Genomic DNA, 288,358 nt, shown 5'->3' with positions numbered 1-288,358 from the left:
CTTACACATGTATGTTTTTCACTCAGAGAGTAACTTTGTACAATGTCAACTCAGAAGTAAGACCCATTGAGCTGCGTAGAACAGAGGTGCATATTTGCGAACGTCACAGGGGCCAGCAAAGGTTTTGAGCAGCAGACCATAACAAGTCTATTTCCTGCCAGAGTGGAACTGGTTTCTGGAGGACAGAGTGCCTCCTAGGGTATTCTCTGGAGGATGTAGTGTCTCCTAGACTTCTGCTAAGAGAGGGCTACATGACTCTGAATGTTACAGTCAGTGCTGCTTATACTAGGAGAGACAGGAATGTATTGTTCAAAAACCCTTTCAAAACAAAGGGGATAAATAGGTGGTGTTTGAAAGGAAGCAATGTTTATTAAGTTGCTCATATTAATACCTTAATTTGCATTTTGAAGAAGGTGCACATTGATTGGTATTCACATGATTCACACAGAAAGGACATGGATGTTCAAAAATGTTATGCAGCATGTGAGCTTTGGTAAGGAAACTCCATTCCTACACTGAGAATGACCTTCTAAATGAGAGTATAGTAGCCACTGCTATGCTGTTATTCCCAGAGAAATTGCAGAGGCTAAGTCATCACATCTGGTACATGGCAAAGAACAGAGAGAATGCTCAGAGAATATGTAGCCAACCTTCTCTTGCTGGTGATGCAGACATAACCAGAACATACACCTCTGTGCATGGAATTAATGATGACTGGGATTCTAAAGGATGTGTCAGCTTGGATGCAACACATGGCACCAGTGAAGAAGATATTTTTCAGAAGCTTATGTGCAATGCATTTACATGCTTTATTCTTTGGTAAATTATGATGCTCCAGCCATGACTATGTCTCAGAATGGATTTGTAGTCCTAATGAAGAAACTCTGAACTTGAATTTCTTCAAGGTGATGGTGTGCTGCTCCATCATATACCAAGTGCATACTCCTAGTTTATCACTACAGGCATGTCTGTATAATGAAAACTGTGTGCTGCTTATAGTGGTTTGTGTACTATTTTGAGGTGTGCTGGCTGAGCTGAAGTGTTGTGCTTGAATGCTTATACAAATCTGAGGACTGAAATGTAGATATAAATGGTGAACTGGGGAAGCCTGTGCCATAAATGACCAGCAGTGGTTATGCAACCTGATGTTCATGGTAGACATTATGAAATATTTATCAGGCTTGAAAGAAATCTCTGATGGCACCATTGAGCTTCTTACTTCTTTGTGTTTATATGTAAAAGTATTTGTAGAAAAATTGGATCTGGGGCTGCCAAAAGATAATCAGTGACCTTAAAACCAATGCAGACATTAAGATTTGCTGGCTTATCGATCTAATCTGCAAAGTTTTGCTAGGCTACCCATCAGAGCCTCTTGGAGTTTTTCCAAATGTTGAACCTCAGTATCCCAAGTTCCACCACCTTGGAGGAATACCTACTGCTATCTTCACCCTTGGTTGGTGTTGGCCAAGTCATTTCATATAGCACCTCAAAGGAATGCAGGCCAAATCCCTCTATACTGGGAAAAAAGCTAAAAGGGAGTGAAGGTGGCATCCTTGGACATATCCATGCCCACTGCTATCACCCAATTATGGAGGGCCTGATGGGAAACAATCCCATTCCCACTCTACCTCAGTAACATTTAGCATGCCTAGTCTTAAATGGCCATCAACCAGTATCAACAACAGAGTAGGCACAGGAGTACCAGAATTTATTGAAGCGCTTCAGAGATTTATTTCAAGACCTAAATGGAAGAAAAATGCATTCTACTTTTTTTAAATATATCAACTGGTGCTTATTTTATTTTGCATCAAAGAAAGGCAAAGGAAATTACATTTGAAACTGTTTTCTTTTCCATAATGAAGAAATTTAGCTGGCTCTGGCCAAACTCCATTTGTGCATGCAGTCCCCAATAGGTCAGCCAACATTAAGTATTACCCATGTTGTAGACAACTGTAGCATCATTGCTGAATCTCCCAATTACTCATTATGCAATTGTTTGCAGATGAATATGTTGATAAACTTATAGAAAAAATATGGTTATTTGAAATAAGTTGATGATGGTATTATTCATATTAGGTTAGAAGTTTTCAACCCAAAGGTATGGTTGCAATTTAGACACTTGCATGAAAGCTGACTACCTTTCTTCTTTTGACCTCTGTGCATCACACATATCAGCAGAAGCAGCAAAGAAAGACCAAATAAAAGATGGTTTGACTCCATAAAGAAAGCCACAACCTTGAATGTATAATAACTATTCAGGGCTAGGACATTCTAGAGGGCTTTCATTCATAGGGCTGCCATACATTGGGGATGACTTGATGGCACATAACAACATATTCCAGTGAAGGAGAAGGAAAAAAGCTGGAAGGATGATGTCCTGGATGTCTGTAACTACCTTTGGAAGGAAGGATAGGTCAGGATGCAATACCACCTTGCCATGAAGAAAGTTAAGGTAAGGAGAATTGATCCTTAGAACACAGAATTCATTCTTAATGTTCAGAAGTAATGACTACCAAAAAGGTAATTTTCCAAGTTATCAGGCAAAGCGGAATCATAGCAAGAGGTCCAAATAACTTAGACACCATGGCCTTGGATAATAGATAAGCTTCTCTGAGGGACTGAAGACCATAGCAGAGGATAAAGATTATGCTCACCATGAAGGAACTGCTTAAGAAGTGAGGTGGGTGGGAAACAAATACACTTTAAGAGGCATATGCAGTGCTGATATTATTGCAAGCTGGACTCTGATGGAAGACCTCCCTGAAAAAAACAGCAAAAAGTAAAAGAAACTGATGGATAGGATAAGCTGAACAAGTCAAGGGTTAAACTTACTTTCCCTAGCAGTTGCAAATAATTTCCACTTCCTGGCACAGTATGCACATGTGGATGGCTTTCTAGAAGCTCCAGGATCTCACTAATCTCTAGCAACGAAGAAGGAGAATCAGTCCCCAATGTATTCTCAGGCTGCTATTTGAAGATCCAGGTTCCAAATCCAACCTTGGTCCCAAATGAGAAGGATCGGGATGGATTGCAATTGGAAGTGACTAATGAAGAAGCAGTGTGAACCATGCCTGTCTCCACATCCAACAAGCAATCACTCTCTAATCAATGCCATTGGTTAATACTTCCTCCAAAACTGTAACTAGTAATGGAAATAAAAGGATCAGATAAAGAGGCTGCCAGGTGTTGCACACTCCCACAATATGAAGTGTCACAGAAACTATCTTGTGGCAAGCATACTGAGCAGACATATAGATACTGTACTCAAGTTCTTGAGTGCCAGGAAAAACTCCCACCTTTCTTGTTTAAATATGTGATCACTCTGCCTGTCACTCTTTGATTTTGACAACCCACTGAGTTGGCCACAAATGTTTTAAGAGCAGTGAAAGCTACTGTGATAAAGGTCCCATATGGGTATGCAAGCTTACTCTCTTTGGAGGACAACCCAAAGGTACAGATGACCTATGGTATCAAAACAAAGCATCCAGGTATTGATGGTGCTTGTGTCCTCATTCATACCTCTCTGGAACTGCTGTTTATTCCAGCAATAATACCATCTGGAGAGATCAATTAAAATGGCAACTGGAATAGAGAGAAAGGGATTGCTCCTCAAGCATCTTCAGTAGATCAATTTGCCATCCCAATAATGGACCAAATTTCTAGATTCTGGAGAATACTGCCTCACTGAATTCAGGGATCGAGATAAATCTTACTGTAGTGATGACTGTTAGATTTCATTTTTCAAAACAGATGCTATTGATACTGGTTCGGTGGTGAGTAGCTAGTATAACACAGGAATTCGCAAGTGCAAGAGTAAAGGAAGGTGAAGTACAGAGCAATCATGGTGTCTCCATGCAGAACTGCAGAGCATAATAAGAATGCAGCCATATTCTCTGAAAAACGTTATGGGGAAAGTGGATGTGGCTGAGCCATGGTTATCTTTGGTACTTCCGCTGCCCTAACTGCACTTCTAAGAACTGTCTTCAGGGGGTCAGAACACTTCTGGCACACTCACTTCATGAAGCCATGGCTGCGTGGGCAAGAATGCATGATGTGTAGCTTTCCCACACAGAGAAGACAAAGGGAATGTCCATCTGTTGGGAGGAGCTTGCTGCTTCACCTTAACAGTTTCAGAACAGATCCTTTAAGGCCTCATGCTCTGAAAAATATGTCAAAGGACCAAGCCAAGGAAACAGAAAAAAGGAACAAAATGATAAAAGCAAAAGAAAGAAAATTAACATAAAAATATATACAATCTTCTCAGCACAGTTACTAGTGAATAACAGTGAAGGAGTTCTTCTTGAGGAAACCACACTGGTAGTTGAAATGAAATTGGGGGAATGGGCAGCATCACATCAAGAACATGAATATTAGGATGTGAGTGGTGTGGTCCTTCATCTCTAAAGAAAAGTTGGAGTCTCTAGACAGCAAACCTTTATACCTCTATTAAAAAACCATTTAGCATAAATGGAAGACAAAAAGAGAGATAATTTTGTGTACTAGCATGGGATCCTTGAAGGAAACCCCATTATAATTAATGCATGGTCATAGAGTAGCTAGTAGATTTCACAGTGCTTGTATCTTTGGATGGAATGTATTTGGCATTATAAGATGAGTTACAACAAAATTGTCCCCTTGCACATGGGAGTCAGTCCCATTGAATTAAGTGCACATTACTTCTGTGGAAACACATCCAGAATTCCAAAAGTTACGAAGTGTCTAATGCATAGTAAAACAACTGAAGAACAGACCTCTTAATTCCCATTTTACTAGCCTATAGAAGCAACATTATTAAAGCAGATACAGTGGCACCTTGGCTCACAAACTTAATCCGTTCTACGACTCTGGTTGTGACCCAAATTAAATTCCCCCATAAGGTTCAATGTAAATAAGATTAATCCGTTCTGTAACTATTTTTCTTTAAATACATGGAGATGGCCGAGATTGTGCCCGTCTTTCCTGCAGAAGCATGCCCGTGATCACACACGTCTTCCCTGCACAAATGCAACTGCGATTGGGGGGAGATGGATGGAATCTTGGTCGCCACCAAAAGCGGAGTTCACGACCCAAGTCAAAATTTTCATGAAATTTTTGTTCGTGACCCAATTTGGTCGTGAACCAAGGCATTTGTGGGCCGAGGTACCACTGTATATAAAGCAGCAAATTAGGATTGTTTATCCCTGGGCCTATGGCATCCTGGCTCCAGACCAATTTATCAGGTCTCCCTCTCTACTAAGAATCATGAATGTCATTTGCTATCAATGGAAGACCTATCCCTTAGATTAACTGCAAAGTGGCAATTTTTCAAGAGGAATCACAGTTGGAAGGGAAAAATTTTAGAATTCTACCTTCCATCTTGCATTCTACCTTCCAAAAGCATGGCAATTATGCTTATAAAAAAATCTTCCATTTGGAGACAAATGGCATAGCATTTCCTGAGTATGTTGGGGTGATTTGCTGGAAACTGGACTTTGGCATTATCTCAGCACTGTCACTCAAATGACTACTAGGGGTACCAGAAGTAAAGCAAGTGAGGATATTTTGTCTCCTGCTCCTACCGATCATGCAACTTTTCCTCCATCCCATGTGTTCATTCTAAGCACATGCTTTCTAAATAGAAGCAACCCTTCGGTTTTTCTGTTTTTAATAAACTTTTTTTTTTCCTTTTTAAACTAAACTACTACTTTGTCTGAGTCATTTGTCCCCTGAAACTGGGACACATCAAATGTGCCATTAAAAGCCTGCAGGGTAATCCAGTGTGTTCTTCTAAAAGAGAACATCTAACAGGGCTTTCACAAATATATACCCTACACACATTTATTTTTAGGCCGTTCTCAGTTGGGAAGAGTTAAACATTCCCTTGCTACCTTCTTTGTCCGTAGCAATAAAACTTGGGAAGAAAAACTTCCATTAGTACTTCCCCCGCTCCTAAGATTAATTGCAAGGGGTAGGGGAATCTTACAGGGAAGAGACGTGGGTGGTGGAGCAGGGACACTGACCAAAGAACGGGTGGTTTAGGATTTTCTGGGGCAGGATGCAAATTAATTGAATATTTTTAAGATGATTTAGATGAGAAATTGGCTGGGTTTGCCTTCTGTGAAAATGAAATAAATCTCAGTAATTATTTCAGGATTACAACATGAGGCAATTCTATGCAGATGTGAGTTCTTCAGACCTCAGTGTAGCAATTACTCTGAAGCTATCCTTGTAAAATGGGGAATGAAAACATGTGCAGCCATCTAGATTTTTAGTGTAGAGCAACTGCAGTTTATTACGATTAGCTATCCTGGCCAGGGCCAGGCCAAAACTTCTCAAAGGTCATATACTGCCCACCCCTGCTGTACAAGAATGAAATAAATTGGAAAAGTGTAGCCTATCACAGACCATTCATGGGAAAGGTGACTAGTCAAGCTTGTATTAAACTATTACGCCTTAACATCAAATAAAAAGGTTAACATTTGTGGAAGATGTGTATGTGCATCGATGTATCTATTAGTGGGACTGAAAATTCTGCTTATCACCCAAAAAAGGGCAATTCTGTGCATGATTTTTCCCCAAGCAAGCAAGCATGGTTGCAGATATGCTCTCATGTTGAGAACCAAAAAATCCTAAGAAAATTTGAGTAACTTTAGGCGGAACATGTACACAACTAAATCTCACGATATTACAACTAGTAGTAGAGTTTTGATGTAATAGAATATCCGCATCTAGAAAAGCAGTCTGTAATATCAGATTGCTCCACATTTTTAAGTAATTGGAAAGGCTCAAAAAGCATCCTCTGTATTTACTTAGGTTTATCGTAACTTCAAGGCACATCATTCTGACTCAGGTTTCTAGCATGAAATTTCATATTCCCCAGTTTATACCAAATAATTCTGTCCGAATTAGTGACATAGCCTGATGGAAGAGTTGGCCCATCCAACTACATAAGAATGGGCACCCTACTACTCAAGAAGACTTCAGGTGACAATCTTCCACCTAAACACTTCCAGGGATGGCAGTGTGTCTGGCTACCCACTTCAGCCCTTGTCTTACTGCCTTTAACAGCATACCATAACTATACAGTCATTTGGTTTGATTAGTATTAAATATATATATTTTACAGAAAGTTCACTGTGTTTTCTTTAAACAGTACATGGAAATTTTCTCCTTTTATTAAAAAATCAGGCTTTACATTCTGAGAATTTTTTTTCTCTTCATTTTAAAGGGCAGGGGATTTACTGACAGCAGGGAGATGACTCACTTTCATGACTTATAAAAGGTCCCACGTTTGTCTAGGGCTCGCTTGCTTTGCTTAATCTCTGCAATACGGTAGGACAGAGCAGCAGACACCGGAGCATTTCCAGCAACTTCCAGGTCTCTTATCACAGCATGTGCTTACTTGGAATTAGTAAGCTTTCATTGACTTTCTCCACCCATCTCAACCCCCAACCTCTGCAAAAGGAAGCTCAGAAGAGTACTTTTCGGTTAACATGAGGTGGAACAAAAGGAAGTCTTGTGGGCTCTTTGCTCAACCGCTTATGTCTATGTGGAAACAGCTTCTAACAAAAGGTAGGAGTACTGATGCTTTTTAAATGATATGCAATGAAATATAGAGCAAGCTAACAAATTGGGCATGGGGAAACAGTCAAAGGAGCTTTAAAATCTCCAGTTCTGCAGATCAACATATTCAGATACTGCTCAGAATGATAGTTCTAAGGCTATGTAAACACTGAGGGATTGATGTACATAGCTTCTCCAAAGTAAAGATTGATGGATATAGCTATGATGTAATGGAATTATGATGTCCTTGACATGCTATTCCACTTTTATGATGTTGAAATATGGGACAGTGCTTTAAAGTTGAGGAATCTTTTAAGATGACATTCTGCCAAAATTAGGAGGCTTAATAGTGATCCAACAAAAAGATCACATCTGCACATGTGCTTCCATTAATGCTAAGGCAACCCTGCACTACAGATTGTATTCATTGTGTAAGGCCATTTGACAAGTTTGCTTTGGCTTGCTGCATCTGAGGAGAAGAAACCAAAACACCTTGATCCAAAAGCTAGTTTGAACTATGGACATTAATGAAATTTGAGAGATGCAACTGACTTGTTGCACTTATTTTAATGGGACTTAAAAGCAGGATTCTCTTTAGATTGGAGGTATTATGTTCAACCAGTTTTCTTCTTTCCAAAAATATGTCTTCGGCATTTCTCATCTAAACTACATATTTATACATAAGTGTTTTGTAAATTTACAATGCTTAAGCACGGAATCCCTAGAGAAATGTTAAATAGCTACTTAAAATACAAATTGAGTCATTTTGTGTTTGCCTAGTTTAATTTACCGAAGTTTAACTTTGTAGATGCATATACTGAAGTAAATTTTGGAGATGTGTGTTTGTAAACTATGTTTCATCTTATGCACATTTAATCATAAAATAAAGTAGATGAGTAAAACAGTATGGGAAAAGTCCAACAAATTTTCTTGAAGGAAAGCTGCAAATTGTGCATGTGCTATGCTGAACTCATATACTCTATAATAGCCCCTTTAATTTCACTGGTTACTCCTGAGTAAGCCCAGCTAGAACTACGTACTACACATGCTTAAATAATAATTTTACGATGTCATGCAAATATGTTGATAGCACATACTACTTAAATGTATATTCAAAGAATTGTACTCAAGTCTCCCGTCCTCCCCAGGAAGAACCAAAGTGCATTTTATACAAGTAGTAGAATTAATTTGTAAAGCTTTTCCTGGGGAGTACCAATTTAAGGGGCTGAATACTTTTCCATGGTGGTAAGCAATGGGGAAATACCCTACCAAAAATGCCAAAGTCAAGAGTACGATGAACAGATCTTCCAATCATGCTAGTATTCTATGGAAGGAAACCTTCATTCTTCCTTGAAAGAGCATACACAAATGCAATTTCTCAGCAGCAGGTTAGAGCTCTTCATTATTGCAAGATTATAATGAAAGTTACCAACTTGCTGGTAACTGGATAAATGGGAAAGGGGACCATAAGGCCTGCTTTCCTTTAAAAGTTACTAAAGTTGGGTTCTACCCAGCCCCATTACAATAAAGTATCCTGATCAAGTTGCATGTAAGTTCCATTGAAAATAATGGTACCCATGACTAAATGAGCTCCATTCATTTCAGTAGGATTTCCTGGGCCACTGAAAATGTGAATCATACCACTGAAGTAACAGCCTCAGACACCATTATGATGCAAGGAAAATCAAATAGCATGATTGCTCATTGAAACTGTGTGCATTCTAGGCAAGTGAACCATAGAACTAGTCAATGGTGGTAACTTTGGTTGGAAAGATTCACTTCTGCAATGTTCTCAATAAGATAAAGTAGCAAAGTAGGCACCCATACCAGCTACTGAACTATCTACCCCTCCCACATACTAGGGTCTACTGGTATTATTTTTGATGAAACAATTCTTTCCTTCTCATTTGGTGGAATTTCATTTTTCCTAGATTTGGGACATAATACAAGAACAGATCATTTCCTTTTTAATTTTAATCTGCCTGTGCAAGGCAATGGATCAAGGATGAAGAATAAGTTTTATCCTTTCCTCATTATACCTGGTTGGGTCAAATTAGTTTGGTTCTTTACTCAGAGGACACTTGTGGAACATGAGAGGGGGCAGGGATTATCAGTGCAATCCTGGTTTTGATTCAGTAAATTTATGCTAGCATCCTTTCATATGCTGCATCACACCAAAAGCATTTGTTTACTGAAGCCCACATCCTTCGCGCTGACGGTCTCTTCCGCGTTCTTGTCTGTACTGTCTTGTGACTATGTTTGGCTGCTTTATTTTAGAATAAAAAGGAAGAGACAATTTCCATTTATCACTTAAATTAACTCACCACTTCTTAACCTGACATTCACTTCCTCATTACTCTTTAGTTGTGAATTAAGACTGTTATGAAAATATATGCAGTCTCATTCACTTCTCTAAAAAGAGAAAACTTCTGAAAACAAGTTATTTACTCTGAACTAAATTTCTAAAATACGAGCATTGCGATTTAGCACAGACACTTACAGCACACAAATCAAAAGTTTTAAAAAAACCCCTTCTAACAAAGACTATATAAGCTTCTTTGAAGAAACTGGGTAAACAGTCATAATAGTTCCCAAATGCAAGAACTAGTGTGGAGAAGAGGGAGAGAAATGCCAGCCTTTTTCACTCTCTCTGTGTGTACATATGCATGATTGGGAAATCCAATTTCAAATCTTCACACAACCTGAAAGAACACTGGGTAACCTTGGGCAGGTTAGCACTTTTCAACCCATCTCAATCTTGAAAATACTGCACAATACTCAGTATGGGAAAGCAAGGACCTTCCACCACCTTTAATCTTAACTTCCAATTCTTCCTCATATAGATAGCTGTTTTATTTCTGATACTTTATCCAAATTAAATTAAAAATGTAAAAGATATTTAAAACTTTGATTTCAAGGAATAAAAACAAATCTGACAGTATTTTTTCTATTAAGTTATTTTACTTACCAGGAAATCCTATACATGTCTAATAGAGTCAAATTCAGTGGGCCTTGCACCGAAAGTTCTATCAGAAAAAAATCTTTATTCCTTAAACATATTTCCAAAATTTGCAATGCATAACCGAATTTGACTTAAGAAACTGAGTACTTGAAACAGAATGGTTCAAAAATTCTGTTTTCTGCAGACCAGATCCAATGTTGCCCAAGTGGATTTGTTGTAGAATGGGACTGCCCCTCCTCTTCCCACCTCCACATGTGCACATACACTCCATAGGGTCCTTCAACATTCCAGGTAAATATGTGAGGGTAGATTAAGGAAGGTGGGAAGAATTGGCCATCTCCCGTTCTGCTGATAGAAGACATTGCATTAGTGGGATGGGTTAACTGGATACCCACCCAAGTATTTACTAACTTTTTTAAAAAAGCTTGCTGTACTTGTTTTCTGCTGGAATGGAATTCTTCTTTAAATGTTTTAAGTTAAGTTACTTTTTATCTTATAGGAAAGTGAAAGAAGAGAAGACTCCAGTGATTTCATGTTAATGGATCCTACCCTGTTCAGGATTTCACCTGTGGGCCATATGTTGTTAATGCTAAACGTGATAGGGGTTTTAAATCTGATCAACTCCTACATGTTAGCATTAATGGTGTGTGGTGCTTATTCCCAAAACTGTGAAGGGCACAAAATGTGTCACTGGGAAATAGTTGTCAAAAGAAGAACTGCTTTACATACAGGCTGGTTTTCCAAAGCATATTAGTTTTCTTCTAGCAGAATTAAACCACTGTATCAATAAATTTTGATTAGAACAATTGACAAGTATGACTGATGCACAATTACTTTCCCTATTAGTCTGATAAATTTGGTATGATTTTCAAGTAATGCAATCAAACACCTATAAATTTTGCCTAACCATCAGAACATGTATTCCTTATGGCATTTTCACAGTACTCTGACAAAGAGAAGGAGAGCCTGAGGGCAGTCTTCTCCAACTTGATAGCTTCCAAATGTTTTGGACTTCACCATCATTCCCAAGCAGCATAGCCAGTGGTTAGGAATGCGAGGAGTAACATTGCAAAATATTTTGGCGACAGCAGGCTAGGGAAATTGGTTATAAAAGAGACAAAGCAGTAAGTCAGGGCCTAGCTATGCTGGCACAAAGTTGCCTACCTTAGCGACTTAAATTGGTCCAAGAGGGGACAAACATTTTTCTGATAAAGGTGAAGAAAAATGGGGCTTTGGTACAATTTACACAGGAGTCACAATTGAATCCACTTATAACTACCTGAGCACACATAAAGTTTAGGATTGATTACGTTAAGAACTGCACACATCCACAGTTCCACATCTCACCCACCCCATAACACAAAACCAGGGGGTGCGGGTTCTCTCCACTGTCTCTAAGTTTCCAGAAACATTATACCTTTAGACACTCATCTATACCTCTCCTTTTCATAAAACTCAGAAGTTGGAATGACAGACTAGATGAAGGCCAATGAACTGAAGTCCAATCCAGAAAAGATGAAAGTCCTGTTAGCAAGTGATTCACCTGTCCAGACTCAACCTGTCTAGGAGGGGGTTGCATTCACATTGAAAGACTAGGCACAGAGTTTGTGAGTGCTCCTGGATTCATCACTGTCATCTACAGCCAAAGTGGCCAGGAACACCTTTTATCAACTTAGACTGATATACCAGCAGTGACCCCATCTGGGCAGGGCTAGCCTGGCAACAGTTATCAATGCTCTGTTCAGAAACTGTGTTTAATGTTTCAGCTTTTAACTGGTTGTAACCCACCCAGTGAGCATTACTAAAGACAGACAGCTCCTATAATCTCTTCGCTAGGAGCAAGGACAGAAACATACCTGCAACTAAGTGAAGCAGTTTTCATAGTGATCATACTAAATTTTACAAATATGGTATAGAAACAGATGTTTTTGCTCGTATGCAAGCATAAACCCTGCCATTCATAGAAAATAGCTGTGATATGTTTTTTATCTAGTAGTTTTTATCTAGTAGTTGAGAGCACATTACTGGGTTTCAGGAGATCTGGGTTCTAGTCTCCACTCAGCCATGGAGCCAACTGGGTGACTTTGAGCTAGTCACAGACTCTCAGTCCAACCTACCTCATAGGGTTGTTGTTGTGGGGATAAGACTGAAATAGGAGTATTACAAGGTAATCCACTTTGAGTTCAACTTAAAAAATGGTAGGATATCAATAAAATATGTCCAAAATAGGATATTCTCAACAGAACGTAACAAGAGCAATCTGTACTGGGTACTTTCTTTCAAAAATCTACTTTAGCAGTTTTTTCAAACTTCCAGATGTTGCCCTCCAGTTGTTTTAGTCTACACCTTCTATTGTCCTTTGTTGTTGGTCGCGAAGTCGTGTCTGACCAATAGCGACCCCATGGACAACATTCCTCCAGGCCCTCCTGTTCTCTACCATCTCCTGGGGTCCACTTAAGCTCACACCAACTGCTTCAGTGACTCCATCTAGCCACCTCATTCTCTGCCGTCCCCTTCTTCTTTTGCCATCTATTGTTCCCAGCATTAGGTGCTTCTCCAGGGAGTCCTTCCTTCTCATTAGGAGGCCAAAGTATTTGAGTTTCATCTTCAGCATCTGGCCTTCTAAAGAGCAGTCAGATTGATCTCCTCTAGGACTGACTGGTTTGATCGCCTTGCAGTCCAAGGGACTCGCAGGAGCCTTCTCCAGCACCACAATTCAAAGGCCTCAATTCTTCGGCGCTCAGCCTTCCTTATGGTCCAACTTTCACAGCCTAACCATTAATAATACTGGATGAAGCTGCTGAAATGTTTGGACTGAGACTTCTAGCTTGGAGAAAGGTGCAATGGTGATACAATTCAACTGCACAACCAGCTAAACCATCACTGCAAGTAGGGATGAGGAACTACATGGCTGCCCCTTCTCCTGCCAAAAATGCTGCCAGTCACACAGCCAAGTATAAGTATGGTGGACTTGGGCAACTCTTCCCACAGATTGCTGGCTATATTTCACATGATTCAGAAAGAAAAAGTGAAGCACATTTCAGTGAGATTGAGCAGCATGGGCTAGCCCAAGAGTATGAGATACAGGAGGAGAAGATACTCAGGCCAAGCGCTTCACTGAGCCATGCAGTTTTTGGGAACAGCCAGTGGGAGGGGTCCCTGAGGAAGAATTATCAGATACAGACCAGCCTACCTCCACATTCAATCTTGTGGCAAGGCATCAGCGGGGGGGGGGGGGGGGCTTAACTGAATGATCAGCACACAGGCTAGAGGTGAGCTTGGCTTCAGAGAACCCCTCTTGAAGAGATGGGGTCCAGGCATGTACAAGTATATAAAGAGAGTTCCTGAAGGTAAAGATTAGATTGGGTTCAACAAACCCAAATGCTCAGAGATCCATTCTGGGTGATTTGTACTTGGGAGTGCTCTGTGGGTTGTGACTGTTTGAAGGAAGAACCTCAGCTTACAACACCAAGAATGCATATGGCGCTCATACTATAATACAAGAGGGGGCACATGTGGTAAATAGCCAAGCATATGTAAAGAAGGGAATGAACAAGAGTGTGTGGTACAAGAGAATGTTAGTCTGGGGCTAATATGTAGACCAAATGTGAATGGAAAATTGATGTTCATATATTTTGGCTTTTAAGTTCTAACATTCCTGGCCACAATGGCAAAAGTCTCTGGAAGATGAAAGTCAAAAAACAGCTGAACATCTACTTTTTCCCACAGTGAAGTTATGACAGGCATCAATTCACTACATCTTGGAAAAGGTGCCTGTTACACCACCATAAAGCCTATTTCCAGGCTCTCCAAAAACTGAGCCTGATAACTTGACTACCTGACTACCAAACCTGCACCTTATATTGAACCTTCTTCCCAAGAGGGCAACATAACCAAAGGCCCAGATAATGCAACATGGAAACCAAGGTAACCTCCAGGCCTATTTACAGCTACAATATAGCTTGCTGTAAAAGCATTCTCTGCTACTTGAAGTAAATTACAAGGCATCCTTCCGTTACAGATTTCGACTTTTTGAAAGGCACAGCTGCGTTCTGGTCTCACCACATCCTTAAATGAATGGATCTCTCCTGTTACACTCTAACACTCCTAGTTAAAACACTGCAATACCCATACATTTAAATGTAAAGAATATTTACATTTAAGTCTATTTACAGCCAGTCTACTCTGGCTGTTGAAACAGTAACTGCATCTACCAAAATTAGGGTTCACCCCATATCACCTAAGTCCTAGTGCACAACATTGGACCACCAAGTTACCAAATCACATTAAAACATTCCTACTTTGATGTTATTCTTGTAGCCTCCCTTAGTGGCCATATCTCAGGGTTTTTATGCCCTGATCTTGGTATAACAGAGAACATAAATGTCAATACACAGCAACTACTAACTGTACTGAAATATGGTTATGGACAGGTAATAAGACTAGAGAACATTATCTGCTAGAATCAGGATCTGAACCCATTTCTCCAGATTCCTTCTCCAGCGATCCTGCTCAAATAATTAAGTGAAAGTCTGCAGGTACTCCAATGAATTTAGTGATCCCCCAACACCTATGAACATTTGAGGGGACTTTAAAGTTTACACCCAACTTCTGTTTTGATGAAATAGGGGGCAAGATTTTGTCAATGTTTTTTCTGTCTGTCTGTGAAAACATTTGGTCATCATCCCTTTTTGAAGAAATGATTTAAATAATAAAATAAGTCTTCTTAAAAAAATGTCAATTTAATGTTGAAACTTGTTCCCCGGATGCAGATCGAAAAGACTTAGACTGATACAGTATCTGTGATTTCATTTCCATCTTTTGCTTCCTTTGCTCTGTCTTCGCTGACCTGCAAAACATGGTAAATATTTTTCTTAGAGTGTATACTTGCCCAAGCTCCAAATGTATTACAATTGTTCTATTTCACTTGGAATAAATGAAAAAGCATCATGCTCAAATTAAGCTACTTGCAATCGCTTTTTTCAATATGTGGATTTTCCAGTGATAAGGCTGTGATATTTGAGCAGATATGACATGATTCTTACCTCCCTTGGAAAGACCAAATTGCAGTGTTTTCGCTTTGAAAGCTATCCCATCAACATACACTATACTGTAGGAGTTTCAGCTGTTTTTTACACATTCAGGTTAGGGGAAGTAGGTTCAAGTACTTTGTTTAAGTTAAAGTTCATTCAATGCTGCACACTTAAAATATGTTCAAGCATTTTGATCCACCATGCCCCAAGAATTAAAAATATTAAAAACTGAAATCTTACAGTATATCAACAATTCAAACCATATGATAATACTGCTCAATACTGTTATGCCAGAGCCATCATCTTCAAAATCCAATTCCAGAAGTCACATAAATTTTTAAAAAGTCTGGTGCAATTCAGGTCTCTCTCTATTATTTCAATTTAATTTCTGAATTGTTTCCTCATATTGTCTGTCCTCCGGGCCACTTTTTCTTCGCTATTTTTGCATCAAAAGGGCTAATTCTTAAAAGTAGTTTGGAATCAGGTTACTGACAGGACATAAAAATACACATACATACTGTAAAATATGAACAATCCACATGAGTTATACACATCAGTTTTGCCTATATACAGAAGTGATCAGCTGAAAGGGGTAGAATGCTGCTCCTTTACATTTTAAAAAGTTATATGCACACTGATTCATGTGTGAATATATGCACTGCCACAGGAAGAGCCCATTAAAATCTAAAACAGCATAGGTACCATTTCATAGGCTGAATATTGTCTCTTGGAGAAGAGCAGAAGTGCCACTATTACCACACATAATATGTTTACATCTTTTTTGGTTTCTAGAATTTAAAAGACCAGAAGTTCATCCATAAAGCCATAGAATATTTAAGTTTTTCCAGCTGAATAAAAACCAACATAGTTTCACCCACTAGCATACCTGGAAATACCTTTTTACTGGGAAAAATCCAAATTCAAGAGCAGAGCAGATGGTGACATCTAAATGCACATTAACCCCAATGATTTTTCATATCAACATTGTACTACAGTGTTATATCTTTTATTCAATAAATAACAGAAAAATAAGCCATGATGAATTTAAGGTTAACACTTCTGAAGTTCAGACTCACCAGTTTCTGAGACCTTTCCCGCAACCTGTGCCATAGAGTATGATGAAGCTGAAATATGAAAGCATGCAATTACTTATACAGCAACAGAATAGACAGCTTGTTGTGATTTCTAATATCCACTTAAACTGATGCTCTGCGACATGAATTGAACTTACAGGGACTTCCATCACTCCAATTTCACAGTACTGAAAATATTCCTAACTGCAAGCATGTGCTTTTAATGGAATTATCCAAATCTGCAGAGCTTTTCCTTCAGCTCTTCACAAAACTTTACCAGAAGAGCTCCATTGCAATCTACTGATACACACATGCAATCACACTGTTTAACACCTTTATCAATTCACTTCAACAAAGCCAGTGTAGTATAGTGGTTAAGAGCATGGGACTGGAACTCAGGAGGTCTGGATTCTAGTTCTCATTCAACCATGGAGCTAACTGAGCAACTTTGGGCCATCACAGACTCTCAGCCCAACCTATCTCACAGTGTTGGTATTCAACTAATTTCAGACTCTGATGGTTTTCAACCCTTATTGAAAATTAGAACTATAAGTCTATTGCTGAATCTACTAAGATTGCTTTCCCAAGCAGAGGCATATTGAAGAATAAAATGCACGATTTTAGATAATGAATTTCAAGACGTACAGAGTATGGCAAACAATGTTTTCTTCCTTTAATTCCATGAGTCCTATCAAGCATGGCCAGATGGCTCCATATCTATATTATTTACAATCCTGGGGAAATGTAGAGCTTTTTAACCTGGCCTAAATTAATATTATGCCTTCAGCAATCTTATACAGAAGATTCCAAAGGATACCATATAATGAGAGATGCTGCTCCTATGAATTGGATTGGCGTCAATCTCACATATGCTCCTATACGGACCACTCTGCATTGAATTATGCATTATTTGGACCAAATCCTAGTAAACTTGACAGGTAGATCAGGCTCTGAAAAAAATGTCATATTTTGAACAATGCCATGGTAAATATGGCTGAGAAGATAATGTCTTTTTATCCCATGCAGTAAAGGCATGTAGTAAATGAGTTAATTGTGTCTCCATGTTCTGGATATTATCCAACTTCTGTCTTCTGCATAATGCTTCCTTTTTTAATTATGCCAAGAAAGGTGGGGGTGGTTGTTATAAGTGTTGGTATTGTTGGAATAAGCTTGAGAGGGAGAGAATTGTGTAAGCTGCCTTGGAAGGGAAAAAGGCAAGATATAACTATAAATAAAAATAAGCAGATATAACTATAAATAAAAATAATAATAAAAATAAAAAATAATACTAGGATAGTTCTCTACAATTTAGTAGAGTCATCTGCAATAGTTACTGTTGCAAATCTATAGGACAAAGGAACACTCACATTCAGCTACTTCATGTGACAAAAACTTTTCTAAGCCGGATGGCCCAAGCTGAAAGCAGATGCTTGATCTTCTCCTAGATTTTCATTTTCTCTCACCAACCATGGACAGGACATTATTAAATATTTTAATATCCTGCTTCTGCAAAGCTTGAGGTTTGCAGCAAAACATTGTAAACATGAACAAAAATTCATAAAAGCTGTTAGACCACATTAAAATTTAGTTTTGAGGACTGAAAAGAAATAAAAAATCCCTTATTTTCTTGGCTGCTGCTAGTCTGGTTTCTAGAATAGAAAATTGAGGAATACACTTGATATTTTGCTGAATTCTCTCCACTGAGACTAGAAAACTCAGTGGAATTGTTTGTCCTGTTCTTTGCTCTTCAGTAGAAAAAGCAATACAAGGTCTTTAATGTAACATTAACTCAAGCTCCTGCTTTCAGGTTTTCCTTTGCCTTTCCCATTTATTTATTATTTGATTTTTATGTTGACCAATAGCCAAAGGCTCTCTGGACAGTTAACAAAAGTTCAAACGTAGGGAAATAACATATGAAACAATAAAACAGTACAATTAGAGTAGATTGCAGAGTACTGCAGAGTACAGACTGCAGAGTACAGAATAAAATGCATTATTAAAACTAAGATTTAAAAACTAACTTAAAATATTGGGAGAAAAAAAAGGGTTTTACCTGGTGCCAAAATGAATAGAAAGTATCAGGCGTACCTTTTCAGAGAACTCATTCCATTCCACAACCGAAAGGACCCCTCTCCTGGTAGCCCTCCTTTACTTCCTTTGGAAGAGGCTCCCAGAGAAGGACCCTAGAAGATGACCTTAGGGTCCACATAGTTACATAGGGAATGAGCTATTCTTTCAGATAACTTGACCCTAAAATATTTAGGGCTTTAAATGCTAATACTAACACTGAATTTTCCCCAGACATCAACTGGGTGCTACTGCAGCTGAAAGAGGACTGGCATAGTATGTTCTTATGAGTGAGTCCCCATTAACAACCTTGCAGCCCTGTTTAGGATCTGTCTTCACATCCATTTTGCTATTGTGTTTTACCATTTTGGACTATAGGGCTAAAGGCAGGAACTGTGTTAAATGTATTAATCTGTAAGCTTAATATAGATTCTGGGAACCTCTCTGGCTGAAGAATGGTGTATAAGTGCTTTAAATAAATAAAACAGGCAATTTTACTTTTATATGTGAAGTTTAAGCTGTTTTGCTGTTTATTCAATATATTTACATATTGCCTCTCCCTTAAAAAAGCACAAGGGATAACAGAGAGCTAAAATTAACTACCATACAAAGTCTCAGTTTAACAATTTGACAAACCATGCTGTATCCTTCCTCCTCTTAATAGTATATACAACATTAATCTCAAATGACTAATGGAAATTTGTACTGAGCCTGAGAAAAACAGCTGGAAACACACCAGAGCAAAAGTGGCATTCTGTCTATTAACTCACTTGGAATAATTGTAGCTACTAATATCCAATATATTGAAACTTGGAATATGGGAAAATAAAAAGGTACATGAATTTATCTGCATAGATATGCAATAAACATCCTTCCTATTCCTTATCCTATCACAAATATTGATAAATAAATGGATTACTAACCTTTAAATGAATAGGAACAGAGACACCCTGGAATCTTCGTAGAAGTTCAGACTGGCTGCTTTGAAGATTATGAGCTGCTGTCACATCATATTGGTAGCAGAAGCTAGTTCGGGGTATATGAGGACCTTCACCAATATCTACAAAGTCACCAAATCTGATTGAAAGTAATACAGAAAAAAAATAAAACACTTCAAACAAATGTAGCATTGATCTAGTTCACATAGCATGGCAACTTACTGTCATGTGAATATGGGTTACTCACCAGGAGGGGCTTGTTTTTTCAAACCAGATACCCTGCAGTGCCCATAGGCTGTGGCTGGGTTATTGTTGCGCATGATGGCTTATGTTGTACAACCCTGGACAACATGACCCTCCAGGGATGAGACTCAACAACTAGTTTCCACTCTGACCAAGCAGCTGTTGGATAACTAGCATTGCCGCATGCAGAATGCTCAGTGGGCTCCACCTCTTCAGACTACAATCACTAGCTGGTTTTGGTTGGTGATTATGGGTTATCCCTTTAAGGATTTTTTGCTTGGTTTTACAAGAATGGCCCATTGCCCAAACAGGGCTTTTATTTTTTTGGGACAAATCCAAACTGAGGCTGGTAATCCCTTCCCTACAACCTTGTTTTCAATAGCCAAGTTACAGAAGGTGAAATGCTCATTGAAAGCAAAGGCAGAGGGTTCATTTGCCAAGAAGGAGCTGTTTTTCAGAAACACACCCTTTCAAGAGCCTTTTCCTTTATGTTCTGGTCCTTTATTCTTAATAGAGAAGCAAATTTCCCCCGTTTTCCCACCCTCTATGTGCTTACAGAAGGGTTAATTGGCTACCACACCTCTTCATTCCTTCATAAAATTGTAACAATCAAAAGCTTAAATGAGTTGAAATTGCTATTACTAAATTTGCAGTTTAACCATTCATTTATCAAGAATTGCAGAATATTATATATAGGTTCAATAGCACTCTTTTACAGCAAACAGACGTCACTTTAACATGTTTAAAGCATGCTTATTGGAAGAACAAGGAATATCCTAGTAAGATTTTGCAATATTGTTTTGACCAGCATAAACAATAAAATACAATCACCAAGCTTAAAGATGAAATGAAGAGACATGCATTTGTCCTACAGAAGTAGATTTATATTTCAGAAGTTTTACTTGGATTTAGACAATGGGGGTAGTGAAATATCACAGCTACATAAGGATGTATTTTTCCCCAGATTATTTTTCAGAGTATCAACTCCAAGAAAACAGCCATAGTTTGTTTCACCTTCTATACAAAGAAAATTGTAACAATTTAAAATATGAGTCCCAAGAAATTACCTATTCCAAACATGTTTCCATTCGAATGGTATAAACCCTTTTCTAGCTTGTTAATTCCAGAACTAATGGTTTTATATTCCTATAATTTTGGATTAGGCTCAACCGTTATGGTAAAATCTAGATTTAAATACTGGTTTAAAATGTTGTCTTGAGCAGATATGTTGTTGGTTTACTTTGACTTAATTAGTGGGAGAAGATTATGAATTTCTGTCATTTTCTTATTTGATACATTTTGCCTGTGGGAGCTAAATGGCTATATTTACAACAACATCTGCTGGAATCCAGGTTTGGTCCTACAGCATTTTCAACCTCATAATATTCTCAGTTATAAATCCCCATTGAGGCTGATCAGTTACATTGACCCATGAGCCATGCCTATAAAGTATCTGTTATGAATGAAAATATGATATATTAGGTCTAATGGAGGAATGGAATAGAGAACTGGAATGTATCATCTAAGATGTGGAGTGCTACTTTAGACCTTTTTTGGTCTTCATATGTCTCCCATAATTGCCTCTTTTTGGGTTTAAGTCACAATAGGGATAAACTTTTATCAGAACACACTTTAATATTTTCAGATATACAAATGCTTTTAATTTATCAAAGCAAATGGTTTTTCTGTGTCCTTCTGACAGCTAAAAGACTACAACACTGGAAGAATAAAAGCTCACCTCTTACAAGGCAATGGATTGAAGACTTTACTAAGTTTTCAGTATGTGAGTGCATGACACACAGATGCTGTCCTCAAATGGACATACAGACATGTATTTAGTGTACTTCTGTTTAAGCTTATGTATAATTGCCATACTTGGATTTATGCTGTTACCTGGATACTTAGGAATGTGCGCTAATTTCAGCATCTTTTCTTGTTTTTTGTTGTGCATATACTTGCTTTGTTTAGTTTTGATCACTTTAAAAAAGAAGAAAATTTAAAATGGTCTCACCTGTGGGTTCAAAAGGCAGTCCCTCTAAAATGCCATAACATACTTTGAAAGGCCACTTGATGACTACTCCTTAAGGGAATTTAAAAAAAAATCTCTTTAGCCTGCTTTCACCATCTTGAAGTGGGTAGGGAAGGACCTGGCAACGCAGCTTTTTTCCAATGAAGAAGACCAAGAGACTTCTTCAAGCTCCTAGCTATGGCCACGGAAAATATGGTAGATGTGAACATGAATGTGGTGCTTTTGTGGAAGACAAAAAAACTCTGTCTTATAAAATGGCCGTGGCCTTAATCTCAGATTTGCCAATGGAATAAGGCACACCTTTCAGGTGAACACAGGAAATGTTCTGAAGGCCAGGATAATTTTGGAAGGAAGCACTAATGTAGAATTAACTTTGACGACTAATACAAAATACCAAAAGCCATGGTGCTTCCCATTAAATTGCCAGCCATCCTGTTTGTTTTGGAAAAGTTGGTATTGGATCTTCCTACTTGAAGGAAAAAAAATGTGCATGAGGCACAATTATGAGGAAACCAGCTCTTCTCACTGAGTCATACCCCCAGTGTGTGACATATGATAGAAACAAATTTATATGCTGCTGCTTGATGAAAGTGAAACTTGAAGTGTCCTGTGATTATTTTTGGATTCTGCTGTGTCCAGTCCTTTTCAGAAGTTTTTATAAAGTACTGCACCACACTATGGAGCTTATTGCTAACAAAAGAAATAGAATTGTACTAAGACTTGTTCTCATTAATCTTGGATTTCACTAGCATGGCTTATGACCCATCAACCATATTTTGCAGCCCACCAAATGTTCAGTAAATTTATTTTTCTTAATCTACCTCATGTTTAAAAATAGAGGGTTGTGCCTGCTTGATGCAAAATGCCACCACTGAACTATGTTTAGCTTGGTGGATGATAAGTCTGATATTATACCTGATGGAGTAGGTCTGAAGTATTTTGAGGGAACACTAACACCTTCATAAACTAGTTTGTCTCTGTATAACAAAGTCATGACAAAGAGGGGTGCTGCAAGGTGTCATCTAGTGCTCCCCACACTTTATGCAGGGATATGGGCACCCAGTGCATGAAATAACTCGCAATCTGCATTGCCAGTGCCTCATCCTGCATTTCATCTAGATACCCATTTTTGGCCATTTAAATGAAGCAGCATGTGGGGGGTGGGGGGTGGACAGGAGGACACCGGGGCACCATCTGGATATGATGAAAGAAACGGCATTCCTCTTTTCTCTGTGGTCCATTTGCAACCTTGAGGGGGCATCCCACATAGTTCTGCAAAAGGAGCAGAGTAGCTTGACTTTCAGTATCCAAACTTTGAGCTCACAGGGAGCTTGGAGCTGGGACTCTGAATAATTCTATGGCGCTCAGATGCTTTGGGAGGGCATAGGATTGTACTCTCAGCATTAATTGAACAAAATAGCTTGACGAGAGCAGAACTGAGTATCAGAGAAGTTGTAAAGTATGTGTATTTGCACCGTAATCTTCATATGGACAATAAAATGCATAAAAGCCTACATTGTTGGTCTTGTTTATTGGCATGGACACAGAATGTTGAAGGATAAATAAATTTGGGGAAGAGTTCTGTAGAACTAGTCAACCCTATGCAGTATCTTTGCAGTCTCTGCTGTGGTGTTGCAGTGTGCTCTTATTTGTAGTTGGCATGTACATGTGACTGACAACATTAACAAAACTACCCTTACCACAAAACAAACAGACTACCTTTTTATGCAAACGTCATTTTAATTGCTAATATTATTTCCTTCTTTTATTCTTTGGCCAGGGCGACTTATTTTATATTGTTAATTCATTTTATATTTTTAATGTATTATATTTTAATGTTTTGTGAGCCGTCCCGAGGCTTTGGCGAATGGGGTGGCATAGAAATTTTCTAAATAAATAAATAGGGAGATGTAAAAGGACAGATACAGCAAGCCAAAGTCAGCTTGTAACCATGGCTATCAGAGGGAGGGAATTCTCCTGGGATACAGCTTGGAAGAATAAGGGAAAAAGAGGGAGAGCGAGCAAAGTACCCACAATGAACCCAATATCTGTGTACTCATCTTGTGTACTTTGCAAGACCAGCCTACCATGACTTATTGCCAGAGTGGGTTGGCATGTTTTGCAAATTCAATCACATACATCCCTAAAAACAGACCTTTCCTCCTCCTCTTAGAATTGGAGTGGGGGGGGAACACTCATCAGCCCTTGGCCTGTGCATTTATGCATCCCAAGACTGGAAAAAAAATGCAAACAGCCCAAACAAGCTGGCCATTTGACTCTAGAGAAGCTCAAACTATTTTACATAATAAGGATGCTGAAAATTAAGATTTTTATCTAGAAAACAAACAAATGTTTCTCTCACCTTTGTACTCTTACTCTTCCTTCAGGATTTTGTGAAGCTCTTTGTTCAACTATGTCCAGTTTGAACCTATAGCACAAGGAAAGAGACCAATAATTAAATTTCACACAGTATACAATCGCCCTGGTTTGGACAATAGGACAGTATACAATTTTACTTTTTTGTTTAATCAGGGGTGATTGTCATGTTATGAGAATACAGTTCAGGCCACTCATGTTGGATTGTGTTTTCAGAGCAACCCACTCCGAGGATCACCTGGCTTTTCTAGGGTTGCTGTCATCCACCATGAGTGGTTAGTTGTGTCAAAATTTAAAAGGAAAATGAACTGAGGAGTCAAAATCCATTTTCCTTTCTATTACGCTTTGCTGAGCCCGAGGGTTGAGGTGCTGAATTCATTTCCTCCAGGAGAACGAAAGGGAAGAAATCAACAAGCGAAAGTTCTTAGTAGGAAGTAAATGCTGTTTGCAAAAGATCCCTCACAACTCTGCTTTCAATGGGAGGCTTGCTCTACCCACTGAAAGCAAGGGGTAGTAATGGAGTTCCAGTTTCAGCTAGGGTGATATTCAACGGGCTTCTCACTGCTCTCTTGCAGCATACATCACTCTGCACATTGCCTCAAGGTTGACCCCGCCTGTGCTTCAGGGAATAAGCCCTGTTTGTGCAACAGGAAAACTAAGGGGGAAGAGCACTGCAACCCTTGCAGACACAAAAATATTACAATAGTGGCCAGACCTGGACAGCTCCTTCAAAGTACCACAAGGTACTTTGTGGGGTCTAGCTAAAAGCTCACTTTGTAGCCAACAGCCAGCATCTAACACCTCAGGGAAAAAATTAGAGGCAGCTGCAATAAGTTGTAACTGGATCACAATTAAAGCTGTCAGGGAGCAAAAAAATTCTTCCCTGTAACATCCCCTGCAATACTACCTGAAGAAACAAAGGGTAAGGAAGATCCCAGATGAGTCAGTTTGTCAGGATCATCATGAGCACTCTCCAAATTAAATGAGCTGCCAATGGTGACACCCATGGCTGAATGCTGTGACATCAAACAAACTCACCATAAGATAGTAAATTTAGGTGACGAAATACAGATGTGGAATCCACCAGAGATTGAATGTTCATAACCACCTGTACTATTTTCCTTCCCAACTGCTAACTCTTACAAGGGTAGGGATTCATTTTCCCTCTGCCTTATGTTGTTCTTTTCGAGGACCGAGCAGCCAATATAGGATTCACTATGTTCTACTAGGACAGTGATGGCAAACCTATGGCACACATGCCCAAAGGGGCATGCAGAGCCCTCTTTGTCCACTGATGATCGCTCCAGCAGCCATGCGCATATTCAGAAAGATTAAGGGTGTCAGGCAATGACATCACTCATTAGCCAGGACTCACCAAGGTTTTGCATGGCCAGTCAGTGTGCTGCCAGGGATTTGCTTGGACCGTGATTTTAGCAGAAGGTAGGAAATACACTCAGATGCCTTTTCAGGGCTGGCCAAAAGCTGGTGGTCAGTGGAACATTGCCCCCTTGTGCTGGTGGTCAGCAAATTCAGGTTTTATTGCCAAAGAGTTGGCACTTTGCAATAAATAAGTGGGTTCTGAGTTGTAGTTTCGGCACTTGGTCTCTAAAAGGTTCACTATCACTGTACTAGAATATCTACCAAGGATGAAGAACCTCTGGCACATGGGCCTGACAAAGCCTGTAGAACTTTCCCATGGAGGCAAAAAGCTCAGCAGCATAAGAACTTTTCCCTGCTGGGCAAATAGGGCATGGGTGAACCAACTGAGTGATTCAGTCCAGCTTAATTCTGAGTAGACATACCCTGTGTATGTCTAATCCTGTCCTGCTTATCTGTGCATCAACATGCTGCTCATGCTTACTTTTGAATAGATGTGCTTCCTGCTATAAAGTAGTTACAAATTGGTGAGATTTAATTTTAGTTCTATCTACTTATGTTTACTGACTTGTCCACAGCTGGAATGTACTGTCCAAGGGCATTCCTGAAATGGATGCTTTCAAACCAAAAAAGATTTCCCACCCTAGATAGGTATTTATCTATACATTCTAGCTCAAATACATTAATACTCCCCTTTAATACATTCCCCCTTTAATCATTCTCAGTCTCACTGCAGTAGATTGATGTGTATTATTTACCACATAGCAGGGACATAAATGCATTACATTTATGGCTACCTGATTTAATGGGACTTGTCTCACAGTTATCTGACTTTTCTCTAGTCATCAGTAACATACTCTATTGCCACCTGCTGGCTAATACTATGAGAACTTCAGGTCCATACTTTAATAAGTGCAAAGTAATAGAATTGGATCAGCTTTTAAAGATCAACTTAAATTGTAAATATTTTTCTGCTATGTAACACTATTCCAATTTCAATAAAATATACACCCAATACATTTTACTATGACATTTTATATGTGTCCAATATATTGATACTGACTTGTTATGTTGAAAGATTTCAAGTGCCACTTTTGCATCAACATCAAGCATTTCAAATGCCAGGTCCTTCTGAATTAGTTTATGAACATCTCTTGTAAGAGAACGGAAACTTTCCTTGAAAGCAAAAAAGAAAGAGAACTATGAGCATGCAAGAAAAATAAAGAATGAAGACTTCAAAGCACAGCATTTAAATCAGTGGATTGATGGGTTTTGGTTGACCTAATAAACATATTACAGCAACATGAATGTTGAATTTTTCTTACAGTCACTACAACTAGCTGTTATTTTTGTGAGGCATCAACAATACTGTAATTAGCTGTTCTATAGCAGACCCCAACAATGAAGCATCAAGATTTACACTGTCTGAAGCTAGACTTCATTCTTAGGGAGTTTGTTCCCCTCTAACCACTAGGAATACTTCCCAAAATGGCGTCAATAAACTTATTACTAGAACAGCATCTACATCCCCATCCGTCCTCACATTTTGCTAATAAAAGAACTGCCTAATTTCTCATTGTGAGCCATTGGGAACACAAGCCTGTGAGAACACTGCTGAAACAAGTGGCCTTCATAGTCCCCAAAATTCCCTTCCCAGGATAACCACAGGCATCAGCACGCTCCTGTAACCATCACATGACCTGAAGACTCTTTTTTCCTTCATTACACCAAAGTCTAACTAAGAAGGGTTAACAACCAACACAATTTCACTGTCTAGTAACCATGCTTACTCCTCCCTATCCCTTTCCCATCTGCCTGTTTAACATCTTACCAAACAAAGCAATCTGGGAATTTCAAAAGTCTGCACAAATTTTTGAGTATTTTGGTTGGTCCATAAATGTATTACAGAAACATGAATTTTGGACTTTTTCTTATGGCCAATATGATTACTGTTGCTTCCAATAACTCAAGCGGCTGAAAGTTTTGGCCTGAAAGAATTAATTGCCATCCTCCAGTGGGCTTCTCAAAGCCTGTCTACTTAGGATAGCCCTGACCTTGCTCTTGGGATGAGCCAAGACTTGTTAGAGACAGAAATGTTGTGACATTTATCCTGGCTGGAATGCTGTCCCTTTTTAGAAGCAGGAATTTTTTTACACCTTAGTGTACAGTCCGTGCTCCCACAAAAAAGGGCAATTACTATATTCCCAAGCAATGCAAACAGCAATCACTCTGGAACCAGTCTGAAATTACCACCAACTGGTTAAATCGTCTGCACAGAGCTGACAGTTTCTTTTGTCTAGCAGGATAGGATTATATAAATGTTTCCCAAAAGACAGTGCCCAAGATATGTCTTTTGCAGTATACTCAAAATATACCCAAGTTATGCAGGTGATGGTCTCACTTGTCAATTTAAGTTCATTAAGATAATGTATCATACATAGCTATTTCATTCTCACTTTAGCTGTCAACTTGTTTTCACATTAGTCATGCTAATCTATAAAGTAAATTTTAGTCGTATAACACATGCAAAAACAATTTTGATCTTTATTCTGAAGCCAATTATTTCAACATTACAAATGATTTAGTTGCAAACTGAAATAGAATAGAACTGAGTTATTTCTTTCAGCACTAGAATCTATTAAAACAAATACCAAAGGGAGGGGGGGCAAACTATACATTGAACTCTAATTTACACCCATTCGTAAATGATCTCATAGAGTTTGTTGTGAGAATTATGGAAGCCAATTTGAGTTTGTTGTGAGAAAAAAGGCAGGATATAACTCTGATAAACAAAACATATTACTTCAAGAAGTCTCACTTTAGGAAAAATCTGAACTATATATAAGTCTTCATATTTGTATTATAGCATCCTACCAACACATCTGCATTTCCCAACAATATATAGCAACTTTTAGGCCCCATGTCATGCATTTGCAAATGATAAAGTAACTCCATAGGCATTGCTTGGCTCTACCAAGTAATTTGGAAATACGACCAGATGTTGCTGGAGATCACAATCAAGAGGGCACTACTGCAGTCAATGCTACCTGCACATTTCCCGTCAAGCATTCACTTGGCCACTGTATGAATGTAATGTAGAACCAGATGGACCTCACTTTAACCCAGCATGGCTGCTCTTTTGTTAAGCATAGGTGCCTATACAGACTTACAACACAACGCAGAGTTTACCAAATATCTGAATCCAGCTCATGCTCCAATAGTAAAACTATAGAACAGTTCTTAAATGTTAGCACTAATTCTATTCCAGGTCTGTGTCGATTTTGTATGTTTATTTATACATCTATTCCATCCTGTTCCACACTGATCACTAGGTTTTTTTGAACTGCACAAAGATACCAATTTAAATATTTTCTCAACCATATGCATTGTAAACATAATTTAAACCTTGATTAGCCTTTTAATGACAGGTTTTATATGCTTTTTCCAGCAGAGAACATCATAAAACTCAGATTGGCAGGGAAGGAGGGTTACAGGTCAAGTCAGTTTGAAGCAGAACAAAGTAAATTCCAACCATCGTGCATAAATACAATACATTCTTTTCTACAGAAAAAGCAACATAGCAGATCAGCATGGATGAGAATGTCTACTGACTCTTGTAACATTCACAATTCTCCAGAGAAAGACCACACTGAAAACTGTCCAATCAAGTAACATTATGCTTACCGCAGATGGCTTCCAGTCATCAAGTCTGCTGTCCAAGATTACATCATAGCAGAAAGCTCCGGATATCACTATATCGCAAGGTATCATTCAGAAGAACATTAACATCACTGAAGTAGGTATAAATAGCATTGCAAAGTCTGAACTAAAGACACTTAGACATTCTACTTAGAACCAAGCAATGTGGTTTCATATAGAACTGAGATACCTTTGGATAAAGCTATTGCACAAACATGTACAGGAAGCTGTATACAGTTCCAATTGCCTTAAATCAAAAGGGATACTGTAGACGTAGCAAAGGTGCAGAAAAGAGCAAGCAAAATGGTCACAAGGCTTGCAGAATCTTCCTTGAGCATATTTATTCCATTTTTATTCCACCCTATAGCCAACATTATTTGACAAATGGATCCAACAAGCATTAAGATTGGCCTCTGATGTCCTGCTCCACATTCTGGAACCTTCTGGAGATAGTAACTGGAGAAGGTTTTTTGCTCAAGGTCATCTTGGATCATACCTTTTTAGGGTATATCACTATTCCTGTTCAGACAGAAATGTCTCACATCTCCCAGCATGCACCCACCAGCTGTCTCAGCACATTGAGAATTATAGGGCTACTTTCTATCTAATATGCATAGGACTGTGTGCTCAAGCCTTGTAGGTCTTTTATGATACAAACCATACACATCTATACTTCATCAAGTTCAGAGAGGCTTGCTCTCACATGAATTGTTACATACACTATGCAGGTTGTTTTTCCTATTCTGCTGCAGTACATAACTGGTTTTTAATGTATATAAATCGATATACACAGTATTGTTTTCATCTGTAGACCACTCTGATAGTGTCTACTAAAAGCAAATATATATGCAGTTTTTTAATATATGATCTAAAGACATGCTTTGACATAAAGATGACCTGAGTCTGAGCAAGTTTTCTGAGATTCCTCTTGGAAAAAATTCAAGATATAAATGTGACAATTATTTCTGCATTACAAGATTTAGTTAATTAAGCAAGGATAAGACATAGGCTATGGTCATTGCTAAATACCTGTTAGCAAATTTGAAGTAGATGATTGTGCAGAAAATAGAGATAAATTATTCCCACATATACACAGAGAGCACTTAAGATTGGTGTCATCCCATGCTGTTAATCAACAGCAGATACAGAATAGCTAGGTGTGCTTTTATCTCTTCATTTAGCGTAAGTCTTTCTAGAATTATATATGACAAGAGGTAGTAATAGCCAGCAGATGTATAAATATTACTAAAACTTTTCAACTGCATGAGTTAAACAGAGCTCTAGCCTTAGAAGTATCTACATGTGCTGCAATATACAACTCAAACATCATAGGAACTTGCACAAAAAATCTCTCTACCTGGCACTTCTGGAGCTCTCACAAGAGTGACTGAGTATTCCTCTTTAAATGCTTGTTCTAACACACAACCCAGGATCATAGCACAAGAGCGCCAATAAGCCTAAAACAGAAAATGCCAAATAGAAATGCATTATTCTGATGTCTAGTTATCCCAAAATACTTCATATCAATTGAAGATAGAACTTTAAAAGTGTTAAACTCTTAAAAGAAAATGTAGGGAGTAGAGCAGTTTTTCACATAAAAATACTTTCATGCATCCTGTTTGATTAGGTAGTAAGATAGGAAGCTCTCTAGAAAACAACCATATATTAAAGAGTTCTTTATGCCCATATATTAAGAGTTCTTTAACTTGGCATAGTATTCTGTTTTTCAGTTGCCCATGGAATAAAAAGAGCATTGTTTATATAGTACAGTAAAACTCCTGTATCCGTGATTTTCAGTTAGCACAGTTAACTACAGCTGACTGCAGTCTGAGAAATAGGAATTATTTTTTTGCGGCGGGGAGGAATTTTGTGGCCTTCTGCCTACTATTCCACAGACATCCACATGGGGAACACTCCTCTTTCTAACCACTGCCTACAATTGTGCGCCACCCTACAGCAAGAGCAGCACACCAAACCAGGCATGCTGCTGTGTGCAAGGTTCATGGCACAATGCAGGATGAGCTCCCCCAGAGCAGGATGCATGCTGGCACACCATGTTTTGTTTCAAGTCGAAAATTATGAGAGAGGTAATTGTAATGCAGTATCAGAGCTGAGGTCTGAGGAAGGGAAGAGATAGTCACAGTTCTTCCCACTATCGTGGGGGTCCTGCATCCTTAACTCCTGCAAATGTGGAGGGCTGACTGTATAATGCTAATTACTATCCAAGGTTTCAAGCATCCACTGGGAAGCTTGGAATCTATTCCCCATGGATATTGGGGTCGTATTGTATGGCAAAAGGGATACAACTATTATTCAGTAACACATAACTAAGCAGGAGAAGAAATCTAGGAAGACAAACTTCCAAAAGAATACATAAAGGAAAAACAGTATGCTTATGCTCAAATCATGTTAACCCAGTCTCTGTGCTTCCCCTTCAACAACATTCAAAACCTGAATCCTTCTGCCCTTCAGGCATTATAGAAGTAAAGCCCAAGACATAACAAAGAACACTGTGGAGGAAATTGACACAAACATACTTTGTTCACTTCATCTGGATCTTCATCTTTGAAAGTAAGAAACTGGATTTCACACGAGTGAGTCAAAGGCTTGTACATATCCCAGTACTGACCATCTACAAGGGCCAGGACAGATCGCTTACAGTGCCATTCACTTAAATCTAAGGGGGAAAAATTCAAGAAAACCTCCAAACATCATGATCCTATAGCATAGGTGAATGTTATTAATATCAACAGTTCAAATAACAAGGCAGATTAAAACATACTATTTGATTTTCTGTAAGGTTTTTTGTTTATTAAGCAAACAGCAGCTGTTGACCACTCCTTTTTTCACCCTAGAACCAGCTGTGCTGATCTTTAGTCTTCAACACTATCATAATCTAAAAACACTTAAAATAATACCAAAGAGAAATATCACCTTGGCTTCTTGTTCCTAGCATTTTATAGACTGTTGCAGAGAAGTCTGATAAGTGGAATATGGCTTTCTTTCTTAGTGTGTTAGGAATGTTCAAGAGAGCAGCATTGAAAGGCAAGTATGAGGATGGCTGAAAAAGGAGGAGCTACTCAGGTATAGCATAGTTAAGCCATTACAATACATAAAGTATTGGATGGAGGAGGATGAAATATTTAACTGGGATGCAGAAGTGACTGGGTAATCAAACTGGCTATAATGTAAGTCTTTTAGCCATTTATTGAATGCTTCGTTGCACTCAAGTATTCCTTCTTTATATAATAGGAACTGATGCATTACATAAAGCATGATTTGATTTGCTACTCAGATTCAGAATTAACAGATCTAGTTTCCATTTACTTACGCATAGCACATGAATATGGAGTAGAAAGTCCTTTATTCATTATAAAAACAGCACCTGGGTGAGACTTGCCAACATACTTTACTTCAATCTTTTCAATTCGTGGAAAGAGAGACAATTGTCTCTCTTTCTCTTTTGCAAAGAGATCATTGCGCAACTGTGCAATCTGAGCTGTTGACAGCTGAGGAGAAGCTGTTGAAACAAACCCTACAAAGAAAAAAGCTCTCATTAAATACCATTTCATAGAAGACAAACACCAATTTAATTGGAAGCAGTTTCCACTAATATGTTGAAGGCAGGAGCTATTGTTAACATAGGAAGAAGACATATGAACTGTGAAACTAAGTAATGACTGTGTTTTTCTATACTACCAAAATAAGAAAAGTGGAGGAGGGAGAAAAAGACTACTTCTGCAAAGCAGATATCTGCCAGAAAATTTTGGGAGATGACAATATTATCTGTCCTCCATAAATTCTAGTACTATCATAGAGGTCATACCAAAATACACAGTGATAACATTACAGGTTCTGTTCATTGAGCAGGTATTCTATCACCAGTTGCAGCATACACTATTCCAAATATAAGCCAAACCTACCAACTTTGCTGTTCTTGCCATTCATATTTCACAAAACAGTAATTATAATACAACGTTGACACCAACCAAACAGAGCTTATTGGATGGAGCCATGGCTCACAGTCCAGGAATCCGCTTTTGTTATTATTTTTATTTTTATTAGAACATTTCTAATAATTTTTTAAGCTCCAGTGGCATCAACAAAGAAAATGTTTTCGAATACATGCAAATCGTGTGACCTTCACCAATGACTACAAATAGCACTCAGTCCCAGCACACAAGGATTACTCTTTCAGAGAGACGGGGAATTAAAGTATCTTAATTTGAAAAACTAGACATCGCAACCAACATACGCTGTGACCATCCCCTAATTAAGAACAGCGAGGCACACCATCTCCCCACTTCTAGGCAGAGCCATGTTTTCAGTTCCCTCTTTCACTCACTCCTGCTGCACCTCCTCGACAATACGCGCGTCACCCAATAAGCGGCCATGGCTGCCTCGTCTCCACCGCCTCCTTCCAGCGGTCCGGAACTCACGGAGAGTCAACCTTTGTCGTCCTCCGGAAACCGCGGTCGAAGCCTGGCGTTCCGCCTTACAACGGATCCATTCGTATAGCTTTGCGAACTGCCGCTAGAGGGCAGTCTTCCCCAACCGAGCGACCTCCCGAGGTCTTGGACTACAGCTCCCACCATTCCTGACCATGAGTCATGCTGGCTGGGAATGATGACAATTCTAAATGCAACTGATCCGGAGACCTTCAAGTTTGGAAAGGATGCAGTGCAAATAACCTGTGTCAGCCGCTAGCTGGCCTTTCCGAGTGAAGCTCCCCGACTCAGCAATGGATGGAAGAACGGAATAAAAGCGCCACTTAGCTCCTGATACTAGCGCAACTCTGCGCTTGTCTCCTTAGCCCCTTTGGGGGATCCTGTTTGCGCGCGGCCTGCTCGAGCGATCCTTGATTTGCGGAGACCTCAAACAGAGATAGCATTGCAGACATACATTCAACAGGTGGAGAGTTAGTGGAGTACGCTGCATCTATCAACTTCTCTCTGCTGTGTAGTTAAAAGGAGAGGCAATGATGACTACCATCCTCTGCTGGCTTGCTGCTGGTTGAGCTGCAGCTTTAAGCCACAGCAAAGTGAAGAATTCTGGGCTCAGCACTGCCCAAAAAAGCGACTGCACCCTTTGCCTTGAGATCCCGGACAACAAGCTGAAGGGCTCGGGGAAGTGACAGTGGCATTCTGCACATGCTTGAAAGCTGGGTTACTTGCAGGGTTCAGTCTGAATTCTCAAAATGGTTTTGTCTACATCCACCTGGCTCACATGATGTAATAACACAACCCAAAACACCTTACTTAGAAGTAAATTCAATTGAAATGGGTGAGACTTATTGCTGTGTGGATATAGGTGGGTTGGAATCAGGATATATCTTATTCATAAGCCTTTACACATTCCACCTGAGCAAGTTCTACCACTGCACATACTAATATAAGCCAGATCAATTTCTATATTGAAGCCTTTCTATTTCTATATTGAAGCTTTTCATGCTTTAAAAAATACAGCACTGTTGAAACATTAAGCACTGAGAACTTATCTTCACAAAAAGGTTTGTTGCTGAGTTTTAACCTCTTAATTTGCTAAGGTATAGCAGACATGGCAGTGCCCCACTTATCAAGCTCTGAAATTGCCAAATAAAATTATCTACAAATAGATGGTTACTTCACAGCATTGTGGATTTACATTTTTAATAGGTCAGAATGGGGGGGGGGGGTTCCACTTTACTGTTGCAAGTCCAAAGGAAAAGGAGCTGGGCAGCACTGAAGTTGCCAAATGAGTATGTAAACTGAAATGAGGTAGAGGGGAAAAAAGAGCCCAGCAAGGATTGATCATAGCCAGTTGACTGTAAGGTGCTTAAAAGTATCAAGAAATTAAGGTCAGGTGGGAGGGAGTTGTGAGTTTTAAACATTCCTGGCCAGGCACTATTTGAGTTGATTTCAAGAGGGATATGTGGAGAAAAGGCAAGGTTTTTTCTTATTTTGTAGTACACTTTCATTGCCACATAATCGTAATGTATGCTGGTCCAACTATACCCAAACAGGGCTTGGAAAGGTAGGCAAAAGAAGAGTTTAATTTTCTTTTCCTAAAAACTTTTCCAGCGGAGCTTTTTCAAGTGGTGCAAGGCCTGGTTCATCCAGGTCCTAAGGAAGATTGGGTTCCACCCTCAAAGGCCCACTGTGACGACTTTGCCATGCATTTCAGGGAGAAAATCGCTCAAATTCGTCACAAGCTGGACACCACTAGTGAATCAGAGGTTTCTGGGGAGACACCAATGCTGCCGTCTGGTCCAGTATTATTGGATGAATTTCAGTTATTGCGGCCCGATGATGTGGACAAGGTGCTTGGACGAGTACGTCCCACCACTTGCCTATTGGACCCTTGCCCGTCTTGGTTAATAAATAATTCCAAGCACGGGATTGGGATCTGGATCTTGGAAGTAGTTAACGCTTCTCTGAGGGAGGGTCGGGTGCCTGCCCCTTCAAAGGAGGCGGTAGTCCGACCGGTCCTGAAGAAAGTGTCACTGGATCCAGAGATGGCCACTAACTATAGACCAGTGGCCAACATCCCGTTTCTGGGCAAGGTGTTAGAGTGGGTGGTGGCGGGACAACTCCAAGCGCTCTTGGATGAAACTGATTATCTAGACCCATTTCAGTCCGGCTTCAGACCCGGGTACGGTACTGAATCTGCCTTGGTCGCCCTGTACGATGACCTGTGCAGGGAGAAGGACAGGGGGAGTGCGTCCCTGTCGATTCTCCTGGACCTCTCAGCAGCTTTCGATACCATCGACCATGGTATCCTTCTGGATAGGCTAGCGGGATTGGGGGTCAGAGGCACTGCTCTGCAGTGGTTCCGCTCCTATCTCAATGGCCGATTCCAGAAGGTGGTGCTGGGGGACTATGGCTCTGCACCATGGCAGCTATGCCATGGAGTACCGCAGGGGTCCATTTTGTCCCCTTTGCTGTTTAACATCTACATGAAACCGCTGGGAGAGGTCATCAGGAGGTGTGGGCTGCGGAATCATCAGTACACTGATGATACCCAGCTCTACCTCTCGTTTTCCACGAATACAGGTGAGGCAGTGGCTGTGCTGAGCCAGTGCCTGGCCGAGGTAATGGGCTGGATGAGGGCCAATAAACTGAAGCTCAATCCAGACAAGATGGAGGTCCTGTTGGTTGGTGGATCGGGCTTCGGAGAGGGTGGATTTAACCTAGTCCTGAATGGGGTTGCACTCCCTCTTAGGGACAAGGTCCGCAGCTTGGGAGTGCTCCTCGACCCGGAGCTTTCATTGGAAGCTCAGGTGACAGCAGTGGCGAGGAGCACTTTCCTTCAGCTTCGGCTGATTCATCAGCTGCGCCCCTACCTGGAGTACGACTGCCTGGCAACAGTGACACATGCGCTGGTGACTTCCCGTCTGGACTTCTGTAACGCGCTTTACGTGGGGCTACCCTTGAAGACAGTCCGGATACTTCAATTGGTTCAAAATAGAGCTGCCAGGCTGCTGACGGGGACTGGGCATTATGTTCACATGACTCCAGTCCTCCGTCAGCTTCACTGGCTTCCCATTGAAGTCCAGGCCCAATTCAAGGTGTTGGTGATGACCTATAAAGCCCTAAATGGCTTGGGTACTGGTTACCCGAAGGAGCGCTTACATCCATATATGCCCGGCCGCCCCCTGAGATCAGCGGGAGAGGCCCTTCTCCAGGAACCCTCCGTGAAAGAAATTAGGAGGGTGGGTACTCGGAGGAGGGCTTTCTCTGCGGTGGCGCCTAAGTTATGGAATGCGCTCCCCAGTGAGGTCCGCCTGGCGCCGTCGTTATTTGTTTTTCGGCGCCAGGCGAAGACCTTTTTATCTAAGTGGCATTTTAACTGTTAGTATTACTAGATTTTATCCGGCCAGGGCGGCTTATTTTATATTGTATTTTTGTATTTTTAATTTAATGTTTATATTTATTGTAATTTATATTAGAATTACTTTTAATTTATTGTTGTAAGCTGCCCCGAGGCTTCGGCGAATGGGGCGGCATAGAAATGTTTTAATAAATAAATAAAAATAAATACAGACAACTAAAATCTATGTTGTATTTCATATAGCCACCTGACCAATTCTTCTACAATTTTTGAATGTTTCCTTCTTCACATACCCCATCTACCCACATGTCAATTAACTTCCCCTACAATTTTGTTGTTCCATTTGAGAAGAGAGAACCCACAACTGTATTCAGACAATATACTAACATACTGCTGTTGAAGCATAGGTTATTGTGTTGCCTGAACCTAGCTTTGCTAACTAGACATGGCTTTCATGGCAACCCATGAAAATAGCCCATTGTTTGTTTGTTGTTGGGCTATGGATTATTCATGGTTTGTCATTTCAGCTGAGTTCAGTCAACCCACATTTCAACCCCAATTCATGGGTTCATATTCAACCTGTACACAACCTGTATCAACACTTGACTGAGGACTAGCAAGTTGCCTAAATTCAATCATTGGGTTGGTTTGAACAATCACTACGGCTTAAACAAGTCATGGTGGCTTGTTTAAGTTGCAGTTCATTGTAGGCACAATTTGAATATGCAACAGCCAGATACAAGTTCTCATGTCTTCAGAATCCAGATATCATGGCTTGTTGAAGGGTTAAACAACCTTCAATCCATGAGCTGTTGTTGGATTATCTAACAGTGTAAATTTTAGAACAGCAAGCAGGGGTAAAAGAGGGGGGTGAATGAGGCAATTGGTTGGTGACTGAGAGTGTGTGGGCAGAACTTGGAGGTGTGAGAAGAGAGAGAAATACATAAATACTTTCAGTCTGTTAGCAGTCAACAGTCAGCAGTCTACAGAATCCAAAGAGGCAGCCTTCTCATTAGAATCCTATGTAGTGCTGTGAAAAGTGTTTAAGATTCTAAGAAGAAAGTAGACTATTTGAAGGACATGTTAGTGACCAGGGAGAGTCAAAACCTAATATTGTCAAAGAATTATAAGGGTGTGAAAGATAGAAGCTGACAGAAATCTTAGTGAAGAAGGGAAAGATTGAACTGAGATAAACAGAATAAAGACTGCAATATCTCAATTATTATACACTGTTTATTTACTAAGAAAATAAGTTACTGAACATCTTGAATCCAATATGATTATTGTATAAATAAAGTTTTGTTTATTGTTAACTCACGGTCATAGGCTGTTTGATCACCAGTATCGCATCCTCAGGACCACGCAGCCCAACGAAGGAGCCTTATTGCTTGGACACAGTATTGAGGGAGAGGCTGACTAATAAGATTGGAATTAAATTCTTGATGGCAGCATTAGATATCAAGAGAGTTAAAAACAGACCACATCCCAACAAGGAAAGGAGAGCACTCATGACAGGTTATTTGGTGGTTGCTGAACCTGTCAACAAGCCTTGCCCACTGGATTCAGACAACATGACAACCCCATCAAGGAGTTAATTATTCAAATTGTATGCAGCATGTCTCACAGCTTAAACAAATCAGCATGACTTGCAAAAGCATGATCATACAAATGCAGTTAAATCACAAGACCTTCTCCAAGCAATCTTTGTCTTTACATATAACAGGCATGCAGAGATGACAGATGATGAAAATTGTGATTAATACTGTTAGTGTATGGATGCTTTACAGAACCATGTGTTATTTATTTTTGTTCACATTATTTGCATACCACCCCATATCTATGGGAAAGACTACTTCTTGACTCAGAGAGCTTTGATCTAAATTTAGAGTGGAATGTTCCAGGGAGAGTTATAATGGTCAGAAAGTATGGATTTGGGAAAATCCTCTTCCACATATGTAAGCCTACTCCATCCATCTTCCCACATGAACTTTCCATCCAACTCAGGCTTCCCTGTACCAGTGATACATTTTCAAAGTATCATTAACATGAAAGCTAAAGATGTGATCATGGTTTGATCATGGGAGGGTTTAACAAATACTTTATGGAAGCAGACACAAATAATGCAGTTAAGGCAAGACAATTGCTTTTACTTGGAGCACATGCAGCAACCAGGAGATGTAAAGAGGTATTTTCAGATCAAGAGGTAGGTTCAAGAGGTTACACACAAAAGTGGGATCACACTTCAACTTTAGCTCACACAGTAAGTGAGATGACACCATTAATTAGATCACCTGGGTTGTGTGGTTTATTTTTGTCTTTTGTTGTTGTTTTCATACTGGAGGCAGGTGCTCAGGTTGCACACAACTCAACTGGCTTAAGTTATGAAAGCAAACATAAAGTTGCCTGATCATCAAGGCCAATCATTACCTAATTGCAAAGATGTACTGGCCACTGCTGTTAGCATGCTGATAGCTTAGGCTGAACCAAAGCTGATATTCTTGTACTTTTTATGATGTAACAAGCAGGTAAATTCCAAGCCTTGGTAGAGCATGAGACAAGACCAGTGAGAATCTGAACATGTGCAAGATAGATCTGAATAGCAGATGATGTCAAAAGAGTTTTGGAATGATTCGCAGATCAGGTTGCCATCTCATAGTTGCCAACTCACTAGATTTAGGCCAACCAAAGGTCATGTTGAACATTTTTTCCCATAAATGAGTTAACCTTACATGTGATTCACACAATTATGTCAGAGATGTAAATATACCATGCTGTGTGTTTTCTTCCCCTGTCTGGATTCTCAGAAGGCAACACCATGAAAGAATAACATCACTTTTTTTTTGTCTCAAAGGACCTGGTAACCAAAAATGTTACACTTTCACAGTGCCTTTCTGCCATTCTGTAAGTTGAAAGGGATGTGAAAACCATCATGAAAGACCGTACTTGAAGAAATAAAAGGCAAGCTACTTACTTACCGATCTTCAAAAGAATGTCCAAGTACAACCCAATTTATCTCACAGTAATTCCAGTAATTATCTCACAGTCTGTGGCTCTCCTGGTGTTTTGTGATGGCTGGAAAGGGCTCCTGAGCTTAGGAGGAGGAGTTTGCAAACAGAACCAACCAGCAGGTTTTGCTAACTTTTCTAAGGAAGTGCAACTGATGCTCAGACAGGCAGCTCACTCTGGATGGCAGTGGAAATAGCAGAACAAAGCATGATGTAGAAAACTGGTGACTTCCCATATTAAGCTTACAACTTATGAACAACAAATGAAAGGCATTAGATTCTGGAAACTTTCTGGAGGAAGGGGCTCCATTTGGTTAGTACCTAATCTTGTATTTGTGCTAGGTAGCATGTGTTTTCTTGGTATTGGATGGGAGAGCTGCTTCTAGAGCTTAGCACAGAGTTTCTTTTAGAAGGGGCTACTGATTTAATTCCAGAAAAATATCCTAGACTATGGTTTTACATTGGCACCATAGTATTTATTCTCACCCTGCCAAGACTTCCAGCTTGTCTTGCTTGTGAAATTGTACATGACAATAGAACGTAATGTTTGGATTCTGCAGCAACTGCCTCTCTGACAGCAGGAGAAGCTGGTAAACATCTGCAAGACATCACCCTGCCCAGGAATTTCAATGTTTCTTTTTTTTGCTTTTCTAACCTAACCCTGATGAAGAGTCCTGTGTATGTATCTTGGGTGTGCCCCATTCCTCAACTCTGTTACAGCTGCGCCTACAACTTTCTGGGAAAAAAATCAAAGAGGAGGAGGAGAGTCTAAGAATGGATCAGAAAATTCAATGAAAGTATGGTAAGGATCTACATTTTATAGGTGAGGTAGTTAAGGATTCATAGAAGCCCTAGGGAACAATTATATGCACATTTAGACAGAAAAAAAGTCTACAGTCTGCTCAGTGGCCACAAAATGCAGACCGACATTGTTTGAGGAGGGTGGACAATGGAGTGGAGTTTCCTGGAAAAGGAGACAGTTGATTGACAAAGAGCTCTGGAAAAAAAAAAAAGTGCTTTTCCTAGTACAACCTCATTTAGGAGTATACTTCTCAATTCCAGTGCAGAAATTAACTTGGACCATTTCTGCTTTATGTCAAATGTTGCTTCTTTTTTATTTTTAAATATGTAATATATTTTCATATTTTGATTCATTTTCAATAGTTTTTATTGTACATTTGCATTATAGAAATATTGTATACAGTATTTTTAACTTCTGTTTCTATTTTTATCAGTATTTTTTGAGCCTCATAGCTTTTATTTTAGATATTTTAACAGCCATTATGGTCTGCATATGTATACAGAAATCAAGCAATTAGTTATTTGTTTTTTCTAATTTTTAATCTTCTGCAAATATGACCAAACCTCAGGCTGCACATTCCTATAAACCTTGAACACATCACCTGGTACCATAGATTGCAATGTAACAATAAAACTAGCCACTGATGACATGGTGAAGACCACAGTAAAACCAAGATTACATAGCGAGATGTTTTAATATGCAGCCAGGGCAGCTTTTGAGTGGCTGCGAGGGCGCACTGCTCTCAAATATAGTCATGCCTAACTAGTCTCTAATCTCAGGCCCAAAGGAAAAGTAGATCAACATCGAAAGTATCTATTAAATCTAAGCCAAACACGTGATTGGTGGGCTGCACGTCACAGGCTGTGCGGGCATGTGGTAGTTCCACCCCCCCCCCCATGGACATTTCATGCATACCCCTTTTGTGCCATAAGGGCTTCATGATCTGTATTACATGGCAACAGTTGATATCTTCACAGTCCTCTGGAAACACAACAAATTGGTTTGTGGTATCTTAATTTAGGGGTCTCCAGTGCCATGCAGAGGGACTGCCAAAAGTGCCTGGAACGTTCCCTCCACCCAGGCCCCCTTCAAAACAAATGTAAGAGCAAATGTTGTTAGGGCCATCTTCTTTCTCTCACGTTCTATTTATGTTTATATTTCCTATTTATAAAATCTATGTATTAGATCATATTCACTTTTTTAATTTTATTAGATTTATATCCCACCTTTTTTCTTTCAAAGAGCTCAAAGTGGCTTACATTCTCCTCCTCCTGCTATCAGTCTTATCCCCACAACAACAAACATATGGGATGGGTTGGGCTAAGAGCGGCCCAAAGTCACCCAGTTGGCTCCATGACTGAGCAGGGACTAGAACCCAGATCACCCGAGTCCCAGTCTCAAGGTCTTAACTGCTGCGCCACACCGGCACTCTCTCATGCATGCTTGCATAGACACCAGCACATGCACTCGTCAGTGTACCAAGTGTCCATGCAAGTACACTTGTGCAACAAAACACATGTGTGCTGTGCCATGGGAAAAGTCATGCACCCATTTCACTTGTGCTCACATCTGCAGAAAGTCATATGGGTGCACTTGGGAGTAGATGCACACTTGCCAAACCCATGCGCTCATGGACACACACATCATTGCTTGTACCCCTGCATACACAGCAACATGCATAAACTGACACACATGTGAGTGTTGACACATCATTGCATGTGCATGTGTGTGGAGATGCACATGCATGTTTCATCTCACACAAATGCTTCTGAGCATCATCATATGTGCATGCCTGTGCAAATTTGTATGTGCATGCTTGCTGACTGATCAGCATTCATTCATGGTGGAGAGTGTTGTCCTGTGTGTGCTCACATGTGAGTATTCTGGTGGCTGTGCATGAATCTATGTTGTCTTTGATCCTGCACATATGTTTGCATTTGCGTGTGCATGTGAGTGATGACATGCACATACTCAGCAACACGCTCTGACTCACGCGCGTGGCTCACAATCACACATGCGCGTATGCTTGCCTAGGCGCACTCTCTGTCTCTGCCTCCCTCTCTCAGCCTCTCTCTCACACACAGTGACAAACCCTCATTCATGCCATTGGCTAGTTTGTAAACCAGTTGACTCTGCAGCATTGGGTGCAACGAAGATCCGGTGGACACATTCAGTTTTGCATTGACATTGGATGCTACGGCTTGGGGAACAAAAATGCCCCCCAGACCTCTCACCATTCCCCACCCCTGCGTTATGTATCCCTGCCTCATGGAACAGGGCTTTGCTTTGCTGCTACTACTGTGGGAAACTTATGGGGGAATAAGGTAAGGCATACCAGAAGAAAAACATGGACTATTTCAGCATCATCCGGGGAAATCTTCTCTTTCTCTTGGGGCATGTTTAAACAGAAAAAAAACCCCTACCTCTCCAGCACACCCCAGCCAACCTTGCTGCCTGCCCCACACTGAGTTTCAGGTCTTTTGTCTGTCAAAACATGTATAGGCTTGTGCCCTAAAAGAAATAGGAAAATTATCAGCACTCCCAGCTCATTAGAAAGATTAAGTTGGCTGCAGCTGAAAAGGACAGAGCAAAACACAGCCACAGTCCTCAATCACCACCAGGAGGCAGATAATGCTCCTTTAGCATTGCTCCTGTTTAGCCACAATGCTACTCACAGGCTGAAGCATAAAATGGCCCTATAGAAATCACCGCAGAAACAGCTGGATATTTCAGCAGTGATGATGTTAGGTGCACACCCGAATCTGTTATCTTAGGTCAATTGCAGACCTCTGTGACCTTCCCAAAGTTCCGCTGACCCCAGTCAAGAGGGAGTAAACTTCATGGAAATATCAGGATGAAGGAAGGAGCAGAAGAGAACTTCAGTGAATCCTTAATCCTTAAATTCTGCCAAGAATGCCCAGAGTATTTCCTTATCCATAAAAGACACAGGGAACTGCCCCTTTATTTAAGTATTTTATGTTCTTTCAAAAGCTGAGTTTGAAACTGATGTGAGTTTTGTGAGTGTGTTCTAAATAACGACTATGAGACTCCATGCAATTCTAATTCACATGGAAATCCTGCACAGTCCCATCACCTGTTATGAAGCCTCTGTGTAACTGCAGCAGCAAGAGTCTCCCAAGTAGACCCTTCCGCACACTGCTTTCACCTATCTCCCCCATGGCCTCTGAACTTGGAGGCTTACAAGCATCCAGTGCAGTGCTTGAGGCAAGATGGCAGTGATCTTAACACCCTATTTTTTATCTAGATGACCAGCAAGAGAGAGGGAAGCAGTTGAAGCACCAGTCTGAAACCATGCAATTGCTCAGCCCCAGCTTCTCCCCTCCCTGCCTCCATCGCATCCCTTTTCCCCCTCCAAGGTTCAGTTGTGACCTGGGGAGGCAGCCAATGTGGTTCTTTCCATGCCAGCTGCAAGGGGACAGAACAGGAACTGCACCAACAGAGTCTGAGCACTGATGTCAGAGATGCTCAGTGCTCAGATTTTGAAAAATCGAATGATCTCCCACATCATTTCAGGAGACCATATGACTCCCCTTATGTACTTAGTAACAAATGTCCCCATAGCTGCTTGGTAACAGTACTTATCAGAAAGCAAAAACCCTACGACCCATTGATAAACTTATCAAAGAATGCAGGATAAATATATACTTTGTCAGCATTCTTATTTATTCTTGTTCTAGAACAAAATGGACACTCTATGAGAGAAAACACAAAATGGCTGTTCTATGGGGGAATAACAGGAGGGTCCAGGGGGAGGGATGGTCCCTGAGGTAAGAATGCTGGGGACCGTGGGATGCTGGGCAAAGGGCATGGAAGGGGCAAGAACATAGGGGCAAGGAAGGCCCTCTGTGCCCTGAAGACCACAAGACTACCAGGTTCTGGATGCTATGGGAGCATTTAAGTGGCTGTGGGGTTAGGGAGGTTCCTCAGTACTGGGGACTCTGGGGGGAGTCAGGGGCTATAGTATTGGGGTGCTCCCCAGATTCTGGGGCCTGTGGAAATCCCTGAGCAGCTGTTGGTCTAGGGAGGGTCACACAACACAGAAAAGCATGGGGTTCAGGCATCTTCTAAATCCAGGGGATAAGTGGACCTCTGCCGGCTAAGCAGTCAGGGCTGGTCCTCCGGGGTCTGAGGCCCCTAAGCCTGGAAGGCTATGTGGGATGCCCAGTGTCTAGAGGAGTATGGAGCTGGAGTGCCCAGTGGACTTTGGGATCAGTGAGGGTCCCCAGCGTCATGCTTGTTCCTGTTCCTCTTCCACAAACCAAGCTCTTTCGCATATATTTTCAGAATTCACCACCCCCTACAGGACATATCAAATGTCACTTTTCACAGTTGGTAGATGTTTGAAAAGACGCCATATATTTTCTGTAATCAATGTGCCAGATTCCTTGCAACATATGATTGATATTAATTATCAGGGAGATAGGATGAAAATGGGATATTTCATGGAGCTTGTGTTTTGAGGCATGTAATGTGTTAATCAGTATTGGAAATATAATGTGCTAGTACAATTCAGTCAAATAAAAATGCAATCTGAGACGTCAGAGAATTCAGTATGAGGAAAGAAAAAAATGCTGCTATGAAGCAAATGAGATTAAGGACATTCATCAATATTTGTGGAGCTGTCATTGGTATTCTCTGAGATCTAACTGACTAAATGTTGTGCTTAAAAGAAAAGTTTAAAAAATCAGGTTCCAAACTTACTTATTAAGTGGGTCCTGCTTCTGACACCTGAGACAATGCAGCAGTGGTTTTCAGCCACTGGTCTGTGGACTGGCACCAGTTTGCACGAGATTTTCTGTCAATCTGGGGTGGGGGGGAGGGCACATCCCATTCACTAAAAACTGGTGCAGGGGCTGGCTGTACTCCACCACCTATTCCTCGGTTGGTATTGCGTTCTCGGGGGGGCACTGGTGCCACTGGGAGTGGGGGCAGGGAGGGGAGAGACGGCTCGGTGAGAGCCATGCTGAGCCAATTTCATATTTTGTTCTTTTGTTAACATTTTTTGTTGCTTGGTTTCTGATTGTTTTGAAGAATTTTTTTCTCTTTCTTTCTTTCTTTCTTTCTTTCTTTCTTTCTTTCTTTCTTTCTTTCTTTTTTTGGTATATATATGGAAATTAATACTCAGAATGCTGCATTATGTGTATGGTGCTTTTTGTTTCTAACTCAGTGGTCCCCGAGGTGGTTTTCCTCTTTCTGCCAGTCCCCAGCCATGGAAAGGTGGAAAACCGCTGCAGTACAGCACAATAGCAAGTGCAATTTACAGACTCTATTCCAAACTGGTAAGCAAGTTAGCAGTGTTGATGCAACAGTTTAAAAGCTAACAACAAAAAACTTTGCTTGAATTACAATGTTTCAATTGTAAATGCTAATTATCCACGTTAGTATTTTTGTCATTTTTATTCTGGGCAAATTGGCATCAACTGCCTTGTGCGAAGGAGGAAAGAATGAGGAAGGCAGGAGCAGGCAAACGGAAAAGACTCCCCTCCACTCTACAGATGTCAACTGCTTTCCAGGGGAAAAACCAGCTGTGGGGTTCTTGGTGGTTGTGTTCTTCAGTTTTGGGTATGGATCTTGTGTTCCTTGCTGTATCTTTGGTATCTTATAAATGCTCTATGCTAATCTGAGTGCTCCAGTCAAAAAGCAGGATATAAATCTACTCACGATGCAATCTTATGCATGTTTAAAAGGGCCAGAAAGTCCTACAGCTCCCCATATTGATTGGGAATGCCGTGAGTTGAAGACCGTTTTTGTCTAAAGGATTGTACCCTAGTGAGTAAGTCATTAAAAGAGACATCTGTTCTCACTTTGGGGTTCACGACCACCTTCTGCCTGTTTCAGTGCTGAAAAACAGAATTGCCTGAGCTTCCCAGGATCACCAGGAATTTAAGGCAAGCCCACCCACAGCCTAGAGAAGAAAGAGCCTTTCTCAGGGATGAGAGGGAGCTTGTTGCATCAACACAACACTAGCCTGGATCCAGCACCTTTGGTTGCTGTAGTATCCGGCCATCGCACTTTGCCTAGATGCAGCACCTTGCCCAAGAACTGCCACTTGGAGAGATTACGCCAGAAACAAGTCCTGCAGGTCCCATGATCAGTTCCTAGCTGAGGAATTCTGGGAGTTGTAGAACCTTTTTTCTGCCCATACATGCATGGAAATGTGCCCTAGCTGGGGCTGGTGTGAGCTGTAGGGTGAGCACTACATTGAATAGGTTGCCCCAATGTATTTTTCTTCCTGTTTGCCTGGCTCGTTGGGAAACAACAAACTGCATCTTCATGGAGGACCCTAGAAGAACCTGAGTGATGCACTTTTGCTTAAGGAGAGATGGATTACCAGCTACTCTATAGTTCTTTCTTAAAATTCCACCAAAATAAATAAATAAATAAATACTGATGCTATAGATGGGAGGTACCATATATGCTGCCATATAAAACATATCTTGAAACTGAAAATAGCAAAGCAAAAATTGGTGGTTGTCTTATATACCTGACATATATAAATAGCCCAAAATACTGATCTTATCTTATATGCGAGTTACCTTATATGCTGATATATAGAAGTATTTGTCTGAAACATCCTTCCTGTTGTCTTGTTCCACACATTATTAATGTATATTTAAGTGTATGACCTATTGACCTCATCTAATATGTGAGTTGCCTTATACGCTAGGTATATACCTAGCTTTGGTGCACTATAGACAGAAGGATTTTTTCCTTGCTTTACTTGTTTGAACCAAGTAACAGGAACACTAACTCTCGAATATTTTCAAACGAGCAAGGAAAGAGTGCATAAAGTGGCAGTGCTGGAGATTTTTCACTCATATTACCATCTGGTCTTATCATTATTTTGGTTTAATGTCAACCCAGATCTATACTCCAGTGCTTACACATAGAAGGAAGTGCCAATAATTTTTCCACAACAGCTTTATGTAGCCAGCAATCGATATGCATTCCTGGAAGCTAGGGCTGTTTTATATAAGGTGATAATTGTGCCCTCCTGATCCCTCACACACACAGGTTGGACCGGTCGTTTCACAATGTGGGAATCCTCTGGGTCCTCCAACCATTTTTGAGCTTTGCGGGGAAAGCCTGATATTTTCCTAGATGACGCCACGGCTCGCAGCAGAGGCCTGGGATAGTTTCGCAATTCCGCTCTACACCACAGCGCCATCTTCTGGTGTGTTATGGAATGCGCAGAAAAGTTGAGACTCCAGTCTCGGGAAGACGAAAGGGAGGAAACTTCGGAACAAGTTTAAGTGCCTTGTGTAGAGAAGTCCTAAGCCTCATTTAAGCCAGTGGGGCTTGCTTCCGAGTAAGCATACCCGGGAGGAGAGGGAGGGCACTACAAAAGTAGGAGGGCTTTCATTGCTTAGGAAAGGAGTAGATCTCCTTGCACATCATTACTCTCTGCACGCCCGGGCCAGGGGAAGGCAGAGTACCGTCCACGGCTTGTAGGTCGCCAGCTCACGCGCTTTCGTGTCCCGTGCAAGCCTTTCATTCCCCTTTTCTTGCTGCAGCAGCCTCGAAAGGCCGAAACAGGCATCGGGTTGCCTCGGATAGTGTCCCTTCTTAAAGTGGATCCCTGAAATAAATGGGGACGTAACCCCTGGAGTATGCGAGGAGGGGGCTTGAAGACCCGATCCTGCTATAGAGTACAGACAAGAGTTGTTAGACACGGCTTTCAAATGATGCCTGCGCTTTGGCACGGAGTTAACGGGAACATTCCTCGAAACAGCAGCGGGGGGAGGCTCAGGGCCTCCCCAACACGTCCCCGGGTCCAGCTCGACGCCGCTTCCACGCCCGCCTCAGCTCGGGGGTCTCGGGAGCGCCCGAAGCCGCCCTCCCCGCCCGCGCCCGCGAGGTGCGCAAGCAAGGCGAAGGGAGGAGCGTCGGGCTCTTCCAGCTGCGGCGCCCCCCTCCCGCTCCAAGCGCAGCGCGCAGCCAGCGACTCTCCCCGCCCGCAGTTGGACGCGCACACACAGCTGTTGCTGCGAAGATGGCGAGCCGCCGCTCCGTCGTCCTCTGGCTGCTCTGCTCTCACTTGGGGTCTTTCTGCTGTAAGTCCTGATCGTCTCTCCTCTCGGGACGGCAGTGCCGCCGACGGGTGGCTTTTCTTTGTAGCAACTCTCCGACCACGAGGGAGGGCGAACCCCCACCCGTCACCTCCCAAAGGCTCGCCTTGGGGCTGCCAAGCTCGCCCTCCCCCCTACTTCTGCTCCTTCTTAATCTTTTCCACTACAAGGAGCATCTCGCTGTTTCCGAGAGTAATGCCAAAGCTGGTGTGCGCCTCCACGAGGTTCTGCATTTCTCCCATTCCCCCAGCCCGCAAGGAAGCGGACCAAGCCAACGGTCTTCTCTCGGCTTCTCTCGGCCCTTTCGACGAGCGCTCTGCCTACTAGGTTGTACCGCCGTTCCTTTTTCCTGCAAAGAAGAGAATGAAGGGCGCTCACCTACCGGCCGCTCGCTTTGATTTGTCTAGCAAGGGTGGCACAAAAGGAACTGCGATACTAGCGGAGGGGCTTCTCCTGCGATGGATGGGGTAGAAAGCACCTCTGCCTGGGATCAGGAGGGTGGGGAGAAGGGTAGCCTGGGGGTGGTGAAACCCACCCAAGTCTCCCTCCCCCAGCTGCCCTCTCCAGATGTGCTGGGACTGAAGCCCCAGCACCCCCAGCTTGCTGGATGTGTTGAGAGTTGTAATCCAACACACATGGAGGGAGTCTGCTTGGGGAAGATAGCCTTAGTTGCATTTCTGAGGCATAAAGTTCTGATTTCACTTTTCGAGTTCAACTTTTGACCTCAAGGCACTTAGGGCAGGTTCCATCTTTTGCGCTCTGCCTTGGAGCAACACCACTGAATCCACAGTAGCTTAACTTCTGGGGAAACTTGCTTAGAAGCTGGCTGTCAGGCTTTCCCTTGCATGAGACTATAGCTATGCAGCCGAATCCCAAGCTTCCACCAAAGTTAGTCCAAGAGGTTCTGCAACAGAACTTCCTGAGTTGGGAGTAAGTTAGTAATGCCTTCAATGGGAATTGCTTTCAGATAAAGGTGACTTTGAATTTGAAGTGCAATCCATTGAGCATATGGGCCACAATCCAGTGAGCACTTGCGCTCTGGGAGTAAGACTAGCCAGATGCAAAGGGGCTGGCGTTCTGAATAAGAGGGCATACAGTTGTAGTTTTATAGGCAGGTCCTGAACATGTTTGTTTGCAAGGAAACTTTTGAATGTGCTTAAGAGCGGTGGACACCCAGTGGGATTTGTGCTGCAGTAAGATGTTAACAGACATTAGGAGGCCATTGTGTTTGCTGTAGCTCCGCCTGAACTCCTTTGTGTATGCATCTGGAGCCGCAGCATAAGAATCTTGCTTGAGCAGATCAGTGTCCCTCTAGTCCTGCATTCTGCCGTGCACAGTGGACAACCAGAGGCATCTGGGAGACCCACAAGTGAGGCAGGAGAATAGCCTTCCTAGCTCTTGGTATGCAGTGACAGTCTGCTTCTTAACAGGGAAGATCCATACAGCCAGCCTTACTAATAGCCATGGACAAACTTTCTTTTCATGTATCGGCTTACTTTTTTGGCATGTTCTTCTGCTCTTTCTACCCGGATAAGAGGAACTAGCACTGTTATTACAATATTATATATATGTGCATTCCTTTCAATCAGATATCCCTGTTATGAATCACTTTGATAAAGCATTATTGCACTCCATGGCATTTATATCCTTTTTTCTTGTTATGAGGATCCCAAGGCAGCTTACATGGCTCCATAATCCTGGCAGCAATCAGCCTGTGAAGTGGGTTAGGTGGTGAGTGACTGGTGCACAATCACCCAGTGAGCGTCACAGTCAAAAAAGGGACTAGAACCTTGATTTCCCAAGTCTGCAGTCCAATACCCTAACCATCACACCCCATTGGCTCTCAGAAGCATTATGTTTTCTTGCACGATTATATATACATTTTACAACATGAGTAGTACCTGAAACTGCCACTGCAGCCCACTTTTTTTTTCATGGTGGTGGAACCTACTGTTTTCCAGTGTTAATGAGAGCTTCTGGCAATAATCCCAAAACAAGTAGAAAAGCTCATTTCCAGAGCAGAGCAGAGCTCCCATGTGAAAGCCCCACTGACCTGCCTTGTTCTACAAAGGAGTGTTTTGCTCGTTTCCAATCACTGCAACATCCATGAGCTTCCTGTTGTTCTAGCACTGGGTTCCGCAGTGCTGGATGCCAATAAACGGCTGACACCTTTGATATATCCATGGATTATAAATATATAACTAAATCAGATTCCCCAAAAGAAAAAAAACCCTCTGTGTATTTGGATGTATTCTTTACTTCTTTGAATTTTAAAGCCACATCTGCTAGTCACCACATTTCACTGCAGTGAACTCTTTCTATATTATATGAGGAAATACGTTTCTGTTATGCATCTTCTTGTCAGTTCTCTGTTATTTTATGAGAGAAACAGATTGGTAGGTGTCTCTCTGTTCTTCCTGATATTCTTATACTTTTACAGATCTCTAACAAACCTCAAGTTTGTTTGGTTTTTGTAAACTAAGAAAAGTTTAGGAAGAGGTATCTGCCCTTTATCCTTCAAAGTTTTGCTGTGCGCAAAGAATGGGGTGGCCGGGGTAAACATGATTGCCATGTATAAGTCTCACTTCTATGACTGTACTGTAGTAGTCTCATGAAATTCTTTGGGACTTACTTCTAAATAAACTTGGTTAAGGCTGGGTGCAAGAAAAATTGGCTTAAGTTTTAGTCCCAGTTGATCAGGAAACAGGTTGTAGTGAAAGGCATCTGTTGAAGGACACATGCACAAATCATCATCCAGCTTGCCAGAGGAAAATTGTGCTAGCACTCTGTGCACTGAGGCACCTGACCGAAATCCCTGCATGTCATCTTTACATTGCATTTTTTCAAGTATGAAACAGCAGAATATTCTGTGAAGAGAAGTTTTGTACTGTGTCTTGCAGTCTTCACATCTTCTTCTCTCCCAAACCTTTGTGCATGTCAGAGTATGTAGGGGGAGAGATTGGTACTGACCACAAATAACTGAAGAGGACTGCCTTCTAGTGTATTTAGCATGTAGGTATTTCCACAGTCCCTGGAGATGGCAGGCACCAACCTATACTTGTGCCCAGAACAATCTCTTTCCACTTGTCTATTTTTAGTTCTTGTTACTGTTGTTGAAATAGATAAATAGAGGCCACCAGCTGTAAAGAGTGGCTGCTGAATTTGAAAGCCAGCACTCCTGATTTTTTCCCTTCCCTCCCCATGAGTAAAAGCAACAGCCATCCACATGTTAGTAGCTGAGTTTTCTGTTGAAAAATAGAACTTATTGAAGATAAGAGGTTAAGAAAACATAAATCCGGGAAAATACCACACCCAAGCAATGTGTTGGACACAGATATATGAAGCTAAAAGACACTGCTGCAAAAACAATGTGGTAAAATATGTAAGACATCTGATAAGAAGGCATGTTGAACATTAACTCCTGGCAGATTCTGTACTTTATAAGTTATTAGATTCAAACTAATGTGATCACTGAACGATGTGGCATGTTTGTTTTTTGAAGGCTTAATATAACTCTTGAAATTATGCTACAACTACATTCTCCCCACCACACACACACACACACACACACACACACACACTTCTTTGCTGATTCTTCCGTAAATCTATCACTTTCTTTATTAGCTTTATGTCTCACCTTTCCATCAAAGAGTTCACAGTGGTATTCATGGCTGCCCTGCTTATTTTTTAATATAACAACCCTCTGATCTAGAGGATGCTGAGAAAGAGTGATTAGCCCAGGTCACCAAATGAACTACATGGTGGAGGGTTGAAACTGGGTATCCCTACTCCTAGTCTTATATATTACACAATAATGGGAGCACATTTCTAGGCATGTTTGTTCAGAAAGAAGCCCCACTATGTTCAATTTACAACCCAGTTTCAAAGGACAAGATGAAACAAAGGTTTCGCGAACCTGCTTGGCAACATTGACAAGTATCTTCTAATATAATAATTTTTTTTTTTAATTGTCAAACACCCTACCTCACTGGGGGATGCTGGGAAGAGTAATCCAATGCACTGGGACACCACCAGGTTGGGGAAAGCTGTTCTTAGGATATAGCTACCCAACAGTCCCACAGAGCAAGCTTACACAGCCCTGGGGCTGGAGAGAAAGTCTCCACTCCATAATTGTTAAGTGTGATGTGGTGTTCAGAGTGTGGGAAAGGGAACCTGGGTGATATAGCTCTCACTCAGCCATGAATCTCACTTAGTAACTTTGGGCTAGTTATAGACTTTCAGACTCACGTACCTCACAGGATTGTTGTAAAGCACCTTGAGTTGCTCACAAGAGGAGCATAGACATAGAAACAGAGGGAGTCAGAAGGGCTCTCCCGGGCCATCTAGTCTGACCCCCGGCTCCAGCCGGCTCTGCTCACAACATGCGCACCATGTGCATGTCCAGTCTATCTTTGAACACCCGCACCAATGGGACCTCAACGACCTCTCATAGAAGCCCATTCCATACCCTCAGGGTCCTAACTGTCAGGAAGTGCTTCCTGGCATCTAAATGGAACCTTGGTTCCCTGAGCTTTACTCCATTGGAGTGCATCCTGCCTTCCTCTGCAGGGGAGAACAGGTCTCTACCCATCTCCCTGTGACATCCCCTCACATCCCTGTATGTCGCCAGCATATCCCTTCTGAGTCTCCTCCAGGCTGAAGAGACCCAGTCTCGCCTCATATCCCATCCCCTGCAAACCGGCCACCAACCTTGTGGCCCTGTGCTGCACTGACTCTAACCTGGCTATATCCTTTCTGTAATGAGGGGCCCAAAACTGAGCACAATACTTCAGTTGCGGGCGCACCAGAGTCGTATAGAGTGGTAGTAATACCTCTCTCGATCTAGAAGCCACACTTATGGCTATGCAACCAAGGGTGGCGTTCACCCTCTTGACCACTGCATCACACTGCTGACTCATGTTTAGCCTGCAGTCAACCAGTACCCGGAGGTCCCTTTCACAAGTGCTGCTCTCCAGCAACTTGTCACCTAACCTGTACTTACGACAGCTACTCCTATGCCCCAAGTGCAAGACCTTGCACTTATCCACATTGAACGCCATCCTGTTGTCTCCTGCCCACTTCCATAGTCTGTCCAGATCCTTTTGGATCTGGAGTACCTGTTCCTCAGTTGTGGCCACTGCTTCAGTTTTAGTATCGTCTGCGAATTTGATCAGCAGACTATTCACTCCTTCTTCCTTGTCATTTATGAAAAGATTAAACAGGATCAACCCCAGGACAGAGCCCTGGGGGACCCCGCTTGTCACTGGCCGCCATCCCGATGATTCCCCACTAATGGTTACCTTCTGCTTTCGCTCAGTCAACCATGCCCTAATCCACCGGACAGTGCATTGGTCTATCCCAAAACTCATCAGTTTCTCAACCAGGATATCCTGGGGCACTTTGTCAAAGGCCTTGCTGAAATCCATGTATACCACATCCACTGCATCTCCTCCATCTAGCCATCTTGAAACCTTGTCGTAGAATTCCACAAGGTTTGTCTGGCAGGACCTGTTTTAGCGGTGGGATAGAAATGCAGTATAATGATAACAACAATAGAGAGGTGAAACTGCGAGATGTGAGTGAAAGAGAAGGAAGCTTTTGCTGGTGGTTAAAGAGCTGGACGGATGCTCTCAAAGGCAAAGCAGTATAGTGAGGAAGCTCTCAAGGCAAAGCAAGTGGAACTAAAATAGTGCAGATATAGGGAGGAAGTGGCTGTGGCATCGTTAATGAACATAAATGCAAAAAGTAGATTGCTTTGTTTCCTATTGAGCAATGTGATTTCAATGATAAGTAGTTAAGAAATGCAAATAAACTGGAGAGATACAGACATTCAGAAAAATGGAGAATTTCAGCAGAACACAGCCCATTAGTGTATCTTCTAGAAATAAGACGAGACTTAGGAAGACTCTTTGGGAAGGTTTTGTAGAACAGAATGGTTCTTCTTCACAGCTGGGAGCAAAACTGATAAAATATCTGGCTGTCTTATCCTACAGTTCCAAGCATTTCTCAACCTGTGTGATGCAATTTAGATTTTAAAAAATGAGGTCAGATGAAACCCATAGGGCTTAAACCCATAATTCTCAAACTGGATGTCAGGAAGGGGCACACTGGTATACCCAAGCTATCTATACCTGGCTGTGGTGGGAGAATTTTGCAAGCCCTCAAAAAAGGGTACCTGTACATCTCCATGTATGTCATTCTTTTATTCTGGAGAAACACAGAGAGCTTGGTCCTCTGTAGGCTGGACATTATACACTCCAAAACTAAATTCTATTCAAAGTTCATGCACAAAATATGTGTATCATTGCTGTCAGGAGTTTACAAAATACTGCTGCAAGCACCCAAAGTACTCATAGCCGTGGTTTTTCACAGGCTTTGTGTATGCTCGCCTTTTCTGGGTTGCTTCCACCCCCATGCATGCAAAGTTACAGGATGAAGTTACAGGATTCTAGACATTGTCCTCTTTGGATTGTAACCCTTGTGTATTTTTCCAGTGCTGCTGCTTCTTACCCAAAGAAGAGCTGTCAAGAGTGCTAGACTGGGGACCTGGGAGATCCAGGTTCTAATCCCCACTCAGTCAGGATGCTCACTGAGTGACTTGATTCAGTCACGGACTCTCAGTCCAGCCTATCGCACTGGGATGTTGTGGTTGATGAAATGGAGCTATGTAATCTGCTTCAGCTTCCTTGCCATAAGAGGGAAGATATAAATGCACTGTAATATCTGTTGACTGGCAATAGGAGAATGCAGAATGCAGCTACTGTTACAACTGGCAAGTTGGTATATTTTTAAATACTACAAACATAATGGGCAACATAATGTTTTATGTATTTAAAGCAAGGTCAAGCCAGTAGTTGTCATTGTGGTCCACTGGGCGGAGAGTTTCAGCTATTGTGTTGTCTTGGGCAATTCATTAACTCTCCACCTCAATTTTCCATTTGTGAGAGCCAGTTGCCAAATGCTGTACCCTGAAATACTACATAAATGACGAACAACTATTTGTAGGGCTTTCCGGAGGCCTTGCCAGCTTTTACGGTATCGCAGCTTTTCCTTGCTTTGTTTCAAGCCTCTTTTAAAAGTACTAACCTTCTAGAGTTGGAAGGAGGTTTCTGAAAGTTCTCCACATTTGGTTTTCTCTAATTGCTGACTAGCAGAGGTGATGCATTGCTGCTGCTTCCTAAGCCCAAATGCTGGCTGACAAAGCCAAGCTTAGTTGCCTTTTGTTTTGTAACATCCTGGGTCAGTATGCTATATTCATGAATGGTTTTTCCACTTTACTGCCTTTGTAAGACCTGAGGCAAAGAGCTGCATGGTAACGAAGTTGTCCTTAAAAGTTCAGTTTGAACAGAGTTGGGCTCTTCTTTTTGTTCAAAGGAAAGGAAGTGAAAAATTGCTGTTAATCCCCCTTAAAAGTAGTGCTATTAACTGATAAATTTAAAGCTACAAATACAGTCCTTGCCTGTTTTCCTGTTTATCTTGTTTTCCTTTGTAATCTGCATCCACCATGTGCTGTTTATATATATAAATAGGTGTGGCATGTTTAAAAGATTGGAAAGGGCAGTATGTCTGAATCAAAGAGCTCATTTACTGCAAAATTAGCCAGTTGGCTTTATCTTAGAAACCTATTTTCGTTTTGCCTACAAAAGAACAATCAGTGAGATTGAACAGTGTCACTCCTGTGGCGTTGTAACGTGAAATGTCAAGATCCAAGTCCAGCTGCCAAGTTCAAGTATGCCCTGTATCTCTAGTTTTTGTTTTTGTTTTGGCTTGAAGGTAGCAGGACAGCAGAAGTCTCTTAAAGCCAAAGTAGACATGATGTCTGCCACACAAAATAAGTAATCAGCTTGGAGCATGGGGGAGCTAAGCCATGCAGGGACCGCGGCTAGGGGATGCGTGTGCACCCAGCTGTTATCCATAATGAGAGATTACTCCCATTGCTGCCAAGGACAGGGCTGTTTTGCAGGGCTGCTGCTACTTTCGAGACACAGTACATGCTAGGTCACCCAGTATGCAGTCCCTCCATGTGCTCCTGTGGAGTTGTGTGCATTGTGTGTTGAGCGCCTCACTTTTTGATGGGACAAAAGTGCACCCTCAGCTGGTCTATACACAGATGCAAGGGGGGTACCAGCATGACCAAAGACAAAGCAGAAAAGGGCTCTTTAATACTTGTGTAAAGGAGAGGGTTGGCAGCTGCCATTCTCCTCCCTAAGCAGCTGCATCTACATAAAAGTATTTCTTGTACACAACTAACAAGATGTGCAAATGTGTGCAATAAAACTCCTTTTAAAAAAGTCCTGTTGAGCAAGCTCAAGCAGCTCTTAGGTTAAACCCTTAGTCTGCTATTGTTGGGCTATGCTAGTCCCATAAGATTTCTTAAGAGGCTCATACAGTATTTAAAAATAAAAGCCACAGAATTTACAAGCATCAGATTAGCAGTCATTGAAACGACAGCATTTGCATTTCTGGGCTTTATAAATTGGCAACCTTTCAGATAACTTTGTTGCTATGGAAGCAAACTCTGCACATCTCTGACACTAGCAGTTGAAGGCTATTCTTCATGAGGTACTAAGTTGTTTTAAACACTCGACCCCCATTTCTCTATTCATTACCAAGGAAACTGGACTGGCCGCATGATTCTCCAACTACTTTCAAAACTGAGTGTTGGCATTTTTTGCCCTGCTACACTTAACAAAAGTAAACCTAAAATAAATAATAAACTGAAAATAAACAAAAATAAACTGTTGACCTTGTTCACTCAGTAAGGTGCATTGGAAGGGATAGGATATTTCTTGGGAATCCTTAAAACAAATTGTGTTCTGTCACTCTGAGTGCTTTATCTACATGAGGCTTTTAAGGCTTTTATTGAAACTTCTGCTTCCAGATTCTTGGTGGAGTTAAGATTAGTGCTTTTAGAAAAGGGGAACCCTTTCTGTACATTCCTTTACACAACCACAAGGGGGTCCTGTGGTACAGCAAAATTGTAAAAACACACAAGTCTTTCATAGCATGATTTACAAATCATACCAGACTTTCCTCACTCTAAAATGCATAAAAATGTTTAAATAAATAAATAAATAAATAAATAATAAAACCTCCCCACAGAAATGGTTGCAAAGTACTGGAGAAGCCCTGGTGGACAAAAACATCCTGTAAAGCACCTGTAAAACCTCTCCAGTCCTTTCTCTGTCCAACATGATTTCTCAGAGATAAGAGCCCATGGTTCTGAGAGTTCTGCCAGTTCCTTTATGACTCTAGGATGGAGCCATGGGCCCGGGAGGTTTGAACTCATTCAATCATATCAGATGATCCTTGACCATTTGGCTATCAGTCTCAAATTGCCATCCTGTTCCTTCAGCATGTTCTTCCTCTTGTTTCCTCTTTTGGGAGAAGATTGAGCCAAAGCAGGAATTAAGCACTTCTGCCTTTTCTTTGTCATCTGTTATCATTTTGCCATCCACCATTTCTTTCCTCTGTCCTTTGCTATGGATGTATCTGAAGGACATTTCTTTGTTGATTTAGCATCCATTGCTAACCTCTGTTCATTCCTAGCTTTAGTATTCCTGATGTCATTTCTGCAATTCTGTGCTGTCTGCTTGCATCTGCAACTCAAGGATGGCTGTTCCTCTAGTTTCTTCCTCCACTTTCCTGACAACTCCAGGACAAATTATCAGCAACTTGCGTTAAGAATTTCTCGGAAAAGCCATGTCTGGCAGAATTTGTCTCCCCACAGATATGGGGGAAATTGAAGTCCCCCATCATGCTTCCTTGAAACATTTGCAATTCACTTTTCAAAAGTTTCATCCTTGTCTTCTCCTTGACTGGATGGTCAGTAATAGACCATGTTCCTTTTATATGTTGCTCCATTTATATTAATCCAGATACTCTTGATGAGTTACTAAGCTAGTCCTCCTGTTTGGCACACAATGAGGTCTGATAATGGTTAGCCCGGGCAGCATCTAGAGAGTTATTTGCAGCCAAGTATGGATCAACTGACAGAGATCCCACATGGCCATTCTCTCACATTTCACTTGGTCTGACAGCTGTCAAAAGGCGAGCTATCAAGCTAAACCAAAGGTACACGTGTTCTGTGCTTTCAAAAACGGTGTGGGCGGGATTTGTACTCCCTTCATGAAAATATGCTCTTTCCCCCTTTCCTCCTTTTTCAGACATCACCATCCTAAAGCTGCTCCACTTTTTCATTTGTTCCCAAGACTGTGGGAAAGTGTGAGTCACCACCTTTTAAAAGGAATTGTTGCTTTGACAGTTAGTTCCTTTTAAAAGGGGTTTTGGATGAGATTCATGATTTATTGACAGGGATATACAGAGGCATTAATATTAGGCTTGCTCACATAGCAACCATCCTACCATGGCTTATTGCAAGAATGGGCTGTGAAGTTGGGAAAACTTGCCCAGTGTGACACTGCGAAGTGCTCCTAGGCACAGTGCCAGGCTGCCAGCCATGCCCGCGCCTGCTGTCCCTCTCTAGTTTCAGCATCCCATCCGCACCATACCAAACACACATTCAGTTCACCCACTGTCCCTGGTCGTCACTGGCCTATTTGGGACAAGGGATGAGAGAGTTGCTCCTTCTGGGTTTTCCCATCACCATCACCATTTTTAATTGAGAAAATTTTGAACATGTGTACCTTCTTCCCATTTCTCAGTGTCCTTGACTGCAACCCTGTTAACTCTCAGTACTTGAGTTTGCTATTGTGACTGTATTAATACTCTATGTGGAATTACAACATTCCTAAGTATGACTTGGAAATCTCATACTAATATTTATGGATGGGATATGAAGTGCAGCCCCCTGAAATGGAAAGATTTCTTGACAAATAATATTCCATCTTCTTTCTGAAACTTAGAGATCATGATGATTAATTCCAAAACTTGGCTGTACAATTTGATTCACTGTTGAGTTATAGACATAACATGAAAATTATAACCACCGTTGTCTCCTTGACTTGGGTGATTGATGTTTAAAAATTGAGAACAGTGGAAATTTAACTTCCAGACCATACAGAGTTTGTGTAGGCACGTGTTTTCTCCTAAGTGTTATTGCTTAAGTGTCTTGGAGAGAAGGGGAGACCTCTTAATGGCATACCTCAGTTGCTTTCAGTTGGGGAAAGAGGGCTTAGATATTTTTGCCAAGGTGAATCTTACTGGACCCGAAAGATAACAAAGCTACTTCATTAAGATAACATAATTTGTAGCCCAAAACTATATGTAATTTTGATCTATACCTGGGCAATACAAAATGGTTACACTTTTAGATAAAAATAAATCGAGTGAATTAAATTTGGACATGTATTTTAAAACTCCACAAAGACTTGGATTTAACATAGTTTGGTTAAATCCTGTTGATTGCAAAGATGTCTCCAAGCAGCTTGCAGGCAAGGTTTTTATTCCAAATCTTTTCAGTGAAAGGCATTGTATTGTAAAACATTTCTTCTTTTCTTTTGCAGACTATAAAGCATATGGAATCACCGTTAAGACAGACAACAGTCATGTTAAAGCAAGAGAATTTGAGGGTACAGTATGTGTATGAGCATTTACATAAACATTTAGGTGTTAAGAAGAAAAAAATCTATCAGACAACATTGCTCAGGGGTGCAAAAGACTGACTTGAGGGAAACAAAATCCTGTAGTTGCTCAGTTGTATACCCATTTTAAGTTTTTACTTGTTCCTGCCTGATATGAACCAGGAAAACATAAGCACTTCTTCTGTCCCACTGAGCTTAACAAGAGAAACTTAAGCAGATGCTTAACCCCACCAACTGAAAGCATGAGGATTGCATAGTGCTTAACATCAGCCACATCTCCCCTATTGTATGTAGTTGGTTTGAACACACAAGCCATGCCATTGCTGCTTGCTGAGATTCTCCCAAAGTACAGAAAATAGCCACATTCCAAATGCTGTAATAGAAATAAATTAATCAGTGTGCTTGTGTGGGGTGAGGCTGGAGGAATGGAGGATGGCTATTTGGTCCTTTGTCTCGCCCTCCTGCACCAGAATTTGAAATTTTCTGAACCCTCCTTCCTCAACATTTCTGTTTCTCCTCTTTTCCCAAGTGATGCAGAGCTTTGTGCTTCCTCTGGATTTTGATATCAATTAGTTCACATCACAAAGTGTAGGACCCACTGTAGGTGGACTGAGTTGCCAATCCTTGTGTGCTTTCTTCTATTAAGCGCTGGCAGTTTAGTTTCCTGTGATATTTAGATTCAGTCTGCACTGTCTTATTGGAATCTGTTTCTGTTTGCTGTCTCTTTTGTTCATAGGTAACGTACATAGGCATAAATATTTATGATCTGGGGAAATGGATCCTGAAACGCAAGCATACCTGCTACCCCCAAGGACAGAGCTTTAGAAATTCCTTTTTATTAATTTAATTTCTTTAAATTTAATTTTTATTACATATTTTATTTATTATTAACTGCTGAGATGCACATACACACTTCAGATATACTAATTTTGTTGCAATTGGTTAATACATTTTTTAAAAATGCAAATGGAAAGTGTATTTTTCCATGTTTTTAATTATTGATCTGCTTTTACAGTAGCTTACCAATTTTTAAAATACCTTGCAATACTTCCCTTCTTTTTGACAGCTTATCCCCTGGGCCGAATAAACTTCCCTGGCCTTCTGGAGTTTAAAGTTATGTGCTGATTTAGGAAGCTGGAAGGTGTTCTTCAGGCTTCAACCACCTGGACCCCTTTAAATTAATGAAAATGTACAGGTTTTAAAAACAAGCCTGGAATGCACACCTTTAGGGTCCCTTTAGTATGCACGCTACATTTCAGGTGTCCAGGTTTCACAGTTGTATTATTATGATACTGATAGATGGACAATGAGAAAGACACATATTCTCTGATTATTATAGATTTAAAACATTTTTTACCCAGCTCTTCAGTTGAAATCGTCTTTCAGAGCAGCTTACAAAAATCAGTAACAACACCATCGCTACCTGCCTTCAGTATTTATCATCTTCAAGCCACGACACAAAGGAAAAGGGGACTGAAAGGGAGGAGGAGGACAACTTTGACCATGGGTTCCAGTGACAAAGTTTTTATAGGTGTTCTTTCTGATTGAGAAAGGTCAAATGGGTTCCACCTAGAGTATCTCTATTTGATACAATGGGACCGGGGACAGCTTGGGGTTCTCCATGTTGTTCCTGGTGGGCTTCCTAGGAGACAGTGAGTGCAGCCACCCAGTGACTCGTGGTCCACCAGGCACTAAACAAGGCCAGAACATGATCTCAGGGGAAATCACCACTAAAGCCATGTCACTGAGCCATGACCTGGAGACAGACTCACCAAGTGCCTTTGATATATCTGAAAGGACAAGCATAAAGAACCTGTAACAGCAAAATAATCCATTTGGTAGTTAAAACTTACATTATCAATTGGTGTAAACCAAAGAACATGGACAGGCGACTTCATTTCTTCAGTGTCAGGAAGTCTCTCTGTAATCTCTGGCTCACATTGAACATGCTTAAGAAAATGGGCTGCGTTAACCTGCACAGAGCTTTGCTCAGCCATGCAATTTGGGATGATAGCCAGCAACTTGGCATCTGTTTCTACCATTATTTTGTGGACAAATACTTTCTCTCTCCTGCATTTTCTTTTCATTTTCTTCCCATGTGGCTTGTGTGCATGTTTTCTGTTGGTATCTTTGTACGAGGAAGAGACACTAGGCATAATTGATGCTGTTATGTTCTTCCACATATTTTCCCTTGCTCAGTCAATGGCAGAGCAAAACAGGAACTGGTACAGGGTGCCAGCTTTGTCAAACTGAAACCAAATTTTCAGTTTGTTATTCTGAACTGTGCCTGGTGGCTGCTGATATGCACATACACACTTCATATATACTAACTTTGTTGCAATCAGTTGTTTTTTAAAAAATATGCAAATAGAAAGTTTTTTTTCCAATATGTGTGTGTGTGCGTGCACGTGCACACTCACACACAAACATGGAACAAGTGCTTATGGGAAAATAGACAAAATGTTATTTTTTAAAAAATAAAATGAATCATTCATGTTTCATCTGGATTAATTGCAATCATTTGGACTTGCACCATTTCATTCTTGGCAGAAATTTTTCTTTTTCTTGATTTAATTGTACATTATTTTCTCAACAATATTTCTGTCTTTCCTTCTTCTAAATTGTTTTAACTTTGCTTCCAGTTCTTTCACACACCCTTCTTAAAACTGAGTATTTATTTTTCTTCTTTACTGTTCAGCCCAGCCATTCCTTAAAGTGTTCCTAACAGTATTTCCTGTTTTTGTCTCTGCTACCTACAGTTTTGCACGTTTTATTTCACTCTTTTTACAAATGTAAAAGTTTGTAAAATGTCCACTCTTGTATTCTCAAATTATTTTGTCTGACTTCATCCTTCTAGCACAAGAGTTTTAACAAATTAGCTAAGAACCCGGATTGCAGAATAGCTAGTTTATCCTTTAACCTGCATGGTGAATAAGATATTGTCCCACTTACTTTTGCTCAGTCATCTTAATTTTAAAGAGAAACTTTGTCAAAATAGGTTTCTTACTAGAGAACTACACACTGCAGCTGTATTGGTAACTTCCATTCTTGAAAGCATTAAAAATCAAGTGCCTGATGCCTGTATTTCAGGAAAGCCACCCTATTTTCTACTTTATCTAATATACAAAGTTCAAGAAAGTGTTTCAGAACACCCAAAACAAAGGCATTTCCACTACTTTGCTGCAGATGTTTTATCGCAGGAACATTGTTTATACTTTAGATCAGGATTTTTAAGTATTCCATCATGCATTGCAAAGACATTTCTCTTAAAAATATTCTTAGGGAAAAATGCCAAATGCAAACTGGCGTTGCATTTTATTATTGCTGTTTTTTTCCAAAAATACGGTGACCACAGCAACATATATATTTAAGTTAAAAAGATGGTGCAAGTCTAAAGCATTATGCTACAGTTTATAGACATTAACAATATAAAATGATGTCTGGCCAGGCCCAGCACCTAGCCATGAAGTTGCTTTTGTGCTTGACTCTCAACAGGATAATGGTGAAAAAGGGAGTTGCTTGTGCCTGTGCATTCTGCCTGTGCTTTTGAACGTTTTCCCATATGGAACCATGCAGGCATGAAAGGAGAAAGCTGCAGAGGGGTGGATTTCAAAAATTTGATTGATGCAGAGCCAGTGCACTCCATGAGTGTGATGGCCAGCATCTAGCAGGTCTCCTTCTCCTCTGCCAATTCCCTTGCCATTACCGGACCGTGCACATTGTGTGCACAAAGCATGCAGGCACACGATGGAGTAGAAAGCATATGGAAAGGAATTAGATTATCTCCTGCAGTTATGGATTGGACACACACCCATAGAATGTGCGTTCCTCTGGTCCCTACCATGTTCTCCCTTAGAATGCCTCCTTCAGACCCCTCCCTCCTTTAGTAGCCAATACTGGGCTTTGAGAGTGAAAAGCAATTACTATCTTGGTGAGAATGAGAGGAGGACTTGTAATGTTTGATCATCGTTTATTCCTTGTTCTATATTCAGGTTTTTTATTTATCTGTAAGCACAGGGTGCTGTTTTGTTTAATATTTGGTGCTTAGATGTGAACATTCTCCTGTAAAATATTTGTGTACCCTGCAGAGTCTGAAAAGTATTTCAGACAATTGGAAGCAATGACTAAGAATGCTTGAGCCCAAGTAGCATGAAGGGGCACACAGCACATAGTGGCCATTTATACACTGCAGACAGGGTGAGAAGCTTGTGTATTTATACTCTGGCATCCAAACTCAAGAACAAAATAATAACTGAGGACTGGTCTTTAGCATGTTTCTATGAAAGTCAATTCTGAATGCTTGGCAGCTGTTTGTATTGTATAATCTTAATCTGTGCCAATTTGAAGCATAAACAATGATCTGTTTTCTGTCTCTACAGAGGCATTTTTAAGCTGTAAATACAGTACGAAGAAAGAAAGTGATGCAAGGATAGAATGGAAAAAGATTACAGGAGCGGGGGTTTCATTCATCTACTTCCGGCGTTCTTTTGAAGGTATGAAAATGTGAAATTTATATTTTGTGCATGTATTTAACAGTTTGGGAAACTTGTTCTGCACTGCACTACCATTAAATGGCTTCCAGGGAGGAGAGGCAGTGAGGCTAGTTGTAAAGGACAGTTTTCTGTGCCAACAGGAACTTATTTCATAGAAGGCAAACTTTTTCTTTCCCATTCTTTCTGTCAGTCAGTTACCCCCAGCAACATACACACTCCTTCTCACTGCAAGCACATGAAAAACTTCAGACCCTTACCCAGAATCTCCCTTCTCCAGGATTCTTCCCTAAACCCTTTTTCTTTGCCTCCTTTTCTTCTTAAGCATGTCACCCCATGCATTCTGACATATAAGCATACATTCTTCCTGGATTCCTCCTTCACCACCATCACCATCCTCCTGGGTTACCTCTGTCCTCCTTAAATCTCTCCAGCTCCTCACTGCTTTTTGGTGTTCCTGCTTAACAAAGAGCAGCAACAAGGGTCTTTATCCCCAACCCCCACTCCATTTTTTGTGGCAGTTGGAAACAGTGCAGGGGAAAGCATGGTCAGACACTATCTCAGTTTCTCAAGAAGTGTTCTGAATGGTATATGTGTCCTAGAGACATTAATGAGAAAGAAAATGATAAGACTGGAAGCTCCCACTTCACTTAGAAGCAATGCCAGCTTTTGATAAGTCACAATGTCATTTAAAACGAGGAGGGGGACATAGCACTTTGATGCAGATGAAGGAAGACGTCCAAGAGCATATTGATGCTCCAAGGCTCAATATTGCCTATTCCCAGGTTAATATTTTGGTGATGACTTGTTTTCACCATGTGAGTTATCTGAAGTACAGGATTGCACAGCAAAACCAGGGTATGCAGGCTGCTCATGGAGTTATTGCTACATTTGTATTCCTTTTCCCCTGGATGCTCAAGGCACAGTCATGCCCAGGCTGATAGATACCAACTGGCCCAAGGCGCAGTGAGTTTCATGGCTGAATGGCGGTCCCAACCTTGATTTCCTGGATTGAGCTTGCAGTGCTAGCAACTTTGTCCATGAATGTGACAGCTGTTAAAAATGCCAGTACAATAAATGGTAGTAATGGCTCCTGAGCTAGTCTGAATTTGCTTATGCCCCCTTTTATTCACCTGTTCCCATTTACAGGAAGATTCACACAAAGATAAGCAGGGCTCATGTGGGACTGTAGGAGAAATCCATGAATAAGATGTATTTGGATTTCTGTGAATCTGACTTTCAAGATTCTATAGCAGACCAATTCGTTTCAAAGGCATATTAAGAATGCAAGAATCATGCTAGAACAGACCATGGGTCCACGTAGTCCAGCATTATGTACTCCAGCATGCACTGGCCAACCAGCTGCCCATGGAATCCTACAAATGGGATGTGAACGCAGTATCACTCTCCTGTCTTAAATTCCCTAGCAGCAGGTATACATAGGCATAATGCTTCTCTTACAGAAAGTCATGCTGAGCCATAAGGATTAGTAGCCTGAGATTTTCATTGCTGCAAATGTCAACTAATGCTAATAGAATAATATTCTGGTAAAACAGATTCTGCCTATGAACGGGTAACAGAATGAAAGATCCTCGTCAATCTGCAAATAAGATTTGACAAAATCCTTACATCTCTAAGCTCATGTGTTTGAAACCACAGTTAGTAATACTTAAATCAAGACTTCCTCCCCCTTCCTTGATCCCTCCAATTGACAGAAACAGGCCCTATTTGAAGGATTTGTCCAGGTGGGGTTTTCAAAAGGGGACAGTGGGGACACTGGCAATAGAAGCAGAAAATATCTTCTTTTGGGGGGATTGCGGGGATTGCGAGAGCAGCATTATATTCCAGAAAAGTAAACCTTGTTTATCTAATTCTTGTTGTTGTTAGTCGCGAAGTTGTGTCCGACCCATCGCGACCTCATGGACAACATTCCTCCAGGCCGTCTGTCCTCCACCATCCCCCGGAGTCCACTTAAGCTCACGCCGATTGCTTCAATGACTTCAGTGGCCACCTCATCCTCTGCCGTCCCCTTCTTCTTTTGCCATCTATTGTTCCCAGCATTAGACTCTTCTCCAGGGAGTCCTTCCTTCTCATTAGGTGGCCAAAGTATTTGAATTTCATCTTCACTATCTGGCCTTCTACAGAGCAGTCAGGGTTGATCTCCTCTAGGACTGACCAGTTTGATTGCCTTGCAGTCCAAGGGACTCACAGGAATCTCCTCCAGCACCACAATTTAAAGGCCTCAATCCTTTTGCACTCAGCCTTCCTTATGGTCCAGCTTTCACAGCCGTACACTGCAACTGGGAAAACCATAGCCTTGACTATACGCACTTTTGTTGGCAGGGTGATGTCTCTCCTTTTTAGTATGCTGTCTAGATTTGCCATAGCTTTCCTCCCCAGGAGCAAGCGTCTTTTAATTTGTTGGCTGCAGTCCCCATCTGCGGTTATCTTGGAGCCCAGGAAAATAAAATCTGTCACTACCTCCATTTCTTGTACACACTTTTAAAGCAAACTGTCATATGCCTTCAAGGATTTTTTTCTGTCTATCCATCTGCCTCTCCACTGTTTTGCAGGCAGTTTTAAAGATCGTGCTGAATTAATACATGCAAGCATTCAGATTAAGAATGTGACTAGAAAGGATTCTGGGAAATACCGTTGTGAAATTAGTGCACCTACAGAAAATGGACAAGAAGCAGGAGAAGTTGAAATATCACTTCTAGTGCAAGGTAAGAATCTAAACAAAATTAGTTGAAATGAAAGCTGAATTCAATAGCATAGCTACTTATCTTTCTTTTGAAATCTTGTTTGCTTTCTGATTACAGATGAAACAATAGCATTGTGTTATTTGTATTTCATGATATATCTTTTATATTACTGTTATGAACTCAATAGTATATACTTGCACCGCTGTGCTCTTAAATGACTATTTCCATTGTATAAGGCATGATCTTAATTAAAGACTGCAAATCCAACAGCCACTGCAAAGGTGGCCCATGTGTTACAAGACTGTTTTGATTCCCCCCTCTTAGTCCCTACAGAAATTTCTGTCCTCCTCACATTGCAAATGTCAGAGCTTCTCAGGTGAGGTTAAAAAGGGTGTGTGGCATTTGCAGACAGCAGGAAACTTTGATCCTCAGGATCCAAAATTATCCCAAACCGGACACACCTCCAACATGGAATGATATTTACACCAGCCCTAGTGCTAGCATTGCTAGTTTCAAATAAATAAAGAGAAAACTAGAGAAAAGGGAGAAAATGCCACTCTTATCTTCACTTGCATCCGATTGATGTGAATCCAGCAGGACTTTGGATGTCATGGCTCCACTGCCTGCAGATTTGCTGTCTGCTTAGTAGGATTGCAGTGCCCATAATATTTTAATGAATGAGAAAAGTAAGGAACAGCTGATATTACTCATTTTAATAGTCAAAGACTTTATATTGGTTATATTTAAAACACAAGTCTGCATGAGCCCAGCTCTAATAGATTAGTATTTTGTTTTCAGTTCACAAAATCCTGCTGGTTGGCGGATTGGGCTTCAGAGAGGGTGAATTGAATCTTGTCCTGAACGGGGTTGCACTCCCTCTTAAGGACAAGGTCCGCAGCTTGGAAGTGCTCCTTGACCCGGAGCTTTCACTGGAAGCTCAGGTAACAGCAGTGGCGAGGAGCGCTTTCCTCCAGCTTCGGCTGATTCATCAGCTGCGCCCCTACCTGGAGTACGACTGCCTCGCAACAGTGACACATGCGCTGGTGACTTCCCGTCTTGACTTCTGTAACACGCTCTACGTGGGGCTACCCTTGAAGACAGTCCGGATACTTCAGTTGGTTCAAAATAGAGCTGCCAGGCTGCTGACGGGGACTGGACGTTATGTTCACATGACTCCAGTTCCCCGTCAGCTTCACTGGCTTCCCATTGAAGTCCGGGCCCAATTCAAGGTGTTGGTGATGACCTATAAAGCCCTAAACGGCTTGGGTCCTGGTTACCTGAAGGAGCGCTTACATCCATATATGCCCAGCCGCCCCCTGAGATCGGCGGGAGAGGCCCTTCTCCGGGAGCCCTCCGTGGTTACTCGGAGGAGAGCTTTCTCAGCGGTGGCGCCTAAGTTATGGAATGCGCTCCCCAGAAAGGTCCGCCTGGTGCCGTCGTTATTTGTTTTTCGGCGCCAGGCGAAGACCTTTTTATTTAAGCAGCATTTTAATTGTTAATATTATTGAATTTTAATACTGAATATTATTGAATTTTATTATTGAATATTATTTGGCCAGGGCGGCTTATTTTATAGTTCTATTTTATTTTAATGTATATATTTTAATTCTTACTTATGATGACCTAACTTATTGTTGTAAGCCGCCCCGAGGCTTCAGCGAATGGGGCGGCATAAAAATGTTATAATAAATAAATAAAACAATTTAGGAACTAATTTTATTAGCTATGTAAAACTTGTTTTCATTAAAATTCCATGGTATTTATATATAAGTCATTGGTACTTACTGTACTTACTCATATAAAACACAAACCATTCAATCCAGTTGCCTTCATTAGAGTATTCTGTGAATAAATATGCGGGTTTTGACATACAGATAATTCTTTAAATTAGTATAATTTTCTAGTCCCATCAGCTGCTCCCGTTTGTGAAGTGCCCATCTCAGCTATGACTGGGACAGTAGTGGAACTACGATGCAAAGAAAATGAAGGTGTTCCTGCTCCAAAGTACAAATGGTACAGGAACGGCATTCCTCTGCTGGAGAGCCGAGAGTTGGGGAAGATTAAAAAAGGAAGAGTTCCTTATATTATGAATAGTACCTCTGGAACACTTGTAAGTTGACCCTTGTTCACTAACACTAACATTTAATCCTTTTTATGAGACAAGAAAAGTCAAGTATGGTAACGCTAAGGAAATTCAAAGTAATATCAGAGTCCTAGTTTTTATCATTTTATAGAAACAAGCAAAGATGATGGCCGTTTGTTTAGACAGCTCTCATCATTCAGGTTCATATCAGCACTATCATGATATGATCTTCACCCGTACAATAAAATGAGGGCAGGGAAATGGACTGACACAAGAATAGAGTAACAGGAAATGGGATCTATCAAAAAAGCAGAGTCATTTATCCCACTGTTTCATATCAGGTGCCCGATAGGTAAATCATGTTGTATTCAGGAAATCTGACATATACTAAAAACACTTGCAACTCAAAACAACATTTCAAGGCAATGTTTTGGAAATCTAGTTTCTGTTTTGACCACTTCTTTGCAACCTTTTAAACAGACAGTGTATCTTAATTCTTTTTTCTTTTTAACCAGCTCTTCAAGTCTGTTTCTAAAAACGACTCTGGAGAATATTACTGTGAAGCTGACAATAAAATTGGACGACCTCAGAAATGTCCTGTGAAGCGAATGCAAGTTGGTAAATGTCAAGTGAAAATAAACTCAATGCATTTTCATATGGAACTGTCTTCACCGTAAGACACGATGGGAAACAGGTGCCATCCAATGTGGCTACCTATAATGCTCTGAGGTCAGAGTATGGGCATCCAATTGAGCAGAGAGGCAAGGACTTGCTTTGTGCCTTTGCCCTGCAAAGGACAGTCTGCTCATTTCAGCTATTTTTTTCCTGTCTCTGCTTGCAAGGAGGGCCTGAGACCCCACTGGATTCCTCATATCCCAGTGGAGTCCTACCTTTCCCTTCCTTGCATCCTGGAGCCACAGCTGGTATGGAAAGAACTGTGCAAGGGTGAAGGACAGCACTTTATAGTTTAAGTCCCAATTCCCACTTCAGAATACCTTTCCAAGATTTGCAGTGGGACTCTAACCTATCGTACAGCCATCAATACAGCATATAACAATCATAGGATCGTACCCTGTTTTAATTTGTCTACAATAAAATACAACAATGTGGTGCAAGTTTGAAATCCCATTTCCAATTTAGATATTTAATAAAGTGCTAAGCAAAAATGCAGTTCACAATTTAAGTCTTCAAAATGACCCATATTTCTATTAAAAATATAGAATTAAAAATTAATTACATTAATTTAAAATGTAAATTAAATTCACAGAACAATTACTGTCTTTGTGATGAGTGACTCTAAATTGTGTTTCTACAATGGGTACCTAGTACCCATCTCCCTTTAAAGCATTAGGCAAAGTTCATCTACTCTACTATAGGGTGTTTCCTGAAGCTGTTTTTGTTCCATATTGCTTGATACAGCTTACATTCAAGACATATTTTAGGGCAGATAAAAATGTTTTCCTCACAGTTTTTAGAATGTAGATACAGCTTTAGCATTCATTCTGCAATTATGCAACAACTAAAGCCAACTTACAGGATTAGGTCCCTAGATTTATCTCTCTCATATATTACATTTATTTCCCACTTTCTTTCCTATCAAGGAACTGAAGGCAGCATACATAATTCTCTTCCTCTCAGCAACCCTGTGAGGTAGATGGGGACTAGAACCCCCCTCCCCTGCACCCCAGTTCCATGCTCTTAACCACTATATCACACTGGCTCCCAATATCCAGGTTATCTTTCATTTAACCTGTGTATCCCAGAACACTAGATTGCAGTCAGATATTATTGTTCAGTTAATTGTCTGGGAGCATCTGAACAGTGCCTGGTTGGAAAGTATCTGGAAAAACTATGCAACATGCCCTGATATTTCTATGGAATAACGACAAACATTTTAAAATACTCATACCATTTCTAATACTCAGAGTGCTTTGTAATCTTTACTGTGCTCAAATTTACAATCTTGTAATAGAATTAATCACTTTTTTCAGTGGTTGTCCCTCTGAACAGTTAAGAACAGAGAGAAAGACTATATTAATAACAATTGATCGAACACATCCGTTTGTCAAGTATGTCACTAACTACTATCTCCAATGTGAAATAACTTCACTTGTCATTTCAATCCCCAAAATTTTATTTGCTTTGTTTTTACTTTCAGATGACCTTAATATAAGTGCCATCATAGCTGCAGTGGTCATTGTGGCTTTGATCATTGCTTCCTGTGGTCTTGGAGTATATTATGCACAAAAGAAGGGTTACTTTTCCAGTAAGTAAAGTTTTGTTTTTTTTACGGATTTATCAAAATGTTGTAACTAATAAATATTTAGTAGTGTGTGGTGGGGTCAGCAGAAACCCAGGTAATCTTAAAGCAGAATTATTGCATCTCTGACAGACTGGGCAAAGGAGCAATGAAAGCAAGGACAAAAATCAGTCTTGAGAAATTGCAGAACAGGTTATAAGAAAATTCTGGCATGCATTGAGAAATAATGGTATTTTTTTAAATTCATATAAAAATCAAGTCACACATTAGATGATCCCAAGTCTTAATTTAAGATAAAGACATTGCAGCAACTAGAAACTATGGAAACACTGTCTGAAGACTACCTAGACTTTTCCCCAATGATTATCTATAGATTGTAGAATCTTATGCAGCTTTCTCACATACCAACACTATTTAAATTTCAATTACCAGGAGCCAATTTAAGAATTACTGCTAGAAAACAATTTCTTAAAGCGTGGTCTCATGCTAGTTGGTTATTTTTATTAGGAAATTCTATGGGCAGAGAGAATAATGTAACTTTTTATTAGGCCTGCAAAGATATCCCTACCTACAATTAAGGCAACATTCCCATGGGAAAGAACCTGTCATTTGCCCAACTATTATAGTTCCTCTGAATTTACAGTTACTGGGGCAAGTGTTGGACTGCAACATAGGGAAGGGACTTGATGCTCCCAAAATTTCATACATAACAATACCAGTACAGCCAATTCACATTTTGCAAGCTGTGGGGTCCTTTAGTTATGGGAAGCTATAAATGCATGAAATAACATTTTGTGGGCCCTGCTCACTAGATGCTAGTTGAAGCAAGTTGTTACAAATTGTCTCCGTTATTATTTTGTAGTACATAATAATGGCATTTCACTTCTCACAAAAGAAAGCAGTGATATAGGAGAATATCAATAAAGCTGGTTTGTATATCTTCCAAGTTCATTTTTTATAAGTGATGTTTGGGCAGATTTGCAGGAATCTTTAAAGAATTTGATTGGCTAGCTCCCTCTACTGGACCAAGATAGAAATTTCTCTCTCCATTACCAAAAAGAACAGTTCACTTTGGACTCAGTGGAACAGATGGGCAGTTCTTGCTTTCTTTTGTGGATGACTTATTCTTACAGAAATACTGAGCAAGAAAGGACCAGATGGCAGTCTGGTAGAATTGTTAATTGTAAGGCAGGAACATTATCCTTTCTGGGAGCAATTATGAGCAGGTCTAGCATCTTTTGGTTCCACTAAAACTAAAGAATTAAGTGTTTAATACTGTACTTAGAGGCTGGCAATGACTGTGAGCTCTAATCACACATAACTTTCTCTAGACTACACCAATTATTAAGGAATTTATAGGAAGCTATCTCATTCTAACATTTTAATTGATCCTAATGCAGAAGGTTGTCCTACTGGGAAATTTGGATTTATTTATTTATTTATTATGTGCTGCAGTTTCTCTAGCACACAGTATATAAAATAGTTCATGCACACAGTCTAGGTTTGTGATGCCTAGAAGGGAGTGATTTATCCAGTAGATATCTACTCATAATTCCACAATGGATCAGACAGCGTAAGCCAGACCACTGGGTGCACCATGCACAGAGCAAATACATAGTGGATAGAAATGCATTCATATGGTTCAAACAAATGTGTAAAAGCAAGTTTCCTCTTAGAGGACATGGATAAAAGGGCTAATATGTGGAAAGCCCTTCTCAGAATTCTTTCAGCTTTTAGCCATATAATTCATATTAAGGAATATATTGACCTTTTTCTGAAAATTACTCCAGACTTTTCTAATGGCAACATTTAAAAACTCTGCACTGAGGCAATATGACATTTGATAAACCTTATTTTCTCTTTTTTCTCTTTTCTAGAAAGAAATTCTTCAGTGTAAGTAGTAACTTTTTCTTTCTGCCACTTTTGCACTACTGATAAGTTGAATTCTGATGATTTCATGAAAACAGTTATTGAGCAGGGTGTCTTCCATTTATCATTAATCTCTAAATTTGGACCCAACTGGCAACATAGATGGTTCTAATCATTATTGCTAACATTAGAAACATAATGCTTCTAATATTTAGAAGTATTAAATTGATCCTGTAGAATTTTTCCCAGTAACACCCTCACTGAAAATGTGTGAAGCAAATGCCTCCTCTCATAGTTTTTATTAGTCTGAATTAAGCTCCCCTATGCACTGGAACACACATTTTGCTTGTTAATAATATAATCAACAACTGCTTTTGTGTTGAGGAGAGCAAAACAATGTTGCATATATTTTGAAACCCACATTTCTACATAAATGCATTTATGTTTTAAATATAAATAGCAGGAAGTATAAATAAACCCTATTAAATTTGTGTGGGATTTATGGTATGTTGCTATTGTTATAGCCACAATGAATCAGAATTAATGCGACATCCCAAATTTAGAAGAAGTATGGCTTTTTATCTTCATACACACAGACAGATTTACCGGCTTTAGTATTATCCAACCACTAAATGAAATATTTTTGTTTTTAATTTTGAGCAAATTTGGTTGAAATCATAATGTTAAGAAACCAGACAAAGCTCTATTTTCACCTAGAACTGCCTAGATATAACATACATTCCAATTTTTGTTTCATTAGCAGGAAGAAGAGTTCAAAGTACAAACCTACAGAAAGTAAAAAAGTAAGCTTTATATACCAGAATAGAAGGAATAATTCATTTTTGTACAGTTTTGCCCTGTGTTTATCATGATATAGATATAATGTACAGAGTGGCTAAAGTTGAGCAACCTAATCAACATTATGAGCTCAACATTATGAGCTGAGCTACCTAATCAATTATGTTGCTATATATCCTGCCTTTTTCCCCTCCTGCAAGGGACCAGTTCATATCTTGATGAAGGGTAACATTTCAGATCTAGAGGGCTGGAAAAGAATATAAGGAATCCATTCTGAATGCTCCCCTATGTACACTTTTTCACTCGTGTCATCTTTCCACTCATATAAACAACTGAACATGCAAGCCAGTGACAGAATACAGGGACAGCAATTTTGTTCACATTTGCAGCACTGTGTGAGGGTAGTCCAAACCTGGAGCGTGTGCCCCCCCCCCCCCCCCCCCATGATCACCTCTCCCTTACATAAAATGTGAAGCAGGTTATATATGGAGACACCCTGTAGCTTTTTTTACCATAACGATGATCCAAAATTCTACTATAAAATGGTAGTGGACTTATAAAGTCCACAAAAGTACAGGCAGTTTACATGATTCCATGTGCAACTGTGATCATATATAGGGACTAAGTAATTGCTTCTCATATGTGAAACAGCTTGGAGTTCCTAAAATAGTGTAAAATGAAGCCCAAGCATCATGTAAACTGTCTGTTAAATTTGTAATATGGCTTAGAACATCACAATGATGCAATCAGCCATAGTAGTAAAACCAGGACTAAAATTCTTAACTGTAAAAGAAAGCCCAAAGAATTAGGAGAAATAGGAGTTGCTCTCAATAATTACTGAGGAGTAAAAATATTAACTGCATCATTAGTTTGTGCTATGATAACTATAAGCCTTCTGTAATTTTTCCTGTCCCTTAAGCTTCTTTTTGGTATGTGGGGGCCATTTTGTAAAAAAAAATGGTATAAAGGAAACATACTGTGATGCAACAGTATGCAGTCTTAAGTGCTGTTGGCTTAATTATTCAGCATTCAATGATATTAGGGCAAGGCCATCTACTAAAATGATTGGATCATTTTAACAGCTATTCTTTTGTCTATTTTCCTCTCTCTAGGATTTCAAGCACACCAAGTCCTTTGTTATTTAAAAGAAATTCCATCTCAGAGAATCACCAAATGACCATTTTCTATGCAGAGCATCAAAGATATTTGAAATCTGTTCTGTAAATATTAATGCAGGAAGTCAATGGGAAAAATAAGATATTACTGATAAAAGCTGACACAAAATTGGCAAAAGTTGTTTTAACTTAGTTGGCATTGCTTTTTCTTAATAGAACTATGTTAACAGGTACACACAAATGTGTTTTCTTGCTGGGTAATATGCCAACAGGCAATATTATCATAGAAGAGTTTTGGTTGCCACATGTCAAAAAGGATGCCATGTAGTTAGAAAAGGTGCAGAAAGAGACATTTAAATGATAGGGGCCTGGAACATTTCCCATATAAGAAAGGACCATAGTACATGGGGATTCTTACATTAGAAAAAAAGTGACAGAAGTCATGATGAAACTCCACAGCGTTATGCACGCTTTCCAGATAGTGGAAAGATGTTGTTTTGTCACACTATAAACCATGATCTTACAATTAAGCTGATTTATAGGAGATTCAGGATAGACAAAAGGAAGTAGGTAACAGCTATCAGATCTGCAAGACTTAAAGGGAATCTGACAAATTTTTTGAAGACAAGACTATCAGTAGCTAATAGTCATGATAGTTATATACCACAGCAAAGTTTAGAGACAGTACACCTCTTAATACCAGTTGCAGAGAAAAAAAGCAAGAAAGGACTGATACTCTCATTTCCATCATGGGTTCCCCAGTGGTATCTGATTGGTAACTTAGGAAACATGTGTACCAGATTACATAGCCTTTTTCTCAGATCAAGCAGAGTTCTAGTGGTTTTAATAAACCACCCGCCGGAAATAAACGTGTGGTAGGGACAGCCCTAACCTGCTGATAGGGTCATTATTATATAGTCCCAGGGAGACTGCCCTAGATGAAAGAAGAAAACAACTCTAAGTAGTCCTTATTTGTGAAGATTCTGCCATGCAGTCAGTTGTCTGCAGGTCGAAGTGAGCCTGTAAATGTTTGCAAGCTATCTTGAAGGACTAAGTGCTGGAAAAGTAGGGTGTAAATCTGTTGAATAATGAGTTCCATGGATTAGGGGCTTTTCACTCATGATTACTGTTGGGTATTATAGACTTTCTTAACATTGTTTAATGGATTTTTTGCCTTTATTTAAGTGCCTCAATATATTCAAACTGTAATGTCAATTGCAAAATGAAATATGCAATTTAAGTTTGTTGAAATGTAGCACACCCTTCCACTGTACATTTAAAAAAATGCCACTGTCTCTAATTATTTGAGAACTCTTTGTATATTTTGCTTCAGAGGAAATGTTTTTTAGCATCCAGTACTAGTAAACTGAGTCTTAAAATAAAACACTTAGAAGATAATATAAATTTTGTACAATTTCTTATGATGTGTACCATTACAATGCTAAGCTTAATGAAAGTCTTTAACATGACTGTCATTGGTGTTTTCTCACTGTCTAACTCCAACTGTTAAATTATAACATAGTAGTCAGAATAACTTTGGAAATGAATTTGGGTCACCCAAAATACAGGAACCACTTCCAATATTATATAAAGTATTATTTAATTGACAGTGCTATCTTATGCAAGTGTACTCAGAAGTAAGCACCATAAAGCTCAATGGGACTCACTTTCAGGTAAGAAAAATATTCTGTTTCTATGTGCTACTGAATTTAGAACCACAATGCACACATTTGATCACTGAACTGTTTATTTAAGTTACAACTGCAGGCCTATTGAACACATCCAACCTGACACCACTGTTAGATGTTCACATTACGCATCACTTCTGTTTCAATTCTTCAAAAGTGGGTTCTGTTAAGGGGAAAAAGAGGTTTCAAGTTACAAAATCAATATTTTCTAAACATTTTCTGTCCCCAATGGTAATTAAATAGAAATTATCACCTGCCAAATTTAATGGCTATATTTCTAAGTAATTGCATAGAATTGCAATTGAAACATTCTAATTCTACAAGGACCATTTAAGGGAGGAGGATAGACAACCACTGTTGCAATGCAAACTAATTCCTTTCAATACTGGTTGACTACAGCACACACTGAAATATGAATTGTATGCAATCAAAGTTGGAATTGCTACTGCATCTTTCTATCATAATAGACTCTGCTAAGATCCACAGAAAATAATCCATAAACAAACACTATACTCTTGAGTTAAATGTTTGAGCATACATAGTAGCGTACATGGTCTCTTATCTACAGCACCTTACAGAAGTACACATCCTTTTGACCTTTCCACATTTTGCTGTGTTACAGCCATTTTCTAAGTATGGATTTCACTGGTGTTGTTACCATTTGATTTACAGAAGATATTCAGCACACTGAAGGTGCAAAATATTTTGATTGTGGCACAAGATTTAAGCAGTCAAAAATGGCACTTTGCTTGTTGTATAAGTATTTGTGTAAGTATTTCCTCCATTTGCTGTGATATGCCTAAATAAGACCTGATGCAACCCAGAACTCAGTCGAAGTACAGTAAAACCTTGGATTGTGAGTAACGGTCTGCAAGTTTTTGCAAGATGAGCAAAGCATTTTTCTAAATTTTAACTTGATTAACGAGTCATGTCTTGCAGTATGAGCATTACGCGCGCTTTGCCTGCTGAATGTCACGTCACAACTGAGCGCCAGTTCTCTCTCTCACTGTGGGTGTGAGTACAGCATCATCTCCCCCTTGAGCATGTCCACGATTGCGCCCGCCTCCCTCCAGTGCACCCACGATTGCGCCCGTCCCCCCCTTCCAAGCGCACCCAATTCAAATTTTTATGATTAAAAAAAAAAGTTACAGAATGGATTAACATTTACATTGTACCTTATGGGGAAATTTGCTTTCATATACAAATGTTTTGGATTACAAGCATGTTTCTGGAATGAATTATGCTCGCAATCCAAGGTTTTACTGTAGTTGAATGCTGTCCACCTGTGTGAAATTGCAGCACCACATTTTCTCTGATTAAATATACCTGTTTCTAGAAGTTTTTTGCACAAACAAATAGCATCATGAAGACCAAGGAACTAACAGAAAAATTCTTGGATAAAATTGTGCAGAAGCACTAATCAGGGCTGAGAAACATACACAGACACACATATAATTCCAAACTATGAACCTCTTTCAAATCACTGTTAAATTTATTACCGCAAAATGGAAATAATATGACTCAACTGCTCAGAGAAGGCTATTTACCAAAACTCAGGTAGCGATGCATTAGTCAGAGAAGTAACCCAGAGACCAATTGTAACTTTGAAGGAACTCAAGAGAGCTGCAGCTGAGGTGGGATAAACTGTCCTGGTCACTCTATAAAGCTAGGCTTTTAAAAAAGCCATTCCTGAAACAAGCCCATATCAAAGCCCATTTGGAGTTTGCAAAAATACATGTGGGAGATGCAATAACTATATGGAAATAGTTATCTGATCTAATTAGATTAAAAATTGTACTTTTTGGCCTTGTTGCAAAATGCTACATATAACACAGAGCCAATGGTGCTCCTTGTCCTGAGAACACCATCCCCATGGGGAAGCATGCTGTAACAGCATGTCATGCAGATTCTTTTCCTCAGCAGTGACTAAAAACTGGTTATGAAGATGAAGAGGGTCAAATACATGGCAGTTCTAGAGGAAAACTTGATTTGGTTTGCAAATGAATCAGGCTAAGGGGTCTCCTGGATGAATAATAAACCCATGCAAAAGTAACATGGCCAAAGTAACTCGGGATTGGTATAGAAACATTAACCTGAGTGTCTTAGAATGTTCTAGTCAATGTCCAGATCTCATTCTGATTGAGAATTTGTGGCAAGGCTTGAAAAGTTGCTGTTCACCAATCTTCCCCATCCAATTTGACAGAGCTGTAGCAGTTTTGCCAGATATAATGGGTATGCACTGGTAAACCCAGAAACACAAACCTATAGAAACTTCAGACAACTTGGAGCTGTCATTGCTATCAAAGATTATTCTGCCAAGAATTGACTCAGGCAAGCGAATACTTACACAACTAATAAATACCAGTTTTTGTCCACTTGAGTTTTGTTTGGTCCTATTTACCACACACATTGAAACTACTACATCAAGACGTTAAAGCAGATCCTGTACACCTGGATCCCCTCTGTAGTGTGCTAACACTGGATTTGATAACCCATGGATTACTGTCTAAAACAGTCCATAAAATTCAGAACACTGATTTCTATCAACTCTCCATACTCACACATGATTAAAATGAATGAGCAAATCCCTAAACACTCACCTTCAAACTTGAAGTCTGGAAATTTGGTTAAGTCTCCACCGCCATATAACCGTTGAAGCCTGGTAATTTGTTCACTAAGGTTTTTCTCATATTCTGGGCCAGCATCAACAGGGCCACCAATTTTTCTACAAAGGCAAGAATTCATGTGTCAAGTACTATTTTTAAAACAGCAGGAACACCTGAAAAGTTTATTGCTGTAAGATTCTGGTTATCAAGTATCTAAATCAATGGATTAATATGTCAAGGAACTTGTGCAAACAATGAGTGCACAGTTCAGGATCTTTTTTATTTATTCAACTGATATTCTGCATTAATTAGTCCAAAGTCTTAAAGAGATGCCGATAACAGCTTTCACACTACATGATTTGCATTTTTATTATATGTTTTAAAATAATCTTAAGAATTTTAACTAAGAAATAACAAGTGAGACCATAGATAAGAACCAGGACAACATAGATGCTAGAAAGCTTGACTTAGTTCTGGGATACCTAGGTTCAAAACTTCACTCAACCTTAATCTAACCTTAGGCCACAAACACAGTTACCTCAGCCTTATTTTAGGATACTTGGGAAGCTAATACCATACAGCAAACTGTAAAACTTAAACGTCAACATTCTCAGGTGAAGTGCAGATATAAACATGGGTATGCTAGAACAAACCTATGTTTAGACTATATTATGTTTCATAAACTGACAATGGTTCCAGCAGCAGATATTGGGAACATGTCATTGCATGCCATATGTATACCTGCCAGACCATTTCATGGATTCATATAAGCTATGGGATAATTTATTCCAGTTTACAGCAATAGGAAAAGAGATCCCATCCCCATCCGCACACTTTCTATGGTGGAAGCCTGAAACAGACAAAGCAAAAACTGTTCCTCACAAGTGAACGGAAGCAGTAGGCCAGCTATTTTCCTTTGCAGAAGAACCTTCTGACATTAGTACATTTGTAAAGACAAAAGAATGATGGGGGGGGGTGTTTTATTCAAGTACTTCTGTGTAGGGGTGGAGAGAAAATAAATTCTTAATGCTGCATTTAGAAGATGAGCTGTTGTACCGAAATGACAGGGGGTTTTGCCTAATGATCACCAGGCAAAGTATTCTATTGCTGGGAGCCTAGGTGAATAAATGCAAGAAACCAGTAGAAATATAATACATACCACACAAATTGTCTATTTTAACATCAGTTCACTTATCAATTATGGACCTGAACTGCAGCATAAAATGACCAGACCTAAGCTGTTTATAGAAAGATTTCTTTTTGTGTCAGAACATATTTCTCCCAAGCTTAGGATGTAACCTGTGGGGTCCCCCAGGGACCTGAATGGGGACCAATGTTTCCATCTTCTTCACAAATGATATGGAAATAGGTGTGAGCCGTGAAGTGGCTAAGTTTGTTAAGGCCACCAAATTATTTAGGCTGGTTAAAACAAAAACAAAAAAAAATTGTGAAAAGCTCCAAAAAGATATCTCCAAACTGGAACAAGGGTGTCAAACTGGTATATAAGGTTCTGTGTGAGCAAGTGCAAAGTCATGTACACAGGGCAAAAAATCCCAAATTCAACTATGAATTGATGGGACTGGATTTAGCAGTGACTGACCAGAACTCAATCCAGTGTGCAACTGCTGTGAAAAAGACAAGCCCCCTATTAGGGATAATTAGGAAATTTAAAATAAAACTGTCAATCTCACACTGCCCTTATACAAATATATGGGGCAAACAAACTTAGAATAATGTGTACAGTTCTGGTCACTGCACCTAAGAATTGATATTGTAGAGTTGAAAAAAGGGCATATACCAGTAGTCAGTAGGTTAGAGCTTATCCCTGAAAAAAGCAGAAAGAGCTGAGAGCAGACTTCAGGCATTCCAGGGGGACAGCTCCTCATGCTCCTTAATTAGTGGTTTTCAGATATAAGCTGCAACCAGAATTGCCAGTCACAATCACAATCAAGGCACTGGGGCAGCTCTCCTATGCGGAATTAGCTTAGAAACAGGGTGAATAGGGAATACACAGAATTATGCATGGTGGGGAGAAAGTGGACTGGGATAAATTTCTCTCTTGAGATTCAAAACAGATAAAAGGATGCACTTCTTCACACAGCATAAAGTTAAACTATGGAATCCACTTGTGAAAGATGTCGTGAGGGCCATCAGTTTTAATGGCTTTAAAAAGGGATTAGACATATTCATTGATAAGAACACTATTAATGGATTCTAGACCTGATGGCTATATGCAACCTCCAGTTTAGAGGCAGTATGCCTATGTAACTAGTTCCTGGGGAACATGGATGATAGGGTGCACTTTTAGGCATATCCTGCTTATGTGATCCTGTGGGCAGAAAACGCTCGATTAGACAGATCCTTGGTCTGATCTGGTATTGTTCATCTTAGAATTAGCAGAAACTAATTCAAGGCAGTATTTCCTTGATGCAGCAATATTTTGCTTTTATATACATTTAACAGATTTATACCATGTTAAATACCTTTATATAAGGTATTTTTATATAAAATCCACAAGGCATCTTGTATTAAAATGTACCATTCAATAAAAGCATAAAGTAGAGGAATAACTAAGAGATACAAAGGCGGGGAACAAAACTACATTAAAGTCTCTCTCCAGTTCTGTTTTTCTTACTCTACTGCTGTCCTAAAGCTCGCCATGTGATGAGTCCAGAGCCTCCATCTAGAAAATATGCTTCCAGGCAACAGTATACATATACAGCCTGTTTTTACCAGTGATTTTTGAAACAATGAGGATGTGTTTTCCCCAAGCCTTTTTAGTCTTGAGTTCTGTAATTAAAAATTTAGCTAAATTTACTCCATAGGCTCACATGGTACATAACTCAATGACTTTCCAACAATAGATCAATATACAATGTAAACCACCCTGTCAACACATTCTACAGTCAACTCAGTATTACTGCTACTTAAATATTACAAAAGGCACTTGCAAGAAACAACATTCAATAGCAAAATATAAATAATCAAATTGCCAGCAGGATACTCAAAGACCGGTGCATAGAAGTTCTGTGTTTACTACCAATCCGTCCATTCACTTACTGGCTCTTGGTGTTATAGTCTCTGATTTTATCCAGGAAGAGTTTTTGCACAGGATCAAGTTCCTTTGCTTTATTGAACACAATAGCTGAAAAGCCAATATTCCTACGCAGGTGGATTGAAAGTGCTGAATGGAAAATGGACGAAAACTTGAAGAGCTGTTGGAGGATCATGATGAGTTTGCAGAAGTTTCAGCTAGAAAGACAAAAAATCAGTTACATCTGACAGCTTAGCACTCGTTCCTATACAAGTCTCCTGATAGTTTGAGATCTGCTGTTGAGACCCTTCTTCACATTCTAGTTCACAGGGACTCAGACTGGTCTCCCTAAGAAGCAGAGTCTTTTAAGCAGGAACTACAAAGCTAAACTTGTCATACCAATTTCAATATTCCTTAGACAACTGAAAAAGACTATTCTTCAGCATGCTTTAAAACATTAGCTTTTATATCTGGGGGGATTGGTGGATATAAGATGTATTGAGGTTTTTTATCATGCTCCTTTTAAAGTTTTAATATATAGTATTATTATATCTCAGAATAACTAGTGGTACAGGATATAATTCAATCAGAAAGGATGAAGAAGATTAAGACAGCAACAGACTGCTTTCCTTTTGCCTACTATAGAGGTAATGCAGAAGACCACTGTTATTCTGAAAGAGTTCAACTGCTCCCTCTTTGCCTAGGGGGGGATTTCTTGCACAGTAGTCTGCTCAGAGATTTATTCAATCCTGAGAAGAATGAAGGACAAAGGAGGACAAAAGACTTGACAGTTTAAAGTTAACTACTGAAAATTCTCAGGTAGACCATGAGAACGAGTCTGCTTTAGAAAAGGCTGGCAAGTTTTCACCACTGGAAGGAAATCACTTAAGTATGTAACAATACATTTTGTTAAATGTTCAGTCATGACTTTACTTATGCTCAAAAACATTTTGATTCTTTTCAGGGACAGACTTTTTTGGGGGTAGGACAGATACATATTGAAAACTGTTGGGAAGAAAGCACCAAGCAAGAGTTACAATCAAGGCTGCACCACAGGGACCTTGGTTCAAAATTCTTTCCAGGGCTTGCACCACTAAAACCATCTTGGAACCATTCCACAGGCATAATGACTACCCCTACAGACTTAATTCTCCTGCTCTTCTTCCTTGCTTTTCCTTCTCTTAAATGGTCACTTATCTTTCCGGTAGCATAGAATCCTCCTCTGGCCTTACCCTCTCTTTTCAAGTAACAACGCACATTAGGCACAAAAAGAAAAAAAACAACAAGTGGACACATAGTTGTGACAATGGAAAGCACCCTGTCGTACACACTTGGACATTTTGCAGTCTCCCCTTCCTAACCACCACTGGGTCGTCCCGTCCCGTTGTTCCCAGTCATACCATACAACCGCTAAGAACAAATCCTTTATTCCTTGAAGATCTCGTAAAAATACATAACAAAGCCATTCTTCACTGCGATTCCTTAACTTGTCACTCGACAACTTGGAGACCTGGCCCAAAAGCCACTAGACAGCGTGTTTATCTTTGACAATCTGATCACCTCTGCTAAAGTTTAATAACGTTTTCCCCGTGAGATTCCACAGGCCCGAAAGAAGAAAAGGGAAGGGAGAGACGAAAGAAAAACATGTATCGAACTAAGGGAGGCGAGAACAGAAAAGAGAAACAGGATTAGATCTCCTGAGCTAAGTCGAAATGCTAGTTCTGTAAGAATGGTTGTTCCTTTACCCTCCCGCAACGCTCCGTCCTCGCCCGTCTAGACTCAGCCAGCAGCACTGGCGGTCACCTTCCTTGAACCTGTAGTCGCAGAATAAGCCCCGCCTCCACAAGCGCAATGGGCTTCGGGAGTTTTGCTTTTTAAACCGCCACTCCTATAGGCTCGTTTAAACAGCCTCTCACCTCTAGCTTCTGATTTGCCTTATGTAACTCCGGATTCCTTTACACTGTTTTTCCCTGCCCTCAAGATAGATAGAAAACCCGTAAAAGCCTCGGGAAATGTAACTTCGCCTTCCGCCCCACCGGAAATGGAGATCCACTTCCGGTTTAAAAGTAAGCTACTGGGAAAGCAAAAAGTGTTTTTGCGGTTCTTGGAGGCGTGTTCCTCCGGAGGTGGTGCGTTTCGAAAGGCATGCCGGGAGTTGTAGTTTTTGTTTCGACACGGGGGGATTGTGTGTGCGCTTTTCCCCCGGCAGGGCCCCGCACGCAGGCCTCGCTGCTCGAGTCTGTGTGCGCGTCCACCTTTCCCCCACCTTAGACGGGGACCGTCAGGAAAGAGATAAGGTCCTCTGTGAGGGTTGAACCAGCCGCCACGGCCGGAAAGTAAAAAAGGAGAACGGAGGGCACTTGCGGAGAGGAGCTGGCTTGTTTTTGTGACAGAGACTGAGGCGGCGGCGGGTGAGTCTTCAGGCGCGAGCTCCGAGGCGCGCGGCTCGAAGGGAAGGGAGCGGGAGGGGGAGAGGGAAGCACCTCGCGCTGTATCCGGGGGGGAGGGGGGTCTCGTGGCCTCCTCGCTTCTTGTGTTTTGTTTCCGTTTCTGCCCCGCGCGGCGCGAGTCTCATTTCCGTTCCGAGTTCAAACAACAAGGAGGCGCCGCCGCGGGCAGGCGGGAGAGGAAGGCCTGAGCGAAGGGGAATGCCTTTCCTCGCACCCGCCAGGCTCCTTCCGCGGCGTGGCAGCGTTTGTCTCTCCTCTCAAATAATGGAGCGGGAAGGAGCCCCCTCCCATTCGCCTTCGTCTCGCCTTCCTTCCCACCAGGCGAAAGCGAGGCCTCTGGAGCGCAGGCGAAAGTCAAGCAACCTTGGCACTCGCCTCCTCATCAAGGAGCCGGAAAAATTTTTTACCCCGAGAGCGTTATGCGCAGCAGAGACTGCCCGGCTACGTGGAAGTGGCCTGTGCGGGTTTTTCTCATCTACCGCCTTTCAGTCATGCCACATGTATTTTCAGATTCTTCTGACTGTCAAGGTTGTAGGGCGCTTCGACAGCTTATGTTTCAGCCCTAACGTCAGACTCTACGTATCGGGATGTCTCAGTCTCAGCTAGTGCAGTCGTAGTAGGCCTGTCAAAAACGTGTCAAAAGCTTATGTATGTGCTGCTATGTCTTTAGCATGTGTTTTAATACCTAACACCAATTTTAAATGGTTTGAGAGTATATAAAAATATTTCCCAGTATAAAAACCTTCATTAAAGATTGTGATTCCTTCATTACGTCAAAGAAGCGTGCAGTGCTGGCCCCTGCACCAGCCAAGGTAGAAACTTGGGATCTTTATGTCTACAAATTCAGTGTATTCCTCACTGGTTGATAATACTAATAAGATATAAATATAGGAAAGATAGAGCCTTGTTCTTTCTCTGCATATTTTCTTTTGTTGATTGAAAGGGGGCAGTTTTAAAGTTGTTATGAAGGCTTTTCAGGTGATTATCCCTATCAACTATGTGAGAGAATGCACGTGTTTCCGCAAGAAAGAGAACTAATCAATATTGGCAGTGAAAACGAAGGCATCCAAATAGTTTCAGTGAAAGAGGATTGAACTCTGCTGAAACAGATGAATGGTTGTCCGTATCTGCACATTTTTTTGGGTTACCATATTTTATTAGTCTATTAACAGTTTTTAGTATCTTTTCCCAAAATTTATGTGATAATGCATATTATTGTCCCCAAAAGTTTATAACAATTCCTATTTTAAAATTATTCAGTATTTAAATCATAGTGTGATCTTCAGGACAAATACCTGAATATTGCCCTCCTCAAAATGCATACTATTTCATTAGCCTTGCTGTGAAATTCAAGTAGGATAAATATGTATCTTAAATCAACCCTCTATGGCATCAGAACATTTTCTGAGGCCACCTGAATTTTTTTAGTACAGAATTTTTAAATAATATTCACAAAAAAAGCCAAATTCAAAATTTTATGATGAATCCACATCAGTATTTCACCTTCAAGTAAGTTCCTGTTTTATTAGTGAAAATTATGGCTGATAGGTATCATTAAAATTGAAATATGAAGTTTCTGTTTTAAAGAGTAAGGTACCAATGTGACAGTAGTAAGTTCTTGCCTAATATAGAACCAGGATGACATGTTTGCCAGAGAACATGTCTGTGAATTACAAAATCCCTATTGTATTTATGTATTGTGTTACTATTCATTTTTCAGGCTACCTCTTGAAATATTTCAGCCATGACTAAAAGAGAAGCAGAAGAACTAATAGAAATTGAAATAGATGGAACTGAGAAACAAGAATGCACTGAAGAAAGGTACATAAAAGGTGTCTGTGTTCAAATGTATTTTATAGCTGTAGCTGATTAAGGAAGGGAAGTGAAAACAACTTGGAGCCAACTGGGTGACTTTGGGCCAGTCACAGACTCTCAGCCCAGCCTACCTCACATGGTTGTTGTGGGGATAAGACAGAGAGTAACATGAGGAGTATGGTGTAGTCCTCTTTGAGTTCACTGTAAAAAATCAGGATGTAAATCTATTAAACAGTATAACTTAATACTGTTTTTAGGTTATTATGCTTCAGCTTAATAACCTGAAAAGGGCCTTTGTGCTTGTGGAGGGAGGGGGGAGTTCTACCTGCCAAGGGAAATTGCATTTTGAATTATTTTTAGCTAGCAATGAGTAAGATTTTTTTATCCCCATCCTTCTAGCTCGCTCATTGCTGGTAATATCATTCCCACCAACAGGAGCAATGGCAAGGATGGGAGAACATTCTGTCAAACTCATGTATAAATTAATTTATTTCTATATGAGAGTATGGAGTCTACAGCAGGATTACTCAATTGGGAATAATTTGGCATTTGTCAAAGATCCAAGTCCTGGGAGCCCTTCTAAACTAAGATAATTTCAATTTAGAAGAGTTTCCCTTCCCTTTATTTTTTTACAGCAAGAAAGTGATTAGATGACCTAGCAGAAACTCAAAATAAATTACACAAGCTACACTATTCTTTAAAAATGTAAAAGTTTAGTATATGTTTCTAAAAGTAAAGTAAATAAGATGCTCCCTGGATCCTTTCTCATGCATTTCTGTTCTGTATTGTGATGTTACTCGGTAGACGTTTTTAGCAGGTTTTTCACACAGATTTTAGATGGAAGTGCAAAAATTATTTTTAAAATCGTTCAAATGAGTTTTTAGCTCATCTCTGGGTCACCTGGATACTACACCAGAAACATTTAATAGTAAAGTATTCAAATGACATTTTCTGTTAAAATACAGTGGAAAATTCCTTTTGATTTTGTTTTAGCATTGTTGAACAAACATATACTACGGCAGAATTTGTGAGTCAAGCCATTGATATCAATGAACCAGTTGGGAATCTAAAGAAACTGCTAGAACCAAGACTTCAGTGTTCTTTGGAAGCACATGAAATCTGTCTGCAGGATATACAGGTAAAGTAAAACCACTATTGTTTGAAGCTTTTGTACAAGGGATGGAGTCTACAGAGTAGAGTTCCTTCTTTTTTTTTTTTTTTTTTTGGCCTGTATTTCATTACATTTTGGGATATAGTTTTTATTAATGATCATTTGGAATAGTGTGCCATTAATGTAGTTGTCTTTATCAGCATATGCATGTAAATCTAGCACATTAGGTATACTATGTCTTTGTCAGTATATGCATGTAAATCTAGCATATGATGTTTCATGGAACATAATCATAAATGTTATGATTATTTAGCATTAAGTAATTTAATGAGGTCAGAGATATTTGACTTGGAAGAAGGAAATGGAGTGCTTATATTGCATTCTGTTGTACGTGACACACGAACCTTGCCAGTTGCTCTCTGAAAGTGGGAAAGTTACCTTGAAGAGGAGTAAATGGGCTTGTCAAGGGGATAGGAGAAAAGGAGAAGGAAGGCAACTCAAGGGGCCAGGATATGAGTTATCTTGTGGCCTACCTATCTTCGCTCTCTCTGTCTTTCAGCACTGTCATTGGACATATTAAAAATGGTCTAGAAAAAGGTAGGGCAGAAGAACAGAATGCGAAGTATGCCTCTGTTAATCCGCCAGCCCTGTATAGGATGTTCTTAAACTTGAAAAATAGGAATAATAATTTATTGTTGATTTGTTTTTAAAGTCATGCCTGGATTGTTAATTAACAATTTCTTTGTTGCCATTTTTCCTAAATTTTATTTTATTACAAAGCTGGATCCAGATCGTAGTCTCTTTGATCAAGGTGTCAAAACAGATGGAACAGTGCAGCTTAGTGTCCAAGTAATATCAAGACAAGGTAACAAAACTAATATTTCTTTATCTGGACAAATAATGCTTGTTACAGATGTCCAGTGTAATAACTTTCATAAATTTCTTAAGGGATATGGATAAATATGCAATTTACAACAAACTGTTGTTAATTTGCAGTGGAAATTTTGATAATAAATGTTAGCATGGGAGGGCATCAGAATGATAAGCCTGGGAATTTGATTTCCATTTAATGTTTTGAAAGGCTTGATAACCAATTTAGCTTGATATTTAAACCTGTATCTGATTTTGTTATGTGTAACTGTTAATGAAGCCATAATCAAAAGTACATGTTAGGTATTTGAGTCTAGACAATCATATAGAATAGGGAGTAGTGAGCTAGGTAAGTTATTTCATGAAATTTTTCATTGGATAACAATTTGACAAATTTGTCATGAAATTTGTCATTGGATAACAATGAAACATGAACATCATTAAGAAATGTAATGTATAATTGAAGGGGTTTTGGAATTGAAACTTTGCAGTTACAAGTCATTTATGAAGTATTAAGTGTGCAGTTCTATGCATACTTAGACAGAAAAAGTCCTACCACTCCCATAATTCCATAGCCAAGTTCTAGCTTGGTAAATATATGTTAGAATTCAAAATTACTTCAGTTTCCACATTTAAAGAATTTTACTGGTATTGCATTAAAAATGCTTCAACATCGGACTGTACAGTGTTAATATTATTCTCGTTTGAATTTGAATTTTCTCCCTGAATTTGACATTTCATCCATTCAGCATCTTGTCCAGAAAGAACATAATGTCTTGAGCAACTGTGGAACTCTGGCACTCTAGAGCTAAAGAAAGATAGGCAGGTAGCATAGACAAATATATGACACACATGACATGCAAATAGCAAATAAATAAAACCCACCAATCCTCACTGGGCTATCAGGAAGCCTTAAAGGCAAAACAGAAAATAGAGCTGTGATAGCTGAGTTAGCAGATGGAATATGGTTTGTAATTCACTTTGTTTTGTGTATGCAGTGATGTATAGGAAAGTGACTACAAAACCAGAACTTTATTCTAGTTCTCTTTAAGTGGTATTTTCACCTAATCACAGTTAATAATAAAAGCATTTCTGTACTGTACTTTTAAAACTAGTGATATTTTAAAGCTAGTTTAAAATTTTAAAACTAATGACAATAGAATGGATGCTCTCTTAACAGTCATAAGCTGTTAAACAATTTATAAAAATGATGAGGGGCATGATTAGACAGTGGATCTCATAATTATTAAAGTACATGGAGTATGAAGTAGTTCAGAGCAGCTAAATAGTTTATGACTGTATAGTAACTTTTTATTAGAATGGTGCAAGATCAGATATTATTTCTAATTGTCTTGTATTGGATCTAGATTTAAGTGTGAGTGGCTGGGCTGTGAAGTAGAATTCTGTCCATGCTCTTCTAAGTAGCAACTCTGACTCCTTGAAAAATATTACTCAGAGCCAGGAAACCCTGCTCGGTGGGGTAAGCTGAGCTGTGGGTGGGAGGGAGAATCCCCAAAAATCAGACAGAAGGATATCCTATTGTAGAAGGGTGATCCTGGATCTACAACCTTGTACAATATATTGCATGGCAGAGCCACATATAATAAATGTCAGATGCACGAGAGCCGCAAGTGAGCAACTGTGGGCCAGAAGCGATCAGCTGTGGGCAGCAGTGGTGGGTGGCAAGCCACAAAATAAACAGAAAGAGCTGCATGTAGCTCCCAACCCTTGGTTTGACCACACCTGTTACACTATATTGCCCTGTGATAGAACAGTTAAATAGTGTTTCATTTTCTCTAAGTTGCTCCTTTTGTTCTTTGCTCATTCATTTTCCCTTCTGTGTACAGGAATAGAACCAAAGTTAAATATCCTTGAAATTGTAAAGCCAGTGGAAACTGTTGAAGTAGTGATTGACCCAGATGCCCACCATACTGAAACTGAGGCACACCTTGTTGAAGAAGCTCAAGTGATAACACTGGATGGAACAAAACATATTGCTACCATGTCTGATGAAACTTCTGAACAAGTAACTCGGTGGGCTGCAGCACTAGAAGGTTACCGTAAAGAACAAGAACGCTTAGGAATACCCTATGGTAAGAATTTATATACAGTGGCAAAAATGCACTGTTCCCTCCTCAGTTTGCAAACAGTTCTGCTTAGATGTTTTTTGTTAAAAAGTACAAGAACATGGGTAGTTAGAGTGTACATTCAGTTTCAGCTGTGGATGTTTCATGCTATGAGTTCAGTATCAGTACTAAGAGAATTGCTTATAAGATGTAGAAACACTTGCATCCATCTGTGCTGAGGTTAATAACTGTATTTCTCTTGGGAGGCTTTTGGTGTATTTGCATGGAGCATTGTGGGCTGGGGAAAACTAAACCTCTTCCATACAAAAACTTTCAAATTCTCAAATTACAGTATGCAGACTCTCAGATGAAATGTGTAATGGTTTTTAGGGGAAATTGGAGTTGTGTTAACTACTGTTTTTCCCTTTGTTTTTCAGGGATTAAGGGTTAGGGGTAGAGTTAAGGCATTGGCTGTGTTTTGTGGAATTAGGAAATATATGAAATGTTCAGAAATCTTTATTAAGTTTAGGGTGCTGCTAATTGAAGGACTGGTACCAGATGTTGCCAGATTTATTAATCACTCTTGGATTTTAGAAAAGTAAAGTATAAAGTTTTATCACAATACTAATGAGTGGCAAAATAAGTGATAAAGTTATAGCCTTTATTACAGTATATTAACTAAATCACTTTGTATTAAAATAAAGCATCTTTACGCTAATTGTTCTGCTTTGTGTCCTGAATAATCTCTCATTTACAAAGTAAAAGCAGATTAGCTGCTAATTTTCCCATTTTCTCCTTTATGTCTGATCAGAAGTTTGGTCAGTGTTTTGAACAAGCTATAGTTTTCCAGTGTATCTGAATTTGGTATACTATGATTTGTCTCTACTATTAGAATTAGTTTAGACAAACAAGATTAAAATTGTAGCTTTGGATTCTGATGAGTTAACTTGCTGGATAGGTTATTTTTTTTTTACCATATCCAGATTTTAAAAGAAAGTGTGGCTTAGTCAAAATTGTGGAAGCTGTAAACTGCACCCTCTTGCATGGTACAATGATGGAAGGAGGATTCTGAAGCTTTGCTTTATGCAACCTTATCAAACTGAAGAATTGTTTAGTGTGGTGTCTTAGAATGCATTTTCATAAGTTAATATTGTTCAGCTCAGTCAGTGGTGCAGTCATTAATCTTAGAAGATTACATCATAGTAATAAGCTAACTACTATGGGTTAAGTAGATTAGGTCGTTTGTTGTGGGCTAAAGCTAACAACAGAATTTTTCCTCACCTTCTTCCCTACAGCCCCACATGCTTCACTGAAGTCTGTTTCAGAGGGTATTCTAACATCCCAGAGCAGATTTCAGGCATGGACCAGGGACTGTGAAATCTCTTTCCTTGATAGATGCCTTCTTATTGGCAAAAACATGCCAATGAATTTCACCCAATATCCATAAAAATGTTTATCATAATAAAGCTAATTTTAATGGCTTGTTATTTAAGCTATTAAATACGGAGCTTAAGTAATTAGAAATTATTTATTTTGCTCTGATTGCCTTCAACTAAACAAAGTTGCTATCTGTTTGATTTTTAAGATAAAACTTGTTATTTAGAGGAATGTTTTGTTGAAAGTAGTGTTGCATAGCCAGTTGCACTATTGAAAAATTACCTAGGATGTTTCTTTTCTTTCCTAGACCCAGTACAGTGGTCAACTGATCAGGTACTTCATTGGGTAGTGTGGGTGATGAAGGAGTTCAGCATGACAGACATAGACCTCAATACTCTTAGCATTCCTGGGAGAGAACTGTGTAGCCTCAGCCAAGAGGACTTCTTCCAGCGGGTTCCTCGGGGGGAAATTCTTTGGAGCCATCTGGAGCTTCTTCGAAAATGTGAGTCTTCTCAACAGATACCTTAATTTTTAAAATAGAGTATTTATCATGACAGGCTTTACTTATTAAGCAACCTATGCAGGTAGACAGTGTTCAAAAAGCTACTGACACTTTGTGGTTCTAGATATACATCATTGTGAAAAATTGTAAGGACTATATAGGTATCAGTTTCTAGTCTTTAAGAAGTTAAGAACTGTTGCTAAGATTAAAGATTGAATCAGAATAATGTAAAGAGCCTGATAATTCAAAATTTGGTTATTCTAAAATTATTGATGTGATTTCAGTGCATTACTGCTTGCTGTGAAAAAATAAAAATGCATTTTATCTAAAATACTATTTAGAGGTTAGAAGGCATTTACTGAGACTCACCAGTATTTTCTTTAAATAATGTATAGAACTGCCTATTTATTTATTTATTTATTTAAAACATTTCTATGCCGCCCCATTCGCCGAAACCTCGGGGTGGCTCACAACATAAAATATAATACATTAAAAATATAAAACAAATTAACAGTACAAAATAAGTCGCCCTGGCCAGATAAAATAAGCAAATAATATGCCTAGGAAGTTAATACTATGGAAATGCAGAGAGATAAATGAATGTCTGCATTATTCTCCTCTTTTCTCCCATCTATACTTATCTGTATATAGTTACATTATTTATAACTTGATAGCTTTGTTTTCTCTTATTATTCAAATTCAGTGTCACTAAAGCTTAATGAGATAAATTATGTTGAAAGAATGTCTTGTATAATTGCAGATGTGTTGGCTAGCCAAGAACATTCTGGAGAAATAGCCACAGTTACTATAGATCAACGTAAGTTGAACTACATGTATTTTAAGAAAATATATTTTCAACTGTCATGCATGAGGCATGACAAAAAAACAGAAAGAGCCACACACAAAACTGTTGAATTAGTAATTCTGAATTCTAAACTTTTAAAGATGGAATTGAACTTAGAACTATTTCTTTCTAAGGAAACATTAGGTCTGGCATTTTGCCACTGAATCAAGTGGTCTTATTGATGCCTCTACTACTACTACTGCAGGACTTGTGGTTGACCAACATTGTTCAGCATTAAATTAACTGCTAGATGATCTAACAGCCGACTACTGAAGTTTCCCCTATGAAAGTCAGTACCAACAGTTTGAGAGCTGAGATAACTACTGGGCAGAAATGGCCAAGTAAAGTGACATTTCAAAGGCACCCACAGCCTTCTACTTTATTGAAAAAGTTATGACATGCCTGCACTTGGGGAAGTTTTTCTGCACTTTTTGCACTATATTTGTGCAACTGTACATAATCCTATAAGTTGGTATAAACTTTATAATTATTCAGGATTTTTTAATATTATGTAGCTCAATTGAAAGGCTTGCTATGCCCATAAATGGTTCTTCTGCATCATACTTACTAGTAATCATAATGTATGATAGTATGCTGGGATTCTTGAGATGTTGTAATGAATAGCACAAAAAATTATAGAGTGGTAGTCAGACAGCTTTTCTCCCTTGGATGATGGTGGGAAATTAAATTGTCTTTAGGTTTGCAGTAGCTGAATAAAACAATTTTGTACATATTTTCATAGCTAATATGTTAAGAAGATTCTATTTCCAGTTTAGTTCAATTTATTGTGTTAAATATAGTAAGGTTTAAGGGCTAGAATTCAGAGTATAATCAACCAAACTTCATCTTCTCAAGTTTTTAACTACAGTATTTCAAGCAGAACATTGTATTCCACATCAAACATTTGTAACAACTTCAGGGGTTCTGTATTATAGTCTAAAATAACAATTTCAGCAATGTGGTTGTAACACCCATTAACAATGTTGTTGTATGCTATTTTTTCCAATGCAGCTGTGCAAATTATTCCAGCATCTGTACAGCCTTCCACGCCAACCACCATTAAAGTCATAAACAGTAGTGCAAAGGCAGCAAAAGTGCAGAGAGCACCAAGGATTTCAGGAGAAGATAGAAGCTCACCTGGTAACAGAACAGGTAGTTTCTCAAAAAAGCAATTTTTTATACATATTCACACATTATATATTTCCATTCATAGGACAAATTGTAAAACTTGTCTGTAAAACAGAAAAGGATCAGTTTTATTTGGATTGTAACTAATGCTTTCTTACAATATGTTGTGTTGGGGGAAGACTAGGGATGTGTGGTGAATTCGCATTGGGGTGGGATTCCATTGGAGTTAGACTTGGGGCTGAGCATTTGCTCTGAGCATTCATACAGGTACTTGCCAGGAATTGAACCTGTATAAACGCTGCACAAATGTTTACTCTTCCATATATGTAACTTGTGGGTTTTGTTTGTACTGCATGTGCCGTGGAGCAAGATTGCTGGGCTGCACAACAGGAGTTCCATGAGCATTTGCAGACTTCCACATGGCTCAGTTTGCCTCCTAAGTGAATGTCAAACACAAGAAGTATGACAAACAGAAATGACCATATTCTGGGGGATCATCACAATCCTAGGGGCTCCATTAAAATTATCTGGAGAGAAAAATGGGAACTCCAGAATAACTGGTGGGGAAGGGAACAAGCCACTGAACTTCTCTGAAAAAAATTCAAAAATGTGAAGTACTCATTTTATGTGGTGCACTATCGTGTAAAGAACACATGTTAATACTCTGCCTTAAATTACTACTGTTCTTTATTTGACCATTTCATAGTGTCATCTAGTTGATGAAATTAAATATTTCAGTATTCTCTCTTGTACAATACACAGCCAATACATTTTATTGTCATCCTTGTGGTTTTTATTATTTATTGCTAATTTATTTTAATATGTCAGAAAGTATGTCTTGCCGTTTTATGTGCCAACCGTGAAATTATGCTTGATCTGCATATCTTAGTGGTTGTCTCTAAAGGGATCTTAGATTGAAGTGAACAATCCTAAACAAACTTACTCAAAATTCTGCAGGAGTTCCCAGTAAACATTTATATTTGGGCAGGTTTGTTAAGAATGTTCTTGATCCATATGCACCTTCAAAGGGTAGATGTTTAAAGTGTAAGTACTTTGCTTGCTGGGCAATAAAAATGAGTAATTTTATTAGGATAAAATTTTAATATAGAATTGGAATATAGTAGTATTGATTATAGATTTTCATAAGATTCATTTTATTCTTACCTTCTTGTGATATTTTAGTTGGCCGTTAAAATGTATGCTTCTGTTACATTTGGATTGTGTTGTGATAGAACAGAGCTAAACACATCTTTTTAGTGATATAAATCTACTGTGCACATTAGGGTTATTAGACTAAAAGCTTGTTTTCTGTATGAATTTCAATTATTTCTTTCTCAATAGGCAACAACGGCCAGATTCAGTTATGGCAGTTTCTGTTGGAGCTTCTGACCGATAAAGATGCCCGAGACTGCATTTCTTGGGTTGGTGATGAAGGAGAATTCAAACTAAACCAGCCAGAGCTTGTTGCACAGAAATGGGGTCAACGTAAAAATAAACCAACAATGAACTATGAGAAGCTCAGTCGTGCTTTACGGTAAGTTAAGAATACAATTATTAGTTACTTTAAGTATTTTCATCACACTTCTTATGAAAACATTTATTTACAAAACACACAAATAGTACACACAAAGACCTATATATACAGTGCTTTGCAGAAGTATTCACCCACATGCCTTGACTTTTCCATATTTTGTTCAACTTGGACTTGAGATTGGTGTTGTTACCTCTTGAAATACACAAGATACTTTTCACAAATGTGAAAACCTTTTTATTCACCCAATATTTTAAAGTTTAAAATTTTTAATTCAGATTTTATTTATCCTCAGTCACGTTTTATCTTGCAATTGTATTTGTTGGATATTTATTACTCTGTAAGCAGTCCAGAGACGTTTTGTATTGGATGGATTAGAAATATACTAATAATGAATGAATGAATGAATGAATGAATGAATGAATGAATGAATGGTGTGTGGTGGATGGAACCAAAAGAGACCCCAAGCTTGCACAAGGGAAATGGAAGCAGACAATAGGAGAAGTAATGAAGCTTTACAAGCATATGGCTAACAACAAGGCCAACAATAAAGAATTCTTAAATCAGTAGAAGGAAGCTAGCTAAAATAGCAGTTGGACTATAATAATAGTTAATAATGGAATTAAAGGAATACTGACAGAGGATCAGAAGATTACAGAGGAGCTGAATGAAATTTTCTTAGCAGTTTTTGCAGCAGTGGAAGCGGAGCAGATACTGGTGTGTGTGTGTGTGTGTATTATGGAAGGGAGTTAGAGAAATTAAGGATTCTTGAACAAAATTCTCAATCTTATTGACAAACTGAAAGTCAGTAAATCAGCCCAGATGATATCCATCCTAGAGTTCTTAAAGAACTCAAATACGAAGGTTCTGATCTTCTAACCAAAAGATTTTATATGTCGCTGACTTAGAGAATGGCCAATGTAACACAGTGCAACGTTTTTTTAAAAAGGGATTCAGGGAATTACAGGCTGGTTAGTATCTATTCTGGGGAAATTGCCTGAAAGAATTAAGGAAGCACATAAAGCAGAGAAAAGCAACAAAAATGGAGCAATTCCCCTGTGAGAAGCGGCTACAAAAACTGGAACTGGAGGAGATGTCTACTAGTGGCTACTAGCCTTGCTGGATATTTGCTACTTCCTTTACCAGGGATAGCATGCTTGCATACAGCAGTTGCTGAGTTTACAAATGTGTATTTTGTGAGAAAATGTTTATGTGTTTACATGCACATTTATATCCAGGTTGTTTTTGGAAATCTTATATTAATGCATAAACATAATAGAATGGACTTGCTAGTGTAAAGATGCAGTATTGGCATGGAATAGAAATAGTCTGATCTTTCCATCCCTAGCTGGTGGAATGGTTAATATTTTTTTCTGATGTGGTGACCAGAACTATACATTTACTTATGATGTTCATGTAAACATCATCTACATTGTGCATTCAGGGGTTATTGTGACATGTGGACTCAGTAAACATGGAATATGTGAGGATTTAGGAATCCACATATAAACTGTGGTCAGTTTTAGAGATATATGAGTGCTGTTAACCTCAGTCCTCAAGTACAACAACATATGAGTAAGTATGGCACCTTTGCATATTGTACAGAATGGATCATAATGCAGCACAGTAGGAGACTTTCTCAGTTGGGGCCAAAATGATCCCCAAAATAGAATCATTTGAATTTTGTGGAAAGTGATACCTTAGATTTAGAAAACTGTTTTGCTAAGTCACAAAGTTCTATTTGGGAAAACATGTTTAAAGCTCTCAGCTCATCTTTATCTGGTAGATTTTTATATTGATACAGAGTAAACTGAGTATACAATGGACAGAACAGGTTTGGGCTAAGTATATGATATGATATGACTAGTAACTTACAACTTTAAACAGCATTTGGGAGGATCACTCTGACGCATAGCACTTCAGGTTCATTATTCCTTAATTGTCCCAGAAATTATAATAAGCACAGAACTGACTCCCAAATTCAAAAGAATAAGAGACATGAGGGGCTTGTTAAATTTATATCCCACCTATCTTCTAAAGAACTCACATGATTTACCATTGCCACAACTGAGGGGCTGTCCCAAAGTCATCCAGTGAGTCTTATGGTAGAGGGAGGAATAGAACTAGGTTTCACCAGTCTTAATCCAGCTCTCCTAACTGCAATGTCATAGTGGGTCTCCTAGCTTCTTCAATAAAATAAGGAGTGGGTGCCCTGAAATGCCACATACCAGATTACATTTCTTCATGGTTGAACATACCAGATTGTATGCAACAGGTAGTTTTTGAAATTTTTTGTTTTCTTTTTTCATATGTCTGAATTCTATCTGTCAGTGAGGTTGGGGGCTAAATACTCAAAAAGCATAATTCCATTTCTAAATGTATTCACTCAGAAACTGCATACGACAGGATAACTTGTCATTGTGTTACTTCCAAATGTTTCCAAATGTGCTGGAATCATTAGCTTATATTGTCTGTAATACAGAAGTTAGGGAATATGAAATTTTAGGGTAATGAAATATAGTGAATTTCCTGCATTAAGCTCCCCTCGATATCCCATTGGCTGCCATACACCAATAAATCTCACTTAAGTTGTTTGTGACATAACACTTTTCTGACTGTATCAGTCAATCTCAGTTTGAAAGGATTTTTTTCTATTTCCTTTTATTTCACAATGAAGGTATTACTATGATGGAGACATGATCTGCAAAGTCCAAGGCAAGAGGTTTGTGTACAAGTTTGTCTGTGACTTGAAGACTCTCATTGGGTATAGTGCAGCAGAGCTGAATCGGTTAGTCACAGAGTGTGAACAAAAGAAACTTGCAAAGATGCAGCTCCATGGCATTGCACAACCAGTCACAGCAGTTGCACTGGCTACGGCATCTCTGCAAACAGAAAAAGATAACTAAGTTCTAGGACCTAAAAGCTTGGAAGCACGAGGCCTTTCTTGTATACTGAGCAGTTTCTGGTCTTAAAATGGGAGCTAGTTTTATTCCTTGGCAGTACAATATGATGCATGGTTTTTCTACAGAGAACTGAGGCTCCCATACATTTGGATCTTTTTTCACTTAAATATATTTCATGTATGTTAAGGGCGCTCCACAGATTCTTCAACATGAAGACAAGGCAAGTAGTCTGGAATTGGTAAGAAAAACTAACTTTGGTGCCATGTCATGCCCTCCTGAGGAATTTTCCAGCGTTTTAAGAGAGCAAAACATTTACACAACATAAACCAGTTATTAGTTTATTTCTCTGCACTTCTATTCTTAAGCTACCAGATGAAATGTAATATATTCCTAGAGATAGAGCAGCTTCTCTTAGCCATGCTCATTATTATGTAAGCATGCCAGGCTGTAAGAAACACACTGAAAAGTACCATGCTCCAAAAGTGATCTCTGTCTTCATTAGCAAATGAATTATAATATAAGCAGAACTGCAGACAGCTGCTGAAGAGAGAGATACAAGTTTAAGCCAGTGAGGTCAAAAACCAATTATGACTATTTTGATATAATATAAAATGTGTGAATTTGAGGGAAAGTGCTTGACTATCTTGAGAGACCTTGCTGAGCTTAATGTCTGGAACAGAGAGGTTTTCTGCATTTTTCCTTTTAGGAGATAAAAAACTTGAAATGCTGTCTCTCATCCAAAGAATAGGTTTTGCTTTTATGTAATCTACACTGCAGAGTATATCAGCTGATTCTGTTTATACTTGCACTGTAGTTGACTTTGAACTGAAGACTTAAGTTAATCACAGAGACAAATCCCTTCCTGTTGAGGAACAAAACATAATCTGAAGCTAAATTGATAAAAAATATGAAGTTTGACTTCCCTATGTTATAGACTACTGTATTAAAATAAAGAAAAATGCAATTTCTTTCTTTAAATTACTTGGTTTCCAAGTGGTTATTTTGGTGCTTTGGAAATAAAAGAGTGTGTATTCAGACATAGTTTAGTACCTTTGGGGCACTATCCAGTGGAGCTGCCAATAATCCTCCAAACTTGGTGGATTACAGGTATCCAGTGGAGGCCAAGAGGAATGCAGAACCTAGGATTCTCCCTGTAACTCCCCTTGTATTCAAAAACATATACCCCCACACTTAATGAGGAGCAGAGGCTGAGGCACTGTGTCCTTTGGAGGATGACAGTGCTTCAGTCTCCCCTTCTTTGAGAATGTGCAGGCAGTCTGTGCTGTCTCTGAATATGGTCTTCCATCTTTGGAGCAAAGAAGGAATTTTGTCAGGTTTAAGGGCAGAGTAGTGGGGCTCTGAGGTCAAGAGTCCCAGATCTAGCCTAAGAAGGTTTTTCCTATGTCAGACCTGTAACTATCTTTATCCCAAACATTGCTCCAAAGTTATTTCCAGTTTAAATCCAAGTATACAAATCCTAGTGCTTTCTTTGGCTCTATAAGGATATTTATAGTCCCTTATAAAATCTGGAAAGCACATTAATGGATATATATTCATTTTTTCACCTTACACTTGTGTGGTGTAAATATGTCCTGGATGCATGCAGGCTTCTCACTGAATCATCATAACTAACAGAAGAAACAAACTATAAATACCACTTAACTATTAGTGAACTTGCAAAGGTTAAACAGAATCTTCATCCTTTATGACCAAATGAAGAGTTCATCATCAGTGCTTACAATTTTAATTATAAGCATAAGAAGTGGGAACATTAAACTACAAATGTATTAAAGGCTCTACTGACTTCCATAGTCCTAACTATGCTAGCTTGTTTCCAGGCTACTTGAAAAAATTAGAGGAGCATATTGTGGTATTTAAATAACATTTTAGGTAAAACATTTCATATTTTGGATGGCAATGATTTGTCCAGTTAAGTCCATTGTCTCCAGTGAGAATGCATTGTATTTCATGGAACACAGGATTGCAATTTATTTTGCCTGCTATTTCTTTCTGTTATTCACATTGATTAAGATTTCTGTTCAAGCCTCAAGGATAATTATGGTAAAAGAAAAGCTCACTTGAATCATACATCAAGAATTTGAACTCTTCTATGCATAGCAGGAGCCATTGTTTTATAGCAAAAGGCCAGAGGGGTGGCAGACAAAAGTATGAACCAGAAAATTACTGTTTGTGCAGTGCTAAGATAAGCAACACAACTAAATTATTAGTTCACATTGGCCTCTTTAAGATGTGTTCTGAAATGCACCATGCATTTAACATTTCCTTGTAGAAGTCTGTAAACTTTTGGCAGACTAGGGTGATTGCAAATTACATTTATTAATGCTATCATACATATAATACCAGCTATGCACATAATAGAATAAGCCATATTAGGAAACATGGCACATGGCCTTTCCTTTATATATTCATTGGATCTGTTTTCTGTTTTAAATTTTCATTATATTTCCTTTGTAAGTTTGCTGCACTTGTAATATTTTCCCATTTATAGATTACTGGTGTGCTTAAAAATATTGGGTTGGATTCAGACATACTCATGCTCAGAGCAGACCCACTGAAATCAATAGGACAACTTAGTCAAGACTAACTGAAATCTCATCAGTTTCAGTGGATATATTCTAAACAGAACTGTGTCTGCATCTAGCCATGATATATTTGTCAGATTTATTGGGCACAATCTGTGACAAATTTGAAGTCTTCAGTAAGACGGTATGCATTATTGTATGTCAAATGGCATTGTGTGACTGTCAGAAGAAAAGTACAGATGGTATATTCCCAAATTTTTGTAAAATGGAGGGGTTTTGCATACATTTTTACTCTTTAAGGACACATACTCTGCTAATTATGTATTTCTTTTTGCGTTGAACTTTTTGGTAATTTTACATGAAACAATTATTTTCTATTTTTACTCTAAAATATTTGTGCATAAAATTGTCAATATAGTAAAGTAAGAAAATAAAATTTTACACAGCAAAAAGTTTGGACTTCTGTACATTTTGAAAGAGTGTATGGAACTTTTTGAAGTTTTGTTACAAATGTCATTGCAGAAACATAATGCAAAATAGGAAATTACACAAATTGAAAAAAATACTGTCATGACTTATTCCAGCATTACCATATTTGTTTTCATTCAAATAATAGAGAGAGCGGTCCTGATGTGTATTGATTTAACCCCAACCCTCCAAAAAGGCTACTGAAGGATTTAGGATGTCCTGGCGAGAAGTTTTGCTTGTGTAGGGACAGTGCATCCAGCCTGGAGGCCTCCTGTACACTCATGGAAATCTCTGTAGGTGTGAGAATAACAGCAGGTGTAGGGCTTGAGTGGAGGTAAGTGGAAGTCACTTTAGATCCATTGAGTCCACAAGCAGAACCCTTACTGCTTCATGATATCCCAGATTCATCACCAAAGTTCCATTGTTTCCATTATTTAAAAGATGACAACAAAAAGTAGAGAATTGAATCACTACTGCAACTCTGGATGGTGAGCCAACAAGGCTCTGAAACTGGTAGATCATCTACCACAGAACCTTCAATACCCCTCATATGAAAAGAATTACTTTACAAGTCCTTAACAGTGCAGTCCAGAGAACTATTTCTAAGGAATGAGCCTCATTAAGGCCAATGAATTTCCCATGAATATTATGCTTTCAAGTTGCTGTTAATAAATTATATTTACACAAGTCACAAGAGTTACTGGTGATTAGTTATACTATGTAGAATAATATATGTGTACAGCTCTTGCTATATGTCAGGGTGATCCAGTCTTTCATACTTCAAAGGCTGCATGAGGATGTCAACACAACCTGGGGACCACACAATGACTTATATTTGTATACAGTACATTAAAGTGTCCAGAATATAGTTATTAAATTTAATATATACCATATATTTAGTTATCCATTAAACTAGGGAGAAAACCAATATGAGTTCTCGGAGTGGGTTTGACCACAGTCCAAGCACAATGAGTCCATGCATTTCCTCTTATTCCTGCCTAGAAACCCTTCCATGTGACCCCCCCAGCCCCTCCTTTCTTCTCATAATTGACACACTGACCCTCTTGAACTTGAGCAGAAAAACTCCCCAGCATGTCCTGCTCACTCCATTTTGCCCATCTGCTGGAGCAGCTTGCTATTTGACAAAGACACCCAGTGGAGACCCTGTTTCGAGAGGAATGTCAGCCACATGTTCTTTCAGTTAAGTATTCAGTAAGTACATTTCATACTTTCTGTTCACATTTGTGAGGTTTTTTAAATGTGAATTTGTACAGCTCCATTCATACATATTCATTATATTTGTTATTGTCTTATGCAGAGGAAAAGAATCTTGAAATGGAGTTGTAAATAGTTGGAATATTAGTCATCCTAAAGCCAGCCCCTGTGGTGCTGAAAAGTATTAGCAAGATCTCAAAGGCTGTGTTCACATATAACAGCAAGCCATGGCAGATACTCAGCAACATGGTGAAGCATGGCATGTTTGGTTACCTTGAATCCACATGGAGAATCAATGGTCTGTTCTGAAGTTTCCACATTTCAGCATTGCTTGTGGTCCTGTGTGAATTCAGTTACAATATTTTTCCTCATCTCTGCCATCAAGTTTTGTGGCAAGTGTGACCACAGCAGCAGAGACCCCAGCCTTCAGTTTTGGCTGCCCTGTTCTACCTAGGAACTATCTGATGGACTGCCTTGTATCGCTGATTTTCTTTGTCCACACACTGCCTTCTCAGTGCCCATCTGCAGCTCTGGCGCAGCAGCAGAAGGGTCTCATCCAGCACCATCTCCAGCAGCAGAGACCCTGGAGACAAGGACACTGGGCACCCCTGTCTGGTTGCTGCACTTTGTCAGAGTGGCTTCTCTGAAATGGCTGTATGTGTGTTGTGCTTGGGGAGACTTTGCACAAGACGAGCATGCTGGCTGTTTGCTGGCACAGTGGCCAGGACACTCACCCGGAGACGCCCAAGTCTCCTACTTTCCATTAATAATAGTGTATTAACAGAATCACTTCTAGTTCATTTTCAAAAGTTCTTAATATCTATATTAATAATGCAGGTAATTGTAATAGGTTTATTGTATTAAGCCATAGGACATTACAAATTTACATTGCCATAAAATGCAATTAACAAAACCTTTAAACTGATAAACTGATATAACAAGTGAATTAAGAATAGAATAGTTTAAAAAAGAAAAAGAATGTAAAAATGGACTGGCCATGCATCAAGAAACTAACCACTTCAATACCTCCCTAGATCTTCTTGACTGAGAAGGGAAAGAGACTCTATATGACACATGTGCATCAAAGTCTGATAACAGCAATACTATTTTCTCAGAGGCAAGACATGCATAGCAGATAAAATATTAGTCTCTAGGCTAATCATCAAGGATAGCATATCTATAGATGCTGGAGTTAAGAAATTCTGACTGTTTGGAATCTTGAAAATAACAGATCAAATGATTTGTGATGTGACAAAGAGGGACAAGTGGAGATGTTTCTATCCCAATGTTTAATGACTGCTGGCTCTACATGAGCCCTAAGAAGGGAGACCTGTTTTAGCTCTCAGCAGAGTGGCTGAAGTGCCCTTTGGAGAGCAAGGATACACCTTGGACAATTATTTTGGATTACCTCCCATCTAATAATATGGTTCTTGCTCCTTTTTATGCTTGATTGTGCTTACCAAAATAATATTATGAATTGTAAAATACCTTAGCCTTGATTTGCATAATCTTTCAAAATATATTTCTCTTTGGAAAATAAGGTTTTTTTTTTTTTAACTCAAATCAGTTGCTTTTGCATACATTGCAAAAACTGAATTCTGTTGATCTAAAATGCATTTTAATGTTGTAATTAAAAGCTAGTAAAACTTACAAGAGCTGATTGACAATCCCCTGGTTTTATATTCTGATTTGTCTCTTACACAGAATTAGAATTCTTTGACCACCTGAATTAATTACTCTTGATCCAGTTTCTATAAAATTGGGAGTCCTGCAGTGAGTTACTTTTGTAGTCAGCAGCAGTCCTGTCTGACAAGCAGAAGTTCATGGTGAAACCGAAACAAAATGATTATTTGCAGAGATAATGAGAATTGGGCCAGTACTGTAATAAAGAATGCTAGTTCTTTTATAGTTCTCTAGTATTAAAAACTCACAGGGATTGTATTTAAAAGCAACAGGATAAAATAATAGGCTGTGGGGGCAGCAGGAGATTTGAGCTTTGTTTTTGTTGGTTTTGAGCCTTCTGCAATTTTTTTTCAGCTTTGATGAAACCAGGGAATTGCCTCAGTGGCAGAGCTGAGGATACAGTTCATTAGCAGTTTTTTGAGTTTTACCTGGAGACATAACCTTCAAAAAGCTAAAAGTGAAAACCGATCAACTGTGTGCTTTTCTGCTTTGTCCTTGAGTGCGAGATGACTGACTTCTAAATACAAGTGTTTAACATGTCTCTTTCTTGGCTCTTTCTTCTGTGAAATTTGCACCTTATACCTCACATGTGATTTTCCAACAAAGGAAGAAATCTCTCTTTTTTCAGCTAGTGCTTAGGATTTTTACATCTTAAGCCACCCCACCTTTCTAGAACAGAAGAATTAAGGCAAGGTTTGTCGGTTTCAGTGGTCACCAGTGCAAATGTTGTCATATCATGGAGCGCAGGGGGTGTCTCAAATGCAGCAATATGAATAACTGGGTTCTCTCTCAGGATGACATATGCTGCTTTTTTGTCCAGCTCAAAACTAGTTTTAGTTGTCAAACATGACTACTTTCCCCCCTAGATAATTACAGGAGTCTCAGATATGACTCTTGCTTTTGATTAAGGAGTATAGTTTCATAAGTCACTAGGCTCTCTAAAGGTACAGTAGGTTGCTTGAGCAGTGACCAACCATTGCCCCTTGATGTATATTCTTGCATCCTACTGGTATTTGCACATAGGATCATGGCATCCACCACCCCGCTGGGAGCAGGAGAGCGGATGGATCTCTTTAATTTTGCCTGCAAAATTCTGAAAGGCACCAGATGTTCTTTTATTGTGTTTTTAGTTGTTCTAATGTATTTTATAATCGTTTTGATTAAATTTTATTTAAACTTTTGACTCTTGTTATTAGCCTCCTTGAGTGTCTTATCCTTCTAATTCAGAATCTAAGCAGGGTCTGGTTGGTTGAAATCTGGTTTAAAATTGTGAACTACCCAGAGAGTTTCAGCTATGAGTGATATAGAAATGTAATGAATAAATCAGCAGCAGCAGCTCCTCCTCCTCCTCCTCCTTGGATGAAAAGCAAAGTATAAAACAAATAATTACACAGATAATACACAGTAGCATATTGAGCAATACCTCAATAGCATCCTGACTCTGATTAATGAACAGTGGCATATACTGTGTTCATGTTTAGCACATTAGGTCTCAGGATGCTATTTGTACACTCCTTACATATTATTCCCTCTCCCAATACTGTAAGGCCTTCTGCCTTATTTCCATTGACACTAACTGAAGAGTAGACCAATACAAGATCCTTGGGAAGATCAGATGTACTTCTGGTTGTCTTTCTGCTCTTCTAGTTTGCTAATAAGGGTGGACAGGCCTGAATTGCTCAGTAGATCATGAGCTGAAATCTTTACAGATGAGAATGGACTAAAGCAAATTTGTGTTCTTTTAACAGCTGTCTTGAGCATCTTTATCTGGGTGCTCCCAAACTATGCTCTCAACATCCTTGCAGCAGGTTCTTAATGGATATGTTGCATGCAGCCATTACTCAGGAACAGAACCACTTAGAAAATCTGACATTATCTTTGCATGTGAATGTGTCTTATTCTTTGTTTTGAAATAAGACAGCAGCGCTTATTTCAAAATGGTAGCAGTGCTTCAGATTCTATGCTACCTTCCCCCCCCCCCCCCCCTTTTTTTTTTTTTAAATGGAGGCACCAAATATTGAACCTGGGACCATCTGCATCCACCACAGCCTTGCCCTTCTAGTTGTTGTTGATCTGCAATTTCTACTCTCCCCTAGCTGAGCAGGGCTGATGGATGTTTCAGTTCAACATGAAGAGGGTTAATGCATTCAATTATGGCTCCACTGTTTTAGATCTTGTGATGGATGATGCCAGTTTTGAGACTTATCAAGCATGTCTGGAGTTAAGACAAAAGGAATCAAGAGGAACTACCTACTTTGGATTCTCAATGCTCTGTTCTACTCCAGAGCCGCCATTGAAGTAGTGGTTCATTGATGTGTTTTAATGCATTTAAGGTGTTTTTGATGTGCAAAAGTGGGTTGACAGAGGTCCAATCACCAATCTAATCTGGGCTCACCATTCTCTTTCCCCTTCATGTGTAGAAGAACGAGGGAACCAGATTCAGTTTCCACAAACAAGTGGTCAGACACTCCAATCCAACCTTGAAATGTAAGGATTAAAAAGAAAGACAGAAAGATGACAGCTGTGTCTTTGATTAGGGTAGAACTCAAGACTTTCAATTCTGCATATGTTTTGAAATGTCTCTGTCAGTCCATCACGTGTAACCTTAAGACTCTCTATCTCTCCACACACACACACAGGTAAGCACACACACTGAGTTTAGTTCTCAGTGCTGGGTGTTAGGGAATCTTGCATACTTTTAAATGAAATGGCAGACACACACTGTATTTAAACGAGGAAACACAGCTCTTTGCAGCTGTGGCAGTCAGGAATGTAGGTAAAAAGCATTAAGTGGAAGGAAGAATATCAATTCATCACTGCAATTGGACTACTAGCTGGTGCCTCTACAAGAAGCATACACACCGAGGGGGGGGGGGGGGGGAGAACCATTTAACATCAGTGCCAAAGAAAAGAGTCAGGATGGGGGAACTGTGTGAACAATATTCTTAGGTATCTTGGGAAATTGCATGTCACTTTCTTCTCAAAAGTTGCTGGTAGTCGTAAGCGCTCCTTTGGGCTCAATGATCTAACTCTATCTAATGCATTATTTTGTTGTTGCCTAGTAACATCACCCAGAAGATTGTATGTGTGATGTCCAAGTGCTTTTTTAAGATAGCAAGATGGAAAAATAGATCTTGGAAGTTTCTATTACCAGCTGCAATTTTATATATTAATTTATGGTTTGGTAAAGATGTTACCAAGATGATCTAAGTGAATAAAAATGAATGCTAACAGGATTAAAAATTGCACCATAATGGTCTACAAGCATTTACCACTTCTATTCTGAATCATACCTATAGTACTGCAAGATTAATTTTAGTGGGTAAAACCAACAATATGGTTACTGGAGTGTTTTTTAAGTAGGAAAAAAAGCTGGTTTCTTTGGAGCTGGAATACCTTGAACATGCAACTGATCAACTGTGTACTAGCTAATGAATTGTCACTATCCATTCCTGAAGGAAATGTCATGCCATTCTTTTGAGCTTACAGAAGCATTCAGCTGGCCACTTCTGGCAACAAAGCTACTTGACTAAATGGAACTTATTTGGAGATTAAAAGCAGTCTATTATATTTTAACATGGTTTCTAAAAATATGAGTGCTTTAAAAACTTTTTTTTTTTGACCAAAAAAGAGGCTCTTTGCTTCATTTTATGCCAGAAATTATCTTACTCTTAAATGTGTCTTTTCCACTTTCTGTATGTTCAGACCTGTATTAGAGTTGCTTATTTGACATCACCATTGGAGAGAGAAGCAGTGCAGAGAATCATTTATTATTCTTTTGAATGAACATAAGAGGGGGTTTATAATTGTTGCAGAAGCTCATTTGAAAATATAGAAATGGTTGCATGAAGAACTGTGCCTAATGACAGTAAACAAAATACCAAATAGATGAGTAATTTTCCTGCAAAGGAATAGGGCAGGGATAAATGAACATTCTCATTGAGATGCGTTTGATGAAGTTGGCTATAACTCATGATAGCTTGGACTAGAAATATATTAGTCCTTAAGGTGCCACATGGCTGTTTTTGTAGCAATAGACTAGCCCAGTCACTCTGAAAATTATTCAGATGCAATAACCTGACTTTTTATCCTGATTTCCCTGGCTATGCTCAATCCTTTCTACTGCCTCTCCGAATAAACATTCCATTGTAATGTTTGTGCCAGATAATTAGAATGATTTAAAATTTACAGATATCACTGAGTGTAAGTTTATTTACATTTAAGCAGCAATCTGATCTAACTTCCGAAAACTAAGTTCAGTTGAAGATATGTAGTAAGGCTTACTTCTGAGGAAATAGACATAGGATTGCATTGTTTTCTGTGAAACACAGTTTCACTGTTTTAATTACTTACACAAAATACTGGGGCACTTCTTTTAGCAGCCATCACCTGCCCAGTATGTTCTAAGCAGTACGTAAATTGTTCTACATAAAGTTCAGTCATGTGTAAAGGAAGGTACATACCTCTTTTGCAACCCATGCATATTTTCTCATCTCTGGATTGGCTGATAAATCCTCTGCAAGTCAAGAAGTAAGACAACAGGAGTAGCCATACCAGCAAACAATAGGAAACATGACTATTGATCAGCAATGGACCTGTTTCTGTTCTGAAAGCAAAAAACAGATGCTCAGATGAAGGCACATTATGTTGTGTGGTCTGCGAGGAGTTGAAGATTTGGCTCTTACCACCTGAAGCAGTAGAGGGTAAATCTGCTTATCCTCACATAATCTCAAGTTCAACCAAATTTTCCTGCAAGGTTTGCTGGTTTAGGAATGTCATTCTCCTTTGTAATGCTCTCTGTTTGGTCAGAAACTAGAGTAAGTTTCTCTCTTTAGGATAGGGAATATCTTTGGGTTGTAAATGGCCATTTATGATTTCATCTATCAAGGTGAAATTCGGGCTGACAGTAAACTCAGTTATGAGGATTATGGTGGAATGAATACAGTGTCAATGAATACAGCTAATGACATGACAGAGGAGCTGGAAAGGAGGTGAATGCAGTCAGGGATCTGATCATTCCAGCTGGAGCAGAACATAGAGGCATACACAAAGCCCTCCAATCACTGGAGAATTACTTCAGCTTGAGTCATATCCTGTGTGGAAGCTTGTGCATGTTGACAGCCACCATTATTATGACACAGTACCAAAAATGAAGGCAGCAGAACAGCTGGTTGGCTTGCAGCCTTTCATTGGGATGCCACTGTAAGCCCTTCTGAATCTTGGACAGATGTTAGCCCTTGATCATGATCCCTGTATTTATATTGCTGCTAGGGACACTTCAAGGCCAGTGAGACATTTTTAGCCTTTGAAGAAAGTACAAAACTTCTGGAAGATATCCAGGTTCATATGAAATTGCAGAGGTGAAAAGACTTAAGGGACCGTTGTTTCATGGTCAAGGAGGAAGGCAAAGAGGATCTTCCTGCTTAAAGCTATTCGGCATGCATAGATCTAGTAATCATTTATCACACATTTTCAACATGTGGCTTGTCTATAGAAAAGCTTCTATTTTTTGAAGGAATTTCAGAAAACAGGATCTTTACCAGATCCCATTTCTTGCTGAGTGCACAAGGCATAAAATAGCACGACAGAGCAATATTGGCAATGACCTCTATGTACAACCTTGGATAGGTGAGTGGGTGAAACAATGGCCTGAGCTGGGCCTTTCCTAGGTTTGCATATTATCCTTGTCACAGAGTGGCAATTGGATCAGTATATGGTGGAGCAGTCTTGACGGAAAGCACCATGCCACCATCACTGGGACCGCACACACTGCCGAAGTCCAAACCTTCCTCGATTACTTATCAACTCTGACTTCAGGAAGGGAGCTCCTTAGAAACACCATCCTCCTCTTTCCTCTAATACCCCTTATTGCTGGGTTGCAATTTTCAGGCTTTGGGACAGCGAGCAGCAAAACAGACTGCTGCTTCTCCACATTCAGCACTGGCGAGTTCCACTAGAAAAGTGTCTTTTGGTGAACAGCATCCTGGTTGTCATACTTAGCAGGGAGACTGGACTATTCATTCTGTAACAATGTGTACAAGCAGGCAAGCAGATCACTCTGAACAGCTGTTACAGAATCACACCACTACAATGTAACTCCTCCAGGAATGTATTTATTTACATTAAAACACTATTATACAAACTGAAAAAAGAGACATTTTTGAGAGAAGGCATGCCCAAGCAAACACCCCTCCTTCCCACTGACATTTTGTTCACTATATTCAAAATGAGGATTCTATGATCCATGTCTACTTGGGGGAAAAAAATACCCACCCAACCCCCAAGTCAGCCCCAAAATACTTATTTCTCAATCCAAATAAAACTCTTGCCCAATGGTTTTATTGGTAATTTATTTATGTAACACAGTGTAGAAAGCTATCAATTCATAAGCAATGATACTGTACAATCATCCTGCAGAAACGTTTGTAGGATCCCCGTTAATTTTTCAACCAGCAGGCACTTTCCCCACCCCCACCCCTATAAAAGTGCTCACAATTAACAGGGATTCTTTTTTTAAAAAAGATGAAAAGATACATGAAAAAAAGTTGACCCCCTTAATGCCTAAGGTGTGCACATAAAACAGGCACAAAGAAACAAATGTGTATTCCCATGATTTCTACATCACTAGTACAGCAGAAGCAACAATCTGTACAATAAAATGCAACTGCAGAGGAAAATAATGTTAACTCATCTGGAATACTTTTCTAAAAAAATCATCTTGACCTTAAAATGCATAGTGATCAGAAAAAGGAAAACTCAGCAAAGAGAAGCAGCTCCACCCCACATACACAGAAAGCATCCCCCATCAAGTTCTTAAAGCATATTTCAATTAGGACTTGATTTCTTTTTTTTTTTTTTCTTTTTTGTGTCACAAATCACAAGAATAATATACAACTGGCTAAGGGCGCTATATGATAAATAATTTGGAAAGAATCTATTCATGCACTAGTTCAGTACAGCTAAACTTTACAGTACACAAAAACATTCATTAATAATGTAATGTAAAGACTGAAATGTAAAGAGAGAGAATACATTACTGATTTTATAATTCAAGTTCAGGCATCTACTTGTGTTACAGCACAGCTGTCAAAAGGCGATAATGAGTAAATAATAAAACAAATGTTTTTGTTTGTTTGTTTCCATATTATTCTCTAACTGAACACCAATGGGCAGTGAAGCAATCATTTGCTGTCCAACTCATGAGGCTGCTGTGGTGTTCTAGTTCTGCATCTGTTCAAAGAACTTGTAGGTTGGATTTTCATAGCCGTTCTGTTGCATCTTAGAAAGGTGGCGTTCCTCTGGCGTCACTGCAGCATCCACCTGAAGCAAGCAGAAGATGACCGTGGTCAGGTTCTGGCAGAGCAGCTCCCTGGCCTCACATTTACAGTGCCTGTCCGCTTTGAGCTGGAGCAAGCATGAATCTGAATGCACTAAAAAGACAGCTAGATAATCAAAAGACACGAAAGCCCCTGAAGCTTGCAAACAATGTCAACGGCAGACGAGCATGCACAGTGACCACAGACCATGAATGTCTTACATCAGGGCAACTGTGAGGACAAGGTGGTAGGCTACACCTGCATTGCTGAGGGTGGCCTAGGGCTACACGCACGCACGCACGCACGCACACACACAGATTCTCTCTCTCTCTCTCTCTCTCTCTCTCTCTCTCTCTCTCCCACCCAGGTCTGCAGGGATGGGGAGGTTTAAATTAACTGTTGCGGGGAGAACTTAAATGCTCTCCCAAGCCAGAACATGGTTTCCTCACCACTATTAGCAACAAAGTGACAGGAATTTCTGTACTTGAATTACTGGGAGGGAAACATTAAAGGGACTGTGACTATTAGCAGCCAGGAAAGCATGATCTGCTCCTGTTCTGGCCAGCTGGATGGTCAGGAAAGTGGGCGTAGCCTGCAGGGTGCTTTAGGTGATCAAAATTATTTATTCCCAGAGAGCCTGGCACTTCCCATTATGTTGAAAAGATTTTGACAAATATATTTTGTTGGTCAAAATTCTTACAGTTCCTACAGCTCAAAATTTTGAAGATTTTATATGGTCCCCTTTGAAGAAAGAGGGCTAGATGAACTATTTTGATTTAAAATGTATTACTAAGAGACCTGTTAATATCTTAAAAAATATATTAGTTCCACAATATCTTGGTTTGCAAGTGAACTTCTGTTACATGATATCTCTAAGTATCTCAAAGGCTATCACAAAGAGGAAGGTCAAGTTATCTTTTTGCTGATCCCAGAGCATAGGACACAGAATAATCAATTTAAGTTGCGACAATGCAGATTCAGCTAGATATCATGAAAAGCTTCCTCTCTGTCAGAGCAATGTGACAGTGGAACCAGTTACCTACAGAGGTCTGGGCTCTCCCACACTAGAGACATTCAAAACTGGACTGTCATGTGAATGGAATGGTGCAAATTCATGTCCTGCAACAGCAGGGGGTTGGACTGGATGGCCTTCCTGGCTCTTTCCAACTCTACTATTTTATGATTCTATGACAGAAAAGCAGAAAGTGTATAAAGATCCTGAAGTGCTACAGTTTTATTTTTCTTAAGAGGCGAAGTGGTTTGCTCCACTCCTGGTAAATCAGAGTAATTCTTCCATTTTTAAAAGGCACTGTCCAATATGCATTTATCAAGTTGGAATGGCCTTAAAGAGCATCACAGCTTTCCACTCCTGCATTTCAGCCTCCAACAGACCACTATTATAACATGTGCTCAGAACCTACACTGATTAACCTCTACTAACAATAATAAAGACTCCTAATCTGCCTTTCCTACCACTCCTCAAAATAAACAAATCTATAACACAAGATATCCATAATGTTATGGATACACCTGGAGTTTGGGACTACAAGTTAATTACCTGACTTATTCATATTTAAACAACTCTTAGTGTTCATATTTACAAAAACGTGAACATTTTGCTTAATTGAATTCTCGGACATAAAATCCTAGCTGTTCCTTGGGTAAAGGGCTCCAAGAAGTATCCAGTGTTAATGGAAATTAAAGTGTAAGTGCTTGTGTGTAATATTGCTTTATATAATACAATTCTTCACTAAATTGCTGCACATATAAAAGGAATTGTCTAAAAAAAGGCCGTCATAGTCATAGTCTTAGAATAGAGCATATACTTGGCATTTACGATTATAATTTGAAATCAGACTCCTAATTCAACTTTCACTCACCTCCACTACGCCATGATGGATAGATGTATATTGTTTCTTTTTTAGCATCACCAAAGTAATAACAATCACTGTTGCAATGACAACACCTCCCACCATTAGTCCAATGATGGCACCTTTGTTTGAACCTACATCCTCAGCAAAGAATACCTAAGAAGAAAAGATAAGGGTAAGAAGTCAAGGTACATGGTTTTCAATGAAAGTTGCAAAATTCTACATTAATAACTCTACAAACCAATGGTTCCTCAGGATTGACCTAGCACACCCAAACTGCAAGTACCTTTGACAGTGATTACATGGAAAATTGATTTAAAGGACTTAACTCCAATTAAGGGCATGGCAGGATCATATATTGAAAAATAAAGTAGGCACCTGGCAGTAGACAGGAACACAGAGATATCAGCAAACTTCCAAAAGCATACAAGACCTAGGGTCCATCCAGCCCTAATGCTTTTATTTTATTTTGCCAATTTCCAGCTTCCTGATGCAGCCTAACTATGCCACATGCAATTCTTTTTCAAAGGGTCCTCCTCCAACTATCAGGAGTGGATTTTTGGGAGGCCCAGCAGTCTCCAGAAAGAAGGCACAGATGCTGAATCCCTGTTCTATTAATGGATCTTTCCTTAGTTTGGGGAAAGGAAGTTGGAATCCAAATACTAGTTATGACCTGGAATATGATTCAGTGTGTCACATTCTTCATACAGAAAAATAGAAATGCTGTGAAATCTTCATAGTTATGGTTATGGAGCATGCAAAAAACTCACTCATTGCTTCTCTTATTTTAATTTGTAACACTGTATGGATGAAACACTGTCAACCATAGGAAAAACTCAGAGGCTTACAACATCCATGCAGAGCGGAAGGAATGATTTTGACTGTTCCGCTGAAGCACTTCAGATGGAAGGAAATGAAGCTGGAACACTGCCAGTTTGCAGGTGCCTCTTCCAAGAATGCCCCCTTTACTCCTTCTCCAACCAAACTTTCCAACCTAAGAGAGCCAGCTGGCACAGAAGGAACTGTGCAAGAGGGAGAGGGGGAGTGGAGCATAACTGCCCAGTCCTCTGAACCCCCGTTTCTGACCTCAGATCTGGGAATCCGAATTATCTTATGCCCCCTCTAGCATCTAGAGACCATAGGGTTGATCTCCCCTTTTATTTTTATATAGCATATTGGTAGATTTTACAATATAGCCTTTTTAAAAAAGTCATTGCATAGTGAATGTCATTTAGGTAAGGGAGTATGGATTGTGAAGTTCTATTTACCTTGAAAAGTCCTGCAGGAATATTAATTTAACAAATAAGGAATATGAACAAATGGAAATACAAAATGAAAAAATAATATAGTGAAGAGCTCAAAAATACATCGTATACAACAAATCAGGTTAAACGTATGGCACTTTATAAATAATAATTTTATTTACTTGGTTGTCACGCTATGCAGTATTTTTAGCACTATTATTTTTTATATATTATCTACGTTATATGGCATCTTTTGTTCAAGGAGTTTAGGATAGCATACTTTCTTTTCAGCCTTTATCCTTATAGAAACATTGTGGGGTTGGTTGGGCCAAGAGGTAGTGAGCAGCTCAAGGTCAGCCTGTGAGCTTCATGGCTTTGAAGGCCTCATTTCAACTTTAAAAGAGAGAGATTGTTCATTCTGGCCCCCATGGCCAAATATCGTTTGAGACTGCTTTCCTGTAGCTACCTTGCTTTCCAAGGATAAATCCTACACCTGCCTGACATGATGGGCGAGGGAGAGGGAATTTAATTTTTCAGACTCCGACCACGGAGGTCCTGTGGTGCTGGCACTCTGGCAGATGATCCTGTGCCCGGGCCCCTTTGCACCTAGTGTGGAATTGGTTGCACTGGCTCCTTGCATTCAAAAAATGCTCCTTGGAAAGGAGCGAGGAGGAGGCCATCTCTGTGTACTGAATCCTAGTGGTGCTGCAGTCACCTTCGTGTCTTAGTGCTTTATTTAGGCAGATGAAAATATTTGTCTAGACAAATGCATAGGGCACAGCATGGCAGACATTGCCTCCTCTGTGCCTTGCTCTGAGTCTGCAGGCTTGCATACTTCAAGGACAGGCAGGGGACATTGGACTGAGCCCTAAACAACACATGTTAATTCAAAGGATTTCAGAGTTTTGAATAGACTTTCTGGATATTTGGTTGGATCCAGATTCAGCAGAGGTGGAACTCTCAGCCCCTCTTTCCCCACAGCATCCTCTCCAGTCTCCCTGCAATGCTGCAAAGGTGATCATGCTGACTGGAGCAAGCTTGGGACATCAGAGGATCCTGAATATTGGGTGCAGGTGCCTTCTCTGAGTCTTCTGGGATCCACAGAAAGCCAATCCTAGATCCAAGCCATTATAAAGGAAAGTGTGTGAAAGATTTACTTTCAGCTTGCGATCAGCAGCTTAGAATTCTTCAAGGACTTAAAAAAATCCTGAAATTAATATAAAGTAGTCCTGTCTCCTTTCCAAAATGGTTACTGAATGAAATTGCAATAGGAATTTAAAAATTGTATAGAGGAGAAACAAAAGCACACTCATTAATTGCTTTATACAGTGGGGTATAGCTCAAATTAATCATGTACCTTCAAAATGATTGCTTATGTTTCAAACTGCACAGAGGCAATTTTGTTTGCATTTCAGTGCAATATTTTATCAACCAGTACACTAGGGGGAGCTGATGCTATTCAATTTTGTGTCAGTTTTGCATTCCCACTGAATATGACTGCATAATTAAAGCATGTGAGAAAAATAAAACAGAATTGCATTAACTGAAATCTGTTTTAGAGTTTGTCTTTCCCTTTTCTCTCCATCACTCTTCAAGATACGAGATACATAAACATGTAGAAATGTTTAATTGGAAGTAGCAAGGAACTTTTTTTTTTTTTTTGCACAGAGGGATCATTTAACTCTAACGCACATTTTATTCTTACTTTCATTTTAATTTGCAACACTATTTTTATTCCAAAAATGAAGTCTCAATATAAGCATTTCATCATTCGTTAAATATTTCATTTTATTTTTACAAAAGAAGAAACAAAAAGCCAGATAGCACAATTAATAATTACTCTGCATAGGAAAAGTTAACCTCCAATACAATATGCTTGACTTTAAAAAATGACAGATGGGGTAGTTGGAGAAAAGAACTGATGTGGGGATTAGAAAATAATTGGAAGGTTTTGCTTCAGCTGTGAACCACAAGAAAAAGCAAGTGTACCAGAAAGTTGAGAATGTAAGAAACTGCCATTTAAGATACAGAATTGGCATTTTCTGCAGACTCCTATAATGAAGGGTTTTAGGGAACTGCTTTCCCTCCTCCTTCCCCTGCATTATTTTGAGCTTCCTGTATTCTCTTCCCCTCCTTCATATTCTTGATCAGGGTTTGAGACTCACAAGAGCACTGTTGCCAAAACTCAAACTTTCTCAGCATTGCTTCTTGTTCAGCCCAATAAGCACTGCTCATTTGGGCTCCACAGGAAGCAATGGCAGCAGATCCCTCCTTTCAACCAGAGACTTCTTAATTACATAAAGAGAAGTGGACCAATTTAAGGAATGAAGTCAGTGCTCTGATGAGGCAAAGCAGAATCCTTCCCATGCCTGCTGCTTAGTTTGTGCCTCCTGGCACTATTTCCCAACCATTTAGTATATAGCATCTATTATTTCAGAAGGTGAATCCTGATTTACAACATGTCAGAAATAAATGGTCCAGTGAATGAAAAGTTTGTGCAAGATATTTTATGCAGGGTGAAGATAAGAAAATATGGATTCTAGAGGTAAGAATTTCCATAGCTGTAGACAAATCCCAACATTATTTAATGTAGCATTTTCATGAAGGAATCTAGAAAAGCATAAAATAAAATTGCCAACTACTGCTAAACAAGGAAACACACTCACCAGTTTCTGATGATGTACTTCATATCCTGAATCATGTCTGTACTCTGCATCCATCTTTAATTCTGAAGTTTCTTCTGTTTTAACATTGGTTAATCCTGAACCTATATTATGTAATAACAACCAACAGATATTTAGGTCCTAACTTTTGAGCAGATATGTAAACACCCTCCTATGCAAATGGCAAACAGTAATGGCTTTAAAAATAACACAAGTGGAAGCCTTTAATCAAAAATGTACATGGTAAGATAATGGAAGAGAATCTGACTTTAAAAGGAAAAAAGAAAGTAATAATCACACCAAGCAATGGATATTCTATGCTATTAACTAAGATATGAAGTACACTTCCAACAGCAGCCAAAGGAAAAAAAAACTAAAGAAACAAATAAGCATTGTTGTAGTTTCACAGGTTCACAAAAAAGGAGACTTTATATGTCTGGGCAATAGCAAGAAAAAAATGACTGTTTATGTACATGATTCCACATCCTTCTAAAATTGTTCTGCAATAGATGTCCTCCCCCACCCAATACTATATAACTCAGAACAATCCAGAAAAGTCAGTCCAAATTGCTCCTCATCCCCAACCCTGTCCCTGATATGTGTTGCTGTTCTTGTTTCCTTCACTGTATTAATGCCTTAATGTTTTCAAAGAAACTTAAGAAATAGGGTGTGGCAGCATGTCATTTGAAATGGTTCAATTAAGCTGCAATCCTACATGCCGGGTTGGGCATAGGATGCAGATGATGTCCAGTTATCCCACTGTGGGCTGAACGACATCAGGAGCCAGGTCACATTCCCAGACTTCATTTCATTATTAAACCAGAAGCAAAGGACACACTTCTTTCCTATCTAAACCCTGTTTAATCCAAGACGCAGCTCATGTAAGCACAATGCAAGCACCAAGGGGAGCGTGTGAAGGAGAATCACATAGCGTTATTCCTGGCTTAATAAACCAGATTGATTAAGCTATGATTATTATGCCTGAACAGGCCCATTGAGAAAATTAAACAACTCTAAGATAGAGGCTTTGTTGTAGTTAAATACTGGGTCCTTGTGCTAAATATTTATCCTTTATTTGAGGTCATTCAGTTTTATTTTAATGTGCATCATTCATAAATTATCTTTTATGGTAAGGACTGTGCCAATACAGCTCTGTACTTTTGTGAACTGGGTCCTAGGGTTGATTAGTGTTTATATTTTTAGATTAATGTTAATATTCTGTTACATTTCAGGTTTACTTAAACATCTCAGCCAATTGATGTTTAATGGATAACACAATTAATGAACTGGTTCCCACAGCACAGCAACCCACCATGGGTAACAAGTCACAGTGGGTTGTTGTTACATCTGTGTGAATCCAGTAAGTTAGCTTCAGGAACAAGCCACTCCAAGTGCCCATGACCCAAGATGCGTTAGTCTGGCAAATGAACCCAACAAAGCAATGTGACCATGGGTTATTTGGAATGGTCATGGGACTCATTGGCATGAACAGCAAAATCTCCTGCCAGTGACTAAATTTCTACTTATGTCAAAACTGCACTTTGGAAGGCTTTGGAAGGCCTCAGCCTTTTTATTTTTAAGGATCTAAATATGTGTAATTGGGCTTCTAAGTTACTTGGTTTTGTTGCAGGTGTTCACTATGGCAATCTAAAAGAGCAGAGATGTGGTGGTTAAATTCATTGGACTAGGAACCTGGGAGATCCAGGTTCTATGCGCCATTCTGCCACAAAGCTCACTGGGTAACTTTGGGCTGGTCATAGACACTCAGTCTAGCCTACCTCACAGTTGTTAAGATAAAATGGAGCTCTGTAAGCCACACTGAGAAAAAGGCAGCATATAAATGCAATGTGATGAGGATGAGACTTGCCTGCTCAATTCCCTTGTCTGTTTCAGCTGTCAAAAGGAAGACAAGGTAAGACTGCTTATCTGCTAATTTGCACACCGTTGCCAGGGCTGCTCTGTCAAGCCAACAATGAAAAAGCCCTGATTTTTTGAGGAGAAGCAGATGAAAGGAAAATCTGCACTAATTGCTCAAATTTTGCCTCCATCTACTCCCATTATTAAGAGTATATTTCTGTGGGGTACTTTTTGGAGCTGTTAGTGAGTTATACTAACAGCTGTAATAACTGGTCTGAAATATGTGGTGTGCGTATATGTGTGTGTTAATATCTCCCATTTCTGAGCAGTTTCAGAGTTGGGGGAGTGTTGAAAACTGGAGGATACTGAAAATTGTCAGCGCAGTACTAGAAAGAGAGAGAATTGCATTGTTAAATGGAAGATATTGTCCCCATCCTCATTGATTGCACCTTTGTTGATGCTTTTTTCCTATTTCATTAGTACTTTCCAGCTGGCAGGTAGGTTTTCGGCCCTATATGTTTATATGCATTCTTGAGCTACCTTCTCTTTAACAGCTCTAACTGACAAGAAAATTGACCAGGCAAGGCCACACATATTGTTAAATAAGCTGTAAAGGTACACTTGTGCACCTGTAAAAGATCAACAAAATAATAATCACAATAATAATTGCGAAATCTTCAGGGGTTAGCCCTTCATCCTATGTCTATTTTGATCTTCTGAGTCTTCAAATATGTATTTTTTTAAAACCTGGTTATAAGTTTTAAAAGGGTAGCAATCAGATGTCAAGCGAACAGGGACAGCAGTGTTAGGACAGGTTCTGCCATGAAGGACCCTGGGATACTGGTTGGAGGAATCAGGGGCAGGAAGGGGGAAAGCAAGCCACACTGAGACCGTCTGTTGATGTTTAGTGAACAACCAACCCATTGTGGCTTAATTTGCAGGGTGGCTTAGTTTGACATACGAAATCATTGTCTTTCATTTCCATTTTCTAACTACAGTATCTAGAGATCACACATATATCTAAACTAACGTCAAAACAACTGCAACACCAGGTTGAGACTTTCAATTAATTTAGCCTAGACTTTCCATAATAAGACATTGCCAAATATAGCTAGTTTTTAACAGTTACTAATATTATTCTTGGCAGTTTGCTCCCACTGTCTGGGTTTTCAGTTTTAGGATACAATATTTGGCATCTGAACCAACCTACCAATGTACTATTTAAAATTATGTAACTAATATTCCGTGTTTCATAAAAAGAGAAAGAAAAAAAAACTGACTGTAGATTATTCAAAACATTGTTAAGTAGTATTAAGCCTGGAGAAGAGAAACCTGAGGGGAGATAGGATGGCACTTTTCAAGTACTTGAAAGATTGTCACATAGAGAAAAGCCAGAATCTCTTCTCAATCATCTGAGAGGGTAGGGCATGGAATGATGGGCTCAAGGTACAGGTAACCAGATTCCAGATGAAATCAGGAAAAACTTCCCAACTATTAAAGCACTACGACAATGGAACCAATTACACTGGCTGGTTGTGGGCTCTTCCACACTAGAGGTGGTGAGAAATGTAACCTCACCTCTTCTTTATCTATTCAATGAAATTTTAAAATTTTAGCATGGATAAAAATATTTTTAATAAATTTGTAACCTTTAATAAGTTTATAAAAGTATGGAATAAATGAAGACATTCAAACAGAACGTTCATGGGGAATCATAGCTATGTTGTAACATTGCACTATACACTAAGTCAAAACATTTTATTCTGAGCTTTTTTGGATGCAAAATTATCAATTACTTCATTACAATCAGTAAGTCACAGTTTATAATTTTCTGTGCAGAGAATGCTTAGATCAGATAACCAATCTTGGGACATTGTTGACTGTAGATCACTCTTTATCCTTTTTAGTCTAGAAAATGATCTTTTGCTAGTAGAATTAGTAACCATTAAATACAGGAACAATTTGAAAATTATTTCCACATTTGGAAAAGTTGTCTGAATTTTCTCCTGGGACAGTTATATCTTTTGGTGCCTGAAATTTTATTAAGGGTGAACTTGTGTGGCATATAGGTTGAGTGAAGGGGTTCATCCACTAGACTGAGGTCAGCTACCTTTGGATGAACCTGCATCCACATCTCAACACCATTGCGAATCCGTTCCTTGTCTGCCTGCAAGTTCACAAAAAATGATAAATTGCCAGCTATGTTTGTCATTTATTTATTTATTTATTTTCCAATTTATATCCTGCCTTTTTCCTACAAAGGGCTCAAGGCAGCTTACATCATTCTCCTCCTCCATCTTATCCCCACCACAACAACCCTGTGAGGTAGGTTGGGCTGAGAGTCTGTGACTGGCCCAAAGTCACCCAGTTGGCTCCATGGCTGAGCGGGGACTAGAACCTGGATCGTCTGAGTCCCAGTCCCATGCTCTTCACCACTACACCACACTGGCTCTCTCCAATGTTCCCACACCTTGTTGCTCTTCTCTCTAGGTTGGCTTCAAGAACATCCATGATAGGGACAAATGAATTTACCCTAAACTTATCTACTGGAGAAAGTTCATCTAAGGCTTCAGGTGCTGTCCCATCATTGTTTTGTTTTGGATTTTCTGTACTGTCTGCCTTCTTTTGACAGCTTTGTACTCTACTTCTGGTAGACCAAATTTTGCTTGCTGTTCGATTTCATCAAAATTAGACCAAGAGTTTGATATGAGCTACAGTAGTGAGCTGTAAAGATTTGAACATGGGCTCAATGAAATTTGCAAACTCTGGAGCACCTTGCTTATGTTATGAAATTGGTCTAACAAAAGTGTTCAAAGGTGAAGTATGGAAATGAATTCAAATTCTTCCATTTTCTGCAGAAGAATTCATCTATCTATTATCTCCTTTTTCAGTTTCATCACAGTAAATAGGATGGAGAGCTTCAAGGGTGTTAGCATAACGTTCACTAATAGCTGCAGTAGCTTTGTCATAAGCCTTCCATCTTGTGTTTGATAAACGTTTAGGAACTTTTGACTCTGGAGGCAAAAACTTTTTTAGCACTGCCCATCTTCTAGAAACTGGGAAAAAGCAATACAGCTAAGTTATTGTGACAAAAAAAAAAAAAAAAAATCACTGCAACCAGGCAAGAGTCAACTGCAGTTCATGCAACTAGATTTAGGGAATGTCCGGTGCATGAAGTAAATTTTGAAAACTTGTTCCTTTCCAGATTTTTTTTTTGTTAAATGCCATTATACTTTCCAGCCTGGCTGTATTGTCATACGACTGTCCTCTACGTTTACTGAAATCTGTTTCAAGTTCACTGAAGAAGTTCAGTATCAGCTCAGCCATACTTTCACAAGTATGAAACTTAGAAAGTGCTCAACTGGTAATCTATCACTAGGAGAAACATATCTAACAATGACAGTAAGTTGATCAACATGGGAAACATCAGGGGTTGAATCAACTTACAAACTAAAATAACCTGCCTGTTCGATGTCACTCAGTATTACTCCTGAACCTTTATTATCCATCAACTGGATAACCTCTTCACATATAGTTTTGAATAAGTATGATGGCTGACCAGAGCATGCCGATTTATTCATTTAAAACATTTGAACCCCGTCTTTACCCAAAATGGATCTCAAGATGTCTTACCAACCAATAACAGCACATTAAAATACAGCTGAGGTCCCCTAAATTATGAGGCCCTGGGCTGCAGCCCACCCATATGTAAATTCAGCACTGTCTGGAAGCATTAAATGGGCATCTGTCAGGGATTCTTTAAACTGGAGTCCTGCACTGAGCAGGGGGTTGAACCCAATCGCCTTCTTGGCCCCTTCCAACTCCACTATTCTATGACTCCATGTACAGCTTTCCAGCTATTTTAGTTGTATAATCTAAATCAGGTATCTAAATTTCTAAAGAATCCCATATGATTTATGAGTACAGATTATTCTTCCGTCTATATTAAGTAAATACAATTTTCAAACAAGATCTCTGAAAAGACCAAATAGAGATAGCACCTGCCCCCATACATGCCTCTATATTTATTTACATAAAACCATTAAATGTGGACTTCCCACAGGCAGGTTGCTCTAGGTATAGCTTACCAAAAAAAAAAAAAAAAAAATCATCCCAGACATTCTTTCCATACGTCATTTGTGTATCAAGTGCTACAGACATGAAGCCATCCATGTGTGTCGGCATCTTGCCATGTAAGTTTATAGAAACTTGCCAACGTCCAAGAATGAAAGTTTAAACCAAACCCAAAGGAAAGAAACAAAACAGCCAAGTTCCCTTCTAGGTACGCATTATGATGTGCTAAACCAGGGGTCCTCAAACTTTTTTACCAGGGGGCCAGTTGAAAGATGCCGGTGCTGGGCACGGGCCGGAGAGGTGGTGCGGGCAGTGTGTGCGGGTCAACAAGGGGGCGGGGGAAGCGCACTCAGGTGAGGACAGGCACACGCAGCAAGGGGAGGCAAGGGGAGGCAGGGATGGGCATACACCGCGAGGCGGGCACACAAGGCAGCGGCTCGCTCCCTCAGAGATCGTTTTCTCCAAGCGAGCAAACTGCTGCCTCCCATGCGCGGGGCGAGGTGGGTGGCGGTGGGATTGTGCGTGGGCACATACACGGCGGGTCCAAATGGGTATGGCGGGCCGGATATATGGGCATGGTGGGCCAGATCCGGCCCCCAGGCCGTAATTTGAGGACCCATGTGCTAAACATATGTCATACAAATTCTACATAGAAATCTCTTGTGTGCTAATGTAGCAATTTGTTTTGGGCCCTGAATGCAAAGCTGGAAAATCTGCAAACTGCACATTACCCATTTTCTTCCGGTGTGTAGTGCACACTGATCAGCTGCAGTGAGATAGGGAGAAGCCTGAGCAGCCTCTAGATTGTTTGGGGCAAAGGGAAACATTTGAACTTGTTCTTCTCCTGCCATGCACCTGACCAAACCTGCCTTTGAAACTTCCTTTGAAATGCAAATAACAGTTGGAAATTATCCTTATATTACCAGATTAGCATATCTTGCTTTTTCTACCTATAATGTAACACAGTGTGTGCAATGTAAAGGCCTTGCTACATCTTGTAAACAACATTAAAACAGCGGCACCTTCTGAATATTTATTTAAATACATTTAATTAGCTTGCTGTTTGGTAGTGAAGGCCAGTAAAATTAGATTGATTATTTCAATTTGAGGCCATATTTAGAAAACAAGTATTGACGTGATTTTAATAATTAACTTCAGATATGTCATTGACTGAAATGCCAGCTTTTATATTCTACAGCAACTTTTTGCATAGGATTACTATATGGATACTGAGCTGAAATGTACTCACAAGGAAATACTAGTCTGGAAGACAACACTGAACTATCCAGAAATCAGTAATATACATTCACCATGTACCTGAGACCTTTGGATGTAAAATTCAATAACAAAGCAGCCCACTATCAGGCAAAATATTTTAATATGCTAGATTGCCTAACATTTCACTGTACGTAGAAAAAAGTGCTTCAGCATTCTATTTCTTCTCTCTCACACGCACACGCACACACACGCACACACAGAGGCTTAAGGAAAAGTTTGATAAAATAATACATATCTTTGACCTATAATATTTGAGAATGATTGAAAACAATAAGCAGAGGCAGAGAAACAATGTCATCTATACGTTTCATTTTAGATGAAAACTAAAGAATCACTTGTTTAGTGTTAACAGAGGAAATATCTCGAGTACTGTTTGATTTATGGGTGCCTGTCATGGATAGGGCAAGATGATGCTTTTGTCCTAGATGTATGCAGTTAGGGGGTTAACAGAATGTCTGTTGTGAAAATGCAGAGAGTGGGAAACCATGCAGCAGGACAGCTTGTTTTTAAAGAAGATTCTGGGTAGTGAGACTTGAGAAGGCTGACATTCCCTGCCTGTTTCCTGTGTCATTAAAATTAAGAGGTTTAATTCTTTTTGAGCACTTCAGAGCTATGGTATAAACTAGAGGCTTGATATATGGCTGAATGAATCATGTGAGAGAACTGAGGAGAAGAGAGAGAACTGCAAACTGATTGCCTTTTAGTAGATGGAGGTTAATCTTTGGAAAGTGCCTCTTTTAAGTCTAGGGTTGTATATTAATTTGCTGCTGCTTCAGAAGTCTGGGAAAATGACTGGTGACATTTTCTTTGTATGTGGCTTAACTGTAATTCCCTGCAAAATGGGAATCCAGGTAAATGCCTGGGGGAATACACTGTCATGTACCAGTGGCCTTGCTAGTTTAGAATATCCTAGGAGGGAACAAGCTGTTCCAACCTATTTTGTATAAAGGGAACTCTTCTCCCTTACACTGGCTAGGGGCACAAAAGGCGCTTCTCATTCTACCAGCCAGAAAGGCTACTGTGATTCTTACATGTATGGATCTGTCTAGATCAGCTTTCCAGAAGTTTTGACAAGTCCCAGCATTCCTGACCATTGGTCATGCTGGCTAGAACTGAAGGCAGTTGTAGTTCATCTGGAGGACATCGGGTTGGAAAGGTACAGACAAAGCACTTATAAAAGACTTTCATTAAATGTTTAGACGACATTTAATAAGTAACTATTTTTGCAATTCAGACTGAAAATGATACGTAGAAAAATGAGATTCCCCCTCCCCAGGAAAATACCTTTAAGCCCCCTAAATAATATGTCTGCCTCAGCTGCTTTTTATATCAGCTTTTTAAAGCTCATATACCTGCTGAATGCAACACTTCTATTTAAAAAAAGTATAACATTTATGTTGCATGCATGAAAATATTGCAAATAAAATGCAAGTGGACTTTGACTAGTGGCACTATATAAAGTTCAAGTTATAAGAAAAAAATCATATGCTAAATTAGAAAGCAAGTTCACAAATCATCCAAGCCATTCCACTTTCCAGTTCAGCAGAGACTTGACATAAATATGTCAACTGGAAATGAAAGACAACCTTGTTCAAGTATGGATAGGTAGGCTGTGTCTGAATCATGTCCACAGGTGGACATCAGCGCAAAGGAGAGGGGTACTACAAAGCAGGGGGGATCCATTCAGCTCAAGCCAAACACAGGCATGCAGGGCAAAGACAGGTTAGGTAAAGAAAGGCCATGCAAATTATATACCTGGTCGTGTGGTGAGTCCTCTGTCTGCAGCTGGGCGGGCATCAACTGGTTCAACTGGGCATGGGCAGCCAAAGAAATAAACAAAAGGAAAGAAAGAGAGCAAATAAAAATAAAAAATAAACAGAAGCTTCCAAATTACATCACCTATGTATGGTGTTGCCTGGGACAGTGCAGGAAAGTTATATGCCATAAACCAAGTTGCATAAGCAACAGTTGGAAAAAGGTCTGCTTTAAATTAATCCTGGAAACAAAAGGAAAGGAATGGAAACAATTTCAAACCCAGTGAAAATATGCAACTGACTTGTCAATCAATTTCTGATTAGTTTACATATTAGCTATCACGAACCAAGTACACAACTTTCTCCAACTACTGGAGAATAAGGCTGTCGGGGTGTTTGTATTATTATTATTATCATTATTGTTATTCTCAAGTGTGGGGAGAAAACTCTCCTTCTTCTTTGGTCTTTTGCTTGGTACTGACAACATAAAAATTGCATTTAAACAGCTGCTTCTCACTAATTCCCCTTCTAATTTTAATTCCCCTTTAGAAGTATGTTTCTGCGTCAAACACCCTCACAGAACCTTGTTAAAGTGATTATGAAGCAGTCTGGCTTGTCACAGAACAACTGCGGGAAGCCTAGGGGATAGCCATTTATGTCTTTCCGTAAGAACCTTCTGTGACTGTAAAAAGGGATGGATATATTCTAGCAAGTCTCTTAAGTTGTACAAGTGCTTAGTTACTTGATACTAAGCAGTGGCGTTTGCTTAGCTGTTGACTCCTATGGAATTTTGGTCTTATTTAGGTTTGTTCTTCCACCTTGGTCAGTTCTGGGAACTTCTTGCCTGGTTCTTTTCTGTATAAGGGTGACTTGAGGTTCCAAGCATACAAGAACAGTTAGGGGTCTTCCCAGAGTTTCTGCTACAAAAGATGTGTGTTTTATATATTTTATTTAAAAAATACATTGTATTTCATATGATTTAGAAGTCCTTACTAGCGCACCATTAAGAAAGGTATTTGCCAGCTTGTGCTTTCAAACTATGCCTCCAGCCTACCTTGAAGGGACATTTTCCAAAGCTCCTGTGGAACAGTGCCTTTGTCTTTGCACTTAGGGACAGATGGAGGATTTTGCCCTACGCTTTGCCTTGTTGGGCTATCCATAGCATGCTGGGACAGATTATTGGTAACTTTTTGGCTTCAGCAGTGGAATATATTAATCTGCTGGTGGATTTATTCCCTTATGTTAGTTATCCAGGGGAAATTTTTCCCCAGTGTTTAAAATTAGAATACTCTGTCTGCTAAAGATTTGGTCAAAGAGTATTTTAGACTGCATTTTTTTTGTATTTTATTTATCTTTGTTGTTAAAAGCCATCAAGCTGTCTCCAACTCATGACAACTCTATGAATGAATGTCCTATCGGGTGAAAAGGAAAAAATACCTAAGCTCCATGTACATCTATTAGGTTTGCCATGTAATCTGTTGCATAGTTCGTCTACTTATTGTTGCCTGAAATTCTGTATTTACTTTATTACTATCTTCTTCTTGATATAAAACATGTTCTGGAAGGCACTGCCAATCACGAAGGACAGCAAGAAAGAAAGGGGAGTCATTTAAGGGGAGCAGGAGATGGTAACAAGGCTGGGACTGGTGGAGCTAGAGGAGTGAAGGTCAGAAGCAGAGAGTGCACAGATGTGGTGGGGTAAAGTCAAATGGGTTTTAAAGACAAGAAGTTTATCTAGGATGAGGGAGTGGACAGAAAACTGGAGAGACTACTGGGCAACAGTGAGATGACCAAAGTGAAACAACAGGAGATAAGAGAGAAGTTTGCTGTAGTTAAGGAGGGAAATGGCCAGGGTAATTGGACCAGTGTTTTTCTGAAGGGGCCAGAATGGCAGTCATAAAAAGAGAAAGACCATGATGAGGTGACAGGCTGAGTATGGGGCAGGGAATAATGAAAAGGAGTGGTCAAGCATAAAGTTAAAGCTTTGTGTCTATTCAAGATTGTGAATGGATGAGGAGAAGCCTTGAAAGCAATTATGAATTTCATCTTTGAATGTTCCAAGTGAAAGTATCAGAGCAGCAGCTGGAAATCTGGGGTAAATGGATAGAAGTGTGTTGTGTGTGGGAGGTGCAACATATAGGTAGAACTGAAAGTCATGGGAATAATATCACCTAGGCAAGCATCATGTGTAATATGATAATAGCAGAGGACTAACGATGAATTATTGAGGGACCCCAACAGTTAGCAGTGGGACAACTTCCCCATGGGCACACTGAATGAACAAGTAGGTAGGAAAGTGCATTTTCTTGAGGCCAGAACCACAGATATTTAGAACATAAAGGGAGTCATGAAGAGAGTAATCAATTGTAACAAAGGCATAAGAGTGAGTAAGCTGAATGCAGACCTTCAGATTGGCACTAAGGAAGTTATTTATGATTTTTGTGTGGCCAATTCCAGTGGAATGAATGTACAGAAGCTTGATTGGAATAGAGGACAGGAGAGTCAGAGGACAGAAAAAATCAAGTCAAAACATCTCAACATGAGGATTTTTAACTCAGCATTTTACTGAGGTGTCCTCTTCCAGATTCTTTGTGGGATTAAGATCAGTTCCTTTATGTACTGTGGTTAAGAAAAACTGCAAAACTGCATGGATGTCTTATTTTAGTTCATTATGCCATTTTTACGTAATACTCTTATTTTTTATTTTTTTGCTCTAAGAAAAGTTACAGAAATGTTTGAGAAGCATGGGAGAGGCCTTGGAAAATGATGATACGTGTAAAACATCTGCAAACTATTGTGAGTGAGGAACCATGCATGGCATCTCCAGGTGCTTGGAGACAAAAGGCAGAAGAGGGAGGTGAGGTAGATGGAGAAAAGAATGGGTCAGGGAAACAGTGGCATGTTCATATAGAGTATGGAAAAGCTCCAAATGAAAGACATATGTTGATTATGTAACTGAAAAGAGAGAAAATAAAGCGGAAGGTAATAGCCAAGAATGGGGACAAGGTAAGGTTTACTTGTAATTCCATCTCATTTAGAATAAAAACATTAAAACTAAAAATTGGCAACCCTTGAAAGGGAAGAGAAGAAAAAAGAGAAGAGAAGAAAAAAGAGAAGAGAAGAAAAGAGAAGAGAAGAGAAGAGAAGAGAAGAGAAGAGAAGAGAAGAGAAGAGAAGAGAACCATGTCTTTCCATGTGGGATATAGCACAACCACTGGTGCTTCTGGAAATCCTGAGCTGCCACTTTGAATGCTTTGGAATATGCATTACGTGTATATACTTTACTTGAGCAATACTGATTGATTGAGTTTTTAAGTAGATTTTTAAGAGTAGGTCTTACCTGTGTAGCATATGAAGATCTGGTTTGACCTAAATTCTAGTTAATTCTATCAGAACATGTGGTATTCGATGAAGTAGTGTCCCTGATTGAAACATTTTTTCCTAGATTCATAATAAAATGCTGACCTTTTACCCTTCTGTTAATTGTAGTGACATTTGACTCCTCGTGTCATGCACCTTTATTGGCTTACATTCCAAAGAGGGTGCCAGCCACAGCAATGCATCACTCATGGGCATGTTCATCCTATTTTTTTCCCTCACACTGTTTACTATTGTCAGCTTGGGCAGGAAAAATTAAGCTTCCTTCAGTAGCTTTTGCGAAAAGCTTAACAACCTACATCACAGACACCTGTCAACTAAAAAGAAAACTAAAGAAAAAAAGGTATGGCTAATAGAAGAATTAATAAACAAATAATTCATATGGATAAACAAGTGCTTATAGATGGTCACACCTAACAAAGCAATCCTTTACACGTCCACTTAGAAGTATGTTCCACTGAGTTCAACATGTTGATTTTTCAAAATACAGTAATCCTAAACAGTAAAGAGTGTAATAGTTGCTTGAACTCTATGCATACAGAAAACAAACAAGTGAAGGCAGATATCAGTGTAGTGTTTGTGATTAGATCTACTTCCTAGGTTATTCAGATCAAGAGCAACAAATCTAGAACACTTTAAATATGGCAGATACCAAATATGGCAGTTATCAGCGCAGCAGTCCAATGATTTAGTTTTGCATCTGTCCTTCACAGTCTTGGCACTTTCATGTTTAAAGTATGCATCTTCTTTCTCTTTCTCAAATTTCAGGCTTAGTTACTCCCACCCCCAGCCCTGGAAATGTAAACACTCTATGTCCAACTGTCTGTCCAAAAGAGGGGGGACTGAAGGAGAACAGTGTTTGAGCAGGACCATGCAGTTGTGGTTTGATACATGTTGTTACTGCCAAAGGAATTTAGCAGACAAAACTAACAAGCTGTCCAGACCAGGTCCACACAATTTTTGACTCTTCAAGCTGAATGCACACCAATAGTGACTTATGTCCGTGGCCATTCAGAGGTTCAGTAACCTTCAGGGATTACCAAAACAGACCAAACATAGTACTTGGTTTGCTCCGTTCAGCTTGGTGGAAAAATGGTTACATGGGTGGGGTGTGCAAACTCACTTTCTGCGTTCTCCTCCAAAAGAGGCTTTGATTAAAAAAGAGGACAAGGGCAGGGCGGAGGCCAGAGTACGAAAAGCTATACTTCAATCAGGCACAAAGTGTCTGTTTGAAGCCTCCAGAAAGTAGAACATAAACAGTGACAGATGAGATGAAGTGGTGTGGACTGTATCGGTTCATGCAGAAAACAGCAAGTCTCAACATCCGCTAGGAAACCTTTGCTAGCCATACCTTCTGTGCACCAGCTTTGAATATCAAGGGCTGGTAAATAAAGATTTTCACTGGTGGCTGCCTCACATTTATGAAACAGTGCTCCCAAATGCTGAGCCTGAATCTATTTTGAAATCACACTAAGGCATTTTGTTTATGTAGGCATTAAATAGGATTTGAGAAAGAAGATAAATTTTTTAAGCTGCAATCTTATGCATATTTAGGGAGGAAAAAAACCCTACTTTTCCCAGCATGCTCTAGCAGACCAAACTGGCTCAGGAATTCTGGGAACTCTAGGATTTTTTTCTGTCTAAACATGCACAGGACAGTGCCCTGACAGTTATTACATTATTTTTAACACTTTGTTGTCACTCAGCTGAGACATGGATATACATTCAATTTAATCTATTAAAATTGAAACATCACATGTATATTCAAGGAAATCTAACAGAACAGCATCCTATGTATGCAGTATAAGCAAAAGGCTTGGTATATGTACCACAGTACCAAACAAAATCTGAAGATTTATTTCTTCATTTACTTTCTATCCCATCCAATAGCTGAGGCTCTGACTTTTGTCAAGCTAAAATGTGATGGTGGTGAGGGTTGTTGATTTGCTTTTCAATCAATCAAATGTTGATTCAACATTTTTTAATCTACCCATTTTGTATTTTCTCCAAAACCATATTCTGAACAGCTACTTTTGCATGTTTTGCTGATCTGGAAAAAAAATGTGTGTATAACCTATATGACATGCTACATCTGTGATATCAAACCGCCATCTCAGAGAGTTTTAGAGTACTTCAGCCTAAAATTCCACGTTTAGATATTTCAGCCTAAAATTCCATGTTAAATTGAAATGTTGCACTGTCTGAGCCAAAGCATAGTGTACAGAAGGTACTACCAACACAGTTCTTTTTATGCTAGATATTCTCATAAGTCACTGGCGTGCATTTGACAGTTTACATTAATTCTTTCATCCAGTTCTCACCATGTACAGCAGTGTTTTATTCTTGTGGTAGCAGGGTCATTACCTGGCTAGCCTATCAAACACTTATTAAAATCATGCAGGCAGAGCCTCCCACAGCAGCACAGATTGAAATAAAATTCCTAAGTGCTAATGTTAGTTGGTCCTTAGGAGAACATTTTCCATGTTAGAGTACAAAACACAGTATCCAACAATATCAAACCAGTATGTACAGGCATCAAAATGTTCAACAAGTGTAAAGTTTCCTCAAGTAGAAATCACAGACACATTACACTGACTCAGACCCAGTTTTGATGCAGTGTAAGTACTACCTTTCTCAATTGTGGTGCCCTCTAAATGTTGTGGCCAATAACCCCCAGAATGTCTGCCTACTTGCTGTGCTGACTGGGGCTGGTGGAAGTTGAAGTCCCAAACATCTGGGGCGCTCCAAAGTTGAGCAAGGGGGACATGTACATGCAAAACAGAACAATCAGGTTGTTTTCTTGATGAGTGTTTCTATATGCTTACTCATCCCCATTTTTTTGCCAGCGTATGTTTGGTACATGCATACATGACATATTTAGGCCCGCACGCAAAGCACCTTAAGTATATTCTTTCCTATAATGGCCAAGCACAAACAGGACATGAATGCCATAGCATTCCCATGCCCCAGCAACATGTATTCAGTGACTTTGGGCTCCAGTGAAGCCAAGTTATTTTGGATATGCAATGTCTGCTATGCTATGTGTTGTGCTATGTGAGCCTGGTGAGTGTGGGTTATACAAGAGCTAACCCACAGACAGCCCTTGCTCAGTGGGTCCACACAAAACGACAGCCTTCAAATGGGGAGTGGATATTCAATGTGCTGCCTACAACATGACAAGCCATGGCACATCATCCAAATCTCTGCACCACTCATGATATATAGCCATCATGACTAGAAGTCACTTATAACCATGTGTCAAACTCTCCTGTGAAACACACACACACACACACACACACACACACACACACACACACGAATGAAGGGGTTCCAAGTTTTCTATTTATCACACTTGCTATTCAGGCAGAAGAACTACATGCATGCATTGCGCAGAATAATGCAAAATGGAAGCCTTCTCCCATATCTTAAGGGACAACCTGAAAGAGCAATATTTCAACACAGCAGTAAATGCACACCCATGATACGAAAAGATATATGAGAAAGGGCTCTCATATCAAACCATATCAATTGTTATTGTATTAATTCAGCACCATCTAAAATATTCTAAATATTCTTTGCCTGATCTGTACCGTATAAATGGAATCTGAAGCTACAAGTTTGTAATATCTGTGTCATTGTTCGAGAAAAGGAACATTATAAATGACCAATTCAGCACAACTCATACAGACATGAATGGAAGCTATGTAAGACAGAACTGAATTATCATATAGTGGAGTTCACTCATTCTTGTAAAGGACAGTCTCCCAGGTGATTGTTGGTTATATCCAATTGTGTGTCTCTACTCATGAAAAGCTCTTTGAACCAGTAGAGGTTTCCATGAATAGAAAGGGGTGGAACATTTTCACTGATTCTTCCTTCTCCCATGTAGTTTCCTGCATCCACTCCCACCTCCAGTGGGTTGTAAGACCTTTGGTAGAATGGGGAAAGCGCTGCAGAAGAAAGGATGAATTTAGAAAAATAATCTTTCTTTGTTTTGCTCACAGACTCCTCCACTGGATCAAATTCTGGTCCTTAAATGGAGGACCACAATTGATGCAGCCCTGTACTGTGTGCTAATTATTCATTTACAATGCTATAAACTGCATAGGGGGGTTTTTAGCTCTTCACCATGCTATAGTATAATTTCCAGCAAGTGCCTGATGTTTGTAATGGATGATCATGCTTTATAAGGAAATGCACGGCACATACAAGCTTTTAAAGCAATGGCAAACCTTTCAAGCTGTCATTAATTTAGGAATGATCCATGTTTCTCACTATTAATCAAAACATTAAACAAAAAGACATACATTTTGATGTATGATGCCTCACAGTGAAATGATTATGATAAATAATAATAATCCAATAATTCTTCCCATGTTAATCTGGCACAACTGACTTAGCTTTGACTGGAGAGAATTTATTTCCTTACCTTTAAATTAGAAAACATATTTTTAAAAAATTCTAATTACTACCTAATATGCATACAATCTGAAAATATAGCAAAATGATTACCTGATATTTATTCCTTTATTAAGTTAATCAATTACTTTACATGGAGAAAGCTGCATACATGGCACATTCAATGAAAGACACATTTGTTCTCCAAGTAGTGTTTCTAGCAAACCAAGTGGCTTTTTTGAAAGAAAATATATTATTCAGTTACTAAAGAACTGAAGCAATTTTAAAATAAGCCAACAGATACTATGTTAGATGTATCATACTCTCTTAAGTTTAACTTTCCAGGCATCAATACTGGCTGGCTCATTAACAGCGCAACACTCCCCTTTTAATTGTTTATCATTTAAAGTATTCAATCCTAACAAATTCATCACATTAATTGTTTTAGTGGTATCAGACATCTTGCTTAAATTTTGACTGCTTATCTGTTCAAGGCAGTACATCTTAATGTCTTCCATCTATCTCAAACCAAAGAAAGCTAAGCCATTTGGACAGACCTTTCCCCATTCAGAAAAGGTTACTTTCTTGGTTGAGTCAGAGAAGTCAAGCCTTTCTCATAATGAATCCAGCTATCACACATCATCTCCAGCAAAGAGACTCTTTAGTCATCTTACATTACCTTCATTTTCAGTATTTGCTGGGACTGAATCAACTGCAAAGGGATGCCAAGGCTGGAGGTCATCTAGGCTGAATTCTCCATCTACTGGAAGGAGTTCAACAGTTGTTTTAGTCTCTGTCAATGAAGGCATGAGGGCGTCATTTCCATAGCTGATCCTGGGCTCACTGATCATATTTGCCAATACATCATCAGAATAGTTTTGCTCTTTTTGAAGTAGTTCATCTGGAGGAAAGGAAATTCAGCAAAGGGTATATTTAAGACTACTCGCTCATAGAAGATATACTGGTAAATCATTGCAATGGCGAAAGCAAACAACAGCTTTAAAACCTGTTTCCTAAAATAAAAAATTCACACTTCTTAATTAATGGCAAAATTAAAAACAACTTATAATTTCAGTAAATGCAAACTCTGCCAAAGCTCACTTTAGGAAAATAGGGTTGTACTTTATTATTTTTGCATTCTTTGTCATTTATTTCTTCATAAATATCTTCTGCCTTTTGCTTCAAGTATATCTTATACTGGTAAAGATTATAAACACTCAAAGCTTCTTTTCTATCTACTAGATGCTACAGTAATTAAGGTGCTGGTGATGACCTATAAAGCCCTGAACAGCTTAGGGACCGGTTACCTGAAGGAGTGTCTCCTTCCATATGTGCCCGCCTGCCCCTTAAGATCAGGGGCTGATGCCCGTCTCTGGGTACCCTCCCTGAAGGGACCTCTCTGCGATGGCGCCCCAATTGTGGAATTCACTCCCCAGAGATGTTTGCCTGGCTCCATCACTTTATTCTTTTTGGCGCCAAGCCAAAACCTTTTTATTTTCTCAATGGTTTAAGACCTGACTGTTTCAATTGGGGTTTTATTATTAGCTAAGTATTAGGATGCTGTGTTTAAAAAACATTTTTAAAAACATTTTGTATTGTTAAACTGTCCTGAGACAATGGGATGGTCTGCAAAAAATTTTGATAGATAGATAATCTATAGATAGATAGGGTTATAGATGCTAGGGTCCTAGATGCTAGAATGCAGTATATCCACAGGACAAGCATCTATCAAAGAACATTATTAGTCTGTTGTGTGAATTGCCAGCTGCAAACATGACCTGTTTTGAACCACAGCATGTGTTGTCTTAGTGCACTCTCTGTACTACCAGCATTGACAAAGGCAGGCATAACCTGCTGGGCTAGTCACTTGTCATTATTATTCAGCTTTGTTGCAAGAAACACATGGAACAATCCCATTTATCTATGGCATCCAATCACCTCACGGCTGGCCAGTGGCACCAGTGTACATTCATTTAGTGTCACTGTCAACAGTACCATCATTTTCCAGATTGGGATTGATGCATGTAAATGCATGGCTAGTTAGCCAAGATATTCGTGTGACATTTCATTATGTAGATAAGCTATAGAATGTAAGAAAGTAGGAAGAAGCCAAATAATAGGTTCCACCAACAAAACCACCAAGGAAATGTGTTGTTTTAAATCCATTTAGTGATAACCTAAAATGAGCATGAGGTGTAAATTATTTAAACTATGCAATAATTCAGTTATTGCTATCTTTTCCACTGCACATGCTTACAACATGTATTTCAAAATGAGCCTTAATTTAGTAATTTCTAGAATGTCAAAGCAGCTTCTCATTTTCAAGAGAAAACTACTAATACAAGCAGTAAAATCTTGTTAAATGCCTGCTCAGACATAAGGTCCATGAAGTTCAGGTCAGTGCTTTCTCAGGTTAGTAGACAGAGAATTGCAGTAAGTCTTGAATTTTGTACCTATCATATTCCCTATTTTCTTTTTTCTTTTTAAATATCAGCCAAATAATTTTAGTTATGGTTGCTATGTTTTGACTCCATTAATCAGTATTTCTGTTGATACTATTTTCATTCCTGCATCTGCTTGCACAGTTGATCATACAAATACATTTTCTGTTCTCCAGATTTTAAAATGTGGTTTAGCAGACAAGAGGCACTACAAGATGAAAAATGTTAAAGGACTCTCAGACACGCATAAAGCTTTATTTCAGCTTTATTTCACACAGACTGTTAAATTGAACAGGTATCTCCTACTTCAGTGCTTGTTACTTAATGGTAAACTCAGTAGTGTAGACACTAACCAATTCTCTATTCCATTATAAACCATCCATTCCATTACAAATCAATTTTATGGCAGCAATCTTCAAGGCTGTCTAGCAGTCTTAGTCTGATTCACCAGCTTCTCCTGATGACTAACCTTCTCTCTTATTATGTTCAAACTGTTAAATTTCTAGCACATACCAAAATGAAGGCAGATCAACTACTGATCAGTTCTATAAACAAAACTTATTTACTCTCACCCCTTTCAAATGAATTGTGTTGTTGAAATGGTCACTGGCTAAAACAAAACAAAAAAAGTTAGACATTTTCATGCTAGGTTTTTGTTTTCAAAAAGGCATCTGGCTCCAGTTTCTAGGAAGGACTTTTTTGCTGGGCAATCTGGGTCACAAGAACCTAATGTCTCTTGAATTTCTATTCATTCTCAGAAACAAGAATTACCAGAGCAGAGAAAGGCAAGGAGAAATCAAGTAAGATACAAAGGATCCATGGGGCACAGCTGATCATATATTGATAGAATTCTATCAATAGGCAACTAATCTAAGAAAGCAGGATTAGTGTAGTTAGGGGGATACTATATATTTCTGTGTGCATATCTGCTTATCTGGCTTGGGTGATGTTATCATACCTTATGGCTACCCATGTTTAAAAGACTGGCATTCAGCAAGGAGTCATGGGCTCATGTTTGAATTCCCCCATCTCGTTCCACTTTGTTGACTGTTGCATGGCCTAGCTGTTAAAGCAACTGAATCCAGTGACTCTCTAAAATGTGCGTTCATAAATGTAGACAAGAAGACCACATGATGCTGCAATCAAAACATACTCCTTTGGCTCCAAATAACTCTACACCTTCAGTGATCCTTATTGCCAAGCCACACATTACATGCAACACATGAGAATGGCCCCGCTGTGTGATTATTCCGTCTGTTAAGAATTTTCCTGCCCAGATGGCAGGAAAAGCTAGAGGGAACAGAAATCACACAGTGAAAGGTTCTAGTTGCTTCACACAATCTGTTGTTTATCTCCAACAGGTTTCTCCATAGCATAATTTTTTTAAAAAGCAATTAATGGTAATGCTTTTACTAGGGTCAGGCAAAACACTACATAGTCATGGCAAGGTTTCAAGTTCTTCGAAACTCTTCGTAAGACTGGATAGTGATAACACAAGTTTAGAAAACACAAGTTTAGAAAAGGGAAGTTTAAGAAAAAGCTTAGAATAACAGTTTCCTCTGTGCTCTGAGTCATAAACTGTCTTACAATGGAGTGCAGGAGGACTGTAGCAGACTATTTGGCAGCTCTTACTTCTTGCTCCTTCTCTGGCCCCTTTCAATCCCTAGGGAAAATTGGCCAGTAGAAAAGTGATATAAGGAGATAAACTAAAGATGTTTAAAGAGAGCCACATGGTTCTTCCCTCATTCTCTGTTTTCTATCCCCCTCTCTAGATTTCTATGACTTTTGGTGGGAAAATTTCTTTTGAATTCTGAAGAAAATACTCATGCGGTGGGAATGTTCTCATATAATAACTATAATGTACACCCAAGCATCCAAATGCAATATAGTTAAATGCACTTTTAGAAAGATAATTATATATATGCAACTAGAACAACAACAACAACACAACTGGTGTGACTACTATGCTTGGAAACAACTTGAGATTTTAACTTCAAAGACGGCTCCAGGGTCCCCAAACCCCCTCCTGGCTTGATTAAATTCCTTCTAAGACTATCAGCTCTGCACTTCCCTGAAGACTCTGCTATGTGTGCTTGCGCCAGGAAATTTCTCCCCCTTTTTCACTGACTAAGGACACAATGCTATGGCCATGGCCATAAGACCCTGAACTTGGAGGTGTTTTGCCCATCTAGATGGAAACATGAGGGGTGAGGAGATGAGACTGGGGAGACCTCGGGAAAGCTCATACCCTCCTCTTTTCAGACTGCTCCTCTTCTCACCCACTGAAATACCTCAGCTTTGAGGTTGCTTTGCCAACCTGACAGAGTAACTGACAGGGCTCTTTCCACACCAGCTGTGAGGAGAAGGGGAAGGGGGAGGAAACTGTTTCCCAGATCTATGGTTAGAATGCTGCATCCAGTATCTGGAAATCCAAAATACTTGATTGCCCTTGGATGCTGTGTAGGGCAGGATTGCTCCCTGAATGAACTGCTCTTGTAAAATGAGTATTACCTAAAGTAACTTTAAGAAACACAGCAGAATTTCTGGTCTACATGTACTTTTTGGAAGTCTGTCCTTCCTTCCTTCCTTCCTTCCTTCCTTCCTTCCTTCCTTCCTTCCTTCCTTCCTTCCAAGTCACTCTGATTTCTGAATACATTTAGGCAAATTACAAAACACAGAGCCATTTATCTTTTCCAGGAACATAGAAATAGCATAGCAGCAGTTTTAAGTTTATCAGCATTAAAGTTTTCTTTAGATGTCAAAACTGGTTTGATTAAATGAATTATTAAAATGGGATGTGGGTGATGGAGCAGTGGGGAGGAACCAGGAAACTTTGTTTCCACATGATGGATAAATGAAAGGAGGCCAGGTGCTGACTCTCTGAAGACATGAATACAGTGCAAATGTGCCCAGTACCTGTTGACCTTTTCTTTGTTGTGGGAAAGGAATATGAAAAGATTGGAGGGGTATTCGCATTTTACATTGAAGGTGTGTTCATACTTGATATGTGTTAAGATTGCTACAAAAATCTAGCTCTGTTGTTCTCCTCACATGTAAGCTTTCCACACCTTGCTTTTCACAGGCAGGACCTTTTCACTTTTCAATACACCTTCCCTAAGCTGCCACCCTCCAGATGAACTGGACTGCAACTCCCATAATGCCCACCCGGCATGGCCATGTTGCTTGGAAATTGTGGGAGTTTCAGTGTGATAAGTCTCTGATGTATCTTGAGGGTGCTAGGTTGCTCTAACCCATTCTGCCAACTATTGATGTAAGCAACAAGCAGACACAAGAGAAAATTCCTCTAGCAATACTGCAAGATGCTTCATAAGGTAATACAAGATAAGATAGATGGGGGTATCTTTGCTAGTTCCCAGAATGTTATCCTCCCATCTGGATTTGAGTCTGAAAGGCCAAGGAGAAGTTTGGCTGCAAGGAGGATAAGATGTATAAGTAAGCACAACTTGTGACATTTCACAATATCTTTGCTGATCATCTTAGCTTCTGACTTCCTGGCTTTGTACAGCATAAGATCTCTGTAATTATGGCTTGGAATTACATTGCATTGTAACTTCTGTTATGTTACACTGTAACTTCTATTATGCATTGTAACTTCTGTTATGCAATTTGTCTCACTGTATATAAATCAATTAATTTAACCAGATACTGACCAGCTCCTCCTGAGAAATTTAAACATCATGTACTAAGCAAGCCAACAACTAACCAGAGAAACTTCAAAGTTTAGCCAGATTGCTAAAGTTAATTCTTTTGGATGAAAGGGTTCCTCAAGGTATTACTTTAAATTATGTTCTCTAATTGTGTAAAAAACATACAATCCAACTACCAAAAAGAACAGCATAGAATCCTGTTTACCTGGACCCTGAAAATCTGTTTTGCATATCAGGCGCTGTCTAATGCTTGATCTTACAGGATTAGGTACTCATTATTAATAATATCTTAAAAACAAGAACTATCATGCACCAGTGTTCAAACAACAGTGACCAAGATTCAGTTCAGATAGTGAGAAATGCCTGCTAACTGTATGAGGAGCTGGTGATGAATCAAAACCCAGCATCTGTTGAGACAGAAGTTCTCAACAAGCAGATGCATGGCAGATGTTCTAACTGTTCCACCTTTGCAAGTAGTGAAATATGCATAAGATTTTCATATATCTCAGGCATTCATTAAATACCACTGTATTGCCTGATGCAAAATCTTTAGAACTTCTAGCTACCCTGAAGTAAAACATGCCTTTAGAAATCTAGCTATACACTTTGAAATGAAAATCTGTTTTGCATGCCAGGCACTGTCTAATGTTTGATCTTATAGCAATAGATCATTATTAATATTTATTTAGGGTGGATCCCCACAGCCCCAAGGCCTCTACTTTGTGGCATGTGCCAAGGTGGAAGGCAGGAGGAAAAGACAGCTGTGTGCAGGGTAGCCAACACCAGCCAGCTCTGTAATTGCCCAGGTACTGTCTGATGCTTCCTCCCGCCCTAACACATCACATTGCATGGGCAGCAGGGGGAAGTCCCAAGGATGCAACTTCAGTGGACCAGAGGGAGAACCTTGACCCTCTGGGGGCAGTCAATGCCCATTTAAAGGAATGCCTTCAGCAGACCTGGCTACTGCATTCCTGGCCATTTGGATATCCACTCTGTCCAAAACAGGATGAAGAAGGCTGCTTTCCCCACTGACATTTTTGCATGCTTTCAGAGGAAACCCAGCAAACTCATTTCTCAGTTCAAAACACTGTAGAAACTCAAGAAGAGCCTTTCTGAATCAGGCTTCAGTCCTATCTAATCAAATATTTTGTTCACGTACTGGCCAACCAGCTGTCTTACGGCAGCTCTCATGCAGGATGTGAGTGAAGCAGGAGTGCCTTGCTTGATTCCATATTTTTTACCATGCACTATGTAAAGAAACATTTCCTTTTTTTCTCTCCTGAAGTGCTCACAATTCATTTCCATGAGATGGCCCAATGCTCTAGTATTATAAGAGATTACCTAAGTTTAGTTAGAAAGCTGCATTTCTTTCTCTTCTAGACAAACCTTCCTGGTATAGTATTATTAACAGAGTGTTGTATTAATTTTCCCCTCCTCTCCCATAGTCATAGGTATAAGAAAGCTATGTTCTGGTCTCATTTATTGCCATCCCTGTAATACCAAAGAGGCCAAGCAGGTTTTTCATTCATTCCTCCCTGCTCTTCAAGGTAGAAAATGATCTGTCAGCTTATTTTCAGGAGAGTAGGATTCCCGAGCATAAGCACAGCAACTTACCAACTTCATCCTGAATCTCCTCTGCAACTGCCGGCACATTGTAAAGGAGAGAAAGCGACTGGTTCATGCGTTCATATGTTACGCGTAGGTGTGTCATAACCTAAAGAAAGGATCAAAATGCAACAAAGCAGTTTGCAGTTGTGATTTTTGATGCATTGAGATGCCTTTAGTGCAACTTTAAATATATTTCACTGATCAAGGCAGTTTGCAGCACCAGCAAGCACCTTACTGATTTTATAGCTGGCAATCCATTAGAAAGTCACTGGGTATTTCAATACTGTCATTCACTTGAAGAGGCTTTGTGCCAGTTGTCCTCAACATTATGCTTTGCCTCTACTGTCACTCTTGTCAAGCATGATTAACGCCTATTAAAACGGCGTATAAAAATGAATGTTACCACAATGCACAAGGCTGGTAACAAGACCAAGTAGCGAAGTATTTCTAGCCAATTTTCAGTATGGAGACTCCTTTCGAATGGATTAGACCTGCCTGTTTTGCAGGGACTGATGGAAAAAGAGAGAAGGACATACCTATATGAATATGAAGCACCAACGGATTTTAAACCCAGGGAAATCCATGGTTTCCCTTTTCCTAATCAGTAACTAAATTTAGCAAGGCTGAAGTTGCAGCTTTGCTTCGCTTATTTAAAATTACTTGTAGTTGCTATTATCATCATTGTATTTTTGCCTACTTTACTCTGTGGGAGATCAGAACAGCTAATCAGTTCAATGGAGTGCAAGGATTTAAAATGTAGGTTTTAGACCAAAGTAATATGCTCCAGATATTCTGAACTTCAACTTCTATCAGCCCCAACCATTGTTACATGGGCAACAATCATAAATGCTGGGAGCTGTAATTCAAAATATATTCAAGTCATCAAATTGGGGAAGAATATTTCAGATAAAGTTTCCTATTTTAAGTTATCTAATCCTTTTTTGCCTTTTCATAATCCTACATAAATTTGGATGGGAATTACTACAGTTATTGCACAAAAATAGAAAGCTTCCTTTTAAGAATGCATTTTAATATCAGTATAAAGATGCCTCAGCTACCTTGCAGATTAAGCTCTGTGTTACACACACTATGCCTTAAAGCCACTGAATCCATATTCAGACTGGCAGTTAATATCTATGGAGGGGAAACATCTAAATGCTCCCTACTGCACAATTACATGCAAAATACATAAATCAACAGCAGCAAAACCTTGACTTGGATATGTGTATTTTGCATGTGACTGTGTGATCCATGAGGCAAGAAACAATTGAACCATTAATATGGATTGCCACAATGAGTAAGAAAAGTTTGGCAACAGGCACAAGGATTTCTAAATAGATTCTGTTTAGGAATGCCTGAGAATCCTATTACAAAGCAGTAACTGATGTGCTGAGCTACATAAATCTACAAGTGCTGCCTATGCATTGCTTGAAACATTGAAATAATTTATGTAGTCTGATCAATTCAATCCAGGAAGTAGCATATAATAAAAATATAATCTAGCCAAACTCCCAAACAACTAGCAAAATTGTTACAAAAATAGTGCAACCATATTAATTAAGATGTATAAAATCTTTAGTAGCTGGTGTCAACAAAGGTAATATACCTAAAGAAGGATTCTAGCTGACACTAACTTACTACAAGTCTTTTTTTAGGACAGTCTTAAAAAGTTAACATTCATCCAGTATGAAAACTGGATTTCTTTCTCTTTTGATGACTATATTACCTGAGATCGGATCTGTGCAGCTTTCTTAGGATCCACCATACGGACATGTTCAAAATGTTTGAGCGTATGTTGTCTATCTTTCTGTTCAGCACGCACATATTTCTTCAGCATGTTGAACACATGTCGAGGCTGTGGAAGCAAAAGCAGCCACATCTATCAATCATATTACAAGCACTAAGGCAGTTATCATTTCTGCTAATAAGAATATGCAGTCCTTCAAAGTACAAACAACTGGGATATGAGCAAAATTATTCAGACATGGTATAAGCAGCAGGAACAGTGCTGAATTTACCAGTACTTAGCCTGGTATCAAAGCTCTATTTTTCTTCAGGATGGAAAACATTTCCATGTTAAAAGAATACTACCTTACAAAAGAATGAATCATATAAGAGTACTATTGGTTCATGGATGTGACAATACAACCCTGCTCTCTGAATCAGAAAAACTAAGCTTAAGAATGGAATTTGTGTTTAGACAATACAGCCACCATACTGAAGTTTCAGTAAAAGACTCTGTATGGTAAGGCATTCATGTGGATTGACTGACCAAATGGTTGACTGACCATTTTCTCTACAGGAGAGCCTACCCAACTATAAACAGTGATTTAACGGAGCCAGAACTTTCTACAGCACTGTGTCAGCACTTTTTGCTTACTGTGCAAACTGACTGCCATCTGCTACTCTGTTGTAAGGCAAAGTATTTTGGGATGTCTTGGTTCTGAACAGGCAATTAAGACCCCCTGTCTTTAGAAAAGTTTTCCCCTGAGTAGAGATATTTTTTCCATATCCATTAAAAGCTAGTGACTTAACTACAAGGGTTCTAGGTTTCAACAATGCAGCAATATTGACAGTTAAGCAAATACATATTTGTGTTCATCATAGCACAGCATTTAACCAGAAAGTTTCATTCCTCAAAATGTTAATTGTGAGCTGCATATACAAAATACAACACTGTAACACAGGCATCTTGGACAGGCAATTTCTTAGGAAAGAGCTCATTTAGCTGCCTAAGCAGAAATTCTGGGCAGCTATTTCTCTTTCTCATGCATAATGCAGACCAGAAGTTTAATACTGCACAAACAGAAGCTAAGAGGGTATATATATACACACACACAATTAAGGATTGTATTTACAGTTCTTCCACTGTACATGTTAACTTTCTTAAACAAGCCCTTTTGGTCCTTCTGGACCATGCAAATATGCTTTCAGGCTCATGCTTAGACTCAATGCCTGCCTGCCTTTTTCTACCTGTTTTATATAGCAGGCATGGGGTTCCCTCAGGTCTGGGGAAAAATTCAGCCCTCCTGGGGCTAAAATTCCGCTCCCTGACCCTGCTTTAATTTTGACCATTGGTCATGCTGACTGCAGCTTATGAAGTCCAAAACACCTGGGTGTCCTAGGGTGGGAAGGCTGAAATACAGCAAGCTAGATATTGTAAGCTAGGGAGTTTTTGAGAGAAAATCTAAAACACAAATGTCTGGGAAAGAATTAAATGAAAAAATTAAATTAAATTAAATTCATACAGTACATAATAGGATTTCTTGGTGCTAAATGATGAGATGATTTTTAAAAAATCGCATGCTAAGCCTAAATCAAACTAAAGGAGTTAGAGAACGGATAATCGAGTGTGACAGCTTCTAGCCCTTGTAATTACAGAAGTGCAGAACGATTACCAAAAGCTCTTTTAAAAGACAACAAGCTATGTTGTTTTAAAAGACAACAAGCTATGACCTGAATGGTAACAACAACCTAATTTATTAGCTATGGGATAGCAAAGGCATGATACTGTGTTGGATCTTTTGAAAGTGGTTATTAAAAGCTACAAGGGTCATTCTGAAGAAGGGTAATTTGCAAGTCCCTTTTGTATACAATGCATTATCAAGCTTGTATGATAATGTCTGAACAAAATTGTAATTTAAGTACAAGTGTTTTTAAAACCATCTTAACTCCTTAAAAGTCAACCTATGAATTGCCGAGTCACCTCTGGAGCCAGTGGAGACTTAGGCTAAACTTACATGTGGATAATAACCATATTCAATTTCCACCCCCTTTAAATGATGCATTTACTCTATTTTAAATAATAGATACTTTTGTTGGCATGTGCATTATTACATTTGTTTTATTTATGGTATTGTTTTCTCTACTTTGACATTTCAAACAGCACCACTAACTCACAACACTCTCGGTGTTTCCAGAAAGGTGTTTGCAGAAAAATCTGTATTCCCTCACAAGTCCAGACAACAGCCTACTTCTTGTCACTTTCCCGTATTTTCCCCCATGTATTGGGCCTCACAAAACCTAATTCCTTCCCCCATTGCAATGTAACACAAATCACACACAGAAATCTTTACATTTGCTGTAAGTTTTTTTTTTAAAGAAAAGGGATTATGGATAGAAATGATTAAAAATGCATTGATTGGAGAGCATTAGGGGTCCTTTGCCTTGAAGCACCCCCAGTTGGATTTTTTCCCAAATTCAACATACCATTGCAATGCCACAAGTTGTAACTCTATGCCCTTGCTTTAAAATTAAGGGCAACCTCTGTAGTTTTTGAAGGGAAGGTTGGAAATGTTTTTTTGAAAGGTGTTAAAGTATTTTTTGTTTGAATAATTGGATAAGCTATAATGTCTGCCTCTGACATGTAGCCTCCTAGAAAACAGGAATGACTGCATTGATGTACAACTTGAATTGGTGAGCATTTAGAAATGAAAAAGATTTACAATCCTACAGAAAGCGCTGAATGAAAAAACAATGGAATGTCAACTCCGCAAGGTTTATTTAGTGATGAAATCACCCAAGAATAATATTTTCTGGAAGTCATATTCTCTTGTGGTCATTACAATGGAATGTATCTTTATATTAGTTTCTAGCTTTATGAAATGTAACTTCATGCAAACAGGAAATATTACTCATTTAAACATATCTATCGCTTATAAAATAGGCAGAGTCAAATTTAAATCCACTGTCAGTTTCCCTAGTTGCTGCCCATAGGACTAATACAATGCACTTCCAAATACAATGCACATTTGATTTTTGTTGCTGTTGCTTCTAGGTTAATTTTGTAAGCCTTGTTAAGAAAAGGTTGTTTTTAAAAACTCAAATATGTAAACCTAGAAAAAACCCAGCTGCTCCCTATACTCATAGAAAAACATTTAAACCTTTCCATTTCTGAGCTTTAGAGATGGCTACAGTTGCTTTTGTAGCCCAAATGGCAATACCTGTGTACAAGAGATACATAACTATCTTTAAAAAGAACTTGGGGAAAGGAAACTCATCCCAAGATAGCCTAATAAGGACTGAGCATACTAAGTGCCCACTGAACACTGACTGATTGGTGGTCAACAAAAACTGTGAGAAGCGAAATAAATGGGCTGCAGTATCATGGGAAACATCAGGACTAGCCAGAATAGTCCTTGCCACACTGCAACATTCATTCAATGTGTATGCTGCTCCACTAGCCATCTGGGAGGGTCACATCATTAAAATCCATACAAAAGACATAATATAAAACACACAAGATAATAGAGAATTAGAACCGATAACACTAAAATCATAAAGCTATCAAAATCCAATTGACACTAACTTGTAGGTCCACTTGTAAACTCCTAAAAGCAATCCACCTGTTGAATCATCCAATGAACTAAGCAGTTGAATCATTAGAAAAAGGAAAAGCCACAGGTAAGATCAATCTAAGAGATCGGCATCCTGTAGCCAACAATTTGGGAAATTCCAAAAGGACATGATCCAACCAAGTAACAATGGCCATTCTCTTTTCCTCTACCCACTCTCCACTTTCAGTCTAATTTCTTTCTTTCCCAACCTTCTCACCATTTCCCTCATTTGTTCATCTCTTTTGTCTCTTGTCCTGCTGTGAAGTTTGCCCTGAGGCCTCAACTTTACAAGATATAAAATGTTGTGTTTAAAAAAAAAAAAAGTGCTGTAAAACGCTAGGTGCTACCAAAATGAGGCTAAGGATTGTATTTTTTATTTATTTATTTATTAAAACATTTCTGAGAGCACTCAGAAAAAGCCAGATGAATAGTGTTTCAAATTTTTATTACAAAAACTAGAGACAAGGAAAATGGAAGAAAAAATCTTATGAAAGTAGAACAAATAGCTCTCAGCACTCTGCACATTGCATTGGTAGTATTAATATTAGACTAAGGATTTGGAGGACAAGGTGACCATCTGCACAAAAGCTGATATCTGTTTGCTGTATCTATGGATAGGTCATTCTTTTCTGATAATTATAGGCTTAGGTTTCCTAGATTATAGAAATCTGAGAACTGAACAACATCTGCATCAGAAAAAAAGTTTAAATGGTGTTAATATTGCTGTAGCTCACACACACAAAAGCAGGGTGTTCTTCACATTAGCTTAATATCGACTTATACCACTGTTTCAATATACAAAAGGTAAAGGGTTTTTTTAAAATGCAAAACACTGTCATTTTCAAATAACCATAATAATAATAAATATCTCATATAATAGCATATATTTAATAGTAACCCTCCTTTCCATTATGCCTGAAGATTATTTTGTGTAGTCTTTCAATTTCTGACAGCTAAATATCAACAAAAGCTGCTCTATCACAAGATCTCTGAAGGGATATAATGCATCAACCTTGTTGAAACTCAGTGGCACTTGTATCAGTGCCTGGATGAAAGACAGATTGGGAACAGCATATACCCCAACTTTGCATTGCATGATGGAAGGAGGGCAGGATTTAAATGTAATTATATAAATACTTTCAAATGAATAATTTTATTTGACAGTGACCTAGTTGTGACAGGGCAGCTATAGTTAAAATAAAATAAACAATTTTTAATATCTTATGCTCTTGAACTGATGGCTATATCAGCCTATAGCAAGTATTAACTATGCAACATATATAGCAACTGGATGAACCTTGTGATTTAATACTAATTAGTATTATTTTTTCTTTATTTCAGATATGTCACTACCTGTATGTGTGTCGGTGAGAACTGTGTAACTGGGAAAAGTATGTAATACTCAGAGAAACCAGCAGGGGATGTCTAAGCTCTATAAAATATTGTTCGATATTGTCAAGAGTAAGCAAAAAATCTAAGGGTGGAAGTCTGTTCATAAGAAAAGTCCTACAATTCCCAGCATGTTGGAATGAGCATGGCTAGCCGGGGGAATGCTGGAAATTCAGGCCTTTTTCCTGTCCAAAAACATAGAGAATCGTGCCCTAATTAATATCTTCACTCATCATATTTATCTTTGTCAGAAGACAGTATTTACATATGGCTTTTACAGCTGACTCTCCCTGAAGTAATTAACCTGCCAATAATGATGATTATCCTAAACAAGACCAATCAAATCACTTCTCGCTATAGCCTCAAACTTTGTAACACTGCAAAAGTAACTCACTACAGTGATCATCCTCTTCTCTTGAACACAGTCTAAATAACACAGGATGTTGGGAGTTGTACTTTTTCTTTCTACCACCAGAGTGATATTCCCCCTCCACCAAAAATATAACTGAGTTCATTTAACAGACACATACAGATGTCTTCCTTTCCTTTAATATGTAAGCTAATGCATCTTCAAAAGATACAGAAATAATATTTCTGAGAATATCCAAGCTCTTGCCCCCCCATCGCAATATTCTTGCTCTATTTTTCCTTCCAATTAATAGCAACTCATGAGACATGATTTTAATGTTGTCTATGCGGAATATTATCCTTTATATAGGTCACTACCTGCTTGCAATCACAAGCAATCAAACCAACCAACCAACCCTCTTAATGTTCACTTCAAACAGAAATCTTGGTGCTAGCATTGTTTTGTGACACTAAGGGCACCAAAGGCATTATGGATGGATTATTTCCAAAACAAAACAAAACCCTAGAAGTTTTTAAAGTCCGTTTTCCCTGGACGTGCTTATTAGTCTCCCAGAGACTTCAAGTGAGAGTTTTCGTGCTGCAGAGGTGTGGAGGAAAAAGTATTACATAAGAGAGTAACGTAACTTCAGGTCATGCTCATCCTAACACTTTACAGTACTGTTCTGGTCTCAGACAGTTCAATGGGACTTTTACCCAAGCAGATATGCATAGATCTGCTGACTGGAAGCCCCGTTCCCTTTGAAGGACTTGTTTCCAAATGAGCATGCTCAGGATACAACTGCACATTTCTGCTTGTACCATTCTGGGATCTGCTTACTTTGGGAGGAACAGCCTGCAGGGCTGTGATGTAATTTTCCAGGGCAACACGACGACGGTCGTTGAGCATGGCTTCCACCCGTGCCATGTGAGTCTCTACTAGCTGCTGTCTCTCGTTTGCAGCTTCCTGCTCCAATGATTCAACCTTCTCTTGGAAATGCTGTTGAAAAGAACACATTTCATGAGGGAACGACAGAAAATTAAACTAGCAGGTGCCAGTACACTTCATCCTAAAATATAATATTAACTATTTTAAAAATGCCTTGGTTATTGCACTGACTTGTCTGGGCTCTTTAGGGCAGGTAGCATTTTCTGAATTTTTACCATGTTGCCCATCTTTTCTAAGCATCTTCAAAAACCAAGGAAGGTAGAAACTTTTCTGCTGACTCCTGAGCTGTGCTTAAAGGTGGCATGAGCCAGTTTATGAGAACTACAGTGTTTACTGGGTTATTTATTATCATCATCATAATCAGTCCCTTGAATGTATATAAGAAAGCCCATACTTGATAGAACAAAATCCAGAGATAGAAATAACATACTTGCTTTTTAAAAAAGTGTTTTTGATTAAATGTTTGATCTGAAAAGGTATTATTTCCAATAAGAAAATAATAGTCTCTATAAATTATTTCCAGGCACTATCTTTCTGCATTCAATGCCACCTTAAGGTCACACAACTCTGAATGCCAGTGGTGAGTGCTCCCCTCCACCGAGCCACTCAAAGAATGAGAGAGCTAGAACATGCGCCTGTCAGTGATGGAGTGCATGGAAGTCCCATGCATATTATTCCTCTTTCTCAAAGAGAGAGGAATTTGCTGACATGCAAAAATAGGGCCTTAACCTGATTGGGTGTCAACATGGGAGTCCCTCCTCATCCTTTTCATCTTGTGTGGAAGAGGTGGAAAAGGAGACTGTCCATCTTGATCACACTGTAGTAGTCACAATATGAATGAGGTTAATTCAGCTCAACACATATAAGGGATCTGACAGCACATGGGGTGGGCAGACTCTTCCCAACTTAGAAAAGAACAAGTCCCAATATTTGCAAAGTTCGAAGCACACATTACATACACGCTATCCAATAGTTATGTTATATGGCTATTTGACCAAAATATATGTGAAAAAGAACACAGTACTGAACAGGCACAGGATTACAGAAAGCAATGCCAAAAGTGCAGCTTATTTTAATTGTACGCTTAGCAGCAGTGTCTTTATTTTTTTGTCTAGAGTAAGTTGATTGGGCTGAGCATGGGGCAGAGTGGTTTTAAGCATCCTTATACACACATGCAAAAAGTATTGCCAAATAGTGATCTATTTGCTCCAAGGATTATTTTCAAATCTAGATTGTAGGTGACAGTCTGCCGGTATAGTTCAAGACCACAGTCCATAGTGGGAATGACAAATCACGCTCTCCGTAAGACAGAGTCCTAACCCAGAGTGAGGCTTTCCGCTTACTGCAGTGAATTAAAAATAAAATAACATCTGCTTTAAGGCTCAGTATCTTGGAAATGCTATCCTTTTTTAAAAAAAGAAATCTGTAACTGGCTTTTATATTGTTTCATTTACATTATGGTTTCCTCCAAGGAGTTCAAGGCACATGAAGTCCAAGGTTCTGCTTTCTCTTTTATCCTCTCAATGACACTGTGCAGTAGACTGAATTGAGAAAGAGAAAGAGACCCAAGGGTCACCCAGGGAGTTTTATGACTGAATGGGGACTTAAGGTAAGTTCCATTAAAAACAGCAGTGCTGTTAAGATGTATCCAGAAGAAAGGGAATTCTTAAAAAATCCTCATAAAAATGCTGTAAAGGGCCATCATGTAGTTGTGTGGCGAGCTACTGAGGTAATTGTGTTTGTCTGTCTTCCAGTTATCTTGGCTTTCTGGACATAATGTATGCTAAATGGTAAAGAAAACCCAGTTATATCACAAATATGTCTTTTAGTTCACAATCTTAATTGATACAGAGCATAATTATTCTTACCTGGATGACAGCCTTTTTATCAGCCTTCGGCAAATTCTTTGCTTGGTGTTCTGCCTCTTCCCATTCCCTCATGACCTACCCAGATTTAAACAGAACGTGAGCATTTGTATTATGTTTATACTTGTGTGGCAGTATGCGATGACTGCTTGGTTTAAGGAGTAATATTAAGAAGATAAAAGTAAAATAAACTGAAAGAATGGTTATTGGCATTTAAAACAGAATGACTATCAGAGATGCTATATGTCTCAGAAGGAAGTCTCGCTGCTGTCTTTATATGCTGCTGTGGGGCAGCATATAAATTGAATAAATAAAATAAATAAATATGCAATTATAACTTCAGCTACTTGTGGACTTTTGCAACGTGTGAGGTATAAAATACTGTAAATAAACAAATCCAATCTAAAAAATATAAATCCATACATGCTTATCCATTGTTTATTTGAGGAGTCCCAGGCAGAAAACCATCACAAACTAAAGACAATGATCATAAATTTTGCATGCCAGCTCTCTTAATCATGCACAACATTGCATTCAAACACAAATAGCTAAACATTGGAATACAAATGCTACCAACTCCTTGGTTGTCACTAATATCCTTAGGAATCAATTAACTGCTTTGGCTGTATTTGTCATTAAGACGGCACAAAACTGTCACAGTTCTGTGCTCCACACAAACTGCTCAAGTTGCACAATCCTCCAAACAATGCCTTGTTTGTTTCTTAAAGGTCAATGGCAGTTGGCTAATACGCATTGCAGAAAAAGCTTTATTGCCAACAATATGGTGGTATTCCACTAGAGCAAGTTTTTATGGCCCTTCAAGGATGAGGAAGCTGAGAAGATAAAATGATAGCTCACATGGTTGGTCTAAGCAGATGTAAATTTGGAGGCCCAGAGTTCACCTCCGGTGCAGAGATGATAAATAGCTTGCAGAACCTGAACAGCATGATTATCTTTCAAGTAAGACATGGGTCCAAGCTGTTATTTTAGAAGGCTACATTTTGTCAGAAGTAAAAATTGAATGCTCTATTTATACTAACTGGTTAGAAAAAAGGCATCTTCTTTTCCCAGACACTGTCCATGTGTAGCAAGGCCATGAAGGGGAAGGAGAGAGAGCCTTCTTTTTGAAGGTCACAGGCTTAGAAAAATTACGATACTTCCATTTATGCCCCCCCAAATGACAGTAACAAGAAGAAAAATGAAAGGAATATGTACATTCATCAAAGAAGGGCTGCCTGAAGACCATGAAGTTGTCCCATATGTGCTTATAAAGTTATTCTCCTTCAATGAAAACACCAAGCTATCACAGCCATACAGATTTATGGTACTTCAAAGGCTTGGCTGCTTCATGCCAGGAAAATGACAACTTCTGGCTTGAGATTTAAAGAAGCCAGCCATTTCAAAGTCAAACAGTCCTCAGAATTCAGAACATGCAGAATGATACAATAATGGTTTGAGGGCAGTTGTAGGACAGGGTGAACTAGGAAAAGTAAGAGGAAGGATTCACATTATTAAGATAAACTCTGATCACATGAATCCCATTATATCTTACACTGGGTTTTATCAAGTAGATGTTATATGCAAAGGTTTTAGATGTTTAGATACTATTTTGGATCATTTGTTAAAGACAAAAAGAATGTCCAACCATGTCAAAATTCTCAAAATATTTTTTTTTCTACAAGCAATTATAATTATTTGCTTGTACAAGTTATATGAAGAACACTGTAAAACTAAGCCAGTCTTATGACAAGGCTGCAGAAGGGGCAGATCTATTTCAGGAGTCCATCCCCATCAACAGGGAAGAACCTCTGCCTCTGAGGGAATCTCAAGATACTCCTCAACCTCCTTCCCCTTCACGAAATTGCCAATACTTCCTTGGTTCCCTGGCTTTAATGCAGATCTTCCACACTCTGAAGTCTCCCCTGAGGCTTAGGTGCTGGTGGTAAGAACACAAAGCTACACTGTGATTTCTCACTTTGGTATTTCTGGCCCTACCCCTGTTCCTGTTGTCTCCACCCACTTTGCCCTCCGCACTGCCCAACAGAGGAAGATGGGTTCCAAGTGTGTCCCTGAAATTGAATTTACCCTTTAGGCTGAAAATAGTTCTCCACCCCTGCTCTATAGTTAATCACAGAACATGTCCAGAGAAGCATGTATTTCGTTCAGACCAGAAAGACAACTTGTCAGGGGGCAGACAGACCGAGAGGCTACAAATGAGAAAGAGTGTAATCAAATGATTAAAAGCTGGGTCCAGACTAAGCTATTTGTAGTTTGTTCTCACTGAAATTAATGGGGCTTGTATTGTGACTAACTACTTTCACTGATTAGAATAAGACAAAAGGACAGCTTGATGCAATCTGTGATCAGTCTTGAGAAATGGCTCTGGTGAAGGCAGTACATACGATGGAATTGCAGTGCGTTGGCTAACTGGAATGTTGCTTTAAAGCACAGGCAGGCAACCTGGTGCTTTCCAGATGTTTTGGACTACAGAGGCTTAGGAGGGACAAGTTTAGAGGAATTTAGAAAAGAATTTAGCCCTTCTGTTATGACTATCATCTTCTGGTGTGCCACCAAAATGCAACAGCACTTTGCTGATTGCTTGCTGTCCACCACCAAATTTCAACAGCAGATTGGAGCATGGGTTGGGGTGCCCATGTTGCTTATGGGTAACAAGCTGCCCAATCCTGGTTTGAAGAAGCTGGGCAGTGTTAAATTCTGTTTTATGATTCTGGTAGTCTTCCTAAACCACAGTTAACACTAACCAAAATTCTCAGTTCAGGCACATTGGGAAAAAAGGAAGAAAGAAGCATCTGATCTCCTCTTTGAAGTCACATACAAGCATGTGAGTCCTCAGCTAATTTGGATCAAATTCGGCTATAATTTATTTGTTTATTTTTAAAATTACTTTTTTAAAAAATTATAAACCACACCAGTAATCCTATGTAAGACTCCCTGAAAGGTGAATAATTAAAACCAATATAAATAAAAAAATAAAAATGGTACTGTTTTGACAAATGCATGGATCATTAACTAAAATTATTTCAAACTAGTAGACTAAAACCATCAATCAAATTTGATTTTATTTAGTAATTTAGTATTATGTGCAAGCTCACAGGGGAAAAAAAACTGTGGAGAGAAAAGCAAGCCAATAAATTAATCAATTTTTGATCCATGAGCAAAGGGGGAAACTGCCATCAAGCCCCTATTAGATGATCAATTTCCAAGACCAATTTTGTAGCTCACCTGGGACATTCTTTCACGGTGTTTAGCTTCAAGTCTCTCTTTTGCTTTTTGGAAATGGGAATGCTCATTCTCATCACCAGGTGTCTCCAAGTACTTGTCAACAGCATCAGGAGTACTGGCAGCTGTGGTGGGAACTAGGGATAGGGGTTTATGAAAGAAATAACAGCAGGAAAGGCTTATTCACAAGTAAAGCATGGAAGCACTGATACTTTTCCCATAGGGTATAACCATTCTAGCTACCAGAAGAATGAAATCTATGTGCAGACAGGGAAATTCATAAAGAACAGATTTTGCTGCATTGCAGAGTAAAATATGCATAGATAAAGATTAAGCCCACAGAGTACATTAAGAAAGCATGCAAAGATTCAAGTTTTCCCAGTCTACTCAAAATATATGAACTACAACAGGAGGCAGAATTTTAAACCTGAATGCTTTAATTTGAAAGCAGACATGTACACCATTAGACGTGTACTGTACGTATTTTAAAAGCATCTCCAAAGGCAGGGCATGCATTCTGCAGACTTTTTGGTGATATCTTTTCTTACATACTCATACCTTTTAAGAATATGGATTTTGTTTACATTAAGAAACTGACTAATCAGTATAACGACCAAACATTTTTATCATCATGTTCAATAGATTGTCAAGTTTGAACACATAAAGTTTGGAATCTGGAAGCATTCCTCTGGGAGGAAGGAATAGTGTACTTTCAAACAAACAAGCTCATACTAATGAGAGATTATGGTTTGATCTACATAGATCTATAAATCTGAGACTGTAAGAAAAGGGTCATATACTTCTCTTTCACAGTACTGACCTAAATTAACTACTAATGGTCCCAACTTTTTCTTGCTAATTATACTGGATCTGTCTACCCTTTGCTTCAATTTTAAGGCAAATTGTAATAGGATCCTGCCTAGTGTTCCTAAACCACAATGAACACTAACCATAATTCTCAGTCCAGATCTTATATAAGGTCTAACTATTTCCTCATCTAGTCCAGTATTTTCTGTTCCATTCTGACTACCAGCAATGCTCCAGGTTTATTTATATATTGTAATTCTATGTTACATTACTGAAGCCAAGCAAGAGAGTTTACAAGAAGATCAAAATGTAAAAGACCTTTTTCATGCAAAACCATAACAATGCAAAGAGACAAGTTGAAATAAAAATGTCGTGACCCTCTTTTTCTGAACGCAGGGAGCACAGGGCCTTCTAGATGAGGTCTTCCATATCAGGGACTATCCTGTTAACTAAAGAGATTGAGCCTGGGGCATTTGCAATGTACATTAGGTTTTCTATCACAAGAACTATGATCCGTCCCTAAATTTCCTTTCCAGTTACAAATTAAAAGCATATTTAGTGCACCATTCCATCCATGTGGAAAATGAAAGCAGTCCTATGGTTCCCAGCATTTCCCAGACAACCATGCTGTCTAAGGAATGCTAGGAGTCTGTCTAGGCATGCATATGAATGTAACCCTAAAAATGAAATTAAAATGTAGAGATAAGTACTTAAAGTATCATGCCTTAAATTTGATTCTTGTATTTCCTTGTTTATGTAACACTTACTTGTAAAAATCCATTTTTATTCCTTTTGCAGCAATGCAATTTTCAGAAATGCCAGGCAGTAAATTTTCAGAATGAAAATGATGTGCAATTGACAATCAATCAGCAAGATGTTTTTCTAAAGTAAAAAAAAACCTGAATATTTTATTTCAAGCTTCTGTGCACTTCTGTCTATTCAGTCATTAGCCAAGTGAGGGGTCTAACCCACCAAGAACATATCATACATGTAGGCAGTACAAATTTGCAGAAATCCTTTGTGAGAATAAGAAGTATACGAAATTGTGCAAGTAGATTTTCCTGTAAGAAAACATACTTGAATACAGCATTGCAGCTTGAGTTTAGATAACAATTTTGGTAAAGAAAGTCATTTATTTCAATGCCAGATATTCAAGATACATAAAATTACTTGTTATTGTTTAAAGAAAAATACACATCCACATTTACTTGCTGAGTTACTTGAAAATGCAGCTGTAATTGCCTATCAACAGTACTCAGAAAAGTTCACAGTAGCAGCTCCCTACTGCCACAGTCATGGTATTGATTGACACTATTAACTAGGAAAAAAACTCAGCTGTTGTAGCAGCAACTTGATGAAAAGGTTTACAGGCTTTGCTGTTAGGTAAACAGCTAGTCTCACTTTTGTGTCTACACAGATACCACCAGCAAGGCTAATTGAACTAGAGGGATTACATAAACAAGAACCTGTAGTTACAAACAACAACACTGAATGTCTGTATGTCACTCAAAGCAAATCACTTCAGTTTGAGGTGGATCCAGCTTGTACTTGAGTTTCTCAACAAGGGCTTGCTTCTGAAGGCCCTACCAAACCTTTTCCCACTGAAAGAAATGCATAGCTCTACTTATCTGCTCTGTGGAAAGGCAGGCTCACCTTGGTCCCAAAGGCATCAAATGCTGTTAGCATTCAGATTGCAGTATCTTGTACTTGGGATGATGTAATCCTCTTCCACAAAAGGCACTGCTATAGCTGCAGTGAAACTGGTAACTGAGAACAGTGGACACTCTATAATTTGCATATGTGAAGTCTGTAAAAAAGGGCTGGTCTGCCAGTCTGGGCCCATGGCATTTCCTGTCTTTTATTTTACTTTATTAAAAAAAAATCTTATCTGAAGACACTGGGCGAGTTTGCACAAACAGCTTGCCATGGCTTATTTACTGTTTCATGAGTATTGTTTAACCATCACAGAACTCGCCCTGGTTGAGTTTGGCTGACACAGCAGTCCACAAGCCCAGCCTGATTATTTAAATCCCACCTGGCACACTCAGGGATCAGAAGCACTGAGAGACCACATGTGTGCTGCAAGGACAGCTGCACAGAAAGTTAGACGGTGCCAGGCTGGCTTCTAGGAAACTGCTGCACTGGTAGAAGATAGATGCCATTCGATATTGGTTGCTTCCTGGGACTACTGCTATGAAACTTAGGCCACATACCTAGTTTGATTAGAGAATGACACAGAAGCTACAATAGGAGAAAATGAGAAAACGAAAGCCACACTGAATGCCTGAGCAGCAGACCAGTTTGCTTAGCCCCAGGTCTGCCTCGTTCACATTGAAAGCCCGAGGCTTTTTGAGAGTGGGGCGGCATATAAATGTTCCAAATAAATAAAGAGGCAAATAAAGGGGTTTTCATACACCCCAACAGCTTATCTCCATATGGCCTCTCCTCATAAATACTTTTCTCTCAGCTGACTTCATGCCCTGTATCAAAGTTTGGCTGAGGGGAAACATTTGTATGCATCTGTCCAGGGTAAGAAAGCTATGGTGAAAAGTAAGCTGGGAAATAGGAGATTTGTCAGTTGCCCAAACATTTCTGTACCATGTTTGCCCTAAGTTCAGTAGTATCAACCCTCCAGCTACACTTACTATGTCTTTGGATAGAAATGCATTTAGATCAGCGGCACTGGAACTCTTCTAGCCCAAGGGTCAATTTTAATTCAGAGACGCTCATGGGACCTGCATTCAAGTGGTGAACAGGGCCCGAAACAAAAGAGGGCATGGTAAACATTTCCAGAGATGCCAGCATAGTACTGCTTATAGTCAGTACTAACAGAAATGCCTAGCTCTCAGGCTGTCATTTGGGCTAGAAGTGACTAGCTCAAGGATCAGCACAATTCTAGCTGTTGGCTTACAAGACACAAAGTAACCAACATCCTATATCCAGCAGTGCTTACATAGTAGCTAAACTGATATAACAAAAACAAGGTAGTTTATTTGGACAGATAAACACTGGCCTCTCTGACTTTATTTTGAAAAGAAACTAGGTGTCAAAGTAATGGTGCATAACACAATGCAGCTCATTAATCAACTTGACTTGAGAGAATGGTAATTCCTTTTGGGAATGATACAATGTGGGAAGCGTTACTTCTCTATCCAGTAAGTCATGCATTTTTTTCTTTTTGCATTTGAAAAAATTACTGTGACCAAGACTAAAACAGTTGGGGTTTAATGAATATAGGGTAGGTTAATCAAAAATTCTCTTCTATTCCAACAAACTACAAACGCTTTTATGCAAATATCAGTAGTATTCAGAATACTAATAAGAAGTCTGCCAAGCAACCAAGAACCCAGGTTAATTATAAGCCAGCCTGTATATTTATTGTTTGTGTGTGTAAAATTTTATATATGTGTATTTGTATACATATATTCTGTTCCATCCAAGAAGTATGATATGATGGATAGGAACTTCTTTGGCATGTACTAACTTTCCAAGTTCTCTTGACTCTTTACCCATCAGCCAGAATTAATCAGAGAATTAACACTGCATCCTACTTAGTGCTGAAATGTTAAATGAGATTTGATTTGGAGTATGTGCTGGGGTAAAACAAAAGTACAAGAGGTTAAACAGAAATCATGTGCTTATTATGCAAAATTGATTGTCATTTCAAAAAATGAGATTATACAAAACGTACTTCAGTATCTAATTTGCAAATATATTTGTCTTCCTTCCAACTAAAGTAAAATAAATTACATCCCCACTGTTAAAAAAAAACCCTACTCATGCCAGTCTAAAAGCTAAAATAAAAATCAAATTATGTACAGCACTGAAATTCTAGCCAACCTATTTTTGCCCAATTAAATTGCTAGGGTAATCTAACCTCAACAGTTCATTTATCTGTCTCACATTTTAACCTCAGCACACATTCCATTTTATAGCTTTGTAGCCATATTTTAAAGCAGAGTTATCCAATATGATGATGTCTCCTTAGGAATGCCACAATTGCACCTTAGCTCATCGCAATTTGGCTGGTCTGACTTGTTGTCACCTACTTCAGAGAACAGTATTAGTTCATATATCACATGCAGCTTCAAACTGACAAGCTTTTGAATTATTGCAGCATAAGTATTTCATTTTTCCATGTGCACAGTCCACAGTTCTGTCACTGCAGGCTATGGCATTGGCTCAGTGTAAAAGATACAACCAAGAATTAAATGCTGCAGCAACTTGACGCCCCAAAGGAATATTTAGCACCATTGAACTCTAGTTTAAACTACAGTTAAAGGGTGAATTCACACATCATAGTGAACCACCCTGCAAATGGTCCATGGTGGGCTGGCTATTCACTGAACAATGCATGATGCACCCAATTGAGCTCACCATGGATTGTTCTCCTCAACCTTTCCTTGTCCTTCCAGCTGGTATCCCAGTATCTTTTGCCACAAACCTGTCTTCTCTTAGCTGGGGTTTAATTTTTTATTATTATTGAAAATTGCACATTTTGTTGCATGTGTAGCCCTGTCTGCTCAATTTCCTTGTCTGTCACAGCTGTCAAAGGGAGGGCATGGCATCCAGGCTTATCTGCACAAAACTGCCAGCTGCCATTGGACCAGCTGTCTGTCACAAAGTATGAATAAACAGAGGAAAAGCAGGGAAAGGGGGTACCCCAAAAGATGGCGCCAATTTCAGCCATTTAGTAATTTAATCCTCCAAATGTTAATTGTTGAACTGGCAGTTCACAGGGCCCTCCAACTTTTGAGCACTTCCTCAAGTTTCCAACTATTCTAGAAAAGGGAAATAATCTCTCCTGCACCTTTCCATGGGTCCTTTTCAGCACACTGACTGCTGCAGTTACTGTGGTTCTGACAGTTTAAAACACAAACAAAACACAGAAATAGATGGAGATCTTCTGGGAACAAAATATGCTGGGAAGGAAATGAAAGGGAAATGTGAGCCAATTTAAGAACTGGGAAAGCAGATGAAATATGCACACCTGCAATAACTGAAAAATGGGGCAGGGAGAAGTTAATATCTCTCCTTTCTGGGCCAGCACAGACTTGATGGTGTTGAAAAGGTGGAAGGCTATAAGAACTGTCAATTTAATATTGTCAATCAAGGCTATTGCACTGCCAAGGAGTGACGAAGTCCCCACCACCGTTTGGTACACCATCACTATCACTTTGGTACACCATCACTTGGATAATATCCACCATAAGGAAACAGCACTCAGTTTCATGAGACGATGAGTTATAAACGTGGCTTGCTCAAACAAAACATAGTTAAGATTAACCAGTGTTTAGCATTCAAGTAATTAATAATAATGGAAATACAAATTTCCACTCTCCTTCTTGCACCTTCTTACAAGCCCAAGGATCTTATAGGTTCATTCTAATAAAAATGACTGTTTTTTTGTAATGTCTGAATGTTGTATTTCAGTTTGGAGTCATCACACACACACGATGTACATTCATGTGAAAATCAGACTTCTTTACCATCCTTACCTTTGGGAAAAAATAGTTAATAAATAAATTATATAAACCCCACCAGGTATTTTTTTCCAAAGGAAAACAAAACTTTTTTTGCTTACACAGTCCTTCCCACCATTTACTGGTTTACCAATACAAAGCAACCAAAGGTAATTTTACAGGCTTTTGGGTTGTTTCAATTTGATCGTGCATTGTACTTGCATGAGATCAAACAGAGATGCAGAAAAAAAAGTACTTCTACATTAAGTTTTCTAATAGTGATTCTAACTCTAAATGCTTTGTCTCCCAATTTCCATTACCTTGCTGCAAGAAAATCTGTGTCTACAACACAGATGAAAGAAGTCACCAATTGTCATGCTTGGCTAGAAAGAGAGAGAGGAAAGGAGAGAGAAATGCACTAATGGCTGAACACATTCTACAAGACGTGGGCAATTAGAAAATTGACAGAGGCATGGTTAGTGGAGGTAGGCACTCATTCTCAGGGAATTAAAGAAAACACTACCAAACAGCAGAGGCAGAGTGGCACAAGACAGCGAAGAGAAAGTGCCTGCTACAGGCGGAAAGGTCCACTTACTGACGCTGCCACAGACTGCCATGCAGTATTCCTCAGTGTCAAAGTTGTTTCGGTTTCCACCACATCCTCCGTAAAAGAATGGTGCACATTTTCCTTCAGTCACATCAAAGTACCAGCGGGAGATAATTGCTCGGCAAGGACCGGTCTCAGCTTGTTCAGAGCACACCTCTAATTATAGGAGATGTGGAGGAACTATATTTAGTGTGAAAGTGGAATGGTCAATGTTATTCTATACCCCTTTTAATTGTATTTAAATATGTAGCCCAAGGAAACTAAGAGTCAGCCAAGGAAGTGGTTTACCTATGGCACACCTATTTAAAATATTTGCATCATTCAAAAACCTACTGCTTTAAGTCCTATTTTTAAAACCAGATTTAAACCAAAACCTGCTGCTCTTGTATCAGTCCAGGGTCTGAAGTCCATGAGGCAGAAACTTAAACACAGCTGTCTTCTCTGAACATACTCATGCATCACTGTATTATAAAATCATCCCCCAGAATAAAATTTTAAGATAAGTAAAAAGCTATTTCAGACTTTTCCAGAACTGATGAAGGACAAGCAACTGTGGGCATTACACTTGATACAGAACAACAGACTGAAATATGCTCTTAAAACCCAGGAGTTACGTTTCCATGTATAAGAGAGGACTATACCATTGTGCAACATGTCTATGAATACCTTTGTTGCTAACAATATTAGTTTTCATTAGGGTTTCATTCATCAGTATCTACACCATGCACAACAGAATTAAAATTTTGACATGGTGAAAATCTATATGCTCCAGTTCAAATTCTGCTACTCACCAGCTTCATATCCATAGCCCTTTGCCAATAATGTTCCAAGCAGAAACACACATGCACGCACGCACTTTCATTGCTAAGACTTCATGGTATTACAATGGCATTGAAGTTCCTGCTTTATCCCCTTTCTCACATGCTTTGTTTTAACTTGTGTTGAGTACTGTAATTATTTTGATGCTTAAACTGGACATTCTAAGTGCTGAATTATTAAAATAGCAACTATAGTTACATAATTAATTATTAGATTAACTTCCTCTCCTATCACTGTATGTCCCTAGGTCATAATCAGTGACCTACCAGCCAAGACCACTTTCACTGAAGCTCTGGTGGACACACTGTATTCCTCCACCCTCTTATCTTATGTCTCTGAGAGGTACTTGTCTCGGCTGTGTTGGCCAGTTCTAAAACAGACTTCCCAACTCTTGTCTCACCTAAGCTGTTTGCTTCATCCCACAGTTCTTTTCATGGAATTCACTTGATCTTAACAGACCCAAATATGCTCTTTAAATCCAGGAGTTATATTTCCATGTATAAGAAAGGCCCATACCATTGCACAATTATTAATATCTTAATGAACTGCAGGCATAATGTCTCTTCTTCCAGATTTCACTCCTGTTGCAGCTATTTTGACAAATCTGAACTGCCCACAATGAATGTGCTTGTTCATATATTTGTAGATGTATTTCTTTTGTATCTGTATCACAACTAAGCAAACGTAATGATGTTCTCTCTCTTTCTTTTTTCCTCAAGAGTTGTTCAGTTTTACATTGACTGCAGCACGCTTGCCAAGCAACACTCTAGGCCAGTGATAGAGAGAGAAACTTTTAGAGAGCTAGTGCCCAAACTGCAACTCAAAACCCACTTATTTATAGCAAAGTGCCAACACTGCAATAAAACCTGAATACTGAGGTTTTAGTTTAGAAAAAACAACTCATAGCCAGTCCAAGCAAATATATATATATCCTTGGCAGTGCATTGACCGGCCATGTGAAAGCTTGGACGAGTTGCGGCTAATGAGTCACGGCTCGTGACATCATTGCATGGTGCAGCTACTCATTTCCAAGTATGCGCATGGCCCCTATTTGCGCTGTTCTCCGATGCTCACTGCTGGGGCAATGCTGGGGCCACTTGGCTTGCATGCTGACAGAGAGGGCTCGGTGTGCCTGCTGTGGCACGCCTGCCATAGGTTCACCACCACTGCTCTAGGCCATATATTTAAGGTATGGCATGCATTTATAAAACCCACATTTTGCAGCTAAATGCTGACGTCTGTGAAAGGCAGTGAATCACTTCATCACCCCAACAGATAAAATCTGATAAACTGTTAACTAAATATAAAGATCCAATGAGCAGTGAGAATTCAGGTTCCTAGCATGTATCTGTATAACAAAGGAGGTTGAACCAAAGTAGCTGTGAAGTCAGTACCATACAAATGTTTTTTAAAATTCAAGTTTTAGCAAAGCATTCTTTAGCTAAATAGTTTGCACCCAAATACAGACTTGGGTGCAATCCTATACATGTCTACTCAGAAGTAAGTCTTACCGGGTCTAATACCCAAGGAATTGTTATAGGATTACAAGCACATTCTCTAAATTGAGTTTCAAAGTTAAATTAAACCAGATGAAAATAACTAATTCAAAAATGCTTAAAATAGATCCCAACTGCTAATATTAATACTCATAATGAAACCTATTTTCACAAAAGGTTTTGTTTTGTTTTGTTTTTTAAATTACCCGGAGACAGCTGTGGAGCTGGCACAGACTTTACGAATAAAGCTTAAGCATTAGCTACACAATGGCAGTAATACTTCCCAGCAGGCTGTTAAGTGAAGAAAATTAAATTATTCGTTTTAAATGCAATGCCAAAGAACAATTATTTCAACAGAGTTAAAAATCTTAAAATGGTAATTTGTACCTCAAACAATTAAGATTGAATGCCACTTCCAAACGTTTATTTTTAGTCTACAGAAAGAGAAAAATTAGGATCTGCATTAAGCAGTATTGAAATATATAATAATTCTATTTACCATATTATATTAAGAATCCAATTTTATTTTTTGTGAAATGTTCATTTCAACTAAGGGATCCAATGTTATTGCACAATGGAAAGAGCACTATCGCAAAGGATTGGCTATGCTGCCACAATTGCATATTTTAATTTTCACTGCATTAATGAGCACCCCACTCATGAGCACCCCACTCACTGGGCAACTGTTTCCTACTGATACACACACATATGTCCATTCTGAATAAGTGAGGGGCCATCTAGCACAGCACTCTGTTCACACAGACCAACCAGCTGCTCACTGGAAATAGTACATGAGCACAACAGTACCCCCTGGCCATGTTCCCCGCATACATGGGTACACCGCCTCTGCTCCCACAGGCAACATAACGCCGTCAAGACTAGTAGCCATGAATAGCCTTCTCCTTCATGAATTTGTCTAATTTCCTTTGAAAGCTGTCCAAGCTGGTGGCCACCACTACATTCTGGGGAAGTAAATTCCATCATTTAACTATGCCCTGTGTAAAGAGCGTCCTTTTATCTGTCTTAATGCTCCCACAATCAGGTTCACTGGATGACCCCAGGTTGTCATATTATGAGAGGAAGGAAAATGCCGCCCTATCCACAGGGTCCCTACCATGCATAACTCTGTACAACTCTATCATGTCTCTACTCATCTTTTCTCTCTCTCTGTGCTACTCATTCTACCTCCACAATTTCCCTTTTTAGGTCTTATGTCCACAACTACACACAGTGATCCAAGAATGGTAACACTGTAAGTTTTTATAGTAAGAGTGTGACCTTGGCAGCTTCATATTTGATTCCATGACAGTAATTGGACAGTAAGGTCCTTAGGATATGGTCCTGCTTTTTTTACTACTCCAAGAAGTTTCTCAATGTTTCTTAATTTTATTCCCTCCTGCTCCTAATAGACATGCACCCAATATAAAAAGGAATGGCAAAACAACAGCCATTAAGAACAAACCAGAATGCATTCAGCTAACTTTAGAATAGTGGGATGAAAAAACAAAACCATAACTAATAGCACTAATATCAAAATACCATATATAAATAGATAAAAAGTGAATGAAAAATTTCAGATTTATGGTCATTCTAGGTCAGCCCAGTAAATACTTATACAGTATTACCTGGGCCTTAATAATGCAATGAAGTAGAACAGTCTTAAGCACAACCAATTACCACTGTATATTCTTGCCCACAACAAGGTCATTCACTTGCCCATTTCAAACGCGATTCTTCCCCATGAAGACTTTGCTATGTACAGGAGATACAACATCTAAAAGTGTGGTTACATGGAAGCTCAAAGGAGAAACATTTGATACTCACACATCTCTTATAAAGCTTTATCAACATTTTAGTTTCCATATATTAGGCTAGATTATGTCATTAAAGGTAAAGGTAAAGATTTTCCCTTGATGTGAAGTCCAGTCATGCCTGACTCTAGGGGGCGGTGCTCATCTCCGTTTCCTAGCCGAGGGAGCCAGCGTTTGTCCACAGACAGTCTCCGTGGTCATGTGGCCGGCATGTCTAAACACCAAAGTGCATGGAACGCTGTTACCTGCCCACTGAAGTGGTACCTTTTTATCTACTTGCATTTGCATGCTTTCGAACTGCAAGGCTGGCAGGAGCTGGGACGGAGCAACAGGAACTCACCCCATTGTGCAGATTCGAACCAGCCCAGCAGCACAGCAGTTTAAACCACTGCGCCACCTGCATCCCTATTATGTCATTAGGGAACTGTTATATGGCATAGTGGTTAGAGTGTTGGACCAGGACCAGGGAGATCCAGGTTCTAGTCCCCACTTGGCCATAAATTTTTTCTGGATGAATTTAGCCCAGTAAGTGATTCTTAGCCTAAGCTACCTCACAGGGTTGTTGTGAAGATGAAATGGAGAAGGGGAGGACTATGTAAGCCATGGCTTACACTAGACCACTATGCCTTGTTTGATCATACAAACTAGGTCAGTATGATTTAGGATATGAAACCCTAACCTCCTTTATTAGAACATATCCATGTACTGTTAGAGCTCATACTGTTAGGATACCATAATTGTTCTGAGCTCTGATGTGCTCACTGAGTTTCCAGACCTGCATAAGTATTTTATATATGATGCAGATACTCCAAGTAAGATCTGCAGTGGGACAACTTCAACATAGATCAGAGCTGTGTGTGCTTGCACCAGTGCTGTGTACAGAAAAGCAATGACAGGGCCAGGCAAATGTTATCCAAACTTGACATGCACTGATATATAAACAAGGCCTATATGGTATATCAACAGCTGCCACATCTACAGCAAGCAAGGTAAATGTGAAACAGTTTAAAGCATGCTGGCCTTCACATTAAAGATTCCCATCTTCAAATAAGTTACTTTGTAGGTTATTCGATACACAGTACAGGTGTTCAAGGACCAGCAGACAATTCTTAGCTACTAATATGCTTTTATATTTGCAATAAACAAAGCAAATGGATATACTGTGAAACATTCTTGACCTCCTGGTACTTCAACCAGATCTTATAAAATGGTGTGTATTCTGGATCTTTTGTCATTCATATCTTTCATACTGAAGTTAGCAATGGCAGATGAACTGCTGTGGATCTTTTGAAATGTCTGGTGTGACTGAACTGCAGTTATCTTTCACCAGTACCCAGGTGTACAAGTATAAAAAAAGAATGCAAGTAATGCCTAGACTCATTGTAATGCACTGTAGTGTAAAGAGTGTTGGTTCAGCATTCAACAATGTTTAATTCCACTCCACCTCCTCAAATGAAAAGTGGGGTATAAAGGTAATCAAATAATAGGACTGAAATTTCTGCTTAGATCTATTTCTATATATTCATGCTCATCTCATAAATGCTTAGTTTTCATTACAATATTAGGAAAATATCACATTTTTACCACTGTCATAATAAATCTTCCTAAGATTTTTAGAATACCATGATTATGAGAGAGAGAGAGAGAGAGAGAGAGAGAGAGAGAGAGAGAGAGAGAGAGAACACTGTACAAGTTTCTAACTAATGGAGAATAAGAATATAAATATAATATATGACAAAAGGGGGAAAATAACATTAACATATTTTGTTTGTAGTCATATGTTTGCATGCCCAATTTAAACTGATGACCTAGCAAGCACACTCTTTACTGACATGCATGTTTTGCCATCTCATACCTTACTAAAATTGTTCATCATATGCTTGATACTATTTTAAATTAAAAGTCAACATCTATTTTAAATCACAATTTATATGTGCACAAAGGGAGAGAAACCTGCCAAATAAGATGCAGAATATTTGCTTCCAGGAGTCTACAGAGACACAAAAAGAAAGGAATGTACAAAATATCCAAATCATACTGAAGCAGGGTGGGTGTAGCAACTTTGAATATTTTGATATTTGTAACATTGGTAGTAGTAAAGGGCAAATGTGCATTGAGAAGGTCCTTGGATTTCATGCTCTCCAAATATCTTACCTCGGACAACCTCTTCTACAGATTCTGTAGTGGTGGTGGTAGTAGTTGCAATACTAGTCGTTCTTTCAGTGGCTTCCTGAAACTGATCTTCTGTCTCTTCTTCAGCCTCATCTCCATCATCATCGTCATCATCAGCATTATCATCTTCCACATCAGCAATATCCTCCTCTTCTGTGAGCTGCTCTTCTGCTACCTTGTCATAACTGCAAATAGCAACCGATTTTGTTACACTTCTCTCAGTATGATCATTAAATCACACTTGCTTCACACATAACCTTTCTTTAAGGAAGAACTGATCATCTTATGCATGTTTTGAAACAGTTAAAGGAAATAGACCGTAGTAAGAAAATTGTATTTTTTGTAACAAGTGACAGTTATAATAGTTATACCTTATCTCTCTGACCTCTGCTACAGGGTTGAAAATCAATGTTTTGTGCCTCAGGAGGCTGCATATTTGGTAAATTTCTAACCAGGTTCAACAAGGTTATGGACAACATTGGTTACAAAAGTAATTTTACATCAAGCAGATTAAGTGAAGGTCTTTAAAATTGCTGGTATATCAGAATTCCCAGGACTAGACAGGAACAGACTCAGGGCCTCACCACCAACAAGCAGGCATGGAAGGAGGCAGATGTCTCCTACCACCTATTTCTGCATAGCCAGGGGAGTCAACATTTCAGAATATATTGCTTTAAATAAATAATAAATCTCAGAGAAGAAAGAGATTGTGGACAATGCCTACACCTGGGGCCATACAGGACATCAAATATGAGAGATTTTTCATATTTCTCATATGAGAATATGGGAGAGATTTCTCATAACAGAGAGCCAGTGTGGTGTAGTGGTTAAGAGACTCAGAGGATCTGGGTTCTAGTCCCTGCTCAGGCATGGAGCCAACTGGGTGACTTTGGGCCAGTCACAGACTCTCAGCCCAACCTACCTCACTGGGTTGTTGGTGTGGGGATAAGATGGAGGAGGAGAATGATGTAAGCTGCCTTGAGCCCTTTGTAGGAAAAAGGCAGGATACACATTGATAAATAAATAAACAAATAAATATCATCAGGACATGGTATTTGAAGGAATGTTAGACATTCCAAGAGTTACCTCACCTCCACACAGTCTACAACGTCACCTGCTTCCTAGTGCATGACTGCCTGCAGGTGGACAGCCGCCAACCAAGAGCACATGGGATTGCACCTCTAATTCGGTGCTCCTTTCTAGCTGAGCAAAAATAATTCAGATATGCTGATATAAACCTGATTTTTTTGTGGGGGGGAGGCACAATGTATCTGACCTATATTACTGAAACAGCTGCTATGATCTGTTCCTCATAGGTAGACATAATCTTTATGCCTGAACTGATTGCACTACTAGAAAGGAAACCTATGTCAGTATTATGAACCCTGTGAGCACACTCCACTGGGCACAGGGGGGAAGAGCCACAGCTCAGTGGTAGAGCACATGCTTTGCATGCATGAAGTTCTTGGTTCGATCCGTGGCAACTCCAGGTAGGGTGAGATAAGATCCCTGCCTGAAGCCTAAACGGTCATTGCCAGCTGGTGTCAACAATACCTAGCCTAGATGAACTAATGGTTTGACCCGGTACTAGGCAGCTCCCTAGGGTCTTATGTATTACCAAGTAAACATGTGCAATATTGGGCTGCACGCCATTTAATTCACAGCACTGTAATGACTGCATTATCTGGGATATTCTCAGTGATGTGGGATATTTCCTTACAGTGCTTTTTCTGCATTTCTAAAAATGAATGGATGCCAATTTCAAGTACAATCTTGTGCAAGCATGGCACTTTCAAAGTTAGAGTTATTGTTTTTTGAGATCATCTATAGCAATCACGTGAGCAAATACATGTGTGTAAAGTACATGTATTTCTCACAGGGGAATGGATTTAATAAATGGTAACAGTGAAACTGAAAGTACTCCAGAAACCTTAGTTTGAAATCAGTGAAGGAAAGGCGAAATTGTCAAGATATGCACATACATCAATTTAGGTTTCTAAAGAAGCAAGTCAACATTTTTCAATACCTTTGCCTGTGCTTTCATAAATTTAAATAACAGAAGGAAAGTGCATGTTATTATATTTAAATTATTATAAAACTTGTAATGGGGACTAGACTGGGGACTAGAACCCAGATCTGAGTCCCAGTCCCATACTGGCTTGCCTGCAGTCCTCAGCCTTGCTTTATAGATCAAAACCAGCACCTTGCATATGTCTTGGAAATGTAGAGACAGCCAGTGCAAGCAAGGCAGAATTGGTGTTAAATGTTCTGACTATCCTGCCCCTATTAAGGATTAAACCTGGAACTCTGATAGGAAAAACATGTACTCAACCACACAGTTGCTCCCTAAATTTCAAAGATTGATTCACCACTTTCCACCTGAGATCTGGCTAGAGCTAGAAACATTTTGCTCCTTCAAAATAGTTCTAATTGACTATGCAGTTAGCATTTCAGAATTCACGTTTTTAATATACAAAATTCAGTTAAAGGATAAATGCATTTCATACTGAAATAAATGAAGACATTTCAAATTCAACAGCCTGATCTTTTCTTTAAAAAAATGCATACTTCTGGCAGTAGGATGGAAAAAATGGACCTCTGCATATACGTAGGGGAAAAAAAATTACCACAATCTAAAAGGGTCATAATGCCATTGCTCTCAGGAGTTTTTTATAATAATTAGATTATACCATCCATTAAATGCATCCATAATTCTTCTGATGTGATTAGGTTCTCTGCCATCTTACATTCATTTCAAATATTACTTTATTTTCTTGTTTGCTTGTTTTAATGTTTGTGCTTTCAGATATATAAGAGATGACTACTCCTAGTATCGTTCCATGCCTTTTGCAAAAAGCAGCTTAATCAGAGATTTTCACTAATGCATAAAAGTACCAGATACAATCCATTAGAAGCAAATCTATTAGCCCTTAAATCACATAGAGGTGAGCATCCATGTGGGAGAATATTAACTTAAACCCCAAGAAGGCATTGCTTTTCCTGAAATAAGTCAAAGCATCTCCTCCTCTTAATTTTATAATCACAACTAAAACCTTGTGAAGTAGGTTGGACTGAAAGTCTGTGACTGGCCCAAAGTCACACAGTTCCATGGTTAAGTGCAGACAAGAACCTAGATCTCCTGAGTCCCAGCCCTGCCCTCTTAACCACCACACCACACTGCCCTGGGATTAAACCCAAACAAAATGCTAATCTAAAATTTAATAGCTTTCCTGGCAAATGATAATCCTCTTCACTGCACTATAGCAAAAATCTACTTTGAATGAACAACATCTTAGTATTTCATCATGCACAAGATTAGAATTTGTGTTTAGAGTCAATTGCCAAGTTAACAATAAAACAGAGCAATACTGTTCCTTTACAGTTAGATGAATAATGAGAAATATCTTTAAATATCTTAAGATACATAAAATTATGCAACAAGTCTCAATCCTTTACAATCTCAACAAGACAAAGCATATGGCTCACAGGCATATGCACCCCACCTGAACTTTTCCACATTTTATTGCATAACAACCCCACTAAAATGGATTTAATTGGCATTGTTATCTCTTGATGTTCACAAGATACTTAACACTGTCAAGGTGCAAAATACCTTTATTGTGGCACAAACCTTAATTAAACAAAGCCAAACTGTCACCTGTTGGTTGCATAAGTATCCACCCTCTGAGTCAATACTTTGATACCAATCATGTCTTCTCTGGTAAGTCTCTATCAGCTTTGGACAACTGGATCTTGCAATATTTATCCATTCTTCTGGGCAAAAGTACTGCATCTCTATCAGTTGGATGAGCACCACTGGGGGAGAGCAACCATCAATCTTGCCATAAATTCTCCACCACTGGGGAAAAGCAGGGGTCCTCAAACTTTCCAGCCAGGGGCCAATTGAAAGCTGCCGGTGCTGGGCGTGGGCCGGAAAGGTGGTGCCAGCAGTGCGCATGGGCCAGTGCGAGGGTGGGGGCAGCGCATGCGGGAGCTCATGCTGAGGTGGGGTCGGGGCATGTGGTGAGACGAGGTGAGGAGTGGGTGGGGGTGGGAACACACCGTGAGGCAGGCGCACGAGGCAGGGGCTTGCTTGCTTGGCATGAGCAAACCGCTGCCTCCCCACGTGCGGGGTGAGGTGGACAACGGTGGGCACGCACGTGGGTGCGTGCGTGGTGGGTCCAAATGGGTATGGCAGGCTGGATCCAGCCCCTGGGCCGTAGTTTGAGGACCCATGAGATAGAGGCTTGGGTTTTGACTTGGTCATTCTACGACACTTAGGTTCTTCTTGTTAAACCTTCACACGGGCTGTATGTTTACATATCATTGTCCGGTTAGAAGGTAGACCTCTGCAGTTCCAGGTCCTTTAAAGACTGAAACTTGCTTTTACTAAAATATACCTGTACTTCCCTCCCGCTACCTTCTTACCTGCCATCTGCATAGTCTGCATCTGCCCCGCCCCACCAAACATCGGAGTCATCTTCTTCAGCCTCAGCTGAATCAGTATTGTCACTCTCATCTGCTACTGGACAACAAACAAATTCCACACCACGGAACTTGTCAATTCCACAAGGCAGCAGCATGCCGTAGTCATACAGATTCATGCCCTTTTCACTGCAGGACTAAATAAAAGAGAAAAAGAGAGAGGGGGGTGTTACACAACAATAAAACTGTCTAAAAAGATTTTCTGCAGATTGGCTGGCAGATTTAGCACATCAAGCTAGCACCGGGTTCAAATCATAGAGCAGCCATATAAAGGGCCTGGAAATGTTTCCACATTGCAGTGGTGGCCCCAACATGAGAGAAACTTAATACAGAGATTACCCACATGGCTTCTGTCAGATGGGTAGTATCCGCAGCACTATCCATGCACTGTGTTCAGACATAAGACTAAGCCATGGTTTAGCAATCCCAAGCATGAACCTTCCCTGCCTCTAGGCTGCCTTGTCTCCTCTTTTCCCCTTTGTGGCATTTTCTGCAATGAAAATTCTCCCTCCTACATGGGGAAATAAGCAGCCTGAAGGGGAAAGAGGATTTTTTATACTGAAAATGGCACAAGGTTAAGGGCCATACCAGAATGCCTGCCTGCCCCGGTTTACAGCAGTTTAAACAAATGGAACAGTATGGAAATTCAGTCACACATTAACCTCTAGTATCTAGTATGACCACTTGCCTACAGCAGCTTAAATATTTTCCCTCCATTCTCCGCATGGAGCATAACTTGCATTGCATTTAAAGGTTCTACTTTATTCTATTTTGAAAGTAAAGATACCATAAACCATTCCCACAGGTCTCTGCCTCAGAATCTTTAAAAAAATATTTATTAAAGCTAAACTGGAGACAGGGCTACCACAACTTGTCTATGTTTGTCAAGGACACTAAAATATCCATGATACAGTTGTAATAGCCACCGCTGACAGACAAAAAGCTAGTACCAAAAGATTATCTCCTAACTGGATGATTACACAAGAAAAACGTCACAGGAAATTGATGTTAATCATGAAAAGCAAGTCATGTTGTGAAAAATAATAATATTATCCTTACACATATTGTGATACATTTTAAATTTATTGAAACTCAGAAACAACTTCAGAGAAGGTCACAATGGAAAGCTCTCTGAAACATATGATCAATATAGCTGGGCGATGAACAACAACAAATGCCATATTAGAGAAGAAACTGAAAAAAAAGTTACAGTAGGTCATGATGCATATAAGCCACATCACAAATGGTGTGGAAAGATCTTCTGCAGCAAGTAACTGAACCTTTCTCAGAATAGAATAGAATAGAATAGAATAGAATAGAATAGAATAGAATAGAATAGAATAGCTGTGCAAAGCAACAAGCAAAAGGAAGGTTTAGAACTTTTTGAGTCTATGCATTATTATAGCAGCTTGTATGGGTTTTCTTTCAAAGGATGGGTAAAGTCATGGAAGCCACAGCTGATAGCCAGAAAGGCAGCCTCTTTTTACCAACAGTATCTTTCAGATTGACAGGTGACAGAGTACAAGAAGAGGGAGAGCATGGCCAGCATCCATTGAGGCACCACTGGGGGAACATGTCATGCCGCCAAACACAGTTGGCTAGAGCTTGCTTGTGCTAGCACAGTGGTAGCATTGCATACCACTGCACAACATCTCTGCCAGGCTTGCCTTGTAAGACTCTCGGGGGCACTGAGCCAGCAGCTGCTGAAAAGAAAATGCTCAGTCTTACGGGCCATCATTCTAACTCAGCAATATGGATCTTTTATTAGTTCAGTGTTTTGAAACACTGTTACAGAATCTTTGAACAAGGTCTGTGTAAATCACATAGCCTAAACATGAATGCACATCAGAAGGACAATCCAGCTTAAAAGAATTGCATATTAACTGCTCAGGATATACTATACTTTGCATTTGGGTATTCTGTACAAAAAGATAATCAGAACATATAGAAGCAGAAATATTATCTTGCCCTAATTCAAGACCATTTGAAAGTCAACTTGAAAGATTTCTCTAATGTATACAAATGTGCCTTTAGATATCCACAGTAAAAGAAAATGAATATCCATTAAAGGAATTAAAAACAGTAGGAACGGTGAACTAGATGGTTTAAGTTATCCCTTACTTGGGTTTTCATTGCAGCATTTTGCAATCTGCAATAATTTGTTTGCCATAAGTGGTGGTTTTAGGCTGGGTGGTCTTCTCATGAGTCCTCCATATACTATTTCATTCAGGGTGTCATCACTCAAGGATGGACTGTAGGTTATAGTTTAATATTTACTGAAGCACGTTTAACGTGGACATAGAGTTCAGTCCCAAGGTATGATTCTGGCTCTTGCCATTTGTTTGGCAACTGTTCTCAATCACCAATATCTGTCTAAGATCTTCTAATGAAGTCCTGTGTAAAATTTAACTGAAAGTCTGTAGATTTAATTCCAAGTCTTTACCCATCATTTAACAGGTTTCCATTTGCTAAATTTTACTTGTTACACCATCGTGGAAATTTGCCTGCTAATAAACAATAAGTAGCAACAAGAACAACTTATTAAAGGCCAAATTAGGGTACTTGACAAAAAAATTCAACTGGACATGTGAATATACAAAACTACAGTCATAACTGTAACTACATATTCCCCATTTCTTCCAAGATGCACTGGTTCACTTCTTTTCAATCATAAGGAAAACAATGCCATTTGAAAGAAGACTGATGAGAAACCTGACATACCTCTTTAGCAACTGTGTGCCAATGCAGGTGGGTTTCACATATATCCATCCTTTCTTGGTGAAGAAACTTGCACTTATCTGGCACCAGAAGAGCATCACTCACAAATTCTCCAACTGAAAGAAAAAAAAATGGAACATCTTAATTTTATTCTAATTTTGAAGGGATGTTTTTCAGTGCAGTAGCTTATATGCAAACTTCATACTAACTGTTATCAGGAATAAAAGGTTCCCTGTGGAGCAAGTCATGCCAAGATTAATAGTAAAAATTTTTAATATGTTCCTCAATGAATTAAGTAGCTACTTCACATTTATGATATGGTCACATAGTCTTTGATTTGGAAGCAAAAAATGTAATGGCAAATTAACTCTTTCTTCTGAAATACCGCAAGGCTTTACTTATTTTGTTACAAACCTATCTTGGCAACTCAAAGGCCCAGAAAGGTATTTTACAATGAAAACTGGTACGGCTTTTAAAATCAATTTATACTGCATTTTATGTTCTAAAATGTTTTACATTGTTGTGAACTGCTCAGAGAACTTTTGCTATTGGGTGGCATAAAAATGAAATAAATAAATAAGTAAATAAATGGATTTAAGGTATCAAAGTTTGTTCATTTGCACTTATGTGGAGAAATCATAATGGAATACTATGTAAAGATGAGCCCTACATAAAGATTTCTTTTATTCCATGTTAAAACTGTTGAATATATCAAATATAACATACAGAGGAGCCAAAGCAATGAGTAATTTAATAGTGGCTACTTACAAATGAGATATGGTATTGTTTATAAACTGTTTTATACCTAAACAGTCAATTAAAATAAACATCGGGTATTATTCTTGTTGTAACCAGGGACTTCTGGGAGCACTTTCACAAACAAATATTCATTTAGATGTAAACTTGGAGGATGCTTCCTATCAGGGAAAGAGGGAGCTCTTCAAGAAATAGGTCCTTTTATGAACAGAGCTCTCCTATCATCAATAGAAACTAGCACTGGAATATAGGATCAAACAGGAAACTGAATAACATAAGCCACTTCTCCAAAGCAAAAGGCCCTCAGCACTGCATTGTTATAAGAATACTACCTCCCTTTGGAATATTGCAGTTGTAAACGTCCAAATGAGGTCTGCATACTGGATGAAAACAGAGTGGTGATGTATCACCTGGGAATAAATGTTTGCCCTGTTTGTGGTTGCAGAGATTATTCACTGATAAGCAGTATGATTTATTACCTTGCAGATGTTGTCATTCTATGGCAAGTTTGGCATTCAAGATCCATCTTAATCACAGAAGTGATGAATAGTGAAGAAACAGGCTTTTAGAAAGTTATGTGAAGAATATGAAAAAAACTATCTATGTGGGTGTTTGCAGCCAGGCAGCAAGAACATGATGTAACTGCAATTCATACTTCCTAGAGCTGTTCATAAAACAGTTGTTCAGAGTGAAGGACGATAGCACAGGGAGTAGTTTTCTTTTCATTTCAACTATATTCTCTTCCACCTACTCATACTGGCCTTGCTCAGACTTACTTAATGTTAAACGAAGACTTGGTGTTATACGAACAAGCCACAGGCTTGCTGCAGCTTTCTTCCCCTCCCCTCCCCTCCCCTCCCCTCCCCTACTCATGTAGCTGCAAGACTGGAAGTGTCCAGCTCTGTTTTTAGCGTTGTATCCTGTTAATCACAATTTAGTGTTATATCCAAGTGCAGTCAAGCTGTGGCCAGCCTTAACTATGGTTTCTTATTGAAACAAGTGAATTTCAAATTGTGCTTTATAAAATCTGCTTGTTTCAATAAATCATGGTTAGCTGTAACAACCTCAGCTATCAGGCATATTACTAAGCTGTGGTTAACCAAAGGGCAAAACGTTTGATCTTTTTGTTGTAGCTGTGTCAGTAAAGAAGGGAGCCAAACTGCATGAGTCCAAAGTCATAGTTTATTATGACATCCATACCAAGCCTCTGATGGCAAATGTTGGTTGACCAAATCAAGGGTTGTCAACTGTCATAAAGGGAATCAATCCCTTCTCTCTCCTACCCATGATGAATTATTACCCTACAGCATGGGTGTCTTTTATCATGGCATACTTTGTTTATGAATGCTTTGGTATCTTATATCCAAAGAGTATCTTATAGCCAAATTCCCAAGTTCTTTCTATCAATGTATTAAAACAAATGCAACTTGAGATCATACAGCATTAAAACAAATGCAACTTGAGATCAATGCATTAAAACAAATGCAACTTGATATCATACAGCTGATGGCAACCAGGCTTCAAAGCCAAATGCATCCTACAATAATAGAAGCCTATGGGCAACCATCAAATAACCAAGACACCATAGATGATCAGGTGATGCTAGAAAGGTACAAATATTTGGGGTTAAACACAGCTTTTACTCATACAGAACAGAAAGACACATAAAATGTGCATAAGGCAGGGGTAGATAAAATGAAAATGGCAATCTTTAGGTGCCATCCATGGGGCTCAGTCTACACATACATTACAAACCAGGTGCCAGCAAAGTCAGGTACTAACTTTCTATAGCTTAAGAAGATCTTTACACCAGACCAATTTAAACAGAGCTCAGTCACAGTACCGATACTCCAGCAGCTACAATTAGGACCAAGAAAATAAAAGTCCAGTCCAAACCACTACATTGAAACTCAGACTTCTAATCACAGAACAGATAAGCACAACTGCTTATATGAAGCATTTCAGTAAAAACGGTCAAACCTGAGAAGTCTGATATGGTGATGGCTTGGGGTGGGGAATCAGCTTTTTTCTTCTTTTTTGTGTCTGAGCCTGTATGAGTTTCTGACGAGTACTTCCCCTCACACCTCGGTTTTGCAAGCAGCCACATCTTGTTTAAACTAACAAAAATATACTGTTATGTCCAAACTGGCCCAACTGTGGTTAATCAGACCATGACTTATTGAATCAAGTCAGATCAGTCTGTGGTTTCTGAACACAAATTACAGAACAAAAAGGTGCAGTCAAACAAAGAAGTAAATGTTTGACATCCCTGGCATGTACCAGAGGAAAAGGAGAAGGGCAGTACCTGAGCCCAAGATTCAATAAAGCTTATTTACACAAGGCTAAATTTTGAGTTATGATCACTTCTGATCTAATCTGGTGACCTGCTTCAGACATAAAGGTAACCATATTTTAGCATCATGAGAAAAATTGGCTGAAGTGCTGTCTTTTCCTCCTCTGTCACAGCCACAAGGCAGAAGTTTGGAAGTTTCGCTTTAGTTTTTAACCACAGCTTGCAATGCTGTAAGAATCAAGATGAAGAAAAAGTCAACTTCATGGAATCCATGGAAAAAGTCAACTTCAAGCTATACTTTATGAAGCTGCAATGTTTCATCTAATCTTAGCTATCATTAATAGCTTTGATTAGACTACAGTTTGTCTTGTTTTAGATGACACAACAAGTTGTGGTTAATTTCAAAGAGGGCAGCAACAAATTCCTATTCATGCACATACTGGAAAATAGAAGGAAGAAAAAGCACATAAAGGTGGTAGGAAAAAAGACTACGCTTGTTCTGATTTTTTAAAATTATATGTTACATTTGAATGCCATCAGTATTGGGAATCAAAGTAAATCACAGATTTTAAAAAGTCTACCAAGAAAATCCCCCAAAATACCATGAACTGATTTTTTTTCTACAAAGCCAGTGGCATATGATGCATTTTTAGGACTAACAATATAAGCTACAGAAGTGACAGTCATTTTTGGTGGATATGTGCTGGCAATAATATGTTTTACAAGATGTGCTGCTAGTAGATAGAAATATCTTAAAAGCAAATATATAATATTTCAAGTGAACTAAAATAACTTCAGGACTTTTGTTGCATTTTCTGACCACTCAGAGGGAATCTTCTGCTCCTGGGACACTGTGATACTTCCTTCAAATAGTCCATTCATTGCTACTGAGACTGTGATGTGGCTACACAAATGCCATAAGACATACTGGGTATTTTTTGCAACAAGGCTTTCTATCAATGACATGACTTCTTTCTTTCTGTGTCATGTCATATTGCAAATACATCTTATAGTAGACTCAGTTTGCCACGTAGCAAAATGCTTATGCAGTCACAATTGCACTATCTATACTGTAACCAGCCAGGAAGGTATTGCCTCTTGCAGTGAGTCAAGTATGTTGACATTTAACTGTATTAGTTTAACTACTCTTGTGAGCCAACCAGAGAGCCTCATGGCTTAGGGGTGTGGCAGGCACGTCAAGTAAATAACAAAATATGTGGCTTATAAAAGAACACAAAGCACCTGTCAGTCCCCCAGTATACCCAAGCTCAATGGACATCTCTTTAGAAGAATAATTGGACTTCTCAGCAAATGTCAGTTCTACAGAAGTCATGGAACAACCTGGAGTCCTGCTGCAGGAATGCCACATCTGAGCCCCCAAAGAACTCTTTCAATCCTATCCTGAGCTCCACTAGAATTCCTGATCATCTTCCTCTGTCCCATGGTTTCCAGAGCATCAGTGGTAATGAATCAGGTGGAATGCTCAAAGTCGGAGCACCTGTTGGAGCACCTCTGTTGAAGATACTTTCAATAGAACTTATCCAAGAAGAAGTTTCCATTCATGAGGAAAAACACCCAACTGCAACCTGCAGAAGTAGGCCGAGTTGGTACATCAGGGACAATGATTACATAAACATTCAGGCCTCATCTAAACATTTGCTGCAGCTCTCACTAAGAATTTTTGTTCCAAGTGGGTGCTCAGGACAACAGCACATACAACATCTGGCCTGAAGAGGATGCTTCTGCATAACCATAATCCCAGATGGATTACAATATTCAGCAATGCTTGGAAGCTGCTTTTACTCATGTTAATTCAACTAAGCATTTGCTTTGTCCAAATTGAATTAGCCTCATAAACAAACAGAGGTGTTTTAGAGCATCTTGTCCTTTAGTACTCCCCACAGATACTATTTTAAAAAGGAAGTCAGTGAGCTATATACAATGAACAACCTTGGTTGTCCTATGTTCTTCTTCCAGGAAAAAGCAATCCTATAGTTGGAAGAACAGCTTATGACATCCTTCCAAGGTCAGAAACAGTGTTCTGAACTCAGAAGGAGGAGCTGGACATCAGATTTCTTTAATTAAGTGTTTTCCAGGAAGCTCCTGTCACACGATATTGTTCTTCAGGATTCTTTTCTCAATAAAAATCTCTTGTAAGAAAAAAATAATGCCAAACAATTCAGTTACAGTTGATGGGAAACGTCATTGTACTAAGTATTCAGTCCATGTCACTAATCACACATAGGTATCAACAGGGCAGTCACCCGTAGAAATTCAGCAGCTGCTGCAGAACTGAACACTCTATGCCAGATTCCAGAAGGGAGGGCAAGTGGAAACAGCATTCACACTGAGCCAAAGAAACATCCTCAGCTTGACCAAAAGGTCAGGAGGGCACTAGGAACAAATTCATATTTAACATTCTTTGGAGCACTTAGACATTCCTTCACCCTCTGCTGGGTGTTCCATACTTCCGCCTCATTACAAACTGACTTTGTGGACACATTCAGGCATTTCCTTGCCATGTGCTTTACTAGAACTTCCACCGACTGTACACAACTCTTGGAAATAAGGTTGAATCTGGGTATTTTTGCAATTTTGCTATGAAATATAACCAAAAGTTACATGAATAACTGATTAAATGCTACTTTGAAAGAAGTCATTTTCCCCTCTTTTCTTCTTTGAGCTGTACCCATTTACTTGCATTCAAGCAGGCCTGAAAATTTAACAACCACTTCCCTAATGTGATGTCCTGTTATCTCCTTCCCCTCTACTGTTAAACCCTTTATCTCCATGCGGCATAGCCCCCCTTTCCCCCCCTTTTATCAGTTAATCCTTTCTCACTTCTGTCTTCTCTGTTAAACCAGAGAAAGACAGTTTGTGACTCTTTAGAAGTTTTGAACTTCAACTCGTATCATCCTTCACATTGTCTCTGCTGGTGGGGGGGGGGGGGGGAGGAACTTGCAACAATCAAATCTTGTGGCAAACTGGCAATGTCTTCATCACCACTAGGACAGGGCAGTGGGGTGATACAGGGGCACCATACCAGGTAATCTTGTGCATTATCCATTCCAGCTCTGTATCCTGCTAAACTTTCAGATTCCTAACTTCCCCTATAATCCAGAGATGACCAATTAGACCCATAAACCCCACTCATGAATTAAGGCCCTTATATAATAAGTCCTTATCATTCTGCCCTGATACCTGCCACAGGTTGAAACAAACAGAAAACCTTCTGTTGCAGGAAGCCTGCTTCACTCTCTCACACACACACACATACACTGTATTTTATATTTTATTTATTTCATTTGCCCCTCTTTAACTTCAGAACCTACTAAATTGGACTTTCAGATTGGAGATATTAGTCTATAGTGATATTTGTCTGATCAGTCTGTAGAACAAGATAAAAATGAAAATCTACTCAGTGCTTTGTTAAAGAAAATTACAAAAACTAAGAAAAGATAGCATGGCGATTCTATGTTGGAAGCTTTTTCTGTTATTATTTTATCAGCAGTGAAAGATATATAATCTCATTCACTGATACTACTTATGTCTTGAGAAAGATAACAAATTAAGCTTCTAACATTATTGGTGTGACTACTCCTCCACACCATCCAGCATTCTACCTGTAGTTTATACTAAACTACAGGTAGCTCTTTTGTAAAGCAGTAGCTCTTTTGTAAAACTTCTTGCATTTTCTTTAAATATGAAAAGCTAACCTATTCTAGTCATATGCAAGAAAGGAGTTGCAGTTCTAAAGTGATGGATTCTTAAAGGGCCCATAGTTGGCTCAGAGAATACAGGTAAAGCAGAAAGAGAGTGAAGAGAAGCAGAAGTAACGGAGAAGAGCTCTTGCTACCTCTGCATTATACACTAACACTAGACAGAGTGGAGGGAAGATGAGTGATGAGCTGTCCATTTTCCAATAAAAACAGGTTGGGTGGCTGGTTAGACTATCTACTCATCAGTTAGAGGCAGTATGTCTTTAGACATGGTATAAAAGGATCTTTTTATATCCTAATCATTGACCTAAACTATAACAATGAAGTCTCCTTGAATCTATGTCTTTTAGGGCTTTTACTCCTGCTTCTTTTGGGTGTTCCTCAAAAGCTCAGACCATTCAACCATTTCAGATCAAATTAGCCATATATTCAATTTGAAGGAGCCACTTCAACCTTTTGTTCACACACTATTCAATCCCTGGATTAATATGATTCAGGATCCTGATTTCTTCAATGTGTCTGGGGAGCCCACACAAGTACAGCAGCCTTTCTTGCTGCAAAAGATTGCCTTTCAGTACATGGAAGGAAGCAGGAGAGAAATGGCCAAAGAGCATATTCCTGATCTTCCTTTACCAGCCATAATCTTATGATGGCTTCTAAGGTCTAAACAGGGTTTAAGGTTATATCCTTTCTATAAAAATACACCTATCCTCATTTCAAGATATACTCACACTGAGGCAGTACAGGCAGATGAAGAAAAGAAGCGCTGCAGTATGCTCAACCTTCAAATATCAACATTTTCTCCTGAAAAAGTCTTGCTTGGTTATACAGCCACCAAGTGCTAGAACCTTTCCTGGGGAGCTATTCTAAGCAAAGCCATCATATCAGTTGAAAGCTGGAAGGTACCACCAATGCACTGTTCTACAGAAATCAGCATAGAAGAGCTGGGTTCTAAAATGTACCATTTCACATAACACAGGTCTACACAACATGGTTCCATAAGTTTTCATTCCACAGTGGTCATGTGTGTTTGTTTTCAGCAAAATGAACTATAAAACCCAGCTTTTTCAAATGCTTGCTCTGAAAAGCAAGGCCAAGATCTGTATGAGGAACCTTTTATCATAATGGCAATGGAATAGACCATGGGTCCTCAAACTATGGCCTGGGGGCCAGATTTGGCCTGCCTTGCCCATTTATCTGGCCCACCATGCCCATTTGGACCCACTGCACACTTGGGGAGGCAGTGGTTTGCTTGCTCAGAGAAAATGATCAGCAAGTGAGCAAGCCGCTGCCTCTTGAACCCACCTCGCAGTGCGTGCCCACCCCTGCCCACGCCTCACCTCACCTCCCCTCGCTGCGCGCCCTGCCCCATCTCAGTGCGCGTGCATGCGCATGCCACCCCCTCCCTCATGCCGGCTTACGCGCACCACCGGCACCACCTTTCCGGCCCGCGCCCAGCACTGGCAGTTTTCAACTGACCCCCTGGTAGAAAAGTTTTAGGACCCTTGGAATAGACTGTTTCTTACACTAGGTCATAATCCTGACTTTTAACTGGTTGCAGTAACCCTCTTACAAATCAACCTCATGCAGTAGTCTTTCAATAGTTGAGTTTTGAAAGCCAAGCATGATATAATTCAGGCTGTCCACAAAACTGAAACAAACAAGCCAACAAAACTCAAGTGAAATGCAACATATTACCTGCAGGTCTCACAGGTGCTTACCCATTTTAAACTGTATTTGCCATGGAAAGAACTATACCAGACTTCTTCCAGGTCTGTTCCCATGGGTAGTCATTCTCTGTCCTCTAATGGCAGTTTTACCTGAAGAAAGTGCTGGAAAAGAGAACCTGGTATGCCCTAACACTATCCCACAAACCATTTCCCAATATTTCCCAGTTCAAAAATAAACTGGACAGCCATCTGAGTGGAATGGTGTAACGTGGAGTCCTGCAACAGCAGGGGGTTGGAGTCGATGGCCTTCATGGCCCCTTCCAACGCTACTATTCGATGATTCTACGACTGTCAATAGCTAGAGGAACTGATTACCGAGCCTCTGGACCACTGTCCCAATTTCCTACTCCTCTGGCCTGCCCTCACTGCCATCAATTGCTCCTCAAGCTGTTGGTGTGATAGCTCCCCTGGCAACCCAACCTTATGCCTCAATGTAAATGTGGTGCTTTTGAGTACACAAAGATTGAATGCATCCTTTATAAAAAGAAAAACAAAGCTCTGTGAGGCTTGTCTCTCTCAATCACACAGCTAAGTGGAGATGGATCCAATTTAAAAGACCTGGATAAGCTAAACCCACAGTGACATTAAAATTCTGAGACAAAATTAGTTAATCTTGTCTCATCGATCAGGCAGCAGACAGGAAGCAGAGTGTCTGGATTTATGGCCCTTCGGAGAAGGGAAAGTGCATTTCAAAGGAGAGAAAGTGTTCTAAATATGGGGTGGGGGAAGTGACAATGGGATTATGAACCAAGGCCACAGTATCTGCAAGTATATTACATGGAATGGTACTACAAAAAGCTCATTAAAAACACTCCACGAAAATTAAGCAAAACAGAACAAAAACTTATTTTATGAAAATTTGTGTAGCCATTCTTCCCTTTTCCTTCCACTGTTAACCACCTTGAATATGAAATGAAATTAATTTTCATTGCTATAACAATGCTTTAGGTTGAATTCTTCTATGTTTTAACATGAAATATTAAGAAAAATGTTGCTTCTTCAAACTTAACTCCTGAATACCTCATGCATAGTTGTATTTTCATTATATATGCATTGTCTATATTTTCATTACTATGGATATATACAAAAACATGTATATATAAATGCAGGGGGAGGATGTTCTGAATACTTCCAACTGGGGACAGCGGAGAAATTAATTTCATTTATGTAACAGTGACTTCCCTAATTTCAATCTTTTGAACATATGCACAAACCAAAAATTCTATTGCCTTTTGAAACTCGGACTTGTCCAAATTTTGCAATGGAAAGTGCACACAAGCATGTATATCATAATGAAAATAAGATAAGAATATATTATTTTTAGGAAACTACATTCCACAAAATGTGTATTTTAGGCAAAATTGTACACAAAATGCATGTACTACAAGAAACGCATTAAATATTAGCTTTTAGAAGAAACCCTCAAAGTTTGGAATGAACTGGATTTATGACTAGAAAAAAACAAAAAACTGAAATAAAGTGAAGCTTCCAACTGAGCACTAAAAATGGAAGACCATATGATGAGTCTAGCATAGACTTCTGTTGTAATCTAAAACATCTGGGAATCTGAGAACGCATGGGATTTTTTGTTACTGTCTTCAGTTACTGTGCTCAGTAGTATGATTTGGTGTCCTTCAAATGACAGTACAGTGGAGTTTCTCAATGTGAGAGGCAAGTCTTCCACAGCACATGGGACATCTGTAGATTAGGACTAAAATAACATTCTATGTATTTAGCAAAAGATGTATGAGACGAGGGTTTGCAAATTATGCAAATAATGACCTATGATATCCCCCCCACACACACACAGTATCTAAAGTACATAACAGATTAGAGGCACTGGAAGACATTAATGGTAAGGAAATGTCCCTCAGTGGAAGAGATGGAATAGTGTGGAAATAGGATGTGCATTGGAAGACAGGAACGGAGAGTAGGGCAGACAGAGAAACACAGAATCTATGCGGTGGGTCTTTAGGATGGAAAACAATTTTTCAATATCTGCTTATAGAACTACCCAAAAAATTAGTACCATTTCAAATGATCTAGGAAAAGACTTGAATGAAAATAGGAATGGAGTAACCTTCTTGATAACATCCAGTACAGAACTAGTTATATGTGGGAAGCAAATGAAACCGAAATGCAGTCACCATATACAGAAGCACCCAAGATGCTACAAGAATAGTAATTTGATAAAATTGACACTTCTATGAATGACAAATTTTAAAATAATATTCATTCATTTAGTTGATTTATATGCTGCCAAATGTCTGTAGCTTTCTAGGCAGTATACAACAGTTAATAAATACAATAAAATACAATATAAACACAAATAAAATTTTAAATCATAAAATTATACTAAAAAGTGACAACCAGTCTATATTGCCAGGCTTGCTAAAAAAACAACTGGCAATATCCCCCACCTTATGTGCTACATGGAGTTGGTAAATCCTTGGCAAGGAATGTGGGCTTAACCTGACACTGAAAAGATAGCAAAGTTAATACAAAACAAGTCCTGATGGGGAGATCATTTGGGGGCTACCACAAAGAAAGCCTTCCTCCTTGTTGCCACCAGCTGAACATCTCTTAGAGGTGGCATTCAGAACAAGGACAATAAGGACAGTGTCCATATACATGCAGTTGGCAGAGCTGTTCCATTCAGAATTGTGGTCCCAGGATGTATAGAGCTTTGCATAAGTTAAAGTCAGCACCCTTAATTTTTGCTTGGAAGCATATAGGTGGCTAATGCAAGAGGACTGAAACTGGTAGCATATGCTTTGGGCACCTGGTTCTGCTTAATAATCCAGCCAGCACTTTTTGCACAAGCTGCAGCTTCTGAACTGTTTCCAAGGGCAGCCCCCTTTACAGCACATCACAGGAATTTAGTTTAGAAATTGCAAGAATACAGATTACTGAAGCCATGCATTCCTGTCCATATAGAGGCATAGCTGGGCCACCAGCCAGAACTCAAAGAAGGCACTCTATGTTATTGAGGCCACTTTCACTTCAAGTGCCATAGATGGATCAAAGAATATCCTCAAGCTATGAACCTGTTCCTTCAACAGAGGTGCAACCTATCTGGAACAGGCTGAGCACCCGCCATCCAGTCGGAGGAACCAGCCACCATCAGCTGCTCAGTCTTGCCAGGACTGAGCTTCAGTTTGTTAGCCTTCATCCAGCCCATCATCTCAGCCAGGTACTGGTTCAGCACATCCACAGCCTCACCTGGTGAAGATGAAAAGGAGATATAAAGCTGCATGCCATCCATACAGATAACAATGCACTCCAAAATTCCAGATGGCCTCAATCAGCAGTTTTTGTAGATACTGAATGGCATGGAAGGCAAGAACATGAGGAACTCCACACTGAAAACTCTACAGGGCTGAGCAATATTCCACATAACTATATTCTGGAGCCAACCCTCCTGGAAATCACTGCAATACAGCACTGCTTCCAACTCAGGCAGCTGCCCCAGAAGCATACCACGGCCAACGGTATTTACTGCCGCTTAGAGATTCAAGATAATCAATAAGGTCTCACTCCTTTTTCTCTTTCCTGACACAGGTCACCATACAGGGGGACCAGAGCTATTTCTGTACAAAAACCTGGCTTGAACCTTGACTGAAATGAATTTACATAATCAGTTTCATCCAAGAGTGCCTGCAACTGGTTGGCCACAACCTATTTAAAGAACTTGCCCAGGAAGGAAACATTCACCACCAGCCTAACATTGTTTGGGACATCTGGATCCAGAAAGGATTTCTGAAGGAGTGACTTCAATCTCTTATTTCAGGTTGCACAGGACCACTCCCTCTCATAAACAGGCAGCAATGCCTGCTGTTCCGTCCCTGCTTGTTTTTATAAGTCACGAGGAACAAGGAATCAGCACAGATTTTGCTGCAGGAGCTTGGCCAAGCACGTTGTCAACATCCTCAAGTTGTACTGATTTAAACTCTTCCAAAAAACTGGACCAGGTTGTGTTCTGATAATTTCATCAGATTTTACTCTTGCAAAATTGGAGCCTAAACCCAAGTCCAACAAAAGTTTATCCTAGAACTGTGAGATGTATTTCTTTGCCACCCTCACTGCCCCTAAATATATCTGACTATAGACATATTTTGACTGCATCTATTAGAAGTTTTTCTCCAAATGAACTCGGGTCATTTCCTATATTGTTTCATTGCTCTCAGTTACAAGGGATTCCATGGAGCCATATGAGCTCTCCTACAGGGTCAGTACCCAGGAATGATTGTATCAGCTGTCCAAGTCACCTCTGTATTCTAGCAATCAGCAAGGTATTCAACAGAATCACCAGCCTTATTAGCTGGAAAATCCCCAAAGGTGCTCTGGAAAACATCTGCATACACTGGCTTCCAGGGATGGACAATTTTAATAGACCCCTAGCCTTGCAAAGGGAAAAAGACTTGCTCTTAGTCTAAATATTAACAGACAGTGATCTAACCATCATAAAGAGAACAACTCAGAGTTGCTCACCTTCAGATCTCTATCCTCATGCCCAGATGAAAAAATAAACAGAGTGTGCTCTGCTACATGTACTGAGCTGATGACACCGCCCCATGGTTGTCATGTAATCCATGGCATCCTCAGCTGCCCCAGGTAAGGTGTCTTCAGCATGAATGTGAATGTGCTCCAAGACCAACAATCTGGGAGACCTCAGCATCACAACTGAGTCTACCTCTGTCAGCTCAGATGGGAGTCTGTTGAGCAGCAAGTACACCACCAAAAACCTGTAAACTGTCCTGCTGGCCCAAGAGCAGATGCAAACACTCTAGATTGGTAGTGAGACTGAGGGGTGGGGGGAAAGAGTTCCTATAGACCAGGCAATGTCCCTGCACTAGCCTTCAAGTATTCTTGGATGTGGAACCGAGTACCCAAAGGATACTTCCCCATGTTCCCACCCAGACCTTGGTGATGCATGCCAGATCTGCTGCTTCATCCACTATTAAATTGTGGATGAGGAAGGTCTCATTCTGGACTGACCAAGCATTCAACAGCAGCATTCAGAAACCTGAATAGGTTGACTGGGCATCCACCAGACCTGTCAATACAAGAAGGACCAGAATGCAGCACTGCGTTAAGCTTCAGTCCTCTATACACTGGCTTGCAAGGAAGCGCCAATGAGTTCAGTGGGATTTACTTCTGACTAGGATACAAAGTTATTTGAAATGTGGGGAGCATACTTTTGTGGCATATTGATATAATATTCTATTATAAGAATGGAATATAGGAATGTAATATAATAATAATAGAATATTTAATATACAAAATTCTTGAAATTCCACTGAAAGTATGTCTTTGTGATAAATCTGACAACAAGGTCACATCAAACTAGAGACACACTAATCCAGATATAAAGCTATGTAAATTGGTATTCTCCTTCATCAATATAGATTAAGTTCCCTTATTTCCTCACTGATACATTTAAACAGTCACAGATTTACTATTGTTGATTTAGTGTTATTTAAATAATTTCTACTTTCCATTATTTAGTCATGTTAACTCGGAGCAAGTCTGGTAGCAATTTAATAAACTCAATCAATACCATTGGAGCATTTACTGCATACTGCCTGCTTGTCATATACTAAAATTATATTGTTTTTATTTTGTTATCATTTAATTATTGTTGTGAGCCGCCCCGAGGCTTTGGCGAATGGGGCAGCATAGAAGCTTTCTAAATAAATAAATGCCATTGAACACAAAAGAAGTTTAAGATTCAGCCAAGTGTTGAAAGTGTCTACTACAAAAAATCCCAGAAGGACAGTGCTAAAGGCTGGCAAAAAAATGGATCATGAATACACTCTGGCATGAAAATAGTATATTTCTTCCCCCTCCATTTCTGACCCCTAAGTTAAAAAAAAAAAACCCATCTAACTGGATAAACTGACTTAATCAACTTAGCTCTTGAGCTAAAAATAAAGTTACATTTACCTAATGTTTTCTAGCAACAATTATTTCAAACAAGTAAAATTAAAGATGGCTGATATATCTGAAAATAACTTCCACATAATCACGAACATATTTCCAAACATATTCCTCAAATTACTCCATAAAGCACAGTATTTTTGGGCCATCTGTCCATAATTATCATTTCATCGATGTTCATTTTTCTTACCTACCATCACCACCTTTCCAATCTTTAGTGGAATGATGAACTCATAGCAAGAGAAAGGGCATACAGGCCATGAACTCAACACAACTGGCTCTTGTTTGTATGTTATATGTTTTCCTCCATAAGTCATGAAGCACTGGGGCATCCATGACTTAGAAACAAGGTGGTATAAGCATTATCTGGAGGTTGTGCATAAAGTGACAATTCCCTTTGCCAAAGATAGATTGTCAAATCCCATCCTAAGCCACAAACAGTGATGTAGCTTTCTTTTTTTAGTCTAGTTAAGTCCTTCTTACCCTAGAATACTTTTTTATGATTTTGTCTGAACACAGGCAGGAATTTGTAGATTTTACTCTGGTAAAGGATGCATATAAAACACAAGCTAATGCTCATAATTTAAGCATCAGACAATAGTGCCAGAGCTGAAAACAAAACATCCCAGTCTTTCTTCAAGCAAAGGAATCAAGGGTGGTTGCTGCAACTGAGGATGGATGACCAAAGCAAAGCAAACCAAAGAATCCAGCAGAATGTTGTCATTTTATGAGCAAAGGACCACTGGAATGCTCTCCTAGCACTTTATTATCTAATTTTTTTATTCCCTGAGGAAGATAAGTTGAAAAAAATATCCAATCAACCACCTACAAAACAACTGGATTCTCCAAAATCACTAATTTATATCCACTATATCCATACTGCCTTTCTGTAAACTGAAAGACAAAACCAACAGAAAAACTGAACCAACACAGGCTGACTTTTCAACAACAGGCTTTGGTAGTAGTTTCTACCATCCTTTCAAAAGCGCATCACTGATTTTCACAAGCCTTCTCTACCTACCCCAGCTAAGAGACTGGGACTTGGTCAAAGCCTCTCAATGAACTCCAATACTAAGCAGAATCAGAAAGTGGGTTTCCCATTTCTGATCATAATCCTGAGCACTGGGTATCATAGCCATAAAAACATTTCTCCATATAGAGGTATGCAGTTGATATGCAATGCTTATTTTGGAGGCAAGAATTTCAGTGTAATGGCTTTGTTCTTTAAAACAGCTTCTAAACAAAACAACTCTAATATCTTGGCAAAACCCTTTCAAAATCTATGAAGTCATGAACTGTTCCCAAGATTCTTTTTTTATATATAATTCTTCTATCCTAAATACATTTGCTTGGGAAGAAGCCCCAATGAGCCGCCAATAGGGCTTAGTTCCAAGAAATTGTTCTGAGGGGTTGAATAACTTCCTAATCCAGCCCACACATTTCCAAGTCAGAAGTCGAAGCTTACATTATACTAGAATCAACATAGATTCCCCCCCTGCCACCCAATTTCCTCAGTAAAATATTTAGACCAGGGTCAGGCTCTCCAGATTACACTGTTAAGATTATAAAGAACCCTATCAGGACCAGAGCTATTACATGAAGACAGCTGAAGACTGATCAGCAAAACTGTGCCAAGTGAGTGTGCTGGTTGCAACAGAGACTGCAAGATTATACCCAGAATTAGTCCTAGTTCTGGGAGGATGCTATAAATGCTGCATTATGTATCAGTTACCAGCACAGGCACAATGAATGGACAGGACAGGATCTCTGAAAAAGTTGAAAATCCAGAGGTATCAACTCCATAGACTCTGAATTATTTGACTGCTTAGCAAGAGCATATTTCTGCCAATCTTTCAATTGGGAACTGGGACGTGTTCACTGGACCCACACAGAGCAAGAGGAAGCACAGTCCCTTAGCTTCACATATTTCTCCTTTGCCAGGGGAAATCACCTGTGATGTGGGATTACAGATGGAAATTAAAAGTGGATGTCCACAGTCCTTGCAATTGCAAGATTGATGATCTTACTACTTTTGTTATATTTGAACATTTCTCTTGCCACCATTAAAACCAATATTCCATTCTTCCACTTTTTCCCCTCTCTGTCTTGCTTTCCCTCTGCATTCTTTCTTTAAAATAATAGGAGTAGTTTAAGGGTGAAGAGTAGTACAGGTGTCTCTCACAGTAAGCTATCCATATTATTACTATTACTATTGCTATCATTATACTTGTTATAAACTGTTTTGAAGAAAGATGGGGTAAAAATCAAATCCTCTGCTCTATATGTAATGTGAGGAAAATATATGGTATTAAGAGGACTCAAAGGACTACTGAAGGCTAACACTAAAACTAAAGTGGGATTATGGAAAGACTTTACAAAACAAGAAAGTCAAAAAACAATATGTAAAAGAATTTGGAGAAGAACTGGAGCCAATCTTATTTACTATGCTAGGAATAAGAATCAAGAATCCATTTCAGAACCAGCAGTGTATCCACAAAGCATACATGCATGCATATACATGTATATATCACACAAACAGAGCGAGGCTTCAATGTATCCACAGGTGAAACATAAAAGGAAAGCTGAAATCAAGTCAAAAATTCCTCCTTAACTATAACAACCACAAAATGCACATTACAGCTAAATCCTGCAAAAGTTCTAAATAAGCATATGTTGTTCCCCCTAATGCAATCAAATGAAACAAAAAGTATTCAAATCTGTGTGAATCATTTCACCAAACTTTTTGGGAAACAAACATTTTGCTTTATTTAATTTTATACTTTTTAAAAAGCTCTTTGCTGTTGTTGGTTTGTTTCATATAAAAGTAAATTTAATTGTTACTTTTTCCAAAAAATATACTAATGTAACACTGATGATAAAACAAAACAATCTGAGGTTACTGTACAAACACTGCCTTGCACAGTGTCAAATCTCTTTTATGTGGGAGAAAGAAGTAAATGCCTGCGGTTGCTTGTGAAATAGTAGGGGATACTTACCTAAGCACCTGTAGGGAACTACAATGTGAGGGTGACTCCTGCATTGTCTCCATCCCCGTCTGCACCAGTTCTGGATTGTTACGGGTTGGTTGGCTTCAACAACATTGGTAATTTGCAGCTCAGGATAAACCTATTATTCAAGATGCAAAGAACACATTGAAAGTAAGTATTATCATTTAGGTTTGCAACATTCTAACTCACTGTAGCAACACACATCAACACTGTTAATGATAAATATTATCAGCTTAGATTTATTAATTAGATCAATTAAGTAAATTATCAATTAAACAATGTCCCTTTCCTATCAAATTTGTTTCTTTTATATTTGGCATTCCTGATAATATGCATCAAAATTATTAGGAGCCACCTAACCATGTATCCTCCCTTTTCATGTTTATTTTAAGCAGGTCTTGAGTAGGTCTGGCACATAGGAATCAAGAAACACATGGACAGAGTAGAAACTGGAAGAATCTCATAGGCATCAGAAGACAGGATGGAGGAGTAGTGCTAACATGGTGACTTTCTTCTGTGATCCTGCATACCTAGGTTATTGGAACATGGGATGGAGTCATGGATGAGCCATAGAAAGTCTATAAGAATATGACTGGATCACTTGGCTACATGCACATCACAATAAATCACCGTAACAAATTACCATTTATATACCATGTATATACCCAACAATTGGCAGTACCATAGTTAACCTTCCCCAAAGAGCAATAACAAGCAAAACAATAAATACAACAGTGAAAATATCAAAATATTAAGACATTTGAGCTCTACCAGTGCAATTACAGCAATTCATTATAAATATATTAAAATAATGGATTAAAGATTAAACAGCTGATGAAAAAGAACAGTCTTAGGTAGAGGTGCTGCTCAATTCTGTAATTAGACTGCTCAGTGGCCAAACCTCATCCATTCATAAAGCTTATCTTTTAACAAGCCTGGGCTAACAATTCATGAATTTCCTATTAAGTCCAGAATTGATTGTGAGCTTCTGGGCATTGTAGTCTGCATCTAAAACAATACCATGTTTGCACATGCAGCACAGTTCCTAAATTCTCATCCTAAATCCTTGTCCTACCATGCCCTTGGTATCTTCCCTCACCATCACCAATGTTGCTGCAGCTCCAGCTCTGGCTCTGAAGAGGCACTATGCAATTCCACTAAAAGCTTGTTTATTGAATGATAGTTCAATTTTCAAAACTACATGGATGTGCCTGCTATTTTCCAAGAAAACTCGTAACCCTTAACGGCTTGGGACCTGGTTATCTAAAGAAGCGCTTGCGTCCATATATGCCCTCCCACCCCCTGAGATCAGCGGCAGAGGCCCTTCTCCAGGAGCCGTCTGAGAAAGATATTAGGAGGGTGAATACCCGGAGGAGGGCCTTCTCTGTGGTGGTGCCCCACCTATGGAATGAGCTCCCCAAAGAGGTATGCCTGGTGCCGTCGTTATTTGTTTTTTGGTGCCAGGCCAAGACCTTTTTATTTAAACAATATTTTAACTGTTAATTGTTGTTTTTATTTATTTATTTATTACACACCTGCTGAGATGTATCCATATTTTTAAACTGTATTCAGTATTTGTTTGTTTTGTAAGCTGCCCCGAGGCTTGTTGCAAAGGGGGCAGCATAAAAATGCTATAAATAAATACATACATACATACATACATACATACATACATACATACCTTCTTGGGGTAAGTTCACTCCCCACTACTCTTAATTTGGTGTTTAAATATATTCAGTAAAGACCCCAGGTGGGTCTTCCAGGGAAGGGCATTCCATAGATGGGAACCACTACAGAGCTCTGTAACGACCCAGTGCACCACCATGGGTGGTGGCACTCAGAGAAAAGCCTCCAAAGCTTACCTTAGCAATCAGGCAGGAAGATATGGGAGAAGGCACTACTTCACTTGAAAAATAGTCATCTACCCTCACAGATGGTATGTCCACAGGTAGAAAGGTATACTTTAACTATGTAGATGATGTACTGTTTGATCTATTTTGGTGACTGAGGAATAATTTTAAAGGACCAGCAACCTACAGATAACACTTCATTTTAAAATTCTCAGAGTTTGTGCCCATGATCAACAGGTTCTATTATAAAGTAGATTACCAGAAAGTATAAAACCAATGTTCTTATCCTAAGCTCTCAAACTTAATGTGCATGGTACTCGCAGAGTATTTTGTAGATACCGCTGGAGAAGATATACTATCCCTGCTCTTAACAGGAGTGAATTAAGCAAGTGCTCCGGAATCTATGTTTGCTTCTTTGCACTTTTCCAAGCATGATTCAAGGAGCTTGGGTTATCCGCAAAGCTCTAAATTGCTTGAACTCTACGCAGAAGGCAATACCTTCCCCATACATTATTTCCAGAAACAGAGATGCCCAAGGTGAATTCTGAAGCATATATTTAATTGTGCTCCTCGCTGCTATTGCTCATTTTCTGAAGACAGCAATGCCCAATCAATTACACAGGAACAACTTTTAAAGCAAGATACGGGCACTCCACCATTTTTATTGCCAGGGCCTGGAGGATGGGAAAGCCAAGGTCTTGTACAGAACTAATATAGGGGCTTAAATAAATGTCCTGCTCCTTGCACATATGGCTTCTGGTCTGAATAGTTGTTTTTTTGGCTTTTAGAACTGAAAACACATGCACATGCCAATACATCACTTTTTCACTGTTAACTGAAAACAAAAATAAAAAGTTCCCTATTGGAGATAAGACAGCAATCAAATTCAAGACAGTCTAGGTTTCACTCAAAATTATGAAAATCTCTGAGGAGTGATTTTAAAAATCTACATCTAATAAATGTACGAGTATAGATGGAGAGTTGATTCTAATCCATATTAGGACTGCAGCACATGCTACAGATATCAAAATGATCTTACCAAAATGATCTTACCAGGGCAAGCAATTCTTGTCAAAGCCCTAAGATACAGAGCTAGCTATCCATTCAATCTATCAGGACTGGAAATGTAATAAGCAGAGAGTCGCATGGTAGGTAGTTTTATTTTATTTATTTGATTGATTGATGTCCCACCTTTGTTTCTTAAAAGGAACCCAAAGTAGCTTATATCCTTCTCTTCCACCTGCTCTCAATCTTATCTCCACAACCACCACCCTGTTAGGTAGGTTGGGCTGAGAATCTTGGCTGTCCCAAAGTCACCCAGTTGCCTCCATGGCTGAGCCGGGACATGATACTGTCAGGGCCTGGGTGACTACAGCAGGGGCTGTATCTCAGTGGAAAAGCTTTGCAGGCAAAAAGTCCTGGGTTCAGTCCCTAGCGTCTCCTGGTACGGATGCAAAACCTCCTGCCTGAAAGCTGGAGAGCCACTCCCAATCAAGGGACCACCATGCTGGGCTAGTAAGACTAATGGCCTCACCTAGTCTAAAGCAATATCCCAAATCTCCCTAGAAGGAATAGTTTTATTCGGCATCTAACAGCAACTCTGAGATCCCTTCTAAAATCAGGGCTGGGTTATTAACTCAAAGTTGATTCATAGGAATGGCATTATCTTGTACAATACTGCCCATTCAAAATATATGTTGTAAAATTAAATCACTTTCTTAGATATGGAGCAGATTAAGAATAGCAGCATGTTAAAAATTGTATGAAGGCTGCATTTTCTTACAGGAGAAGTAGAAAGTTTACCAGTCAGAAAAGAAATCCCTGGAGACTACTCAGTGTACTATCTGTAGCACACAACCTTTTTTATTGCTGTGAATCAGAAATAGGTGTGATGCAATACTACTGAAACACATGGTCAGATGGCAGCACATTGTTTTTTAAATGCTACTCAATGAAAAGCTAAGTTCACCAATGAGAAGGTTTAGCTGTCAATATTTAAACATTATTTAATAACCCAGGGCATTCTGGAAAAAGAGAGCACTTATTCCACCAAGGTGACTCTCTCACTATAATTCTGCCCCTGGTGTGTAGCAGAGTTCTTTACACCAGGGGTGGCAGCATGTAGATCTATACATGTTTTGGATTTCAGATCCCAGCATTCCTGACTATTGGCTCTGCTGGCAATGTACTTGGGGGTTGAAGTCCAAAACAGCTGAAAAATTGCATTCTGCCCAGTCCTGGTCTACACCATTTGGAAGTTTAAGGTAGACATTTATTATTATTATTATTATTATTATTATATTATTATTAAAACATTTCTATGCCGCCCCTTGCCGAAGCCTCAGGGCGGCTCACAACATACAATAAAATGTATTGTCTTGTTATCATAATGCTTCCAATGTGGATAAGATGCTTCCAATTCTTTTAGTGGTTAAGAAAGAAGGCTCCTGGAGTCAACACTCATTCTCTCTTACGTGCATCTCTTCCCTCCTTTGTCACTACTGTTAGTAACTGATGGACCGCAGGGGAAAATTTACATGCAAGAGGAAAGGAACTAGACCATGACCCTGCAGCTGATTCTCTCAAGCATGAATCAGTTATTACATCAATAAACATAAAATAAGAACTTCAAGGTGAAACTATCTGGCAAGATCAGAGGTCAATTTTCTGAAAGTAATCTTGACCAGTGTCTCCCACAACCATATATTCTTTGTCTTGTGCCGACAAGCTGAACTTACCACACATTGACACTATTTCAGTCACTGGTTATCGCTACAGATTTGATCTATAGAAGGTTCTTTTTATTAAACAACTGGTAAGGCAGGTTTCTTTAAACCAGTTACTTCAGTGGTTTGGTAAACCTCTTTCTCCTAAAGAAACAGTGGCACATTTTAAGACACCATTGGAGTCTGGAGTGGGATTAAATTGTGTATGCATTAAGTTGTTCTAATTAAGTGACCTAAGTGTTTTACTAAAGCTGCATTGAAGACTGTATCTTTACCGAACTTAACATTTTTGGCTCAGTTACCTGATGCAAGATGAGGTCATGCTGTGCTTTCCTGGTAGATGGAATCACCTCATCCACCACCATATTCACTGCATTAAAGCTGATGAATAGTCTATGTTTCCTCATTTCTCATTACAAGTCTTGACTTACACACTAAATTTCAAGTGGCATATATTCCTGATTAAAAGGTGTGTTCCTCATTTAGTTTTAATAGCTGCATGATGTAACTGTATTGTGGGAGTGAGGAATTCTTTCTCCTGCTAGAGCCCTTGGCAGTGGTAAGGAAAATTTGCAGGAAGCAAGAACCACCAAGGTTGTATGCAACACTTTGTAATAGCAATAGTATCGAGAAGCAACCATCGATACAAACTTTTCAGAACAGTTGCCAGATCTGGCCATTTCATAAAGATGGTCCCAGTTTTCAAGGGCTCCTGCCTAACCGTAATGGATATTTGGTCCCTGGTAAGGGTGTGGCTTTTTGCCTGGTTTATGGTTAGGAAAAAAGAAAGATTGACTCAAACTGCTACCCTCAGCTAACACTCAACCTGCAGTAGCTGAGCGTTAAATTACTGTCAGGTACGATATTTTCCATTTTTTCATTGGAAACATTCAAGGAAAACACAGAGAGAAGGCCTAGTCAACACTCATTTCTTGCTCGATTGGTGAAAGTAACTTATCTTCACATTAGCATAAGTCCCCACTATTACTTTAACTGTTTGAATCCCAAAAACATTAAGTACTACTTGCTCACTTTGCCTTTCTTCCCCCCTACAAATGAAAGATTTGGATTACAGAATGCCAGAAAATGCAACAGCAAACACCATTTCTTCATGTGTCATATTTGTGGAGCTAATTCTTACATACTTGCAACTAGTGATCACCAGAGCTTTTTATCATACCAACTGACTGGTAAACCAAACTGCTGAGAGAAAGATATTGTTGTTTCAGATGCTTCCTTGACTTTGAAGAAATTGCTGATGAAAGTACAATGCAGAGCACATTTCTAGCGACACTAGTCTTGGACAAGTTTCAGCTAGGACTTGAAGCTAACAGTGAAGCCATGGGTAGGCAAGTCTGCAGAGAGAAAAACCACAAGAATGGGGTCATCTGTCCTTTTATGGCTCCTTCACCGAAGAAACAAGTCCCTTCCTGTAAAGCTTAAGGACAAGTTCTATTTCTAATGTGGCACTTTGAGACTTCACCATTCACCAACACCATGGTAGCCATCCCCAATTAATGCTTGGTTCACACCCATCTCTGCAGGCTGCTTTCCTCCCTGTACCATCTCCTCTTTATGCACCCTGAGAACAATATTACCTTATGTATCCAGATTTTCCTGTGCTATTAGATTAAATATGGGACTTGCTGAAACGCATTTCACTTTTTATAATGCAACAGACTCAATCATCTGTTACATATAGCAACATTCTCTTAGAATAAAAAGGCTGCCTTGGCATTACCTCCTGTCTCTTTCTTTTCCCAACCAAAACAACAAGTCCACTGCACATTCTTTTATGCATTTTTCAATCAAAGCTTAGCAATTACTTTATGTCTCACATCACACATTGTTTAAATGGGAAAAAATCCTGAACTAGTTTAAGTACAGAAATGGCCTCTAGATACTTTGTGTAATGTAATTTTTACTGGGTCCAATAGAAGAAATGTTGATGAAATGTTGCATAATGACAAGAGAAAGCATAGAATACAAAGAATCCTTCTGTTCTATTTATTTCAATGTCTAGATTCCCAATTTCCCCTAACAGGAGACAGAAACGAAGCTTCATTCAATATAACAACAAAAACAATTTTGAGTTCTCAAGTAGGCGTGCATCCAGATGAGGCCTCATATTGTACAATAACCTGCCTCATTCACATAATCTTAAAGGAGGGGAGAGCACAGACAGTATCGTTCATTTGCAACTGAGTTTTTGGCTGCTTCTTCCATCTTTTGTTCTTAAGACTGAAAATCTATTAAGAAACGAAAGTTGGGAAAGCTGTACAATGTCCTTTGACTGGTTGATCTAGGAGCTCTTGGTCTGGAAGATTCTTAATCAAATGCAAATAGTACTGGGAAACCAAAGCTCTTGTGAGACATGTCACATTATGTGACATTAGATCATTACAATCAGAGTGTGAAACAAATGCAGCAAAACCCACATCTGCGATGCATGGAGACCATGACAAAGAACATTCAAGTTTATTTGAATCTGAGGTTGAGTCATGGTTTTGTACCTTCTCAACAGGTGCCATCAAAGCACAAGTAAGGCTTAAAGATTCTTAACATAAACTTATAACTAAAGGTTACAGAAATAAGTTTGAAGGAGTAAAACTGGATTTCAAATTTAATTTTAAAATAGATATTGTGAATTAAGGTTGCAATCCTACCTACATTTATTACTGACCAAACCTTACTGGATGCAGTACAATTTAATTCTGAGGAGACATGCCTGGGATTGCATTCCCATTCATTCCTTCTTTTAATTACTGATCACAATTTTGGAAGAACATCAAGACCATAGACTATGGCATTGTGCTGCAAATGCCATACCCAGGATCAATGACCTACCATTACCAAAGCCCGTTTAGCATCATTGTCACTGTTGCCACTTGGACCACCTGACCATGCAGACAGTGCAGCCAGTATATGTCCCAGCCTCCAGGTTTTTCTACCGTTCTGAAGGGGTTCTTGGGAATGCAGTGGCTGCTCAGGTCTTTTCTGCCTCAGATAACTGCAAACAATGTCATGGCCAGTTGAGCATTGTACTGTCCAGTTTCCAGCAGTGCCAATGCTGTGTGAAGCCATTTAAGCCTGTTCAGCAGAAGGGGGTAACTTGTGGTTGAAGCACCCTTAATGGGGGAGAGGAAGTGGCAGTGGGTTCCAGCAGTGAGGATGGGATGGCAAGACCCAGGAAAATGGACTTAACCAGCTGCTGATACTAGAGCAGGCATAAGCTCAGCACATCTGTCCATTTTAGCTTGGCATTTACTCAGTGAAATGTAAATCTGACAAGTGCACTAATGACTTGTACTATCACTGTTAACCTTCATAGTCTATTTTTTGTCCTCCCAGAGGTGAACCTACTTCTGCCTGCCTTCCTCTGCTGAGAAAACTGCAACACAGTGAGGATAGCTATCACTAGGATAGCCCTCTGTCCTAGAACTTAAAAGCAATAAGCTGGAATCCAAAATGCAGGGCAAAATGAAGCTCCACACAGGGGAAAAAACTGTCCCAAGAGTTTCAAGCAAATAAATCTAGAGATTAATGACTGAAAAGATAGCTAATCATTCACTCGCTGCTCTAGAGTTACTGTAACTCAGAAAAACATTTGCTAATCAGATATGAGCATAAGAGAAAAACTACTTCCAGACACACAAAACCTATTGCACAATTTGTGCTTTTCCATGGGGACTGCAGGATTCCCATGGCCAAGAACAGACAAAAATGCCCTGAGGTTTTTAGATGGCAAGGAAAAAGTCCATCCTGACACAAAATGCATCAAAACTGAACTACCAGAATTTTCAAAAATAAATGATCCATCATACATTTATCTAGCTTTGGCTTAAAATCAATGTTAATTCCAGGACTGTGCAGCTCCAAATTCCTTTCACCACATTGAAAGCATATGGTGAACCACTCACAGGCATCTCTGACCACCTGGAATCTGCAGATTTTTGGCTGGCCTTTGAAAGTGAGGCCATGAAGGCAAGATGCTGGCTTCAGCTGGGGAAAAGGTTCAAAGTCCTATTGCCAAGTGATGACTGAAGAAGCCTCTTTCTCTTGCAAGGAGAAATTACAGTAGGGAGGAATAACAACTCCTACAATTTGTAACCATCAGGAAAAGACTGAATAAAAGAGACTGGTACAAACCACACTTCAGGATGTGTTGTCTTAAAAAACAACAGAAATAACCTTTTCTTTTTGTTCTGCTATATCATCCAGACTATCAACAAAATGTGAATCAATTTAGATTTTATTTTATAATTACACTTTTGTCTTCTCAGGGAGCAAAAACACAGCTTTGTCCATTTTTTCTTCTTCTGTTAGACTATGACATAACAAATAATACATGTAAAACATTCCTATGCCTTTAAAATATTTTTACATGTGCTTAAAACTACTATTATTCTAGAAATCAATATTTTTATTCTTAAAGGAGAGCACAACAATAATGTAGAAAGAGAGAGAGAGAGAGAGAGAGAGAGAGAGAGAGAGAGAGAGAGAGAGGCTTTTAGATACCAAAGGAATCTGAACCTTGGCCAATTCTTTGCAAGCACATTCTTGGAAACACTTTGCTGAATTTATAAACCTTTACTGATACACACATTTCCTAACTTTCAAGATTGGCTCAGTCATTTAATACTGTGATAACTTTGTTTTGGCTGTTGTACAGTACTGATAAATAAAATAAACAAATAGACAACCTCCTTTAGGTCTTAGCTTCTAATAGTAGCTTCTTCTCAGGCAGTTGCTCTGGCCCATCCTAAACACAGCTGTTAAATTAATCACCCTTGTCTATTCAAGCAAAAGTATCAGTTCTCAGCCAGCAAATTTGGCTCTTTTACTCCTAAACGAAAAAGCAACTTTGCTTTAAACTCCTCATAATGTGCTTCCTCATATATGCCATCTCTTCTATTAAAATGTTTACTATAAAAATATTTATTTCCTTTCTTTCTTCATAAAAAATAGAGGCTTGCCTTATAACACAAACCTATAAACCTAAATTATTTACAAGCAGTTATTTCTTTTTAACTTCTTAACATATACATTCCATTAACAAAGCCTGTCCCCAACTCCCAAACTTTATTATCCACATCTGCACACATCACTAAACTTTAGACTAGTATTACAGATGTATGCCTTGGTCCACCCCACCCAACTCCTTCCCAGTGCAGCTTCAATGAGATTTGGAAGACTTCGTTCCTGTTTTCAGCTAACCACAGTTCCTATCACATCTGAATCTGAACAGACTGCGGTTTAATGCAATGCACTGGTGCAGTTCAAGTTGAAGAGAAGAGATCCACACAGCCACTGATTTAATTTTGCGTAGCTATATCTATATGAAACGTAATAAAAATAAAATGAAATTTAATTTCATTGTTAACTTACAACAAGGAAGAGGTTAAATGCTGAGACACCAAGATAATAACAGCAATGGAAGCTGGGCTAACCCTTGGAAATAATTAAGCAGGTTGATCCCAGCCTGAATTCTACTCTATAATTTAGGAAAACAACCCAATGCGATACCATGGTATATGATCCCAAATTACTTCCCTAAACGATAGCTAAGATTATTTTTAGGTTCAGATATAAGTCATGCTTAATCGACTTGAACCCCTCCTAGCAGCTGTGCAGATAGAAGTAAAGGAAGGCTGGGACACCCAGGCCCAAGGCTCATGCAGATGATACTAAACCATGGTTTAACATTAGATGCAAACCAGGCCAATATGTTCTGCTATCACTGATTTCCATTTTAGCTCTGCTCATGACCACAACAAATATGGGTAATCTTTAGAAGAGATCAGGGCATGAGGCTAGATATATAAATTGACTCAATATGCCATCTGCATACATGAACAAATAGCATTGTGTTGTTTATATATTAAATTTATAGTCTGCTTTTTTCTTACAGCAAACTCAAAGCAACTTACATGAGTCTCCTTCTCTGGCTCTCCATCTTATCTTCATGAGAACAACCCTGTGAGGTAGATTGGGCTGAGAGTTTGTGACTGGTCCAAAGTCACTTAATTGGGTCCATGGCTAAAGAGGGACTGAAACCCAGATCGCCACTGCTGACCCTCATATTGCATTGCTATATGTTCAGAAAGAGATACTAAGGTATACATGTTACACAGCCTTATGTGCAAAACTCTAATATGAAAGGTATATACAGCAGGGATATTAAGGTTAGGGTTGGCTGGCTGCTGTAGATATGAGTTTTATTTTTCTTAACCGAATGCAAAGTGCATATAAGCACATTTTTTCCCTTCAGCTATATCATTAACTGGTTGCACAGCTCTTCCACCAGTTGTTAGGCAGATGCTTCCTAATGGGAAATTTGGTAAATGCACAACATGGAGGCTCGTGTAAAACCAGAACTTATACTCCTGCCCAAGCTGTAAAGCACAAATCCTTCTATGTACTATTACAGGGAAATATTAACAGGTACAATCAGGCCCAGCAGGAGTTTTGTGCTGTTCCTCCCTCCCTCTCACTACGCCTGCCATACATACTCCAAGGAACACTGCAAGTGTTTCCTGAGCTGTGGCAATTCATTGAGTGCTACTAGAGAAGTGCTTATCTGTTATTTACTCTAGGGAAAGTGAGGGCCCCAGGATTCTACTGCAACCTTTTAAAAACCTGAAAAATATAGATAGCAGCGGGCTATGAAGTTGCAAATCGGCATGCACATGCAATACGGCAGTGCATTTTGGCGTGCACATTTGTCCGCAATTTGGCATGCACATTGGTCTGCACATTGCAACTCTGTAGTGCACAGATAGCCTTTTTTCTCAGGAAGTAGGGAATGTGGAAAGCAGGGTCTCCAGCAGAATTCTCAGGGTTTTTGGAGCTGCTCATATGGCCCTGGGTGGCACCTGTTTTCACATATGTGAATAACATGGACCGCTCTAAAAAATCCTGCTAAGAACCTGTAAAAGAAGTTTTTGTGGAAATTTTCCCCACTTGCAAGTCAGATCCCCAGGGTTTGGAGAAGGTTGGCTGTTTCCTCAGCTGATCAACTACCCTGAGTGGAGAGCACCACAGGAAGTGGCAAAACATGAAAGAAACTGGGGGTGGGGGGGGGAGTAAAGCTTGTGAATTAAAGGGACAATCCTGCCTCACTGTCATGAAGTACTGTTTCACCTTCCAACAGTGGCCCTAAGAAAACCAGAGTAACACTGACTACTTTAAAAACATAAACTGCATGACTTAGGATGCCCTAGCCCAAGCCAGTGTGATAGACAGACAGACAGACAGACAGACAGATAGATGGAATCCAATTCTGAATCTGGGACAAGCCATGAAAGTGTCAACAACAGTCTGCCTCCAACCTGAGAGAACTGCAGCAGTTTTGTGGGAAGAATGGGCTAACATTGCAAGATCCTGATGCGCAAAGCTGACAGGGACTTTCTCAAAACTGACAGGGACTTTCTCAGGAAATTAACGGATGTAATTGTGTCAAAGGTGCTTTTACCAAGTACTGACTCTGTGTGGGTAAATGGCAGTGAATATTTATTCAACCAACAAGTGTCAGGTTTTTGTTTGTTTGCTTAAATTTTGTGCCACAATAAAAATATTTCACACCTTCACAGGGTTGATTTTCTTGCACACATTAATCAGTAACAATGCCAATTAAATCAATTTCAGTTCCTGGCCTAACACAGCAAAATGTGGGAAAGTTAAAAGTGTGGTGTGTGTGTGTGAAAGACAAGAGAGAATTTCTGCAAGGACACTCTTAACTCACTGTGTTGCCAAATATGTGTATCTATGACTAGATGCAAGTGCATTCTGATATATTAAGTTAGACATTAGTGAAGTCAAAACATCCCATTGCTAAATGAAAACATATTTGCTACATCTTCTTTTGAAGAGAGAACATTTGACAATGCTGTTCATCACTGTTCCAAATTTCACCACTTTATACAATGACCTACTTTATGTCAAAGTTCTCCTCAGGGCCTTGGGTGAGCTGTCACAAATGAACAGGCCTGGGAACTCTTTTTTTAAAATAATCTAATTAATTTATGCACTCCTGGTTTTACTACAGAACTAGCCAAAGGCAATTTACTTATTTCAGAAGCTGAATTGGGTTTAAAGCATATCCTAGGCAACAGAAACAGCTGTGATTTCCCCTACTTATGAAACCCACTTCAGTATCTAACATCAAAAAATATAAATCTGGAAAATGCAGTCATGCTCAAACTTTGAAACAGTGATGCTAGAACTAGAGATCAAAAAAATTCAAAGCACATCAATGCATTGAAAACCACAGTTATATTCACTATCCATTTTATTTTGCATTGGTCTAAAAGACAATGCACAGAGTACTGAGTACTAAAGCTTTTAACACGAAGCAAAAGAGAAGACTATACAGATTTCCTTTGTAACTAAAAAAGGAAATGAAGAATGTAAGAGGCCAACACTATATGGGATTGTGGCAGATTATTATGCCCGCACCATCCCAGAGCAGTTGGATGCAGTTCTTGTCATGCCATAAAGGCTGTAAAGTTGTCAGACCTAGCAAGAGCAGAAGTAAATTAGACGTAAGGAGGGCTGGACCAGCAGAAGACCTGCCTAGCCGAGGAATCCAACAAAAAGGGCTGGGAGATGTTGCACCAGCAACCCCAGGCAGCAAGTTGGTGTTTTTGTTGTTGGCCCTGCTGCTGCACACCATTCCAAGGATATTGCCAGGCCACTGATCCAGAGCATCCATTAGTCTGTGCTTCTTCCTCCTCATCTTTCTCCCAAGTAGAGATGGCAGATGGGAGGCTTCATCTGGGTTTCAATTAAAGTTCATAGTTGTCCCTGCTCTGGAAATATGGAAGTGATGCTAAAGATCCAGAGACAGATTGTGATATGGGGTGGAAAATGTGTCGTGGGTTGGGAAATTTTGCCAGTGCTTTATTTTCAGACCTGTACATTATTCTTCCCCTTTTAGCTTTACAACCATGAGAGGCATGGGAAATATAACTGCTCCAATGCTATCCAATAAGGGTTTTTTTGTTTTTTGGCTTAGTAGGGTTTTGAACAACCCTTCTCTCCAGAACTCTCACATTCAATACGACACTGTGTTGGTTGCCATTCCTCTAGGTCAAGCCTGATGTTTGCCTAACGGTCCACCTCACCTTCAAATTCACTCTCCTGTTCTACATGCCTGAATCTTGTTCCAAAAACAAAGTATTTGGCTCTTGACCTCAGCTTTCTTGGACTAGCTCCACCGGTGGCATTTGCTATCTTCAGATTATCAGCCTGGCTGCAAATAAAGCTACTTCTGACTTAAATAATGTTTTCTGTAAGGCTTCTCATCCCAACTGGGCTGCTTAGCTAGTTCTAGAGCCATACTTTTCACTAAGCCTGCATTTGTATTGACATTCCTATGGGTTTCACCAGGACCCATCCAAATCTATCTAAGTATCTTTCTTTACTATATTTGCATACTAGTCAATAGCCAAAGCAGTCCAGGCAGTTCACAACAATTAAATTAAACCCCTTTCCAAGCCTACTGAGAGTCATAACTCTTCCCCCTAATACTGAACACCAATATGGACATGACTAGATGTTTCCACATGGCAAGTTGGCAAAAAGGCTATAGACTGCATTCTGCAAAGGATGTAAGCCATCCCGAGGCTCATGCGAATGGGATGGCATACAAAAATTCTAAATAAAATAAAAATAAATAAAATAAAAATAAATGTAGTATTGATCTACTCCAAGAGTATATTCCAAGGACAGCTAGCCAACTTGGACTGCATTGTGCCTTTGCCGCCTCAGCCATGAACTGTTGCGTCTCCACACGATATCCTGGGATCAAGCTGTTGCGCTAGGCTCTTCCAAGCCTAGAAGGGGGTGGAATACCTTCAGTGCAGTAATTTTCTTGAATTTATGAATGCTTAGCTTAAAGCCCAGGGGTATGCTGGAAATGTCTTTTCAGTGTTTATATCAAGTCCACCTTTTGTTGCAATTTCAAGTCTAAACAGTCAGGGACTACAAAAATTCACTGCATTAAGAATGGGTGATTGAGAGCAACACATTCCAATAACTATCCTCTAGAGTAGAGGCTCATGCATCCATTAACTAAATGAGACACATTCATGACCAGCAAAGCTGTAAAAGTTGTGACTTCTGCTGCTAGGGACCATGCCTGTCTTTCATGAATGAGAAGGTGCATTGCAAATGTGATGAACTGACTTGCCTTGCCTTTTGTTTTCATTTCATCTGGTTTTATACAGCAATAATGCCTTATGATAAACTGATCTAAAATAATTGTTGCCACCAAGATTTGCAAAAAAAGGGAAGTTCTGCCTGGAATGGGACCTAAATCAATGTTTCCCATTTTTCATTCCAGGGCCCACTCCCAATGACCTGATGGGCAGCTCATGCTGTTGCTGGGTTACTAGAATACCTTTTGTTCTTCCTTGGCTCCTTCCAAGCTTTCTCCGCACAAACTGGTGCTTCTCTGAGGCAGATCACAATGAACATTCTGCATGCAGTACCATGGCAATTGACTACGCAGAGGCACTGTTTCTGCAAAAGGCCTCCTGCCCCATGACTTCTACAGTGTCCATTCAAGCTCTTGACTTGCAGCATCATGGCAGCTTGTGAGAGCACACATTATGTCATTATTAGGTTAAGTGCTGAACCTCTTTCAGATTAAGAACCAAATTCTAATTCAGAGAAGCTCTTGAGGACTGTGTTCCAGTGATGGGAAAGATCAAAGGAAAATGGAACGGGGTCAAACCCCTGTCCAAATAATTAACATTAACAACAACAACAACAAAACTTTAATTGGGCTTGCCTAAAGCAGCTTTTTAGAACCTGATCCTTGTTTAGGAGAAAAAAAGTAGTTTAGGGAGTTGTTGAAGGTGTTAGTCTCACATGCTAGTAAGAAGAAATAGTTTTATGATTATGTTGTAATGTTGAGTTCTCAAAAGTACTAGGTGCTTCAGGGGTGGGCAATGATTACCATCATGCATTCCACACAATTAACAATATAATGGAATGTTTCAGTATTCAGGGCCTGTTTTGCTAAACCACAACATTTGTTGAAATGACCTTCACAAATGTCAAGGTGATAGCGGACTGGAAATTAACAGCCTAAAAGAAAGCTGAAACAATTGTTCTTGCTTCATGTTACCTCACAAACACAGTTTCACCAGGATTGTTTTTGAATACTGCACTCATAGCAAGCATTTTAATACTCTGATATACAAAACCTCTTCAGGCAGTTCCACATACACAACACACACCACTGGCAGGTTTGGTTTGTGCTTTTAAGTGGCATACAACCTGTTAGTAATATGAGCAAGTACAGAAAAGTCCAAGATCCTTGAGAAGGCATCATGGATCTGGAAGAACAGAACTCAGCACATGCCAGGCCAGCCTTCCTCTATCTGGTCTCCTCCAGATGTTTTGGCCTTCCACTTCCATTAATCGCAAGGCTAAGAGTCAGTAATGTGCAGAACTATATATCCAAACATCTGGACAGCAGCCTCTTAGGGAAGGCTGTTTTAGGATATTTTCATCAACATGCACATCCAAGACAAGCCAAAAGTTATCTTATCTTATCTTCACTATCACTACTAGTAAGCAGAGACACTGGTTGGGGACTCTGGCATTATAAGAACAGGCCTCAGCAGCCCCTGGTTTGCATCCTCCTCCCACTCTTCTGGCACAACTATGAGAAAATTTTGCTTCCATTGCAGATTGTTCCCAGCACGACATGACACCTGTGGTTAATCTCCACTATGCTTATTTGAAACAAGTCAGTGTCATAATCTATGGCTAAAACTGAGGTTCTAGCTCTCATTCCAGGTATGATTCTCACCCCCACCTGCTCCAGTGATAAGAAGAAAAATGGGGAAGCCTCTCCCAGATTTATAGGAGAAACTGCTGTGGAGTCATTTGGATCAATCTCCTTCAGCAGCATTTTGGTGTGGTTGATGAATGGACTTTTAAAAAAAGGCTACCACCTGCCTGCCCAACTCATCTTTCAATCATATCAGCAGCAGCCACCCAAGTCATAAAAAGGAGATTAGCCTCACTGAGAAAGCTTTGTGATGGAAGGGAGCGGGCAGAGAAATAACTCTGTTTGCCGCTAAAGACCAAGCAGTGGGAGTGGGGTGTTACTCCTGCTTTTTGTGCCTGTAGTTCTATCCCTCTGCTTTAACATTATGTTGCTTTCTGCAAACAGGAAATTTGAAAACTTGCACAAATCTCTCTGCATCTGATCTACAGCTTGGTCCTGCTGGCTGGATAATTGGCAGAATGAAAAGGACAAAAAAAGTAACAGGATATAGCAGCTGTCTCTCCCCGCTTCCAGAATACAAAGCATGCATGGTGAGTCAAGCAATAAAGGACTCCAAAGCAGAGCAAAAGAAACCAGTTGCTTTAATGCAACTATTCCTGATATCCATTTCCTTCTTTTGGTGTTGCCATCTAGTCTTGCCACTTTCTACTTTTCTGCAAGCCCTGTTTGTTAGAAGTACCTATCAGTTCCTATATTCAGTCAGCTGTCACAAATTATTCTCCCAATAACAGGCACTGGGGCAGGGGAGATATCCAATGGACTATGTTTAAGGAAATTCATTTTGAATGTAGTCATTGCAACTATTTACACAGAGAGAATTCTAGAAACTTGCCAGACTCTGACATTTAGAATTCATCTATCTTTATGTTATACCATTCCATAGACTGAAAGTCCATTTAAAAACATAAATGGTTTTTAGGGAAAACAATATGAACAAGACACACATTCATACAGAGTTGCTTGGGAAATTCCAAAATTTATATTGGTATAATACTCTTATCAGGCCAACTAATGTATTTTTGTTTTGTTTTTTAAAAACGAACGTTTTCAAGAACTTATCCTCTTTTTTATCAGGCAAGGTATTACAAAAGGCAGGTTTGGTTGTGAATAGGGAAGAGATGAAGCCAATGGGAGCTGTGAATTGAGGTAGGTAACTCACAAGAGAATCTACAATATGAGAGTACATATAGGCTGGTTTGCAGCTGTGAAGGACCAAGGGTCTAAAAATCATAAGAGAAAGGACGGACCTGGCAGTGTAGTTCAGAAGAAAGGACAATGGGAGGAAAAGACAAGAGCAATAAGAGAGCCAAAGCAGGGGAGCAATATTACCCATTTGGGAATGTAATTTTCTTGCAATTGACTGGCACCCTCATTATTCTGTTTTCTCTGCCAGGTAAAGCCTTTTTTATTTAGTACTTATAGAATCAGAGTTTTATTTGCTTTTTGCTGCTGGTTTTATTGATGTTTTTATTGTTGTTTATAATATCCTCCTGTTTCGCACCTTATATTAGTAGGGTTTTATGTGGTTTTAGATGTTATTGCTTTACTTCACTTACTTTGCTATATTATGTTACTGTTTCTGGTTTCTGTGAGCTGCCCAGCCCCTGGGCTATGGGGCAGCATACTAATACAATAAACAAACAAAATCGGTCCAATGCTTCCCAAATCTCTAGCAAGTCTGGAAAGGGAAGGCATAGGCTTCCTTACCCTTTTGTAATTCCTTTTCAGAACAGTTCCTGCAGGTGCATAATTTTACCTCTGTATAAGCCCCAGCCCTTAAATTTGAGTAAATTTTCACTCTATTTACTTTCCAGCCTAGATACCTACAGTGACTGAACCAGATGGAGCACACCAGCAGTGGCTTATTCTGCCCCTCAGCCCCATTCACTTTGTCCCATGCAGCCATCTTCTCAGGGCATATTTTAAACTATCAGGAAAACTTGCATTGAAAAATTTGCACATCCTCTGATGGGCAGTAACTGCAGCAATAAAAGTTCCAAAAGGGAGTTGCAAAAAGGAGGGATTAATGACTCCACTTGCTGGAGTAGCAGTAGATTTAGGGAATTTTTGAAAAGGTTGAAGACACCGAGAGCTGGAAGAGCAGACATCCAGACTCCACACCCAGTTTCTTCATTTCATACAAATGAAACACCAGCTAGAAATACAAGGCAGGAGGGAAATCAGCTGTGTGTTGCAGCAAGTTGCACAGAATTAGTTTTTTCATTAGAGGGCCATTTTTGGAAATTCCATTACACAAAACAACTATTAATACATTGTTTCATATTATACAATCATTCTCACTGAATTTGAAAAATTTAAAGAAGCCATCCTTCAACAACCCATTTTTTAGTTTGCTCTGAAAGGCTAACCAGCTGCAGTAAACACACACACAATTTTTGTACAGGAGAAAGTAATAAGCTGTAACTCAACACACTATGTCCAAGTATGACATCTGGAGTACCTTATCTCCATCTCTTGGCATTGCTTTGACATAAACTAGAGACTCTTTAATCCAAAGAGGGCTTCTTATCTTCAGAAGAGCTATGAAACCTATTAACCATGGCAGACTGAACACCTTTCCTTATTTAAAGGCATAACACTGCCCACAGCCTCAGCTAGAGAAACTCACACAAAGTGGAACAAAGAAACATGTCAATTCAGGGGAATAAGCTTACAGAAGATTCTTCTTCAAATTCTTCTTTTTACAAGAAGATTCTTCTTCTTATTATTATTATTCCTTTGAGATTCTTCTTCTCAAAGGAAGAAGCCTTGGTGGCTGATGTTTGATAATGATGATGATGTTATGTTTAATCAGAAACTTACTTGTTGGCAGTACTGCAAAATGTCTTCTTTTGTTGAAATGCAGCTCTTGGTTCCAGAAGAATCAGATTCCCACTTTCCATTCTGGACATTCATATGCATATTCAGTTTGCCACAAAATATGGCCACCTGGGGCTCTGCCAACAGGCCAGCATTCCCATCAGTAGGCACCTAGGAGAAGAGAGAGACATTAGTCCATTGCTGCAATCCAACCTCGAACAAGAAAGCAGAAGCAGAGACAGGATGTGCATGGAAGCACATGTAATACTTCAACAAGCAGAAAGCAATCACTGGCTCATCAAGACCAGGAAGGTACTAGGAAAGATTTGCTAATCTCAGACTAAGTTTGTTGTCCATGGTCCTGTTGTGAAATGCAAATATCCCATAAAGCAAATGACTGCCCACACTTTCATATGCATAAACCAGTATCTGGGACTATCAACTGAGCTCTATCCAGCTCAATATTGTCCACACTGATAGGCAAAAGCTGCCCAGGTTTCTAGGCAAAGTTCAGGCTCCTCCTGGACAGAAGCCTAAGAAACTCTCCATGGAAAGCACAGGGAGATGCAGCCCTGAAGACAATCTCTTTAGCACAGTTATTACCTACCAAGCAGCAGGTAGGCATCAGCTAAATTAGCACTGGCAGAAGGAAGCTTTACCACCTTTCCCATGGAAGGGCCCTTCTCATTCTCTTCCCTCTTTTGCCACAAGCAATAGCACATTTGGCAACAAGCCGCAAGCCTTTTGGCACTCGGGATACAGTACTGCTTTTACCCCACACCTACAGCCAGAAGTGGTTTCCTTGCCATAAGAGAATCTTACTGTTCCCCATTTGTCATGCTGGGTGACAAAACAGACAATTAAGCCATGCCTTCATGCGGCAGGAAGAGACAGCCTTCTCAAATGCACTGCTCAGAAGTTTTGCCGTGAGAGAACAGTACTTTTTCAACCACGACACCTCATGTTTTTCCACATTTTCTGAAGCCATCTAGGAGGGCATGCTGAATTGCCATTTGACAAAGCACACTGGAGGCCTAGAAGGAGATTCTCAGCATTTCTCAGCAATGTTCTTGCTCAGTGTTAAGGCTTTGGGGTTGCTAATCTCAGTACCTCTGAACAATTCCTGAGATGCACATATTTTACAAGCCTCATGTTTATTGTTTGGTTGGCTGTTTGAATTACACAGCTAAGGAAGAGAAGAGACTACATGTAGAAATTATCCAGCTCAACAGAAGCTCTCTCCTCACTTAGAAACTCAGCTGGTAGAAAAATCCTCCTAAAACCCTCAAAGAATCACTGCCAGCAGAGTATGTATGCACAGATGCACCAATGTGCAGATTCAAGGGGAGATCCTTATGAATTGCAGAACTATTCTCTCATGAACACAGTTATAATGCTCATAGCACTGATCCTTAGAAAATCAGGAATGAATAACAAGTTTCAACCTGCACACAATGTTGAAAGAGATCGATTTGTGATGCAGGCTGCATATCAACAGGAGATGTAGCACTATGATTTTCTTTACAACAGCTCTTTTTCCAACACACAGGTCAGCTGGACAGGTTTGCATATTATCTGATGGTGAAAGTCACCTTGTTTACATATTTATCTGCTCTGTTAACAAAACAAAGCACCCCGCCCCACCGGTTTCCATATAACTGAATGCATTGTTCATGCATCATTCATCTAGGTTATTAAACACAAAGCCACATTTTAAAAGGTTAGTTGCATTTGTTTTCAGGTGCTGCAGTGATAGTCCTAGAAAGACCTGTCATTTGACACACAGGCCTTTGGTAATTTAATATCGATCCTCTTTAAAAAAAAAAAAAAATCAGCTTCACCTCTAGATGCTTGTTGAACAGTAATAAAAGCATGTAACAATAGATACTCAGTTACTTGAAGTGACAGCAGCAGATATATAAAACCACAGTGACTACATCTATGTAGTACATTTGGCATAAACACAATGGAAACATGGGCTGGACATCAGTTCATCATGCCTACCCCTTTCCAGGAAAAAATTAAGATGTTCATAGAGATGCTCCACCATCTATAGTGGGGCAAATGTTTAAATAATAAGAGTACCCCCATAAAGGAGTGTGGAAAGGCCCCAAAAGCTATACCTTCTTGGGCAGTTCTCCAGATCAAGGGAGGATGGACTAGCAGAGTACAAACCAAAGCCAAAAACCCAGAACTATATTATCAAATGGCCTGAGTTTATTAAGAGGTTAAGCGTGTGAGTGTGTGTGGGGGGGAGTGATTTTGGGAGCTTTTTGAGTGCATATATGCACCCCTACCACTGTCAATCATACAACAAAGTGCTGCTGAGCTTTCTTTTAATTCTTTACAAACTGAAGTTACTATATAGCAAAGGCCAGAATGAAGCAATGCTTCTGCCTTTACACCGTCATCTTCTGTAAGAAAAACAAGGGAAACTACGTTCAGTTGCAGCAAGAAAGGCGGACAGTATGATCACCACTGCCTGGGACAGGTCTATTCACCTCTTTTCAAGCAGATCAGCAAAAAAGCTTTCTTACAAAAGGTTTCATTACGTTAAAGCTGACCAGTTTCCCTGACTTTACAGTACAGAAGAAGAGTATTGTAGAATAGCAATAGCAACAGAAACAAGTGAAAGTTAGAATATTGGCTATTAAGGATATGTGGCTTAATAAGACAAAGTTGATTCCAAAAAGAATGCTTTTTTCCCTTCCAAACCACAAAGAACTGGTTCCACCTTCAAGGTGGATCACGACAGTAATGGTAAATTGCAGGGAACATTTGACCTTTCTCAGTTGGTCTCCCCTTATAACCTGACATTTTATAATTGGACTAATTATAGCAGGTCTATCCGATTCATCTTTGTTTGCTCTCTGGGATTTCCCAACTCAACTTGAAACTGTCTGGTTCTCAGCAACTGCCTGGCTTATCATTGGCCTTCACATTTTAGCTACAAATTCCAACCCTGTCTCTTCTTTCTCTTCTGAATCAGAATCTAAGTCAACCACCTTTGAATCCTGTATTATGGGAAAAGTGGACCCAGTTCTACAAGCACTGCCATCAGAACTATACAAACATCTACAAATGTTACAATCTCACACCTCCATGACCCATACTCCACACCCAGGCCTTGGCAAACTTCAGTGGCCAGGATGAGCAAATATGCAGATACATGGAATATGTCCTCCAAATAATTTGTCCATGTCTTTAGCTTGTATTTTAGAGTGACTTTATCTGTTAAACATAAAGTTGGGATCACTGAGAGGTCTAGGAGCCATTTTTCTCCTTTGCATCTTTCCCCCTTTTGACTCATACCCTGCAGGTATCAAAAACATTTGTTTGAAATTTTGTGGAAGAACTCCATTATTTGGGGGGGGGGGTGGCAAGGCAGCAGCTCCCCATGGAGATGGGAGCCTTTTATTGTTCCACATCCTGTGGCTTGCCACATACGTTGAGTCTAGTCTAATGCGAAATGTGCTCATGGTTGCCATGGAAACCATGAAGTTCCCAGCTACTCCAGAAAACAACTCAGTGTGGATGGTAAAATCCCCAAACACCAGCAGCTGTACAACGTTCATAGAAACATAGAAACAGAGCAAGTCAGAAGGGGCCTCCCAGGCCCTCTAGTCTGACCACCAGCTCCAGCCGGCTCCACTCATGACATGCCCACCATGTGCATTTCTTCGACCCCATCCCTTCAGCAGTCTGAATAGAACATTATGCAGTGGGATGGATAGTAGTCCAACAGAAACTCTCTTCTTTCACACCTTCCCAAAATGCACTTTTTTTCACTAGTTTCTTATACATACAAAAGGTGAATAACAACAAATTCCATTAAATGAAGAATTAACTGTTTCTGATTATGTAACTATTGAGATTGATGCTTAAGAAAATGATTGATTTCTACAACCACTTCAGCAGCCCTAAGTACATGTTGCCAGAATAGAACAAAACAATTCAAAATCTCTGTAAGAGTGAAAGGATGCCTACCAGTCAATGATCAAAAACGTATCACAAACTCAGAGGAAGAAAAAAATCAAGAGAATATTTTATGAATCTTCAGGATAGAGCCCAATTTATGAATTGTTTATAGGAATGGTTAGATCACCCACCCCTGTCCTACAGATTTGTTGTCACATCTAGGGCCATGCTAGTAGAGGATAATGGGAGCTGTAATCCCCTTGGATCACAGGCATTTGTGTTCAAAAGGAGGAGGTGCAGTCTGGCATTTGGCATGCCACAGGCTCAAAACGTTCATTAATGGGTTCTGTATCTCTGCTATTCAGGATTCATGCAGGGAAAAGAAGGTTGTGTGAGCACATTAATCTTTCCTGATTACTCTAAATAGACTAAACACATTGGAAAAACAAATACAAATAGGTATGTCTGTGGACAAATGAGCAGCAGACATAGATTCACATGCTAAAAGAGAATTGCTAAACACATTGTAAAAACAGCGTGAGCTATAGAAAGAGCTACAAAAGGGAAGCGGAAAAGGAGAAATGCTCTGTGAGAGGGCTGTGCATGGCCAGCAAGAGCGGATTAAAGGGCTTGAGGGTCCAAGGAAATCTCTGAGCCTGACTTGGATATTGTGCTGAGGCAAAAGGATGATGTCAAAAGGGCGTACCACACATAGTCACACTGGCCCAGTCTGACATGGTTCCACTTCAGAAGAGCAGTAAACAGTGGTAAGGAGACGGGTGCAAGAGGAGAGAGGTGCCACAGTCAACTGAGCAAGGTCATTGTAAGGTTGTAGGTGTGGTGAACATGAATGAACTGTGCTGCTACATTTTGTCCATTCACCAAGAGATACTCTATACAGCACTTCTTAGTAGCCACCAAAATATTTACTTCAGTGTATTGCTGAAAGAGAAGCTGCTATTTCCTGTTCCAATTCAAAGAGAAAAGTCTTACTGACATCTGCAACCAGCAGCTGTAAATACTGTAAATTCATTAGCTGGCTGTCCAAAACATAAGAGCCATGTAAGGAAATACTTGAACTATGGAAGTTATACAACTATATTATTCATCATGATTATGATCCAAACCTTTCTGTACAATTTAAAGTGTCCCTTAATTGCATCCACATCTCCATATGACAAGAAACATTAAACTGTCTTCAACAACTAACTAATGTAGAATACTAAATATGCTAAAGGCTTAATTAGCAAACAGCTGTCAACTCGAGCACTATGAATGCAACTCAGTGTGCTCATGACTTGTCTTAATATTTTAATTAACATGGAGTAAGGAAAGAAATAAGATCTTCAAGGATAATGAAGACTGACTATTTAGATGCCAAGTCAGTGAGTGAATGTGTAGTGCTTAAGTGTGCATAGAACTGGAGTCTAAGGATGCAATCCTATGCAAATCTAATCAGAAGGAAGTGGTAAATCCAATAGGATATATTCCTAGGAGCACAGGTTTGCAGAGTAAGAGCACAGTCCTACACATGATTAGACGTAAAAAAGCTCTAGAAATCCCAGATCCCTTAGAAATGTACCCTAAGTGATCTAAACATGCTCTCAAACATTTACATTAATTAGAAAATACACCTGACACATATATAGCAGAAAGAGAAAGGAGATTAGCCACATTCCTCTCTAAGTCTCTGTGTTGCCTGACCCAAAGATTAATATATACAAGTCAGATGAGAATCAAATTATTCAGAATTCTTACTTAAGAATTCTATACAATGCATGAATGTGTTCACCCAGAGAATAGAGGATGGCCCAATGAAAAATCTTGCAGATATATGTTAAACTTACCCTTTCTGTGCAAGACCATTAATCATTGTAAAACAGACTGAATAAATCCATCACCTCTAATTGACATTTATTTAAACCCAGATCTTATTTATTAGAGGAGAATCAATTTATACTCTGCCTGCAAACTATGTGCAACCTTACCTTAAAAGGGATTATTTATTCTAGGAAAGTACTCCAGCAGTATCAAATTGGCACCTTTCCCTTGTGAATTAAAGAGGAGAAATGGGGTGGGGGGAAATACACCTACCTGGACCCTTAAATCATCTATGGAGGGTGTTCTCCATGAGCCACCCCTGAAGGAAATAAAGAGGGTAGCTGTGGCACCCCACTTGTGGAATCAGCTCCCCAGAGAAATATGCCTGGCACTGAAACTATACTTGTTCCAGTGCCAGGTTAAAATGTTTTTATTTTCCTGTCATTTTAATTGTTGATTTCCTGGTTTTATATTGACTTTTAATTTGTCTGCTACATGTGGAATGGTTGTTATTATTTATTGTACTGTATGGCCTGTCTATTGTTGTATATGCCTGCAAAAAAGAGTGTATAGAGGTGTTTTATTGCAGGTGACTCTGTTTTAAATTGTTTTAATTTTTGTAGTTTGTATACTTTAATTACATTTTGTAAACCATTTTGAGACCAATCAAATGGTATATAACTGCTTTACACAAACTAACAAATAAATTAATAAAGTAAAGAATCCCAGGGAAGTTAGTTAAAAATCAAACCTTTTACCTTTTGAAAATTTGGGGGAAGAAACATTTTTCAAAGGCTTCTCCCAAGGAAACAAACATAGATAGCAAATTTCCTAGAGAAGTATCCTTACAAAATGGGTCAGGGTGCAACCATCTTTCCTTCCCCCAGCTAGGAACCCTAGGAGGATTCTGTGCTGCTTTACCCTAACACATCTTGGAAAAGTAGGTTAAATCACAGGTAGGATCTTAGACATAAAACAAATGTCCTTCATCACACAAAATAGGTTACACTCATACCAAATGTTTGGAGAGCTGCAACTTACCTAAGTATCAATTAAAATGGCCACTATAAATATCTTGTAGATAGCAGCCATATTATCCACTCCATTTGTACCTGCCCTTTACTGGATGACTATTAAATATTCTCAAGAGAAGAGCCTAGAAGCAAAGTCTTCACACCATCAGATCTACACAGGTGCATACCTTTACTTCCTCCCTACACTGAACTACAGATGTAATGCACAAAGCCTATGACAGCATCAGCTAAGCATCTACCAATATCACATTTTTTTTTATTTTTTGGGTTATTCAGTGATCCCTCATCCCACCCCAAAAGTTAGAAAACCTTTGGTGTTCTGAGTCAGAGGAGTAGGATACAAACAAAACAACATTAGCAACAAAATTGGAAATTCATTATCTGTGCAGTACAATATATTTTTAGAGTGCTAAGTGCTTTTAAAGGTGTTAGTAGGCTGCATATTATTCAAGTAAATTAATGTTTAGCACCAAAAGGCCTATTTCTTCATTAACGTTAAATCTGAAGGATTTGTTTTCGAATGTTGAACCTTAGATTTGTTCAGTCAGGGTTTAATCAGTGGCAGGAAAAATACTACAAACCAGAACAATGTTTGTGTTTCACATCCAGATCAGCTACCATATAAACTGCAAATAGGCAGTGACAAGTTGATTTCTGGATTCAGTTTAAGGATACAGACAAGTGACCCACGTGATTCTGGATAATTAACAAGGTATCTAGGTGAGATAGCTGAAGACCATTAAGGTCTGCAGGAGTTAAGCAAACCCTAAAATTTAGAACATCACAATATATCCCCACTCTCCTAAGTGGGATAAACTGCTATGGAAACCAAAAATGGTCAAATCTTGCTTCGAAACAGTGGATGAGTTAACATGACAGAAAAAGCTAAGTGATTCCTTGTGTAGGATTGTCTGTTGTGTTATCGGAAACCTGTGATGGTATTTCAGCATGGTTCATTTCGTTTTTAGAAAGCATGATAAGAAACAATGGTCAGTTCTATGGTTTCCAGGCTTGACCATGGTTCCTCTGGTTGTCCAAACCAGGCATCATGGTTTCCATGGTCCTGATGTGAATCTACCATAGAGTCCCTTGGAAAGAGCAGCAGCTGCAGGAGCAGTTTCAGTCAGCCAGTGTAGGATCGCATTTCAGGTATGATGGCTGATGTAAACATGCCAACGGCAGGAGGATTGAGTCAAACATCCAGGCCAGGGGAAACAAAAAGGAACTGTGGAAACCATGTAGGGTTACTTGCCATGACTTGTGAATCCACTCACTGAGAATGCAATGCTTTAGGCTTGCTTAGGAGTTTACTCCCAATTTGGCAGTAAACCAGCAATTCCCCCCTCCAGAAATCTGCATAAGTGTTCCAATGGGGTGAAAATCGCCCCTGAACCTTCTGAAGTTGTTCACCCTGATCTATGGTAAAGGTTTTCCTTCAGCATTTTGGAGTTGGAATCCAGGTGTTACTAAGATCAGTTAAGAAAACAAATTAAGTATGACCACATATAGTAACAGTGAAGATAAGTGACAGTTTATTTTAGTAGGCATTGCATTAGAAGTCAGTTTTCATTCGCCTCTCCAACAATTGTGTAACGTTCTATTTTACCAATGGAAAATTGAATATGATAAGCAATGATTTTCCTAAGACCACCAAGAAAGTCAAGGCTCTGACAGGATTGGAATCAATCTATTCACTTGGAAACACCAAGCAAACAGTTGCCAACTCTTGCTTGTCTTGAATGAATAAATGCTGTTTTCTCCTTGTACTGCTCTGCTGTTAAGTCACAACTGGTTGGACAGAGGACACCATAATATACAAAACAAGGCCATGATCTGTAAGTTAAATCTGCAATAAAGGCTAAGGAGTTAAGAACTCGCCTTTGCTTTGTAATATCTATGTTATGGGCTGCTGTTATGGGCTGCTTCATTACAGTGTTCTGAACCGTCACATGTATGTGTTAGCTTAGCTAACCCCCTAGCTGTTCCAGGCGAAAATACAATTCTATTCATCAGGGAGTCATGATAAGTCTTTCCTACAAAGCAATTTGAAAGAGATCATGCAGACAACAACATTAATTTGCAAGTATGTGCTATTATAGGAAATAGTCACACTCACACCTTTGGATGGCACCTCCTTAGGCAAATCTGTTAAGTATTAGTGTAGGATATGGAACAGGGTTTAAACAAACCTCTAGACAATTGGAAAATAAGTATTGTGAGCATTTATATTCCAAGCCCTGGACACTGCCAAAGTTAAAAGACATGGCAAGATTTGGCTATTCTTACTTTTGAGCTGCCACCACTACCTATTCATGGGTTACTGTTAATCATGCTGCCTAATGTTGGATACCATTCCTCCCTCTTTTCACATCACATTACATTGATACCCCACCTCCAAGAAACCCAAGGCAGCTTACAAGGCAGTTCCTGAAACATTTGTAGGGGATGGGATAGAAAAGCTTCTAATAGATAGATGGATGGATGGATGGATGATAGATAGGTTCTTGCCATTTCTTTTATCTTCATAACAACATCCCTATGAGGTCAGTTAGGCTGAGAGCCTATGACTGCCCCAAAGTTACCCACGAGATTTCATGGTGTAGTGGGGACTAGAATCTCTGGGTCCGAGCCCAGTATTATTAAGCACTTCACAACACTGATTTGATATCTACCACCAAATTGAAATCAAAAGGCATTGGCCTTGCTCTATCCTAGCTTCATGATGATAAAAATTCCTGGCCTAGTTTATGTATCATGGATACTCAGGGCTTAAACAAACCCTGGACATGAACAAGCTGGAGCAAGCACATTATTTCCTGCTTCTTAGACCATTCCCAATAAATTAAACAAGTATCCTTGACCTAAGTGTTTCATCATAGTTTCCAAACCCAGAATAGGAGGTTGCTGGCAAAAAGAAAAACCCAGACTTGTAGCCCAGGGTTTGCTCATGGGTTTCAAGTCTGAGTTGTCCTCTCCAATAACCTCTGATCCTGAGTTCAGACATCACAATACACAACCTAGATGAAGTATCTCTGTATTGTTTAACTCAGTGGGAGCCAGTATACTCACTTCTACTTCAGTATGAATGATTAACAAACAGTGGGTTCCTTCAGACATGCAAACTGGGTCAAGTCTTCAACATGGTTTAAAAAATTTACACTAACCATAATTTTAACGTTAACCATTATTCACACCTAGAACTTGAAGAAGGAGTACACCTAAGAGAGGAAAGGAAGAACATAATAGTGAAAGTCCCTATTTTGTAACCATATTCAAGGGATCATGAATATTATGGCCGTAAAAAGAATTAACTGGCTGTAAAAAGAATTAACCAGCAAATCAAATTCCATGCAACCTTAAAACACATTGATTTGAAATTATATTTAGTTGCTTTCAAAAGAATGTACACAAACATACCATGACTCTGCTCAGAATCTGAGTGATTTGAGCAGCCTTTATATCAATAGCTCTTACACAAATGTGCCCACTCAAATGCATTCCAGTTCACAGAAAACAGCTTTCAATCATAAAATGAATGGTCGTCTGATGTGCATCTAGACTGCCACACTTCCACTAAAGCAGAAAGGTGAGAAGCCCACAGGAATTGTATGTGAGAACATTTCAGAAACCTAAAAGGTGGTATACTTAAACAGAAGACATTAACAGCTTGTATGAAAAAAATCCCCAAAAGAAACAAACCAAAACTAAATGGCGACATGATGCTTTAAAGAAAGGTGAAACACATCCATGGAGAAAAGCCATTATCATTCCAGGCCTCACTGTGCTAGATTATTTTGCTGCTATTCTAGCTTCTGCATAGCCTGAAGTGCCTACTCCTGCCTAATCTTGGAAGCTAAGCAGGGTTGGGCCTGGCTCAAATCCGATATGAGACTTAAAATGTTGTGAACTACCCAAAGAGGTTCACCTATGAGCAGTATAGAAATGTATTGTAATACTAATGGTAGAAAGTTTATTTTGTGCTAAGCATTGATTTCTTTCACAGTAATAGTGTCAATTGCCTGCTCCTGCAGACTGGCAACTCCTGAATGCCTTCCATTAGAAAATAAAGCAACTGTGTAAGGCAGGGGTGTCCAAACTTTTTGCAAGGAGGGCCAGATTTGGTGAGGTGAAAATGTGTGGGGGCCAACCATTCAGCCTGACATGGACCATTAACATTAAATGCAAATGAACTATTTTATGAAAGGCTAAACAAATAACTGCACTAATGTGAAGGGTGATACTGAGATCTCAACTGCATTATATAGGCCAGGTCTGGCTCAAAAACAATGGTTTTGATGCTCAAGATGTCACGCAAGTGTAAGTCACTTAGTCTCGTCCTCACACGGTTCTTGTTAATGTTCATAACTAAGAATGTCTTCTCACACAAGTATGTCGAACCAAACAAGCTCAGCATTTTCTTAGCAAATGTTCGAATCTCTTGGAACCTGTCTTTATCCAGCTGGCGGTAAAAGTTGACAAGAGGGAGCTGTTGGTGCCGACTGCGACACTCGGCGCCACACTGCAGCTCAATGAGCTCCAGCTGCAGGTGGTCTGGAGCGTCATCAGGGTCCACAGAGAAAGGAGATGAAAAAAGCATGATCTCCTTTTCAATAGGTGCAAAATCCTGAAAGCGCTGTTGAAACTCCTCAGAGATGAGACGTCTGCTTCATACCTCCTTATTTGCGCGCTCATATTGTTCTGTGGAAAACTGGTCATTATTTCCTGCAGCGATGGGAAATGTGTAGTATTGGGCTGCGTTTGTGACAGGTGCCTTTGGAAAAGTAGCAGCTTGGTCCCAAAGGCTTTGATATGTGAATACAGTTGGCTTACCACTGCATTTTGCCCCTGAAGGCTTGTGTTCAGCACGTTCAGATGTCGTGTTATGTCAACTAAAAATCCAAAATCAGCCAGCCAAATAGGATCAGATAGCTCTGGCATCAGTTGTCCCTTTTTTGCCAAGAATTGTCCGATTTCCTCCCTAAAAAAGTAGAAGCGCTGCAGTGCAGACCCCGACTGAGCCACCTTATCTTGTGATACACAACATCTCTGTATTCAGCCTGGATGTTGAGTAGAAACTGGCGATGGCACAGGGCTTTGGAGCAAATATAATTAATAGCCTTCATCACCGGTTTCATAACATGATCGTATTTCAAATGTTTGGCACAGAGAACTTGTTGGTGAATAATACAGTGGAGTTTTACAGCTTTGCCTCCTTCTTCGCTGACTTTGTTACAGACTAGGGTTGATAATCCACTTCGCTCGCCAGCCATGGCAGTTGCGCCATCCGTAATAATCCCAGTGACTTTATTCCACAGTAGTTTCATGTCATCTACGGCGGAACAAAGAGAAACAAATAAATCTCTTCCTCTTGTTTGGTCCTTAAGGCTCTGGAGGTCAAGTAGCTCTTCACTCACGTTCATGTCATTGTCCACTCCTCTCAAAAAAATCAATAACTGAGCGGTGTCAGATGCATCCGTGCTTTCGTCGCAGGCTAACAAAAAAAGTCCAACTCCACTCCTTTTGCCTCTAACTGTCTCTTAATATCATATGAAACGTCTTCAATTCTCCGTACCACAGTGTTATGAGCCAGGCAAACATTGGCAAACTCTTGCTTCTTCTCAGGACAAATTTTCTCCACCATTTTCATCACACAGTCTTTAATAAATTCACCCTCAGTAAAAGGTTTGCAGTGCTTGGCAATCAGCGTTGCCACCTCGTAGCTCGCCTTTGTGGCATTTTCATTTGACTCATGGGCTCTTGTGAAAAAGCGCTGCTGTGCCGTTAAAGCAGCTTCCAGTTCCTTCAATTTTTCACCGTGTTCATTCCCAGTTAGCTTGTTGTAGTTAGCACGTTTCATCTGGTAGTGCCTCTTGATATTGAATTCCTTGAAAACAGCCACAGCCTCTTGGCAAATTAGGCAGACACAGTTGTTTCGTATTTCAGTGAAAGAATACTCCAATTTCCACTTGTCCTGGAAGCGGCGGCCCTCACTGTCAACTTTCCTTTTTTTAGTTACAGTCGCCATTTTAGAAATGGGCACACAAGCTTTGTGTCACAAGGGTCACGCGGTGAGAGTGCTGACTCAGGTCTACTGCCATCTTCTGGTGAAATATAACCACCAGCCTTGAAGGAGCAGGAGGCAGCAGGGAACAGCTGCAGGAACCGCTGTGTGGTGAAAGGAAAAATGCCGGCTGGTGGGGATGAGTGACAGGCTGAGCCAGCGGGGAAAAGAGGCTGCAGGCCACTTGCAATTTGAAAACGGGCCACAACTGGCCCCCGGGCCGGACTTTGGACATGCCTGGTGTAAGATAAAGGGGTGCATACATTGTGTGGGTTTTCTGTTGAAGTCATCTTTATCCATCTGCCACAGTCACGCAAATGGCTGCCCATTATCCTTGTGTGCTAGCCTGGTTCATATAACCTTCTTCTGAGCAATCAATACTGCAACCATGATGATATGTATCAAGTGAAACAAACTCACTCAATTGACAGGCAGCATAAACATAACCCTGTTGGATCCATGGAAAACCCATAATGCAGATATAATAATAGCAGGCCTCTCCTCTGTCTGGTCCCCAGCAGCTGGTCTTCAGTGGAATTATCCCTTCTGAAGTAGACTCCACAGAGCCATCAGCCTTTGATAGATGCTGCCTCTCTGAATTAGTCTAATCTATGGGTGCAGAACTCCATGTTAGAGCTTCCTCAATTCATCTTGCCCCACTTCTCAATGTCACCCATTTGCCATGCTAATTTGCCATGATAAGCATTAAACTGTCCATCAGGATAGGCCCCTGGCAATTTCTCCTTTGTTTCCATTTGGAAACAATAACTCTTTTTTTTTAAGTCAGAACTTGATCCAAAGTTCTGAAATGAAGTCTTGCATTCTGGTGCCTTTAATGTCCATCAATGTAGTGGTAAATTTTGAAGTGCTGGCATTCAACTTGACAGTGTCGCAAGATACATGCCCAAGGTGGCTGTGCTAGTCCATATCAGGAAATAAGTTTTAGTCTGATTTGTCCACACTGGGGGCATGTCTCTAATAAAAATATTGTGCATTAATTGCCCATTGAAGACCATGCAACCCCCAACTTTTATATTACAAAATGAAACAATACATTGGTGTTGAGAAAGTGTATTTCCACTCCCCCGTATCTGCAGCTACTGTGAGAACAGCCGCTTACTTCAGAGGGAACAATGTGAGGACAGGTGACATTTGTCATTTGTTGCTATGTGCCAACAAGTAATCTCCAACTTATGGTGACTTATGAATGACAGCCCTCCAAAATGCCCTATCCATGACAGCCCTGCTCAGCTGTTGTAAATACAAGGCTGAAGCATCCATTATGGAGTCAGTTCATCTCATCTTTGGCCTACCTTTTCTTCTTCTTCTTGCTTCAACTTTCCTTAGCACAACTTTCTTCCCCAGGGAGTTTTGCTATCTCATGATGTGCCCAAAGTATGACAGCCTCAGTTTTGTCATTTTTGCTTGTAGAGAAAGTTCTGACTTGATCTAGGATCCACTTGTACATTTTCCTGTTTGTCCCAGATTTGCAAAGCTCTTCTCCAGCACCACATTTCAAATGCATCAATTTTCTTCTTGTCAGATTTATTCACTGTCTGGCTTTTGTCCCCATACATAGTGATTAGGAATACAATAGTGTAGATGATCTTGGCCTTGGTCTCTAGTGTAACACTCATACGCTTGACGATCTTTTCTATTTCATCAAATGATTGTGCATTCTAATATTTGAGAAAGGAAAGAAAACCTCTTATCTGTTTCCACCTTCATGCACAATTATATAAATCCATAAATACTCCTGCCTCCCTAGCTGAAAACAATGAGGCGATACACAGAGTATGGAAAAAATTAGTGTTCCCAGAGCAGACATTGTTAACCTGAAAATAATAAAAATTAAAAGGATAAGAAATCCCTTAGGATGTTTGAACCTCAAAGGTAATTTATAAGATAGGTTTCTCCTAACAAGTCTACAAGTTAGGTTTCTCCTGGACTTCTACCCTATCTAACAAAAGCTAATCAAAATGAACAATAAAGTAAGTCAAGCTTTTTATACTGAAGTAGTTAAAGAGAATAAGATAGGAAAGATTAAACTACTAGATGGCAATCTTCCTTTACATAAAATTACAGAGATGGTCCACTGTAATATTGAAACAAATGCTCATAGGAGTGAAAGATAAGCTTAAGAAGAGAGAATCAAGAAAGTGAGTTTGCCAAAGTGAACATAAATAATTTGTAAGCAACTGTGAAACGTAGAATGCAACTTAGTTTTATTATAGTGTATAACCTTTTCAGCACTGAGGATCCAATGACAAATGTATTTCCTTACATCACAAGCCAGAGGTTGTGTCTGTACTGAATCAAGGGGCTCTAAAGAGGGCTTCTGTTTAGCTCAGACTTGCCATTCCTGCTATCCTCCAGTTGCTTTGGACTTTAACTCCCACCTGCCCCACCTAGTAGTCCAGCCAATAGTCAGAAATGTCGGGGTTTGTAGCTGAAAACATCTGAAGGGCATCAGCTTCCGGAAAGCTGGATTAGCTGGTTTTGCCCAGTTATTTTTCTTTCAGCATTACTGAACTGACAACAGTAACATTCTCGGGAGGGGTGCGGAGGTCCAGTCAATTGCTGAGCAAATTTCAAAGTACTGGAAACCTTTAACAAGGTGCAAACAAGAGAATAAACCCTCTCATTGGGGCATATTCTCCCAGAGAGCCAAAGCTGAGGTCCTTCTGGCAGCAGGCAGAAACATCTTTATCTACCCTATCTTCTGGTTCTCTTAACTGTGAAATTGAAGGGTGGCAATTTTTAAATAAAAATAAAAAAATCAAATGAAGTAAATAAGATGCCTAAAGAGCTCCCATATGCTACACTAATAGATCATGTAGTTAAGATTTCCAGTCCTACACAGGGACAGGAAGAAATGCTTGACTCCACTCTGGAAAAATTTTAATGCAAGGGGAAATGGTTTCATACGCAGCCCCCTGTTTTGTTCCATTTCACTCTGCCAATACTCTGGAAAAGTTTGCATATTAAAAATGTTATAAGTAACAGAACATTAATTCTGAATGCCCCACACATGTTTATAACTCAAACGTGCAGCCAGAAAACCATCTGATTGTTTGTAGCAAACAAGAACAATAGTAAAAATGCTTGCAAGTATCCAGAAATGTTGCTTGTGTTGTGAGGCTAGTACCACCTGAGTCTTTAATTCTGTCAAGTAAACCATGGCATAGAGAAAACCCAGTACCCTCATAATGAGGAAGCATATGTTCTCCTCTTTTGAAAAATCTATCTGAAAAATCACAAGCTATATTAGTAAAATTTTCTAACCCATCCAGAATCCACATATGGAAAGCTTGTATTTGTTAACAAAGGCTCAGAACCTATCAACACGATGACGTGCATATTAGCCTGTGTAAAACAAACAGGATTTACAAGATGTAACTGAGAAGGTTCAAAACGCCCACTGGTTTTATGAACAAAAGAGCCATGCTAAGAGCCAAGCCATTTTTTTCTGTGTCACAGCAGCTAAATGGTTCATCTATGGAATATATGCTAACATTTTGTACACTTGCTGAAAAAACAACCCTAGTTGCCAATTTTTTTCCCTAACAAAGGCAAAGGTATCACACTTTTCTCACTGAAAAGAACAGAGGAAAGAAAAAAAGTGGAGGGAGGGGGAAAAAACCTTTCCCAATTTTTGCTAAGTCCAAATCATTAGTAAGAACTATATTCACATTATCATTATTGCTCATAATATATCACCAGTAAGAATGACATTTGTCTAAAAGAGTTGCCATGGATATACCATGCAGGGTGACTTTATGCTTACAAATGGCTTTAATCCAAACTCTGTTCCAGGCAGAATCCCTCTCCCCCTCCCACAAACCTGATCCAGCAGGTCTCTTAAGCCAAGGGTCATCAGAAGGTTGGTTAGGATCAACAGGTAGATGTCCACATGATTTGCAGTAGACCAGCAAGTGATTCTGGCATAAGGCATGGTTTCTGCTGATACTCTTGGACTTCAGAGTTCAGGTGGAAATCAGAGCCTGAGCAGATTAGGTCACGTTTTGCCAGAAGCAAAGCAAAGAAAATAGAAACCATGGGCAACTTTGTCTCTACCTCTACTCAGGCATTGATCTTTGAAGGGACCTGGCCCTGTTTTAGCAGTCTCAGACTGACACAAGGTGGTAGTTGTTCTGACATGCTAGTATCCTCTTGCCCAAAACCTTAGACTCTGATATTTGTAATGGTGCCTCCCATGGATTCAGGGGAGCTACCTCCTGGGGTTCTTCCAGTGCGGTAACAGAAGGCTTATTTCATGACTGAGCCCTTAAGAGCCTTTTTTGAGGATGAGGTGTCAGATCCTCAAGGATGATGGTTTAGCATGCTGTCCATGAGAGGTTCCCAGCTGTTTAACAACAGCAACAAAAGAATACTCCCCCCTCCTAAATTAGGCTTGTGGGGAAGAACCAGGTAGATCTCTGTGAGAACAAGTGTGCTGGTACTGAAAACAAAATTATTGCCCTGAGCATATGCCCAGAAGCACTTTCATGTGCAGTTCTGTCTAGTGTCTTCAGACATTATTTGTACCTGACATCAGTTGGTGGATCATAGATGCCTAGTGAAAAACAAAGCAAGCCTATGTCTACCCACCCTGCCCCAAGGCGCTTACTGTTTCTCAAGAAGACTTGTACCTATCCACTGGGCTCTCTTTGCAAGTGGAGAACTATTTACTCTGGAATCCAGCTGCCAATGCTAGTAATATATTAGACGCTTAAAGCTGCAGCAACCTAAAGGCCATTGCTAGGGACTGGACATGCACAATGGGACTGCACACTTGCTAATGCACAGGTCAGGGTTCAGGCAAACCACAGTTGGTTGGATCCAGAGACAGACAAGCAGACTTCCATGTGTGCAGGAGGAATTTCCTAGTTCCTCCCTTCCACAGTTGCTGTCTGTATCTTCCCCCAAACCACTGTTTAGAGATGGGAAGATCTGGGGGGAGGGAACAAAAGCAAAATGGGGAGGTTTTGAATTTTTTCTCTCTTCCATTCTTCAAATATAAAATGCAGCTGCTATTTGGACCCACTTCCATCCTAAGTATGTGGGGGGAAAGTGAAACTAAAGTTAAGATAATTTCACCTGGTATATTAAAGCCAGTAGATCTAAGTTGGGTAGCATTAACTGGTAGCTGGAAGCAGAACTCCAGATGGTATAAAATCCTTTTCATTCATTATAGGATCCTGATGGTAGTGGCTAAATTTGGTATTCTGCCAACTACACAAAAAACAAAGATACCATTGTCGGCTACAAGAAAAATTCTGAAACACCTATTAGGGCAATATGTGAATTCAGTCAACTTAAGGTCACAAAATTCTCCAAACCTCTTCATCATGCATGAAGTTATTTTAAAAGGAGTGGGCTTAGGAAGAAGCACTGATGTTCAACTCTAAAGATGTCATATGGGAAGAGTAGAGTATCAAAATTGTTTCCAACAGGTTCTGATGGAACAGGGGACTTAGCTGCTTCTCCTGCTTTCAGTACCCTATGTCCTTCCCCTTACAGGAAAAAGGACACCCAAAGCCATGGCAAAGCTTATCTAGTCCTGTCCAATGTGCACTAGGCTTCCCTTGCAGAGGGCTGGATGGGAGATCCCTCCCCATCCAAATAAAACTGGTTTGCACTGCTGTGTTAGTGCAACAGGACTGGTGGATGCTTCGCTGCAGTACACAATAGTTCCCTTCATGTTTATGAAATTAAGATGTCTTCAATTCTGACAAACCCTTTGAATGTTCCCAGTCTACCCTTCATTTTATATACCTTTCAACAGTTTTGTGCATTCTGCCTCCTTTTTACTCAAAGTTTTCCATCTTTAAGACAAGTAGAATCAGACATTTAAACATTTAAAACATTACTTAGTCATTATCCTTAAAGAATGCATTAAATGCAAATGCATTCTTGCACAGTCCCATTAAAAAAATGAAACGTGTACTTATTTATATTAGGGCTTTCAGCAAGCAATCCAGGCAGAGCAATCATAAAAATAGGAAAATACTCTTGTATTCAAATCCCAAAACTTATTACTAAGACAGAAGAGCTACAGGTGTCACCCAGTTCTTTAGAACTACACTAATATATTTAATCTTCCCTTTATGATATCTGTGCTAGGTACAATATTCCTATTGTAGTAAAAGATATCCCTATTTTTAAGAACATTGATTTCTTTTTACAGAATTTGTCAAAAATTGTATTTCATTCATCATTCCTCTGGGGAGGCACACATTTTCTACAGCACACAAAGACTCGTAGCACAATCCTGACACAATCTTGTCTATTCCTGCTGAGTTGAATAGTGCCATTAACGATACAGAGTTATTCCAATTATATTTTGGACTAGCAAAGACAGACGGATGGATGGAAAAGAGACCCAGGACTGATTAACAACAGAAAACATCAACTGTTGGGTAGCCCAGAAAAATAATAAATAAAGAACAAAACCATTACTGAAGGAAATGTATGTGTTCAAGAAAGCTGTGTAACACATACCACAGCTCATTTGTGTGAAAACATTCAGCTGTAACATTCTGACAGTAGAGTTATAAATAGAAAGATGTCTCTCCTTTTCCCCACGATGCCATTTTTTGCTGTTTTTCTTATTAGAGCCTAATGAGAAGCAGTCATATTGTGAAAAGGGTTATGAGTTCCACTGCACAGAGAAAGAAATGTCTAGTCCATTTTGGCTCCAGCGGTTCAAGTTGCATTTGGTACAATTCCACAAAAGCCTAATGGCACCACACAGCAAGAGTGCGGCAGCTTCAGTGCGGCTCATTAATAATGAGCTGGTGGAGAAAGCCAGGCAGAGGATAACATGTCACTTTCCAGTCCAGCCTTTGCCCCAGAGATTTCAGACATCTTCCCATGTTCAAGTGCAATCTAAGTTTCCATCTCTTTAAACAGGGAGAAATTGCATTCAGACATTTCTTTAAACTAGGAACAGACAATATGGTGTCTACCAAATGTTTGGGGCTGCAGCACCCAGCCCACAAGGCCAATGATCAAGAATTCTGGGAATTCTATCCCACAATACCTGGAGAGGATCAGTTTGTCTGTCCCTGCTCTAAAGCATGGTGGGAGAGGCACTGCTTTCTCCTCTTCCATCCTCTTTTAATGTGTAGAACTTAATTATTTAATTTACACCAGAGAGAGTGGGGTGTACACCTACTAGAAGAGGGCCTTTTCTGTTGTACACCCGGATAATGGAATCAGGCTCCTAGAGAGACTTACCTGGCACTTAAGTAATTGTGCAATTTGAGGCAGTGGGTGAAGACCTTATTTACCCAGGTGCTTCAGTTTTTCAGTTGAGAATGATTTAAACCTGTCTGGGTACCAACCCATGTGGCTGCCTATAACCCTCTCTATCTGAACAAGTACAGGCATTCACTGGAAGATGGAAAGAAACACAGAGGCCAGGATTGCCTCCACACTCCAAGCCTTCTCCACAGCATTTAGATGGCTGATTTTGGCCATCTAAATGACATTCTCGTTCTTGTACAGGATTGTAGTGACTACCTCTGTTGCCAAACACAACCTGCCCAAGTGGAATGAACAGGAAAGATGAGTCCTGAAATAAAGATCTTAAGACTTATAATCTAATTTGATGCAGCATAAATGACTAGAGAAGGTATGTAATTATTATATAGCCCTTGCAAGTTTGGACAAGAGCATGACTCCACTGTGATTCTTCTAAAACCCATGAAGAATATGATAGGATTCTTCAGATACCTATCATAAGGTTCATCGCTATTTTAATTTCCTTTTGATTGCTGAGACACATATTGGACAATTACTCACTTAAGCCTCACTGAATATATTCGTTCTTTTCATTCAGAAAGAAAGGCTGTCAAAACAGTCTGGTCTTGTATACTCTAGAGCACCACTTGGAATCATCACACCAATATATCAAGTACAGACAGGATGATTAAGATATTCTGGGCTGGTTCTTCCACAGAATGGCAGTTTACAATCACAGTCACTCCAGATCATGGATTCTTCAAACTGATGTGAAGTTTGAAGAGTGAACAGAGTGAAAATAAGGGAAGAAAATGACCCTACTATTTCTTCCTCTACCTTCACAACTGCTTAAGGCTGCCATTATAAAGAGAAAAAATGTAAGCTTTTGTACATTCCTTTGAAAAGCTTTGGTGCACATGAACAAAAAGAAAGTTTGCTACTTTGGATTACAGTTTCTTACACTTGACTGAATACTCCCTCTAATAATTTTATCATGTATTTATTTCATGATAGCATTCATATAGTTTTACAGACTTCAGATCCAACTGTCCTTCCGACAACACCCTTGTTTCAAATTTAGTCTCTTCTGTCCTCCATCAAACCCATAAAATGTATTTCGTCCAGTATCCTACCCATTTTTCCTTCTTTCACTACTGTTTCTTAAATCAATTTAGAAAATGAATTATTAGCACTGCAATCCCATACACACTGCAATGAGATCACTGGATCTTAGGCTGGGCACGGACAAGATTTTACTATGGATTCACAAAATACATGATGTAGTAGAGTCCAGTCTAGACAACTATGTCTTCCATTTCTAACTGTCATAATTCCCAATTGCTTCTACTTATTTTCTCCTGCCCACAAGAAAATGGATGTCATCCTTCTGGCACCATTCTCATTTTCCTCTCTTTGTGTTTCGTCTAATTTAGAACTGTGAGCAACACAGAAGAACGCATTCTATTTATAAAATAATTAAAATGTGAAACCCAAAGGTTGAGTTCTTACTAATGTAAAGAACATTAATGGCTGGTGATCTGCTGTTGAAGACAGAGATCTGCCATGCTTTTTACCATTCTAAAGCATAACTATGTATATATAAGGTCTTCCAAACATGATTCACACCTTTACAGTATTGATTCCAATAGTCATATTGTGCTTCTCAAGTTCTGCAATGCTCTTCACATATATTAACTCATGGTGAAGCCCCTCATTATATAGGAAATCTATAGAGAAGAATCTTCTGAGGGCTTTTCTCCCTTACTGAAGATCTTTGATAGAATTTAGACTCTAAAGATAGCATGGGAGCAGGCAGTTAAAAATATTCTCAAGCACTCCTCTTTTAATACAACAGAAAGACCACCCACTACTTTAAAGGTATAGATAAAATGCAAGAAGATCGAACAGAAGTTGGTCCCTCACATTCTAAAGACTCTCATGTTCTTTACTTCATCTTCATGATGCTGTTTGATTGGACTTGCTGTCCAACAAACACTGAGCTTTCTGAAACCTGATGTATTTAATCTAAGATCATGTGGTACCTCAATTGCACACAGGTGGACTCCATTTAGCGATTTACAGTATATGACTGCTGGAGGCAGTTGGCTGCACTAGGGTTTATTCAGACATTCAGCAACAGGGGTGAATAATTATGCAACCAACAAGTGACTTTTTTGCTTTTCTAACTACTTGCCACAATAAAAATATTGTTCATCTTTACAGTGTTGTGTATCTTGTATACATCAAGTGGAAGTAATGCTAATTAAATCCATTTTCAATTCCAGGTTTCCAAAATGTGGAAAAATCAGTGTTGTGTGTGTGACTACTTCTGCAAGACACTGTAGATGGAGCCACTATTCTGCACTATTCTTCAGGTATTATAATAAAAATTTCCAGACAATTTAGATATGCATACCAGTATTGATCTCTGTCTCAGTTATGTCTAGACAGCAGAGGGTCTCAGCCTACAGCCTTCATTTTTTTCTCCTGAATAAAATGGAAACATCAAAACATACAGTTGTTGAGCATTCATTTGTTTGACAACATAAAGATTCTTACATTTTAAAGTATAGTTTTTCAACTCAAGTCAGTTGACTAATATGAACTATGCATGAATGGAAACATTGCAGTAAACAGGCTTCTGTGTATATGCTGCTTTGTTTCCATTTATTTTTGGCAGCGCATGTTAGATTCTTTCTCTATGGCTTATTCAGTACATAACACTGATCTACAGTATGGGTTGTTGGGATGTGTGAATACTGCTGTGGTAACAAGTCATGACTTGTTAACAACAACAACAACAAACACAGGAAGAGAACCCACAGTTTACTCTTGTTTTGTGGACCTTTGAGTTGCTTAAACCAGAGGTATTCATTATGTGCAAACTCAGAACTGTGGGTTGTCCATGGGTTGTTTCACTAAGTTAGAGGTGGCTGTCAGCAGGGGATGACCTTGGGAGGCAGTAAATCATGAGTGAGCAATATGTGTGAAGCAGGCCTGCACACAAAATCGTATCTTCTTTCTTTTCTTTTTTAATACTTAAGCCAGAGCTCAAGCCTTAGTTGCCTTTTGCAATATTCCCAGCATAAAACGGATTTTCACATTTCTAGGAATATTAGCATGAAAACAAATGCTCAATGTTCTTTTTTTACCATTCTCATTTTTCTAATAAGAGTGGAGAAAAGACACATTTTCAAAAGTAATACAAGTGTCTTCCACCTTGTAGACAAAAGGCTAGCTTCCATGGAAATAAAGGATCCATTTTACTGCAGCAATTCAGTTCCAATTATTTCAAGGACAGACCCAAGTGAAACAAAATACTGTCTACAACAATACGCGTATTGTTCCAGATGGAAGCAAGATACTGTTTCAGGCTCTGCATTATCCCAGCTTTTTGTCAAATGCAAATTCATGAGACTTCAAAAACAGTAGCAAGCAACATAGTCCAGTACTAGTTGGCTGATGTTAGTGAACAGCGTTTGAGGGATTTCAGCAACCCTGTTGTAAAAAAGAGGACAGGGATTCTTCCTGATTTTCCGGCCAACCCTGCTTCCAGAATGTGTCCCAGAGCAACCATTTCTGAGACAGAAGCACATGATTTGCTATAGACTCTGCTGCCAGAATCTCTAATAAGTGAGATCCTTTAATAACTCAGGTTGGGAGAGGGCTGGCAAACGGCTCTGGCCAAGACCTTGAAAAACTCATGCGGGCCAAAGCAGACAGTACTGCACAAGATGGCCCAACAGTCTGAGCCAGTTTGAGTCAGATTCATAGCTTTATAACTGACCACAGTGAGAACTGTGTTTGTTGTGGGAAAGATTTGTTTTACTGAGAGGTAAATGAGTCTTTCTAGTTCAGACAGGACAATTTATGACAGCTTTCCCTAATTCAGCACTCTTCCTAAGTTTTGCACTACAGTTCCAATCAATCTCAGCCAGGATGGCCAATAGTTGGGGATGCTGGTAGCTGGAGCCCAAGAAGCTGACTTAAAATGTAAATCATTTATGTCTTCTACTGGCACTGGACTTTAATACCTACAGCTATTCTAAGAATGAAAATAAACACTGCTTTGAATATGCATCTAGCAGCTATGTCTTTTTTACTCCAGAGTAAGCACAAGGATCCTTATGCAAGCATGGAGCAACAGGCTAGAGAGGATTAGGGTTAGGGTTGGTTGGCCCATGTGCCAACTTTAGAGTAAGCACTAGAATTACTCCTGTGTTATTCATTTATTACACTCTTTTGACTTTCAGAAGTATGGAGGAGTAAACACTGATCACTTTCATAACAGACTGTCAGCCAGTTCATGTTGTCACTGTGAGTAATGAGATGGCAGATACAGATTTGTCTTCCAGAAGAGCAAAGCAACAAATAAACTCATTTTGTGGGGCAAATGTAAACTGGCTTAAAATGATTCAACTCTTCCAGTGACAGCATGTGAATTGTGGTCATCAACTCTGCTCTAATTCTAATAAGGAAATATGTTATTCTTAGGCTGGAAGCTTAAAGTTCTGTAATGTAATACTCAGTCTTTTAAGAACCGCTGATCAAACCTAGTAAGTCTACGCATGCCACATGCATGCATGTGTTGTGTGTGTGGAAAACCTTTTGTGAAAACTGCCAGCCATTTCAAGTTTTCAGTTTAATCCATCATAAGCAAACTTAGAGAGAACAGCTGCTAAATCTGTTGGTATCACATAGGCCACAAAATATTTGGAACAAGCTACAGGATGTGAGTGTAAGGAGATCACACAATCCACCACCCGATCTGGACATATCCATGCCAAGTTCATCAAGAGGTCCGCAAGCCTCCAAGCTTAGGATACTAACACACCAGTCACAGAAATTACTGAAGTTGGTAGCACAGTGCTGGAATGCTACACATTTTTTTTCCAGAATGAAGGTGTATGTAAAACATTGTGAGTATTTATTCATTATTTATTGATAAAGCTTACATCCCCCTCAATTGGCCTGAGGGCCCTCTAGGTGGATTGAAGTCAAATAAAAACAAATCATGACAATGACAATAAAAACAAGCAATTAAAGCACAATAATCAGAAGATAATAAAATGAAACAGTACTCAGCTGAGAGCAATTGATTTAAATTAAAAAACAGGCTAGTTAATATTATCCAGATAAAATCAATTATTAAAAAGCCTAGAAAATAAAGTTGTGTTCACCTGTCACCAAAAAGATTGTTACAGGGGCATCAGAAAAACTGCTTTTGGGAGGCTGTTCCACAGGCAGGGCACAACTACTTCTATTATTTTGTATTATCAGAGTTATTTAGTATGTAACATTAGGCACTGCCTTTATAACTACATCAGTCCTGTAGTCTACTTAGCTTTGGACTAATTTAAGGAGGGCAATGTTGAAATAATAAAAAATGTAACTAGGACAATCGTTGATACTACATGGAAAGTATTCCACTGTTATATGCATCTACAGGAAGCATTTTATTTCTAAAATTATACCCACTTACATGGGAGTAATCCCCTTTGAATTCAGTAGGACCTCTGTCCAGACACGCATAAGATTACACTGTTAATGAATGAATGTGTACAGGTCAAACTGGGTCATTTCAAGGTTCATTTATTTTCCCCAGATGCTACACCACTCTTCTAAAGTTCTATCTACACCTTCAGTCAATGTGTGGAGTAACAACAGATTACAGTCAGATTCCCCCTGGAACCTGACGGTGTCTACAGGTCTTGCTGTCCATTCTTTAAGGATTCAGCAGAAAGTGACGATTGGTTCTATGCATGTACCACAATTATAAATGAAGAGAACGTTATAAAACAACAACTGGATATGCAGAACTAGAAGGGCAAGACTAGTGGCTACATTCCTGTTTCACTTTTGTAATACATTGACAGAACATGTACAAATGGTTTACAACAACAACAAATGTATTTTATTAATATGGCCTAATCAAATATTTCTATTCAATTTTTCAAGAAAGTATTTTAGAAAATGTCAATGTATTTATTCACAACGTGTACTTTTCATTTATGTCAAATAACTACGGCAAATCCTATCCGAATCAATGTATGACTATTGGAAAACATATTTCCAAAATTTAACATCATCCAGAAAACCCACATTATTAATGGTCATAGAAATGCACAGCTCTAAAATGCCTTAAGCCATTTTGGGTTGCATTATATGGACAATTTTATGGCATTCCAATTATTTTGTTTTGTCCTTGGAATGCCCTTGGGATTATAGTTTAGTGAGGTGCTACAAAGTCCTTTAACCTCTGTTTTGCCCAACCCTGTCCCTGAGAAGACATGGCAGTGGGCTAGTTCAGACATTATGCTCTGACAGACTTTAATATTGTATTTCTTTCATAAATGTATTTCTTCTGAAAAGGGCATAACAAGAATGATCCACAATGACCTGCAACTTCATGGACACTTCCTCTTTCCCAAGCAGGGGAACTTCAGAAATTCTTGCCTCTGTAGGTTGCCATGTGATCCAAAGATAACAAACCCTGGTTAACCTTAACTATGATGAATAGAAACAAGCCAGCTTCAAACTTTGTTTTATAAAGCTGATTTGCTTTCAGTAACTCTGTCAGGGTTGGGGTTAATCTAAAATGAACACAAAGGCTTCAAATCCCTTTCTTGTTCCTGCACCATAGGAGGAGAAGGGAAAGAAATCTTGAACCTTGCACTGTGGCTTTCTTTTGTGTTGTAAACTACCACTGACTGGTTTCTCATTTCACTGTTTATTCAAGAGCGTATCTGCACTACTGAATAGCTCTGTTGGGCGCAGTGCTAAACTTTATGACCTAGAATGGTGATTGGTCATGGTGGCTTGTTGTGCTGTCTAAATCCAGCACAGTTTTCACACCTGAACACTCTCCCAGAGAGCCTATGGCATGTTTTAGAGTAATCAAAACACATAGTGGATTGTTGTGTTATCTGAACCCAGCAGGGTGATTTCATTGTGGGTTGCTGAAAACGTGTCATTGAATTACTCAGCAAGGTTGGCCAAAAACCATGCTGCTTTTCTTACACATGATCTCACTTCCCAAACTCTGCCTATCAACAGACTATGCTGCTATGGCCACTGTTCTCCCTTGGTATTCTCCTCCCTACTTCAATGTGATTTTGCCACCTTACCTGTCAGCACATTCTTTCTTGTTTCCCATCATGACCCAGCTGTGTGTACTCTACACAGACACCTTAAAGGAGCCTGCAAAGCTGTCAAGTTCAGGGTTGTCATCATTGATCCTGCCTCCACATACCTATCTCAAAGTTTCTGAAAGGATCCCTGGATCCCAGCATATGCATTACTTCGACCCGTCAGTCTTGTATAATTCATTCAAATAAGCTAGTGTGCAAAATTTTGTTTGTGCAATGGAACAGTACTTCGATTAACACACCTGGCCACACCACTTTTGTGAAGTATGCCCGCTGTTCCCACCTATTCCTCCTAGTAAATGGAGGCTGGATCTATCCTTTCCCCTAACAGCTCGGTGAACCCATGGCCCATCAGCCTGAGAACCATTCAGTCCAGAAGCAGTGAGGCATCCTGGAACTGTAACAAGCCCAGGTGGACCACTTAGGCCAAACACAGTATGCTTTTCATCACACCCCAGGATGAATCCCATAGAAGAGGCAGAACCTGACTATTTTCACCTGCTCTGGATCTCTTGGCACAGGCATTGCAAAGGTAGGCACATGATGCATCAGGGGCAGTAACTGAAGCAGAGAGAGCCAAACACCATGTGAGTTCAGTGGAATCAATTGGCTGGTCATCTCTTCCCTCCAGACAGGGAAGAGACCAGACAACTCTGGTCTGAGCTGAACTACTTCAGCTCTGCAGTGCCCAATAGCCAGAGTCATCTGGGATGCTTACACTGCCTACTGAGACAGGGCCATAATACAATAAAACCAACATAAAACTTTTCCAAAAGACAAGACTTACACATTAAAAATGAAAACAATATTTAATACTGTTCAAATGGGAACAGGAATCAACAATTACATATCCTTGTCTTCAGATGTCTCTCCACAGAGGGCTGTCTTAACCTGGGGACAAAAGGATGACACATTTGGTGCCATGTGGGCCTCAGTGGGAAGATCTTTCCATAGTCAGGGGATGCCACTAAGAAGGCTCTGGCCCTTGTTACTGCCCTCTGCGCCTCTCCAAAGAAAGCTTCAGATGCTGAGCATAGTGTCTGGGTAGACTACAACTGGAAGAGTGGTTCCATAAGGCATTGTTGCCCCAAACCATGTAAAGCTTTATAGGTTGAAACCAGCAGCTTGAATTGAGCTTGGAAGCATACAGGAAGCCAATGCAACTGGATTAGACTTGGCGGTATGTGTTCAAAACTTCTGCTACTGGCTATTAGGCTAGCTGCTACATTTTGCACAAGGGCAGACCCAAGCACAGGCAATGCAGTAATCTAATTTAGAGATTACCAGTGCATATATTACTGAGAGCAGGCTACTGCTGTCCAGATACGGGCATAGCTGTGCCAGCAGGCAGACAGGGTTGAAGGCACTCCATGTTGCCAAGCTTTAAGTGACAAAGATGGCTCCAGAAGAATGCCTAAACAATAAACCTGGTCCCTCAAGGGAATGCGACCCCATCCAGGATGGACTGAACATCCTCTCTCCACCCATGAACAGCATTTCAACCATGCCCGGACAGAACAAGAATAATAAGAAGCACAGTAAAATAAATAAATAAATAAAGGGGCGGGTGCAGTTGCTAGGCTGTATTTAATCTGCAAATAACAAGGAAGCAATGCAATTTACAGTATATGAGTATTACTGTGTAAACAACCACATATGAACAAATAAAGGGTAATCATTAATCTGATTTAATTGAAGACTTCCTTTCACAGTCTCATCAATCGCTACTGTTTTCCAGAGTTTTTAGGCATAATTATTACATTTTGAGAGAAGTACCTATCCTTTGTTCTACAGGCAGCATGCTACATATTTAGATCATATTTCACATTACTATTAGAGTGAAATATCACCAAGAAACAAAAGTGAATCCCACTCTCTTGCTCTCTCATCAGCTGTCTCAAGACAGATGGACAATCGGCGCAGCTGCCACAGCACGGCCACTGTCCTAGGCTTTCATCCTCTGGAACACAATATTTAGTCATCCTTTTATGCCTGCCAAGTCATTCCGCAAGGCTGTGAATTTTGTAGGTATTAATCACACTTGCTTCTAAAGTACAGTCTGTACAGTATAATTCATACATCTGTTGTCAAATTGATTTGAACAGTGCAGTCTGAAAACCATTGCCCACAACTGTTTTCCTCACAGAAAGGTGTCTTCTTGAAGGTCACTTTATAGCAGAGACATGTCTTGTGAACACGCTAAATGTGCGCTTGGGTAGCCTTTCACAATGTTACCCACAAGCTGAATGTCACCATACAGGTAATGGTGGGACATCAGGGTACCTATGCAAGTGCCCAGATGATATTGTACTGCTTGCTATGTTCCTAAATTTAAATTTAAAAATCTCATGCATTCTGAGCTTATACTGCGACAATGTGCCTGGATTTGTAGCCCTGGAAGTATAACTGCCTTAGTGTTATAACGCAAGTCCCATGAGCCCAAGCTGAAGAGAAAAGCTGTGGGCAGCATCAGGAGGCCCACTTCTTCTCCACTCCAGCTAGAAGAGAAAGGTACACCCCAAGTAAAAGTGCAGCACAGATTTGGTGTGGACCAAATCTTCAGCTATGTGGAGATGAGCAGGCTCTTTCCTGAATGGATACTAACATTTCTCCTGCTCCTGTATTCCCCAGGGAATGACTGCGATGTGGCACTTTTATTGGGAAGTCTTATTAAAAGCATTTATAACCCAAGCAGGTAAGTACATGTGGTTGGACACAGACTAAGGTACCTGAATTTAAATCCATCTGAAATCAGTAATCCACAAGCAGCTTCACATCCAGACCAACAAGCCTCATTCTTCCATAGGAGAAATTTTATTTCAACACATCTACCTCTCTCTGTCTGTCTGTCAGTCTTTCTCCCTCCCTCCCTCACACACACACACACACACACTTGTAGGATTCAGGAAAGGTAGGTAGATGGCCTGAGTCTCTCCACTGCTTCTTTCAGTTTTTGAGAAGAAAAGCACATCTAAGGATGCCCAAATTTGAATCCAGTAACATAAGGAATGCATTAAAAATCTATAAACATAATTAGCTTTAACATACAAATGGCATTTTCTTCCTTTTCAAGACAATACTGTCTAATCATTGGTTGTTCCATCTGTAATGCAGAAACAGTATTCTTCTTCTGAAGGAGAAATCCAGTCAAGAACAGTTATTAAGTTTGGGAAAGCAGTAATTGTATATACAAGGACTGAAGTGTAATTTGCCATCAAGATAATTATTCTTAAGTTGGTGGGGGGGAATGGGGGGAGAGAATAGAAGAGTGGAAAATCACAGCCTTTGACTACTCTGCATTTGACCTGAAAAAGCAAAATAGAAAATGTCTCACTTATGGCTGAGCAGGTGCAGAAACGGCAGGAGATTTCTTTTCTTTCTGGGCTTCAGCTTTCAACTAGAATGGCACCTTGAGGCATCACTAAATAACTGAAACAAGCTGTGTGAACCAACCTGAAAGTTTTGCTATGTATTCCCTACTACTTGCAATAGCTGCTTTATTTCCAGATAAGAGCATTTTATTAAAAATGCATTTTCTAGAATGTATTAAATAATTTCTTTCATGCCTTGCAAATTTAGACTAGATGTGTTATTCAATCCTATGTTTTTCCCTTTTATCTATGAGGTAAAAAGTGCACTGGACCTGCAGCCAATAATGGGCTCCTCCATCAGGAAGGCAGAGTTGCCAAAAGTGTGGAATGGATTACAATAACAAAGACTGATTGCATTATGTTCAGACTGTTGGTTAAAAAAAATACTAATTTAACAAGTGATTATAGGACTAACAAAATCAACAGCAAACCTGAGCAATAGCAGATTTCCAAAAATCTGCAAGCAACATAACACTAGTTTTGTAATGATGGTGTGATCATACAGAAATATTAGGTTGCCTAGGAATGGATACTGACTTTCAAGGGAACCAGCATGCCAGGGCTGGTCAAACCATTCCTATGAGTAATTGAAAGCACTTATGAGAAGTTAGAGGAGATCTCCTGAAGTTACCACTTTTCACACTGTATCAAAAGTTTGATTCACTGCATTCTGAGCAATCCTCCCCCCCTTCCCCAGTTCAGCAGCTCCATTCACAAGCCATTGTCAACTGAGCTGTGCTCTCAGTGCCAAATTATGCCATGGCATAAGAGGTCTGGAACGCGATGCATCTGGAAATGTTCCCTCACAGACACTTAGTGCTATTCAAGAGGGCTCTGTGCACCAGATACTCTACTGTAAACTGATACTGCAAGTAAGATCAGAAGGGAGTAAATTGCAGGTTGCGCCTGTGTTTTATTCCAAACGTGCTTCCGGCACACTGTACACCCCTCCTGTAAGGGGATGTGCGTGTGTGTGCGCATGTGTGTGTAAACATAGAGGAATAGATTTGTGACAGCTAACAGCCCTCCTACTTGGACAGCCACTCCCAAGGGCCCTGGTTCAGCCTCTTCACTCATGTTTCACAAGAACCTCTTGCAGTATAATTCTATGCATGTTTAGACAAATTTCTGTTGTAGGAACTTTTTCTGACTTAGGACCTTAGGATTGCATCCTAAGCCTCTTGACATACTCAAGAAAGGTTAAGCAAGATCAAGATAGTAGGAAAGCCCAGGAGTGAGGAATCATTTTTTCTAGCCAACTGCCTAATTTCTATCAAAACAAAACAAAACAGGGTGAATAAAATTTAGTTCTTTCTACTACCACCCTTTCTAAGGCAGACTCAAATGGCAGTTCACAAATTGTAAAACCAAGGCTTGAAAACAGTCTGCCCAATTTCCTCTTAACAATTGTGTTATATTCATTGGATGCAGAATGTCATTTTAGGTGCTAACAGAGGAGCTCAGAATCCACTTCCTAGCCACATACCAACAATTGTTCTCTACTGGCTGCCTGGAATTCCCAAACCAGCAGCCATATACAGCTTGAGCCCAGTTAGGTAGGGGCTGCTTTAGCGATCAGGAGAAGACAAGCAAGTTAATCATAATATCCAACCATCATGTCTGAATCTGTGCAAATGCAACTTTATCTGGTCCTGTCCCTTAGCCTGGTCAACATAAGCCAGCAAACCACAGAAATGACAGAAGGAAGGAACATACAGCTGGGATGGTGATGGGTGGCAGGGATTCATATCATCAACATGATATGTTGGCGACATACAGGTATGTAAGGGGATGTCACATGGAGATGGGTGGACCTGTTCTCCCCTGCAGAGGAAGGCAGGATGCACTCCAATGGAGCAAAGCTCAGGGAGCCAAGGTTCCATTTGGATACCAGGAAGCACTTCCTGACAGTTAGGACCCCGAGGGTGTGGAATGGGCTTCCACAAGAGGTGGTTGAGGCACCATTGGTGCGGGTGTTCAAGGACAGGCTGGACGTCCTCATGGTGGGCATGACGTGAGCGGAGCCAGCTGGTGCCAGAGGGCAGACTAGATGGCCTGGGAGACCCCTTCTGACTCGCTCTGTTTCTATGTTTCTATTCTGGCATCTCATGCAAGTGCACTGGGCTGGTGCTATCTGACAGGGCTGCACTGGGGTGTGTGTGTATGTGTTCACATTCTTATCTACTGGCCAAGAGAGCCAATTTGCAAACATGACTTTGCCTCTCCGCGTGTGCAAATCATGATAAATACTAGATTATCATGCAGCCAGGCTTGCTAGCCCACCTAAAATTGTAACTACTAGTTCTGGTTTGAAAAGCAATCCTATTTAGTGACAATGTCCTGTTTAGACATCATATTCTGACTGTTCTTGAAGTAAACCACAGAAATGGGGTGAGTGAGGGCGGGGAGGAGACACATGCAGGATGTATGCATAACACCTCTGCATACTCCCTACTGTTTAGCCACGGTTAGGCATTCAGGAACAGTATACTGAATTGGACCTGTATGGACAACATACAGCAAAATCTATCCAACTCTTAGGGTTACAGTTAGGGATGTACAAGAAACTAATGTCAGAGAACGCAGAATGACCCAATTCTCATTCTAGCTATGTTAGGCTGTGCTTTGGCTGAACAGCTTTGACTGAAGAAGAGGTGAAGATAAAACAGATTAGAGAATGAAGTGTGTATCCTAGACAATGGGGTGGGTTATGGAAATAGCTTAACACTTAGGAGTTTATTACTTTTTCTCCATGTGAAGGAATGAAAGGCCTTTCTTGGCTAATGGAACCATTTTACTATAATAGTCTATCCCTTTGAGTTGCACAGCTCTCTCGGCATTGTCTGCTAAACCCCACTATTAAACATTACTACTACTCTTTTAATCAGTCATTTGCTAGGAATTGAACAAGAGATACATATGCCTCACCCTTCATAGCCCTCTTTCTTGTCTGTGTATCAACATTAAAGAGGCTAAGAGTTTGGAAGACAGAATAATTAAGAACAGATATTCAATTTGATACAGAATTATTTTCTTGGAGTTGAAGGTAGGAGCTGCTAATGAGAAATAATGGATTTGACAGCAGGTGCAGCAGCTTCTGAAATCTTTCCATCAAGACAATTTAGACTGCAAGACTACAGATACCATCTGAGTACCGATGAGCTGAAAATAGTATTGGCCTAAGGATAACTCCAACATGTAAGGTGACAAGGGAGTTTAGTGATTATAGAGTAAATAAGGTTAGATTGGGAGTGAGGTGGGAAGAAACACACACAGAGAAAGAATGATCAGACAGACAAGAAGTGCTTTGCATGTCACAGTTTCTTACAAAAAGACTCAAATTTCAATATGAAACATCTTCTCTTTGGATCTCCTATTGGTTAGAACAAAATTACTGAATTTAAAGGCAGTTGTACACCTCTACATCTTCATATATCTTGTCTGGACCTAACCTCAGCATGCCTGCAAAATGGTAAGAACAACTGCACTACATTCCAGAGACTGATCTGAGAGAAAAAACAAGATCACACAGTAAAGTCTTTTGAGAATCCAGTCTTATTATGAATGAGCCATGTACGCAGGCAGCTCATTCATTCCTATTTTGCATCTCCTTGCTAACACAACCATTACGCTAACCAGACAAATGGAAACTTGGTGTGCTGCTTGTACCAGGGATCCTGACTTGGCACTTCTTTTTCAAGCCAGCAACAAGAATCCCTGATAACATATTAAACTTTCAGTTATCTGGTTAGTTTAGCAGTCACAGTATCAGGGAAGAGCAAAGGAAAGACAAATAGGCTAAGGGCATCAGCACATGGTTGCTCATGAAAAAACCAAGCTTTTCTAGAATCTCGAGTGTGAACTGGTACATATTCTGATTTTTTAAAATTTCATGATAAATCTCTCATAAAGTTGCCAGCTGTATCATGCATGCACCATCTCTTTCTTTCTCTCTCTCTCTCTCTCTCTCTCACACACACACACACACACACACACACACACACTCACAGAGCACATACTGGCAATGCATACTTCAGAATACGTCTTCACATGTCACATGAACTAAAACTATACTGGTTTAAAAGACGACATATCCTGTAATCATGTTGCCAGACTTTCAGAACTGCTATTCGTAGTAAGCACTGAACCATTCCAATGGACAGTTGCAAAGAGCACTTGCGCCATAAGCCAACCAAACATCACAGGAATTGCTGCAGCTATGCTTTTGAAACTTCAAGACTTGTATAATGATGGCAAAACACAAAAGCAGAAATTAAACTATTGTCAAACTGAACAGACTTGCTTAAGTTAAGGTTCTTTATGTCATCCGTGTATTCTACACTGGAATATCTGTACATTGTGTCTTCTGCACTGGAGTAACTATACTACTGTTTAATCAACCAAACAATCAGCCAACCAGTGGTATGAAAATATGGGACAGGACACATCTAGCAGAAGAATCTAATAAACAAGTTTGAAAAACAAAACTGATTTGGAAAACAATTAAATACAGAATTTGTAATAACCCATCTAACACAGACAATACAAAATTATTTGTACAAATGGAAGTGGCAGCCAGCTTAACAATTAAAAGGACTTATTAAATAGATTTAAATAGTAAACTGGCCCCACTAGGCATCTAAATAACTGAAAAGTCATTAAGCTTAGGCATAAATGCTGTTTAAAAAAATACTGTAGTAAGCCTTACCTTGGGAGTATTTTACTGGTTTTCTGTTTCTTCTGCAAGTTCTACAATGTTTGTGATCCAAAGTTAATACTTTGTATTTTACAATACTGCCAGGTATGACATTCTGGATCAAAATGATTGAAGGCTTTACTTTAGAATTCCAAATTAAAATATTCACTCCCTTAATTTACTCTGTCAAACACTATGTTATATATTCGTTTTAAACCACACTAACACTTGTTGAACATAGAAATGTCTCTCTAGGCAGAATCCATGCAAGCTGTTGCCCAGAGCATAGTTAACAGTCACTGAAATAAAGCTAAGAAAATAAAGAATTAATATAGAAACTGTGAGAGCCATTTCCCATTCATTTTTTTCCCTAAATGAAGTGTAAGAATGTAAGAGCAGCTCTGCTGAATCAGATGAAGAGCTCCATCGAGACTGGCATGGTTTCCAGCAATGGACAACCTGAGGCTTCTAATGAGCCCACAATAGTTTTGGCAGCTTCCCAGCTTTTGCATAGGACTCCCATCCCATCCCACAATCTAAAAGAATGAAATGTCTCTCCTAAAGATTATTTACTAGCAGTAAGAGCTTTATGCTAAAATGATGCTGGCATTTTGGCTGTGGCGTTTTTGCATTAGGTCCCAGCTCTTCACTTTTGTCCACTACCCAGACTCACCCCCTTCCCTGTCCTCCAGAGAGCTTTTCTGAAATATGGCCTTCAGGAGCTCAATATCTTGCAGTAGGAAACTGTGTGGACAGGGCCAGTTAGGGGATGGAAGCAGTGTGAATGTGACTGCTCGCTGGAGAATACAAGGGAAAACAAGGAGTTAAGTCAGTTAACAGTCATTCCTATAATTTTATTTGTTTAGTAAACAGTCTCTTCTTTTAAAGTGGGGATGGGCAGCTCTGGATATAATCTGCAAGGAAGCGGCATTTTTAGCAATATATGAACATTGTTACACTGCAATCCACCAATAAACCAATGTCTAAATCTTGTTAGTTCACCAAGCAACGGCTAGTTGCTGGAATTGCTTCAAAAAAAGATAGGATAAGGGTACGTTGGTCTGATCCAGTGAAGTGTTTACATTAATAAATAATAAATCAGTCTCATTCATTACATTTAAGACCTACTATGTTAAGAGTTGACGTGGTTCATGTTTGCTTTGTAACTGTAGCATATATTAATGGGCCATGGAAGTCTAGCTTTAAAAAAGAAAATTTTAAAAGTCGCCTGAACAAGCTGAACTTGACATATTCCTGCTCTAAAGAATACTGTTCAATGAATTCCCAATTCATGCTATATAAAATCTCTCAAACTATGAGCCAGTGTGATGTGCTGTAGGCATCTCCTAATATGCCAGATTAGTAATGACTAATCTACAGGCAGCTTGCTAGATTTGCAGGAGATCAGTAATGATTTCTCACCCTCAATAGATTTTTGTCAGTTTTACTGGTAAAAATAGTGAAAACAAACACAAAATAACACAAGATAAAGGTTTTCCCCACCCCCAAAGTAAAGTTGTTTGAATACTTGATCTATGGTATCTCAATGTTAGATTCGTACTTCCATGTAAGTTCTTTGTAAGATATGGCTCACTGGATGAAGCTGGTTATTGCTGCCACCCCCTGAAATTGGTTGATGGTCCCAGTAAACTGACAAAGTAAACCTTGCAAATCTGAAGTACACCAGTGTTTAGTTTAGTGAACAATGTCGGGCTCATACCAGGGAGATCCAGGTTCAAATCCCCACTCAGCTCCAGGTGAACAAGCCAGGACATCAAATCAAGGCTTAATCCAGGTTTATCTTAATCAATAAGAGTTAGCACAAGCTACAGTTCTCTTGATTTATACATTATACAGAAACTGTGGCTTTCTGTTAAGTGAAAGCAGAAGCAGCCTCTCTCCTCTTATCTCACCTGGAAAAGAGGAGAGGTGGTGCCTAGCTATCCAACATGGACTGTAGCTCATTTTTTGTAATCTACGCCTCAGCTTAGTATGCTCACTAGAACCAGTCATTACATTTTGCTTTAAGGTTATCTATGTGCCATAAATGACCCACACAGATATCTGGACAAGTAGGTTGATCAATAGAATAATAATGTGGGCTTGCTTGCCAGTCTTCTCTAACAGAAAAGTGCTACTATGATTATTGCTACAAAACAGCACAGTATCAATGCACTTCATGTGTATAGCTAACATTTGCTTTCTATTCAAGTGCTGCCTGACACAAATCATTGGGAAAGAGTAACTTTAAACATGATACACTAAACAAATAAAGTACAATGCATATTTTTTATAAAATGGTGTCAAGAAATTGAATATATAATAACATTTTCTCATCTAGTTAGTACATATGTTCTTGGTTGAAAATCAACATGTTTTAACAGTTATATCAAACCATTTATATAGCTTCTTTTGTTTAGCAAATGTAAGTGGGATATTAATGGTGTTCCTTTCTTTGTGACTTTTATCAAGCTATCTTGCCCCTTTAACATTTCTTCCTAATGCATGGTACCCAGTCAGCCCTTAAGTAAGAATGGCAAGAGCATTTAATACCCTCCCCTATGTCAACTTGCCTGCTCTAAGAACCACAACAGAAGAGCTTTTCATTTGCCCACCACTAAGGGCAGTTAAGAGGACAAATACACAGGAAAGGGCCGTTTCTGCAGCAGCCCCAAACTATAGGATCCATTGCCACTGAGACTTCAGCAGTTCCCAGCACTGCAGATTTTCAGCAAATCTCTGAATCTCTACTTATTTATGCTGGCTTTCCTCAATCACATGTGCTTTTATGTTGTTTTAATGCAACTGTATCAGGCTGCAGTAAAGTGATAGAAATACTACAAATAAATAAATAAGCATCCCCTCATCAGACTTTCCCAATCACATGGGGCCCCTGGGCAAAGGACCCCTTGTACAGAAAATATAGAATTTATTTCAGTTGAAAGGTAGTGCCTGGGGACAGCCAGGCAGTTTTTTTTACTGAATTCTTTATTATTAAAGTGTGTGCTCCAAAAAGATAGTTCAGGTTAGGACAGTAAACAAACACATCTCTATTTTCCAACAGATTTCACTCAAAAGTTGCAACTTCCTACATAAACATTGGCCATGGAATAATTTCAGCATTCAACAGAAATCATAAATCTTCAGCTAAAGCTGTAATTAAAATCTTCACTTCATAATTTTGCTTCATAAAATGAGCTGGCTCATCAAGAGGTTCACAAAGACAATTTAATTATGCCTAATTGTGTTAACAATAAAATCTGACAATTTGTAGCAGCGGACATGGAGCAGAGGGGCAGGGGAGGTAAGCAGAATAGAGAATCTATTCAAGCCTGTCACAGACGGCTTTGCAACTATGGACATTATTTCGTCATTACAACATAAACCTAACGGATATCTTATTATTCAGAATAAGGTCAAATTATGTCAATACAGTAGGGTGGTTTTGTTTCATAAAACTACTGTTTAAGCATGTAGAAGCTACAGATATGTTGCCATGTATATCCATCTCTTAAACAAAATATTCCTTCCTAGGATGCCAGAAGTCAGTTGTATTTTTCTCCACGATACAATAAGCCAAGCTTCTCAGCCTGATGCCCTCCAGATGGGCTGGACAACTCCTATCACCCGTCCAGAAAGAAGGGTAATTCTATAAGTTCTTAGGGAATTAAATAAGCCAATTCACTTTCCCAATTCATTTTCCATTTTCCTTTTTTGGAAGACAAATGACATACTTTGTTTCCCAGTAACTACTGAGCTAGTTCAGCCTTCAGTGGTCTGTTTTGGAAGGGCTACCACTTTGAGATACTTATTTTCTATTTGCAGTTTTGCAAGCCTCTGGCTTTCCATAAACCTTCCCTCACATTCCTCAGCAGCTTGATCTGTTAGCACAGGAAAATGATTAGAGAGAGTTATGTTTTCTTTGTTTGAATTCTTATGACAAAATGAGATAACAATATTATTCTGTGTTAGTTTTAACCAGGGCACATTGTGATTTAAAGCCTAGCCCAGATTTTTAATATCAGAGATCAGCTCCTACACTTATGAGGTAAGCTTGTAAACAGCTGCTCAGCTGGGACAAGTCTGAACTGAAACCTAGGCAGCCTGGCAGGTCCATGATATGCGAGTTAGCTCATTTTCCCTTGGGAGGCCAGGAAAATAACATAAGTATGAATGGACAGCAGGCTAGTAAAACTTTTTTTTAACAAACTAGTAACTTCTGTGGATATAATTACTGGTGTAGGAACCCCGTGTTGGTGCACTCCAACTCCCATCAGCCATAGCCACTTGCAATGGTCAGGGAATGATAGACACTGGAACCCAACACTATTTCGATAGCCACAGATTCCCCACACCTGGATTATTTGAAATGCTCAAGGGAAAGGGGCAAGTTCATGGAAGAAGGACCACAGCTTTAACACCAGCGATGACGACTATACAGGATTTCCTATGCCCTGATGCCAGGTGCTTGAGAACACCAGTAGCCGGGAAGTAAGAGCAGAGTAGAGCTATTGGCTTGGTAGGCTGCTTTCCTGATACATTTATTTGGCTTCTGCAAAAAACAAACAAACATGCTGGACCAGCTGAGCCTTCAGTCTCATCCATCCAGCTCATTCTCACATTCAAGATCAGCTTTCTTGATGTTTAGGACTAGAACTTACATCAACTCCAGCCAATATGCCCAAGTGTTGGTGGGGGTTATGGCCGAAAACATCTGGAAAGCACCATGTTGGTGGGAAAGGCTGGTATAGACCAAATAAGACATAATGCAAAGCATCTAAGGAGTGCCATCCAACATATGTTTAAACAGAAAAAAGTCCTATAACTCCAGCATTACCCAGCATGCACTGGAGCATACATGCAGCGATGGTTATGCAAAAGCTCATTGACTTTACAAAAATTATTCCCATCACAGATGCTCTTATTTTTAATAAGGTGCACAAGAAAGAGATTTGGATCATGTATCACAGTGTGGAAGGGGGAAGGTAACTTGTGTCAGGGAAGTGCTTATCTTGAGCTCTTAAAATTACCTTCCTCAAAGTGATTTAGAGCACAATCCTATGCATGTTTAGACAGAAAAGTTTTCTACAACTCACAGCATGTCCCAGCTAGCATGGAGAGCTGTGGAGATTTTTTGTTTTAAACATGTATGTTAAGTCAAACGTTTTGTTTTCAGCCCGTGTCTACTACCCAGTTGCAATATGATAATAGAGGTCTATGTTATATAGCAGCTGTAAAACCTAATACTTTGAATACTCAAAACATATTACAAAAATGGCAAAAATTGTAATGGTAAAATGATATCTGATTTACAAGCCATGTGGCACTATAATGGTTAGGAATCTGCTTTCTATGGAGTCACACCCTTGCTTCATCTAGGTCACGATTGTCAACAATGACAGCAGCAGCTGTCTAAGGTTTCAGGCAGAAATTTTTCTAGCCCAGCCTGGAAAAACTAGCCAATGAATCTGGAACCTTCCACTGCAAAGCATGTGTTCTAGCACTGAGTTACTGCCCCTTCCCTTAAAGTGTTGGACTTGGACTGGGTAACTCAGGTCCAAATCCCCACTCAGTCATGAAGCTCCAGGGCTAATCCTGGGATAGTCATCCTCTCGCCCTAACCTATTTTATAGGACTGCTGTGAGAGAGTGCCAGCAGCTGGGAGTGTCCTTATCTGTTTCAAACAACAGACAGTCTTTTGCAAAAATGCTCCTTGTTTCCCATTTACAGCTAACAAACTATAGCCACAAGAAGGTGAGTCTCTGTGCATGAACAAAATGATTTGAAGAACCGCATCTAGAAACTCCTTCTGAGAACCCTCTTTTCAGTAACCCTGGGCCCCACGCTTCTGGGTGTGTCCCCTGGCTCCCTGCTGCGTAGCCCTTCTAGCCTCCTAGCCTGGCTCCACATCATGGGGGCAGGGACTGGACTGGGCTTGTCTTCCTCTTCTCCTTGTCCCCTCCCTTCACTGCCAAACCTTGTTTGTACCCATGCCCTGCCTGAATACCTGGGGCCGGTGGCCTTGAGATACTCCCCCCTCCCCCTGCCAATTCCATTTCCGCCTTCCCCACTTCCCAGCCCTCACAGTTTTCATCTGTATAGTCAGTGCAACCCTGACCCTGGAAAGTGTTCCCCAAATAACTGCCTCTTTCATTCCTGTGTGTGTGTGAGAGAGAGGGGGGGGTGGGCGGGCAGGGGGAGAATAAGCATTCCACTGTGACCTCAATGGAGGAAAAGCAGGGTACAAGCATAAGAATTAAATTAGAGGAAGAAATTAGATCTGACTCAGTGAGGACTCACTGGGCAGGTTTGGGCAAATCATTTTCAACAATGGCTCAGGTTGTCATGTCAAAGGATTCCACTACTGGCAATTACACACAAATTATCCTGGCTTACAATGAGTTTCAGAAGATGACAGAAGATATTTCTAGCTTAAACATGACACAAGGGGCTACAATTCCACTACTAAAAAAGGCGATCATTGGATTTTTTCTGAGTTGCTTTTTTCGCAGACTTCATTTTGTCTAGTTTTCCCACCCACATCATACTAGCAGTCTTTGTGCAGCTCTATCCTATCCATGGCAATGATAAACGAAGTCATTTACTTCTCTCAGAATTACTCTCAAGCATATAAGGTGATCACAGCCTAAGGCTGCAATCCTGAACCGATGTTCCTTGCGTTGGAATAATTGCACTAAACAGAGAAGTGCTCAACTTGAAATCAAGGTTGGCAAAGCAAAGACCAAAAAGAACACCTCTCTCCCTGCAAAAAAAAAGCCACTGTGTTTTTCCAGGTCCTGCTTGATCAGAAGTGTTCCACCCGCCTCCTTCCACACAGGCACATCTGCAGATTCACTTGTTAATGAGTGATAAATTGCCTTCTATTCCTTTCAACTCTCGTAGAGTCCGTCAAGGAGGTGTGGCACATTTCGAGCTCTTCTGCCATTCCCCAGCCCCTCTTAATAAACAGGAATGGCCGGATGCTGGGACAAACCCCCAGTCCTGTGTGGCAGAGCCCCACTGTTGCCTTCGGGATGCTGATGTTTGAACACAAACACATTCTCCCTGAAATCAGGCAGACGCAGCCGGAGCAAAAGGAAAGCATCTTCAAAGCACCCAGCTGATGGAAAGGAAGCCGAGGAGGGTCTCTGGCGCCCACCGCTCAGCCTGGTCCTTCCACCTCTTCCCTGTGCACGGGCATTGGTTGCCTACACGGCAGTCGCTGCCTGATGGCGAGTTCCATGAATGGAACGGAGAGTTGTTTAAAACACCTAGCGGTGGGAGGCTTTCTCCGGGCTGCAGCTTTCATTACGGCGTTGCCTTGCTGCACTGCAGAGGCGCCATCTTCTCGCTCTGAATCTTCAGTCCAATCCCATGGCCGTCCATCTGGCCCCTAAGCACCCAGTCTAAAGGAAAGCCCCTTCGTACGCGGGGCAACCGATACACCCAGAGGAGGAGGAGATCCCCGCCTGCAAGATGTCTGTGGGTGAGAGGACGTTCCTCCACCCCACTCTAGAGACTACCTATTGTATTGCTAGTCCTCCTGCGCTGTTCCTCCTCTCCGCACTCCACACAAGCAAAGTATGCAAGCCAGCCTCGCATGGGCAAGACGATCTCATGAGGGAGGGAAGCAGAGACCGCCCCCGCCCAACACAGCAGAGCCTCTTTCTCGCCCTCCAAGAAACCGACGCCTGTGAGGGTCGAGCAGACAGCTCCCTTTGGGGGATGGGAGATGCAAGCTCCAGCTTTCCTTTCAAGAAAGCAGAGGGGGCTCGACGGGGCGGGAGGGGGATGGTTCCGCAGGAGCCGCAGCGCACGGAGCTCCACGGTTCAAGTGACCGGAGCCAGAGGCACCTGATCCAAGAACTTACTCCCCTCCCTCCTCCTCCTAGCCGGTTAGGGGGATCGCTGGGCGGGCGATCCGCCGGCGAGCGCCTCCTTGCTTGTTTTCCGCACCGGAGTGCGGAGGAGGACCCGGGCGAAGCAACATGCACGCCCTTCGCGACGGCAGGATCGGGCCTCTCTGCTCCTGTCCCAGCCCCTCCGGTGGGTCTCCCCGCCGCCCCTCGGCTTCCACCCCCAGATCGCTCCCGCCGCGGACAACACCGACCAGGCAACAAAAGCCGCCCGGAGGCGGAGACGTACGTCGCCCGCAACAGCTAAACACAGACCGCGCTGATCGCGCCAAGTTGGCGCACCTCAAGGCAGGAAGGATGGATGGCTGGGAGAAGGAAGGAAAGGGCGGCATCGGCCGCTCGCCCCCGCTCCCTCGCTCCCTCCCTCCCACGCCGGAGCCTGTCCGCTTCCGAAAGGCAACCTAGGAAAGCTTCTCATCCCCGCCCCGACCCCGCAAAGCCGGAGCTCGCCCGCCTCCAAGGCGCCCCCGCGACAGGAGCGCAGGATGCAGGCTCCGCAAGCAGCCCGAAGTCGGACGCTCGTCCCACCCCATCCATCCGCCCACCCCTCCAGAAAGGTCCCATTGTTCGGGCAGAGCGTCGGTTTCCGACGAGGCGCGGACCCGAGCGAGACGCCCCACACTCCAGGGCTGCCAGCGCAGGCCCCTTTCCATCCCCGTGCCCCAGCTGCCGCGGATGGCCGAGCGTCCACCCCCGGGCAGCTCGGCGAACAAAGACCCTCTCGGGGTAGCGATCGGGACTCTCTCGCTTACCTCTAAAGCCGCGGCCGTCCAGGAGGCCACCAGCACCAACAGCGGGCAAGCTAAATGCGGTAGCATCGCGCTCGGCCGGCAGCGAGGGCTCCAGAGTCCGCCTGTAATAATCCGCCCGGCTGCTTGGCGAAGCGTCCCCGCCTCTGCGCTGCTGCTGGGGAATGCAACTGAGCTGCAGGCGGCGGCGGCGGCGGCACCAGCCGAGCTCCGGGGAGGAGAAGGCGAGTCAGCTGATAGCCCAGCCCACCCAGACCAGCGGCGGCAACAGCGGCTGGCCGGCCTCTGCAGGGACCCCTAGCGAGTGCCCCGCGCAACTGCAGCCTCCCCCCGAAGGCGCCTGCATAATAGAAGCGGAGCCCGGCGAAGGGGGCGGGGGTGCTTCGGCGAGCAGGCGGCGGCTGTCTGAGGGCTGTCTGCTCGGGCCGTCCCTCTTGCACTTCCACAGGGGACGGGCATCCCCCCCCCCTGCAGAATGCGCCTTTGGACTGAGCCAGCCCTACCTGGCGGCTGTTCCTTGCCCTGCGCAAAGATCAAACCAGGTAGCGTCTTTGGCTGGGGAAATTCTCACCGCAAGCATAGGAATGAGCGTTTTATCGGTAAGATGCACAGAGAGGGAGAACAACCTTGCCAAAAAAAGGAGAGAAGTGCATCTAAAAGGGCAAAGTGTTCTCTTTTCGGGAGGCCCCGCAAGAACTATGAAAGGGCCCCCCTCCACGTGCACACAACACAGATTTAGACTACCTATACCACGAAGCAGGCTTGTGTGTTTGACAGGCCTGTCAAAACACACAGACTTTTCTCTAGGACTCTTCATCAGGCCTAAAAGATTTGGGAAGCCCTAAAGTTGGCAGAGCATTAAAGATAACCTTCCTCATCCCTTTTTCGATCTTTTTGTAAAAGGATGCAGATTTCTCATCTGCAGATCATCTCCTCTGTATTTTCTTTTGATCTGTTTGGAATTCTTGCATTCCCCACGGAATCCAGGACTGTTACGGTTTTAAAAACTCCCCGACCTGTTCCCCAAATGCCAGCCCACAAAGAAAGAAAGGAAAAAGATGAAGGACATTGCAATTTGAGAGACTTTGACAGATATAGGTTTGGAGACTGGAGGGTGTTTTACTGAAACATCTGTGTTGTTGTGGCATCATTTCTGGGGGGAGCACTAAAGTTCGTACCATTACAATAATTATTTCTGCCATATCACAATCTTCTAAGCTGTGCATGTGTGCACTGCATTTTCTGATTGTGATGCAGTCAGAGGGTGGGGGGTGGGAAGCCTGCAGAGGCCATTACTGCAGTGAATGCAGTTTGCATTAAGATGGTATGCCTTGTAGAAAGGTGGAGAATAACCAAGCGTGGTTTCCGTTGCTTATTCCCCCCTTTTTATTTTGCAAGGTTAGCCTTGTTCAGGAATCTGTGCCAGTCTATGTATGCCTAGGTGCTTGCCAGTGTCAGATTTAGATGAAGAAATGGCTTTGAACTTCTAGAGCAGCATTTTGAGGTGCAGATGTTCCTAATTGACTCTTTCATTTGCTGTCTCTGAAGTACATATCCAAATGTAACTGAGAAAACCATTCTAACTCTGGTCATGGTTAGAATATTGCCAGTGTCATTAATTGCTCAAAAGGAGTATTAAAGCATGCCATCTAAGTACAGCATTCTCTCTTCTTAAAAAGGGGATTGAAGTAGTATGACAGAGTGGTTAGAGTATCAGACCAGAGCTAGAAAGAAGAGCAGGGCTCGAATCCCCACTCTGTTGTGAAGCTAAGGTGCCGAGATTCTGAAATGCAGACACTGGAAACTTGGCATGCATATGAGGAGCTCCCTTGGGCTGTGCTTTTTGGAATTATTTTGATTTTCAAATGCATTGATTTTAATTAATTAAAATGTATCTAATGCAGGTGAACCATGCAGTAACATCTTCAATCGCAAGGAGCAGACTTTCCTAACTAGCATGCAGCTTTGTGATGCGTAGTGTTTGAAACTATGGACGATTATTTGAGGGACAGAGTTACATATCTGCACATTGTCCTCAGCTGTGGGGCAATTTGAGGTGTGTCCATGAATAAGTCATGTGATTAACTTCCACTTCAGAGCCTGAGCCTAGACAACTATCATGTTCAGCCATGAAGAAAGTTACAATTTCATGCCAGATCCTCTAGTAATACCAGTAGAAGAGGAAGATTTTGCTTTACCTTTATTTTACAAATGTGTTTTGACAAAAGTGCTTACAATGAAAATTATAATATATTGATAGCAATCAATTTAAAAATAAAACATAATGGGTATTTTTTCTTCTTTACAGATCTATGGCTGTATTTACAAGTATTTTTTTAAACTTTATTTTATTTTTTTGCATTTCTGCCATTTTTATTTATTAAAGTCTTTTAAGGCTACTTTTCAGCAATAGTCTCAGAGTGATGTACGATAACATTTAAATATAAAAATGCATTGCTTAGTCCATTGCCTAGTCTGGTGCCTTCCCAGATGTGTTGAACTGAAGTTCCTATCCCCAGCCAACAGTCAATGGTCAAGAATTCTGGGGGTTATAGTTCAAAACATCTGGAGGCCACCTGGTTTGGAAAAGCAGGCTTATAGAATATAAATTCAGTTTAATATGGCTTACTCCACCTTCTTTTCATGACAATAACATTTGCAAATGACACATCCCAGATATGCAGACTGATCCTATGAATGTGTACTTGAAAGCAATCCTACCGGATTCAGCTGGGCTTACTTCCAAATGTTGAACAGAGAGCAGCAGTCTATTGAGGTATTTTAATTAGGACAAGCAAATTTGCCTTTTGATTTAACTCGTAATAACAGGGTAATCTGCAACATGTTCATGTTGTTCTAGGTACCACTGAATGCAGTGCAACTTATTTCTGAGTAACTGCCCAAAACTGTGACTCTGAAAAGATATCTGTTTTGCTGTCTGGTCTTTTTTGTCCAAGAGGCAAAGATGTCTTCATTTAAGTATCTTTCTCATATAAGCTGGTCTGTTGGGACAGGTGCTGTTCTTATTTTCTTGTACTTTAAATTGTGGTTTAATGTGTTTGTTGTATGGTTTTTAAACTTTTTTTCATTTTCAATTTTGTTCCTATTATTGTTAGTTTTCTTGAGCCCTATTTCCTTAGTGAAAAGGCCAGGTATAAATCAAATCTATAAATGCAGCAGACTCCCTGCCTGAGCTGATGGAGATTGTCTCAGGCATGAAACTGAGGGCTCCCAGGATGATGGTCCTGGGCAACCTCGATAGTCATACCAAGGCAGTCTTGTCAGGGGCAGCTCAGGATTTCATGGCCGCCATGACAACCATGGGGCTGTCTCAACATGTCACTGGCACAACCCATATAAAAGGTCACACGCTGGACCTGGTTTTCTCAACTGGGCAGGATGATGGGGATCTGAGAGTAGGGGTGGTGGTGGTTGCCATCAATCCAATTGTCATGGCCAGTTCACTTCCCCTTTAATCCCCTTTTCCCCTCTGGACCCATTAAGTTGGTCCACCCCTGGAGTCTATTGGACCCAGAAGTCTTCCAGTGGGCTCTGAGGAATTTTGCTGCTGGCATCATTGGCAGTCCTGTCAACACTCAGATCACCCAGTGGAATGAGGAGTTGACCCAGGCAGTTGACACGATCACTCCCATCTTGGCAAGCTTCCCAGTACACACCAGAGCTGCATACTGCAAGCTGCTACAGTTCAGGTGGAGGAAAACTCAGAATGAATCTGACCGAATGCAGCTTAGTGTCCACTATCAGGCTGATTCCATGATGGTGAGGGATGCAAAGGGGTCTTCCATGGCATCATCGAGTTGTTGTCCTGTAGAGACCTTCTAGGAAGTTTTACACTCTAGCCCAAGAGGCAATACCATGAGAGGCCTGCTGTGACAAGTTTGTGCAACACTTTGAGGTAAAGACACTCAGATTTGTCTCGAGTTGGACACCGCAGTTATCCCACTGTTATCAGCAGAAGCGTCCAGCGCATCATCTGGTCCAATCTTATTGGATGAGTTTCAGCTACTGCAGCCTGAGGACATGGTGCTGGGTTATGTCTGTGCCACAACTTGTTCACACAACCCCTGCCAATCTTGGCTAATTGAGAGATCGAAGTAGGAGACTCATCCCTGGATCCAGGAGGTTGTGGATGCCTCCTTGAGAGAGGGAGTGGTGCTTGCCCCCTTAAAGGTGGTGGTGGTTACACCACTCCTTAAAAAGCCACATCTGGATCCAGACAGTGTAAATAACCCATAGCCAATATTCCCTTCCTGGGCAAGGTACTCAAGAGAGCTATGTCTGGGCAACTCCAAGCGCTCTTGGAGGAAATAGATTATCTAGATCCACTTCAGTTGGGCTTTAGGCCTGGGTTTGGAATGGAAACTGCCATGGTTGCCCTGTGCAATGACCTATACTGGGAGAGAGACAGGGAGAGTGTGACCCTACTGATTCTCCTGGATCTCTCAGCAGCTTTCAATACCATTTACCATGGTATCTTTCTGGAAAGGGTGGCCAGATTGGGAGTTGAGGGCAGCATTTTGTTGTGGTTCCACTCCTACCTTGTTGACCATTTCCAGTTGGTGGAGCTGGGGGACTTTTGTCCTGTGCCGTGGCATTTGTGCCATAGAGTGTCACAGGACTCCATTCTGTCCCCATCTACCTGAAACCACTGAGTGGGGTCATCCAGAGGTATGGTCTGAAATGTTATCTGTATGCTGATGACACTCAGCTCTACCTCTCATTTTATCCAACCCAGGTGAGGTGGTAACTGTCCTGAACCAGTGCCTTGGCTCAGTAATTGACTGGATGAGGACCAATAAGCTGAAGCTCAATCCAGACAAGACGGAAGTTCAATTGGTGGGCAGTCCATCCAACTGGAATTTTTTCAACCAATCCTGGATGGGGTTGCACTCCTAAAGGATAAGTTTCATAGCTTGGGGGTGCTGCTGGACCCTGTGCTCTCACTTGTTTCTCAGGTGGCCTTGGTGGCCAGGAGCACCTTCTATCCACCTAGACTGATTTTCCAGCTATGTTTCTACTTAGAAGAGCAGAGCCTTGTTATCCATGCACCTGGTAACCTCTTGTCTGGATTACTGTAATGCAGTCTATGTGGGGCTGCCTTTAAAGACGGTCCAAGCACTTCAATTTATCCAAAACAGAGCAGCATGGTTACTAACAAGGAATGACCCTAGAAAATATATCATGCTGGTCCTTTGCCAATTGCATTGGGTGCCTGTCATTCCCTGGGCCCAATTCAGAGTGCTCATGCTAATATATAAAGCCTTAAATGGCTTGGAATTGGGATATCTGAAGGAACGCCTGTCTCCTTATATCCCTACCAGACCACTCAGGGTCATCAATGGAAGCCTTCTTTTGTGAACCCTCCTAAAATGGGGTGGGGGGATTGGAGAGGAAAACAGCCTTCTCTGCCATTGCACCTCATCTTTGGAATTCCCTTCTGAAGGAGGTATGACTGGCGCCAACTTTACTTTGCTTTGCTTTTGGCACCAAGTTAGGACTTTTGAAAAATTTAGTATCTGCTTTTAGATTATGATTATTGGTCTTGCTGCTGGTTTACTGTTTTATTGGTTTGTGGTTTTATTGATTATACTGTGTTTATCCTCTTGTTGTATTTATATTTTATTCTATCATGTTTTATGGTTTTAGTAATTATTGTCTTCTATTTTTATCTGTATTTTTCTATTTTTATCTGTATTATTGTTTATGATCACACTGTGAGCCGCCTAGAGAGCCTTCTGGCTATGGGGTGGCATACAAATGCAATAAGTAAATAAATGCCTTTGGCAATGGTGTGATTATAAATGTTGAATACTGATCATTAAAGTTTTCTGATCATACTTGCATTTTAATATGGCCAATGAAAGACCAGGGGGGACAATAGAAGGACAGGGGGAGAGAAAGGGAGGGGGAGAGAGAGAGATGGAACATAAGAGGAATAAAAAAAGAGAAAGAGAGGTTTTTCTTTTCTTTTTTAAAGTGCTTGCAAAAAGACAGATGGATGCAGTTAAAATGCTGCCAAAGCCAAGCTGCTACTGGCAAAAACAATGAGGCCGGGGAGGTTTTTGATTCATAGAGCAATATTATTCCCCAGTTCTGCCTGCTGGGCAAGACAGGATCACTCTAAACCTTCTTGTGCTATTGAAGCATGATGCTCTGTTTGCAGAAAAAAGAGCATGCCAGCATAATGATACTCTTAACCAGAGCAACTCCAGCAACACAAGGGAGAAAATTAGGGAGGGTTGTTCTGATGTTCTTCTGTACCATGCTGGGAGCTTACTAGAGCAGTTGGGACTTGGGCAGAGGAGATGGAGAGAAGAATAAGAATCCTGTGCGTGCTCAGGGGCTCTTTCCATCCTTAGCAGCAGTTATGATATTCCTACAAAAGAGGCGGCATAAGTGAAAATGCTGCAATTCAAAGGCAATGTGCACTCAGGAGCCAGACCATGAAAACAATGGAGGATTGCACACTGGAAGTAGCCCTAATGAACAATGGTGTGTGTAAGTGAGATTAGTGGGAAGTGATGAAGGCTTATGACTCCAACATCAGTGGAGTGGTGTATGCACCCTCAGTTATAGTCTGAACTTTAAGGAGCTATTCATGGTGCTGAATCCTATCCCCCAAATAGATTTGGCACCATAGATAGTCCTTTAAAATTCAAACTGAAACCCAGAGTGGATACACTGCCCAGGGACATTGGATCTTCTAAACACTGGAGACCAAAGGGGGGGGGGGGGACAGACGGACACATTTAGGGCTGAGATATATAGTAATCGTACAAAGAATAAGATTTGAACTCAGTATGTCTGAAGTCTTTGGAATAATGATTTGTTTAGATTGGTAGAAAATACTAAATCTTAAAACTAAAAAAAGAAAAAAGAAAAAATATGGATGAATAGCCATTTACTTCATTGCTCTGTTTTGTTCCCTTTGCAGGTCTGCTAGGCCCATTTGGAGGCCTACAACAGACATTATTCTAAATTAGTAATTTTTAAAAAACATTATTCTAGAGTAATTGCATGAAACCTCCACTCTGTAATCCTCAGGCTCCCTGTGTATCCACACTAGGTAAAGGAAAAAAAGTCATAACTACTAGATGCATGTTTAAAGTAATGCATCTTTTAGGCCTTAAAGAAACCGACACCGGTGTTCCAAATGGGCTACACCAAAGATTCATAAAAGCATCCTCAAGTTTGCCATGTTATTTCAATTGCATCCTCATGCTTCCTGAGCACCGAATTTGTGATGATATCTTCCATACCATGTTAGTTGCCCACATTTTCATCCCGAGCCCTGACACTAGCCCTGTACACGTGAGCAGAGCAAATCAAACCTAAGAAACTAAATCCTCCAGTGCAAGAAATCCTCTTGTTGGTACATTTGTGCAGGCCAGAAACCTGAAAGGAACTGCTATAGAAAAAAGTGCTAAACTCAGAGGCATGCCTCCTTTAAGGCCTTTTAGTTTGCAAGGAAAGGGATAAGGTAAGGGAATGGTTACTAGGTCATGGAGTTTTAAAAGAGTTTGGTTTACTCGTAGTCTTTCTTTGAAACAAGTTGATCTCTTGGTCCTGTCCATGGTGATACATTACCTGATTGTGCCTTCTGGAAAACTCATCATGGTAAGGTCAAGATACACATCCTATTTCAACAAGCTATCCAGGCTAAGTGAACGTGAGTTTAAGAGTGAGACAAATCCTAGGGTCCAACTGCTCCAAATCTAACAATAAAGAGTTGGTCATATACATCACGCAGTGTCTATTCACTCACCATTCATGCCATTCACAATGCTCAGTGTCTCCAAAAGCACTCCAAAGCCAGTCATATGGTGTGCCATCCTTTTTCTGTTGGTGCTCCAACAGAAAAACATGCTCCATTGTCTGGACTTTGTCATACAGACAGCAGTGCTTATGAACTAATGGGAATCTACACATCTAAGTCCCACCATGTTCAGCTGAGATTAATCCTAGATTTCATCCAAAGAATTGCTGTTCCACATCCATTGCCACAGCATCTTCCTGTAACCTGTAGGGAGTCTATGCATTCTGCCCCATCTGTTAGGACAAGAGAGGGTAGCTTGTGCCATTCCAGATGTCTTGGACCATAATCGCTGTTCCATGACCATGTTAGCTGAGACTTAAGAGAGTTGTGTTCCACTGTTGTTTACCCTGAGAGAGAACACAACAGTTAAGCCTCATTTACTAATGAAATCTCATCAAGTTACATATTAAATAACAGAATGATTAGTTTGGTCTAGTTCCCTGCAGTTCTATTTTTCTCAATGGCTTACTGTTACTAACAGATGGGTTTTGCAACATGTCTTGAAGATGAATAGATTTGGAGGAATAAAACAGTGAGATCTGATAAGCGTCTTTACAAAGGAAATATAAAAAGGCAGCTGAGGGAAGGTTGGTTGTCTGTTAGCATATATACTGCGCAAGAGCTCAGATCTTTCAGAGGTACTGATTTTTTTTGTCCTGTGTTTTTGTCCTGCTAATCACCTTTGTCCTTCCTTTCATGGCTTTCTAAAGCTTTCTCCCCCATCCCTGCCTTCCTATGGACTGTATGGAGGAGCCGAACATAAATTTTGGGACTGTTTATAAGACACTGGCAGATATCTTTAGAAGTGCTTTATCAGCCTTCATGGGGGCTGAGCCGCATGCCCTTTCAAAAATGTGGTGATTCATCCCTTTCAAAAAACCAAGATGAGGCTATTTTACTATCTCTAGGCTAAGTGGAATCTATATGATAATTTATGATAGTAAATAGTAATAGTTATAGCTTTGTCATGACCATACAACCCACATAATCATATTCAGGAATACTGTATTATCATCATTTCCTTCCAAGTATAGCTAAATTAAAATTGAAGGCCTTAAAAGCAAAAGGAGCTGGGTTAAAACCTTTAATCTTGTGTTAAAAACCCATAAAGAACAGATAAAGTAAAAATGTTGCCACTATATCAACAACATTGTGAAGCTAGTGTCCACCGTGCTACTGATTTTTCCAAGGACAGCTCTCTTGGTATCTAGTCTCACCACTTTGCCTTCTGAGAAATGAGTGTCTATTGACTCAGTGCTTCTACTATAGCCATTGTTTTATGAATGAGCCATTCGCCCGACTATGGCTTCCATTTTTGAGACAGCCCATCACATCGTCCCAAAATTCCAACTGTGTCTACTGACAAAGAGGTTCTGCCTCACCTGGCTGGCACACCCATTTGTGGGAGGGAGATGTGCTGCAGATGCTGTCTCTGAAGATTGTGGACAGGCTTATATGGGAGGCCATGGCCTTTCAAGGAGCTTATCAATTTCATAGCTAAGCATCTACACCTTGAATTAGGAAATGAATTGGTATCTAAAAACGCACACTGTGCCCCATCAGCCCCTTTCAAACAATTTTTGGGGGAGCCCACAGCGACTACATTGCAGAAATCTAATTGGAAGGTGCTCAAAGCAGGCATTACTGTGGCCAGGTCCACCACTTCTAGAAACGGGAACAGCTGGTACAGCAGCTGAAGTCAGGCAAAAGTACTCGCAGCCACAGCAATGGCTGAGCACTCAAGAATAATGGTGTGTGAAGAAGTTTCTTCAAGCTGCAACCTGAACAGACACAGGCCACACTATAACGTTCTGCAGCAGATTTTACTTCTATCTGTTCAAATTCAGATAGATGTAAATCTCTCTCTCTCTCGCTCTCTCTCTCAGAGTATGTGTAGTTATTTGCTGCAGACAAAAGAAGGTGTCATTTGTTTTCAAAAGAAACAGAAGAGGAGTTTTGCTGCATCACAGACCTGTTATATCATGTTAGCAGACAAAGAGCTGCTCCCTGCCCATCTTCATAATTGGACAAGAAAATGCATATCCACCTTTGCTAATGCTTTCTGAGAATGGAAAGGCAGTATAATAGCACAGACTGCAATCCACATCTTGTTGAAGTCAATGGCAAACCCCCACTGATTTTAATGAATATGGATTGTACCTACCAAATACTTATTATTTCTCAAAGTTCCAAAACACACAAAGAATTTCTTGGCACATTTCTGCACTCTCAGATTTCAGCAAGAGTACATCTTTTTTCAACCAAATGGAAGTACGTTGTTCTGTATTTTGAAGTACAGCAATTATGAGGCAATCTAACATCATAGTAGTAATAATAATTTGTTTCTATAGTGTCAAGAGTATTGGGAAGAATAAGGTGTTCCAAATTACCATGATGGATGAGGGTAGGGAACATTTTATCCTACAAATGGAACTTATTTCACTGGACTGGGTGATATAGGAGTCAAAACAGTTTCAGGCTGGATGGGCTTCTGTCTAGAGAACAGACAATGCTGACCTCAGTTCGACAAAGAGACTTAATAGTTTGGTTCCAGGAAATCTAGATAAACCAGGTAACATGTAGTCATAGTAACAAGCAGAGAGAGAAAAGTTCTCTCATCTTCAGAAAAAATGAAGTAGGCACAGACCCAAATAGTGCCATTGTCCTTTATGCATCAGTCTGTCTTCACAGGGCTTTTCAACAGTGGAATGATTCCAGTGGAGTTGACAACAAGCAAATTAGGACATGCCTGACATGAAAGTGTGGGGCTTATAAGTATGTTATCTATATCATCATCATCATCATCATCATCATCATCATCATCACTATGTACCACCATATTCCTTTTATTTTCCACCTTTATTCCTCTTGTGGGGAACTTAAGCTGGCATGCATGGCTCCATTTTATCCTCACAAGAACAACTCTATGAAGTAGGATAGGCTGAGAGCCCGTGACTGGTCCAAGGTCACCCATGAGCTTCATGGCCAAGTGGGGACTAGAAACCAGATATTCCAGGTCCCCAGTGCAATACTATATTCACTACACTGACTGATCTATACAGAACAGGTCAGGACAATCAAAGGAAAGAACAAATGCCTCCCAAGTGACCATTAATGCTCATACAGAATGACTAATTCCTGCAAAACCTGAGTGAAAGAAGCTTATGCAAAAGAAAGCCATTTTCACATATGTAAGCCATTTTCACCCTTGACTCATCAAAAACTGTCTAGCTCTGCCTTATGACCAGGGAAATCTGATTTTGACTCATGCTTATTGGTTTCTTAGCTATCTTTCTCAAAAGAGACTCAATGTGACTTAAAACAAAGTTGCTGGCTAACAGATTTCCATTCTGGACCTCACAATAATGCACAGTTTAAATGAACTGTGGGTTCTTATGAATGAGAGCCAAACAGCAAGTGCGCATTTAGCTCCCAACCACTCGCTTCCCCTCCAGGAAGCAATCCTAGGATGCCAGAAAGGCACTTTTTGTCAAGACAGTTGAGAGAAACATGGTCCTCTTCCCCGTAGTCTGAGGACATTCCCATGGCTGCTATTTACACTACAGAAACATGTACATTAATGTTGCTTATACAAAACATCATGTCTAGTTTGGCTATCTTCTGCTAGAAGTTAATAGCAAGAAATCTGGCCTTCATGGAACACAGGATACAAGGCTTACATAGTGCAGGATCAGATGCTGTTACTGGGCAGATTTTATTAAAAGTGAGAGAGGCAAGCTTTGTCATTGGCATGCTCCATGCCAGATGAAGAAATGGCATAAAACACTTCTTTACTAATCTGTGCACAGCTAGGTTTCTGAAGAAACAGATCACTAAACTATCTGCCAACTGCAGTGTTTTATTGGCACAAAGGCCAATAAATCTACTGTGTAAGAAATGTGCTTTCATTTTATGAAACTCCCATGAAAAGGAGTTAATGAACTATTTACCATCTGCAGCACACATTTGTATTCTGTTATAACTGGATTTAATACAGACACACCAAACTAAGTTTTCTTTTTCTATTCTTCTAAGTGAATGCTACTAAAAAGAAGCATTTCCAACACAATAAAGAGGTCAAGTTTCAAGGGTATTGCTTGGCCAATCAGCTGGAACTGTACACAATAATTAAAAGCATGACTGGGTTTGCACAACATGTTATAAACTTGCCATGGCTTGTTGCAGGGCTTGTTACACTCTTATGGCTTAATGTGTCATCCAAAGCCAGTTACTACTCCTCTCATTCCACAGAACAATCAGCTAGTGAGTCATGCAGCAAGAGTAGCAAAAGCCTGTAGCCAGCCAATCCTGCCTTTGAGGGCTGCTTTCCCCGGAATCTCTGCCTGGCAACAGGGTGTGCTCTGTCTCCCCAAAACCACACTCCATCCCAAAATCTGCCAGACAATTGATTATATCAAGGATAGCAATTTTTCCACACCGCTCCTTTGCCAGTGATTTCCCAGCCCTAGCCATTCCTGTTATTCCCCTCTGAGGGAAAGCCATGCAGACCACAGGGTTATTTCCCCTTAGGTTTATCAGCTTCCTGAGGTGCTCTTGCCTTAAAAAGCATTGCAGTGCTGAAGAGGTTTGGGCTTCTGAGCGCCCCTGAGAACCTCAGGCATTGTGCTGGGAAGCTGGGAGGAAATGGACTGTGCCTCCTCAAAGCATCCAGAATAGCAGAATCACTGGGAGGGCTGCACATCCTTTTTTCCTCTTTTGAGGAACCTAAGTCTCTTACCTCTTCCTCTGAGTTCTACTATTGTCTCTAAGGGCTTTCTATATAATTTACCTTCTAATTAATGCCAGTGATGCACCTTTGTACGCAATGACCTTTGTAAATGAGCTTCAGAGGTTTGGAAACTTAAGACATACTCATACTCTCAGTTCCCTCATAATACCAAGCAGAGCAGCTTTTTGACTAGCTAAGGACAAGCAAACAAAATGAATGATGAATCTCTTTCTTATGAAGGCATTGACTAGTAATTAGCACCACCGTAGAAAAAGCCCTACTATGCCCTCTCAGTTTCTGTCCCTCATTCGAAATAGAACCCCATTGGGCAATCTGAAACTCAGCCCATCTTTAAATGCATACACAACGGATTAGATCCAGATTAAGACTTGTGCAGCTGGGCTGGCAGAAGGAGGATTCCCCATATCTTCCTTCCATGACAGTTCATCTGGACCCATGAAAATGTCTCCGAATATCCAGGAAGGAAGGCAGAGGGAGCTTCTGTGAGTAGCATCCTTCCATCCATGGAAGGCAGAGCTTGGACTTAGCCCTATATGCATGATTATATGCAAACGAACAATGGTTGTTTTATTTCTAGATTTTAAAGGTGAGTCATATATAGTAAAAATGGCAGAGCTAGGTTTTGGGGACAGGAAGGCCCTAGACTGAAAACATGCTTTTGCAACTGTTGAACTGCACATGAGATTTTTGTTCAAACTAGTTCACTTTGCTTATTTCAACTTCCAGTTAATTTTACAGAACATCATAATAAATGCATAGCCAGAAACTCATTCAGGATAAGAAAAAGAGTTAATCAGTTACACATATTTAGAAACATATACTGCCCTACTGTTAGTACTGAGGTGTACATGCAACTTGCAAATCAACGTATCCATTGCTTATATATCAGTAAGTCTGAAAGGGGAAAGTTAATGAATGATAATCAGAAGTGATATTGTAATTCTTATTGCCCCTTATTGCTTTCATGGGCCTTCCTGCTTAATTGTTATGTGGAAGAGAATACTTTTTGACCACTTTTGAATCATAAATGTAGGCTTGAAGTTCATTTGGAAATAAATGATTATCACAGTGTACTGTAACTTGAAAAAGCATGAAAAGGCTGTTAATTGTTGTTTTGTTATCATTTTTACCCTGTTCTTCAGCTGAAAAGGCTCCCAGAATAGCTTTTATACAATCAATAAAAATAAAACAAAGATGTTAGTCCATATCTCCAAGTCTACAATCTAAAAGACATGCTAAGATGTAGGGCAGAGGGTGGCAGGATGGGAAGGGAAAAGGCGAAATACAATCTCAGGAATGAATTCTTAATGCTAAATGGTGGCCATTGTGATAACTACCTGAAATGAAAACAGGAAAGGTAGGAATTTGATGGAGCTGATATTTCAGGAGACCTGATGGCATGGACTTGATTTCCATCTTCTTATACTGAAGTCTAATGAAAGTTAGCTTGTAAATAAATAAGCAAAACATAATGGGATAAAAGAGACTCCTAAAAACCCAGGAAGCACAGCCACAAATCCTGCATCAGATTCCCTAAAATCCCATGTTTTTCCACACATGCACGTATCCTGCAAGGCTATATGAAAGTTTTAGTCATAAGGTTGCATAAATCTTATATGTACTTACCTGGTACTAAGTACCATTGAATGATTAGGGATTACTTCTGAGTAGGAATAGATGACTCTGTACATCAAAGACTGGAAGCTCTTTTTTGGCCTGAAGTTCCTATGTGGGAAGGCTCTCTGGAGCTGCTATCCAGCAGTGGGTAGATCTAACAACACAGTGGTGGGACAAAGGCCAGAGTAGATATAGACAGTCTCAATTTGTACCAATTTGGACATTTCCCCATGGCTGCAATGTCAGTGGGGCAGTGTATCCATTCCAGGTTTCAGCTTGAACTTTCAAGGATCTATTTATGGTGCTGAACAGATTGGGGATAGGATTACATACCATTGAAAGGAACTTTATAGTTTGAACAGGAAGCTGCAACATTACTTATTTCTGTACAGGTCAAGGCAGGAGTAAACCCCAGGGCAAAAACATTCAGGAATATCAGGCACAGCTCAGTTCCATGCATTTCTGCTCAGAAGAAAGCCACCTGAAAGGAGCACAGAAGCAAACTAAAAACATGATTTTGCACAAGTGTCCAGTTTCCATACTTCTCCTTTAGAGATAGCTTTAAATATCTTTAAACTAGAAAGGTACTACAGAATAGGGTATTTAAAGTAAAATGCCTTTAAAGTCCCTCTGTCTCTAATCATTGTGAGGAGATGACAGTGGGGTTTCCCTGCACTGTGCTAAAGAAAGACTGCCTTTCTTTAGCATTCTGTAGGAAGTGCTCTAGCGATCCCAGTAGTGATTCCAGCTGTTATGTCTAACCTGTGAGTGGAGGTAAAACTGGAAGTTTCCTTCATGTGAATGGAGGAAAGCAAGAAATTTATGGGATAGATGGACCACATCCATTTACACATCAGGCCCACAGGCTAGAAGATGTCATGCCCCAGTGGAGGGCTGCTCATCTGAGGATATTTTTGTCAGAAGGCCAGAAGCAGCCTGGACCTTTGGGGGCTGTGTGTCCATCCCAGTCAGCAGCAGGGGATTCCTGATGGCCAAGGATGAAGAAGCCCTCGATGTCTAGGAATGTTGTTGCTTCAAGTGGCAGGCTAGCAGGCTTCCCATGAGAGAGCTTGCTCACAGAGAAGGATTCCTCAGGAGAAAGGACTCCTGGGGGCTATGACCAAAGGCTTCTAATATAAGGCAGGTGAGCGCTGTATGGGGCTCCACAGTACCTGGTGTTAAAAGCTCTTGGTGCTAGCTTAGCCAGAATGGGAAAGAAGAGTGTTCTTCAGCTCCACTGCTTTCTGCCTTATTTCTGGGATCTTTCTAATTAATGGCTTTTTTTTTATTACTGAGCCTTGGGCTTCATCTCCGTTCTGTTTCTGTATTGTGTGAAGCATGTGACTGCTTAAATGCACTTTGGCTTCTGCTTGTACCATGACCCTGCCTGCCGACCTGGACTGGGACCTTGGTACTTGATCATTTGCCTGAGTCATGACCTTACGTATTGGGTCGATCATAACTTGGTCTGCTCAGTCAGAGAAGGACAGAGGATCACCAACCCTACTGAATATTTTTATTTCTGTAATACTTACATTTTTCAAATACAGTTTTGTTCTGACCTGTGTCTGCATCACTTTATAATTTTTAAAGAAAGCCTGTGAAGCTTCCTTTGAGTTTTCACATGAACAAAGCATTGTATGCATTTTGCTATTCAATTTTCTCTAATACATGTTCTTTGCAGTTGCTATCTCTTAATATATGCTCCTCTTGTAAACACATCTTCAAATATTTGTATCCTTTTATGCATTTTGTTTTAATGGGAGAATTGCAAAATTTGAAGAAGCGTGAAAACTGAAGGATGACGGCATTCCAAGTTGTCATATTAGATTAAAAGTATAGGAAGAATCAACAGTATTCAGGACAAATAATCAAAATTCAATAATCCTTAAGAAGAAAACCAATGTCAGTAAAAATATAAAATCAGCTGAAGCAGCACAAAGTAAACAAAGCTATTCAGCCCAACCTGCATAAAGCCATTAATTAACTAAAACTCATTAAGAGCCTGGGTGAATAAAAAGGTCCTCTTTTGGCAATGAAAGGATAGCAGAGTTGGCACCAAGTAAGGCTTTGTGGAGAAAACATTGTAAAGGGGAACACATACAAGAGAAGCTGCTGTATCACGAGGCATCACTTGTCTCACCTCAGATGGCTGACAGGTTCACCCAATTGAGTTCAGCAGAGTTCTTAATGCTCCTAGCAGGTTTACATGAAGGTCATCCTTGAGAATCCTAGTCAAGCCATTTAAGTCGTTAAAGGACATGAAGAGCATGTTGAATTGAATGTGGAAACTCAGTGGGAATCAGAGTGGTTAGTCTAAAATTGGTGAAAGCTCCTTTATAGCCATACAGCTTTGGTAGATCATGCTTGCAAGACTCTTGTCACACTGTCTCTTCCCTTTATCACTTGTACATTTTTTTCAGGTTTGTATGCACCAGACTATCTGGGTTCTGGCATGGGATTCAGACAATGGGCCAGACTACTTTCTCTCTGAAAATTACTTTTTTTGTTGCTATAGAGAGTGTGTCATGGAAATGATACAGTGGAACATTTTGCTATACTGGAGCAGCATTCAGGTGACAGCCCTCAGATGAACCCGTGTGAAATTGTGCAACGATAAAGTAAGGGAAAAAACATCTCCTGGATCTGGGAAAGCTTTTAGCACTTTAAGGGAGCAGTGACACCAATTCTGGGCTGTGAATTGCACTAATACCACAGGTAAAGTATGCGTGCCGTAGATGCCAATAGGTTTCAAAGCATCAGGCCAAAGAAATCCTGACATGCCCATTATCACATTAGACACATTTCCAAATCAGGCAAAGCCTCCCGACCCAAGTTAATATTAGCAGCACGCCAGTAATTGTTGCAGTTAATGTGAAGCAATTGGTTTTATATGGAACCTTGATGATGAGATGGTTAATTATCAAAATATACTCATGAAACAGTAATGATTAGGAAGAGAGCATGCAAAGAGGCTGTAGCCATTGTACGTGAATAAGCAAAGTTGTTAGTCTTTGCTGGCTGAGGCAGAAAATGTAACTTGATGTGACAGAGGAATGGAGCAATTCAGAAAATGATGACATGGTCACAACAATGAGTAAAGTAACCTTGACAGCAGCATCTTGTATGGGTTAGATAATATTAAGGACTGGGAAAGGTCAGGATGAAGGATAGAGAAAAGGCAAAATAGGAGCCAACATCAGGGACTTGAAAATCCTGAAAAGATCATAGAAGACAATCTGTTTGGCTGTAGCTGCTTTGTAAATGCTTCCTAATCAAACACTCAGGTACTTTGAAGGAATATTATTTGTTTATTTGGTTTCTAACCTTCCCCACCAGCCACAGGGCTCCCTGAGTGGGTTACACCCATAAAATCATTCGAAAACCATATAAAACAATAAAAACTTCTAAAACATTAAAATGACAATAAAACAGCAATAAAAGTGCATCCACCAGAACTCCAAATTTCACAAAAGACATATCCCCTTCAGTTAAAATAGCATTAAAAACCAGTTTAACAATTAAAATATCAGCAGAATAAAAAGCTCTTCGCCTGGCACTGAAAAGAATGCAAAGATAGCACCAAGCTAGCCACTCTGAGGAGCTCATTCCACAGTTGGGGTGCCATTCCTGAAAAGGCCCTTCTTCTTGTAGTGATTCTCCTTATATTCTGAGGAGGGGCTCTCGTTTAGATACCCTAGATTATTACCCTGAATAATCACAAATGGCTTGAAACAAAGGTGATACTTTCCCCTTCCCAAAATATAATTGGTATATGAGCTATACATACCCATACTAATTGAGATACAGACCCACTTTGGATTCAACATTTCCCAACTTATTAATGTGAGATATCTGAGTCTTGTACCTGCCTGGCTGAGTTTCACCATGGCTGAATGCATTTTGCATGAAATAATTCTAGTTTCCTGTGATATTATCAAGTCTGGAACAATCCAGGCTCTGAAACATGGTCTAAAGTTGTTTTCAGATCTGTTTTGTTCTGCATCAAATCCAGTAACCATAGTTTCCCACATGGGACATAACAAGAAATTGTAGGTAATTAATTCAGGCAGTTACAATACACTAAAGCTCATATTTATCTTAGATTAATATTATTGATTTATTATGTAACATTTCTATACCACCCAGAGTCGAAGCTCTCTGGGTGGGTTACAGCAATAATCATAGAATCATACACCCAAGTCACCCATCCAGATTTTACCCAGTCCTGACCTTGCTTGGCTTCCAAGATTAGGCAGGATCAGGTACTTTAGTCTATATGGAAGCTTTAATAAGCTATGTCTGAACCACACTGTTTTCATGCATTTTCCTACATGGAAGCACTTTCTATTATAGGAACTAAAATGTTTGCTGTGTAACTCAGTAAAATAATGAGCCAGTCCAATAGCCAAAAAGTGGGTAAAGTGCCTTTTCATCTATCACATTTAAGAATAGTAAGTGTCCCAGTGCTATAAAAATAAGCAGACGCCAAATTCTTTTGAAATGATTAAGCAAGCAAAGGATCTGAACAAATCAGCACATGGCCCCAAAGAAGAAGCATTTTCACAGCAGGAGGAGAATCAAAGACTTCTGTTAAATAACAATACTAATTTGCACAGAACATTTCTCCAGCTCTGCCTTAAAAAAAGAAAAAAAAAGACAATTTCAGGGTCATTTAGAACTTCAGAACTTTAGCATGCTCAGTAAGAACTTGGGGCATTTATCACAAGCAATCTCTACAGCATATAGCCTTCCATTAATATAAAGAATGATAATTCAAAACATGGGTTATAAATATTAAGATTAACAATTTTGGGATGATTTCTCTGTGTCACAAATCCGATTTCTACTAGTGATGGCCTTGAGTGACATTCCTTTCCCTACAGACAGATACCCTAGTATAATTTTTCCAGGATAATAGTGTAGTAGACTTATGAGAAACCTCAATTGCTCTATAGAGCAATATAGATGAGAATCATGATCGGAGGAAAATTAGAGCCTTACCCAGCCTGGTGTCCTCCAGATGTATTACAGCACCACTGCCATGTGCCCTGTTATGCTCCCTGGATTTGACAGGAGCTGTAGTTCAATACACCGAGCAGACACTGGGTTGAGGAAGGTTTATTTGTTATATATCATGCTTTAATTATAATGGCTCTACTGGGTGATTGTTCAAAAACTTTATACCAAAGTACCATATCCATATGTGCAAATAAAGTGAGTTGCTGTTAGTTCCACTGGAATGAATGCAGTTTAACTCAAGTCCATCATAATGTTTCATAGTGAGTTCAGTGGGATCTAAACTCAACTTGCTTAGTCAAGATCCAGTGCTATGTATTTGAATATAGATATTACGATGGCTTCAGACATAGCTTTAAATTATTTTATGCTGTAAGATCAGCTCTGTTTCTTTTTGCTTTTGGTTCTGTACATGTACAGGATCAAATGCTCTTCCAGTTCCATACTTCAGGCATTTTGACTCCCTTACTTACAATATTTTGCACGCGTTCAGTATATTGATTGTTTATAGTACTTCACCAAACAACCTTCTTTACACCATGAAACAAATCTGAGACATTTTGGTCATTGGCTGGCAGGTGTTTTGCATGGCTATTCTATAAAGGAGTGGGAGCAGCTTCTCAATATTGTGCCTTCAGGATCTGTCTCTCATGGAAGTTGGTACTGCTTTGTCACTAAGTCATTGTCTCTCAGTGCCTTTCCTGAGTCTTCAAGCCTTTTTTGCAATGTTTTGTTTGTTTGAGCAAGGAAGACCTGGTATTTAAATCACAACAAAATGGAACAAAAGCTTCATGAAAAGACCAAAATCTGCTATATGGTAGCTATCCCACAGCACCACCTTGTGTCTGATTAATAGAACATACAGAAAACTCTCTGGAAGAGGCCCTCCATAAAAGGGGCATTGTTTTTTCTGCTATGAAAATAGAAGAGGCCTCCATGCAGTAGTGGGTATAAACTCTCATGTAGAGAAGTCCAAATGCTGGTCAGTCAGACAGCTTTTGAAAATAAATACAGTTGTTTCCTGTATTTTATCTGGTGGAAAAGGATGGATGTGTGTCCCAGTCTACACAGTGGACTCACCACTAAAATCATGTGTACCTGCATTTACCATATCTGTACGTGGCACTGTTGCTGCTGCAACACGGCAAGGAGAATGGAGCTGGTCTAGGCATTACATATGTTGCCTCTTCGACCAGAGGAGGTGGTGGCAGAAGGTAGATCTGAATCTAATTGTAGATCTTTGGAAAGGGCAGGCTTTGAAACTTTTTTCTTTTTAGGCTGTTATTTCTCCTCTGATTCTGGTGCCTCATACTCAAGACAGAGAGTAAACTAGAGAAAGCCATGAGATTTTCAGCATTTGCAACCGACTAATGTGCCTCAGTGAATGACAATGTACATGACATGGTCACATGCTGAAGTACCTGATAAACTTTCCCTTTCCTGTCAGTGAGGAGGGGATAGAATTATTTTCAGAAGGAAGACACTAGGAAATACTAGAGAACTGGGGCAAACACCCAGAATGCTGGGTCTGGCAATCCAAATTGCTTGGTTAAGAAAACAATGTATAACAACATTGGAAGAATGGTTCATTTTTCTAACACACACAACTTGCTTAGAACAGGACCTTTCTAATATATTTCTAGGGTGTCAGGCAGTTTCTTCTGTAGCATTAAAATGCTTTCTCTAATCAGAACCAGCCAGACTGGAAATCTGGACTGACTGAATTCTACATCCTCCTGTTACACCTTAGAAGCAGAGCATCAGGCTCCAGTCTCTACATGTAGCAGAGTGAAGTGATGGAATGATCATCCCTACTTCAGACAGAATATGGAATGTGGAATATCACTTCTAATACTCTAGCATGTATTAAGCTCCTAGCAAATGTAGCACTAGTAAAGCAGATGGAAAGGGTCTCTTCCAGTCCTTCTCCAGTAGTTTGGGCTTGCTTACATGCATGGAGTTCTTAATATAAGGGAGAATTCAGAATTTTATCAGCCCCCTGCAGTCTGAAATGCTGCAGCCACCACACTGTGATGTGTGATTTAAACATGTTTGTCTCTTGTTTTCCTGTTCTTTGTATGGAATTGTGGCTTGTATCCAATGCTGTCCTTCCACCAGTTGAATAGATACCACCAGTACATCAAATCTCCCTTCTCTCTCCTTCCTGAAAATCTGGCCTAGAGAGCTAGGAGACCCTTCAAAGCATATCTGGGGGACCACAGGAGGAAGGCAGAATGGGGAACTTCTCCTGAGCAAGCAAGTTTGCTTGTGTAACCCTGGTAACCCAGTAAGTGGTTTGATCTGTGGCATTATGAGGTTAGATCAGGTCTCCACAACTGGCAAGCCAAAGAGCCCAGCAGTGATATCTGGCAACCTGCTAGGTATTTGATATGCGTCCTATTTTTGATACCTGCCAGGTAATGTGGGAGGATGCCTCCCATTCTGGCTGGTGGGCTGTGTTTGGCTTCATGACTCACAAGTTCTGTTTCTGATTCCATTTTAGGAACAGAAAGTAGAAGCACAGTAAACAAATATATACAGTTAACGATCTGTCTTGTCATATGAACTTGTCATCATGTTATATTTATATGTATGATCAGTAGTGGGGTATTTAGGAAATACACTGCTGTATCAATAACACTGGTTTTTCACAATAGTAACCAAGCTATTATTTTGTTGCAGTTCCGGAAAAGCTCTTTGAAACAGCAAAACATCTTTCCCTCATTATTATATCATTAAACTTCCAGCCTTTTCATTACTGTGACCTCTTGGGAAATATCCAGCAGCCACAATTTGTATTTATGTCTAGAGTAACTCGGGGAAGTTCCAATAGCTTCCCAAAGGACTTGCCTGCTTAGACAATCAAAGCCTTAAAAGGCAGCTTGCCTTATCTGGAGTTCTGGTAATCTTAGTTCATGGGGTTAGATCCAGACTTAGCCACATGAGACTCTGCTGGCAGGGGCAGATTGTTCTGCCACTTCCTACCCATGGCTGCCCCTCCAGCCCTCTGCAACATGGAGGACCTGCTGGAAGTGGTGAGCTGGGCTGCCTGGGAAAAGTAGGGATCCCCTTATATTGGGCAGACAATCCTTCCTTGGGTTAGATTTATGGAAGGCACAGCCCAGATCCAGCCAGTGATATTATAACTCCCTATGTACTCATTATTTGTTGCAGCAATAGCATGCCATTTATCTTCAAACAGTAAACATTCTCAATATTTCGGAATATTCCCCTTGGATGTCTCAGTTTTCTTGAAATAAATGAGGAAGGAATAATTTGTACTTGTATGAATGTGAACATCTGGCATCTTCTGAATACAAAAAAATATTCCTAGTCTCCCAGGGTAACTCTGAGAAGATTATGATCAGGATTTTGCCACAACAGCTGCCTAGCAGGGGAAAAAAGTTATCTGAAGCTTATACTTGACTTGCCCACAGCAAATTCTCTCTATTCTGGTGCTAATGAGGTGTCCATAGGGAAGAAAAGAGCAGAGTGAGTTGATTTGTACTTTGCACGACCTTACCTTGTTTTGGCATATCACAAGATTCAATTCTAATTTTACCCAGTGCAGAGATAACACAACCAATCTGATATCCATTTTCTATTCTGTTCTGTTTTATGATTTACACATTTCACCAAATCAGCCAGCTCCCAGGGGACCTATGTCATGACTCATTGCTTCACATGCTGAAGCACCCTGGCTCAATCACCCAGCATCTCCGGGTAAGGCCAGAATGGAAAGGTCTGCTGTACGGGACACAGGAGAGACACTGTTAGCTGATGGAAATAATACTGCACTGGATAGACCTTTATGACCATCACCAGCACAACATAGGGGCTTCCTGTGTTGACTAATAATGATATTAGGATCTTGTGGTACTTGTCTTGCATCTCAAAGCATGCCCAGTGTTTAGAAATGGTATTTGAAGTCATTGTTCGCTCCGTTTTAACCTAAGTTAGGGGACATAGGGCTTGGTTGAGATAACCACTTGACAGAGGGCAAGACCAGAGATGCAATCCCAAGACAGGTTTCTTGGCTTATATAAGTGAAAGTGGGATCAGAACTGGCACCATCTGGCTGGAAAGAAGCTAAACTCTAAAGATGCCCATTGGCCTGAAGTCTGCACAGAGGTACGGTGATGCAAAGATGGCCATACCAGAGTTGATTGGTTGGATAGTTCTGATTGGAATGACTATAAGAATGTAAGGACAGATGTCTGTCAAAAGGAGTGTGATTGGGATGAAGTCTGTCAGGAAGACTCTCAAGGGGTAGTTTGCTTACAGAAGAGTAAGCAGGGGAGAATGGGCAGCCTGAAAAAGACATCAATCAGGAAGAAAAGCTACAAAACAGGAGGGGGGAAGGGGAGAGATGCCAGATGAAAGTATGTGAAGAGGAAGCTGAAGAAGGTCTGCAAGAGGGAAGGCTCCTGGAGCCATCTTTAGAGGAAAAAACTGAATCTCATGTGTCAGGTGACAATGATGGATTGAAGGCTGCACACTGCTGGACCAACTGAGCACTATCAGGGACTTAAAGTGCATAACTTCAGCTGGCTTGTGTTCAGTAAAAATCAGTTCTTAAGCCTGGGCACCCCACTAGCTGTGTACTGGAAACACTGTGAAAGGGTATTCCACTGCTGGCTTCTGTGCACAAATTATTGCCTTCCATTGACAGTAGAACCCAGCTGTGTGCACATTCACTAGGACAGGCTAAAATATGGCATTTTAATGTTTTTATCATTTAATAAGAAAATAAAGTCCCAAACAAGATTAAATGTCATACTAACCCTCTTCTCCCATATCAGAGCTACCACATTATTTAGGCTCAGAATTTCAACAAGAATATTCATTGCATGTTCTCAGCCTATGGATTTGGAGATTGGATGTGTCAGCATCCAGGACATGGGCAGAAGGAATCAAGATAGATGCACTGGGAACAAGGCAAGAAAAGTAGAGGCCAGGCAGTGTCCAAGCATAGTCCTAAGTCCAGTAGTGAAGTCAGAGGCAGTGTCATAGTCAAGGAACAGGCCAGAGTCAGAAAACAGAAGGGTATAACCAAACATGCCAAGGACATGATTGCAAACAAGTCAAGGGATGGAAACAAGGAAGACAACAAGCACAGGAAGTGGTGCCCAAGGCAGGATAATTGGATGAGACTCAAGAGCAGGGAAGGCAAGGTAGCAAGGTAGCTAGAGCAGGTGGAGGGCAGGTACTGGAGTATGCAACAGCTAGCAGACGACTTGTGTTGCTAAGGCAAGACAGCAAGACATGACAATACAGCAAAGGTCAGGCAAGATGCAGGAACAGAAACACAGCTAGCAGCAAAAGCTGCATTGCTGAAATGAGATGTCAAGGCAGGACAGGAACCAGACCAGGCAAGATGCAAGAGCACAAATGCACTACAGCAAACAGTTACTAAAGTGATACAGCAAGGGTCAAGCATGATATATAAGTTAAACTAGAGCTACAAAACCCTACAATCCAGCAGCTTCCTTTTATTAAGCTCTTCAGTCTGCACTCATCAGGATGCTGAGAGCCCCAGCAGAGCCTAGGACCAATCCTGCAAATACTGTGGTGGTTGTTTTGGTTCTGGCCACTAGATGGAATCCTTGAGCAGCCCAGATCGTCACAGGATGGTCAAGATGTTCTTCATATGTATACATGAAAAATATTTTGAAAATTCATGAGCATGAATGTAAGAAGAATGACCATGAACTGGAAGAAATTCTGCCTTGACTATTGATGGTAATCTGACCTGATAATTAATCTATATTCCAAATAAACCAAAAGTAAGAACCCTTTAGAAGTGGCGCAGTTTACTGGTAAGTAATTAATTTAAATGAGTCCTAGAAGGAGATGGGCTTCAGTATTGTAGATGACTCACAGATGCAGTTTGAGACTAACCATTAAAATTAACTATATATATATATATATATATATATATATATATATATATATATCAATCAGACTGTCACATGAAAAACCAATGGAGCATATTCAGCTTACTTCTTGTCTATACCAAGCTAGTTCAATTAAATAAAGAGAACAAATACTGGAATTAAATCTGATCAAAGAATTCTTGAAATGCGCATTAAATATCACTTCATCATGTCATACTATGATGACTTAGATATTTAACATCACAATACTACACATCACAGATGGGGAATTCCTGGCTTTGGGCTAAATATTGCCTCTTTGGTCTTTTAACATGGTCTCCTGAAGTGTCATACCCATCTCCTGCCCCCCACTTCTTCCAAACCACTGAATGTTTATTTTCCTGGCTTTTATGCAGTTTTTCTTATTCTAAAAAGTTGAAATGTGTCTCACTTTGTTACTAGTACGAACTCTAAGCTAATGTAAGTTGGTATTCTTTGTATTATTTTATCCTCTCTTTGCCCATCTACCAATGGAATGTGGCTCCTGAGAACTTCTCCAAAACTGAGGTTGATCCTTGGCCTGAAAGAAGTTTGTCATCCTCTCTACACAGCCATTCAGAAATTAGATTAATTGAGGCTTCAAAGGGACTTATTTTCTGAGTAAGTTGGCATAGAAGTGCAATTGTAGTCAGTGAAACTTACTTCTAAGTAGACAGGATTGTGTGGTAAAGAGTCCAACATTGCAGGAACTGTGGCCCTAGTCAGTAAACATAAGTGTGAGTTTAGCCAATAGGTGTTGATTAATTTAGAATGATGCAAAGAAATTTTACGAACATTGGCATCTTGGAAGGCAAGAATTGTTGCTGTTGTTAAAGCATATCAGATTGCTGACATCTCTTGCAATTACAGAGATAGTATGACAGAGCCAAAATAATGTTTTGAGAATAATTTAAATGAGTTTCAAAATATGAACCATTCTAGATTTCCTTTTCTGCAGATAATTTATGTAATATAGCTTAATGCTTCACATGTTATGTTGTCTAAACTGAAGATTTATTATTAATATTTTTGCTACACAGTTTTTCAAGGCCTGGAGACACACCACTATGATAATATACTACTATGATGGCCTAATGAATAGAAAGGGAAATATCTGAAGGGAACAAACAAGATTCATTAGCAAAGTAACTTCATAGGATTGTATTCAGTGGCAGAGTTAGATAAGCAGAATGCATGCCTATTCACACAAGGCATCAGAGTTTTGTTTTTCCTTATATATGCTGCATCTTCCCAAGAGACATTCCAACATCCTAACCCTTAACAGCTGCTTTTTGGAGTGAACCAAAAGGCTATAATAGGTGGTTGGGGGGTTGGATAAAATTGGTATCTCTACCTTGTGCAAGGACTACTTCCTGCAAGCACATAGCTATCACTGGCACGGAACTATCACTGAAAAACTCAGACAACTGGGTGGAAGCCATTGGTTGCAAAGAGAGAGCTAGACCATCCCCTCCTTTACTTTTTTGATGAGCATGATAAACATCTCAGTAATAATAAATAATATGGGTAATGTAGAAGGTAATAATATGGATAAACTTTGTGATGGAAAGCTCTTTAATACTTAAGTGCATGTTCTTTTCAACAGTCTACCTGCTTCTTGGAAGGGGAAGCATATAATGGTGAAGAGGAAAACCCTGGGTTCCCCACAAGAAGAACAAAGGTCAGATATAAATGCAATGAAATAATGATGGTATGATTTCCTGCCATGCTACCAGCACCAAGAGGACATTGAGCAATATCAGAAGAGTATCAGGAACCATTTGTTCTTCTGGAATTAAATGTATTTGGGGTACTAGCTAGTGGGCACTTGCCCACTCCCAATTTTCTTTTCAAAACCATTTCCTGATCTCCTCTAGGAAGAGATAAAAATCACTTGAAATGTAAAATTCAGCAGGAAAAAGGGCACAAAGGTTTAGAAATCCCTTCTTCCATGTAAAATTGCAGCTTCAGTTTTTGTTTTTATAGAAAAGGTCCCAATTTTTTTTAAAAAAAGTTGTTTTAAATTTTTAAAAACAACATGTAATGTGACATTCTGCCCTTTGAATAATCATTAGTGTTGGAACACTATAACTACCCATTTGAAAGTGATCTTTATGTCCTTCATTCCTATTTTATAAGTGGTTGCTCACATCTTATTTATATAGCTATTACTTCATTTCTATATGATCCAACAGCTGAAGCTCTAATTTGAATGAAGTTATTAAAAACTAAACACTTTGATGGTTTTATTCAAAAGATAATGTGCTGAAACAAAGAGACCAGAACCGAAAAAAGACTTTGAACACAGAAAGTGGAAGGCTGCAACCATTGTGCAAAGTTCCCACACATTTGTGGAAGGGGTATAGGGAAGCTATGCTGGGTTGAAACCCTAGATGTTCCTAGTCTTCAGACAGACTGAAGTATTATGTTTGAATTGAGACTAATAATCAAAGACAAAAAGGATATGCATAAAAATCATCTCCTGGAATTTGGCATCCAAGAATTGCAACACTTTCTTTTGTACATGAAAAATAGTTCCGCATGTGCTGAAGGTTCATATCACACCACTATCATGTTCTGACATGTAGATCTTTTGAAGGTGGATATTGATTTTCTGCCTGAGGGCAGAAAGGTAAACACCAGGAAATGTTCCTTATCTTTGCCTGAAAAAATATATTTTTAAAATTGGTAATATTTTTGCTTTCATAAGGAAAACTATTTTACAATCAGCCATGGAAAGCAATAAATACTGCACTGAAGTGTTTTTAATGTAGTTTTGTAACAAGGATGGGGAAACCTAGTGTCCTTGGGATATTAGAAGTACTGGTCATGCTAGTTGGGGAAGATGAGAGCTGGAATTTAATGACATCTGAAGGACACTTGGTTCTTAAGCCCTGTTTTATAATATTGGTCTTTTAATAAAAATAATGGAATTTAAGCACATATTTTTCTTCTGTTCCTTTTTAATGTTTAGTTCACAGATTTGCTGCTTCAGAGAGAAGGTAACCAATCTTGCTTTTAAATGTAAGATTCAGCAATCAGATCTCTCAGTCTCTCTTTCTTTCAAGGACACTGTACTTCTATAGCTAACAACCCTGAATCAAAATGTCAGTGACCTTTCAAGATTTTAGTGTGTGAGCTCAGATGGACCTTTTATTACAGAAGATAAAAATACCATTAATTAACAAATGCTTATAGAATTCAGCTGTTTCAATGCTTTATTTTCATTAACCTATATAGGTAAAAGTAGAATGAATACATTATCTGCTCAGGGATAAAATATACTGCAATCTCACTATGTTATTAAATTCAGAGTATTATACTATAGAAATCAACCCTTTCCACATAGACTATCTCATCATTTACCTTAGCTATTTTTTTAAAGCCAAAAGTTAACCGACCTCAGGATATACACATCTCTATATTATGCCTCTGTGTAGTTGTTCCACTCTCAGAACTGCCTCCACCACTAGTTATTTCAGATGGTTGTCTGATAGGACACATAGAGGGGTGCAGTCCTCTGTATGAGCTGAGCTGAAACCACCTGCCATTTATATTCTTCCACTCCTAACAGTTGCTCTTGCAGTGACCATCCTTCCCCAACTTGGTGCCCTCTGGATGCTTTACATTTCAATTCTTATCATTTCCAGGCTATCCCAGACAGCATAGCTGATGGTCAGTAACCCTGGGAATTGTAGTCCAAAACACCTGAAGGACACAAGTTTGAAGAAGGTTGATATAAACTCTCTATGTAACAACATGAAGGGGCTGATATTTGAATTTAGCACCTTCCTCTTCCTTTTCCTTTACACATTAAATTGCAAACTATTCTAAGTGCTTTGGTGAAAAAGAGGTCTACAGAGGCTGTGCATATGTAAAGGTGATATTTCTTTCAGGCCATGGCTGGTTTCAGGATTTCTGGGTCCCTCAGAAAAAGAACCTTCAGTGTCCTCTACCAACCTGGAAAAGGCAGATCAAACAAATTGAGAATGCTGTTACATGACATCTAGTTTTTCTGTGCAAAGTGGACATGGTAGTATTATTAGGGAGGTGGGCCTTCTGCTAAGTTTGGGTCCTTGCCATATTCTGGAGCCATTCCTAGTTCATACATATTCTAGCATACCCTGATCAGTATAAACAACAGACTGGTGCACAGGTTCATTATGTTGTAGTTGTCATTTTTAGAACACTTACCTTTAGCTGGTGGGCTGGGGACCACTAGGAAGTTAAAGCTTGAAACAATACTATCCCCCACACAAATACATGGCAAAAAGATAACAGGCTTGCAAAATGCATGAATAGGTGAAAGATGGGCCATGGGTCTCAAAAGAAGATTGCTTTTCTAGAGGTATAGAATGAAACTGCCTCTTCCTCTAAGAGGGGAAGGTGATGCTGTAAAGAACAGACATTAGCTTCCCTTGTAAGTTTCCTGTACTTAAATGTATGTATGTATGTCTAGGAAATAGATTATCTATAGTTTCCTGAGTATATTAATCCTTTCTAAATACCATTTGATGTCTCTCCATGACATGATCCACCAGTTACATTTTTCCTCCTCACAGGAAACACACTCTTTCTCACTCACTCACTCTCAGTTCCCCAGAGTACATTTGACTAATCCCAAACTGGCACTTGTGTACAGTTACACAAATGCACCATTTGTGCAACTGGCCAACCAATTTGAAGATGAAATAATTCTCCCATCAGCCATCTTCAACGCAGCCTCTGATAATGTCAGATGTGGCAGAAGTGCCACAAGCAGGTGATGAAGAATGACTCTGGTTGCCAGGTAACAAGATGTAGAACAGGTAATGAAGCCTTACACTGGCTCAGGCTATTGGTCCATTTAATTCAATACTGTCTACTCTGTCTGTTCAGAGACTATATGGGAAATGTTTGCCAAACAAAGAAAATTAGCAATTTTTTCAGCATCATATGTAAATACATTCTCACTTCAGTGCTTGTGTACAGGATGGAAAGCATGGGAGAAGCCCCTGAAAAGCAGGAAAAGGATAGTCTGTGTCACAATCATTCCTCAGGCAATGGAGAATACATTTACTGTGCCAGATACATCATTATTCTCATATGTAACACTGGCATGCAGGTTCTAAGAGCAGAATAAAATAAGCACGGAATGCCAGGTGAAAAGTGTATATACCAGGAATGTACCCAGTTATTTTTAGAAGTGGACTTACTCTGTATTATTCAATGAAAATATCAATATATTTCTGAATCTTTTGAGTGAGTATGTTATACTGGACATTCACATCTTCCCTAATTTTTATTATGTGATAGAGATGGGAGTACCTGACCATCTTATTTGTCTCTTAAGAAACCTATATGTGGGTCAAGAAGCAACAGTGAGAACTGGGAACAGAACCACTTATTGGTTCAAAATTGAGAAAGGAGTTCGGCAAGGCTGTATACTGTCACCCTTCCTATTTAATTTATATGCAGAGCACATCATGAGAAAGGTGGGCCTAGATGAATCACCAGTTGGAATTAAAATTGCTGGGAGAAATATCAACAACCTCAGATATGTAGATGATACCACTCTCATGGCAGGAACTAAAGTGTCTCTTGATGCAGGTGAAGGAGGAGAGTGCAAAGGTTGGCTTGAAACTCAACATTAAGAAAACTAAGATCATGGCATCCGGTCCTCTCACTTCCTGGCAAATAGATGGGGAAGAAATGGAGGTAGTAACAGATTTTATTTACCTGGGCTCCAAGATCACTGCAGATGGGGACTGCAGCCAAGAAATTAAAAGACGCTTGCTCCTTGGGAGGAAAGTGATGGCAAATCTGGACAGCATACTA

The 288,358-nt window shown here is 39.9% G+C and overlaps 5 protein-coding genes across 13 annotated transcripts; 2 read left to right on the top strand and 3 right to left on the bottom strand.

Moving 5' to 3' along the window:
* Window positions 1-15,227: 15,227 nt before the first annotated feature.
* Window positions 15,228-33,777, bottom strand: MRPL39 (mitochondrial ribosomal protein L39). 3 transcript variants are annotated; one of them, XM_044442361.1, is made up of 10 exons: window positions 33,685-33,777; window positions 32,671-32,874; window positions 31,877-32,016; window positions 30,697-30,796; window positions 29,325-29,392; window positions 26,704-26,816; window positions 24,250-24,315; window positions 19,601-19,754; window positions 16,614-16,661; window positions 15,228-15,353 (listed from the first exon to the last, which is right to left on the bottom strand). In XM_044442361.1, exons 1-10 carry the CDS (start codon window positions 33,731-33,733, stop codon window positions 15,288-15,290), a joined length of 1,008 nt encoding a protein of 335 aa, XP_044298296.1. In that variant the 5' UTR covers window positions 33,734-33,777; the 3' UTR covers window positions 15,228-15,287. The 3 variants fall into 3 exon arrangements, with proteins under 3 accessions (XP_044298296.1, XP_044298297.1, XP_044298295.1); XM_044442362.1 differs by lacking the exon at window positions 33,685-33,777 and adding an exon at window positions 33,595-33,653; XM_044442360.1 differs by lacking the exon at window positions 33,685-33,777 and having other exon boundaries at window positions 32,671-33,573.
* Window positions 33,778-48,911: 15,134 nt separating this feature from the next.
* JAM2 (junctional adhesion molecule 2) lies at window positions 48,912-77,308 on the top strand. 2 transcript variants are annotated; one of them, XM_044442115.1, is made up of 10 exons: window positions 48,912-49,030; window positions 60,511-60,576; window positions 64,968-65,081; window positions 67,652-67,804; window positions 69,688-69,893; window positions 70,382-70,484; window positions 72,025-72,132; window positions 74,004-74,019; window positions 74,759-74,798; window positions 75,906-77,308. In XM_044442115.1, the coding sequence occupies exons 1-10, from the start codon at window positions 48,970-48,972 to the stop codon at window positions 75,936-75,938; spliced, it is 900 nt and encodes a 299-aa protein (XP_044298050.1). In that variant the 5' UTR covers window positions 48,912-48,969; the 3' UTR covers window positions 75,939-77,308. The 2 variants fall into 2 exon arrangements, with proteins under 2 accessions (XP_044298050.1, XP_044298049.1); XM_044442114.1 differs by having other exon boundaries at window positions 74,756-74,798.
* Window positions 77,309-77,637: 329 nt separating this feature from the next.
* Window positions 77,638-85,270, bottom strand: ATP5PF (ATP synthase peripheral stalk subunit F6). Of its 2 annotated transcripts, none has more exons than XM_044442116.1 (4): window positions 85,153-85,270; window positions 83,263-83,454; window positions 80,197-80,321; window positions 77,638-77,759 (listed from the first exon to the last, which is right to left on the bottom strand). In XM_044442116.1, exons 2-4 carry the CDS (start codon window positions 83,430-83,432, stop codon window positions 77,728-77,730), a joined length of 327 nt encoding a protein of 108 aa, XP_044298051.1. In that variant the 5' UTR covers window positions 83,433-83,454; window positions 85,153-85,270; the 3' UTR covers window positions 77,638-77,727. The 2 variants fall into 2 exon arrangements, with proteins under 2 accessions (XP_044298051.1, XP_044298052.1); XM_044442117.1 differs by lacking the exon at window positions 85,153-85,270 and adding an exon at window positions 84,982-85,086.
* A 133-nt stretch (window positions 85,271-85,403) lies between these two features.
* GABPA (GA binding protein transcription factor subunit alpha) lies at window positions 85,404-102,828 on the top strand. Of its 2 annotated transcripts, none has more exons than XM_044442274.1 (10): window positions 85,404-85,647; window positions 87,407-87,507; window positions 88,495-88,639; window positions 89,393-89,477; window positions 91,330-91,575; window positions 93,233-93,427; window positions 94,188-94,244; window positions 95,283-95,423; window positions 96,741-96,933; window positions 99,608-102,828. In XM_044442274.1, exons 2-10 carry the CDS (start codon window positions 87,431-87,433, stop codon window positions 99,834-99,836), a joined length of 1,368 nt encoding a protein of 455 aa, XP_044298209.1. In that variant the 5' UTR covers window positions 85,404-85,647; window positions 87,407-87,430; the 3' UTR covers window positions 99,837-102,828. The 2 variants fall into 2 exon arrangements, with proteins under 2 accessions (XP_044298209.1, XP_044298210.1); XM_044442275.1 differs by lacking the exon at window positions 85,404-85,647 and adding an exon at window positions 85,902-86,334.
* Window positions 102,829-111,835: 9,007 nt separating this feature from the next.
* LOC123029243 (amyloid beta precursor protein) lies at window positions 111,836-257,566 on the bottom strand. Of its 4 annotated transcripts, XM_044441926.1 has the most exons (17): window positions 257,407-257,564; window positions 213,445-213,612; window positions 194,228-194,357; window positions 176,797-176,909; window positions 174,019-174,212; window positions 169,573-169,775; window positions 163,281-163,448; window positions 156,420-156,553; window positions 153,180-153,254; window positions 151,204-151,362; window positions 145,019-145,147; window positions 143,299-143,398; window positions 136,255-136,476; window positions 127,801-127,854; window positions 118,840-118,940; window positions 114,939-115,085; window positions 111,836-113,062 (listed from the first exon to the last, which is right to left on the bottom strand). In XM_044441926.1, exons 1-17 carry the CDS (start codon window positions 257,470-257,472, stop codon window positions 112,961-112,963), a joined length of 2,265 nt encoding a protein of 754 aa, XP_044297861.1. In that variant the 5' UTR covers window positions 257,473-257,564; the 3' UTR covers window positions 111,836-112,960. The 4 variants fall into 4 exon arrangements, with proteins under 4 accessions (XP_044297861.1, XP_044297862.1, XP_044297863.1 ...); XM_044441927.1 differs by lacking the exon at window positions 127,801-127,854 and having other exon boundaries at window positions 257,407-257,566; XM_044441928.1 differs by lacking the exon at window positions 163,281-163,448.
* Between the last annotated feature and the right edge of the window lie 30,792 nt (window positions 257,567-288,358).

The sequence above is a fragment of the Varanus komodoensis genome, unplaced genomic scaffold, assembly GCF_004798865.1.
Source record: "Varanus komodoensis strain SLA01 unplaced genomic scaffold, ASM479886v1 scaffold4, whole genome shotgun sequence".
NCBI lineage: Eukaryota > Metazoa > Chordata > Lepidosauria > Squamata > Varanidae > Varanus > Varanus komodoensis.
Note: the sequence above shows the minus strand (reverse complement) of the source record. Positions and strands in the feature narration are given on the sequence as shown.

Coding starts and splice junctions, on each gene's coding strand:
- MRPL39 (XM_044442360.1), bottom strand. CDS start 32,995: ATGTCTTCTTCCTATGTTAACAATAGCTCCTGCCTTCAACATATTAGT. Junction 32,017..32,670: donor TCCATATTCATGTGCTATGC/GTAAGTAAATGG, acceptor TTTCCCCCTTAG/ATTTAAGTGAATGGCACTGT. Junction 16,662..19,600: donor CTGTTCCTATTCATTTAAAG/GTTAGTAATCCA, acceptor TTCATATTTCAG/CTTCATCATACTCTATGGCA.
- JAM2 (XM_044442114.1), top strand. CDS start 48,970: ATGGCGAGCCGCCGCTCCGTCGTCCTCTGGCTGCTCTGCTCTCACTTG. Junction 49,031..60,510: donor TCACTTGGGGTCTTTCTGCT/GTAAGTCCTGAT, acceptor TTTCTTTTGCAG/ACTATAAAGCATATGGAATC. Junction 60,577..64,967: donor TAAAGCAAGAGAATTTGAGG/GTACAGTATGTG, acceptor CTGTCTCTACAG/AGGCATTTTTAAGCTGTAAA.
- ATP5PF (XM_044442116.1), bottom strand. CDS start 83,432: ATGATCCTCCAACAGCTCTTCAAGTTTTCGTCCATTTTCCATTCAGCA. Junction 80,322..83,262: donor GACTATAACACCAAGAGCCA/GTAAGTGAATGG, acceptor TTGCCTTTGTAG/AAAAATTGGTGGCCCTGTTG. Junction 77,760..80,196: donor TCCAGACTTCAAGTTTGAAG/GTGAGTGTTTAG, acceptor TCCCCTTAACAG/AACCCACTTTTGAAGAATTG.
- GABPA (XM_044442274.1), top strand. CDS start 87,431: ATGACTAAAAGAGAAGCAGAAGAACTAATAGAAATTGAAATAGATGGA. Junction 89,478..91,329: donor CCAAGTAATATCAAGACAAG/GTAACAAAACTA, acceptor TTCTGTGTACAG/GAATAGAACCAAAGTTAAAT. Junction 94,245..95,282: donor CACAGTTACTATAGATCAAC/GTAAGTTGAACT, acceptor TTTCCAATGCAG/CTGTGCAAATTATTCCAGCA.
- LOC123029243 (XM_044441926.1), bottom strand. CDS start 257,472: ATGCTACCGCATTTAGCTTGCCCGCTGTTGGTGCTGGTGGCCTCCTGG. Junction 213,613..257,406: donor GGACGGCCGCGGCTTTAGAG/GTAAGCGAGAGA, acceptor CTCTTCTCCTAG/GTGCCTACTGATGGGAATGC. Junction 194,358..213,444: donor TTTTGCAGTACTGCCAACAA/GTAAGTTTCTGA, acceptor CTTGAATAATAG/GTTTATCCTGAGCTGCAAAT.